The sequence below is a fragment of the Myodes glareolus genome, chromosome 12, assembly GCF_982192425.1.
Source record: "Myodes glareolus chromosome 12, mMyoGla1.1, whole genome shotgun sequence".
Lineage (NCBI taxonomy): Eukaryota > Metazoa > Chordata > Mammalia > Rodentia > Cricetidae > Myodes > Myodes glareolus.
Window position 1 is genome coordinate 44,714,773 of NC_142037.1, and position 288,358 is coordinate 45,003,130.

The 288,358-nt window shown below is 42.6% G+C and overlaps 4 protein-coding genes, 1 non-coding gene and 1 pseudogene across 11 annotated transcripts; 3 read left to right on the forward strand and 3 right to left on the reverse strand.

Moving 5' to 3' along the window:
* Window positions 1-24,669: 24,669 nt before the first annotated feature.
* LOC125392491 (5S ribosomal RNA) lies at window positions 24,670-24,778 on the reverse strand (annotated as a pseudogene).
* Window positions 24,779-42,673: 17,895 nt separating this feature from the next.
* On the reverse strand, window positions 42,674-61,893 carry Wbp4 (WW domain binding protein 4). Of its 2 annotated transcripts, none has more exons than XM_085698293.2 (10): window positions 61,754-61,893; window positions 61,229-61,301; window positions 58,161-58,223; window positions 57,952-58,075; window positions 53,561-53,740; window positions 51,042-51,088; window positions 50,427-50,502; window positions 48,358-48,548; window positions 47,353-47,519; window positions 42,674-43,123 (listed from the first exon to the last, which is right to left on the reverse strand). In XM_085698293.2, coding segments are annotated over exons 1-10 (1,131 nt in total). In that variant the 5' UTR covers window positions 61,756-61,893; the 3' UTR covers window positions 42,674-42,915. The 2 variants fall into 2 exon arrangements, with proteins under 2 accessions (XP_085554419.1, XP_085554420.1); XM_085698294.2 differs by having other exon boundaries at window positions 42,674-43,140.
* Window positions 61,894-62,543: 650 nt separating this feature from the next.
* Trnae-uuc (transfer RNA glutamic acid (anticodon UUC)) lies at window positions 62,544-62,615 on the forward strand. Its single transcript has one exon. It is a non-coding gene; the product is annotated as a tRNA-Glu (tRNA).
* A 72-nt stretch (window positions 62,616-62,687) lies between these two features.
* Window positions 62,688-148,848, forward strand: Elf1 (E74 like ETS transcription factor 1). 4 transcript variants are annotated; one of them, XM_087912257.1, is made up of 9 exons: window positions 62,688-62,710; window positions 113,383-113,668; window positions 127,308-127,488; window positions 132,915-133,022; window positions 134,443-134,607; window positions 136,445-136,528; window positions 137,209-137,401; window positions 139,784-140,233; window positions 146,775-148,848. In XM_087912257.1, the coding sequence occupies exons 2-9, from the start codon at window positions 113,597-113,599 to the stop codon at window positions 147,370-147,372; spliced, it is 1,851 nt and encodes a 616-aa protein (XP_087768383.1). In that variant the 5' UTR covers window positions 62,688-62,710; window positions 113,383-113,596; the 3' UTR covers window positions 147,373-148,848. The 4 variants fall into 4 exon arrangements, with proteins under 4 accessions (XP_087768383.1, XP_048277962.3, XP_048277965.3 ...); XM_048422005.3 differs by lacking the exon at window positions 62,688-62,710 and adding an exon at window positions 93,070-93,225; XM_048422007.3 differs by lacking the exon at window positions 62,688-62,710 and adding an exon at window positions 94,733-94,843.
* A 7,089-nt stretch (window positions 148,849-155,937) lies between these two features.
* Window positions 155,938-193,007, forward strand: Sugt1 (SGT1 assembly cochaperone of MIS12 kinetochore complex). Its single transcript, XM_048421822.3, has 13 exons — window positions 155,938-156,122; window positions 156,211-156,268; window positions 162,294-162,384; window positions 163,860-163,929; window positions 164,629-164,699; window positions 170,523-170,576; window positions 171,038-171,054; window positions 173,766-173,797; window positions 176,214-176,310; window positions 177,500-177,607; window positions 181,645-181,735; window positions 188,518-188,699; window positions 192,885-193,007. Exons 1-13 carry the CDS (start codon window positions 156,085-156,087, stop codon window positions 192,984-192,986), a joined length of 1,011 nt encoding a protein of 336 aa, XP_048277779.3. The 5' UTR covers window positions 155,938-156,084; the 3' UTR covers window positions 192,987-193,007.
* Window positions 193,008-201,169: 8,162 nt separating this feature from the next.
* Cnmd (chondromodulin) lies at window positions 201,170-225,314 on the reverse strand. 3 transcript variants are annotated; one of them, XM_085698291.2, is made up of 7 exons: window positions 225,125-225,313; window positions 224,561-224,701; window positions 219,683-219,823; window positions 213,763-213,876; window positions 209,247-209,400; window positions 204,979-205,142; window positions 201,170-201,656 (listed from the first exon to the last, which is right to left on the reverse strand). In XM_085698291.2, exons 1-7 carry the CDS (start codon window positions 225,194-225,196, stop codon window positions 201,444-201,446), a joined length of 999 nt encoding a protein of 332 aa, XP_085554417.2. In that variant the 5' UTR covers window positions 225,197-225,313; the 3' UTR covers window positions 201,170-201,443. The 3 variants fall into 3 exon arrangements, with proteins under 3 accessions (XP_085554417.2, XP_085554416.2, XP_085554418.2); XM_085698290.2 differs by having other exon boundaries at window positions 201,170-201,659; window positions 225,125-225,312; XM_085698292.2 differs by lacking the exon at window positions 224,561-224,701 and having other exon boundaries at window positions 201,170-201,659; window positions 225,125-225,314.
* Between the last annotated feature and the right edge of the window lie 63,044 nt (window positions 225,315-288,358).

Sequence of the window (288,358 nt, forward strand, 5' to 3'; positions counted from 1 at the left end):
TAGGATTTTAGGATTAAAAGATTGTAATAGTTACTTCCTATCTCGTCTGGTCGAACTGCTTTTTTTCTGTTCTGGACTTCTGAGTCATTCCTTAGGAAATTGTATGTTTATCTTTTCATAGTTCCAATCGAGATTATAATGACACCTATTTCTGGCTAAGAACAACTGTGCCAGTGCTAAGGACACTGCTACAAAAAAAGAATTAGTCATTTCCTACAGGACACACAGCTCAAATATTTGAGTAAAATGCATCATGATCCTATTCATAAAACAAAGGAATAAGACCTTTAATTTCTGACAGAAATGAAAAATTGATGTGCAGCAAAGTTGACGCCTAAAATTTGTATTTAGTTATTAAATATAAATGACTTGAACTCAAATGAGCTAATATATATAAAGGCTTTGACACATAAGCACTTTATAAATATAAGAGGAATATTATCCAAGAAGGCTATGTATGTATTAGATCTTAAAGCAAAATACATGATTCAGCTATTTTCATATTGCTGATGTTGTCACTGCATATTGTCTCCTTATGTTACCAACATCAATGGTAAAAGTTTCCATAATCAGGAAAGCAGGTCATTGGAAAAAGACACTTAACCAAAATTTATCTGTTTAAGATAACAGTAAAAAAAAAAACAAAAAACAAAAAAACCCTACATATTTATTTTCGAGACAGGGTTTCTCTGTAGCTTTTGGAGCCTGTCCTAGAACTAGCTCTTGTAGACCAGGCTGGCCTCAAACTCACAGAGATCCTCCTGCCTCTGCCTCCCAAGTGCTGGGATTAAAGGCATGTGCCACCACCACCTGGCTTCATTTTTTATTTATTGCTCCTTAAACCAGGAGCCAGTGGTTTGCCTATTTGAGACAGGTTCTCTGTGTAGCCCTGGCTGTCCTGAAACTCACTATGCAGAGCAGCTGGTCTGGAACTCCTAGAGATCTGCCTGCTTTTCCCTCCACAGTACTGGGATCTATAAAGATGCGCACTACCACGTCCATCTCTAGCACCAGTGTGTGTTGAGGTGAAGAAAACATAGAATGATAATTTATAAAACTAAAATAGTTTTTTAAATTTCCAGTGTCTCATTTTTCTCATTCCTATAAATGTTAAAGTTGACTAATTTTTCAAATTCTAAAGCATGACTACAAAGAAACACCTGGTTTGAATTTGAATTCTTAGGATTGCTTGCAAAGTGGTATTTTGCCTTCATCCTCTAATCAAGTTTCTTCAGTGATAGGGTGAATTTGCCTTGCATACTCAAGGCTCAGGGTTTGATCCTCAGTACCAAGAAAAGAACAAAGAAAACGTCCTTTAATTATTTGTTTATTCTAATATATGTGAGTGCTCTATCTGCATGTCCACCCATCCCACTATAGATGGTTGTGAGCCACCATGTGGTTGCTGGGAATTGAACTCAAGACCTCTGGAAGAACGGCAAATGCTCTTAACCTCTGAGCCATCTCTTCAGCCCTCAAGGAAAACACTTAAAAATCATATAATCTGGGCTGGCGAGATGGCTCAGTGGTTAAAAGCATTGCCTGCTCTTCCGGAGGTCCTGAGTTCAATTCCCAGCAGCCTCATGGTGGCTCACAACCATCTGTAGTGAGGTCTGGTGCCCTCTTCTGGCCAGCAGGAATACATACAGACAGAATGTTGTATACATAATAAATATTTTTTAAAAATCATATAATCTGTTCAGTATCTATTTATCTTTACAACTTTTAAAATTTTGTGTTGTGAGCTGAGTGGTGGTGGAACACGCCTTCAGTCCCAGTACTCGGGAGGCAGAGACAGATGAATGTCTGAGTTTGAGACCAGCCTGGTCTACAGAACAATTCTCAGGACAGACTCCTCAAAGTAGCTGACTTGTTCTCACAGAGATCTGCCTGCCTTTGCCTCCCCAGTGGTGGAATTAAAGGCGTGCACAACCACTGCTTGGCAGACACACTGTATCAGGGATATTCTTTTGGATACAACTGTATGTTAATTCTGAAGAAAACAGAAATAGAATGGCTGTCACAGCCTGATTTGGGGTTTCATTTGCTTTGGAAAAACAAAGAAGACATGGAGCTATGTTTTCTGTCCTGTTGGAAAATAATTAGGTGTGCTTACATGTGCAGGAACTCTGTAGATGCTTAAAGAAGAAATTTCTTTCCAACTGTGGTGGCATTTAATCCCAGCACTCAGGAAGCAGAGGCGGGCAGATCTCTGTGAATTTGAGGCCAGCCTGGTCTATATAACAAGTTTCAGGATAGCTGAGGCTACACAGAGAGAACCTGTCTCAAAAGAAAGAAATGTCTCATGTATGTCTATTGTGTTATTTGGATACTAGTCTACAAAGTTGCCCAAAAGAATTTTGGTTTTCCTTCTCAATACTTAGGTTGGCAAGTGGCTCCCACATGGCTCAAAAATGTCCATTTCCTGGGGCTGGAGAGATGGTTCAGAGGTCCAGCACTGGCTGTTCTTCCAGAGGTCCTGAATTCAATTCCCAGCAACCACATGGTAGCTCACAACCATCTGTAATGCGATCTGGTGCCTTATTCTGCAGGCATAGATGCAGACAAAGCGTTGTATACCTAATAAAGTAAATAAATTAAAAAAAAAAAAGAATGTCCATATCCTGGCCATCAGGAAGGGAATGGACTAGGAATGCGTAAGTCCTTCCTATAAGGAGTGCACATAGCGCTTTTGGTCACATGACATTGGCCATATCTAAATGGTCTGGTTATCCATAGCTGTAAGGAAGCCTGGGAGAGGCGGTCTTCTAGGTCAGTTTGTACTCAGTTTAAACTCAGATAAAATTCTGAGGACTCGTATTGAAAGATAAGTAACAAGCTGGGCAATGGTGGTGCATGCCTTTAATCCCAGCCCTTGGGAGGCAGAGGCAGGCAGATCTCTGTGAGTTCTGGGACTGACAGAGCTGTTGCACAAAGAAACCCTGTCTTGAAAAACAAAGAAAGAAACCAAAAATAAACAAACAAGTAAATAACTAAACGTAAAAAGAAAACATCCTAACAGTCTAACAAATCATCTGCCAGAATAGACTTCATCAGAAGAGCATTCCCAATAATACGAAGACTCCAAAGACCCACATTACATCACCTCTCAGACCTCAGTGGACAGAGGCAGGGTTTTCTCTCCCTAGCAAAAAGCATCCTGGCTGCCTAGTACTTTCAGTAGCTAATTCTGATCACTCGTGATGGATGAAGATAGGAAATGTCAAGGGAGATGAAGAGATGAGAGATAACAATGAAGTTCCTTTATCCCTGCCCCAGCAAGTTGTGCAGAAACAGAAGTGTTCCAGAGGTAGGTTCAGAGTGCCTTGTAACTAATGGAAACATTCCATCAGAGAAGCCTCTTAAGACTTAGGAATCTAGAGGCTAGAAGGATAACAGTGGTTCAAACACATTGTTGGTCTTGCAAAGGACATGGGCTCTATTCCCAGAGAACAACCATTTGAAACTCCGGTTTCAGGGTATTCGATGCCCTCCTCAGTCACCAGGTATGCGTGTGGTACACATGCAGACAAGAAAGTCACACACATAAAATAAAATGAAAAACTCAGTTCCTGGATGGAGAGGTGACTCAGTAGTTAAGAACACTGGCTGTTCTTGCAGAGGACCTCAGTTCAGTTCCCAGCACCCACATAGCAGCCCACAGCCGTCCATGATGCCAGTTTCAGGAGATCTGATGGCTTCTCCTGGCCTCTGCTGGCCCCTGCTCACCTCTGAGGCCATGTTCACTACACAGACATATACATGCAGGCAAAAAGTGCATAGACAAACTTGCAAAGCAGAAAACCCATACACATAAATAACTTTTAAGACTGGGACGTTCTAAAGCCATGGTTCTTAACCTGTGGGTGACAACCCCTTTGGGATTGGACAACTCTTTCACAGGGGCCAGCTAAGACCGTTGGGAAACAGATGGCTACACTGCAGTGCATAACCGTAGCAAAATTACATTTATGAAACAGCAGTGAAAATAATTTTAAGGTTGGGGTGCTACAAGCTGCAACATTATACAGTCATTACTCAGCCATATTTTCACAAGCAACTTATCAGAAGCAAGGTATCTGGTAAAGGCTAAACCAAAAGGCAAGGCTTTTTGGCATTATTGCTTTGTGAATAAGTGGCTGTCCTTTGCTGTCGATTCTTTGCTGTAGCTGACTTCCCTTCTGTTACATATTTGGAAGTTAATCCCCACTGTTCAGAACTGTTTCACGGAAAGTTTCCCACTGCCAGGCCTCTGTTCCTCTCCCCTAGATAAGCGCAGAGATCTGTCTTCCTGCAATTATCTTTATCAGCAGGCATTTGGTCAGTGCTTAGGTTCCAGGCATAGAGCAGTCTATTTAAGATATTCACAGATATCCAAGGACATAGAATTACTACCTACCCAAGCTGCTGCTCTGGTCTTACCCCACTTTTACCCCTCAACCAGAATGACTGATAACAGCATACCCTGGAACTGATACTTTAGAAGAACTTTAGAAGAAGGGCCTGGGTCCCTTCTTTGTTTCTACTGCCTAGAGCAAAACTCCAGACCTAGGCCTGTAGCAAATGCAGTGTCTGGTGTATGTGCTATCTGATCAAGAACCATCAGTTTCTCCCTGACTGTTTATGTATGTTTCCTGGTTACCTGGTAACCTCAATGCGTACTGGGAGGAAAAAAGCAGCGCAATGATTTAAAATACAATCCGTGCCCTACTCATAATTTTACTGAAAATAAACCTTTTAGCTTCTTCTAACTACCTAAAAATATAGTGTAGCACACTAACCTTCCCCTCTAGAATTCCCTGATAATTTAACTAACTTTCTCCACTGAAGAGTTCACTAGCCACTCTCATGAATCTCTCTCTTTTTCTTTCTCCCTCCCTCCCTCCCTCTCTCTTTATCTCTCCCTCTCTCCCTCCCCCCCTCTCTGTGTGGTGTGTGTGTGTGTGTGTGTGTGTGTGTGTGTGTGTGTGTGTGTAAACCCTTATCTGATTTTCTATGGGGCAAAATAATTCCGGCCCTGGAACCTGTTAGGACTGGGGAATTGCTGGTTTTAAGGATCTATGATTGGGAATGTTTGTAATGGGTAGAATAAGGGACAGTGTAGAATGATGTAGAAGAATCGGATGGACAATCCCTGTTGTGAATAGATTTCTTACCCCTCCAATCTTTACCCTCAGATTTCTAGCCCCCTTTAGCTTATCATGGCATCTTTAATTGAGCCCTGAATGGAAGCCTTAAAGGATAGAATTTAAGGCTTCCGAAATTGGGGGTCACCGCAACATGAGGAACTGTATCAAAGGGTTGCAGCATTAGGAAGGTTGAGAACTACTGATCTATAAAGGGAGGCTCCTTGAGACTTGGTAAATAATATACAAGTCTCAAGACACAGAAACTTAACCAGATTCATGGGGTCCCTCACTTCCCAAGATTATATAAGCAGTAGAGAGCATTGGAGACATGTCCAGTCCAGCAGACTTGTCTGACTGTACTTGGAAATAAACAAGAGACAACAGAGTCAGGAGGGCATCCACTGAATACTGTGATCAGCCCCACGTTTATTACTCCAAGTTCTTATAGACCCCAATCCAAAAGGGAGTGGGAGGCAAAACACTTCCTTACCATGATACAAAGCATAAACAATTAACCCCCTCCTCACGTCTCAAAACACCAAGTAACCACACCCTAGGTCAAAACATCCCATTGTCTAGGCAAGACTCCAGTAGCCACACCTGAGGTCAAACAACCTGTCTAGAACCTTGAAGGAGCAAGAATAGGTCTGAACTCTCTGACCTTTAGTCAAGGTGAAATGGACCCACTTCTGTGGGCTCCACAAGGAGAGGAAGCTGACCTGCCAGGCTGCCTGCAAATTGTGCAAAGAAGGCCAGCCTTCAGGATATCAGCCTTTGTGAGTTGTCAACCCTACAGAGGGTGCAGCTACCGTTGAGTCATCCGTGATTCTGTGAGTAACCGCAGTAAACTCAAGCTCCTTACCTTGGAGGTTGGTGGTGTCATTAGCTTGGTCTGTCATCAGTTTTCTCTCTGGGTTGAGTAGATATTTGTGTATGTCTCCCCAGGACGTGTCACACAACAAGGAGGTTGCATGTATTTTGATGGAACTTGATCTTGGGAAGGAAGGGAGATCTTGGGATAGCTTACTTGAGACCAGGCAAGGAAAGTTGAATGGTATCGGATCTTGAAAGCTTGTATACTGCTAAGGAGTTTGAATTTTTTTCATACAATGTGACTTCATTGAGGATTTGTTTGTTTTGTTTTTGTTTGCTCATTTGGGTTTTTGAGACAGGCTATTTTCCTGTGGCCCAGGCCGACTTTGAACACTGATCTTCCTGCCTTTGTCCCCAAATCCTAAGATTACAGATGCCTGTCACTATCGAGAACTACTGAATACCAGCCTCAGTGCTCCCACAGGGTTCAGAACAGGACTTCTACAAGCAAAAACCGGCTTGGGAATGGGATCTGAGGGGTAGAACGAACTGACTGACTTAGGTACGTTTTTCCTGCATGTTTCTTTATTCCTTGGGGGAATGATAAAAGAAGGGAGAAGCAGCAGCATAGGGGCGTAAGGTGGAGTGTTCGTATACCCTTCCCGTGGATAGTCCAATAGACCTGTCAGCTGAACGTTTACTGTAGAATACTTGTGGGCTCACCACGTGTCACCATGCTTAATTCTCATTGATATTTTGTATGTGTGTGGGGGTGCACTGGGCTTGAACCTAGGGTCTTGCACATGCCAAACAAGTGTTCTACCTCTAAGCTATATTCCCCCACTCCTTAAATTTTTTTTAAAATCTTACTTTGATAAGGGATGATAGCCACACTTCTCTGTGGGTATCAGGATAAGATTCAGAATGAGGTTAGGAATTTGCTAGCCTAGAAAAGTGTTAATTATAGATTCTCTTCTAAGATGCATGACCTCACGAGCCCTGGAAGAGAGGTTTTCCTCCTATGGATGGACTCTCAGTCCAATTAGGCAAGCTGTTGGTAGCTGCTAACATGTTGGTGCCACTGACTCCGCCTTTATGGATAGCTTACCATGCTTGTGTTTGTGTTCCATAGGTATCACAGCCGGGCAGGACTCTTAATTACTTTCTTCCCTTGGTAATTTACATGGTAGGTGTTCTGGTATCGTGGAAGCTAGACCACAGGAATGAGGCTTTCAAGTTAGGCATAGCTCCAACAATCCTAGCCTTGTATCCTTTGTGTTTGGTATCTTTAGCAATAGGGGCTTACTGTCAGCCTCCAAGAGGCCTCCAAGGACAACAGCCATAGTGCTGGCTGGGGTTTTGTTAGTTTATAGTTCTTGTGGAGAGCATTGTCAGCCTTAATGGCATATGTATGTATATGCACACATACTTATATGTAGTATATATGATTTTAGGTAAATAGAAAGCAAATGGAACTGTCATAGAAAACCCGCCACTGAACACTGCAGAGCTTAACGGATCGTAAGGAGCTCAGTCCCAGTGGATTTATCTATATCACAGCTCCGGCATCTGTGGCTCAGGGACTGTCACAGAAGAGGACGCAGAAAGATTTAAGAGCCAGAATACTGGAAAGTTCAGCCGTGAAACAGTCTCTCCTAGAAATGGCTACACAAACAAGATCTGAACAATGGCAACATCAGTGGACTTGCGACGGGAGACGAGGGCAAAATCTCATGGATTTCACACTCTTGGGTGAGAAACTATAGGCCACTGATAGCTGCTGAGAGGGAGAGTTAGCCTTTCCCAGACAGGAGCCCCGTTTGTTGTTGAATATAAAGTGGTCATCCCTGAAACCATACACACACAAGCAGAAAGGTTTAGCGGGTTTTATTTATATATTTGTGCCTGGGTGAGTGTGTGTGTTACGGTAATAATCACAGAAGGACGAGCTTCATCAGTTGAGAGGAGGGGAACATGGATGGAATTGGAGGGAAGAAAGAAGAGGGCACGTGATGTAATTACATCTTAATTAAAATGTATACAACTTTGATTTTGTATGTGAATATTTTGCCTGTAGGTACACATGTGCACAATGTTTGTGTTTGGTGCCCTTGCAGGCCAGAAGAGGGGGCTGAGTCCCCTGGAACTGGAGCTGCAGGTGTTCCTGAGCTGCCATGGGGGTGCTGGGAACCAAACCCAGGTCCTCCGCGAGAGCGGCAAGTTCTCTTAATGGCTGAGCCTTCTCTCTAAACCCCTCTTTGAAATGACTGTTCTTCTGTTTGATGTTATTAGAGATCCCTCTCCTGCATGTATTGACAGTGGATAAATGAATAGATTAAAGGGATCTTGGCTGCGGTGCTTTGAAGGATAAATCTCTGCCATTTGAGATACTCACAGGCATTTGAAGACTTGGTCCCCAGTTGGTGGTGATGTTCGGGTAGGTTTAGAAGGTGTGGCCTTGCTGGAGGAAGTGTGTCCCTGGGGGTGGAGGGGTAGGCTTTGAGAGTTCATGACCTCATCTGACCCACAGTTTTCTCTCTCTGCTTTACACTTGCCCTGGGCATGTGAGCTCTCAGCCTGATACTGTAGCCACTAGGCCTGCCTGTTGCCACGCTTCCCAGCCATGATGGACCCTTATCCCTCTGAAACCATAAGCCAAAACAAACTTCCTTCTGATAGTTGCTTCTGGTCATGGAAAAATAAAGTTCTATTACTGACCAAACCGTGATAGGTTGTCATCCTCAGAAGATGCAGTAGCTGTTGGCTTAGTGAGACAGGAACAGATCTGTGAGTTGAAATTAACCCAGACCTCTAATTGTATATTTTGGAATGAGGCAGTATGAGAAAGGAAGGGCCAAGTTTCTTGCCTGACTATTGTTATTAAGACAAAGGCCCGCATTCTGTACCCAAGAAGCACTAAAATATGAAAGAAACCTTTTTCTCTGCGCTCAGTCCAGAACGAAGAGTAAAGGGATTAGCAGACCGGTTCTTCACCCACGGGATTCATGGGCCCAGGGTTTACATTTTCATTGACAAGGCACATTCTCTGGAACTGTATCTCTGTTTCAGCCTAAAGAAAAGAGAGGGAGGGAAGTGCGGTTTCTCCTCCGTGCGGAAGGACCGTGGCGACGCCGAAGAAATGACCCGTTTGCAGTTTGATCCGCACTACCATAAACCAGGCATGGTGGTCCATGCCTGTAATCCCAGCACTCAGGAAGTAGAGGTCAGAGGAGCCCAAGTGTAAAGTCGTCCTTAGTTACGGAGCGCGTAGACCAGCTTGGGATGCACCCCTCTGGAAAACTTAATCAGGTCTCTACCTTCCCGAGGCAGGGCAGTGGTATGGACGTTTCCCGGTCTCCACACCGCAGGCGTGTTTTCTCTGACTCCAGACTAACGTCTCTCCAGTGGAGTTGTAGCTCTTTGAAATCTCCATGCCTTCCCCGGGAATAGCCTGTGGGAAAATATTAGTAATTTTGTCAGTAGATGAATAACTGTGTGCCTGCCTAAGGGACTCTAGTTCTAAATAGAAGGTAAGCATAGTTTGATACAAATATTTTCTTGCATACCGGCGCAGGCATTTACACCACAGTGTGGGCATTTCTATTGTGATGATCATTTCGAATTTCCCCATGATCCTTCGTAATCAACCCACAGCCCTAAATTCAGTTCCATTCCACAACGGTAATGATGTTTTAACAAGCTAACACACCTCGTACAGACAGATGCATACATGCGCTCATGAACACTCTTCATTATTCAATCTGTCTTTTATTAGTCTTCATTATTAAGCCAAGTGTTCCAGAAATAGCAGAAATCAAGCCCTGTGAGTGTCAGAGTCCCCTCCCTAAATGCTTCCACAATCTCCCAACCCCTCGCTTCTGCATCTCGAAAGTTACCAGTTTCATCATATTCCCAAAGTTTGCTATTGCTAGAAGGAAGAGGGGACCGGTCGACTGGGCACATAGCAGTGTCTTCTCCCAGCTGACTACGCGGATAGCGCTGCTACTGGGTGAGTTTTGGAATGCAGGAGTCAGAGCAGGTTTGGGAAAATCACTAGACGCCCGGGCGTCTCACCTCACATTCCTTTGGCCCACAGCTGTGCCAGGCCTGTCCTGTCCCTACTGTCCTCAGAGTCCGCTTTCAAAAGGCTTGTTTAGAGGAAGGAGCACTCACTTAAGCAAGTTCAAAAAAAAAAAAACCTTCAAAAATGAAGAAAGTTATTGCTTCCGGGGTAGTGCTTGAGCAACAGAGGATAAGAATTGAAGATAAACGTCTAGTTTTAAGAAGGTTACAACCACAAAAAACTCTGAGATCCTCAGAAAACACAGCTTTCCTTCCCTGTTTCGCTTTCAGGGTATAGCACTCCAAGCCACATCACAAGAATTTAGCTTGGCAGACAGAATGTTGTTGGTATTTTGTAAAGTTTTGATTTGGACAAGTGCCTGTGAGGGAATTAGAACAAGTCCGATGACCTTTTCCTTAGCCACGTGCCGAATCATAGTTGCCCCAACTCCTAATACACAGGCCTCACACCCCTTTCTAGGTCTGAATGACAAGAAAGAACTCATGTTCTTATGTTATACTTTCAAAATTTTTTTTCACAAATAATTATTAATATAAATAATTGCTATTGAACTACTGGTATGAACTTGGAATTTTTAGGAAAAGTAGCAAACAGAAAAATGAATTGAAAAACACCATGGCAGCCAGCAAAATGGCTGAGCAGGTAAAAGCAGTGCATGTAAGCCTAACGTGAATTCCATCCTAGGAATCCATGAGCAAAGGAAAGAATTGCCTCCTGAAAGTTGTCCTCTGACCACGCAGTCACTGGGCCCACTGTATCTCTCGTAATAGTAATAGTAGTAGTGGTAGTAGCAATTTAGTAGTAGTAATAATAATAATTAATAATAATAAGCACACCATAATGAAGCAATCCTCAGCTTCAGTCTGTTGACAGCCACGATTTCAAAAATACTTTGTTACCACATGTGCAATGTGAGGATGTGGAATGTATTGTACAGGATTGTTTTGGCTATCTTGGGTTTTTTTCTTTTCCCTATCAAGTTGAGTATTGTTCTTTCAAGGTCTGTGAAGAACTGTGCTGGGATTTTGGTGGGCATTGCATTGAATCTGTAGATTGCTTTTTGTATTTTCTTCAATTTCTTTTTTCAAAGACTTAAAGTTGTTGTTTTATAGGTCTTTCACTTCTTTGGTTAATATCACCCTCAACATATGACTTATCTCCAAAATACATAAATAACTCAAGAAACTAAACAAAAAATTGCCAAACAATCCAATTGGAAAATGGAGTACAGATATAAACAGAGAATTCTCAATAGAAGAATTACAAATGGCCGAAAGACACTGAAGGAATTGTTCAACATTGTTAGCCATCAGGGAAATGCAAATCAAAATGACCCTGAGATACCATCTTACACCTGTCAGAATAGCTTACATCAAAAACACCAATGATAGCCTATGCTGGAGAGGATGTGGAGTAAGGGGAACACTCCCCCATTGCTGATGGGAGTGCAAACTTGTACAGCCACTTTGGAAACCAGTATGGCGGTTTGTCAGAAAATTGGGATTCAATCTACGTTAAGACCCAGCAATACCACTCTTGGCCATATACCCAAAGGATGCTCACTCATACGATAGTGACATTTACTCAACTATGTTCATAGCAGCATTATTCATAATAGTCAGAACGTGGAAACAACCTAGATGCCCCTCAACTGAAGAATGGATAAATAAAATGTGGTACATTTACACAATGGAGTACTACTCAGTGGTAAAAAACAATGACATCTTGAAATTTGCATGAAAATGGATGGAACTTAAAAAAAAATCCTAACTGAGGTAACTCAGACCCAGATAGACAAACATGGCACGAACTCACTCATAAGTGGATATTAGACATAAAGCAAAGGATACCAGCCTATAGTCCACAATCCCAGAGAAGCTAGGTAACAGGGAGAACCCTAAAAGAGATATACATGGATCCCCCTGGGAAGGGGAAACAGACAAGGCCACCTGAGAAAATTAGGAGAGAGGGAGAAGGGAGGGTGAGAGAGGAGCGGAAAAGGGGAGGGAGGAGGAGAACATGAGAATGGGATGCTCAAGAAGGGGGAAGGACAGTGAGGGAGAGAAAGGAAAGAGATATCTTGATTGAGGGAGCCATTAAAGGGCTAGCAAGATACAGCACTAGGGAAAATCCCAGGAGTCCTCAAGGATGGCCCCAGCTAAGACTCTAGGCATAGTGGAGAGGACACCTAAAATGGCCTTCCCCTGTAATCAGACTGATGACTGCCTTAATTGTCTCTATAGAACCTTCAGCCAGCAACTGATGGAAGCAGGTACAGAGATCTAGTGCGAAACACTGGCTGAGCTACCTGAGACTAACCCGAGAGGGAGGAGTGAGAACATGAGCAAAGGGGTCTACTTGAGGAACTGGATTAAAGGGGTGCAGCCTTAGAATGGGTGAGAACCACAGAGTGAGTGCTCACTCAAGAAGAAACTGCTGAATGTGTGGTGCTTGTTTGGATTTATAGGACAAACCAAACACCAGCACTTGAAGCTCATGGAATTCACTGAGTTCTTCAGAGCTGAAGGAAAACAATTATATCTTTTTTTTTTTTTCTGATTTGGGTTGTCATAGAAACCCACCAGCCTCTAGAACTAACAAGTTAATTCGGATGTACTCATTCTCCCAGAAGACCAAACAGCGCTTTCAGATATGAAATAACAGTGCCATTAGAGATCACATGTCTTGCATCGTGGAGGAACACTGAGAGGTTATTTTTTATGAAAAAGACAGGGAATTATGCTTAAATCTCTTCAAACCACTAAGTGCTTAGGGAAACCAAACACAGCAGTGAGCGGCACAGCTACACTCCTGTGTTCTCCCAGGGATGCTCATGGCACAGCTACACTCCTGTGTTCTCCCAGGGATGCTCACGGCACGGCTACACTCCTGTGTTCTCCCAGGGATGCTCACACCAGCTCCGAGTTCTCCAGCCCTTCCCCACGCAGCTGCGGTTCCTAGGGCTTTGCTGTGCAAGCTGTCAGGGATGTTTTGAAAGGTAATGGCTGCACAGCAAAGACTCTGGAGAGCTTTGATAGAGCCTCTGACTTTCTCCTCTGCTCTCCTTAACCACTGCTTAAAATCATTACTGCCTCCCAAAATTTGAGATTTTTCTCTGAAAGGACCAACATAGCCTATTTCCCCATCCCTTCCTGCCTGCCACAGTCTCACATCGTAAGGACTAGAACTGAGAATAGTTTCCTTAAACGGGATGAGTCATTGTGGAACACTCATTATAATTCAACAAAACAAGGTTTCTCTGGATCAATCAAGCAGCCATAAGTTAGTTTTTAAATATTTGTCTGGTGTGCTTGTGTGTGTGTGTGCGTGTGTGTGCACATGTGTGTGTCTGTGTGTGATGATGCACACTTGCCAAAGCACACATGGTCAGACATTGGTCTTGCCCTCCGTGTGGTCTGAGGTGGTGTCTCTGTGGTGGCCACTGCACTGCTTGCTTCAGGCTAGCTAGCCTGGGAGCTCCTGGAGAAAACTAGAGGTTTCCTGCTCTTCATACCTCCCATCTTGGATGGCTCAGTGGTTAAGAGCACTACCTGCTTTTCCTAAAGGTCCTGAGTTCAGTTCCCAGCAACCACATGGTGTCACACAACCCTCTGTAATGAGCTCTGGTGCCCTCTTGAAGAAGAGACCTGGTCAGTCATTGTTGGGAGCTATTGGGGGCTGTGGAACTCCGAACCCCGAATTCCCTGTGAGCGGCTTGTTTTTCCTGTGTTTGCAGCTGCTCTGAGCAAAACAAGTTGTTTTCCTCTGCTCTGCACAGGCCGCAGCTGCTCAGAGCACGAGAATGGCAGGGAAGTGGGTTCTGATGGGTCTGCAGCTGAAAGATCCCGAGAGCTGGGGCGTGGCCAGAGCACTATATAAGTTGCCCCTGTGCACAATAAAGTTGTCATTTGTAGCATGAGGGGCCGGCTTGTTGGGGTTTCTGTCCCGCCCAGTACCCCAGCAAGCCAGCAAGTCCCAAGGAAAATCACACGGAGTCTACATTAGGTTATAAACTGATTGGCCCTTAGCTCTGGCTACTTATTAGCTCTTATAACATATATTACCCCATTATCCCTATCTATGTTAGCCACACACCTCAGTACCTTTTTCAGCTGGGCAGGTTACATGCTGCCTCTTCGGTGGTCTGCACAGGTGGCTGAGGGAGCTTTCTCTTCCCTAGCCTTACCCTATTCTCATTGCCCCGCCTCTACTTCCTGTCTGGTTGACCCGCCTATACTTCCTGCCTGGCCAATCAGCATTTATTAAAATACATGATTGACAGAATACAGATAATTCTCCCGCACCAGTCATTCTTGTATCAAGGATGGCCCCTATCCTCGTCTCTTTGTCTATCTCTGTGTCTCTGCGTGTTTCAATCTCCGGCCGCTTGCCTGGGAGACTCGGGAACCCTAGCAGTAGCGCTAACCATCCTGTAGTGCAGAAGCTGCGCTATAGGCGTAGGACTTGACAAGTCATCCTCAATAACTTAGACAATGAAACCCAGCCAATATGGACTAGTTCAACAGAACCTCCGTATGCAAGCAGCCCATGCATGCTTCAGATAAAAAATACCTCCCATCTCACTGTCAAAGGAATGCTGGGATTACAGTTGCGCCATTGTGTCTAGCGCTCTGAATGGATTCTGTGATCTGAATTCAGTTTGTCAGTCTTAGGTAGCAAACACTTACCCCCTGAACCATTTCCTTGAACCAGATGTGTTTTGTTTTTGTTTTTTTTAATCTATTTATATTTATTTTGAGAAAAGATCTCCCTATGGCTCGTCTGGACGTCACTATGGAGTTCATGCCGGCCTTGAAATCACTGAGACCTATCTGCCTCTGCCTCCACAGTGCTGGGATTAAAGATGTGTGCCAGTGTTTAGGTTTTGTTGTTTGTTTTTGTTTCTTGAGACAGGGTTTTTCTGTGTAACAGCCCTAGTTCTCCTGGAGCTCACTTTGTAGACCAGGCTGGCCTCAAACTCACAGAGATCCTCCTGCCTCTGCCTCCCAATTGCTGGGATTAAAGGCATGCACCACCACCACCTGATTCTATTGGGTATTTTAGCCTGTGGATTATAATAAGATGATTCCTCCCTAAGCTGTACTGTCTAATTTATAATAGTGTTAACTTGTACAGTGTTTTGATGAATAAAAATAAATAGCAAGGAAGCGTTACATAGCTAGGGCCTATGAGTTTCACCTAAGGAGCTGCATAGAGATCGTAGCTCAAGGTGATGATTAAGAGAAACAGCTGAGTCCCAGGAGCCCGGCTGCCTCAACCTCCTTTAATCTTAGTGCTGAAAGGTACAGTCACGGGTTCAGTGTGCATCGTTAGCGGAAACAAAGCTCTAAAATAACTCCAGGTTAGATCAGATGTTCTGATAAGAGCTTTAAGATGAAAAACCCCAGGAAACAATCTAAAGTTCACAAGGACACCTGAGGTCGAAAATACAAAGCACCCAAATGTCAATAGTGGACGTATTTTCTTGCTAGGGTTGGTTGGTGACCAAAGGTGACGGTTAATTCTTGTACCCATTTCTACTCTCAGTCTCCTGATATAAACAACTATCGGTGAATGGGTATACACCCTAAAGATCTAAAGTGGAGCTGGCTGATTGTTTTTTATGTATAAAAGTTTAGGTTTGTGATTCCTTGTAAGATTACCTTTCAAGACAAATAGCAAAATGATTGGTTCTTTCTGTGTAACTGCAATATGCAGCCTGCCAGCCAAAGAGTTGACTGTGAAAAAATACCTTCTGCTCACTCATGTTCTGTAATCTGTAACAAGTTATTTCAATGTAAATATACATGGGTTATGGGGGTGCCTTCTTTGATCATGTAAGGGAGAGGAAAAACATGTTTTTGCCTGTATTCTGTAGTAATTTAGCAGGATCACTGAATGGGATAGATAGTAGAAGGATCAGCTGTTTCTGTGGAAAACAGTGGTTGTTTTGCTGAGGGTGCTTTATGGCCATCCCATGACTTTTGTCACAAGATGCCACACACACACCTGAGGTTCTTGTATTACTCTGTACTGCGCAGAGACACACCTGAGGTTCTTGTATTACTGTGTATTGCGCACAGACACACCTGAGGCTCTTGTGTTACTGTGTACAGCGCACAGGCACACATGAGGCTCTTGTATTACTGTGTATTGCGCACAGACACACCTGAGGTTCTTGTGTTACTGTGTACTGTGCACAGACACACCTGAGGTTTTTGTGTTATTGTGTACTGCACACAGACACACCTGAGGTTCTTGTGTTACTGTGTACTATGCACAGACACACCTGAGGTTTTTGTGTTATTGTGTACTGCACACAGACACACCTGAGGTTCTTGTGTTACTGTGTACTATGCACAGACACACCTGAGGTTTTTGTGTTATTGTGTACTGCACACAGACACACCTGAGGTTCTTGTGTTACTGTGTACTGCACACATTGCATAGTAAAGGACTAGAGTCACGGAGGCAGGTGATGCTCCTCCCTCACTAAGATATGTAAATTAAGGTTAGTGAGCTTGGAATGAGGAAATACTTCATGTAACAATCAATAAATATGCATTTGTATGGCTGTTCGGGGTCTAGTCTAGTTCAATCCATCAGAAGAGGTTGGACTTTGCTGCTGTCACATAGGCCTTAAAGTTTCATCTTGAACCTTTTTTCTTAAATCAACAATGAAAGAACATGGAGAGGACAGAGAAGAACAGAAAATAAAGAAGGGAACCATCAAGAGAGCGTGTGAGTGTCTTTTCTCCTTACCCGCCTCAAATAGAAAAGTCTAGTTTGCGCAAACACTTGGACTTCCCTTTGAGTCCTGTGTTGCTTGGAGGCTGGACCCCCAGGCGGCAGTAGATAATTTCTAGTGCTTTCTCCACTTTACAGTCCAGTATCCTAGCCCAGGGAATGGTGCCACCCACGATGAGTGGGTCTTATCACCTCAATTAACCAAGGTAATTCCCTGTAGGCATGTCCAAATTTCTAACTCCTGGTGACGTTAGATCTCATCAAATAAAACATCAAACAAGTGGGATTAACCATCACAATTGCAGCCCAAATGTTAACAAAATTTATCATTCATTATCTTAGTTTCTAGCCAGATGCAGTAGCACACACCTGTAATTCTACTTAGTACAGCTGACGGGAGGAAGATGGGAGGACCACAAATTTGAGGTCAGTCTGTCTACACAGCGGGATTTGCACTTAAAGAAACAAAGCAAACAGCAATAAAACAGATAACTTAGTTTCCTTATATAAAATAAGGCACAGTAGCATAGATTATGAATATTTAGCATGAACTAAGTAATCCATAAATATTAATGTTTTCTAATATTATTCAGAACGGGGTCGAAGTACAATAAAATTAGTAGTCATGCCCAGATAGTAAGATAGTTCAGTGGGTGCAGGCACTTGCCGGGCAAGCCGGATGGCCTGAGTTCCATCCTGGGAACCGTGAAAAGGTAGGCGAGAACAGACTCCACATGTGTACTGTGGCCGAGGCACATCCACCCCACATCATCCGTACACATATACAATAATACAAAATAAAACAAACGGTTTCACTGTGGATTCTGCCAATCGTATAAGAATACCAGTTATAATAACTTTTAGAAGTAAGGCAATCACTTTCCAACTCAATTTGTGAGAGGCCAGTACTTCCTGAATGTCAAATCCTTTCTGAACAGGCACATACAACAATCTACATACAAGTATCTCCCATTATTGTACATGCAAAAATGCTTAACCAGATGCTTTCACACTGAGCACAGCAGTATATATATATTTTTGCACGATGTGCTCACTGGTTGTCTTATATTGAGATGCTATAGCCAAATTCTAAAAAACTGACTGGCCTAAAACCAAACATTTAGCTAGATATGGTAGTGTATGCCTATAATCCCAGCCCTGAGGAGACTCTGGCAGATGGATTGTCACAAGTTTGAGGGTGATCAGGAATATACTAACAAGACCATGTCTCAAAAAGAAAACCAACATTGATTTCTCAGTTCTGTGAACTAGGAGGTCTGAGATCTAGCTGGGGTTGGCATATTCAGTATCTGGTGAGAGTTTACCACACTTGCTGGTGTGTAGATGACCATATTTCTACAGTATCCTTCCATGGCTGAAGCAGAGATCACCTCCCATGGTTTTCGTTAAAGGCGCTAGTACCATTTGTGAGAACTATCGAACATAAGGAAAACCCCTCTTGTGTAACCTGGAAGCTGTGTTGAAAGCATGTCGCGTTGTTTTGAACTAAGACTTTGTCTTGGCAAAACAAATATAGAACATGGTTTGACTTGAAGGCTGTTACTGTTGTAGAAGAAGAAAAATATTTACAAACATCTTGAACATAGCAAGCTTTGGCTATGAAAAATATTTGTTAAAATGTTCAAAATATTAACCCCAAAATCAAACATACGGAGTATTAACTCCATGTGCTGACACACCCAAAGAGTTTAAGAACTGAGACTAGACAGTGGCCCAGGGATCAAATGACTGCTTTCCAAGGCACAGCACCTCAAGACCCTGCCCTGGTAGCCACCAGCAAGAGGACTTTGAGACTAACGCCTGTGTGGTTCTGCATGAATTTTGGGTACCATCGCTGGGTTCATGTACGCTCTCCTGTCTGCACTATTTGCTGTCAGATGCTCTCAAGGACCTCCTGGGACCTCCAACAATGCCATCCTCCCAGCCTGCCACAACTGTAGATATGGGTTTGGGCTTGCAAACTCCTGGGGTGTTCTAACCAGAGAACATTCTACACTGGAGCTATGCAGCAGCATTATCTTCTCTGACCAACTGTTCCCATAACCTTTATATTAGTATGGTATTGCAAGGAATGTTTGTGTGAGTAAACCGAGCATGCTCAAAAGGCAATTCTCGTGTGGGCATCTGGCCTGGCTGGTCTTTGAGCAACTTGACACACACACACTAGAGTTATGTGAAAAGAGAGAACCTTAATTGAAAAATATGCCTCCAGGAGATCAGTCTGTAGTGATTAATGGGGGAGCGCCCAGTCCATTGTGGGTGGTGCCATCCCTGGACTGGTGGTCCTTGGTTTTATAAAAACCCAGGTTGAGTAAGCCATGGGGAACGAGCTAGTTAGCATCACCCCTCCATGACCTCTGCATCAGTTCCAGCCTCCAAGTTCCTGCCCTGATTGAGTTCCTGTCCTGACTTCCTTCAGTGATGAACACCAATATGGAAGTGTAAGCCAAATAAACCTTTTCCTCCTCCCCAGCTTGCTTTTTGGTATTGGTGTTTTGTGGCAGTCATAGAAACCCTAACTAAGACAACGTCCTAATTGCCGAGTGCCTGACAGCTTACTGGCTTTGGCTATGTTCTCCAAAACCTCCTAACGCTGTTGCCACATTGGGGAGTTAAGATTTCAACATCTAGAAGAGACAGAAATAGTCAGGCCATACTGAACAACTTGATCTTATTCCAGGCATATGTGGCTGTTTTGAATTACCTGCTTTCTGCTGAGGCAATACCTCAGAACACTTGAGATCTAGGAAGGACAAGGTTATATGGGGAGATTCTCTGAGGAATGGGAGTCTTTGTTGTTTTGTTTTTGTTTTTTTGAGACAGGGTTTCTCTGTGTAGCAGCCCTAGCTGTCCTGAAACTAGCTCTGTGGAACAGGCTAGCCTTGAACTCCCAGAGATCCACCTCCTCTGCCTCCTGAGTGCTGGGATTAAAGGCGTGCACCACCACCACCCATCTGAGGGATGGGAGTCTTGAAAGGCTATAGTTTCAAGTGTGTGGACTTCAGTACACATGCCCAGGGCCAAGAACTCATACAGAAAAGATCTGAGACTACATGAGATGATAAGCCACGAGGATGTGTTAACTCAGAAACTGCTTTGACAAGCAGGTAGATAGTCATCCTTGAGCTTTGGAGGAAAATCTTAAATCAATGAAACAAAGCAAAGGGAATGGGCCAACAGAAAGAAGAAAGAGGCCTTGAAAAGCCTTGAGGGTGTTTATGCAATAAAATTTAATGTATATAGGATTATGGTCTTTAATCTCAATAATCATGGCAGAGATAGGTGGATCGCTCTGAGTTTGAGTCCAGCATAGTCTACATAGAAAGTTCCAGGTAATTCAGGGAGCCTCAAAAATAACGAAATATTGATAGTTGGTATGGTAGCATATACCTGTAAACTCGGCACTTGGGAGGCAAAGAAAGAGATCTACTACTAGGGTCTCATTTTGTAGCCCAGGCTGGCTCAGTGGGTGAGAGCACATGCTGCTGTTACAGAGAGCCTGGATTCAGTTCCCATCGCCCACATTAAGTGGCTCGAAACTATCTGTAGCTTAGCTCCAGGGAACCTGATGCCCTTTCCCGGCCTCCAAGAGCATCTGCACCAATGTGCCCATTATCACTCACATATACACACACATCTGTTTTATTAAAGAAATTGTAAAAATAAAAGAGTGACCATCATATATCCCTTGTTTAATAACAAAGTTTTGGAGCCAGTGAAATGACTGGTAAAGGTACTTGTCACCAAACCTAGCAACCCAAGTTTGTCCTGGGAACCCATATGGCAGAAAGAAAATCTATTGCCCACAACGATCCTCTGATCACCAAATTCAAACTGTGGCACAGGTTGTGGAATATTACTTTAACCATGCAAAGGCGTGTTACATTTGTTTATGCTGGGGAATATTATTTTAACCATGTAAAGGTGTGTTACATTTGTTTATGCTGGGGAATATTACTTTAACCATGCAAAGGCGTGTTACATTTGTTTATGCTGCATTTCTTTATTTATGAAAATATGTATTAGTGGTTCACCTTGCCTGCCTAAGGCACCTGACTGGTCTAATAAAAAGCTGAACAGCCAATAACTAGGCAGAAGAGGCTGATGGGCAGAGAGAATAAATAGGAGAATGAGAGGAAGGAGAGAACAAGGGAGAAAGACACCTGGGGACAGCCAGCCAGGTGGGCATGGAAGAAGCAGGAAAAATAGGACATACATAAAGAAAAGGTATATAGCCCCAAGGCAAAATATAGATAAGAAGAACAGGTTAATTTAAGTTAAGTTAGATTCCAGGAAGGAATCTAAGCTAGGATGAATATTCACAACTAATAAGAACTCTCCATGTCATGATTTGGGAGTGGGTGACAGCCCCCCAAAAGAAAAAGACTGGTACAGGCTCATATACCTACACATAACACACACACACACACACACACACACGAATGTAACCTCACTAATTAAATAAGTAAATGTAAAAGAAACACCAAAGTTTTTTTTTTTTTAAACTGGTTCCCAGTTATCCTAGACTGGCCTTGAACTTAGTCTGTAGTCTAAGATAGCTTTGAACTTCTGATCCTTCAACCTCCACCTACCAAGTGGCTATGATCACAGTCTACACTACCAGACCTAACTTATACAGTTCTGGGCATCAAATCCAGGTATCACGTGTGAGAAGCAAGCACTTGACCAAGTAGCCACATTCCCTAGTTCAAGAACAAGGTATTTTCATTTTGTTTGCATTTTCTTATTTGTGTGTTTGTGTGTGTGTTATATTGTTCTTTATCAAATCGTTATAAAAATTAAATTAAGAGGAGGCTCCCATTCTGGATTTCTGTGACTCTTCCTTGTGACATAGGTATCTCTCAGCCTCATCCTTGATGTACTATAGAGTTAATTTTAAAGATGGTTTGATTTCAAGTTGAGAACACGCAGTGGGACTTTCACAGGGAATGTTGAGAATTGTATCTTGCATAACACTTGGCAGCAACACTCTGGAGGAAGGCCCACTCTCAGGGATCCAGTCTTTCCAGAGGAAAGGTCCTTTTCCTCATCACCGATCTGTTCTGGGATATCCACCAGGGAAGACAGCTCCGACATGGGCTGAAGCCAATGAAAACCTTTATTAGCCCGCATGCAGCTGCACTGGGTGTTTGGGATCCCTGTGTAGCACCAAACCTTTCTCAAGGTGAGCCTCTGAGCACAGAAAAACATGTTCTGGATTGACACACTTCAGTTAAGAACAGTTAGCCAGAAGCAGAAGTGTAGAAGTCAAAAAGCAAGGTGAGTACATTTAGAGACATTCCCAGCTTCGTGGACTTGGTTGTGTTTGGTATTTGCTTTGGCAGGTGTTGTTAACGGTGCGCTGGGTTCCAAGGCCTAAATGATACTTTCAACATGGTGTCCGTTATCTGCAGGCCTGATACAAGAGAAACTACAATATTTGGGTTTAGCTATTTTACATAGTAAGGGAATATTATTCCAGCCTTTGCAGAGAAGGCCTGAAATTCAGCTTCTCCGGAGGCTGAAGCAGTAGGCTCAAGGGGTCAAGACCTGTTTGAACCGTTGGGTAAGTTTGTGGACAGCCAAGGCAAACAGTGGGACCCTGTGTCAAAGTTTTAGAAATGAAGACCCCAAATATGAGAGGGTGCTGGTGCTGTGGAGAGTGGGTGTTGGGTGAGAGAACCCATGACCATTTCCACATGCATTTACAGCATGGACATCAGGGAGGTTGTCCATTCCACAGCCGAGGCAAAGGCCTCAGGACTTGTGGAGACCACACAGAAAACAAGGAGTAGCTCTAGGCCACCTGGTCTAGGCTGTGAAGATTAAGTTCCCAGAGGACATTTTTCTTCTCTATGAGCATCAAGGAACCTGATATGGTTGACTTTCTATCCTGCAAGCAGGAAAAGTTTGGATGTTAAAGATTGGGCTTTAAAAATTAATCCTGCATCTGGGAGGCAGAGGCTGGTATATCTCTGAGAATTCAAGGTTAGTTTGGTCTATAGAGTGAGTTCTAGGTCAGTCAGAGCTACACAGAGAAACCCTAGCTAAAATGAATAAATAAGTTTTAAAAATTAGGGCTGGAGAGGTGGCTCAGCGGTTAAGAGCACTGCCTGCTCTTCCAAAGGTCCTGAGTTCAAATTCCAGCAACCACATGGTGGCTCACAACCAACTGTAAAGAGATCTGGTGCCCTCTTCTGGCCTGCAGGCAGAATACTGAAAATACTGTATACATAATAAATAAATAAATCTTTTAAAAAATTAAAAAAAATAAATAAAAATTTATTTAACACTAACATAATATTTCTTTTTTAGTGTTTTTTTAAAAATTGTTTTTATTAAGCTATACATTTTCCCCACTTCCTTTCCTTCTCTCTCACCTTCTGCCCTCCTCCTGTCCCCCACGCTCTCTGTTTACTCAAGAGATCTTACACTTTTCTCCTTTCTAAGTCGATCCATGTATGTCTCTCTTAGGGTCCTCTTTGTCATCTAGGTCCTGTCAGGTTGTGGACTGTAGGCGTGTTATCCTTTACCAAAATACCAAATAATCCAATTTAAAAATGGGGTATAGATCTAAACTCTCAACAGACAGATCTCAAATGGCTGAAAGACACTTAAGGAAATACTCAACTTCCTTAGTCATCAGAGGAATGCAAATCAAAACAACTCTGAGATTCCAGCTTACACCTGTAAGAATGGCCAAAATCAAAAACACTGACAATTCATGCTGGAGAGGTTGTGGGGTAAAGGGAACACTCCTGCGTTGCTGGTGGTTGTAAACTTGTACAGCTACTTTGGAAATCAGTATGGTGGTTTCTCAGAAAATTAGGAATCAATCTACCTCAAGATCTAGCAATTCCACTGTTGGGCATATGTATATAAAGGATGTTCAATCACACCACAAAGACATTTGTTCAGCCATGATCATAGTAGCATTATTCAAAAGAGCTGGAACCCATAAACAACCTAAATGACCCTCAACCAAAGAATGGATAAGAAAAATGTGGTACATTTGCACAATGGAGTACTACTCAGCAGTAAAAATTAATGACATCTTGAAGTGGATAGAACTAGAAAAAAAAATCCCAAGTGAGGTAACCAAGACCCATAAATACAAATATAGTATGTACTCACTCATAAATGGATATTAGACATAAAATTTTATTTTGTACGCTTTGGGTATATGCATGTAGGGGTACATGCATGCATGTATGTGTGTGTGTGGAGGGATGGTTCTTGAGCTTGAACTCAATGTTATTGGGCATTTTCCGTTACATACCAACCCATCTCACCACTCCACCCCAAACAGACTTAATTCACTTTATTTTCTGGTATAAAAACAGTGCGTGATAGCTGAAGGGAATTCCTGCACAGAGGGCGTGGGGGCTCTCTCCCAGATCCAGATTAGACATAAAATCACACTCAAATATCCGTTTTCACAGAGAGATCCTTTATTAAGCAGGGAAGAGAAGTTAAAGTGGCTTCTTTCTGATTCTGGCAGAAAAAAAGCAGCAAATGACGGTGTGTGGGGGGGGAGGTTTTATGTGGGCCAAAGCTTGAGAAAAACGTTTTTTTGAGGGTCCATTGTTCTGCTATTTGTTTTGGCTTCTGTTTCCTTCAAATAAGTAATGTGGTTTTTTAAAAAAAGGCCAAAGCTGAAGGAAAATAAAAGCAATTCTATTTGAGCTCAGCCTAGGATTCATGAGCTATAGGAGATTATTTGAGCGGGAATCCAAGCCCAACACTCCCTGGATATCCAGGAACCAGAGATTGGACAGCCCAAGAGACCTAGGGTAGAACCAAATGCAATTGCAAAGAAAAGAAATCAAATGATTCCTACTGATAGTCTTTTTTCTTTTCTTTTCTTTTTTTTAAAGCCTACAGCACCCGGTATTCCCAGGCGGTCTCCCATCCAAGTACAAACCAGGCCCGACCCTGCTTAGCTTCCGAGATCAGACGCGTTTAGGGTGGTATGGCCATAGACCCTAATGATAGTCTTTTATCCTCATAGATCAGTGCCTTGTCCAGTCATCATCAGAGAGGCTTCAGCAGCAGATGGCAGCGGGTGCAGAGACCCACATTTAGATGTTAAATTGGAGGTTCCTGTTGGGTCCCTCTCTTTGGCGATCAGGGAACTTGAAATCATGGAATTCTACAGACGAGAAGGAGGAAGATTATAGGAGTCAGAGGAGATGGAGGACACCAGGAGAACATGTCCTCCTTGTTATGATTCCAACCACACAGCGGTGGTGGGCACTTCCGAGTTCCAGGGCCATGCATGTGCAGACAAGTGCTCAGGCAAAATACTTAGCCGCCCCGGGGACCTTAAAAGGTGACTACATGTGGCATGGTTGCCTCACCTGCATATGAGCAGCTACGCAAACCCTTGCGTGCAGGTGTGAGCCCCGTCACCCGTATATGACATACTACGTCAAATCCGTGTGCGCATGTGCTAGGCAGCCTTTAAAAGCTGGACGCGCTATCTTCAAACTTTCTTTTTGCACACCGACTTCCCCAGGCCTGTTCACTTGTTTCCTCTAATAAACTCCTAAGTGGGTTTGTTGTGTGCTTCGTTTTCACTACTAAATCAACTAAGCAGGGCTCACATGGCCTCACAAAGATCGTAGCAGCAAGCACAGGGCATCCACGGGTCTTCACCAGATAGATCCTCTAGCTATGGCTGTTAGCTTTGTAGTTTTTTTTTTTAATTTTATTTTTTGTTTTATGTGTGTTGGTGTTTTACCTGCGTGTACGTCTGTGTGAGGATGGCAAATCTTGGAGTTACAGTTGTGAGCTGCCATGTGGGTGCTAAGCATTCAACCCAGGTCTTCTGGAAGAGCAGTCTGTGCTCTTAACCACTGAGCTGTCTCTCCAGCCCCTGCTTGGTATTTTTATGGGACTCCTAAAAGTGGGAATGGATTTGTCTCTGATTTTGGCCTGTTCTTGGGAATCTTTTCCTCCTATTGGGTTGCCTTGTCCAGCCTTGCTATGAGGGCTTCTTGCCTTGTCTCATCTTGTTTTGTTCTGTTTGGTTGTTGTCTCTTGTAGGCCTGCTCCTTTCTGAAGGGAAACAGGAGGAATGGCTCTTGGGGAATGGAGAAGGGAGGGAGCAGGGAGGGAGCAGGGAGGGGAAGGAGTGGAGGGAGGGGAAACTGTGGTTGGGTTGTATTGTATGAGAAAATATATTTTCAATTTTTAAAAAAGGAAGGCATACTCCTTTAATCCCAGTTCTTAGAAGGCAGAGGCAGGCAGATCTCTGAGTTCGAGGCCAGCCTGATCTACAGAGCAATTTCCAGGACAGCCAGGGCTACACAGAGAAACCCTGTCTCGGAAAACTACCACCAACCACCAACCACGAAGGCATGAAGTGCAGTGGTAGCTTGCTTACCTCGCATGTGCAGGGCGCTGGATTCAAACCTAGGGAAATGTGGGTAAAGCTCCGTGTGAAACAAGCGAAATGAAACGGCAGTCTATTCTGCTAACTGTTCAGGCCATCTACTTCTCATCCTGTGTCAAGTATGAGAAGCACACATAACATTGCAAAGATTTTACCTTTCTAAAAGAATACAAAATGGATGCATTCAAAACATGGTTTCTGAAAACAAAACAAAATCTATGACTTTAAGAAGAAAGCTTATGGTGGAAGCAAGAAAAACAAGGTTGGATAAGCTTGAGTTGACGCCACGGGGAAGGGAAAGAGACAGAGGGACACAGACAAGTACCAACAATGGTACTAACCTCTAACACCCTTGCCTTCCTTCAGTCTTGGTCTTTTCTTTAACCACAAGACTTACTGGAAGGAAAAGGATGTCAAAACAAATAACAGAACAATGGACCTTCAAAAAAAAAATCTTAGAATGTTTTTCTCAAAGTTTGACCCACATGCAAATTGCATAGAGATTTTGTTTAAAATGTAGATTATGGTTCTAGGGTCATTAGCGACTAGCTCTCTAATGAGGCAGGAGGTAAGGAAATCTCACTTAAAGTAGCGAAGACCTAGGAGTCTACTGTGTAAGTGATTTCATTTGTCATCTTTATTTTAGTAACAGGATTCACTTGATTGCTCTTTACTTAGATCTGGTCCTCTCTCACAGTACAAAGATAAACTTCATGGCTTTGAAACATGAATGGATGATACAAATAAACTGACACACAGATGAAACCATCTCAGGGCTCTGATGTGGGATTCCCCTCTGTATGCTGTGAATACCATTGGTTAATAAAGAAACTGTCTCGAGCCCGTGATAGGGTAGAATAGAGCTAGGCAGGGAAAACTAAACTGAATGCTGGAAGAAAGAAGGTGGAGTCAGAGGGAAGCCATGTAGCCCTGAAGGAGACAATTAATTAATTGATTTAATTAATATGATTTCTGTGTGGTTATTTTGGGTCTGAGTGGCCAGAATGAGCAAGCAGCCTTCCTACAACAAGGCTCTTATAAAATTCCTGGAAACCTGTATTTCTTAGCTATGCTTTGCTTGACACCTTTTCTTAGTATGACATGGCTCCTTGAGACTGCCCTGACTCCATCCTCCTTCTTCCATGCCCTTAATTTGGTTGTCCCGCCTATACTTATTGCCTGGCTACTGGTCAATCAGCTTTTTATTAATAAGGAGAGCAACACATTTGAACAGCGTACAAGATTATCACATAGCACTGGAGCTTACCAGTTGCTAGACAAGGGCTTTACCAACTGAGCTCTCTCCTCAGCCCTCTACTCAGCTTTGCCTTCCTTAGTCTTCATTTTGTAACTTTCTAGCTCTTCAGAGTTTGTTATCCAGTGACAGAATGCTCACATTTTTTTTTTTTTTTTACCCTGGCAGAAGACAGAGGTATATGCTCCAGGAAAAGAAACTAAACCTTTGGGTGAATGAAGCTCATACCAAGAACATGGAAAGAAGGAAACACAAGAGAATCAAAAACATTTTAACATTTTTTTTTTAGTGAAATAAAATTCTTGCCCCAGTTGAGTGAGGTGACCCAGACCCAGAAAGACAATTATCACATGTACTCACTCATAAGTGGATTTTAAACATAAAGCAAAGAAAACTAGCCCACAAATCACAATCCCAGAGAATCTAGACAACAGTGAAGACACTAAGAGAGAGATACATAGATCTAATCTACATGGGAAGTAGGAAAAAAAAAGATCTCCTGAGTAAATTAGGAGCATGAGGACCTTGGAAGAAGGTTGAAGGGGAGAGACAGGGAGGGGAGCAGAGAAAAATGTAGAGTTCAATAAAAATCAATAAAAATTAAAAAATCCTTGCCACAGCAGTGAATTAATATGCTTTCTCAAAAGGACAAATGTGCATTAGTTGCCTATCCATACCTACATTTTATTTGTGTGTAAACACTGCTCTTAACAGAAAGCTATTCCCGATGGTGCTATTTTATGACCAACTCCACATGCATTTATACGTTGGTGAACTAGGGAGTCATTGTGGATATTATTTTAGCTAGACAAAGGTATGTTGCATTTGTTTATGCTGCAGAATATTACTTTAACTGTGTAAAAGTAAAGTTACTTTTGTTTATGCTGCATTTCTTCAACACTGTAAGGATGCATGTTTCATAATGTAAAGATGTGCTGCATCTGTTTCATCTTGCCTGCCTAAGGCACCTGATTGGTCTAATAAAAAACTGGATGACCAGTTCAGTGAGGCAGGCAAGGGATAGGCATGGATCCCGGGCAGAGAGAAACCCAGGCTTGAGAGAGGAAAAGAAGGAGAGGAGGAGAGAAGAAGGGACACACGCCCAGGGCCAGAAGGCAGGCAGCTGTCAGCCAGTCAACCAGAGATAGCAAGAAAATAAGAAAGGGTAAAAAGCCCCAAGGTAAACGGTAAATAAAGAGAAACAGGTTAATTTAAGTTAAAGGAGCTAGCCAGAAATGTGTGTAAACTAAGCCGAGCATTCAAAACTATTAAGTCTCTGTGCCATGATTTGGGAGCTGATTGGTGGCCCAAAAGAAAAAGTTCAGTATAGGGAATCTTGTTGTTTTGTAAACGAGTTACTTTATCTGGTTAATCACCAGTTTATGTACTAAGTTGTATGCTAATACTTGTAACTGGTTCATTATCAATAAAACATACTGAAACTCAGTTTTCCTGACTCTGATTCAGTGGTTCTCTTACTGTATAGATCCCTTGACTGTATAGTGTGGTACAACTATCTGGGTTGAAATCCTTTTCGACAGGAAAACTCCCTTGTCTTCATTTTTCAGTTAACAAGCACATCTTTCAGCAGATGCTCAATGCAATATCGTTGGCAGGTTTAATACTTGTAAGATTTAGAACGACCTGAGGGCTGGAGAGGTGAAGAAGAGCTCTTGCCCTTGCAGAGAACCTGGGATCAGCTCCAGCACTCATTAATGGTACAACTGCCTGTCATTCTATTTCCTGGGGATCTGATGTCCTCTCTGGCCTCCAAGGACACACACACACACACACGTAAAACTTACACATAAAAATATTAAAAGAGTAGAATGACTTAATTATCTTGTATCTGTATGCTTGTAGTTTGAAGAGTTCAATTCGAATTGCAGTTAAATTTTTCCCCTAGGGGCTGGAGAGAGAAGCTCAGCCCCTAAGAGGACTAACAGCTTTTACAGAGGACTTGGGTTTGAGTCCCAGCACCCACGTAGCATCTGACAACCATATTTAACTCCAGTCCCAGGGACTTCCTCTGGCCTCCTCTGGTTCTGCACCATCAATATATGGGGGCAAAACACCCATACACGTTTAAAAAATAATTATTTTTCAAGTAAGGAGTGGGACAAAAGGTCCAAAGGATAAAATAGAAGCGAGCTATATTAGTTCCTTTTCCTGATGTGACAAGACAATGGATTTTGGAAGCAGTTTCAGCGGAGAGAGCTGTATTCTGGCTCTCGGTTCAGAGACTATAGTTCATAGACAGGAAGGCATGGCCGGGATATCAACTTCCGTGGCAAGGGGAAATTGTAAAGTCGGGCTGCTGGCTCTACATCTGTCTGCAGATCAGGAAACAGTTCAGGCCTGCCCTGAGTGGATCTGGCCTGTAAGCCCTCTGCAACTCCAGCCTTCCAGCTGCCAGCCAGGCCTCCTGTTGAAAAGGTTCCAGGACCTAACAGAACAGCCTCACCAACTGGGGATCACATCTGCAAACTCAGGAATGTGTGTGGAGCATTTCACACCCAAAACCACAAATAGATTTAGTCACGAGCTTGTCTGTTGAGAAGGCATAGAAATTAAGTTACAATTCGTCTTACTAGTTTAACCGAGCACAACATTATTTATTTATTTTGAGACTTTCTCACTCTGCCACCGTGGTTGGCCTGTAACCTACTTTGGACATCAGGATGACCTCGGACTGACTCAGATATCTGCTTGCCTCTGCTGGGATTAAAGTCATGTGCCACCATGCCCAGCATATTTTTGTGTCTATATCTTGCTGAGAATCTGACAAAATCTATTCATTCCTCAAAAAAGCTCATATTCACAATTTCTGACTTCAGGAGTGTCTTAACACTTTGATAGCTCGTCAGCCCCAATGTTAAATTACTTAAAGCAGGTTCAATGCTTCATTATGTGAACAAGCTTTAATATTAATTTTTGCCAGTGTACAAAAAGGACTTTCATTTGAGTAGCAGGAATGTTTTGAGAAGAAACAAGAGAAATAAATACAAACTAAGAATAAAAATAAAAGGGGCGGGGCAGCTGAGCATAGTGGCACATGCCTTTAATCCTAACACTCAGGAGGCAGAGACAGGCAGATCTCTCTGTGAGTACAGCCTGGTCTACATATAAGTTCCAGGACAGCAAAGACTAAAGAGAGAGACCCTGCCTCAAAACAACAACAACAAAAAACGAAAACAAAAACAAAAAACAAATGGGAGAAGATGCTGGAAGCTGGCTTGGAGGTCAAGAGCTCTCACTGCTCTTGTCCAAGACCTGAGTTCAGTTCCCAGCACCCACATGGAGGCTTGCAATCACAAACTGAATCTCTAGCTGGGTAAGATCTGACACCCTCTTCTGACTTCCTTGGACTCCTGCACATATGTGGTGCACATACTTTCTCTCTCTCACACATAAGCATTAAATAAATACTAAAAAAATAGCTGGGTGGTGGTGGCACATGCCTTTAATCAGCACTCACAGAATGCTGAATCTCTGTGAGTTCAAGGCCAGCCTGGTCTACAAGAGCTAGTTCCAGGGCAGGTTCCAAAGCTACAGAAAAACCCTGTCTCAAAAAACCAATACATACATACATACATACTAAAAAATGTGGTTCACAGCAGTAGTTAAGTCGCAAGAGTTGTTCAAAAAGGGCAAAATTTGGTGCAGAACAAGAGGGATTCCTTTTTTTTTTAAGTGACATTCGTTACTTGGATAAATGCCACTAAACTCTGTCATATATTGATTTTAAAAAACATGGAGGCTGGTCATGGTGGTTCACACCTTTAATCCCAGTGAGGTAGAATAAGAACAAAAGACCAATTATTAAATACTGATTTACTGATTTATTTACTTAAAGCCCTGCTAAAACATGACTTCATTTGCTATCTGTAACAGAATGATGTAGAGAAATAATAGCTCAAATGATTAGTCCATTGCTCTTAGCAACCTGAGCACAAAAGTTTACACCTGCCAACTATTACCTATGTCTTTGAAAACTGAAAGTATAACCCCCTCCCAGCTAACTGGTTCTTACCTATCTGTGTAGTAAGAAGAAGTGGGCTGTGACCCGCCACCTGACTTGGTTAACCCCCAGAAGAATCACACAGAAATTGTATTAATTAAATTACTGCCTCGCCTATTAGCTCTAGCCTTTTATTGGCTAACTCTCACACGTTGATTAACCCACTTCTATTAAATCTGTGTATCACCACATGACTGTGGCTTACCAGCAAGATTCTAACCTACATCCATCTCAGGCCAGAGATTCATGGCGTTTGCCATCACTGCCCTTCTTCCTAGCATTCTGTTCTGTCTACTCCGCCTATCTATGTCTGCCCTATCAAAAGGCCAAGGCAGTTTCTTTATTCAACCAATCAAAGCAACACATAGTCAGAAGGACCTCCTACACCATATCTGTTTGCCTGTCTGATCACCTGCCCCACCTTGTGGCATTAGAGTATAAAATGAGAAGCAAACTGGACTCAAGATGGAAGCCTTTCAAGAGCTAACTTGTCTTTGGTTCACTGGTGACGACTCCTCTCTTCCGCTCTCACTGGTGTTGGAACATGTATTCCAGAGAGATCCCTGAAAGACCAGCACTCCAGTGGCAGAAGGGGCAAAGTTTTTTGAGTCCCAGGGCTAGACCCATCTACATAGTTCCAATTTACCTAGGATTATATTGTGACACCCTGTCTCAAAATAAAATAAAAATCAGTACATTATTTTAAAATGTTGTTTCTCTTAAGAAAAGAGTATAGGTGGTGGTGGTGGTGCATGCCTTTAATCCCAGCACTCACGAGACAAAGTCAAGCAGATCTCTGTGAGTTTGAGGCCAGCCTGTGTAGTAGAGAGAGCGGGGCCCTTGTTCCAGCTGCCCGGTTAGCTTACACCTGAAATAATCACACAGAAATTATATTAATTAAATCACTGTCTGGTCCATTATCTCTAGCCTCTTATTGGCTAACTCTCACATCTTGATTTCTAATAATCTGTGTTCACCATGAGGTCGTGGCTTACCAGGAAAGATTCAGCATGTCTGACCTGGCAGCTCCATGGCGTCTCTCTCACTCTGCTTTCTTCCTCCCAGAATTCAGTTCTGTCTTCTCCACATACCTAAGTTCTGCCTTATCAGGCCAAGCAGTTTCTTTATTGATTAACCAATGAAAGCAATACATAAACAGAGGGACCTCCTACACCAAACCTGGTCTACAAAGTAAGTTCCAGGACAGTTAGGACTGATATACTGAGCAACCCAATCTCAGAAAAAAAAATAAAAACCCACAAAAACAAAAAAGGGAAAATAGTTGATACTGTTTTATAATGATGCAAATGGGTAATTTCCTAGAGCAAGCTAGGCTATTTAGCCACTTTCCAGATGCTGCTTATTGACTTGCCTTCAGTGACTTGCTCAGCCTGCTTTCTTATAGAACCTAGGATCACCAGCCCAGGGATGGCACCACCCACAATGGGCTGAACCTTCCCCCATCAGTCACTAATTAAGAAAATGCCCTACAGCTGGCTATTATGGAGGTATTTTCTTAATTGCAGTTCCCTCTTCTCTGATAACTTTAGTTTGTCTCAAGTTGACATAAAACTATCCAATACAAAGTCCCCTCTCACAGGCTGGAAGTATTGTATGTATTTGCTTGTTATTCTTCCTTATGTATCTTCTGTATTGTACACACACAAACACACAAACATACACACACTATGACACACACACACACACTAAGGCAAAGACTATGCCTATCTTTTGACTGCTGAGCATTGGTACTCAGTGATTGTTCAATGAGTAAATAGATTAAAGCATATCAGAAGTTTGTCTACAGTTAGATGACAAATGCCTACATTCATAGCTATTAATAGCTGTGCCAATTTTCTGGTTGTTATAGCAACCCTCTACTCTCTAAAACTCCAGAGTTATTAGTGATGTGCATGTTATCTTGAGGTGGGATATAAAGAGAAGCAAAACAAAGAGGATGGATGTGAAAGACACCCTCGTCCCACAATCTTGTTGGTTTACTGGGCAGGACTCAAGAATTCCAGGACGATGACATTCTGTGAAGGCTGCTGCCTTAGTCACTGTTCTGTTGCTGTGAAGAGACACCATGACCAAGGCAACTCTTGTAAAAGAAAGCATATAATTGGGGGGCTTGCTTACAGTTTAAAAGGCTTAGTCCATAATCAGCATAGCAGAAAACACTGTGGCATGCATGGCAGGAATGATGTTGGAGAAAGAACCGAGAGCTTTAACATGTGCAGGCAGGCAGGAGAAATGCTGGGCTAGGTGTGTGCTATTGAAATCTGCAAGCCTGCCCCCAGTTACATGCTTCCTCCAGCAAGGACACTCCTACTCCAATAAAGCCACACCTTCGAATCCTTCTCAAATAGTGCTACTCTCCAGTGACTAAGCATTCAAACATATGAGTCCATGGGAGCCATTCTTACTCAAACCACTACAGCCTAGAGACAGATCTGCTACAAGTCGCAACATGATACACTAATTGCTCAGCCATCTTTTCACAAACAATATATCAGAAACAAGGGGTCTGGTAAAGGCTTAACCAAAAGGCAAGGCTTTCTGGCGTTATTGCATTGTGAATAAGTGACTGTTCTCTGAAGCTGACTTTCTTTTCCGTTACATATTTGGGAATTAATTCCCACAGTTCAGAACTGTTTTGTGAAAACAGTTTCCCACTGCCAGGCCTTGTTCCTCTCCCCTAGTTAAGTGCAGAGATCTGCCTTCCTGCAATTATCTCTATCAGCAGGCATTTGGTCAGTGTTTAGGGTCTAGGCATAGAGGATTGCATTTAAGATAATCACAGATCTCCAAGGACATAGAATTACTACCGGCCCAAAGCTGCTGTTCTGGTTTTACCCCACTTAAAAGAGTCTTAACTCTTTATTCTCACTTTCACCTCAGTTTACTGAGGATTTTAGTTCAGGACTCTCAAGGACAGCAGAAGAGATAATTAACCCAGAGAAAGACTCACAACTCCACAATCAGAACAGTTGATAACAGCATAGCCTGGAACTGATAATTTAGAGGCCTGGGTCTCTTCTTTGCTTAGAGCAGTAAATCTAACTCCAGACCTAGGCCTGTAGAAACTGCAGTATCTACTGGATCAAGAGCCATGGCTTCTCCCTTACTGTTTATGTATGTTGCCTGGTTACCCAATTCTTTGCATGCTGGGAGAGGAAAAAACAGTGCACTGATTTAAAAAACAACCTGTGCCCTATTCATAATTTTATTGAAAATAAAACTTTCTAACTACCTGAAAATGTAACAAACATTTTCACACTAACTTCCCCTCAAGAATTCCCTGATAATTTAGTCCCTTTCTTAACTAACTTTCTCCATTAAGGGGTTCACTGGATGTGAACTAGCCACTCCCACAGTTGTGTTTGCGTATGTGTGTGTGGTGTGGCTGGGGACACATGTTCTGGACCATTATTGTTTATATTTGTGCAGGAATAACCATGATGGCCATAACTCCTAATAAATGTGTGATTACTGAGTCAGCCAAGGATTCAATTAGTACACAGCTAGCATCAGGGGCTGTCGTTCCTAATTGCACAACCTTAGTTAATCTTTGTAAGACCCAAAGCTACAGAGAAACCCTGTCTTTTTATTATTATTATTATTATTATTATTATTATTATTATTATTTTTATTTCTGTTTTTGAGACAGGGTTTTGCTGTAGTTTTAGAGCCTGTCCTGGAACTAGCTCTTGTAGACCAGGCTGGCTTTGAACTCACAGAGATCCACCTACCTCTGCCTCCCGCGTGCTGGGAGTAAAGGCATGAGATACCACTGTCTGGTGATTTACCCTGTCTTTAAAAACAAAACAAAACAAAAAGTCAGTAAAGGGTTCTCTCTGGCCCTGTTTAACCCTAATATATGACTCCATTCTCTTTTCTGGTCCCTGAATCCTGTCCCAAGCATTTAAAGCTGCTGTGCTGCATAGGGACAGGGTGCGTTCATCATAGTGAGCCTGTTCCTGAAGATCAGGGTAATGACCCTTGCCAAGAATTTGATCTTGGGAAGTCTCAGATCCTTTTGCTTTCCCCTGTTGCTCTAAAATATCTGCCTCTTCTCTCCAATAACATTTCCAAAGCAGCTGAGGTCCATTTTCTAGGACCACTGAGATTAATTGAAGCCAATCGCGTGAGGTAGCCTTAGTGCTTGAAGACCACGTTTTCACCATTTCCCTGACAAACGGTGAACGTAGCCCATAAAAAACTATTCATGTTTTATTTCTTTTAGATCACTCATACGTATTGGTTCCCATGCATATTCTTTGACTACCTTAGGGTACTTTGTGCCAGATGGTCTTTCTGAGGATATTATTGGATATGCAGTTGAAACTCTGTGTAAGTCATCCAGGGTCTGGCACAGAGTGATGAGGCTAGATCCTGTCCTTGTATCTTCTGTCCCCGCTCATCAATTTCAATAAATTCCTCAATCTTTTCAAATCTTTTTGCTACTGCCTTTTTTAAAGCCTCTACCTCCTATCCAGTGTTCTGTTCTAATGTCCTCACTGAGAATTCCAACCTGTTCAGTAAAGATAATGTCTCATTCGCGGACATATCATAAATTTTCAACAGATTCTGACAGTTAGATCCAACAGCACAAATTTTTTCAGATAATTTTGTCAAATTGATGCTATCCCTCTCCGTAGTATTGAACCATTTTTTATGAGAGAATATTTAAAACAAAGCTAATTCCTAGAAGCAAATAATGGGAAGGAAAATAGCTTAAGTTTTGCACAATTCCTTCCATAATATAAGCAAAATAATTATTGAACTCCTGAATGTTATCAGTCATTTTTTGTAGTTTTTCAGATCTTACCTGTTGTAGAGTAATTACAATGAATTGGAGTAGGTGTAATAATTATCAGCCAGCAGGTGTTGCAGTTGTAGCCACGTGGCCAAGAGATGCTAGCAGCAGCTAACGGCACATATAGATTACTTAGATACTGAAAAATATGCTCTGTTTAATAAATTAAGACAATCAAATGATTTGAGAGTTGGGGCCCAGGATAAAGAGAAAACCCAAAGTTTTCCATCAGTGTGAGTTGCAGACTGTATACACTGCAAGGATCACAGGCAGCAGTGTGTGTGCTGGTGTGTGGGTCGCGAGCCAGGGAGCGCTGAGCAGTAGCCTGCTACATCTGAGGGCTGGCTAAAGCTAAAGGCTTTAGCCACTTTCTCTTCTATTAGGTTCAGTGTGGTTGGCTTTATGTTGAGGTCTTTGATCCATTTGGACTTGAGTTTTGTGCATGGTGATAGATATGGGTCTATTTTCATTCTTCTGCATGTTGATATCCAGTTATGCCAGCACCACTTTTTAAATATGCTTTCTTTTTTCCATTTGATATTTTTTGCTTCTTTATCAAATATCAGGTGTTCGAAGATGTGTGGGAAGTACACTTGAACGCACTGGCATAGGGAACCACTTCCTAAATATAGCCCCAGCAGCATAGACACTGAGAGAAACAATTAACAAATGGGAAACTGAAACTGAAAAGCTTCTGTAAAGCAAAGGACACGGTCAACAAGACAAAACGACAGTCTACAGAAAGGGAAAAGATCTTCACCAACCCCACATCAGTCAGAGGTCTGATCTCCAAAATATACAAAGAATTCAAGAAATTGGACACCAAAAAACACATAATCCAATAAAAAAATGGAGTACAGACCTAAACAGAGAACTCTCAACAGAGGAATCTAAAATGGCTGAAAGACACTTAAGGAAATGCTCAATATCCTTAGTCATCAGAGAAATGCAAATCAAAACAACTCTGAGATTCCATCTTATACCTGTAAGAATGGCCAAGATCAAAAACACTGATGACAACTTATGCTGGAGAGGTTGTGGGGAAAAGGGAACACTTCTGCATTGCTGGTGGGGAATGCAAGCTGGTACAACCCCTTTTCAGTGTGTCAATTTCTGAGAAAATTAGTAACAACCTTCCTCAAGACCCAGTAATACCACTTTTGGGTATATATCCAAAGGATGCTCAATTGTGCCACAAGGACATGTGCTCAACTATGTTTATAGCAGCTTTGTCATAGCCAGAACCTGAAAACAACCTAAATGCCCCTCAACTGAAGAATGGATAAGGAAAATGTGGTACAATACACAATGGAGTACTACACAGCAGAAAAAAATAACGACAGCTTGAATTTTGCAGGAAAATGGATGGAGCTAGAAAACACTATTTTGAGTGAGGTAACCCAGACACAGAAAGACAATTATCACATGTACTCACTCATAAATGGTTTTTAAACATAAAGCAAAGAAAGCCAGCCTACAAACCACAATCCCAGAGAACTTAGACAACAGTACAGACACTAAGAGAGACTTACATAGATCTAATCTACATGGGAAGTTGAAAGTAGAAAAAGACAAGATCTCCTGAGTAAATTGGGAGCATGGACTACAGATCCAAGACGGCGATAGAGAACTGCAGTGTTGGCGATGTGGGGGCTGAGGCAAGACCGTGTGTGCTTAGTCAGTCTGGGTCACATAGTGACTCTGCCCACCAAACAAAAACAAGCAAAATCAAAATGTTTATTGCAGGGCTACAGCGATCAAACCAGTATGATATTGGCAGGAGAAAGTAGACCAATGAAATAGCTAAAGTGCGTAAGTAAACCCATAGATCAATGGACAAGAGATACTTGTAAGATTTGTGTGTGTGAAATGGTGGTGTGGACAGGGGTAAATATGTCCTGGACTCGTGTGCCAGTCAGAAGACAACCTGCAGGGGCTGTTTTCTCCTCCACTGTGTGGGCTCTGGGAGTTGGGTCTTCAGGCTTGTGGCATCTGCTCTTTCCTGTTGAGCCATCTCAATGGCCCAATTTCTTTTCTTCTTGTTTTTGATTTTTTAAGACAGGGTCTCTCTGTGTAGCCCTGGCTGGCCTGGGACTCACTTTATAGACCAGGGTGGCCTCAAACATACCAAGATCTGCCTGCATCTCCAATTTGAAAATAAACAACAACAACAACAACAACAAAACCCAAAAAGCTTTTTTTTTGTATATATGGTGTGTGTGTGTGTGTGTGTGTGTGTGTGTGTGTGTGTGTGTATGTGAGAGAGTAAGAGACAGAGAGAGACAGAGACAGAATATGAATGTGAGTGTCACAGTGTATGTGGTCTTCACAGCAGTATGGAGATCGAAGGACATTTTTGGGAGTTCGTTTTCTCTGTGGGTTCCAGTGATTAAACTCAACTCATCAGATTTGTGCAGCAAATGCTTTTAATTGGCTGTGCTATCTTGTTGGCCCCCAGCCAATAGATTTTTTAGTAAGAGTGTCAGCCAATTCTATGGGAAAAGACCAGCAGATGGTATTGGAACACATAGAAAATATACAGTAAAATGATGCTATGAACTATGGGTAGAAACACACACACACACACACTTCACTTGTGGAAACAGTTGGAATCCCTCTAAGTGCAGTGTTAATAGTATCTGGCTTCACAACTCCTCTGCTGGATATATACCAACTTAGAAATGTAGACGCAAATACTTGTTTGCTGTTATGGCTTTTTTTTTTTAATGATTTATCTAACTTTTATGTGCATTGGTGTGAAGGCGTTAGATCCCCTGGGACTGGACTCTCAGACAGCTGTGAGCTGCCATGTGGGTGCTGGGAATTGAACCCAGGTCCTCTGGAAGAGCAGTAAGTGCTCCTAACCGCTGAGCCATCTCTCCAGCCCCCGTGTTATGGCTTTGATATGGCTTAGTTGCCAGCTATTGGGAGGTGCAAATGCCTTTAAGAGGTGGGCCCTGGGCTGGGGTGAAGGCTCAGAGTATAAAGCACTTGTCACACAAGGCTTGTGTTTTTTGCCTTTCAAACTTGGTTTGAATTCTCAGAGCCCACATAAAGCCAGATGTGGGGTACAAGTCTGAAATCCCAGCCCTCCTCCAGCAAGAAGAGGGGAGACAGAAGAATCCCAGGAAGCTTAGGGCCCAGTTAGCCTGGTACATACACAGTGGCAAACATGAGACTAAAACGAGATGAGAGACAAGCTTGTCCTCTGACCTTCACATGTGTGCTATGGCATGTGTGTGCTTACACTCAAATATATGCATGTACACACACACACACACACACACACACACACACAAAATTTAAAAAGAAAATATACTCAATAGGGGGCAGGTGAGACGGCCCAGTGTTGAAGGTGTTTGCTGCCAAACCTTATAAACCTGAGTTGTTCTCAGTCTGAGTTTGATATAGAACCCACACGGGGGAGGAGAGAACTTCCATAGAAACGCTGTGCCAGACAAATACTCAATCCTTCCATCAAAATAAAAAGTTCCTTTATTAAAACAAAATACTTGAGGGGCTTGGGAAATGTCTCAGTGGTTAAAACAGCTTGCAGTTCTTCTAATGGACCCTAGTTTGGTTTTCAGCAACCATACTGGGCAGCTTACAACTGCCTCTAACTCTAGCTTCAGGGAATCCACCATCCTCTTGGACCTCTTTGGGTACCCACAAGGATTTGGTAAACAGACTTGCACACAAAATTTTAAAAATTAAAACGGTAAAATAAAAAAAAAAGCACTCAATAGATATGATGGTGAGAAAATGTCTATAAAGAGTGAAGCACCATAGCTAGCTTGGTTTTTCAAGACAGCATTTCTCTGTGTAGCCCTGGCTGTCTTGGAGCTTGTTCGACAGACTTCTCAGGTCTCGAACTTGGATCTGACTCCCAAGTGCTGGGATTAAAGTCACATGCCATCACTACCTCGCTACAGCTGACATTTTACAAAGGGGGTTCTGGAGTTGGAGAGGTGGCTCAGCGGTTAAGAGCACTGACTGCTCTTCCAGAACACCCGGGTTCAATTCCCAGCACCCACATGGCAGCTCATATTGTAACTCAGGATCTGACACTCCCACACAGACTACACCAGGCAAAATACCAATGCCCGTAAGATAAAAATAATTTTAAAAAGGGGGGAAGCTCTGGATGTGAACTAAGGTTTTCCTGAGGAGTCCTGAGGAATTTCTCTCCAGCCCATATTTACAGTTGAGTATCACTAGATACTCTGCGTGTGCGCGCGCGCATGCGCGCGCGCGTGTGTGTGTGTGTGTGTGTGTGTGTGTGTGTGTGTGTGTGAGCGCACTGGAGACTGACCTAGGGTGTTAGGAATAGTAGGCAAGCACTCAATAACTAAACCATGTCCCCAGCCCTAGTCTAGCCACACTGTATAGCCATCATTACCACTACCCAGTGAATTTAAGCTATTTTGGGGACTAAAAGCCCGTAGCTTTAATTGCTGTTTTAAGTAAAGCACGTAGATTCCACATGACTGCACACGGAAGCTGGGACTCAGTGAGAGAGGCGGGACAAGGACAAAGGACTAAGTCAGGTATGGGTGGGGGGGAACTTGGTCCTTGTTTATTTTTATTTTTATTTTGTGTCCATCTGTATATACTCTAAAGTATTAACAGTATTCCCCAAGTGCCTTATACACACACTAATTTCACTGCCCCTTAAAACAACCTGGGGGACCAGGTCTGGTGGTAAATATCTTTAATCCTAACACTTGAGAGGCAGAGTTAAGTAGGTTCACTGTGAGTGGCAGGCAGATCTACATAGTCCAGGCCTGCCAGGGATACACTGTGAGACTCCGTCTCAGAAGAAACAAATACAAATTTAACAAAGGTCTTCAATATCGCGTTTTATAGGAGCTAAGTGTGACTAAAGCATAAATACACGGCACTTTTAGTCTTTTCTAGTTGAGAAGCGCCACGGACTAATAATACATACTCCTTGGCTACATGACAAATAACCTATCAAAATTTAAAAACATGGTAGAATATGGCTCAGTTGGTGCTTGTCCAACACAATCCAGCACCATATAAACCGGGAGGGGCAGCATACAACTATAATCCCAGCTCTGGGGAAGCAGAAAACATGAGGATCGTTAAATTCAAAACGGCATCTTCAGTCAAACTACCTAGGGAGTTCCAGGCTAGCCTGGGAGACAGGAGGGTCTCAAAAAACAAACCAAACAAAAATAAAACCCCCAAACCAAACCCCCCAAACCCAGTAAACCAGAGGGGTCTGTTGGCTCATGCCTACAATTCCAGCACTAAGGCCACTAAGGTTTAGGCAGGATGTTAACTGCGAGTTTGAAGGTAGTCTAGGATATATAGGGAGACCCTGACTCAAACCCTTGACTACCCCAGTCAAAGAACAATAACTCAACTACAAGAGCTAGTTCCATCCAGGACAGGCCCCAAAGATACATAGAATTCCTGCCTTGGAAACAACAAAAAAAACCTCAGCTATCAAACACTCAGGTGTGATGGTGGTATACCTGTTAATTTCAGAACTCCTGAGTAATCTTAGGCCTAAGAATCTGGATTTGAGGTCAGCCTAGACAATAAAGCAAGACTCTTCACAAAATAAACTGTAAAATGCTTCAAAATGTAAAGTTTAGGCCTGAATAATTGCAAAGATTAATCTCCAAATGCTATTTTGCAAATGATAAGGAAGCTTTGATTCATATTAGAAAAAGGACCAATATTTAATTTATGGTTTTAATAAGCTATTCTTACATATATACTAGCAAAGACAAATATTTGCTACCAAAAGTTACATTACTGTACAACTTAAGAAAAATATAAATAAAAATATGCAAAAATATAAAGAAAAGTACTTCAAATAGAATATGAAATTTCTACTAAGAAATGTAGTCAAAAAATGGGAACCATCTAAGTGGACCACAAAGCCTATTTTAGTTCAAGCCTTTTGTTTACATTACCTTAGATAAACCTTCCAGTGGACCTAGGGCTATGAAAAGGAGGCCTGACTGGGAAAGGACTGTTCTAGAATGCCACGGCAGAAGCTGCATTCCATCTCTAGTTCCCTTAACACTTTTCACACTTTGCGCTGTGAGCTGACCCCTGGTCCAGCCGTCACTCTACTCTTTAGTACCCAAGAGGCTCCTGCTTCTGGTCTTAAACTGGTCTTAAACTGAGTAAGACAAGTTGCTATGCATACTACATCCAGGCTTCAGGAAGGACCATCAAAACCAGACTACCATGGGGCTGTGCACGTCTCTGTCTGATTCGTATTTCCCAGGTAACAGGTTAATTTCAGTGTGTGGAAATAATGCATTTTCAATACAGGACAAGGTATGCTCATATGAATAAGAACAGAGCTAGGGTCTTCCCCAAGTTTTAAATAACAGATACATAGCATCTTAAATTATCATATAATTAGCAATTTTAGACATTGAACATAATACACTATATTACAATGCAATGTGGTAGGCTTCCACTTAAGGAACAAAAATAAATTTCACATGAAAAAAGATTTATTCTGAGTCACACAAAATACATTTAGCAGGAATGTAAACTGCAGCACTATAGTACGCAAAGCACAGAGAGGCTTGGAAAGCGCCGTCTCCTCTGTCCACAGCACTCACAACGTTCCCAGTCACTCACTCATCGTCAGCTCGCTGTCTTAAATTCCGACATCTCCCATTTTCAATTCTTCTCTTTTTGAAGACTGGAGCCACCCCATCTGCTGCAATTCCCAGAGAAGAGACTGTTTTTTCTTTAAATACCACTTTGATTTCTCCAGCAGCAGCTTCTGAAGTTGACAGATACTCGCTTTCAGTGCTTGGAAGTTCCAAATCGACCTCTTCTCTGGAACAGAAAGAAATCTAAACTATAACCTGACAGATTAGGTAAATGTCTGCATATAAACCACAAGCCAGTGAAGCACCACAAGCCAACCATAGCACTGAGGGGATCAGAGGCTGGTCATCAGGAACACTATGCTGCTCCTGTTCTGGCTTTTTTGAGAAAGGGTCTCATGTAGTCCAGGCTAACCCTGTACTTTCTAATGTCATTGTGAATGACCCTGAGTTCCCGAGCCTCCGGCCTGAGTTAGATGTGCACTGCCTAGTTCTAGCTGATTTAAAATACTGATTTTAGTCTCAACACACCGAACTCTGACTTATATGGGCTAGGACAGGTCTCATTAGTTCTGTTTCTGCTGCACAAAGGATACAGCATCTTAGAAAACACTCCGCTCATATACTCTACGCAGTATAAACACAGAAATTCTGAAGGTTTACATAACACAAGATGGAAAAGAATGGAACCTTAATGTTCTGTTGTGGTAGATTCAATGAATTATTTGCCTAGCATGTTTTTATTTTGAGAAATAGCCCTGCGACTATCCACATGGTCAGTAAAAAACAATCTGGCTGGACCAGAAATCAGTTCCCTAACATGAGCCTATCAGTACCCTATCCCCTAGATCAGCGGTTCTCAACCGCTGTAACCCTTTTTTTAAAAAAATATTTATTCATTATGTATACAATATTCTGTCTGTGTGTATGACTGCACAGACCCCCATTACAGATGACTGTGAGCTACCGTGTGGTTGCTGGGAATTGAACTCAGGACCTTTGGAAGAGCAGGCAATGCTCTTAACCTCTGAGCTATCCCTCCAGCCCCCCCCCCCCCCGCTGTGACCCTTTAATACACTTCCTCATGCTGTGGTGGCCTCACCCCCCAAACCATAAAACTATTTTCACTGCTACTTCCTAACTGTGATTTTTTTTTTGCTACTGTTATGAATCCTAATGCAAATATTTATGTTTTCCAATGGTTTTAGGTGACCCCTGTGGAAGGACCATTTGACTCCCAAGGGGTTGCGACCCACATGTTGAGAATCACGGCTCTAGACAGTGAACTAGTCTATGGAAGAGCTAGCTCATCAAATCCACCCATCAGAGTTCTGAACACAGAGCAGAAAGATCATTTTCAGCAGCTGAGACTATAAAGTCTGCTGGGGACCAAATATCCTTTTTGGAGAGAAGAATTCAGTAGATAGAGAATAAAGCAGACAGATAGAGAAAATCAGAGATGGGAGATGAAGAATCTAATTTTTTGAAAATATGCTTCCCAGAGTTCACTTTAGATTTTATTCTTATTTTATGAGTGATAGACATTTTGCTTGCATGTGTGTCTGCATACCACATGTGTGAAGTGGCCACAGAGGCCAGGAGATATCAGAACCAGATATCTCCTTCTGGAACCAGAGTTACAGATGGTTGTTAGTTATCATGTGGATGCTGGGAACCAAACCGAGGTCCTCTCCAAGAGCAATAAGCACCCATAATAAGTTAAGGAACCTTTAGATAAAGAAAAGCTTTAATTTATGTTCTATGATGGCTGTCCTCGCTGTCTTCTGTACAGCAGACACTGCAGGATGCAGCTGGAGCAGGTGCTCTGGCTGATACTCTGGATCAATGTTGATATACAGCAGTACTGTAGCATCCTCCCCTGTCCAGTATCCGCATCAGTATTCACTCAGTTCAGGCCATGTTCATTCAGAAATTATTAGTAATGAGCTTGGGAGTAAGAACTGGTCCATGACAAAAGTTAACCAGGACTGTTTTAGCTCTTTTTAAATTTAAATTTAACTTAATTTAGACTAGGTTAAGAGAGTTTGAGGACAGTCTGATCTACAGAGAAAGTTCCAGGACAGCAAAGACTACACAGAGAAACCCTGTCTTGAAAAATCTAAATAAGTAAATAAAGAAAAAAAGAAACTAGGTTAATCTACTTATAAAGTTGGAAACAATCTATTACATACTAAGCTGCCTAGGTTGTGGAATATTTTTTATACTGTAAAGGTATAAAAAATATTTTTATATTTATTTTTATTTATATTTAAATATTATTAAATAATAACTTAATAATATTTTAATATTATTAATAATTTAATAATTATTTAAATATTATTATTTATATTTTTTATACTGTAAAGGTATACTGTAAAGGTGTCTTTGCCTAAGGCACCTCCTGATTGGTTTAAAAAAGAGCTAAATGGTCAATAGCTGGGCAGGAGAGACAGAGATACTAGAAGGGGGAATCTAGGTGCCGGATTTCACCAGGAGACTCTGAGCAAGTCAGATGTGCCATACTAAGAGGAGGTAATCAAGCCATGTGGCAGAATGTAGATTAAAAAAATACTGTTTAATTAAGTTATTAGAGCTAGTTGGGAAAAAGGCCAAGCTAAGGCCAAGCTTTCTTTAATAATAAGTCTGCAGGCCGTTATTTACAGGCTGGAGGTCCAAAGACAGCCCGACAAGAGAGCTTGCTATAGTCCAGCGAGCCTGAAATTCAACAAGCATGAGAAAGATACATCAATTTTGAAATAGGAGATGCTACAGAGGACAATTTTCCTACTTTTTAATTAAAAAGTGTTACCTCAACTTACAAGGAATTAGACATCATGCTAGCAATCTGAACAAAGTGTTTTAGTAGATTCTCCTCCCTCATTCCCTCACTCTCTGCCCCCTGAACCTCCTGCTGTGACCTCTCCTCCCAGTCTCTTTTCCTTGCTTATGAATCAGGTGACATTTTTGCCCACCCCAATCCTTTCTCACACATAAGTGGGTATAAAACCATCTTCCTGTTTTAAGTGACAAGAACTGAAGAAGGGAATGGACTGGCTGATTATCCAGTAACTTCCAGGGAGAGGCACCAATGTCATAGCTGGGGGATAAAGTCTGGTATACAGAGTTGTTCAGTACTCCCATTATTTCACTATGAAAAAAGTACTGCCTTTTCATTAAAAAGCAGGGTATAGTTTGGGTTCTGGTAACTTTGAGTTAAGATTCACTCTGTAGCCCATGCTTCTGAAGCAAACCCTGCCTCTGTCTCCCACGTGTTGGTGCCATCAGTGTGCAATCCACCCTCGGCCAAGAATTTTAATAATTAGTAATTCACCATGAAAGGACATAAAAAGGTTTCATTCTACACTATTCTTTCAAAGCAGTGTTTTAAGAAATAACTGTTTTATCCATATACCTTTCCTACTTCACCTGGAAGGTTTCTATGATTTTTTGTTGTTGTTGTTTTTCAGACAGGGTTTCTCTGTAGCTTTGGAGTCTGTCCTGGAACTAGCTCTTGTAGACCAGGCTGGCCTCGAACTCACAGAGATCTGCCTGCCTCTGCCTCCCAACTGCTGGGATTAAAGGCAAAGGCATGTACCATCACCACCTGGCGGAAGGTTCCTTTAAAGGATCTTACTTACCTGGTAAAAAGAAAACTCATCTGAGCAGTTAAGCCAGTGCCATTAGTCAGGTATCACCTTTAGCACAATTATGCTAAACTGTTGACAAACTCTGCTTTCAATATGAGTTTAAAAATTTGGAAGGGTCAGCTATGGTGGCACACACCTGTTAATACTGGCACCCATGAGGTGAGGCCAGATCAGGAGTTCAAGGCTAGTCTGAGGCTACACAAGACTCAAAAAAACAAAACAAAACCCCCAAATCAAACCAATTGACCAATAAACCAACCAGAACAAAATCCACACCCACATAAAAAACAAAACTTTGGGACTGGAGAGATGGCTCAGTAGTTAAGAGTACCGGCTGCTCTTCCAAAGGATCCAGGTTCAATTCCCAGCACCCACAGGGCAGCTCACGACTGTCTGTAACTCCAGTTCCAGGGGATCTGATGCCAATGCACATAAAATAAAGTTAAATAAATTAAAAAACAAAAGAAAACAAAAAACTTTGAAGTATAGCGAGACATTTCAAGAGAATAAGAGGGTAAAAGCTTTGCCTTCAAACACATTCTATAGATAAAGTACCTTGCAAAGTATTTACTGCAAGTATTTGTTTTTCTGATAAAAAAAATGATGAGTGTGTGAATGTGGTGAGGCTTTGGTAGGACACAGCACAATCACTCCTTTCCTTTAAAACAACCGCTGTTCCATATGTTAAAACAGACTATTTTAGAAGTGCAGGGAGAGCTACAGATCTAAGGAGCACAGCGTACATGCGGTTCGTGGCTGCAATAGGCTGAGGTGCTTGGGCACAGCAGGGGATGACCTCTCAGGTACTTACTGACACTCGCTCTCTTGTTTGATTTCTTGCCACTCCCCGTAAGGGTTTGTTGATTTCTTAAGTGTTTTAGGCTTTTCTTCACTTGTATTCGGTGGATTCTGTTTGGGGCTACCTTTTTCTTTTTGTATTTCTGGGTCAGTTCTTTTTTCAGTACTTTTATTTTTTTCCTGAAATGCAAAGGCCAATAAAAATAAACAACACACTTCAAGCAGAACTGCTATAGACAACCCCCAAATTTCCTTAAAAGGTCTTCTTAAGACTAACACCCATTCATTAGTGTTTTTAAATTTCCACATAACAATAAATGTACACGGAAGAACTTGATCAGGGTTTTCACTATCTCAAACTTTAATGCATATGTTTAAGGATACTTTTAAAACATGCACCATGATGGTACATAAAGGCAGTGGTGGTGCATGTCTTTTACCAGACTCTGAAGGTAGGTAGAGGAAGGAAAATATTTGTGAGTTCGAGGTCAGACTGATCTACAGAGTAAACGATAGGACAGCCAGGGCTGCATAGAGAAACTGTCTCAGGTGTGTAAGCGGGGATTGGAATAGGCTAACTCCCCCTTGGGGCAGAAGCAGTCCCCATAGAAGACACAGGACTGGTTCTTTTGACCTATCTTCACTGGTCTAAGAAAGCCCTTTAACCCACTTTCCCACTCTGGTGTGTACACCATCCACGTACCAGGTTTCCAGCCTCTGTAAACTACCATCCACGAGAAGCTTGCTGATCCTGAACTTCTATTCCAATTCTCCCATCTTAGCTTCCCAAGTACTGAGGTCACCAGAATATGCCACATGATAAGCAACACGATTTTCTCACTCCTTTTCCCTAGACAGGGTCTCACTGTTGTCTGGCTGACCTGGAATTCTCTATGTAGGTCAGCTGGCCTCAAACTCAAGAGAGCTGCCTGCCTCTGCTTCCCAAGGGCTGGGACTGAATGTAATACAACCACATCCCTAGACATGATTTTTCTTAACAAGTCCTCTTGGATTTTACCTTAAACTTGATGATTAGTTTCTTCGTGTCTGCAGTGGCCTCCCCGGCCTTCTTCTGTTCGCCGTCAGAGTCACTGTGGGAATCTGAGGACTTGGGCTCTTCCAGGGTGTCAGGGGACTTTTCACTGTCCTTACTAGAAGGCCCGTCACCAGCGTGTGGGACGAAGTCATCAGGCTTCTCCCACTTGGACTCTGATCAACACAGTTTAAGAACTGTATTACTTATTTAGCAATACTTAGCAGTATAACACTTTCTTTATCATGTACAATTACTAAATAATACCGCATTATACACACACACTTCATGAAGAAAAGAGCTCAAAAACCTCTCATTTTTTTCTATCATTCAGAAACGTAGGACGACCTGCACTTACTAAACTCATAAACCCTAACTCCAATGGGAAGGAACTGGGGAGTGGGTGATAAGTCTTAAACATCTTCAGTTTACCTGAAAACAATTTTAAGAAACATAGTGATAATGACTTTAAAGGTATTTCCTGAAACTTATGGTAGGGTTTTCTGGAGTCCCTACAACAGAGTGAAGAGATGACTATATTATTACAGTAAAGGTGTCTCAACTGGCTGAACTCCACTGCCATCTAGTGGTCACTGGGTTTTAGGACCAGCCAAGTCTCTTAACAGTCTTGTCTCTACCTTTAGTTAACGAAAAGGAGAGGAACTGTACAATTTGTTAACCAACTGAGACAATTTTAAGAATGAAGGAGACTAGGAGAGAGAGGCAGGAGGATTTCCATGAGTTCAAGGTCTGCCTGCTTTACCTCCACACAACAAGCCCTGGGATTTGCTCAACTCTGTTCCCCAGCGTTGGGGTTACAGGTGCTTGCATCCACACCTTGCTATGTGGGTGCTGGGAATTTGAACCCAGGCCCTCACACTTGGACAGCAAGAATTTTACCTAACAGGCCACCTTCCTAATACCCATACCCAGATTTTTGTAATACTATAGGTTAAACCCAGGACTCTGCAAACACTCTACCCATTAAACAACATCCCTAATACAAGGCTTTTGTTTTTGTTTGTTTTGTTTTTCAAGACAGGGTTTCTTTGTGTAACAGTTCTGACTGTCCTAGAACTCACTTTGCAGACCAGGCATGCCTCAAACTCACAGAGATCCACCTGCCTCTGCCTCCCAGGTGCTGGGATTAAAGGCTTGTGCCACCGCTGTCCGGCTCAGTTTTGTTTTCTTAAAAGAAAATGGTGAAGGCCTAGGTGTAGTTCAATAAGAGGGCACATGCTAGCATGCACTGGCTCTCAGGTTTGATCCTTACCACGACAAAAGTCAAACTAGGTGATAACTATAGGTATTTAGAAGGAAAATTATTAAATCAATCATGAGACTCAGTAATTTTAGAGAGTTGAAGTTTTTTTTTTAAATTTGCAAATGCCTTTTGTTTGTTTGTTTTGAGACAGGGTTTCTCTGTGTAAGAACCCTGTCTGTCCTGGAACTTGCTTTGTAGACTAGGCTGGCCTCCAACTTATAACACCTGCCTCTGCCTTCCAAGTGCTGGAATTAAAGGAATGCGCCACCACCACCACCTAGTTCAACAGTTAATTTTTGTTGCTCAGGGAGGACCAGGGTTCAATTCCAGCACCCACATGGTAACTCAAAATCACCCGCAACTCCAGTTCCAGGGGATCTGATGCCTTCTTCAGGCTTCCTTGGGCACCAGGCTCATATATAGCGAGTATAAATTCATTTTTTTAAAAAAAAAGAGGAATAGCATTGATCACTAATATTAATAATTATTAATTAGTATAATATGTATATATTAATACATACATAGAAATACATACATAGAAATATTTTAAGTACCCCTTATAAGTGATAATATGTACTTGGTACAAAATAGCTCATAAGCAGTTTTGGGTAAAGTTTTAAGTTAAAATAATCAAAGATAGAGGCAGGCAGATGTGAGTTCGAGGCCAGACTGGTCTACAAGAGCCAGTTCCAGGACAGCTCCAAAAGCTACAGAGAAACCCTGTCTGGAAAAACCAACCAACCAACCAAACCAAACCAAACAAAACAAAAAAATCAAAGGTAACACTCACCTCCTGTTTCTGTATTATAGTAATAGGTGTAACCATCTTCACTTAAACCTTCTACCCAAATGGCCCTTGCTGCTGTCTAACAGGAGGGAGAAAACAACACAGTGAGAAGAACGACAGCGCTCTCTACTGACGAAGGCAGACGTGCTGTCCTGTCTTTTGTACCTGCAGTCAAGAGCGGTGACAAAGTTCATGGCAACGCAGCCCGGCTTTTGTTAGTCACTACTAACTTTCAAACAGAAAGTGTCCTCTCTCTCAAAGCCAGGAATTCTGTCCAGTTGGACAGACATGTAAACAAGAAGCGACTGAAAATCGACTAATCATTTATCCTGTATGGTTGTGTATGTACCCTTCTAACACAAGCATTACAGGAAGAAAGAAGCGAGGCTGGGGGGATGAAGAGAACCTGCTTATTTGGAAATAAATTTGCTTAACAAAATTCTACAAAAAGCCACAGCAATCAGAGTTTGTTTGGCTCAGGGGTAGAATGGTGGCTATTCACAAGGCCTAGGACCAAGCCCCAGCACCACAAAGCCAATCAGCCACCCAACCCAACTTGCCGACTCCAGAAGCCAATCACTTGCGAGAATAAAGCAAAGACGGCATAAATATAATTACCTTTTTTAGGTTCCCTTGAAATCCTTCTGGCTTCTCCCACTGAGATGCTTAAAACAAAATAAATACATTGTAAAACAATTTTGCTTTAAAATAAAACAAGTCCCCAAAATTTAATTAGGCAAAAATCCATAAGAGTCCTTATTACATACAAAACACTATAAAATAGTTTATTATTGAAAAAAATGAAAGAAACAACATATATCCTTAGTGGTACTGCACAGAATACTTGTGAATACCACATAACTTAGAAATAGCAGCATGGTCAAGAGTTACTGAAACTCCCACAGTAATTATTAGGGTCTGGTAGAACTTTTCTTAGAGGTTAGAGCATTTGTACTTGGTAGGTTCGTTCTTTCTCTTTCTTTCTCTCTTTCTCTCTTTCTCTCTTTCTCTTTCTTTCTTTCTTTCTTTCTTTCTTTCTTTCCTTTCACCATTTTTATGTGTTTAATTCTTCTGTGAGATGCCTTGTTATTGTGGTTTAAATTAGAATGGCCCCAGAGGCTCATGTATTTGAACACTTGGTGGCCAACTGGTGAACTGTTTGGGAAGGATTAAAAGTGTGGCCCTCTTGGAGATGTGTTGCTGGGGTGGAGACTTTGAGGTCTCCAAAGCCTACACCATTCCCAGTTTGCTCACTCTCTCTGCCTCCTGGCTGTGGATGAGATGTAAGCTCTGTGACTGCTCCAGCACCATGCCTGCCTGTTGCCATGCTCCCTGCCATGATGGTTATGGACTTTTTGTAACATGAGAGGGCCTGCTTGTTGGGGGTTTTCTGTCCTGTCCGGCCCCCCAGCTATTTAGTCCCAGAGAAAAATCACACTGAAATCTCTGTAAGTTATAAAGCTGATTGGCCCGTTAGGTCAGGCTACTTATTAGCTAACTCTCTCATCTTGATTAACCCATTTTTCTGATCTATGTTAGCCATGTGGTTCAGTACCTTTTTCAGTGGGGCAGCTTACATCCTGCTGCTTCGGTGGTCTGGGCAGGAGTGGGGGAATCAACTTCCTCCTCCCTAGAATTCCTCCTGCTCTCCTAGCATCATTTCCACTTCCTGTCTGGTTTTCCCACCTACACCTCCTGCCTGGCCAATCAGCGTTTTATTTAAAACATGATTGACAGAACACAGACAATTCTCCCGCACCAACTTTTAACCTGAGCTGTGAGCCCAAATAGATGCTTTCTTTTATAAGTTGCTTTGGTCATGGTACTTTGTCACAGCAACACAAAAGGAAGACACCTATTCACCTAAAAATGGAGTCTAAGTGAATAGTGACACATCTTTATAATATCAGCATTTGAAACGCTGAGTCGAGCACTGCTGTGAATTTGAGGCCAGGCAAACCTTCTTTGCCCCAGAATATAAATGGGATATTTAAAAATGTATTAAGTTTTAAGAGAATACAAAAATGTTTTTAATACTCCTATGAAAAAACTCATATACTTTACTGAAACTGGTATTTAACATTAATACAAAGGAAAATTCTCAAAATTCATCAGTTCCACTTACTTTTTGTGTATATGAGTGTAGGCTGGAGGACAATCTGTGGGAGACTGCTCTCTCTTTCTACCATGTGGGTTCTGGGGACTAAACTCAGGTCGTCAGGCTTGGAGGCAGGTACCTCACCCACTGAATCACCTCATCAGCCCAAATTAAATAGTCAATCAAGACAGCTACGCAAAGAAAAAAAAAAAAAGAGCAGCTTTTGGTTTCCAAAGTTCCTAGTTAGAAAACCTTTCCAGTCAGGTGGTGGTTGTGCGGCCTTTAAGCCAAGCACTAGGAAGGTAGGAGGAGGTGGATCTCTGTGAGTTTGAGGCCAGTCTAGTCTACAGAGTGAGTTTCAGGACAGTCAGAACTATACAGAGAAACCCTGTCTCATGGGGGAAAAAAAACCAACAAAATCTTTCCTATTGGCATTTTATTTCAAGACCCTTGTAGGTTACGACACAGACTGACAGAGATGTGAAGGGTCTGACCCTCAGGTGAAGTGTTATATTTCTGCAGAGCTCCGATTTTGTCCTCAAGAAAGTGGAAATTTGTAAGAAACTGAAAAGATTTTCTTTTTTGGTTTGGTTTTTCGAGACAGGGCCTGTCTCTCTACAATAGCTCTGGCTGTTCTGGAACTTCCTCTGTAGACCATGCTAGCCCTGAACTCACAGAGATCCACCTGTCTCTGCCTCCCCAGTGCTGGGATTACAGGTGTGCGCCACCAAGTTCAGGTAGGACTTTAGGAAACTTTAATCATGGCACTGATTTGCAATAAGCAGGGGACTCTTATTACAATTTTTCTTTTCTTTACCCCAAGCTGGCATGGGGCCCACTGTGTATTCTAGGCTAGTCTCTGATTTGTGGTCATCCTTCTAAATGTTGAAATTATAACTTTCTAAGCTTTGTGGAAAAAAGGAAGTTAGGTTTTTTTTTACTGTTTAACATATGCCAATATTAAATCAATATTAAATAAAAATCTCAACACAAAAACTGTTTTTATATTTTCTAGTAATTCTACGCTTTACCAGCCTACCTCCTGTGATGAGATCATAATAGTAACAGTGACCATCAGCCGTTACGCCTTCCACCCATCTACCCTTCGAAATGTCTTTCTTTTTCTTTTCCTTTTTCTTTTTCTTCTCTTTCTGTTGATTCGATGGAGGGGTGGGCTGGACAGTGCTGGTCACTGGTGATATACTTGGTTGTGGAATGTCTAGAAAAAAAGATAAGAAGGGGTAACTTAAGGACAGTGGTTGTGCATGCCTTTAATCCCAGCACTTGGGAGGCAAAGGGGGGCTAATCTCTGTGAGTTCGAGGCCAGCCTGGTCTACAAGAGCTAGTTCCAGGACAGGCTCCAAAGCTACAAAGAAATCGGTCTCAAAAAACCAAAAATAAAAGTGACGGTGCATGCCTCCTAGTACTTGAGAGGTAGAGACGGAGACTCAGGAGTTAAAAGTCCATCTTTAGTTATCAAGGGTTCTTAGCCAGCTGGGGCTCCATGAAACCCTGTCTAAGAAACAGGTATCCTGCCTACACCAACAAATACCAGTGTTGATGGTAACAGGAATCAGTGTTAGAACACTGGGACACGCCAACAAAGGCAAAGCTATTGAGCTACTTCCCACTGGCTTCTCACTGTTTCACACCAATATGAATTCTAGGCCACGCTGGGCAGTAGTTGTGCACGCCTTTAACCCCAGCACTTGGGAAGCAGAGGTAGGCAAATCTCTGGGTCCGAGGCCAGCTTGGACTACAGAGTGAATTCCAGGACAGCCAGGGCTACACAGAGAAACCCTGTCTGGAAAAACAAAACAGTCAAACAAAAGCCCTCCAGGCCAAAAATACCGGAAAGAACAAAACAAAACAACCTAAAAAAATACCCTAAAAAATACTGTTAAATTCGACAACATGATTAAATTTTTTTTTGTAAAATACAATGAAAAGAAACAAAAGCAAAAACATATGCCAGAAAAATGGAAAAACTAACAACAAACAAATTAATGTCCCTAGTGATAATTAATTAAAAATCAAACATCCTAACAGAGAATAAACATTTTCTTTTACTAATATTCAAAGAAATGCAAATAAATATAGTTTTTTTTATAGATTAATCTGAAAAGTATAATGAAATTCGACTCTCACGTATGGTATGTACATGAATGTGAAAACACTGTTTTCTGGCTTTCTGCTCATAACTGCTAACACTTCCAATACCAATTAACAACTTTTTATTTCTAGACAAATGTAAATCAGTCTAACATTTGTAGTTAGCTTGGCATCAGCTATATTATAATACATTCATCATCTGATATCAGATTTCTTATCCAGAAAATGAACTTACAGAGAAAAACAAACACAAAAAGATACACACAGGAGAAACTGCAGTATTCTTTTCTTTTTTCTTTGAGACAGGGTTTCTCTGTGCAGCCCTGGCTGTCCTGGATCTCGCCCTGTAGACCAGGCTGGCCTTGAGCTCAGAGACCCGCCTGCCTCTGTCTCCCGAGTGCTGTGATGAATGGCATGAATGGGGGTGCAGATCTTTCACAGAACATAATACATATAATCCAGAAGGATGCCACAGGGGCATAGTGAATCACATCTGGAATCTCAGCCAGCCTATCTTGAGCTTGAGGCCAGCCTAGGCTACAAAGTGAGCTCCAGGCTAGCCAGAGCTATATAGTGAGACTCTATATCAAAACAGACAAACCAATATCCCCATCATGGACAAGGAGATATGTTTATGTATAATCAAAATTAATTTATGCTGAGTGTGGTAGTGCACACCTTTAATCCCAGCACTTGGGAGGCAAAGCCAGGTGGATCTTGAGGCCATCTTGGTCTACTGAATTCGAAGTCACCCTGGTCTACAGAGTGAGTTCCAGGACAGCCAGGGTTACACAGAGAAACCCTGTTCAAAAAACCAAAAACAAACAAACAAAAACCTTAAATGGGCACTTAAGTGGAATCTTTTAATCTATATATACATTAAATTAATAAGATGAGTTTCCAACTAACACTTCTCCAACTGTCCAGAAAATACCTAACTAATTTTTCCTCTTAAAATGTTTTCTATTCAGTTGGGTGTAATGATGCATGCTTGTAATTCCAGAATTTGGGAGCCTGCTTGAGGCCAGTTTAAATTAATCAGTGAGACTCTCATTTATTAATAAATAAATGACTTTTTGGAACTACATGCCCCTTCTTTTCCTTAAACACTAACATTTAGAACACACTAAACTGACAATTATTCTTATTTCATGAAAGCAATATTCTGCTTAAAACCATAATTAAGAGTTCTTTTTATTAGAGACTAAAGAGTATACTTCACGCTGAAGAATTTGGCTCGAACTGAGCAGGAAGCCCCCTCTGCAATGGCTTGTGTTGTATCACAAGGTGCTAGTCAGGTGGCCAGCAGTGTGACTGCTCCAGTCCTTGTTTGCGGAAGACGACTTTTTACAGTGGCCATGGTTATTAATGGAGAGAGTCAAAACTGGCTAAATTACTGAGAATAAGTGACAATATAGCACGACAACCCAATGCTCACACAGGGCTCTTCTCTATCTCGCCTCCTGCGAGGCTCAGGAAACCTCCCTCAGGAAAGAGAGGTGGAAAGATGGTGATCACGCCACCGCTACCGTGGAGCTGAGAATAGCCTGACCCGGTCATGCACTGAGACAAACAACTGACACGGCGATGGTCAAGTACATGCTGATGGGCTATTATTCCACCATGTTCCAGCGGGGAATTGGGGGAAGGCACTGAAGTGAAAAGCTAACTGAAAAGAGGCTCCATGCTGCAAGGGAGCGACCTAGGATGGGGCAAGCTTTTGTGATGATGCCGCTCTTTCAGGGTCACCCATGTGCCTATAAATTATGCTGTCTACTTTAGGTCAATAAAGTCAGTGGTTCACAAAATCCAAAAACCAAAACGTCTGAACTACTACACGAGGCCAACAATCAAGATCTACTCTAGCTGGTTGTGGTGGTGCACACCACACTGGTAGGATTTGTTGAAAGAAGCTGAGGCAGGAGGATCACAAGTTCAAGGCCAATCTGGGTTACATATTTTAAAAAAAAAGAATATATATATATATGTATATGTATACACACATATGTATGTATACACACACACACACATATATGTATGTATACACACATACACACACACACTCTATATCTGGTTTAAGAATTTAGTTCCCACCTTGCCGTGGAGCTTTTTTTTTCTTTCGGTTTTTTCGAGACAGGGTTTCTCTGCTGATCTGGAACCTGTCCTGAAACTAGCTCTTGTAGACCAGGCTGGTCTTGAACTCACAGAGATCTGCCTGCTCCTGCCTCCCGAGTGCTGGGATTAAAGGCATGTGCTACCACCGCTCGACCTGCTGTGGAGCTGTAGGAGGTGGGGCTGATTGGTGCAGTGACATCAGTGGTGGCCCGTGCTCCACATTTGTATCAACCTCCAGGTTCTGGACTGCTCTCTCTGCTTCTGGTCTGGATCGTGGGAACAAGCTTCCATCTTGCTTACCCACCACGTGCCAGCCCAGTCCCAGTGGACTCAAACCTCTGAAACTGTCCACAGCTGAACATTTATCCTCTAAGTTGCTCCTGACAGGTGTCTTGTAACTAGAAAAGTAACTGATAAAATTTGTTACGGAAGAAATCTCACAAAAACTTTCTGCTTTAGAGCTTCAATTCAACCACACAGAAACATTCAATAACACCCCTTACCTACCCTCAAAATAAATCTGCCTGCTGGAGGTAAAGTCGGATAATACATAATTATAATGCAGATTTTTTTTTTTTTTAAAATGAGTAGTACCTATAACAATGAGTATCTAAGCCCTAAGGCTTTGGAAACGAATCATTCAGCTAGGCTAGGGCTACGGCAGGGAACTGTTAAAGTAATACGGCCGATATGAACAAAGGCACCAAAAGATGAAGCATTAAAAGCAAAACATGGGGCCAGTAAGATCGCTCAGAGCCTTAAGGCCCTTCCACTGAGCTTTGTGACCCGAGTCTGATCCACATGGTGAAGGAGAGAACCGACTCCTCCAAGCTGTCCTCTGAACTCCACACTTCCATCAACACAAACAGGTAAGTAAATACATAGTATAAAAAGCAAAACAAGCCAGATATGGTGACTCGTGCTTTTTAATTTCAGAAGGCCTAGGTAGGAAGCCCACAAGTTCAAGACTAGTCCAGGATATACTGGGAGATGGTACGCCAACAACAAAACAACAACCACAATAGCAACAGCACAAAACATAAGCAAACATAAGCATTTCAAAGTCCAATTCTAAATAAGACCATGACACATAATAAAAACACTAGAATTATTTCCAGTACGTAACTCCTATATGGAACCAATGAAAAGGTCCCTCAGCACGACCTGGGATGTTAGTTTTGAAGTGTCTTGCTGATGTCTTACCTGACTCTAAGCCAAGCCGTTTCAGGTCCTCCTGGTATGCCTTCAGGGCAGCTGCCTCCATCGCAGCAAACTCCTTGGATGCCTTTTCTTCTTCCTTTGCCTTGTCCAAGCTTTTCTGTTTAATCTACATAAGACACACGTGAAGGTGAACGTGAGAGATGGGATCAACATTTGCAGAGACAAATGAACAAAGAGCCAACTGAAATTACCTCACTGATCCTCTTGGCCACATTTTCCTTGTGATTCTTTCCTCTTTCATGAAATTCAACACTCTTGAAAGGGAAAAAGGAAAAGCATCATTAAATTCACAGTAAACCAATACTGTAAATATAGGGCTGAAATATAAAAAATGCTTGGCTTTAATGCAAACCGAGCCCTATATCCAATGGTGCCAGTGGTCTAAGCAGATTGTCATGTTCTCCCAGTAGATGGTCTCTGGTTCTTAAGATGGGTCAGCATGACCACACTCACGGGAGAGGGTATCAGTACCCTCCTGATTAGTCCAGTCAGTATTGGTGTGATAAGGACTTAAAGTGTTGGGAACAACTTCCAAGAAGAAGCATGTCTCAGCTGAGCAGGGCATATATCTGTAACCCGAGTACTTGGAAGGCTGAAGCAAGAGAAACCTGCATTCCAGTTCCAGCCCAGCTTAAGCTATTTGCTCAAGCAACACCCTGCCTCAAAACAAAAAGAAAGTAGCAATAACAAAACTTTTCCAAACCAAAAAACCCTACAAAGAAACAAAAGCCACAACAACAATAACAAAACCTACTACTTTTCAACACAAAATGTCAAAACTGGTTAAGCCTCTAAATTTCATTTTCTGTTTTGCTGTATTAGAGACATAAACAATATCTTTAAAGATTTGGTCTTGCTGGGTGGTGGCGGTGCAGGGTTTTAATCCCAGCACTCGGGAGGAAGAGGCAGATGGATCTCAGTGAGTTTGAGGCTAGCCTGGTCTATAAGAGCTAGTTCTAGGATAGGCTCCAAAGCTACAGAGAAACCCTATCTCAAAAACCCAAAAAAGACTTGGTCTTTAAAACATTCAAAAGAATAGATATTTTAAAAATTCCTCATTTGGGCAGGTAAGATGGCTTAGTGGGTAAAGGTGCTTAACACCAAGCCACCTCAACCCCCAGGACCCGCATGAACATTGTCCTTTGACTTGCACACTGAGGAACATGCACTCCAACACGTATACGTATACACACACCCACACAAACACAAAAAATTCCCCACATTGCACAAAATGATGCAATAAACAAGGTTATTCACCACAGTACTGTTTGCAGCAACAATCTTGTATTCGATCTATTGGGGACTGACTGAATCAGGATATACTGTTCAGTTAAAACAAAAGCAAAAACAAAAACCTGTGCTATCTGTAAACATGATGGAATAAAGTACATGCACATGGAAACAATAGAAAGATAGCCATGGGTCGGATGGTGGTGGCGCACACCTTTAATCCCAGCACTCAGGAGGCAGAGGCAGGCTGATCTCTGTGAGTTCAATGCAAGCCTCGTCTACAGCCCTGGCGAGTTCCAGGACAGGTTCAATAGCTACACAGAGAAATCCTGTTTTTTTTCTTTTTTTAAAAAAAGGATAGACACAGTGAAAGGGGGAGCAACTTTTGAAGAGTAACAGTAATTAGAAGGCTGGGACACGGATGGCTGAGTGAGCACTGGGACCTACTTAGGAATTCATAAATTATAGATGTCTGGTGGCAAGAAATCAGAAGTCCCAGAAAAAAATGCTTTAAAATAAATGCTGTCAAATTCTGTACGAGGTATTAACCAAGCTAATACACTCAAGCTAGAGTTTGCAAAGCAAACAAGCATCTAGTGTTCCTAGACCAGGTTACCTCCAGGTGTTAGACCTTACAAAGAGTGCTATGTGAAAGGACCATTCAAAACTGAACATTGCCTGTAGCTAAAGACTAAATTACTAGATATTTAGAGAGGTACAGGCAAACTTCTGGAAAGATAATTTATTTTTCAATAACTCACAAAATTCACTTTTCTGCCTAGGTACCCCCAGGTGCTGTGTGGTTTTAAAACCTCATGGCAGTTTTGGTAAGTATTAGTCTACGCCAAACAAAATATGCACACTCTTTAGCAACCATCAGTAAGACCAAAACAGAAGAGCAATACTCCTCAAGGCCAAAGACCTTCCAGGCAACTTAGAGGTGTTTACCGAGGGAATACAGGGTGAAAGCTGGCAACATTTTTCGTTCACAACAGTTCTGCCCAGTGAAAAGGTTATGTATATATAACACACCGTTGCTTTTGGTTTTCTTTCATTTTGTTTCTCGAGACAGGCTTTCTCTGTGTAGTTCTGGCTGTCCAGGAACTCACTCTGTAAAGCAGGCTTGCCTGGAGCTCAGAGATCCACCTGCCTCTGCCTCCCCAGTGCTGGGATCAAAGGCTGGTGTCCCACTGCCTGGCAAGACACTGTAGCTTTTTAAAACTTATTTTGTGGGCGTGCGTGACTGTGTAAGTTCATAAGTGCCACATGAGTACAGCCGCCAGGGAAGGTCAGAGGAAGCTGTCGCTGGAGCACCTGGAACTGGAGTCACAGGTGGTTGTGAACTGCCACGTGCTGCTGGGGGCCGAATACCAGCCCTCTGCAAAAGCTGTAGGCGCTTTTCACTACGGAGCCAAGTTTCTACTATAGTATGCTTGTACTGTTATGACACATCTGAGAGGGAAGAAAGCCTTTTTTGCTTTATGCTTTAAAAGCTGGAGTTATTAATCGGGTGGTGGCGCACGTCTTCAATCCCACCAGAGAGGCAGAGGCAGGCGGTTCTCTGGTTCGAGGTCAGTCTGGTCTATAAAGCCAGTTCCAGGACAGCCAGAGATACCTAGAGAAAACCTGTCTCAAAAACAAAACAAAACCAGCTAGCTTACAAAGATAAATCGTTACTATGTTTATATTTCATGAGGGGGACAATGATGTTCTTCCAAATTTCTCTGAGAACAAGAAACATAAAAGAGAAAGGAAAATATTCTTTTTAAGAGGCAGGAGTTCCATAAACATGGATGAGATTACCCACTCACGGTCCATTTCCTCAAAGGCCACAGAAATAATTAGGCCTTGAAATCAAAGTTAGACTGATGAAGAGGACCGTAGCTTTCATAAGCGGAATCAAAACAAAAGGCATCTTTCTAGGTTTTGGGAAAATAATCAGGAGCACTCACTATACATGAAAGTCGCTTGCAAACTCTTAGATCAAAAAGCAACACGTCACATGAATATGTTACTAGAAATTTCATACAGGCCTGTTGTCTGCTATCCAGCACTTGCAGTAATCACAGAACTTCTTTGGTTGTGACTTCCAGTAGTCGGCCCTGAATAAGCAAAAACAACTCTAAGTTTATACAAAATTTAAAAGTGAATTGTTATACTTTTTAACATTTGGGACGTAAGGGTGTTGTCTGGCTTTTGTTTTAGCAAAGCAGTTTTATTATTTACGTGAAGCTGAATTCCTTGTAAAACCGCTTTCCCTAAGATAATCACAGTTCTCGTTACTGCCACCGAGACGAGGGAAACGAGAGTCTCACAGCAAAGTATTTCCCTTTCCTGCCCGCTTCTCAGCTAATTCACTTGTTTTGGGGACATCTGCAGCGACAGCGCCACCCGGGCCCCGGCGGGCAGGGGCGGCACCCGAGTCCCTAGCTCCCAGGGCAGCCGCGTCTCCCCGAGAACCGGCCCGGCAGGTTGGGCGGCCCGGGACGAGCGGACGGGCAGGAGGAGGCGGCGGCACGCGGTCGCCGCGCGGCTCAGGTCGGACCCGACTTACATGACCGCGCCGGCTCCGCGCGTAGCCCGCGATCCCGCGCTCCCTGGTGCTCGGCGGGCGGCGAGAGCCGGGACCTCCGGGCCTCCGCGTCCCCGGACCCGGCGTCCTACGGCCCCGACGGACTACGGCGGCCGCGAGGGCCCAATCCGCGCGCGCGGTGTCGCCGCCTCCTCCCCTCCCCCACGGGGCGGTCCTGGCGGCGCCTGAGAGGTGGGGTCGGTATAAAGGGGTTGAGGTCACCCAGAAGGGACGAAAGCGCGACGGGACCGGAGCTGCGGGCCGCGGGTGTCCTAGCCGAGCTCCAGCGCCCGCGGGTCCTCGCTCCTCCCGGGATCCAGAACCTCCACTCTCAAGCTGGCTCGCGGCCGAGGAGCTCGGCCTCCGCCCCCTCCACCTCACCCTACCCCACGCCGCGCGCAGCTGTTCCCACAGACGGCGCCGCCCTCGGCTTTGCCGGCTAGCCCGCTCGCTCCGTGACCGGAGAGCAGCCCGGACCTGAGGGCTGAGAAAGAAAGGCGCAGCCACCGGTTCCGGACCCGGCACCGGGGTGCTGGGGCTTCGCCTCAAAACTTTCCAGTGGCTCGGCTAGCCCGCTGCTCCTCCCTTCCCCACCCCCATCTCCCGCCACGCCCGCGCGCGCGTGCTCCGTCGGGCTCGTTCCCGCGCGTGGGACAGCGGCGGCTGCGGGGGCGGCCTCGGCTGGAGTCGGGCTGGAGTCGTGCACGGCAGCTGAGGCGGTCGCTTGGCTTACGCTAGTCAGGTGGGTAACGGCGGTGCTCTCGGCAGCACTTCCCATATGGTCTAGCGGTTAGGATTCCTGGTTTTCACCCAGGCGGCCCGGGTTCGACTCCCGGTATGGGAACGGTGGCTCTACCTTTTTTTCTTTCGCCTTGTTAGAATTTGGAGGAACTGGTTATGTTTTCAGAGGGCTCTGGCTAACTTCTGCGTCGGTGCCCGGTGAGTTTGTGATGCAGCTGTGGAGTTGATGGTAGTGGGGCGAGCAGGTGGCTCGCGGGGAGCGCGCTCGGGCCGGTGCATTAGTTGTTTCGCTTTCTCCGCGCCTGCTCCCCCGCCCTCAGCTCGTACTTTTCCAGGCGCTCGGGAGGTGATGATTAACTCGGGCCTCGCCTTATCTCCCCCTCTCCCCCCGGGTGCCCCCTGGGCCCACACCCTGCTCGGCCGCCCCCTTCCGACCCGGCCGGCTAGGGCGTGCCCGCCGTGGTCGCCGTGCACCACTTACTGCCAACAGCGACTCGAGACCCCCCTGGGCTTGCCTGCCCCTGCCGCTCCCCGTCGCCTGCCCGGCCCCGGGACCCTCCGCTGCTTGCACGGGAGCCGGGTCCACTGCTTCCCCCATCAGCACCCCAGCTTCTAGACGAGGCCTTTGCAGAAAATCTCTTTGCCCCCTGTACAACAAGCTGCGGAGAGGAGAAATACCACTGTGATGAGATGTCTTTAAAGAACAGACTCCACTTTCCGGGAGGCTGTTGGGAGCGTCACTGATTAAAAAAAAAAAAAAAATCATGGGGTGGAGGTGGAGCTTTGGAAGACAGAAAATTAGCCCGGAGACTGGGGAGGGGATGTTAAAACAAAGTTGTACTGTACTTTTAAATATAGAAGCCCTGTGTTTATTACAAAGAAGGGGCCCAGCTGTGTCAGCAGCCCCAGAGCTGTAAACAAAACAAAAGCGTTATCTTAAATGCAAGTTGAAATGAGAAAATTGGGGCAGCTGTAGTGTTTAGTCTGTTGGACCTTTGGGCACAAATAAGGAAAAACTGACTCCCGCGGATGCGTTTCTGGTCTGAGCCATTGCCAAGCAGAAGTTTTGGTTGTTTGTGTGTTCCCAAACTATTTTATAGCCTTAACTACAGCACGACTGAACTTGAAAATAACTGTTAATGTGATCGGTGTGATTAAGGATCAATTAGCCCTTCCTCGTAAAAATTAAAAGTAGAAAACCCCGTTAGCAAATATTTAAGATCTTAAATACCCAAGTGTTTACCCATTTCTAGGTGCCCCCCCCTCCGCCTCCAGCCAGATGTTCTGAGGCTCCTGATGTTCAGGCGCTTATGATTTGTGGGTGGTGTTGGACAGAGTCACATTTTAGCTCCTGCGGTTAGCCACGGGACCTTGCGGAGGTCTTTGACCTTCAGTGTATTATAGGTTCAGAGCCCTAATCTCTGCGTCATATTGTCTTCATCGTCATTATTAAACATGGTTTTGCCATGTGGCTCAAGATGGCCTAGAACTCACTAGGAGCCCAGACTCCTGGGGTTTTTGATCAGGCCTCTGCCTTCCCAGCAGTGGAGTTACAGGCACGTGCCTCAAGGTCTGTCTTAGATTCTTCCTGGGGCTGGGGGTAAAGGCTGAGACATCTCATGTCGCCCAGGGTAGCCTCAAAATCTCTGTGGTGGTGGAATAACCTTGAACTCTTTGGTCTTCCTGCTTCGGTGCTCAGATATAGGCATGTGGCACCAGACCTGACTAAATTAAAAAAAAAAAGTTAATAAAGAATTTTTTTTGTGCCGGGTGGTTGTGGTGCACGCCTTTTAAATCCCAGCACTCTGGAGGCAGAGGCAGAGGCAGAAGGATCTCTGTGAGTTTGAGCCAGCCTGGTCTACAGAGCGAGTTCCAGGACAGGCTCCATAGCTACAGAGACACTCTGTCTTGAAAAACAAAACAAAAACAAAGAAAAAGAAGAAGAATTTTTTGTGTGTGTTGGCGTGTTTTGCCTGCATGTGCATCACGTGTGTGTCTGGTGCCCAGGAGGAAGAACAGTGCCGGTTCCTCTGGAACTAGAGTTGCGGATGCTTTTGAGCCACAGTGTTTGTGTGCTGGGGAGTCAAAGCCCATCTCTGCGGGAGCAACAAGCGCTCCAAATCTCACAACAGCCGCTGGTTTCTCCATAGCAGCCCATGTCACACGGCTTAGATAGATCTCGAGTAGGTAATGGGAGTAGAAATTTTTCATGTAAAAGTTCCATGCCTTGTGTCATTAAAGGCTTCAGGCTTCGCTCCAGGTCTGGAAGAAAAGGCACCTACCCGTCCTTTGTTTAATTTCTGCAAGGACTTGACCGGTACTAAAATGTGTGTTATCAGAAACTGAACGGTAAATGATTGCCGGGAGGCACACTACACACTTGGGGTGAGTTTAGGGCAGGGGCAGGGTTTCAGCTTCAGAGCTGTGGAATCGCTCCTGGAGCGTGGAGGTGAGGTGGAGATTCCTCTCAGGGAAGGGCAAGAACGGTATTTGCCTTGCACCCTGAAGAACTGGTTGGATTTCTCCCAGTGAGGAATGCAAATCAAAATCTGAGGTAGGGGGAAACCTAGGACTAGGAGGCTCATAGGAAGTCAGCTTTGGCTTTAAAGTCTGTAGTTTTGACTAGGGTACAGGTTCTTTCAATTAAGAAGTGACCTTTTATATCAGGAGAGATTTAAAACCATTCCTATCTCTGGTTTGTGTTGTTATTGTAAGACTCATTTCTTACTGTCCTAGCCCAGGTTAACAGATGTGTTCTGCCACACCCAGCTTTGACTCTTTGGAAAGCTGGAATGTAGCTATGTTAGGTGATAAAAAGAAATGTTACTTTAAAAGACTCAAGCACTATTTTGTACCTGTAGGTTTTATGTTTAGGAGTTGAATATATTCTATTAATACATAGAATGGAAAAGCGATTAATTAGACTTAGAATGAAGTTTAGATTTAACTTCTGGGAGTGGTTTGCAGTGTCCTTTGCCGGGCCTTGATCACTGCTGAGTCGCTGGGAAGATACAGTCAGTAAATCCGTGAAGAGTCTTTCCTTAGGTTGTGTCTTTCAATCCAAAGCCATCGCCACCGGTGCCTACAACGTCCCTTCTAGGCCACAGATAGCTTACCAACCAAGGGGCACTAATTCAGTCAGGCTGCCTGTTGACCATTGCTGCTGTCAGGAGCAGGCTCGGCGAGGCTGAGAGCACCTGTGCGGCTGGCACTGTCGAACAGTAGGAGGCCCCGACGGACTACGCTGTCCCATGCCTCTGCCATCCTCCCACTTCATGCCGCCCTACGCCGCTTTACAGCGTCCCAGCCACCATAGCTTTCTGGTTCATTCTTGCTTGTGCCGCTGAATCTTCTTTCTTCTTTTTCTTCCCTGTTTCTGTCTTTGTTTTTTGTTTTTTTGAGACAGGGTTTCTCTGTGTCACAGCCTGACTGGCCTGGAACCCACTTTGTACATCAGGCTGGCCTCGGGCAGAGGTCTCCAGCGTGCTGGGGCTAAAGGCCTACACCACCATCATGCAATACTTGTTTTTCTGCTCTCAACTCGCAGCGTCTAAGGTCTGCCTCACTTTCTCCGAGAGGCCTTTTCTCTGGTCACATTCATTAGACTCTCTGTTTCGAGTTATTTTCTGGTTAATTAACCTTGTTTGCCCATTCATTTTTTTCTTTCCTTGTTTGCTTTTTACTGCAGTCACCTGTTTGTCTTTTTAAAATTAAAAAAATGTTTATTTTCTGTCTCTCTCTTCTCTTCCTTCTCCCCTTCAAAGGACAACTTGTAGGACTCCGTTTCTTTCTGAAACTTTCACCATGTGGCCCCTGGGATCAGACGTGGGTTGTAATCTTGGTCGCAGGTGCCTTGGCCATTTCGCAGGCCCCTTTTAAAATTTTAAGCAAGATTATTTTATGTGTATGAGCATCGTGCCTGCACGTGTGCATGTGTACCTACCAGAATGGTACTGGATGTCCACAGAGGTCAGAACCTCTGGAATGCCCTTGGAACTGATGTTAGGATGGTTGTAAGTCACTGTTAGGTGCTAGGACCCGAACCTGGGTCCTCTTGAGAGCACCACAGAACCACCTCTCATCCCCGCCCTCCCAGCTTATTTTATCTTATTTCATCCAGGTAGTAGTTCATGAGGATGAGGGCATTGCATACTGAGATCAGTTTACAGCACAGAGCTGGGAACACACACACACTGGTGCAGACGTACAGTGTACAGTCAATTAGAAAAGTGATGCAGTTCTTTAAAATAGTAAACATAGGATTACCACACAAGCCCCCAGAAGTGAAAATATACGCCTTAGCTACAACTTGCCTGTAAGCAATCAGAGCAGCATTCCTGATAAGCACAAACTGGAAATGGCCCAAGGACACGTCAGGTGTTAATATGTACCTGTATAAAGGAATATTTGCTGACAGTGGGAAGGCATAATGTGGTGATCTATACCACACGTGAACGAGTCTCAAGCATATTATACTAAGTGAAAGAAACCAGGTATTATTTTTTTCTTTTGTTTTTCAAGACAGGATTTATGTGTGACAGCCCTGACTGTCCTGGACCTCACTTTGTAAGCCAGGCTGGCCTCGAACTTGCAGAGATCTATCCACTTCTGCTTCCCAAGTGCTCGGACTAAAGGTGAACATCACCATGACTGATGCCCTGCAAAACCAGATATTAAAGACCACACTTTGCAGCCATGTGTGTGGTGACACACGCCTGTAATCCTAGTACTTGGGAATTAGAGGCAAACAGGTCTCTGAGTTCTAGGCCAGCCAGGCCCTGTTTTGTTTTGTTTTGAATTCCATTCATATAAAATGCCACAGTTTTAATAAAAAGATGATTAGTGCTTGCTTTGAAGTAAAGGAGAGACAGGAGAAAGGGTCCCTGCTAATATTTAAGGTACCTGAAAGACTCTAAAATTATATCTTATCCATGATTGCACAACTCTGTAAATATACAGAAAAGCATGGAATTGTATACTTTATTTCTTAAGTAGTTGTTACATGGTGGCAAAGCTATTAAAAAAGATTGAAGCAAAAAAAAAAAGGCCTATGGACTGTTTTATCTAAATATGATTGCCAGTTAGGCATTACCGATTTTAAAGTTATGTTGAAATAATTGCTAAGTGAAAAGTATGACTCCTAGATGGTTCTAGTAATGCAGCGCACGCTACATAACCCATGAAAGTTGTCGGGTCCTCGGGTAACGACAGTGCAGTGTGAGGAACGTGTCCCAAGTCTTTAAAGGTCTGTAAAGTTCTCCTCTGTCTGAGAGGGGGATGCCCCACCCCCCAGGAAGCAGCCTTTGAGAAGGATACTGGAGATAGCTAGCCAGGCTGTCCTGATTCCGATGGGGTGGGAGGCCAGGCGTGTGGAGGAAGCAGACAGGGGCAGAAGCACATTAACAGTCGCGAGCACATTTGCCTCAAATGTGGGTACAAGCAGGATAGGAGTGGGAAACAAGACTGCAGAAATAGATTAGGGCCAGTGGGGGGTGATGCCAGAGTTCTGGCGCATTCTGCTGTCTCCTCCCCACCCTGCTCGGCCTCTGGCCTCTAGGGTTTCTTAGGGTTACACTTGTGGAGGAACCTCATCACCTACCTGTGGAGTGCAGGCTTTGCCCTGTCCCTGCACTGTCAGCAATGCTACTGTGAGCTGGGGACTTTGACTTACTTCCCTTTTATCTCCAGACTTGGAGCAGTGCATGGCATCTGTGAGTGTCCAGGAAGCATTTGCCTGTCTGAAAGCCAAGTTATAAAGGCTGTTGAAAACAGTCCATGCTGGGAATCTTCTGGATTTTTGACATGGAAAATTTGAGAAGTTCTGGAATCTGGGGCCAAAGGAATTTACTTTGCTAGGAAAATGAATTTCTGGTAATATGAGCTAATGAAATTAATTTGATGGCACTGTGCAGGGTCAGCTGGAGAGCAGTGTCTGTGCTGTCCATCCGTGCGTTCCCTTTCCCTGGGCCACTGGCGGGCTAGTTTCTCCGCTTGCTGCCGGTCTCCCCTAACTAAGGAGGGTGGCACAGCTTGGCTGCAGAAACATTTGAGACGTCGGAAAGTAAATACCGTAAAGAGAAACGGGGAAATGAAGTGCAGATTTTGTTTTTCGATAGAGCAGGCCGTTTTTGCTCTCACTGTTACTGCGCATCTCTGTGTGTTTCTGAGGTGAGTCGCATTTTGAACACTACTAATTGGCTTCAGTAACCAAGTAAAGACTATGGCACTGCCACCCTGTGGACGTTTAATCTAGAACTAAAACCTTCAGGAATTAAATGAAAGCCTCATTCATTTGAAATTAGCTATTTTATAACTGGCTATGGTTCTTCTATCTTGGTGTACATAGTCATACTTATTAAATAGAAAGTTTAAAGTTTACCTTCTGAGGCTTTGAAATGAAGGGAACCCAAATACAATAGCTTTAAAAAGGCCATGAGGGCCAGACATGGTGGCACATGCCTTTAATCTCAGCACCCAGAAGGCAAAGGCAGGTGGATTTTTGTGAGTTGACGCCAGTCTGGTCTACGTGGAGGGCTCTAGGCCAGCCAAGGCTGCATAGTGAGATCCTATCTCAATATTAAAAAAAAAAAACTATAAAAATATAAAAACCTCTCAAAAAATAAAGTAAGACTATAAAAAGGCTGTGAAGAAATTTAAGCATGCTGTTTAGATGGTAAATTTCTTTGTGCCAGAAAATAAGTTTGTGCTTTAATTTATTTTATTGGGTATACACTCTGATTTTGTAATTTGAGGCAGACGGATCTCACTGGAGCTCACTGGCTGGCCTTGGGTTTGAAGTAGTTCTACTGTCTGAGTTTTCTGACTAGTAGGGCTATAGGTGAGAGCCACTATTTGATCACACTTGAATTTTTAAAAATGCTTTGTGGTGTGCTAGGTGGTGGTAGTGATGGTGGGCATATGCCTTTAATCCCAATCAGTGCTACATGCCTTTAATCCCAGCCAGAGCTACACAGAGGAACCCTATCTCAAATAAACAGACAAACAAGAAAACACCAGGCTGGGTGTGTGTCCTATGTAAAATAGTTGGTTTTTTTTTTTGAAACTTGTACTGATTTTTCTTTTCTTGTTTTGAAATAGGGTCTCTCGTATAGTTTAGATACTGATTTTTTTCAAGTACTATTTTATAGTATATGTGGAATTGAAATCTAGACCTTTGTCCCCCTAAATGAATGTGGCTTCTTCCTAATTTTTGTTATGTGAGTAAAAATTCTTCTACGCATTGGATGACCTTAATGGTACTTACGTAAATGAGTTTGAATATTATTATATGTTATTTATTCAAAATAACAGTCTGTTTACAAATTGAACTGTAGTAAACTGAGTTAAAAATGAAATGGGGTTGCGAACGACTCACTTGCCCTCTGCAGATACCTTCCCCAGCTCAGGAGTTGTTTACAGCCAACCACGCCGTAAAAATGGCTTACACACTTGAATTCCCTGAGGTGTCAGGAGGGGTGGGGTGTAGGCACTTGGTGTTGAACTCTGAAGTTTGAGTCAAGTTTGAGCAGGCTGGACTGACGTTCTCAGCACTGATGGCTCAGTGTTCTGAAATCCACACTGATGAGGCTTGTCGGAAGTATTCCATAAAGTACCTGGGACTGACCTCAGGTACTCAGCCCTTCATTTCTGGAGTAAGTGCAATCTAAGTGTTAATGATTTTTGATATTTAAACATTTCTGACTCAGTTTTTCTGCAGTGTGGCATGGAGCACATGGTAATAGGTCCACATGCTCCATTTTATTTAACTATACCAAATAACTGTAGGAGTGTAGGTGATGTTTCACATTTTTTACTAGATGCATATCTCATATTTTATAGTCAATAAATAACTTTTGATTTCAAGTGAAGTAGACTGTGTTTAGAATGTACAGTTTTACAGTTGTAAATAGTTCTTGTGTGTTTATTTTAAAGGTGGTGGAGGGAGGGTGGGAACGTAACCTTGTTGCCTGAGTAAATGGGTCAGATTTTCTGTGTAGCAAGCATCCCCGACTGACAGGGCATTGTGTTGAAAGTCAGCCCCTTGGTAACCAGAACCCCTTCCAAACAGCTACAAAGCGTAGCTCTCTATTGATGACGTCACATCGCAGGACTTCATAGCTGAGACTAGAACATAGCACTGGGGCTGCTGTTGGGGTAATGCGAACTCTAAATAGGCATTCACGCCTTCAAGAAAATAAAAAAGAAAACAGTAAGATGTATAGTGTTAAGTGAGCCACGTCATCCAGCTGTGAAGGCAGGTTCACTAGAGCTGTGCTGGAGACCATGGTGGGCAACAGACATGGACAGCTGAGTGTGGCCTGTGACCCTTTGCTGCCATCCGGAAGGCAAAAGCAGATGCTTACGGTGGTCTAAAAGGTATACTGGCATGCATATTTTAAACTTTTAATTGTTTTGAAGGAGGGAGGAAGGATATGGCTGCCGTGACTCATGTGTGGAGGTCACAGGATGATTTTTATGGAGCTGAGTCCACTTCCCTTTTTATGTGTGTCTGAGGATCAGTGTTAGGGGTATATTTATGTTTGTTCTTTAGTGATTTTTGCTATTATCCTGTTAAAAACGACAGTTTTGTGAGACTGAAGGGTTAGTTACCCTGTAAGCTCCACCCTTAGGCTTCTGTCTACAGCCGTCTTTGTCCACACACACACTTTAGTAGGGTGCCTTTCACTTTTTACACACTGCAGTAGTGTGCCTTTCATTTTTTACACACACTGCAGTAGTGTGCCTTTCACTTTTCCCGGTCTGTCTTTTTCATCCGTGCAAATGACTACAGGTTTTTCCCTTTGAAAAGTAATTCTAGCATAGATGGTTTGGAATTTTATAAGGTGATAATTATTTAGTAAAGTGTACATATGAATTTTAATATTTCTTTAATGTAAACAACCTACTATTAAGGGAATACCTTTTATTCTAATTTTTGTTTTTACATTTTTATTTTATTTTGTGAGATTGTATGGTTCCATGATTGCTGGGATTAGTATGTGTGTTTAGGTCAAACAACTTTTGGGAGTTGGTTTTCTCCTTCCAAACACTGGGTCTTCTGGCTTGGTGACAAGTAAGTCCCCTCAAGTCCCTGGCATCTCACTGATCCTGAGTAAATATCTTTGATTTAAATGTTTTTGTGTTCTTGGATCCTCCAGACGCTTCCTACCTGAGTGACTTTCACTTTAAAAAAAAAAAAAAGCTTTAAATTGCTAGGCAATGGAGGCGTATACTTTTAATCCCAGTAATAGAGAGGCAGAGGCAGGCAAACCTCTGAGTTCAAGGCCAGCCTGGTCTCTAGTGTGAGTTCTAAGACAGGTTCCAAAGGTACACAGAGAAACCCCGTCTTGAAAAACTAACTAACCAAATAAATAAACTATCTCAAACTTTTATTTAGAGTTTAATCTTTTGGTTAAAACTCTTCAGGATTTGGAATTGGAGGCCAGAACATTTCTGATAACAGGATGTGTTCATTTATTCTGTGAAGTTATTTGGATTCTATTTCTGGATTTAATAAAACATTTTTTACCTTTCAAGGCTACAACGTTGTTGTTGCTTTTAATTGCCAACTTTCCCAACATTTGTTTTTTGTGATATCTTTTAATACCAAGGGTTGCAGCTCGCGCTGTTGAGTGGGAAGGCAGGGCCTTGGTGTTGTGTCTAGTATGTGGTTCAGGTAATTGAACACAAATGGCTTTTACGTTTATGACATAACAGTTTGAAGCCCTAGAAATGGATATATTTGCCCAGGGAGAGTTTGGAATGAGTGGTAATACTTTGATGAAGATGTTCGGCCCTTCAGTGTAAAGTGTTGAGGAGACCTGAGAAGAAAAACTGGGAAAGAACCTAGCCCACTGTTTAGTGATTCAAGGTCGTTCTCAAAGGGTTGGCTGCTTTTAGCTCTGGGAAGCTTTTGTTTTTTGTTAGAGCAGATTTAGTGTCAACAAAATGAGTGGGATTTGGATGGATGAGGCCCAGTAGAAGAGTGAACGGGAAATGGAAGAAGAAACCGTGTGCTTAGACACAGACAGACCTTCCAGGAAGTGCGGTGTGAAGTAGAGGGAATGAGGAAGGGCGGCGGTAGGAGTGTAAGGTACCTGTTGCCAGGGAGTCCTTTTTTTTTTTTTTTTAAAAAAAAGAATTTTAAAAAGATCTCTGTATAGGATAGGGTCCACGAAATACTTGAAAAATGTATGACTTGCTGATTTCTTAAACAGGATCTGCTGACTACAGATGGGAACATCCTACTGTGGTGTAGTCACACTGACTACTGTAATTATGGTGTTCCAAGACAGTGCACTCAGGCATCACCAAGCCTTGTTGGGGAATGAAGGTCTGTTTGCTACTAAGTAACTTCTGGGCATCTGGGAGAATCTCGGGTCTGACCTACCTTTGAATCTTTAGGTGTGGGACTCAGGATGTTCGTATACATGTGCAGATGGTTTTCGTGGGTTGAATTCTGATAACTCTGAAGTCTTCTGAATTATTCCTTTTTTTTTTTTTTTTTTTTTTTTGAGGCAGGGTTTCTCTGTGTAACAGCCCTGGCTGTCCTGGGACTAGCTCTTGTAGACCATGCTGGCCTTGAACTCATAGAGCTCCACCTGTCTCTGCCTCCCAAGCTCTGGGATAAAGGTGTGCATCACCACCACCTGGCCCAGATTCTTTTCTCTCTTTCTCTCTCTCCCTCCTTACCTCCCTCCCTCCCTTCCTTCCTTCCTTTTTTTTTTTGGCAGCGGGAGATGGGGGGAGATCCTTTTTCTGTTTTAATAAAAGAAATAAAAGCATCCTGAATGGAATGGAGGTGCCATTGCTGGACCCACCCCGGAATATTTCTTGAAAGTAGCTTGTTTACTTATTTCCCTGTGTATATGGAATGGGTATAAGTGCTATGCCATGTCCACAGAGGTCAGGAGTCGTTTTCTCCTTCTGCCTTACAGGTCCTAGGGACGGAGTTCAGATTGACAGACTTGGTGGCAAATGCTTTTATCCACTGAGCCCTCTCGCCAGCTTCTTTGGATGAGACATGTATGTCAAGGACTTAGGGAAGAAAACTTTTCAGAATTTTGTCCAACTATATGTTGGGAAGTGGTATGTGTTGTAGTCTGTGTAGTTGAAGATGACCTTGAACTACCATCCTGCTACCTCACCCCCACAAGTGCAGAGTTTACAGTGGGTGCTAACTGTGCTCACCTTCCAAGGCCAGCCTGGAACTCAGAACATGCTGTCTCCTCCCCCTCGACACACACACACCAAAGTGACACAAATTTGAACCTTCTCCCTGGTCGTGAGTGGTGTGTGTTCCATTGGGCCCTTCTCTTGAGTTGCTCTTTTACCTCCCTCACGGCCCTGCATCCCAAGGAGCTTCCTAAGACCTCACTGCCTTTGGATGACCATAATTTCCTCTGCCATAGCCTGCTGTGTGGTGTTTTACTCTCTTGCCTTTTTGAGGGGCCCACCACCCAGCTCCCAAATAAATCCCACACGAGCTTATTCTTAGTTATGAATGCCTGGCCTTAGCTTGGCTTGTTTCTTGCCAGATTTCTTTTCTTAAATTATCCTGACTACCTTTGCCTCTGTGCTTTTATCTTCTCTATTTCTGTATACCTTTCTTTACTTCTTTCTCCATGGCTTGTTGTATAGCTGGGTGGCTCGTACCTGATGTCCTCCTCTCCTTGTCTCTTGCTCCTCCTTTTCTCATTTCTTCTTCTGTTTATACTCTGACTGCCAGCCCCACCTATCCTTGCTCTTTCCTTGCTATTGGCTATTCAACGCTTTATTAGTCTATCAGGTGTTTTAGACAGGCAAAGAATCATAGCTTCCCAGAGTTAAACAAAATCAGCATAAACAAAAACAGCACACTTGGGGGCTGGAGAGATGGCTCAGAGGTTAAGAACATTGCCTACTCTTCCAAAGGTCCTGAGTTCAATTCCCAGCAACCACATGGTGGTTCACAGTCATCTGTAATGGGGTCTGGTGCCCTCTTCTGGCCTGCAAGCATACACACAGACAGAATATTGTATACATAATAAATAAATATTTAAAAAAAAAAGCACACTTTAAAATAATGTTCCCAACAATAACCCTCCTTCTCAGCCTCTGAATCAGAATGACCCCTTATTACTCAGGTTGGCTGTCATCTTTCCACAGAGGCTGTCACTGGCTTTAAGGTAGATACTCCTGGTCCCTTTCTGGATCACTTTGTTGTCTTTCTTCCTATATGGACAAGGGACCATGCCTGAATTGTTCACCACAGTCTACAGGTGAGCTGATGTATTTTAAATCAGTGAAGCAGTGCCTGGTGCAGAGTAGATACCTAGGTCCTGGGGAACAATTACAGGTCAAACTCTGACTAGACGAGTATACTGTTGTAGATGTTAGTGGACCATTATTTCACCACACAGATGAGATCGTACTTGTTTAAATGCTGACTGTGCAGTTACATATACCTTTGTGTGTGTGTGTGTGTGTGTGTGTGTGTGTGTGTGTGAGTGACCAGGGTGGGGGGGAGAACGCTAGTGTGTGGTTGCTCTGAGGCCAGGGTTGTTGATCCTCTGGAACTGGAATCACCAGGCTCTTCTAGAAGATCAGCACATGCTCTTAACCACTGAGTAATCTCTCCAGCCCACTCTACCTTAGTTTTGAGACAGGGTCTCTCACTGAGGCTGGATTTTAGTGATTCAGTTAGATTAGCTGGCTAGTGAGCTTCAGGGCCAATGAGCCTTTCTCCTCCCAATCTGTCAGTACTGGGGTTGCAGATACATAGATGCATCTGGCTTTTCTCTTGCATGGGCACTGGGTGTCTGATAAGGTCCTTATGCTTGGATAGCAGGCATTTCATCGACCAAGATATCTCCTCACTTCAAGACAATGACATTCAACAATTGAATAATTAAGAGACATTCCATATAAAGGGACACAATTTTTAATAGCTCCTGATCGATGCAACAGTTGTTTTTAAATTTTTTTATGACTTTGAACAGTGCTTTCTACATCTTTGTGTGTGTATTTATTTTGTTAGAAAGAGTTTCCAGGATTGAAACTGTTGGTAAAATATAGAAACACTTTGGTCATTTTGATTGTGAAATGGCCTTCAGGAATGATAGTCACTCTCCACGAGAGAGAATGAGAGCATTTGTTTCCTTTTGCCCTCTCTGATCATTTGACGTTCTGCTAATTTAGTGGGTAGAAAATGGTACTGTTTTTGTGTACTCATTCTGAGACTTTCAGAATGAGGATCTTTTGGTTTTTTGAGACAGGGTTTCTCTGTAGCTTTGGAGCCTGTCCTGGAACTAGCTCTTATAGCCCAGAGCCATCTTTTTTTTTTTTTTTTTTGTGTGTGTGTGTGTGTGTGTGTGTGTGTGTGTGTGTGCTGGCTTCATTTCTTGTAGGAAGTGTATTCATGTCTCATACCTTCTTTTTTATTAAGATAATTTTATTTGATGAACAGGTTTTTAAAGTTCTAATTGTATTATGAAAAAAACTTTAACATACAACAAAGTGGAAATTCTGTGAGCACTCAGATGCCTGCCTTGTGGATTTTGTCGTTTAATATTTTAGAATATGTGCTTATCATACTTAGTTTTACTACTCTTCTTTACTTATTGACTGTGGGTTGGAGGGTGGTGCCGGGAAGTGAATTCAGGTTCTCACTCCTAGACACTGAGACCCCTCTCCAGCTTACTTACCTTCTTTGCTCTTCCCATTTGGCCTTTTGAGACAATCCCTTCTTTTCTTCTTTCCATTGGCCTTATGAGACAGTTTCCGCCCCCGTCTCCCAGACAGAGTTTCCCTGTAGCTTTGGAGCCTGTCCTGGAATTTGCTCTCCTCAGAGTTGCTGCAATCCTCCTGCCTCAGCCTCTTTAGTGCTGGGATTGCAGGTACGAAACCCATATCATTGTGAATGGTAGGTAAAGACTTAAAATTAAGCTGCCTACCTCTCAGCCCTAGAGTTATTTTATTTATTTTGGGATGTGTTTTTTATTAGATTTATTTTTATTTTTGTATTTGTTTTGTTTTTCAAGACAGGGTTTCTCTGTGTAGCCTTGGCTATCCTGGAACTTGCTCTGAAGACCAAGCTGGCCTCGAACTCACAGAGGTCTGCCTGCCTCTGCCTCCCTGAGTGCTTGGATTAAAGGCATGTGCCATCCACCACTGGCTAGAGGCATTTTCCTTCTTTTTTATTTTTTTCAAGATTGAACTATTTATTATGTATACAGTGTTCTGTCTGCATGAATGCCTGCATGCCAGGTGGTTATGAGCCATCATGTGGGTGCTGGGAGTTGAACTCAGGACCTCTGGAAGAACAATCAGTGTTCTTCACCTCTGGGCCATCTCTTCAGCCCCTAGAGGCATTTTCTTAACTGAGGTTCTTTCTTACCAAATAATGGTGATTTGTGTCAAGTTGGAAAAAAAAAAAACCCTAACCAGGACAGTGTACAGGCCTGACAACCTGCGTCCAGTCCCAGGAGCCCACAATGGAAGGCGAGCACTGACTCGGGAAGTTGTTTGTTCCAGACCTCCTTGTCCCCCACATGCATGTTTGCTGTAGCCTGTGACACACACATGAAAATATTTTCCAGGGTTTAAGATTTTGAGATGTTATAGAAAGGCCAAAGAGTCTGGCTTCTTAAATCAGGGTTTATGTGTTCTAACCATGTGACCATGGACAAGTCACAATGTATTTAGTTAGTTTTTGTGGGTATGTGTGCCACAGCATAGAACAAGTCATAATTTTTGAGCAACTAGATAATCATCACATATTTGTGTTGCTTGCCTGGGTAATCACCTTTGGGCCAACTCAGCTGGGACTAGATACATATTCTAGAGTGGCTTTACATGCATAACTAGGCCCTTTCTCCATGAGGTATTCATATCTGAGTAGTGACAAAAATGGTTCCAGCAGCAAGGGAAGGCACGCCAGCTGGGTGTGGTGGCACATTCCTTAATCTCAGCACTCAGGAGGCAGAGGCAAGCAGACCATCCTGGTCTACATATGGAATTCCAGTACATCCAGAACTACATAGAGATATGCCGTCTCAAAACAATGGGAGTAGGGAAGGAAAGGAAGAGGAAAGGACAGAAGGGAGAGATAAAGAGAGAGGTAGAGAGGAAGGTGGCACTCCATATATCTGACTTGGAACCTCTCCTTGTTAACTTGGTTATTCTGTGGCCAGTGCAGTCACTATTTAGTGCAGTCACTATTCTGAGTCCATCTTTTCTTGTCTTTGTTATGGAGATAGAAGCTTGGACTGTCACCCAGGTTGGCCTTGAACTCTTGAGTCAGTGTTGTTACCTCAGCCTCCCCAGTGATGGAATTGTAGCTGCCATGCCCTGCTTACTATTCTACTTCTTGATTAGAAGACAAAGTCACGTTGTATACAGCAAAAAATGAACAAAGCTGCTGCCACACTGATTTACAACAGGAAGTGAAAGACTTAACTGTGAACATCTAGCAGAAAAACTCTCTAGGTAGGGAGAACAGCTTGTTCAAAGACTTAAGTCAGAAGAATGCCCGATGTGTTCATGGGACAACAAGAAGAGGTCAGGGAACAGACAGGGAGTACAAAGATAAGATCACAGAGGCATGTTGGGGTAAGATCTTTCAGTCATGGTCAGCAACTAATAAGGACTTTAATTAAGTGAGAAAGGAGGAACTGTGGGATGATTTTGAAGCCCGAGAGTGGTATGATCTGACTTATCTCTTATGTGCATCACGCTGACTCTCTTTTTGAGACTAGATTAAGGAAGCAGAATTGAAGGCATTGGTGTTGGACCAAATGCTAGATGGCCACAACCTCACACCCCAGTATACAGTCTGGGAAATATGAGCACCTTGTCACCACATCCTTAAGGACACCCCAAGTTATTCCGAAGGAGATAATGACAAATCCTCTCCCAAATCATGAGTAACTCAGAGATCCTCCCAGGAACATTCGATGGAAGAGGAATTCAATGATGTATTTAAAGTTGTTGCTGAAACAGCCAGCTCTTACATGTTCTAGATGTTCTGAAGCCAATGAGCCTCTCATTCAACGATAGTTTTCATGTATAGTGTTCTGCTTGGGGTGAAGAAGTACTCTAGTGTAGGAGGGTAGCATGGCTTCCTGCAGACGGGCTGCTGGAGAAAAGATGTAGATACAGCTACATTTCATTTCCTAACCTGTCATTCCACCTTCCTTTACACTGGAAATATCGCCTCTGCCGACCGTTTTATACATAATCTTCACCTCGGGGTTTGTCGTGGTCAGTGTGCTGTCACTGTGAAGAGATACCATGGCCTTCGCAGCTCATTTAATTGGGGCTGGCTTGCGGGTTCAGAGATTTAGCTCATTATCATCATGGTGCGGAGCATGGTGGTATATAAGCAGACTTGGTGCTAGAGAAGGAGCAGAGAGTTCCACATCTGGATCCACAGGCAGCAGGTGAGAGAGAGAGAGAGACAGACAGAGACTGGGCCTGGCTTGAGCTTTTGAAACCCCAAAGCCCACTCTCAGTGACACACTTCCTCCAACAAGACCACATCTCCCTATAGTGCCACTCCCTGGTGACCAAGCATTTAAATCTATGAGCCCACGGGGCTGTTCTTATTCAAACCATCACAGTATTTGAATTTGCTGTCAGCTTCCCAGATTCCTCTGTACCTCTCATGGGGCATCTCATGGGCAACAAAAAGAAACCAGTTTTCTTTCTGCTCTTGTCACTACCAAGCTCTCTATAAGTTTCCAGAGTTGTTGCTCTGTTACCTGTACAATTAGGGAAATGCCTGTGTAGGTCCCACATGATGTAGTGTTTATGAAGAGGAATATATATATATATATATATATATATATATATATATATATATAGGCTCAGAGAAAAGAAGGAATTTATAGACTGTAGTGTGGTAGATTAAAATACTGGCAATGGAGGACTTGGCATGTTCCCAAGATCTGTTTCCCAAAAATAATTATGTCTAAAATGCCTTTAAAATTGATTAAGATAGTGTGTCTCCATGTAACCGAGGCATGTCTCAGTCTGTCTCCCCAGGGCCGGGATTACAGGTGCTTGCACCTGGTTGCTTTTATGTTTTAAAGTTTCTTTGTGCCAATGATTTGACTTAAGTATGGGAAAAGAATAGTAGAGTTTAGCTACAGCTAAATTTTGTTATTGTAGTGAAACTTAAGTTCAAGGAATGCTTCATTATTCATATAGACAGCATTATGAAACATCAGTAAGTAAAACTTAGCTTGAATCTCTTTTACTATTCCTGTAGTATTTGTGTATGTGTATGGCATATGCATATTTGCAAGTGTGAGTGTGCCTGCCCGTGTGTGCCCATGTGGAGGCCAGAGGTCAATAATTACTCATTTCCCATTTCCTTTTCCTCCACCAGCCTCTCCTACGTACCTCTTTTCTCTCTGTAAAATTTATGGCCTTTTATCCCTTTAATTGCACCCCACCCTTTTAATATATAAATACAAACTACTCAATCCATACAATGTGACTTGTGTATATATGATTTCAGGGCTGACCACTTGGAAGTGGATAACCACTTGGGAGGGGCAGTCTTTCCTGGGGAAAACTGTTTATCCCATCTTCAGTATTCCTTGGTTGTCTATTAGTTCTTTGTATAGGCTTGGGGCCTTGTGAGATTTTCCTCTTCATAATAGCATGATTATTGGCAGTGTTCTTGTTCTAGTCTTGTTTAGGCAAACAATGTTATTGAGACTTCAGGGTTGTAGCTTTCTTGACATTTCTAAGAGACACAACTTCACAGAAAACTTGGTCTAACTCTTAGTATCTTTCCCCCTTCCACTCTGTTCTTTGAGCCTTAGGTGCAGGAATTGTGCTGAAGGTGTGTCGGTTGTGCTGTAGGTGTGTCGGTTGTGCTGTAGGTGTGTCGGTTGTGCTGTAGGTGTGTCAATTGTGTTGTAGGTGTGTCAATTGGGCCTTGCACTATATGATCACTGCTGTCTGCATTTTGATTGATTGTGGTTTTCTGTAATGGTTTTTGTCTGTTGCATGGAGAAGTTTCCTTGATGATGGGTAAGGACAGCACTTAATCTGTAAGTATAAAGATTGCTATTTAGATTGCAGTTAGGAATTATGCTGGTTTAGTAAAATGGTGGTTGTAGGTTCTACAGGATCCATGACCTCACTAGCCCTGGGCAGTTGTCTAGGTTTCTGGTACCAAGCATGATTTTCTTCTTGTTGAGCAGGCCTTACGCCCGTTTAGAGAGTTGTTGGTTACTGCTAAGATATGTGTGCCACTATTGTACCCTTAGGGTTATGGTGCCATGCTGGTCCTTGTAATTCTACCTTTGTTTTTTGAGACACAGTCTCTCATTGAGTCGGGAGCTTGCCATTTTGACTATTGTCACAGTTTTGTTTCCTGTTGTTGTGCTGGAATACCCCTGACACAAGCTCCTTACTAGAAAAGGCTGATTTGTTTCGCAATCTCAGGGCCCAGTTTGTATTAGGTTTGCTCCTATTGCTGTGATGAAACACCATGGCTAAGGCAATTTAAGGAAGAAGGAGTTTATTTTGGTTTACTGTTCCATTTGCTGTTCCAGGGTGAGTCCATTATAGCAGCCAGAGGCATGGCAGCTAGCCCAGACATGATGGTTGGAGTGGAATGCTGAAAACTTGCATCCTTTACTGTGAACAGCAAGCAGAAAAAAGCAAACTAATGGCCTAAGTCTTTAAACTCTGAGAGCCCACTCCCAGTGACATACTCTCCCAACAAAGCCTAAACCTCCCCAAACAGCACTACAGAGGCAAGTGTTTAAATCGGTGAGCCTATGGAAGAAATTCTTGTTATGAGAAACCCATGTGCGTCTGTTTAAGGGGTATCAAGGATTTATTAAGACACGAAAGGGGGAAAAACACTCAGAAATACAGGCTATGGTAAATCCAGTTGCAGAGTCCTCGGAAAGCTGGGGACCGAGCACATGCCTCATGCCACCTGACCCAGTCTTCACCACCCAAGAGAGAGTGACCACTTTCCCTTCTTCCTTATAAGAGGTCACAGTAGGCAAACAAGAAGTATCTGTCCACCCAGATAGCCCAAGGTCATAAGTGGAGTGAAACCCACTACAAATTCTCATTCAACTGTTGCATAGAGACTTGAAGCAGCTCATCATATTGCATGCACAGCTAGAGGCAGAGTAAATAGTAATAGTTTAGAGTAGTAAAATAGAATAGTAAAACCCTGCGTGCTGCTGCTGCTGCTGCTGCTGAGCTTGTTGTCTCCACTCTCACCCCGCCCAGAACCCCCCACCTAAGGAAAGGGATCACCCATGTCATGTTTTCTCACCTCAACTAATTGTAATCAAGAAACTCTCAACTGGACATGGTGGTGCCTGCCTTTAATCTCAGAACTTGGGAGCAGAGTGCTATGTAAGTTTAAGAGCAGCGTGGGCTGCAGAGTGAGTTCCAGGACAGCTAAAAGATACACAGAGAAACCTTGTTTCAAAAACAAAACAAAATAAACAAACAAAAACAAAAAAAGCAAAAAAGAAACTCTCTTAGAGACATCCCAGAAGCTTGCTTCCATGTTGACTGTAGACAATGTCACCTTGACAACTAAAGCTGGTCACTGCAACTCCAGCTGTGTCCAGAAAGTCTCTGGAGCCCAGTTTCTGCCTCCCCCCCCCATCTTGACTTATTCTGTTGGTGCTGGGAGTTTGTACTGAGTTCCTTGTGCCTTTTCTAACTGAGCCTTCTCCACAGACCAAATACTCCTTTGCTTGAGACTTTTACCAGCCTGCTTCTCATTAGGAACATATATTTGTAGGGGCTCTGTCAGTATGGGCTTGAAAGAGCAATGAGGTAAAAAAATAAAGGGACTGATCACTTTGGGGTAATCTGTCCTAGTCTGGAGTTTTTCTTCTTTTTCTTTTCTTTGCCTTTCTTGTCTCTTTTTCTTTAAAAATTTACAATGCTGTTTGAAGTCTATTGATATGAAGGGATATTGAAATATAAATATGGACTCTAATCCAGAAAGCTGTTCTTTAAAACAAAACAAACAAACCAACAAAAAAAATCCAACTAATACATAACTTGGCAGCTTGAAATTTGTTCCCTGTATAGTGCTACTGAACCCAGCCTAAGTCCGCAAAGTGAGAAAGAGGCCTGCCTGTGTTATTTTCAGTTTAAATAAAAATTACCTGAGAATAGTTTATATTAGGGGGAAATAAAAAAAAAGTTTGCTGCTGAGCCAGTATTTAGTTCAACTTCTGAATCATTTAGCAAATATTTATTAAGCAACTATTCTGATGTAGAAATACCACTGGCCTAAAAGAAATAACCAGCAAGGCATGGTTTTCTTTTTTACGATTGCTGTAAAATACAGTGTTCTTCAGGTGTTTGGGCAAAGCAGCAGCATGAGCTCTGGCGGCAGGAAAACGACTGCAGTACTTGTGGGGGGGGGGCAGGAGAAAGAGTGCAGAGCTTGAGACTGTCCTGTAACAACAGGACCGTCTGTGAGAAAGACCCCAGTGCTCCGTAGTGTTGCAGCATGCCAGTGTATGAATGAATGCCTGGAGGACGATCCAGCCTTTGCAGAAGGGTGTGGGAGCACGGGAAGGAAAGTAGTGAAATTTTCATGACACTGCAAGGAGAGAGACTCTCTCGGGAGATCTATTGAATGAGAATGGGTAAGAAAGGAGGGTGCCAAACCTGGCCTGTTCTCAGCTGGTGACTGAGGATGAGGTTGCCATCTCATCTTAGGGAGACCATCTCCATCTCTTAGGGAGACCAAAGTCAAGATGGAAAAATGTGTACTGGTTTTCTTCAGTAGGTACTGGTAAACAAGTGATTTTTTTTAATTAAATTACTTTTATTTTATTGTTTTATATGTATGGGTATTTTCCTTGAGTTTATGTCTGGATCCCCCAGAACTGGAGCTACAGACAGTTGTGAACCGTCATGTGGGTGCTGGGAATTGAACCTGGGTCCTCTAGAAAGATCAGCTAGTGCTCTTAACCACTGACCCATCTCTCCAGCCCCAATAAGTGTTTTTTGTTGTTTTGTTAGTTGATTTTAAATTTGAAGGTCAAACTCAGGACCTCACATTCTGGGCAAGGTTTCTACCACTAAGTTCTGTCTATAGCCCTCTTAAGGTTGTTTCTTTTTTCTTTTTTTATTTGGTTGGTTTGTTGGCTTTTCAGACAGTATCTCACTGTGTAGGTCTAGAATTACTGTGTATCCCAGACTGGCTTGGGACTCACAAAGATCTGCTGCTTCTGCTGGGATTAAAGTATACATCAACACACCTGGCACCTGTAGTGATATTTCATTTGCATTTTAATAAATAAAGCTTGCCTGAAGATCAGAAAAGCAAAAGCAGCCAAGCCACTAGAGAGCTCTTACCTCTTTGAAATCTTCAGATAGAAAAAAGAGCAAGTTACTGTCTGAGTCCCAGCCCTAGAGAGGACTGTCAGATGGGAGGAGGCAACTCTCACTCAGTCTTGTTCTCAGGATTCCTGGAGGCCGAATCGCCATTATGGACTGAGGTGGAGGTAAGAACCAGTGACTGACTACTTGGCTTTTCTGACCTTCAGGTTGAACCCCAATATCTGTCTCTGGATTTTTATTAATTGTGCTATAGGTACCTCTTCTGGTTTTTTTTAGTGGGGATCAATTTAATACATCATGGAATTTATGAGAAATTCCTTAAATAGCCATTCTTCTTGAATTGAGAAATTAAATATTGATAGAATTTTGAAAGCTGTGGGTGTATATGTTATAAATGAGCATGGGTCGACATATATAAATTATAGTAGAGTCTTCTTTACCCTTTCAGATAGTCTGATCAGCACAGGTGAAGCCGTCAGCCTCAGGCTGCACAGTGACTCCCCATGCTCTGTAGTTACATTCCACACCACTAGCAATGACTGATCTGTTGTTTTGTTTTGTTTATAGCCAATGTAATTTCTCTTAGAAATGTCTCATAAATGGAATAATAATATATATAGCCTGTTAATACTGGTTTCTTTTGGTCCAGTGCTTTTGAGCAACATCTAAATTGTGTTTAATCTAGTTGCTGAGGTTGGATTATATAATTGTTTGATCGTTTTGTTGCTAAGTATTTGAGAACACGTGTCTCTTGGCTCCATCATAAGGGATCTAAGTGAATTTTGTGAAATGGGGATGGGCTCTGCTCCCTTTAGAGAAGTTAGAGCAGAGGTTTTGAGTTTAAGTAGGCCTGGATTGAAACAGTTGTTTCTTAATTTCTTTGTGTTGTGTAATAAGACCAGTTAATTTTCTCTCTCTCTCTGTGTATGCCCCAGGTGTGGAGAACAGAGGGGTCATGTGTTCTCTGTCCCTTTCCCTCTTATTCCCCTGAGACCCGGTGTGTTTTAGGCTAGACTGACTGGTCAGTAAGCCCCAGGGGTTCTCCTATCTCTTCCTTTCTGGGCAGGGACCATAGGTATGAGGCCCAGCCTCTTTTGTGTTTGTGCTAGTGATCCGAACAATGTCCTCAGGCTTGCACACAAGTACTCTTTGCTGCCAAGCCGTCTTCCCTTAAGGGAGGCTAAGATGTGATCTTCACTGCTGGCCTGCCACTACATAAACTAAATAAACCTGTTTCCTTTCTTGGCTGGAGCAGACTGAGGGACCTCTGGCAGTAGCACCAGGATTTATCCTACTGCATGAACTGGCCTTTTGGGAACCTATTCTCTTTGGATGGATACTTTGATCAGCCTAGCTATAGATAGTAGGGAGAGCCTTGAACCTTCCCCAAAGCGATGTGCCTTACCCTCTCTAAGAACTGGATGGGGGTGGGGTGGAAGGCTATGTGGAAGGAATGGGAGGAGAGGAGGGAGTGGGAACTTGGATTGGTATGTATGATGAAAAAAAAGATAGTTTGTTTTCTTTTTTTTAAAAAAAAAAGGGAAAAGAAAAAATGACCTAAGATTTCCCCTCTTTTTCTTTTTATCAAAGAACAAAAATAACAATTGAAGGCATTTATTTTTGTGTTTCTGGGTTTTGGTCTTAAGGACCCAAGGCTTCTGGGATTGAAGCCTAAATAAAAAGTCAGTGAAATAAGTCATAATTGTGAATTAGTATAAGGTGTATCTCTGTGAGAATTAAGTTGTATAAGATGCATAATAAAATACCTGTCTTCAAATAGGTTACTGTTTATTAATGCAGAAGCCTTGTATAATATGACTGCAAACACAGTAGAGTGTTTTAATCAGTAGAAAAATGGTTTTGTTAAGGAGTAGCCCCTTTCACTCCCTTCTTCCCAGCTCTTTAAGTAGAAAAATCTTCCTATGATTATAATCATAAAAAATAACCATTTTAAAAAAATAATTAATTTTATTTGTTATGTACAAATGTTTTGCTTGCATATGTGCAAGTGCGCCATGGGTGCACCTGGTGCCTGCAGAGGTCAGAAGGGGGTGCTGGATCCCCTGGAACTGAAGTTTGGATGGTTGTGGGCCACCATGTGGCTGGGGGAATCAAATCTGGGTCCTCTGCAAGAGCCATATTTCCGACACCCAAAACTTGTCTTTAATCTCACCTCTCATTCTTCTGAAATTTCTCTAATCAGACTGTTTAACTTTAGGACTCTGTTTTGTGACTTTTCCTGGGAACTTTGTTTCTGCTTACCTGGCTAGACAGGGCAAAGATAGATAGAACAAAGAAACAGTGTCACCCAAGTTTGACTTGATCGACCAGCGAGTTTATTGGGGTTACAGGATCATGGGTGAGTCTCCGACCACTGAATCACTGAGAAAGCATCCGCCCTGTAAGGATGAGTCAGGACCCCTAGGCAACCACACCATGAAAGGGCCTCCTCCTCCTCAGCTACACATTGAGGTAGCTAGCGGGACTCGGGGGCTTCTAACTCTTACAAACTTCCTCTGCTTTTCTAGATTCTTAGGAGTTTTATGAGCTCCCTTCTATCTCAAGGAGGGAATATTTCAACCAGGAGAAAACACTTATAAAATAGACTATCACACAATACCTTTCTTTAAAAAAACATTATTTCATTTTATGTGTATGAGTTTTTTGCCTGTAGGTATGTGTGTATCCTGTGTGCATGCATCCTGGGTCTGGAGTTGCTAATGGTTATGAACTGCCATGTCAGTGCTTAATCTTAATCACTCTGCCTCCCTCAGTTTTAAAAAAATTAATAGTGATACTCATATGATGCCCATGTTGCTAAAACCAGACCTCATCTTACTTTGTGGTCAGCATTTGGTGCTCACTCAGCTCCCTCTTCTCGGAACACTTTGATTTGTACGCCGTGCTGATAGCATAGGTCTTGTCTTCCTCCCCCGTTTCTCTGTTCCTTCGCAGCTCCCTTTTAAGCTCTGTATCAGTTTCCCCATCTCTGAATGATGGGGTGTTCCAAGAGTATCATTATATTACCTGTAGCTTTATGTCACGCGCATGTTCCTGGGATATATGCTAGTGATCCTCAAAATGCATTACTTTTTTGTTTTTACTTTTCTGATATTCTATAACTTAAATTATAATAGAAAATTAATAGAACTGAAGTACTGCTATGAAGTCAGTACATCTTACCTTACACGGTGAAGGACTAAGAGGAAAGATATTTGCTGTGTGTGTGTGTGTGTGTGTGTGTGTGTGTGTGTGTGAGATACAAATATATTCTTAACAGAATACGGAATTTATGTAACTGGCAATGTCCTAGTTTAGTAGCTGGCATTAATAACTACCCTCTGCTGCTTGTTCTGTATTCTTTTCATCTTCAACAAGTACCCCAGCTTGTTTCCAGCCTGGAAAGTTGTTGTGTCTCAAACAGGATAGTGAAGTGTATCAAAGTTTGTATAAAATACAAAGCCAGTGTATTGCTGGCCTTGCCAGCTAAAGTAAACTTTCTGGTTCATTTTATAGATAGACATGGAGAGTAAGGTGTTTGCTAAATCAGTAGCTCCTTTCCAGGTAGCAGGTATATTAATTTGCTCAAGCAGTAAACTACATTTAGATGGCAGCTACAGTTGGAATCACCACTTGGTTAAGTTTACAATAATGATTATTGTTTCCCAATAATAATTCAGGTAGGCCCTAAAGAATCCCTTATCAACAGTGATCTGCTTTGATTACTGTATATAGGAAGGGACTAGATCAGTGTCTGAGCCAAACCCAGTGCTCAGTGAACATTTTTTTGTTGTTGTTTTGTTTCATTTTTGTTTTTTTAAGACAGGGTTTCTTTGTAGCTTTGGAGCCTGACCTAGAACTAGCTCTTGTAGACCAGGTTGGCCTCAAACTCACAAAGATCTGCCTGCCTCTACCTCCCAAGTGCTGACTTAAAGGCATGTGTCACCACCACCCGGCCCTCAGTGAACATTTTTAAATGGTGGGTGATTAAGAGTACCTACAATCAGTGATTATCTTTGAGTCAGTAACACTGAGAAAACAATTTCTATGTATATAGACCCTCCTTTTAAAATTTGAGACAGGGTCTCTGAACCTTTGCTGGCCTGGAACTCAATATGTACTAGGTTGGCCTTGAGTTTGGCAGTCCTAGCATTGTCCTCTGTGTGTTGGGATTACAGATATGCACCACCATGCCAGGCATCCTTTTCTTATTTTTAAAATGGATCAGTGTTTGAGGTTTTACTAAAACAACAGCCTTCCAGGCAGAGTTTGAAAAGAGCCTGGTCTACAAGAGCTAGTTCCAGAACAGGCTCCAAAGCTACAGAGAAACCCTGTCTCGAAAAACAAAAAGCAAAGCAAACAAAACAAAACAAAAAACTACAGCAGCCTTCAATGTATCTCCTGAAGGCTCTTGTAAGAATCTCAGTGGTAAACAGAATTGAAAAGCCACTGGGCTGGATAGAGGATCTCTAAGATGTTCAGGCTTATGATGACAAGTGTTCCTATAGCTGTAAGTAGGCCTGTGGAGAGGATTCTTGATGCAGAGGAGACATTTGAACTGAGAGTCAAGTGGATATTTAGTAGACAGACTGACTGGTCGGATTGAGGTGGCCAGTCCCAGGAAACAGTGGTAAGGGGGGTGAACAAACAGGGGTGGGGAAGAACAATTCTAAAATTCCAGGTTTCAGTGAGTCTGGGCTATGTGTATGTGTGCATGTGGGCTTGTATGCTTATGTGCATGTTTGGTGTGTATGTATGTATGGGAGAAAAAAAAGAAGGAAATATGTGGGCAGAGAAATGGAGTGGGGAATTGGGGCTGGAAAAAGAAAAATTGAATTCAGATGTCAAAGCTGTGAATACCATGATAAACTGTGTGTGTGTGTGTGTGTGTGTGTGTGTGTGTGTGTGTTTTAATAGACGGGATAATTGAATCACTGTGTCCAAATACTTACCATAAACAATTGAAGGAAGGAAAGGTTTATTTTGGCCTATGATTTCAGAAGATTCAGTTCGTGGTCGCTTGGCTCCATGTGCCTGGGCAAAATGCAGTGTGGGGTGGAGGCTGTCCTTGGCTTTTTGGCAAACAGGAAGCCCGAGAAAGGGGACTGTATGAAGAAGCCAGCTGAAATCAGGCCTTGAGGACAGGTAGTGACTGATCTACTTCCTTCAACTAAGCCCCACCCCTTTTACCACCTTTTATTAATATTACCGTATTGTGAATGATTGTATCAGAATCCTCGGATCTGTGTCTGGAAAGCCATGGTATTTCACTGTCCCCCTGCAGTATTTCATGCTGATCAAGTTGACAGTCAGTATTAGTCATTACCTAAACCTTTCTGTTAGCTAATCTATAACGTGAAATTCTCCTGCTTTAGCCACCAAGATTGGGATTGCAGTTGAGCACTGGGTAGCCTGATCTTTTGTTTTGCTTCTTACAACCAGTTGTTCCTTCCCTCCACTGTTTCCTACTCTTTCCCCTTCATGAACCAAAGCAAGACTGTAGGTGGTGGTTGTAACTGGAAGTATTCTCTGTCCTGCTGGTCTGCTGGAGAAAACCTGGACTGGGTTTTCTCCGCCTGCCTGTTCCCGAAGCTGCTTATAAAATAACCACTCGGAGGCTTGATATTAATTACATATTCTTTGGTCTATTAGCTCAGACTTTTTTTTTAAAAAAATTTCTATTTATTTATTTTTATTTATTTGTTTTTCCAGACAGGGTTTCACTGTTTAGATCTCACTCTGTAGACTAGGCTGACTCCGAACTCACAGAGATCTGCCTGACTCTGCCCTGGGTGCTGGGATTAAATGCATGCGCCACCACTGCTGGGCCAGAGCTCAGTGTCTGACTCAGTATTATACTCTAGGCAACAGACTTAAAAGTCGCTTTGGAAATCACTATGTATGTAGCACAAGCTAATCTCAAACCCATGGCATTCCTCCTGCCTTGGCTCTTTTTAAAAAAGATTTATTTTATTATTTTATGCATATGAGCAGTCTGCCTGCACGTATACCTACACACTATGTGTGTGCCTGGTGCCCAAGATGTCAGAAGAGGACATTGGATTCCCTGGATCTGTAGTTCCAAATGGTTGTTAGCTACCATGTGGGTCCTCTGCAATAGCAAGGAGTGTTTTTAACCAGTGAGCCTACTCCCCAGCCTCTCAACTCTTTTTGAGACCAGAGCTCACCATGTCTGGGAACTCACTATGTAGAACATGAGGTTCTCCTGCCTGTTTCTGATCACTGAGATCATTTTCATCTAATCATCAGATCTATTTCAAATACTATTTTCAATTAGAAAAATTACAAATACAATTCAATAGTAGATTACTTTCCTGGCATGCCTCAGTGAAGCCCTGGTTCAAATTCCTAGCACCATGCTAAAAAAACAAAAACAACAACAACAAAAACCCCACACACCCTAGTTGCCCTCTCTCTACCACTTGATATAAGATTCCCCTCTGTATGCTATGAGGAAATCCAAAGTTACAAGAGCTAGTTCCAGGACAGCTAGAGATGTTATATAGAGAAACCCTGTCTCAAAAAACCAACTAAACAAACAAACAAAAACAAAAAACAAAACAAAACAGCAACAACAAAAAAAACCCTCAACCAACCAAACAAAAAACCCTGAGCTCTGTCTGTAGGAGTAAATTACTGGATCCTATGGTACATATATGTTTAACTTCTTGTAAAAGTGCCAGTGTCTTCTGAAGTAGCTATATCATTTTCCCTACCTACCAGCAATGTATAAAAGTAGTAGTTGCAGGTTTAGGAAATGCTTAGCTGGTCAAATGCTTGCTGTGCAAACATGAGGACCTGAGTTTTATTGCCAGTACATGGTCTGGTATAGCTCAAGCTTGTCTTCAACATGCTAGCTGGCTGAGTCGGGGATTTTAGGCATGTGTTACTGTGCCTAATTTTCACTATTCTGAAAACAGACTAACCCTAACCTAAGGACGGTATATTCAATGTACCTATGGGATATATTTGCACAACTTATTGACCTCCCAGGATGGCTGAGTGTGTGTATATTGTGAACCCCATGTTTCACAGTGTTGTGGGTTGGGCATCGCAGGTATTCTACTACTGAGCGATACCATCTCAAACCTGTTTTTTTTTTTGTTGTTGTTGTTGTTTTGTGTTTGTTTGTTTGTTTTTAAATTTGGAGAAAGGATTTTTGCTATGTGTAAAAGGAGCAGCGGGATGCATTCCCGGCTCCCGACTAGCTTTACCCAAAATAATTACATGGAAACTGTATTCATTTAAACACTGCCTGGCCCATTACCTCCAGCCTCTTATTGGCTAACTCTCACATATCGATTCAACCCATTTCTAATAATCTGTATCTCACCACGAGGTCGTGGCTTACTGAGAAAGATTCAGCATGTCTGACCTGGCGGCTGGCTGCATGGCGTCTGCTCTCTGCCTCTGCCTGACTCTGCTTCTTTCTCCCAGAATTCAGTTCTGTCTTCCCCGCCTACCTATGTTCTGACCTATCAGGCCAGGCAGTTTTCTTTATTAATTAACCAATGAAAGCAACAGATAGATAGAAGACTCTCCTACATCAGCTATGTAACTAAGACTGCTTTTGAACTTGCTATGTAGCCTGGGCTTGATTCAGGCTTGCCCCACCTCAACCTAAATAACTGGAATTGCAGGCGTGTGCCACTGAACTCTGTTCCAAGCACTTGCTATGTTCCTGTGTGTGTTCACCTGCATGAGTAGGGCAAAGGTCAACACAGTATGTTATTTCTCAGGAGACACCCATCTTGTTTTTGAGACAGGATAGATTAGGCTAGGCCAGCTAGCTAGCGAGCTCCAGGGGTCCTCCTTCTCTCCTCTTTCGCTCTGCTAGGCATTGAACTCCAGGGTATTATTCATGTTATGCAAGCACTTGACTATGGAGCTACATCCCAAACAAGGCCCAACCCAGGTTTTCCCTTCAGTGATGGGCATCCAGCTCTGGTTCCCGTGCTTGTGAGGCAAGCACTTTCCAGACCGTGCCGTCTCCCCAGGCCTGTTCCAAGCTGTATTTTTTTTTATAAATATTTTTGTCATTTAAACATATTAGTATTGTCATTTGTCTCTTTTGATATGATTCTTTTGCTTTTACTTTTTATAATTTTTGTTTCTAATTACCTTTTAAAAATCAGATTAGGTTTACATGGATATCCCCCGAAGTCTTTCAGCTGTGGAAATGAGTTGGGGCTTTCCAGTGAACCGTGGCCTTCCATTGGCTGTCAGAGAACCTTGTTCTTGGTGTATGGGTTCTGAATATTCATTCTGAATTAAGTGAGCTAAATAGGACATTTGGCAGTCAAAATTGATTTATTCTTTTCTTTTGCATAATTAAAGATGAATTTATTAAGCCCCAGAGATTATTTTAGGAAAAAGAAACTCTTCAGTGAAATAAATAGGTCAGTTTGATTAACTAATTTCTTTGAATAAATTAAAATGTGCTTACTGAGGAGCCAGGGTAAACAGTTGTGGTAATGTTTTGGTGGAGGACATTGCTGTGGTTGTTTACAGGGTAGATTAGCCGGTGTCCAGCGCAGTGTTGGAGAAGGGGGCCTGGTACTTAGCATGTAGAAAGTTTCCTTCTACGGGGGAAGGCTATGGCTCTCTCTTAAAAATGATAGAGTTGTGACCTGTGATTTTCTCGATAACTTTTAAAAAGTATTTTACAGCCTTTCAATTCTACTTAAAATCGCTTTGCTATGTTGAACTTTCTAACAGGAATTTTAAGTTATTTTAGCACATTTAATTGACACTTATTTTTCCACTGAACTTTGGATTTCCTGGTGAATTTTATCTGTTTAGAGAACCTATAAGTCTGCATCTGGTATTACAGTTTGCTAGCGTTTCCAGATTACATAGCCATATATCCCTTCATATGAGAGTTAATGAGAAGCTAGACTAGACGCACCTTTTCATTGCTACGGTAAGCAGCACAGTTCATTCTCTTTTCATCCTCCCTCACCTTCCTTTTATAGTAGTTGTATTTATTTGATGTGCTAATTTATCTTTCTTGTAGCTTGTCATTCTATTTTATACTATTAATTCTAAAATATGGCAATTAGCATGCGGCAGTTTAAACTAGGCAGATTTTGCTCCTTGGCTTCTGTCTTACTCCTGTCGTATGCCTTTCCCCCCATTTTTTACCTGTGCATTTGCATGTTTGACCTAGCAGAATAATTGGGTGCACAGCAACATGGGCGTGCCTCCCTTAGAAACACTGAGTTTCATGTGTGAGTCATAAGCTGAAGCACACACCACTTCCCCAATCTACAGGAGCCATTTTAACAGCACAAAACTTGCCGGGTTGCTTTTCAGTCTCAAGCCCAGAGGACGAAACCTGAAGACAAAGTTTAAAGGTAGCTTGTTATTTTGTTGTTTGCTTCTGGCTATTTTTGAGCTAATAAACGGAGGGAGGCGGTTCTTACCTGTGGCAGAACATGGCTGAATGTCTTCTTTAACTCTGATAAAATATGTGTAGTGAGTCACATGCCCGACTGCCCTTCGCAGCACAGGCAACCAAGCACTCACAGGCTGGGAAGCCCTAGCTCTCCCTACAGCACCTTATACAATTATGTGCTTGGCATTTCGCTCCTCTAACCTCAGATAAAGGAGGCACCCCCCCCCCCCCCCCCGCAAAGCAAACTGGATCCAGTTTTAATTAAAATAAATCTAATTGTCTTTGTGAGACCAGCTGAGAAGTGACTCTTCAGTAAACAGTATTGTCATGAGCTTCAGATGTTGAAAAAAATCCAGGAACAGTGGCTTATTACGGTTTTTAATTAAGTATGAAATCTTGGGTCAATTTAGTAATAAGTGTGCTCACAGACCATTCTATGCTTTGCTTTCTTTTTTTTAAGCTAATAAATTACACTAAATATTTAATTTTGAAAACCAAAGAGAAGTGTAAAAGCTAAGTAAAGGCTTTAAGGTGAAGAAACATTTCGGTGGTAAAGCGTGTTTTCAGTGAAGACCGTCTGGACTGATTCATTCAGTGTTCGAGAGAAACGAAGCCTTATGTTCACATGAACTTGCTTTGGGTAGCAACTTTAGAAGTGAAACCGCTTCTAAAGGAACTGTGACTATTTCAGTTTTGTGCAACAAATAGGAGCGTGTTGGTCTTCTTAGTACTAGTTTTAACCTTTTTTTTTTTAATTAAAAAAATGAAAACCCTTTGGTCAACAGGAGGTGGTTCGACCTTTTCCTGAATTATTTGTCCTCGCTAAGCTGTTGTGTTTGTCTGGCAAGTCTGTATTCACTGAACAGCAATATTTTACTTCAGAGACACTCATGATACTATCACTGGGGTGAAAGTAAAATCTGAGTATGTAATGAATAGGAAGAATTTTCAGATATCAGTTCACCGTCTATTTATTATTGGCTCAATAGTTTCTAGGTAGTTGGCTGAGGGTTGGCTCTAGCTTTCCCAGCGCTTGAAGTTCAGGGAGGTTTGAAAGAGACGGCAAGAGGGGTGTTCCTTCTTACTTTGGAACTGTTTGTTGCTAGCAGATCTCAGTGTTGTGATCTTATAAGAAAGGCCCACATTTCACCAGTTCAGCTGGGAGCCCTTCTCCATCAGCTTTGTTTGCATATTGCAGGTTTGGTTGGCCTTTGACTAAGCAAAGGCTGTATTTGCTTCAAGTCTGGACTGAAGAAAAAACCAAAAACTAATGACACCTTCTTGCTTTTTTTTCCTTTTAAGGCTAGTGCTCCATTAGAGAGAAATGGAGGGGCAAATAAACAAACTAAGAACATATTTACTAAATAGAAGAATTTGATTTCTTAAAATTGAGAAGCTGCTACATTCAAAATAAAGTAGACATTGGCCCTGTATATCAGTTTCTTTTCGTGTTTGTTTTGAGATAGAGTCTTGCTCTGCTGCAAGTCTTGAACTCTGTTCGGCCTCAGCTTTCAAGTGCTGGAATTACAGGCATGTGCTACCATGCTCGGCTGTCACTTTCTTTCTGTGATTAAAAGGTAGGGTTTACGGGAAAATGACAGAAAGGGAGGTTTGGGGGAGGGGGCAGGGAAACCGACTTGGTGGTTGTCCCGCTGCTCTCTTTTTATAAGACTGAAGGGAAGTTTAAACTGAATCTTAAGAACTAGAATTGTTGACTGGAGATTGTTCAGCCGCCTCATTTATGGCTCAAGTAGGTGCTGGTTTCAAGCTTTGAACTCATTGTGCAGTAGAGAAGGGGATAGACTTGAACTCTGACCTTCCTGCCTCTCTGCCTTTCACCTCCTAAATGCTGGGATTACTGGCAGGGCCATAGTGCTGGTTTTTGTTCTGTTTTGTTTTGCTTTTTACTTGGTGTTTTCTTAAGGCTATATCTTCCTATCTTTTGTAAGCTAGGACCTTTCCAGGTAGCACGATAGCTTTACCTGATGCAACATCTGTATGCTGGACGCTTAGTTATAAACTAATCGTTGTATTTGTGCAAGGCTGGATGGTAGAGTTTAAAAAATCTAAATGTAACCGAAGGTAGTCATTCTCTGGGTTGAGGAATCACATGGTCCAGTATAGACAAAAATGTAACACTGTATGGTAAAACTATACAAGGAGGTTTGTTTGTTTGTTTGTTTTGAGACGGGTTTATTTGTATCCCTGACTGTCCTGGAACTCATTTTGTAAACCAGGCTGGTCCCTAACTCAGATTCACCTGGCTCTGTCTCCTACATGCTGGGATTAAAGGTGTGTGCCAGAACTGCCTGGTGTGACTTTTATGATTTTTTTATAGTTTTACTCATTTGAACTTCGTGTAAACAGAATCACATTTTTTTGTAGTGATTTGCTTATTTTATCCAACTCAAGCTAATTTTTCTGCAGCTTATCTTTGCATTCTCTTTCTGTGCCAGCGTATGCATTGTTTGCTGATGACATTAAAGCACTTCTAGTTTGGAAATATTCTTTAATGGACTTCCAAGAACGTATATTCAAGAGTTCTGTAGGTTTAACTTTTCTTATTGAGATAGGTGAAGGCTTTGTAAAGATTAAAGGAATAGATAATTTTAAAAAATTAATAATTTATTTGTTCATCAAGGCATTAAGTGAAATTGCTTTTAAAAATGTCAGTGCTGGGATTGGATAGATGGTTCAGCATCTAAGAGCACTGGTTGTCCTTGCAGAGTACCTGGGTTTGAGTCTCAGTACCACATAGCAACTCGCAGTCATGTGTAACTCCAGTTCTAAGAGCTCTGACTCCTTCTGGATTCCACTGGCACCGGGCAAACATGAGGTACACAGGTGAAGCACTCATACACTTAAAATGATAAAACTTTCCCCAAACTCTCAATGCTGGTTGATAAAAATACAAGTAGGGTTTTTGGCCGTGCAGCCTTGACTCATTCTGAGGCCTGGAAAGCTCCATCAACCATGCACATGTCAACTCAGGGAGAAGGTAGCTGTAACTGACACTCAGGTTGTAGGATGACAATCGTTTTGACCTAATGAAGTGCTGAAAAGGTCTAGGTACTCTGTGAATCTGAGACTCTTGAGAATCACTACAATAGTACAACATTGGAAATGATCCAACTGTTCAAAAATTAGGGATTGGATAAGTAGGTGCTGGAATTATGTGGGAGAAATTTAATTTTATTAAAGTTTTTGCCAAAAATGGCTATACGCTGGAGTATTTTTGTATTTAGAGGCACCAAGTGAAAAAATCAACCTTCTTAAAGAAAGTGAAAGTATCAGGTCTGACTCCGTGTCTTTGCTGTGAGAAAGGAAAGCTGCTGAAAAAAAGGAAAGTGCAGAAGGAATCTGCTGCTGCTGCAACAGCCTAAGGGGCTTTTGTGTGGTGGCTTTTATTTGAACAGAAAAGAAGTTAGCAATGGTATCAGTCATTTTAATGTACTGTATAGCAATAGGTGAAATATACCTTTATGTTAACTTATAGTAGATAAATTCTCATTACATTTTAAGTTTTTCTTTTTTGTTGTTTGTGTATTTTTGTTTGTTTGTTTGTTTTTCGAGACAGGGTTTCTCTGTGTAAAGAGTCCTGGCTATCCTGGAACTCACTAGGTAGACCAGGCTGGCCTCAAACTCACAGAGATCCACCTGTCTCTTCCTTTTGAATGCTGGGATTAAAGGTATGTGACACCACCGCCTGGCAGGTGCTTCTTGCTTTTAAAATTATTTCTCCTTTTTATAAGAAAAGAGGTGTCTGATACTCTGGGAGCAGGGGTTACTGGTAGTTGTCTAACATGGTGCTGAGAACTGAACTTAGGTCTTCTGGAAGAGCAGTAAGTGCTCTCAACCCCTGCCAACCCCCATGCCATCTCTCAACCACCATCACCCCTTTTATTGTTGTTTTGCTTTTTCAGTTTTTTCTTTTTTTTTTTTTTTGAGACAGGATATCCCTATTTAGTCCAGGCTGGCCTTGAATTCTCCACCACAGCTTCCCAGTCCTGGGCTTACAGGCCAGCATCACCACACCTAGTTTACAGTTCTTTATTGTGTTCTTAACTGGAAGAACTTTGAGTTGCTGTAGTTCCAGACCCGAGAGGCCAGGGTGCAGCTCTATGGTAGACCGCGTGCCTTGCGTGCAGGTGGCTGCTTCGTCCGTAGCACCACAAGAAAAACAAAGTTTCAGTTTGAATTAAAGAAGTATTTTAAGGTTTGAAAGAGACTGTTATGTTTAGACACTTAGTCTTTCTGTTAAAGCCCCCGTAAGAAATGTGTTATAGCTGTATTCTGTGGAAAGTCAGAACACTTTTTGTGAGAGGTATCTTTGAAGGTAGGTTACTTTGTACATCTGAAATATGTTATAATGACAGCCCAGTAATTATAAATTGGCTTAGTATGGCTTAATGTTTTTAAGTACTTAAGTTCTAGGGAATGTTTGATGCTTAAAGATTTCTTAACATTGTGTTGTGTTTATTTAAAATTTTTCTTAAGCTTGTTAGAAGATGTTGGTGGTATGTATGTATATATATATATATATATATATATATATATATATATACACACACACCTGTATATATATGTGTGTGTGTGTGTGTGTGTGTGTGTGTGTGTGTGTGTGAACAAACACACACAGATTTACTATTTATTTGTAGTGTTGGGGCCTTGAACATTCTAGGCAAGTCATTCTACCATTGAACTCTATCCTTAGCCCTTCTATTTTCATTTCCTCTCTCTGTCTCCCTCCTACACCTCTCAGTCTTCCATTGGCTAAGTAAATGGTGTACTACTGAGCTAATATTCAGGTTTAAATTGGGGGTATTCATTAGAATTAATTAATATTAAAGCACTATGGCCATTAAAAATAATGAACTTTAGTCTTTCATTTGAAAATATTAGATAAAAATGAAACTGTATATTCATGCTAACCTATAAAACTTTGTACTTTAGGAACATAGTGCCTTACTTAAACCTAAATACTAAGTGTGTGTTAAATTCTCGTAGGAAAAAAGCCACAAGGTGTTCTCAGTGGAATTAGGTGAAAGCAATGTCGTTTTCAGACAATGACCTAGAATAGAATAGCACTTTCTAAAGCATGATCAAATTGTAGTTGAGGTAGATTATGTTTATAGCTGGGTAAGACTTGGCCAGTATTAATACGGAAGATAGGTGCATTTTGCCTACCTGTGTTTATTCAGAACAGGAGACATGAGTGACGAGCTGTGATTGTTCATAAAGATTATTAGTTTGGGAGGCATGATGAACACTTGAACACAAATTTCCATTTCAATTAAGTGGAAGTTAGTTTAAAATGGTTCCAAGTAGCTGAATTTATTTATTGAGAACAGTTTTACTTGATTTATGTATAGTTGATGGTAGCTGTATAAATAAATTACAGGAACCAAATTTTTGACTTGTTCTTTGGGAAAGTGAGGGTAGTTTGTTGGGGCTTTGGAGCACAGATACTAATCCAGGACTTACAAAGTCTCTATAAAAATAATCAACAATCTGGGTTTAGCTTAGTTGAAGAGTACCTATATAGACTGAGTCAAGTCTGGAGGTGGAGACCAGAGGGTCTGAAGCTCAAGGTCATCCTTTGGTTGCTTAGAGTTGGAGAAGTCTGGAGTGTTTGAGAACCTACTGAAGAACAAATAACCAAACCCCAGAGATCAAAGTGGCAAATTAATCAGTCCTGTGTTACTGAGCCATTTTTGGAGGTGGACATCTTATATCTTGCCCACTACATTACATACCACTGAGCTACAAGCTTATCTATTTTATTTATTTGTTTGTTTAAAGACAGAGGCCCCCAAAAATGAAAATAAAATAAAGACAGAGGCTCACTAAATAACCCTGGCTGGCCTAGAATGCTTTACAAAGATCAGGCTGGCCTCAAATTCAGAGATCTAGCTGCCTCTGCCTCCCCTGTTTGTTTTGATATGTAAAGGGTTAGGGAGGATAGCAGTGTTACTCTTGAGATAGGCAAACTCTTGAAACAGGTAAAATAGTTTGTAGGAATGCTTTGCTGTTTTATTCATCATGTGGTTTTTAATTTTTTTTTTTTATTTACTCCTTGGGCCCAGAGCCTTTTGCATGCTACACAAGTATCTTATTTAGTGATAGCTCCAGACCTTTTTGTATTTTTTCCTTTGGGACAGGGTCTTACTAAACTGCCTGGTGTCCTCCTGCTCTGGAGCAGTCCTCCCTCAGGCTCCGACGTCGCTGGGATCACAGGCCCCCATTGTCACCCAGCCTGGCCACAGTGTTTGGATAGTCAAAGGACTTGAACATTGTTCTTTTGTGTGCATATTGAGTCTTAGATCTTAACACCAAAACACTTTTATTGTCTCTTTTTTCTTTTTATGTTTCTGATATTATACTTGACTATATTTTTACATAGGTACTATTTATAAAGTAAGATGCAGCAGAGAAGGCAGGAAGTACTTGACGTTTGTATGCCATATCTTGCTCTCTGCTTCCTGTCGGTTAAACCACGAAGAGAGGAACAGAGACACAGATGTACAATTGCTGCTTTAATTTCCCATCAGGGAGCCCAGCTAAGCATAAAGCTTGTTTCATTGAACTTTTGTACTTGTTGATTATAGGGTTATGGTAGGCTTCTTCGTGTTGCATGGATTTTATGAATATGTGGTGGCAGTTGGACATTAGATACAGAACTTGATAAGAAAGCCCAACTTTACACATTTAAAAGATGTTTCCTTTGGTGACTTTGTTGTTTTCTGAAAGTCACTATATGTACCCAGTCCGGCACTGAACTCATGATGCTCTTCTTGATTTAACCTCCTAAATTCTGGGATTATAGGCATGTACCACCACCCTAAACTCAAGTATATCTTAATGTGAGTGCATGTGTGCACGTGTATGTATATGGGTGAATGCACAGACATGTGCATGTGTGTGTGCATGCATGTGGAAGCCAGAGGCCAACCTTGGGTGGCATTCTTTAGGAGTCAGAGGTGTTGCTGTTCACTTTGTGTATGCATGCACACGAGTTCATGTGTGTGCACACGTGTAACATGTAGGGCAGCACAGTACTTTGGTGTTATTAGTTAGGAGCTGTGCTGTTTAGTTTTAGAACTGGGAACTAACCCAGGGTTCCACATGCTAGGCACATGTTTGTAGCCACTGAACCACAGCCAGTGCACTGCGGAGCCATCATTGTTTGAGGCAGGGCCTCTTACTGAGACTTGGGCTTATGAGTACATTTATTTATTTATTTATTTTTATTTTTTGAGACAGTGTCTCTCTATCATATATCTCTGGCTGTCCTAGAACTCTCTGTGTAGATGAGACTGGTCTCAAACCCACAGAGATCCACCTGCCTCTGTAGAATAAAGGTGTGTACCACTATGCCAAGCCTTACAAAGTGTATTTAATTTCAAACAATGGAGAAAAATGTACTTTTGTGATCTTATTATAGCAAAGTAGATGGTTATATTTTTTTTTGTATGCCTTTTGGCATTTTCTTGGTTTCCATTGTTTCTATATTACAAAAATTGCTGAAGATAACCTAGGAGGTGAGACAACTCCATTTCCCTGTGGAAAGATTTGTTTTCTACTAGGACTGTCCGCCTCTTTTTCAGATCTCAGTGTCAGTGTCGCCTTTGTTTCTAACTAGAAGCCTCCCTCTCACAGTCTGTGAACTCAGGAAGATAAAATGGGAGTTAGCACTAATGAAATAACTCCCATGCCACTTTGTAAATTTCCCTTCATCCCGTAGGTATTTATCCTCCCTCCATTCCCATCATTAGGTTGGTACATTTATTAACATTTAGCTGTCTGCTCCGGGTTTTTCTTTCTTAGGAACAAACCGCTTAAGAACAAAGATCATACCTTTCTTGCCTTTATTTTTGCATATTCAGTATTCAGCTTGCACCCAAGTACAAGCATAGGTGCATGTACACACTTGGTAGCTCTATGCTGAATCAAATCAGCGGACTGATTAAAAAATGAGAATGAATTTTCTCTACACCTAGCTTTTATGGTTTATTTGTAAGAAGTAATTAAAGTGAGCACTTCTTGCCTCTCTTTTCTTCTTTCTTTTTCTCCGTGGGGCTGGGGATCAAAGCCAGGTTTTGCACATGCTAGCTGAGTGCCCAGCACTCCTCCACTGAGCTGTGTCCTTAGCAGGAAAGCTTCCCTGGATGATCGTGATAGCAGGCTGCATTAAGTATCTAAGAAAATTGCTTCTGTCATGGATATCATTTTGTTTTATTGAATAACTCAGTGTCTATTCAGAATACTTAATTCAACTTGACATATAGTCAGGCACAGATGCAACTAGTCATGTCATTTTTACTGGTACCCAAGTGGATGAAGGTTATTTTGGTGTTTAGTTGAACAGTTTGTACAAAGAATCTAATAGAGTCATTTTTTAAAAAAATCTTGGCTGGGAACTCCGAGGTTAAGAACACAGGCTGCTCTTCCAGAGGTCCCAAGTTCAATTCCCAGCAACCACATATTTGCTTACAACCATCTGTAATGAGATCTGGTGCCCTCTTCTGTCATGCAATCATACATGCAGGCAGAACGTTGTATGTGTAATAAGTAAATACATCTTTTAATATATCTTGACTGGTATGGTGGTGTACAACTTTAATCCCAGCACTCGAGAGGCAGAGACAGGTGGAGTTCTTCAAGTCCAGTCTGGTCTTCAGAGTGAGTTCCAGGACAGACTCCAAAGCTACAGGGAAACTCTGTCTCAAAAAAAAGAAACAAAAACTCCTGGACTGGCTACAAGGATACATCACCAACTGCTTTATTAACAGTTAGATACTGTCTTCTGGAGTTTAGCTAGCTGCATTGTATTTGCTGAGCTACACTGTAAACTTCATGGATTAAGGACAATGCATTATTTTTCTGTATTTTCCACAGTACTGCACTTAGGTAAATTCAGTAAATATTCATAAATTGCAGCTTATCACTGAATCCATCAATAGTAGAGGTGCCTCTGCACATAGACTTTTGAGATCTTTTGATTAGCTCTAGATAGACATCAAATGATTATAGCTAACCATTTCCTATTGGAGGAAACCTCAGCCAATGTCCCTGAAGCATTTTAGGGCTTCTTGGAACTTTTCTAATTATGGCTACTTTTCTCACGAGGAATCTTACATTAACCCCCAATTATATACACATGTAAAATAGGTGTACAAAGCAAACATTTACTGATAGTAAATCACGAGAAATCTTTGGTGATTTTTTTTTTTTTGGTTTTTCTGTATCTTTGGAGTCTGTCCCGGAACTTGCTCTGTAGACCAGGCTGGCCTTGAACTCAAAGAGATCCTGCTTCTGCCTCCCAATACTGGGATTAAAGGCGTGTACCACCATTGCCCGGTTTAGGAATTATTTTGTAAGGCCCAGTGAGGAGAGATACTTGCTTTGAAGTTTACCAACTTGAGTACATTTCCCAGGACCCACATGGTGAAAGGGGAGAACCAATTCCCGCAAAGCCGTTTACTGACACACCAACCACATACATACACATTACACTAGATGTAAAAAAAATTAAATAGTAACAATTCTTTTGTGTGTGTGTGTATATATATATGTAAGTTTATAATTTATTAAAGACAAATTTACATACTAATGAAGGTACTTGAGATTACATGTTCATTTTCATATGAAGTAAATTTTGGCTGAATATTTGATACTGTGGGACATAAAGCATGTGACAATTTTCAGAGTTGATTGATAGTTTGATTTTATCTTTTTCTTTTCCCGAGACAGGGTTTCTTTGTATAACAGCTCTAGCTGTCCTGAACTATCTTCTGTAGACCAGGTTGGCCTCAGATTCACAGAGATCCGCCTGCCTCTGCCTCCGGAGTACTGGGATTAAAGGTGTGTGCCACCACTGCCCAGCTTGATTTTATAATTAACAAAGCTGAGAATGCTGCTTCATATAAAAATATAGGACTATTTCCAAATTATTTGGAATTATGTCTTTTCTCAAGATAAAATTTACTGAACTTTCTTTTTTTACATTTAATTTAATATTTATTTATTTATTTATTGAGACATGGGTTTTTCTGTATTACACTCCTGGCTGTCCTGGAACTCGCTTTGTAGACCAAGTTGGCCTCGAATTCACTAAGATCCACTTGCCTCTGCCTCCTAAGTGCTGGGATTAAAAGCATGCACCACCACCGCCCAACTACATTCAGAATTGTGTGTGTGTGTGTGTGTGTGTGTGTGTGTACACGCACCATGACTTGCTTGTGTTTAGAGGTCTGAGGACAATTTGCAGGAGTTGGTTCTCCCTGCCTTTATGTTTCAGGGATTAAAGGTTATCGTCAGACTTGATAGCAAGTTCCTTTACCTGCCGAGTAATCTCCCTGATCTCACCAAACATTTTCTTTTTAAAAATGAAACTCACTACATCAACACATGTAGCAATTTAAAGAAGTCAAACCCAATATATTAATTTGATCCTTGGGTACTAAAAGTCTTGTTTTCCATAGTTAAGCTGTTCCTAGAAGAACAGAAAGCATGAACACTTTGCAGTTCGTAGCATGCAGTCGTCTTGAGTCTGAGCTAAGGTTTCAGGCAGTGCTCAGAGTAAGGCATAGTGTAGTGACATGTAGTGCACAGAAGGCGTGTTGTATGTTCTGAGCCAAAGCTGCAGTGAAGTCCTGTGATGCAACATGGATGTGTGCTTCCTGAAACACCTTGGAGTCATTGCACATTTTGTTTTGAATTAGATTTTGGTTACTATCTATCCAGGAACCTCTTATTTCCATAGTGGTGATGCACACCCTTAATCTCAGCACTCTGGAGACTGAGGCAGGGGCGGGTGGATCTTTGGGATCAAGAGCAGCTCAGTCTGCATAGTGAGTTCAAGGCCGGCTGGGGCTACCCACTGAGACCCTGTCCCAAAGATGAAGTGTGGAGCAGAGCGATCTTTTCCTGTTGCCGGTGTTTATGACCCTCACATTCTGTCACTGGATCCCCTCGTTCTGTCAGAGGAGCTGAGCTTTAATTAGTGTGGCTGAAATGGATTCTAATAATTTAAAAATTGAGTCCTTATATCTTTAAAGGATGAAAGTCTAAAAATTTAGCCCATATATATATATATATATATGTCACAAATCTTCAGATTACTTACAGTGAAGTTTGTTTCTAAGATTTATAAATTGGAAAATAGAACACACATTTGTTCTTTAATTGTGTACCCTGTACTACTACACCCACCTCCAGCCCTTGTGGTCTTGGTGCTGCTGATGTTTTTTTCTCCGAGTTTAGAAGCTGAAGTGCCGTTAGTCATGTGGATTCCCCAGCCATAGACAGGGTCTTTCACTGGTCTGGAGCTCAATTGGGTTAGGCTGTCTGGGTGGCAGGCAAGCAGGATCATCCTCCTGTCTCTTCAGCACCAGGATTGCAAGCAGGCTCAAGCACACATGGTGTGGTGTGAACTCGCTTTGCTCCACGCCCACCCCCAGTCGATAAAAAGATAGGATGTCAGTTTGTACCCAGCCTTGGTGTCTCACTTGTGGAAGGGTTCCTGGTTTTGGAGGTTAAGCACATTCTCTGGCTTTCCTCACTTGGCCAAAGCCTGGGTGTTGCTGATGGGAATCGGCCATGGCATTAGAGATTGTTTTTCCTAAAAAGAAAATATTAACCAGAGGAATAGACAGCCACAGAATGGAATAGAGATTTCTTGCAAGTAAATTCTTGTTTGATGCAGAGAAAAATGTTTAGTTGCCTGAACAGGTTTTACTGATAAGGACGTTTTAACATGTTTACATTCTCTGGGTAGATGTTTTTTGTAAGAGCTCAGGTTTTAGGTACTGGGCAGAAGAAGGTTCCTTAGATGGTAATTTACAGAAAACAGCATGGTTTAATATTTTGATGATGATGATAACTTTTAACCTGAGAAAGGGATTACAGTTTTTCATAACTAAATTTATGATTACCGTTCACTGTTTGTCTTTTAGCTTTAAATTCTCGTGTTTTCAGCATGTTCAGAAAGAGTTAATCCCGAGACTGCAGGTACGAACAGGCCTAGGTATGAGGTCTGTTGGCTTTTCAGGTACTATAAATGCTGCCTGCATGTAACCTGACACCAGGTTAGCTGGGTGGCTGATAATGGAAAGTGGAGAAGGATGTGACAGAACTGGAATTTCAGGTGTGGGGAGGAACTGCCGCCTCCCTCCCTCCTGGAGCTGTTCCTTTGGGTGTCAGCAAAAAGGCGAAAGTAGGAAAGACAGCCGGTTTGGTCTGATCGTGCGGTTGTTTTTAAATGACTATAGTTGAAATTAAGGTGAATTTGATTGGGAGAGACTTGCTTCAGCTTTGCCTAGATCTCCAGAACCTTGTCTGAGGCATTGCTTGCAGCGCCACCATTTGTGCTGTGTTTGTATGTAAGTAAAATCAGTTTGGACAAAGTTATGGATGCCTCACTCCCCTGTGCTGTCCCTCAATTTTAACATGTCTGGTGGCCTCCTTTCTTAATTATGTAATGACTGAAGTAAAGACAGTTGATGTAAATGAACAAATGTCCAATATTAAGTAGCCGTACTGACTAGCTAACTAGTCACAAGATGTGGGAGACAAGGGTACCCCTGAGGCCCCAGCATTTTAGAGACAGATGAAAAGGGTATGAAGGACCCTGAGTTCAAAGGCAGCCACGGCTATGCAGTAAAACATTGTCTCCAAGAAACAAACAAATCCAAACTGGTGTCATATCTGTGGTATGGCAGGAATCCAGAGACCTGGTTTATTCCTCCATTCTTTCTAAGTTACACCTCCACTCTCAGAAACAATTTTACCTTCCAGCTGAGTATTTGAAAAAATTAAAAGGTTAACTTTTTAAAAAGTTAGGATATCAAAGTTTGTTTGGTTTTTTGTTCTTTTGAGAAAGGATCTCATGCTGGAACAGATTCTCCTGCCTCTAGCTCCCAAATACTGGGATTGCAGATGAATGCCAGCCACGTGTGTCTTTTCAGCATTTTATTTTAAGGAGGTTTTTATTTTTATTTGTGTGTATGTATGTGAGTATACCACACAGCAACAGTGCTTAGAAATGAACTTTGGTCCTCTTAGGATAGCAGTAAGCATGTAACTCACAAGCCATCTCTCCAATCTCTCCAGCCCTAAACGTTTTATTATTTATTTTGTGTTTTTGAGACAGGGTCTTACTGTGTAGCTTTGACTGGCCTGGAGCTTGCCATGTAGATCTAGTAGGCTGTGAACTCTTTTCTTCCCCTAAATTGTTTTATTTTTATTTTATGAGCATTAGTGTTTTGTCTGCACTTATGTTTGTGTGAGGGTGTCAGATCCCCTGGAACTAGAGTTACAGACAGTTGTGAGCTGCCTTGTGGGTGCTGGGAATTGAACCCCCAGTCCTCTTGAAGAGCAGTCAGTGCTCTTAAGTCCTGAGCCATCTCTCCAGCTCCACCGCCTTGAATTCTTAGAGGTATGATTGCCTCTACCTTCTGAGTGCTGGGATTAGAGTTTACCATACCTGGTGTATTTTTTAAATTAAATTATTGGTGGCCGGAATGCAGTGAGAAATGATTTGTTTACTTTGAGTATTAATTTGTGCCCTTCCCCCATTTTATGTATGTGATACATGGCTCAGAGAGATCTTTATAGTGAGGTTTATTTTAAAGTTATTGTCCTGGAGCTGGAGAAATGGCTCAGAGATTGAGATCACTTCCTGTTTCTGCAATGTAAGTGTTCCCAACACCTACATTGTGGCTCACCACCATCCATAACTTCAGTTCCAGGAGATCTGTTGCCCTCTTCTGACCTCCACAGGCAGCAGGCATGCATATGGTGTGCACACATATAGGCAGGCAAACACTCATAAGTATAGAAAAAAAATCCTAAAAAATTGAATAAATAAAATTATTGTCCTTTCCCCCTTTCTATAGGTAACTAAAAGGCTAATACTGTTTTTGTCTGGAGAATTTAAAATCTGTTTACATAATGGTAATTACATTGTGGTGTGGTTCCTCCCCCCGAGTTCACATTTACTTTTTAAAGAGTCATATATTTTATTTTATGTTTTATGTTTATTCTCTTGGATGTATATGAACCACATGTGTGTTGGTGCCCACAGAGGCCAGAAGAGGGTGATGGAGTCTCAGGAGCTAGAGTTACAGGCACTTGTGAGCTTTATGTAGTAGGTGCTGGCAACCAAATCCAGGTCCTCTGCAGGTGGTAAGCACTCTTAACCCCTGAGTCATCTTGGTCCCCATTTTCACACTTGTTAATGTAACAGTGGCAGTGATACTACACTTGAAGAGTTATGAACAACGTCAGTAAACATTATCTGAAAATATTTGAATGAGTTATTAAGTTGTGGTAGTGGTATAAAATGGCTTACAAGTTTTTATCATTTATTTTTATTTTTATTATTCCTCACTTTTAAGGCTGAGTGAAACTGTCAAGAATATGGTATGGTAGGCTTGGATATCAACAGTAGTAGTAAAACAAAGGCTTAAAGCAATAAAGGAGCAATCTACAAACCTTTCAGTTCCAACTAAATACATAGTTAGAAGTGATCTATCCCAAGTATCAAGAGAATGCATAAAATATGCAAGGCACTTGCTAATAACTGTGCTAAAGTGTGGTTAGATGCTTCTTCGGCAATGGATGCTTATATTTGGTGGTGCTGGGGATTAAACTCAAGACCTTATGCATGCAAGGACACACACTGGGCTGTGTGTCCAGCCTCTGATACTCTGCTAATAAAAACATGAATGAAGTTCTCTTAGTATAGACAGACAGGCAGGAGGAGGCTGGGCCTCTTCTCTTTGCTATTAATTGCCTGTGTCTTAGACAGATCAGATTGCTTTAGACCCAAGTTCTTTGCCTTTTAAATGAATGTGTAGTCCTCAGTTATCCATGTGTGGTTATTTTTCAATTCTCAAACCTGTGATTCTACAACATTTTTAGATTGATAGTGTGCAGACCTCAGGAAGGTTGTGCAATTTAGTTTGATGCCCATGAACTTGGTTTTCATTTCTGTTGCCTAGCATTCTAACACATGGAGAAACAGATTAGAGCTGGGCAGTGGGGAACATGCCTTTAATCCCACCACCACCCGCCTAAAAGTCTTAATGTATTAAGTATGTTAAAAAAAATATTGCGGGGTGGTGGTGGCACATATCTAATCCCCACACTTGGGAGGCAGAGGTAGGCCCATCTCTGTGAGTTTGAGGCCAGCCTGGTCTATAGAGTGAGTTCCAGGAAAGGCTCAAAAATTACAGAAAAATCCTGTCTCAAAAAACAAACAAAAAAACAAAACAAAACTTAATGGATTTTTCATGTTTTGTATCTCAAGTGTTTCTCAGGAAATCCTATATTTTATGCTTTATGTTCAATGAAGGGTTGATTTCTTATATTTGAAATACTTAACAATAAATTATACAAAAACCATTTGAATTAAGTTGTTGTAGCCATTAATGTGAACCAGTGTTTTGTGTTTAAAATTGATAAAATCACCATTTTTGGGGTGATAGGGTCATAACTAGACTCTGATAATTTTTTAAAAAATATTTGTTTACTTACTTTTTTGTGTATGAGTGTTTTGCCTGCATGTATATCTATGTACTAGGTGGGTGAGGTTGTCATATTTCCTGGAACTGACTGGAGTTACATTTGGTTCAAGGTCGTAATATGGGTGCTGAGAATTAAATCTAGTTTCTTTACAGTGCTCTTAACTCCTGAATCATCTCTTCAACCCCATAAGTGAAGTTTTAAATCCAGTACAAAGGTTAGGACTTTATCAAGAGGACACCAGAATGCAAGGCATTGGGGTCAGCTTAGGTTTTGTTGCTAATGGGCTATGGTGTTAGAGTTGAGCCAGTAATTGTGGCGGAGACTCTCTGTGATTATAGAAATGGGACTTAAGAAATAATTAGGGAGCCGAGGCGCACCTGTTGCATATTTTGCACACTGTACTCAGAGCTATAATTAAGCTAATGTTTATTGAGTTCAGCTTATATACCAGGCATTCTGCACATGTATTTGCCTTTCTCTTTAAGCAGGGCCAGGGACTGAAGCCAGTGTCTTTCTAGGAAGTTCTCTACCACTGGCCACAGTCCGTTACCTGCATAAGTCTTCACAGATGACATTCACTGCTCTAGATTTCGTTGTCGTTTATCATGCTCATTTGAAAGAACGAGCAGTCAGCGAATGTATGGAAACTTTGCTCAGGCAAAACCCAAGTGGTCTGAGGCTGAAGTTCATGTCATTGTTTTGTTTTATGACTTTAGCTCAAATGTGAAGATTGGTGATGGATCTTAGGAATCATAATCCTAAGCATTTCTGTGGTATAGCTCTCTAAAACTAAAGGTATTAAAGCTAGCCTGGCAATCCGTTTGTATGCCCAACTGGATTTCTTCCAAAAATGTGTGAATAAGGTAGCACCTGCGACTCTGGTAAATGAAGGGCTTTCTCCTGTTTCCTAGTTGCTTTGTAACGTTGTAAAAACATGTGAGAACTGTTAGAGCAGCGATGTTCCAGGACTCATTAATGCATAGATTTAAACCAGTTTGATATTATTATTGTTTGACTGTTTTAGATAAGGGCTGGTTATGTAGCCCAGGCTGGCCTCAAACTCCTGCCTGCAATTATAGGCTTTTGCCTCCATGCCATTTAAACAAGTTGAAAATTTACTGAGGACCTTACATTGTCTTAGAGCAGAGCAGACTCCGTTGCTTTCAGTCTTAATGCTCGTGTTTTTTCTGAACTGGGATGACTTTAGGGAAGCACCATGTATCTGTTTTGGACGTTAGACACAGTGACTCAGACCCTGGGATGGATCTGACTGATAGTTTACTGACCAGGCGTGGAGAAAACTAGAAAGTAGAGTTTCCCCACATACATTTACTTAAATCTGTGTCTTTAACTGTAATAGCAAAAAGGTCTGGGTGGATTTAGAACCAAGACTGTATATTAACAGTAATTATTTAAGAAATGAGATTCTAGTACCGGCTGTGTGTGCTTACAGCCCATGAGATCTGGGCACCACCCTTATTTAATGAAAACTTGATTGCTGGTTTAGGATCATATTTGTTACTAAATAAAATTAATACAGCTGAGCTATGTTATTTCAGTTCAGTATCCTTGACATACATAGAAGGTACGTCTGGCTTAAGAACCAGAAAGGGGGCTGGACGGTGGTGGCGGTGGCAGTGATGGGTGTTTTGGGTGTTTGCCTTTAATCCCAGCACTCAGGAGGCCGTGGCAGGTGGATCTGTGCCTTCAAGGCCAACCTGGTCTACAGAACAAGTTCCAGGACAGACTCCAAAGCTACAGAGAAACCCTGTCTCAAAAAACCAAAAAAGAAAAAAGAACCAGAAAGGTTTTTCCTCAAGAACCACTTTAAAGTCACAGAATACCTACACAGGAAGGAGGCAGAGGAGGAGGAAGGCACAGAGAGCGTCCAAGGTCTAATTAGCCTAAAGAAGACGCTTTCCTTCTGATTTACTTCCTTATACATGTGAACAGAAACCGTGGGGGAGCTAAGTTATCTTTTGGGTAGCCCCTGCAGAAGGGCAATGGTGATTTGGGGTAGCCCCTGCAGATGGGTGATGGTGATTTGGGGTAGCCCCTGCAGATAGATTTGGGGTAGCCATTCAGGGCTATTTTTGCGTGTTGTCAGTCATGTGTTGTGAGGTCAGGCTATTTTCATTGCTTGTCCTTACTTTTGAAATTTCCAAAGGTCACTTAGTAAAGCACAGTAGCACTGTGGAGATGTGGCCGAGAAAAAGTATACTTTGGGACCTTACACAGACTATTTACATGGGTCCTCTGTACTTATTAGGAAAACCAGATTTTAGAATACCCTTGAACTCAATGTTTACAGAAAAACTTTTGTGTCACAAACATTCTGCAATCCTGTTTGTATTTTCTTGCTCTTGGGTTTGAAGTTTAATAATTTCCTCTATATCAAAAGTACCTTATTTCTAAATCATGAATATATGTAGACATATCTTGAATATTCAGCAGTAGGCATTTAAGACAGTATTTATCACTAGCATGAACCTTCTTATTGTTAGTATGGGCACACAGGTTTGGTGAGTACAGAAGAAATTTAAAACTCTGGTTCTTTCCCCAGGAGAGGTTTCGCCCTACTTGTTGATGCCTGCATCCTGGTTTGCAGATGGCAAGTCCTGAAACATTTATTTGGTTGGGTTACGTGAACAGCACTTTACAGTGTGAGACATTGTGATTAGTGTTAAACTGGCACTCCAGGCAATAAGGGCTGTGATTTTGAAGGGAGCAGTCCTTATGGGTTGAGGATGGAGGTGGAGACTTTATGAAGGAACTTGGGACGTATAGGCAAGAGGATCAGGAGTTCAAAGTCACCCTTGGCTACACAGCCAGTTTGAGGACCACCTGGACCACATGACACCCTCTCTCAAAAAAAAGATGTGATTTAAACATGGAAGAATGGGAAGATAAGATTCAGAGGTGGGAGAGAACATTCCAGGAATGGGAATAATGGGTTCCAGGAATGGGGATAATGGAAGCCAAGAAGGGAAACAAAGCTATCTTGTACAGGGGAACACGTACGGCAGAACTACTGTAGAGAAACTGGGTTATGTCATAATTTAAGGGCAACAATAAGTAATGTTTGTGTACAATCAAATATATATCTATGTTGATACATCTGTGCTCAATTTAAACATGAAAATATTCTTTTTTGCCTTCTCAAAAAAATGCCCCCCCCCCAAAAATGACCAGACTCTGTTAAAAGTCCTTTTTAATGTTATAGTTAAATGTCTGTTGAAAGGGTTGGGATGGGTTGGAATTGAGCACCACAGGACTGGAACTGAGTTCAGTGGGTAAAAATCTGATTTGAATTTCTAACCCTTATTTTATTTTGATTTCCAATTATGGAAATCACAGTGATCTATGCTGATCTCTAAAACCTGGAATATACAGGGAATCAACTTGACAGAAATTAGGAAATAGTGTACCTGACCTGGCTCGCTCCTGCTAATTAGATGTAAGTTTTTTCAGGAAACTGACTCACCATGTCTCTGCATTCCCAGACTTGTTTCTTTACAATGAAATTGCTAGGATTACTCACCAGCCTTTACTTCAAATTGTCATCTTTTTGAAATATTTATATTAATATTATAAAAGATGTTTCAAATAACTAGATTTAAAAAGCACAAATATTTAAAGCTAAACTTTTTGTGTCACATTTATGCCATAAACATTTAATATTTAATACAATTGTGAATAACACCTATATTAATTCCTTTAGTGGTAACTACCTCTTACAAACACTGATATATAACATGTTTAGCAGGCATTTTCAGAGCACTGTGGGGTTGTTTTGCTCCTAAGTTGCATTTCTGTTTTTCTCTATTGTAAAGTGCAGCCCTTTGCATGTTTTAACTTGCCGTGACGTGGTCAAGTGCAGTTTCCTTCCTGTTGCTTGTGTTACAGATAAGGCTACATTTCAGTACATTCAGAAAGAAGCCCCTGTAGACGGGGGCAGTATGGTAACTTCCAGCGTTTTTACTACTGCAGGTTTTCAGGAACAGAAAAGTAGGCTTGGATTTCTGCTCACTTTATAAAGCTCATAAAACAGCATTTACAACTTTACAACCTTTAACTGTCTTCATACATACATATAGTTGGGGATGGTGCTTGCACATTGCTATTAAGGACAAAGGAGTCCATTATGAAATCATTCAGAGAGTAGTGGCTAATGTACATGTAGGTGATTTGCTGGGTTAGTGGAAAGAATGTAGCTGTTTATATATCTTCTGCTGGGATTTAAAATTTCCTAATTATTACCGGACACCCCCCTTCACATACACACACACACACACACACACACACACACACACACACACACACACACACACTCACTCACTCACTCAGTACTTTAACTCAAGAATAGCTTGGGGAAGAAAGAAAAAGTAACTAGGGAAGATTTTATCTGAGGAATGAAGTCTTCAAAGAAAGTGTGCCTTTAAAAACAAAAGCGTGTGTTTACTCCCGGTGTTGTTTTACTTAAGAGCAACAATGACACTGTGAGGCCCGATGCTGCGTCACTTGTTACATTTTAGCCAGGTGATGGGTGATTGCTTTTTCACTAATGTAAGCTTTTGTTTTTCAGGGCTAAGAAGACCAAGAGAATTATTTCAGAAGAAGTGCCGGTTTGCTAGAATGTCAGTGAACCTAGAACACCTGAAGCACTGCTTTCTCTGAGCCTGGGTCTGCAGGAACTGCACAGCCTTGCCTGGGGGGCTTTACTAAACCTTCCTGCACCCTACTGCTCCAGACTTGAACCTGTTGGGACTCTCATGTGGATCTAAGGGGAATGCTTTACTATGGCTGCTGTTGTCCAACAGAACGACCTAGTGTTTGAATTTGCAAGTAACGTCATGGAGGATGAACAGCAGGTGAGCCAGGAGAAAAATTGGTTTAGTACATTTCTTCGGAGTTTTTATTGGTATCAGAATATTATCTACTTTGATAGTAGGAATACTATCAAATTTTTTTACTGAAATAAAAATTTAGAAATTAAATATATGCCAGTAATGCTATTTCATATTTTAAGTATCAATTAATTCACTGTATATAAATGCTACACTTAGTTTTGATGTAGTAACAAGGAAATGATATTTGTGGTTCATCTTGTTTTTCTAAATTGAGACCAAATAGTAACTGCCTCAAGCAATATTTCAAATTACTTTAAAAAGTTCTAGAGAACATACCAATATTCATAATTAATCTTTTAATTATGGGCTATTTTTTCAAGGAAATTAAACAATTTGGCCATCTCATAATCACATTTCTCAGTCCAACGAATATGATCCTGATGAAGTTTCCTAACTCTTCCAGACCTGGGTTTGTCTTCTGTAGGGGAATGGAGCCAAGACTTTTGAAGTTACTTTTCATGGAGAGTGTGAGTGTGTGTGTGTGTGTGTGTGTGTGTGTGTGTGTGTGTGTGTGTGTGAAATACATATGTATATGTGGAACATATGCTGTGTCAGTTATTGCCTTTACATGAATTAAGATCTCAAGAGACACTGAGGTAAAGGATTTAAACATAACTTTGATCCTCTGATCCTCCCACAGAGGGTAGAATGGAATCTCTTGGAACTTCATAATTTACTTAATTTAAAATAGGCAAGGATGTGAGAGGTGGTGTGGGAATTAATGTGTTGAGCAGAGTTACTTTCCTTTTAAGAAACAGTGGGGGCTGAGTGGTGGTGGTGCATGCCTTCAATCTCAGCACTTGGGAGGCAGAGGGAGGCCGATCTCTGTTAGTTTAAGGCTAGCCTGGTCTACAGAGTGAGTTCCAGGACAGCTAGGGCTGTCATATTACACACAGAAACCAAAAAGAAAGAAAAAAAAAGAAAAAGAAAGAAAGAAAGAAAAAGCAGCTGTGGTTTATTTACAGTGTGCTCTATAAGGCTGACTTACAGGCTGGGATAAGCCTGGTCTCAAAACTTTAATGTCTGTTTTTATTCTAGAAACATAGTTACCGCAAATAATAAAATTGATTCTGAGTTTTGGCGGGGACATTGCAGTTTCTTAGCTACTTACTTGCATTATGTCCGGAAGTGATACAATACAAAAGGTGAGAATTTGGACTCAGTTGCCTTAAAATCAAGATGGTAGTCAACTGAGGAGAAAAAGAGTAACAACTAAAAGCATATTAATATAGATCATTTAAATAACATAGATTAAATTCTAGTGACAGTAGAAGGGAGGTTCTCGGAGGAGAAAGTGTTTGGGGCTTGTGTTAAGACAGGATGTTTGTGTACATGCTAACGTTTGAAAAACAGTGTGCTGGCTGTGGCTTCTTCATAGATAAAAGGCCCTGTGATAGGGCCCGGGCTTGGTGTGGTAAGGTTTGATGTGGCACAGGGGACAGCTCTAGGCTGCTCACTGGCTTGCGAGTGCACTGGCTCACATTCTTGACCACAGACGTGCATTTTAATTTTAGCGCCGTGTTCTTACTGTGTGCAGTAGACTTAGAGGTGTACTGACAGTAGTGCTTGTGTGCTCGCTGTGGTGCTGTACTTAGTTTATTTTAGCTTTTTGACTTTTTTGTGTCTTTGGGAGGGTATTGGTGGCTTCACCCCCCACCCCTGCTTTGTTACTTTTATTTTGTTTGCTTATTCAGTTTGCTTGTGTTTTGTTTTTCTGAGACAGGGTCTCACTATGTAGTTCTGATTGGCCTAAAGCTCCTTCTGGAGACCAGGCTGGCCTCAAATTCACAGAATCTGCTTTCCAAGTGTTGGGACTAAAGACATGTGTTACCATTTACAACAATTTTTTAATTTTTTGAGAAAAGTTCTCACTGTGTTGTTCTGGCTTGCCTAGAACTCCCTTTTGAGACCAGGGTGACCTCAAATTCAGAGATCTGCCTATCACTGCCTCCCAGTGCTAGGTTTAAAGGTGTTTACCACCATTTCTGGCTCACTTTCTAGTTTTTTGAGATAATAGTCTCTTATAGCAATAAAAGCTTTGAATTCTTGGTTTTCAGACTTTTGATTCTTGAATGCTGGGATTGGAGACATGGCCACCACACCTGGTGTCTTTTCCCTTCCCCTTTTCTCGTCTCTTTTCTTCCACCTTTTTCTCTTTTCTCTCCTTTATACACTTAAGGACTTTATATATTAACCTATGAAAGAAATGCCAATAGCCTTATTTTTATTTTTGTGATGAGGAAATCGAGACATAAATTAGTTAGGTAATGTGTTCCAAACCATATAGCTAGTAATTATAAGAGCTACAAGTTGAACCCATGTAGTTTGACTTTCAATAATGTGTCCTTCTGGCTTGCTCTCTTTGGTGTTGAGTTCAGGAGTATCCATTGCTTGTATTACCAAATTATTTAAACTGTGCCTCTGTCTCCTTGTTTGGTTTTGTTTTCATTTAAAAAAAAGATTTCTTTATTATGCATACAGTGTTCTGTCTCCATGTATGCCCGCACACTAGTAGAGGGTGCCAGATCTCACATTACAGATGGTTGCGAGCCACCATGTGAGTGCTGGGAATTGAACTCGGGACCTCTGGAAGAGCAGCCATCTCTCCTGCCCCCATTTTGTTTTCATTTTTATTCATTAATTTTGAGTAAGATTTTTTTTTCTTTTCTATGTAACAGCTCTGGCTGCCCTAGAATTCATGTTGTAGACCAGGCTGGCCTTGAATTTAAAGAAATCTGCCTGCTTCTGCCTTCTGAGTGCTGAGATTAAAGGCATGCACCACCATGCCTCACCAAAATAAGATCTTATTATGTAGCCCATGCTAGCCTTGGATTTAAGATCTTCCTGCGTTCATCTTCTGACTTCTTGCGATAAGGATTATTGGCATGTGCCACCATAACTGGTTCAGTTTAATTTGTATTCTTACATGAAATAATGACTTACCAGTTTAAAAGTCACAAATACAAAATACATAAACTATGTCAGATGTGGCAGCTTATAGCTGTAATCCTACCACTCAGATGACTGAGGCAGGAGGATTAGGACTTCAGTACCAGCCTCTGCTGCAAGATGAAATTGGGGCACATAAAATTGTCTCTGTTGGCTTTATAGTTTTTATTTTTCCTGTGTGCGAGTGGCATGCTGTTTACCCTGTCAGCCCTTAACCATGACCATTACATATAAAACTTTTCATATTTATATAGTATGGCAATGAAAATCTTTGGGAATGGTCCTGCCATGCCGTCTGCCGTGGCAGTGGTGAAGAACTGAAATACTGACATCAGAATGCCCGGGTTGAATGCTGGCTCTGTGTCTTAGTTTATTACTGCGACCTATGCATGTTCTTTAACCCTTTGTGCTTTGATTTTCTCAACTGCATAGTGAGAATGAAAATGAATGAAAGGACCTAAATTGTAGGACTGATGGGAAGGGGTAAATGCTTATGGCTTTGAGAGCCCTTCCTAGCACAGAGCTTATATTGACCAAGTACTTCCATCTTTTCAGTGCCCCTGTATGTTTATACAGTGTGTGTGTAGATAGTTCTGCCACGGACACTTGAAAATCATTAAAACTGGGATTATTGCTGGGTGTAGTAGCATATGCTTTTAACACCAGCATGTAAGAGGCAAAGGCAGGTGGATCCCTGTGAGTTTGAGGACCACCTGATCTACATAGAGAGTTCTAGGTCAGATAGAGCCTCATAGTGAGAAACTTTCTTTAAGAAACTATACAAAACAGAAAACGAAAAAAGAATTACTGAATTTGCTAAAAGATTGATATAAAATGTCCGTCTCGGAGATGGCATCAGTTTCCACAACTGATTATTGTTGTTTCCCATATTGTTTTTAACACAAATCCTCCTCTTTCTTTTATGAGTCCTCTATTGGTTGAAAAATGACATTTTACCATTTTAATATGCATTTTCGTAAGTGCTAGTAGTAGCTTATTGTTTTTAAATTTTATTTATTGAGCACATTAACTTTCTTTGCATTACTTAGTGTCCTATTACCCAATAATACTTCTTTATAAATATATATATTAGAACCATTATCTTCTCAACAATTTTTTACAGTTAGAATGAGTAATTTGGTTTTTCTTTAGACATTTCCTTCAAGTGTAGTAATAATTTTAATTATATGTGTTATGCCCTATAGAAATTTCAAAGTTTAACTAAAATTTATCACTATGATGAATTAATCTTATTAATTTTTTTCTTAGCTTCCTCTGAAGAAAGATTCCCTTAACACTAGTATAAGGTTTTCTTCTAGTGTGTCTCATGCTTTTAGCTCCTCGGCTCATCTGAAGCCCGTGCCACAGTGATCTGATAACACTCCCTCCCCTCTGCTGTCGTGGACTGTTACCAAATGTTTTCCACTCTCAAACTGTCAACCTTGTTTTATATATTGGATTACATAAAATCCGGACGTGCTGATGTATTGTGTAATTGAAGTATTTTTATATTGTGCCAATATTACGTTGTTTTAATTATCACTTTCTAGATTTGATATATGACACACTTCAAAGGGTGGTTGGTGTATGCTATGTCTACCACTTTCAGCCTTGGTAACCATTAATTTGCTTTCTGCCCTTGTATATTTGCATATTGTGAGAGAGCATAAACGGAATCACAGCATACATTTTCTTGTGGTTGGATCCTTTCCCCCTTTCTCCTCCTCTCCATATTGGGAATTAAACTGCTCCTTCTGGGCAGATTGACTAGCACGCGTTGGCAATGTGGCACAGTGTTGTGCAGCTTCAGGGGTATAAGCTGCCTTGACATGGCAGCTGCCTGCACCATGGCTTTGTTAGGGTATCATTTTAAACTGCGTTCAAAGATAGAGACTAGAGGGCTGCAGAGATGGCGTAGCCTCTTCATTTTCTGAAGTATAACATTATAACATTACGTGTTTCTGGTAGCTAGAAGACCTAGAGTTGTTCACCTGTGATAGCTTTTGTCATCAAGTTGAAAAGTCACCCCGAATCAGCACTCTTCAACATCACACTTAATCTGTGCTTGGGTTCCAATTCTAATTCATACATTCTTTGAGACTACCTATTAAGGGTTAAAGACCATTCCAGTCAGTTAAAAATTGTATAAGCTCATCTGTCTGTCCGTCCGTCCGTCCGTCCATCAATTATTCATCGTGTTTGCACCATGGTGCAGATATGGAGGTCAGAGGACCTTTATAGGAGTTGGTTCTTTTTTTCACTCTATGGGGCCTGAGGATCAAACTCAGGTTGTCAGTCTTGGTGGCAGGGACCGTAACCCAGTGAACCACCTCGTTGGCCAAATGTCAGTTTTGGGGATTATTTCAACAGTGTATGCTTATAATCCAGAATTTGGGAGGTTCAGGCAAGAGGATCAGTGGTAGAGCTTGCCTAACACAAGAGGTCCAGCCCCTAATTCCCAAAAAGCAACAAAAGAAAAACAGAAACCAAAGGGGATTTCCTGTTTTTATTTAGGTAAAATATTAAACAATTTTATCAGTTTATTTTTCTTGCTTACTTATTATATGCCTTGCAGTATAAAATGTTATTTAGCTCCATGTTATTTAATTCCTATAATTTTTAAAGATAGTCTTACCTTTTAATTTTATTTTATTTTTAAGTAGACCCAGAAAGTAAAATAAAATAAAATAAATAAAACAAAAACAACTTTGAGAACCTGGGTAATTTGGACCTCCTCAGCAAAGTTGTTTTTTGTTCGACTGTGTTCACATCTCCAGCTAGAGATGGACTGTTTCCTGCTCTACCGTCTAGTCTCATTCGTACGCGCAATGCATTGGCGCAGGCAGAACAGTCACTGCTCACTGTGAGAGGGTGAAGTGCTAATGTTTGTTTGTTGTTTGTTTGTTTGTTTTCAGACATGGAAGTGTAGGAAGTCATTTCAAGAGAAAATCACAGATTTTCAGAGTGGTGTCTTCAAGGTTGAAAGCTTGGGCGGGGCCTCCAGTCTGATTGGAAAGCAGGGCACAGGAGTTTGCCTTGAAGATTTATTTTCATAAGCGTACTATGTTTAGTTTGTGTGTTTACTGAAGAAGTTCTGGAGTTGAGGAGGGTTTGAAGATGATGGGAGGAATGAGGTACCAGCCCAGCTGTGTGTATGTGCGCGTGCGTGTGTGCTCTCTGTCTGTCTTGGTATGGACATATGAACTACTGAAAGTGTGCCTATCTTGTACTTGTTATTTAGAAGAAGTATCTGCATTGAGGGAATTTAACAAAAGCTTTTCTTTCTGCTGCTCTGGCTGCTTCTCTTTTCTAGAGGGCTGTGGCGGGATGTTTCACAATCATCCTGGAACAGATTGAGAGCTGCTTTTAGGGAAACTTGGCAAACAAGTTACGTGAGTGCGCTTTTGTTTTAATATCTGAACGCCTGTTGGACACGGAAACTTGCTTACCAGCACTGAAGTAGCATCCTGCAGTTCTCAGGGCTGCTGTGGTGAGGGGTGAAGACGTCTATCAGCAGAAGCACACTCCGTGCTGCCTCCACTGGTCCTGCGCTTCTCCTTTAGCTGCTGGTATTGGCTCAACCTATGAGATGAACCACAACCAAGGGACGCTGCCGGGGGCAGTGTTGAAATCTGAGGAACTGCCCTTGGTTTGATTTATTATTGCTGAAATTTTGGCTGAAATTTTGCTTTCAACATATGCCTGTACATAATATGTTCTTTTTTTCCCCTTGAACCTTTAAGATTGCCAGTAAAGGTAGAAAACCTATGAAACTCTGATAGAAAGAATCATTCAAAGCTGCATTGCCAAAATTGGGTCAACTCTTATCATTTATACAAATCTCTGAATACTAGAAATCTAAACAGATATGTTACTGGGTCTTTGGCTACATGGCATTTGTAAATGATTTTTACTTTGTTTGTGGAACAGAACCAAAGTAAACCACAAACCCTGGAGAAGAAAGACTTCCTGGATTCAAAATTCTATCAAATCAGTTTTTGAAGCCTCTGTTTCTAAAAGCCAGTTTTGCTATAGTGAGAAAAACTGAGTTTCATAGGTTTTCTAACCGGCAAGGTTCCACCGACAGCTCACGACTTTCCCCTCTGCTGGCTACCTGCTGTCTCCCTGACTCCACCTACTCTCTCTCTACTTCTGCTTGAATTTCCCACCTGGCTTCACTCTGTTAAGCCATTGGGTGAAAGCAGCTTTTTTATTCATTAACCAATAAAAGCAACACATAGACAGAAGGACTTCCCACATCACATGTATGTGCCTGGGCATGTGTGTGTGTGTGTGTATGTGCCAAAGGTTGACACTGAGTATCTTCCTCCATTGCTCTTCACTTTATTCTGCTTGAAGCAGGGTCTGACATTTGAATAGACCTTGCTTGTTTAGGTAATCCAGCTAGCCAGCTTGCCCAAGGGGTCTCTGTCTTTACCTTCCCAGCACTGGGGTCAGAGGTGGAGCCTCCCACCTGACACTTACAGACTCCCGGGGATCAGAACTTTAGTCTTCATGCGCACACAGCAAGTGCTTTATCCACCAAGCCATCTCTTTAGCCCATACACATTTAAACATATTTTAATATGCAGTTTAATCAGTGATATTTAGCTTTCTCTCATCTCTGCTTTCCTTTATAACACAATCACTTAAGCCAGTGTTGGAGAAAGCACTAGGTCTCGTGATTCATGCTTTCTTTGTCATGTTTCTATTGTATGGCGCTGCCCGCTAACTTACAGAACCAGTGCCTCTTTCCTTTTCCTCTCCATTTCTTTGTTTTCTTTTTGACACAGTCCTGACTAGCTTGGAATTCTAAACCAGGCTGACCTTGAACTCAGGTCTCAGAACTCACCTACCTCTGTAAGTCTTCCAAGTGCTGAGATTAAAGGTATTCTTCATGTTTAACTAAATTTTTGGGTCAAAAGAGATGTTTTCTTTCTTATGTCTGCATTTTTTTCCGCCCTAATATGGCTGAGCTTTGATGCTGCGGCCTGTACACTCTGCCATTGAGCTTTATGCCTAACTTCAGGGTTTTTGTTTGTTTGGTTGGTTGGTTTTGTTTAGTTTTGTTTTTTTCAAGACAGGGTTTCTCTGTAGCTTTAAAGCCTGTCTTGGAACTTGCTCTGTAGACCAGGCTGACCTCGAACTCACAGAGATCCTCCTGTCTCTGCGTCCCTGAGTGCTGAGATTTAAAGGTGTGTGCCACTACCACCTGGCTTAACTTCACTTTCCTCCTCTTTGGCTTCATTTTGTTCTCTCTCTCTCTCTCTCTCTCTCTCTCTCTCTCTCTCACACACACACACACACACACACACACACACACACATACACACTCAGGAGGAGGGGCTCTAACTAGGGAGCAGGGAGGGAGATAAATATAGAAGGAGAGAGGAGGATGAAATAAGAATAAGGTTCTCTGAAATAGTCATAAAGAATCATACCATTGTCTACTTGAAAATTATCATACATGTATGCCTTTTTATAAATATACATATATAGTTTTAGTAAAATTTTTTTCATCTAGACTGACAGTTCTCCCTCCAAGAACCAAAGACTAACAAAAACCCAAACACCAGACAGACACAAGAAGCACTCTCTGAGTTGTTGTAAGGGCTGTTCAAAAGACCCCCCCCCAAAACATTACAGACCTTGGTTGACATCCAGAGGTGGACTGTGTTGCTGAAGACATGGACTTTAGATTACAGCCTCCTGAGCTAGAACTGACCCGAATGCCTGAGAACTAGCTTTCCTGGTACCAGAAGGTACCAAGGAGGGAAACAGTCAACACCTAAAACCACAACAACAAGCAGCATGGTATGATACTCCTAAGAGTGCAGTAGTTACACTTGGTGATAACAGTTCTTTTATTGAACTTAAGACCCTCTCAACAAGAGGGAAATTGTGCCTGGTACTGAGATTTTTTTCTTAAAAAAATTGTTAAATAATAAAAATAATGTATAAAACAAGCTCTGTGATGTGTACATGGATGATTTCTGCCAGGGAACAAAGAACTAGTAACAGCAGTTTCCTCTAGGGAGGACACTGTGGTAGAAAATAGTGATATTTGACAGGGTGTTCTTGATCTGTGAGTAAAGTGGAAAGAACAGTTACTTTCTCCAGGTAAGCTATAGTATTTTAGGCTAGGTCAGGGAAGAGAGTAATAACAGTGTCTAGTTATTAAGATATAGGAGGGCTGGAGCGATGGCCTATTTGACAAATCATAAGGACTGAGTTCAGGTCCCCAGCAGTCATGTGAAGAACCACGTGTATGATGCATACCTGTAGTCTCAGCCCTGGGGAGACAGATGGCAGCATCCCCTGAGCTCACTGTTAGCTACTGTTGCTGCGTCTCTGAGAGAGACCCTGTATTTAAAAAGATACAAGCTGGGTGGCGGTGGTGGCACACACCTTTAATCTCAGCACTCAGGAGGCAAAGGCAGGTGGATCTCCGTGAGTTCGTGGCCAGTCTGCTCCACAAGGCAAGTTCCAGGACAGCCAGGACTGTTACGTAGAAAAACCCTGTCTCAAAAAAAAAAAAGCACAAAAATAGGGAAGGCACCTAACACAGACCTCTAACCTGTGCATACAACATGTAGACATCCAAATAGAGGAGTTATATAGATTCAGACAAAACTGTTGAGTTGTTTCTTGAATATTTATGTTCTTTCTAGTTTCTGTTCAAATTGCCAGAACTAGGTAGGTTTGTATAGGGAGGAATGTTCTGGTTTTGTTTGAGTAAGGCCTACACTGTGAGTTGCATCTGGCATGCCTCAGTCTTGGACTTAGTGGCTGACCTTGAGTATATTTTTAATTCTTTATTTGCCAGTGGCAGGGGTGATGATCTCTGCTCTCACCCTGGGCGTTGGGTTGTATAAAATACAGCGAAATTATGTAAAAATTTTTTGAACATTGGGTTCAGCCCCTTTTGAAATGGATTCAAGTGGAGCTACTAAAACAAAAGAGAAGGTAAAGTGCTTTAGCAGGCGAATGTTCATACCAGGTTGTAATACATGCAAACTGATTACCTCTCAAGAAAAAGAAAGGAGGGTCCTTGAATTGGTTCAGAAAATAAAATCACTTGCTACTATGCTTGCTGATCTGAGTTCGAACCCTGAGACTTACTCGGAAGGAGCAAACCATCTCCTGCTCTTGTCCTCTGACTTACAGACTTGTGGCCTTAAAGTCAAATGTTGATATTTTGCTTTGGAAGTTAAATGTTTTCTTTACTGCTTATGTGTGTGTTTATGTGTTTCATAATGTAAATTCTTGAGCCCCTAGTTTCAGTTTCAAAACTACTTTTAGAGTTTGAAAAGCCAGTTACTTCTGACGAACTTTTCTGAAACAGGAAGAAACAGTTTGAAATAAATCCAAATGTGCTTTAAGACTATCACTTGTAAATCTCATTGTTTAACATTCTCGAAAATAAAGATACCATTTGTTTAGCACTCAAGATATATTAGCTTTCAGTAATTAAGCTTTTATGATGCAAGTAATATCTGACCATTCTCTGCAATTGTGTAAACACACTTGCTTTTTTATACGATCAACACTGTTTAGTATATAACAAAGCCATAAGTAATTCCGGTGTAGTATACTCTCCTGAGGAAAATGTCTAAGTACCTGATGTCATTTTATATAAACAGGAATCTTTCCCACTTAAACAGAATGTTCTTGGACTGGAGAGCTGGCTCAGAAGTTAAGAGCTCTGCTTTTCCAGAGAGGTCCTGAGTTCAATTCCCAGCACCCACATAGTGGCTCACAACCATCTGTAATGAAATCTGGTGCCCTCTTCTGGCCTGCAGGCATACATGCAAACAGAACATGTATACATAATAAATAAATAAATAAATAAATCTTTTTTAAAAAAGCAGAATGCTCTCATAAAGTACTTATCATATTAAGAAGGAATATTAACTTTATAGTGGAGAAACTTGGTACATATCAGTTAACTAAGCAGCCAAAGTTAGTATCCCAGGGGCCCCTGACATGATATATTTTAAGGTATACAACAATACTTCTTTTGAATTTTTGTCAAAAATGCAAACTGAATCGAAATAACCAAACGCAAATTTTGGGCTTTTCTTTATAACAAATGACTTTTTTTCTTTCAAAAATGTTACAGTTAGACAGGTGTAGTTTTGTTACTGAGCACTCAGGAGGCTAAAACAGGAGGATAATTCTGAGTTTGAGGCAAGTACAGATACATACTAAGATTCCATTTCAACAAATCAAAACAATGAAATAGAGTCTTTACTAAATGGAGCTACAGTGAACTCTGAACTAATTTCTTCTATTTTATTTATTTATTTATTTATTTCTGAGACAGGGTTTCTCTGTAACAGCTCTGGCTATCCTGGAACTAACTCTTGTAGACCAGGCTGGCCTCAAACTCACAAGAGATCCACCTGCTTCAGCCTCCCACGTGTTGGAATTAAAGGCGTGCACCACCACTGCCTGGCCTCTCCTGTGTTTTTTTCCCTCCTGTTTCACCCTTCCTCACTGTGAATGACAATTAGTGAGATAATTAAGGAAATTTGAATCAGATTTGTAGATTAGTTAATAGTACAATATTGATGTTCTTTCCTGCTTTTGATAATTTGTCTATTTTTATAGAATATAATGCATTTAGGAAATAAGACTTCAGTATTTTGGTTAAAAAGGCAGTCTGGTGACTGGAGTTAAGAGCCCTGGTTGCTCTTCCGGAAGACCTGGGTTTAATTCCCAGCACCCACATGGCAGCTCACAACTGGTCGTAATTCCTGTACTTCAGTTTAAGGGGTCCAGTGCTTTTTCTTCCTGGGACATTGCTCATATGTAGTGCACAGACATACATGCAGAAAAACCACCTATAAAGAAAAAGGAAAAATGTCTACTACCACTTTAAAACAAATTAGAAAAAAATGTCAAAAGATAATAATAATAGAAACACTTAAGTGTTAGAATTAGAGGAATATGAGTTAAGGTGGTATGAAAATCCTTTGAATAGTTTTGCAATTTTTCTAAGTTAGAAATTATTTGGAAATAAGAAATTTAAAGGAATCCAGGCATGGTGGCTTATATTTTATCCCTGTACTTGGGGGCCTGAGACAGAGGAGTGCCGTGTGTTCAAGGTGACGCTGGGCTTCATAGTGAGTTCCAGAATACTGTGTGCTGTGTAACATGGTGGAGCAGCCTGATTGATTTGTAGTGCAGTGTTGAAAACCTCTTGGTGCAGTTTTCTCAATAGTAGTAGCGTAGCTGGATGAGGTTAAGGTTTTCCGTTCTGAGTTCATAGACAAGATCCTACTCTGTAGCTTTGGCTGGACTAGAACTCAGTTTGTAGATCAGGTTGGTCTCACACACACAGAGATTCAAAAACCTCTGCCTTCCAAATGCTGGAATTAAAGGTATGTTCCTTCACATCTGTCCTAAAATTCTGCAATTTTATAAATAAGCATTAGTAGGAAAAATTCATAACTTTAATACAGTCATCCTTAAAGAGGACAATAATAGAAAATGAGAGTTAATTGTTTGCATGTGAGTCAGAGGATGTGACAATCAAGGCTTCCTGCCAAGTAACCCTGTAGGAGTTGCTGAACTGAGATGCTCTTCTGGGAGTGAAACTTTAGTAAGAGTCTATTTAATTATACATTTCATTGTATTCCACTTCCTGGTTCATGCTTAGGCATAATTTTGAAGTCTATTTGATTTTTTTTTAATTTAATGCCATTTTAAAATATACTTTTAGAATCACCAGTGAAAACTTTGTTATTAAGATGAAGAACCAGGCATAGTGGGGCACACCTGTTCTTGCAGCATTTAGGAGATGGAGGCAGGAGCAGCAGGAGTTCAGGCCATCCTCTGGTAAAAAGCCAGCAGGCCACTGGGATGCACGAGACCTCATCTCTTAAACAGAGACAAGATTAGTTATTGAAGGTTAGGTGTTATAGGTTCATAGGTCTTATAAACTAAAAAGATTGTTACAATATAAGTAGTTGTGTCGAGGGAAGTTTCTGTCCTGCCAGCCCCACAGCTGTTCAGTCCCAAATAAACACAGGCTTATATTAATTATAATTTGACCTTTTGCTCAGACTTATTGCTAACTGGTTCTTACAACTTAATTAATTCATAATTCTTATCTATGTTTAGCCACGTTCTCTCAGTAAGGCATTCTCATCTTGTTTCCTCTGCGTCCTGCTGGTGACTGCATCTCTGCCTTTCCTCTTCCCAGAATTCTCCTATTCCGGGTCACCCCACCTATACTTCCTGCCTGGCTACTGGCCAATTGGCATTTTATTAAACCCATACGAGTAAAGTATCTTTACCGTGTACAAGAGCATTATCCCACAGCATAGTTGAGCCAGGCATGGTGGCATATACTTGTAACCCCAGAGTTTAGGAGAGGGAGCTTAAAGTTCTACAAAGAGGGATTCTGTCTCCAGAAGCTAAAATAAACACAAATACACACACATGCGCACAACTCAAGCTACCCCCAACAGTGTCTGAGTTCTGCCTAGCCTGCATTAAGGACTGGGTACAGTTCCCACTTAAGAAGATGAGAACAAATAAGTCACAAATGAGTGTCACATGTTTGTTGAAAGAATAAAATGTTCTTGAATTGTATCCACCAAAAGCAGAATTATTGTCTTTACCTCCCCTCCATCACTTGCAGCTTGGAGACCCCGCCATATTTCCTGCTGTCATTGTGGAGCATGTTCCTGGTGCTGATATTCTCAATAGTTACGCCGGCCTCGCCTGCGTGGAAGAGCCTAATGACATGATAACGGAAAGTTCACTGGATGTTGCTGAGGAAGAGATCATAGACGACGATGACGATGACATCACCCTCACAGGTGTGTGTGTTACTGTTACAAGTGGTCAGGGTATGGGCCAGGTGTTTCTGGATTCTTGGTCTTTTATCTAAGATTTAAAATGAGGGCTCACACAGTTGTGCAAAAGAAGTAGGGTAACTTTATTCATAGCACAGCAGTAATAGAGATTATAGAGGGATACCGTATCAAGTGATAGGTTATTCGAGGGCCAAATGAGAAGATTTAGTCTTCAAAAAAAAACCCTTTTCTCATTTTACCAATTCCAGTTCCTACTCCTTCCCCTCCTCTCGCTCCCCTCACCCCATAAAGTCTTTTTTTTTAAAAAATGGGGTTTAAAGGAAGGAGGGACTGGCTACTGAGGGGTGTAGTTTGGGTGGCTATTTTAATTGATAGATTAGTTTATATAAGTGTTTTTTTCTATTGCTCAACTCCATGGTGCATCTGGTTTTAATTGTTTGCACGTCAATTACGCACAGTTGGAAGATGAACACAGTGAGCTCTCTGAAGGTTATGCAGGCACAGCTGTGCTTTACTCTGCGTGCACTGGAAACCAGTTCAGGGCGGATGGGCCTTCTGTTATTATATCTGCATATGTTCGAATCACACTTGACTACAGTCTTTACACGAGTAGGGGGAATTTATGTTGTCCTCTTTTTAAAATAGTTGCTGCCTTTTAATCCACGAGTGTTTAGACCTTGAGGGCTTAAGTCTGAGAAGGGAATTCTGTTCCCTCAGGCACTGACCCTTTCAAAGCAACAGAGAGTTTAGCTAAATCTCTGTCCCTCTAAAGAACTCAAGATTTAAGGATTCCGCTCCTTAGAGAGGGTGAATAGCAAATAGCTCACCATCTCTCCAAAAGCCCTCATCCCTCCTTAAAAACCCTTCTCCACCTGGCTCCTCCCTACCACTTCCTGTCAGCTAGTTGCTGACTCAACTTCCTGACTTCAGGTGACTTTTAGTTAATTAACCACATCTTTGCATCATTAAACAAATGTTCCAGAGCATAAACAAAAGTAACACACCTTAAAATAATATTCTACAGCACTGTTATTGTTAAGAGATCTGTAGGTTCAGGGCCAAGGTTTCTGGAGTTGCTAGGTGTGTTGTTTGGAGAAGGGTGTGTGTGCATAGTGTGAGCAGGTAAGGAAATTAGGCTGCAAAGTACATTATTACCATGGAGAGTTGCATTTGACCCCAAACCAAATGGAGGTCCAGGGGTACCTTTTATTACCTGTAGAAGCTAAAGCCTGTTGAACGAAGAACATGACACTTCATACTACTTTCATACTACTTTCTTGATCTCCTTTCCTATTTCCCTAAATATGGAAGTAGACGCGAGAAAGGCTTGATTCAGAGTTGTCTTCACTGAGTGCTTGTATCTACCTACTACCGCATTCATGAGAGCCAAGTGAAAGCTGCTTGTAGGGAAAGAGGAATGTTATTTTCTTTCTAGTGCCACAGGAAACCAAGGAGTAAGCCAGGACCCGCTGTGTGATAGAGCCCCGGGGTTTACAGAGGACTCCTGTCCAGGGTTAGAGGTGGTCTAGCTCTGGACACTGGAAGAACAGACTGTGTAAGAGTGAGGTGTACTAGTACTTTCACCAGTGTGCTTTAGCTTTGTATTATTTATTTATTTATTTTTTGTTTTTGTTTTTCTTCCACCTACCTCTACCTCCGGGGTGCTGGGATTAAAGGCGTGTGCCACCACCACCCAGCTTTGTTTTTGTTTTTCAAGACAGGCCCTGGCTGTCCTGGAACTGCTAAGTAGACCAGGCTGACCTTGAACTCAGAAATCTGCCTGCCTCTGCCTCCAGAATGCTGGAAGTAAAGGTGTGTGCCACCACCTCCTGGCATTTTACTCATTTTTTGGGGAGGGGGATTTATATCATTTTTTAGATTTATTTTTATTTAATTTGTATGAGCATTTTGCCTCTCTCTATATATGTGTGCTATAAGCATGCATGGTGCCTGTAGAAACCAGAGAGGGTATGTGAATCCCTTGGAGCTGAAATTAACCAGTTGTGAGCCATGATCTGTGAGCTGTTTTTCTCTTCCCAGAATTATGGTCTCATTGCCCCACCTCTACTTCCTGTCTGGTTGTCCCGCCTATACTTCCTGCCTGGCTACTGGCCAATCAGCGTTTATTTAAAACATAATTGACAGAATACAGAATTGTTCCACACCATTTTACAGTGTATTTTGATGTGACTTCAAACCTTAGAGTTGGGTTCTGCTCAGTGTTAATTGGAAACCAATGTCTTCCGAAAGGGTACTTGTCATCAATAAAGAACATTGATCTCCAAAGAAGTTGAAACTTGGAAGCAAGCCAAGGATCTTTAGGAAAGGAATTGTTTTGTTGAGTGTATTATTCCTTTGCACTTAGGCTTGAAGAGAGCAAATGACAGATACAAACAGGCTCTTTCCTAGAAAATGGGAAAGTATCAGGCTGGTACCAGAAAGCAAGCCATATCTTAAAAGCCAGATTATTTGTAGCATAATTCTTCCTCCTCCCTTTCTTTTCTCACCACTCAAGTCCTTAGATCTTCTGTGCTTACCTAATCAATATAGTATGAAAGAGAAGAAGTTCTAGTTGCTTCATTCCAGAGTGGGGAAGGTAGTATTAAGCCTTTGAGAAGCTGGGGGGAAGGCAGAGAGTGACGAGGGATAGAACAGCACCACCTTGTTTGCCATGGCTACCGTAACGTAGCATCCCTTCACTAGCTGGCAGAAAGAGGCATTTTCATTTTTTTTTTACATTTTTCAAATATTTTTCTTTTTTTTCTCCAAGCAAGCTTTATTATCACAATATAATCAAAATATCACACGTTTCCCCCTTTTGTCCAAAAGTGAAGGTTTTAACTAACACAGTAAAGCTATATACACTAAATACAATAACTATATATAATAAATACAGGAAAGAATTATATTAACAATGTCCAATCCATTTGCATTTGGTAAACTTAGAGAAAATATTTTATTATATATCCTATCATATTAAGCCCAAGGTGTTGTACCTAAATTACTTTTTTTTCCAATTTAATCTGGTTTTCTATTTCTTTTTTTTCCTTTTTTTTTTAATTGAGCTTTACATTTTTCTCTGCTCCCCTCCCTGCCTCTCCCCTCCCCCCAGAAGCATTTACTTGGAGGTCATGGTGCTGGCTGGCTTGGTTTCTTTCTCCTGTGCTTTCTGATGCTGTCTTCTCCCTGATCACTGTACATGTCCAGATGTCCTAGTCTACTGTGGTGACCTCATTCTAACTGGCCTCCTTAAAGAGTCTGCACATCTTCTGGGGTGTCTTCTTTGCTTGTTTTGGTTGTGTTAATGGTTGTTCCTGGTGCTGGGATGAAATCCAGAGTCGTGTGTCTGGTGCGGCAAGTGCTCTACTGTTGTGTTCCAGCACCAGCTAAAAGGAATTTTGAGGGACGCAAATGGTATTATGTAATTATTTCATGCTAATTTTTTAATGCATGATGTTATCATTGTGTTAGGCTCCTTATATTTTAGAAATACATGCTAAAATACTTAGAGATAAAATATGGAGTAGCAGGTCCAGATTTGTAGTCCCAAGACTTGGGAGACAGAGACAAAAGGGTCAGTTTTTCTAGGCCAGCCTCAGCTACACAGTGTGTTTGAGGACAGGGTGGATTATAATAAGGTTCTGTAATTTTTAAAAAAAGTGCTGGTAAAAAAGGCTCAGTGAGTAAAGGCACTTGTGCCGAATGCCCGACGATCCGAGTTTGATCCCAGGGGCCTACATGGTATTCAGTTTCTCCGTTGACCTCCACATACATGCTGTAGTATGAGCATATATTCATACAAACACATAAATGTAAGGAATTACAAAAATAACAAAGCAACAACCAAACAAATGAATGAAAATGGAGTATTGAATCCCTCACAGTGGGGGGCGAGGATGAAAGATTAACTACTTTTTTGATTGTATTTGAAGCTGCGAATGAGCACAGAATGTTTTATTATATTATGTCTCATAATTTTGGTTTGTTCAAAATTTCTAACATATAAAGATAAATCACTTTATGGTGATGAATGCCTGTGACCACACACAAGAGAGAGGAGCAGGAGGGTCGTTGTGAGTCTGGGGCCAGCCAGGGTAGACACGGTCACCAAAAGACAAAGACTGCTGGTGAAATAGCTCTTACTGTGAAAGCTAAACCCGTGTCCAACCCCAGAACCCACGGACAAGTGGAAGGAAAGCAAGAACTCCACAGACTTGTTCGCTGACCTCCATGCACACTTTGTAGCATGGCTCACACACATCACACATACACATGCGCATACAAGATGATGATAATTTTGAAACTCCCCTCAAAAAGCAAAACGGCAATTGGCTGGTATGACACCTGTGTTCCTAGCACTTGGGAGGGTGAGGCAGGGGTATTTCTGCAAGTGTGAGGCTAGCCCGAGCTATGGTGCATGTCTTAGTCTGCTTCTTTGCCACTGTGATAAACCCTGTGCCCCCAAACAGCTTGGGGAGAAAAGGGTTTATTTGGTTTACACTTCCACATTCAGGGAGTTCATTCAGGGGAGTAAGGGTAGGAACTGAAGGTAGAACCTGGAGGCAGGAGCTGAAGCAGAGGCCATGAAGGAGTGCTGCTTACTAGCTTATTCTCATGGTTTGCTCAGCCTACCTTCTATTCTTAAAGGTTTATTCTTTTTTGTTTTATTTTTGTTTGCTTTTTTGTTTTTCGAGAAGGTTTCTCTGTAGCTTTGGAGCCTGTCCTGGAACTAGCTCTTGTAGACCAGGCTGGCCTTGAACTCACACAGATCACCTGCTTCTGCCTCCCTTCTGCTGGGATTAAAGGTGTGTGCCACCACTGCCTGGCTCAAAGGTTTATTCTTTATTTTATGTGTATGTGTATTTTTCTCCATATATTTTAAGAGTACACCACATGCCTTCAGGTGCCTGAGGAGGCCAGAAGAGGATGTTGGATCCCCCTAGAGCTTAAGTTAGAATTGGCTATGAGCTACCATGCAGATACTGGGAACCAAACCCCAGTCCTCTTCAAGAGCAGCAAATGCCCTTAGCCACTAAGTCATCTCTTCATGCCCCCACCTCCACCTGCTTTTTTTATACTGCCCAGGACTGCTTACCTAATCAAGGGTGATACCACTCACAGTGGGCTGGGCACCCCTACATCAATCCTTAATCAAGAAAATACTCTACAGACTTGTCTGCAGGCCAGATGACTCAAGCTTTTATCAAGTTGACAAAACAAAATGAAACAAAACAAAGCCCTAAGCCAGTATAGGTGAGACTTTATCCACACTCACTCAGATTCAGTATTATGGCATTTTCTGTACCTTACAGTTTCTGTGCATACACGTTCAATGCTAAGTGGTCTGTCCTGGTTCAGGAGATGAGCACTGTGACTAATTTCAGAGTAGCACATACACTGGAGTTAATGCTCTTTTTGCTTTGTTGTAGTTGAGGCTTCTTGTCATAATGGAGATGAAACAATTGAGACCATTGAGGCTGCTGAGGCACTCCTCAATATGGATTCTCCTGGCCCTATACTGGATGAAAAACGGATAAGTGAGTGCTAATGATCGCTTGTGTCTGAATGCATTCATTGCAAAGCTATTCTTGCATCTCCATTAGATAGAACATCAGGAGAACAAAGGAGGCTTTTTCTCTTTTGTCACTCCCAAGCACATTGCTATGTGGTACCTTTGTTAAAACGTTCTGTTTAACTGATTTAAGATTTGATGAACATTTTATAATAAAAAGTAATTTGTGAAATTTGCTTTATGAAATAGTAGATTATGCAAAATCTTGTCTTTTTTCCAACATAATATTTTTATTAATTATTTAGGAATTTCATACAGTATACCCTGACCACACTTGCAAAATTTTGTGTCTTAACCTGTTTGCTTTTAATTTAAATTTAAAAAAAAACTTTATGTGCATCAGTGTTTTGCATGCAAATATATGTTTGCGCAGCATGTATATAGTGCCAAGATAGGCCAGAAGAGGGTGTTGAATCTCCGGGAACTGCAGCTATAGAGGGTTGGGTCCTGGTGTAAGTGCTAGTAACTGAACCAAGTGCTCTTAATTGCTCAGCCGTCTTTCCAGCCTCACATTGTTTCTGACTGGTATAATATAGTTATTTCTATAGATAATTGAATTGCATAGGCAAAAACCTGTTAAGTTTTTCCTAACCGTTTGTTGCACAACATTCATTGCCAAATTATTAACCTATTTTTAAGTCTATTTCTCCTTTACCCTTTCTGACAAGGGGAACTGAAACTTAAAAGCATAGTTACTAAAGTCTCTTCAAGGTATTTCTTGAATGTTTGTGATGTGCACAGCAGTATGTCAGGCATAAAAAGAGGAGCTGTTACTCCTTTCTTCAATCTTACATTTTAATTTTGAATTCATTCGTGTGTGCAAATAGCTCTAAAAGCCAAATCCAAAGAAGTGGTAGCATAGTGCTCTGGAGGCAGCGGACACTCTAGCTTTTTGGAGAAGAACCAGATGACAATACATTTCTTTAGACAGAGGAGCAAGCTAGAAGGCAGAAATTCAACCACAAGCACTAACTTATAAAAAATTTTTCAAGACAAAGATGTTTTTGTGTGTGTTAAGCTTCATGGGGAACGGGGAATGAGATTGGTCTGGACTGTGAAAACTTGGAAAGGCATGCTGTGGAGTTTGTATTGTTTGTTTTGTTTTTCCCTCAGTCAGTTATAGGGAGATACCATTTATTATGAATTTCCCTTTTTATTTTCAGAGAATAAGGCTTCTGTCTAGAGGTCTAATGCGGTGAGATAGGAACTGAGTTTCAGAGGTAGACATGGGTGGGGGTGAGATAGACTAGTGCTGGCAGTGCAGCGTGGACTGCTTCAAGATTCTTGATTTAGGGCAAAGGAAACAAAAAGCAGAGAGTTTATAAAACAAGAAATGATTTTTTAAATAATACACACCTGATTATAATTAATTTTATTTCCATTAGATAATAATATATTTAGTTCCTCTGAAGATGACATTATCGCTCCAGTCACCCATGTGTCCGTCACATTAGATGGGATCCCTGAAGTGATGGAGACTCAGCAAGTGCCCGAGACAAGGGCAGATTCCCCAGGAGCCTCATCCCCAGAACAACCTAAAAGAAAGAAAGGTGAGCGTCTAACTTGCTTAGGTCATCCAGTTAGTATTGGTGTAGAATCCAAATATACTTTTTATTAGAGGGTGTTTCTATGCCAGCTAAAATATATGAGAAAAATGAGAACACAAAACAAGTTGAGGTATTTCTTCATATTAGTTACTAAAAAAATCTTAGGTACTTAAAAAATAATTGATCTGTCTCACCCGAAGGAGATTTTCCAACTCTTTGTATTTTGTTGCATTTATTTATGTATGCTTGTGTGCGTGCACGTGTGTGTGTGTGCATGTGAATGCCGATGCCTGCACAGAAGCCAGAGGTGTGAGGTCTCCTGAAGCTGGTTGTGAGCTGTCATTGGGTACTGGAAAGAGAACTCCAGGCCTCTGTAAGCAGCAGGTGCTCTCAACAACTGAGCCCCCTCTCTAGCCATCTGTTTTGAGAAATGCTCTCACGTATCCAGGACTGACTTTGAACTCGCTATGTAGCCAAGAATGGCCCAGATCCTCCTTCCAAATGCAGGGATCGCTGGTGTGTATCAGCACTCCTCATGCCCTAGGGCGGGGGTTCTCAACCTTCCTAATGGGCAACCCTTTAATAGAGTTCCTCTTGTTGTGGTGGCTCCCAAACATAAAATTATTTTCACTGCTACATCATAACTGTAATTTTGCTACTGTTATGAATTGTAATATAAACATCTAGTGTGCAGAGTATCTGATATGCACCCTTGTGAAAGGATCTCAACCCACAGGTTGAGAATCACTGCCCTAGGGCACAGTTTTAAAACCTCCATTCTACCAAAGATTCCATTACGGGGTGCCAATGGAAAACACTACAGAAAGTTGGAGTTCTGCAGGCAGCTGAAGACAAAAATGTTGGAATATGTTAAAGGAGAATCTGTAACTTTTCACAAACTGAGAGTGTCTTAGTTTTAATTGTCATTGTGACACAGCCTAAAGTCATCTGAGGGGAAAGCCTGGACTCAAGAACGTCCTAGATCAGATGATCAGATTTGTCTTTGGGCATGTCTGTGGGTCTTGATTGCAGCCAACTATGGGCAATACCATCCCTATGAAAGGTAGGCTTGGCTGTTTAAGAGAGCTAAGTACACGTGAACCTAAGCCAGAAAACAGTGTTTCTTGACTGCTACTGCTTCAGTTCCTGCCCTGAATTTTTCCAAAGCAAGTCCTTTTTTTTTTTTTAAGATTCTCCCCCCCCACACACACACACACAAAGAGGCATACGTGATCACTCTGGCCTAGAACTCAGAGAGCTGTCTGCCTTTCCCTCTGGTTTCCAAGTGCTGGGATTAAAGTGTGTGCTATCACACACAGCTTTATGGCTAATTTTTTAGGATCAAATTTTGTTGGTGTTAAGAATAGTCTTCAAAATTTTAAGAGAAAGCACTAGTGTTGTGGTCTCAGAGAAAAATACAGTATTTGAAATTTAACCTCATTCTCTTCTTTGTCAGGCTAGCCAAAGGATAATTTCTGGTTTCTTTCCCATCTCTACCCCCTTATCCCTGGTGTGCTGGGGATCAGACTTGGGGGCTTGTGCATGTCAGACAAGGACTCTGTTGTTGAGCTCTGTTTCTAGTCCTGAAGTATGATTTCATATGTAATTATATACTTATATCATTTCATATATAAGTAATTATTTGTGATCTAGCTTGATGTTCATTTTTAAACTGAAGTTATCTTTCTTTTACATAGCATTTGAGAGACTAGTTTGTATGACCCATGTATAAAAGTTTGGAACTAAAACTTGAAATTTTCAATAAACAATAAGAGAGTGAAACTACCCATTTTCATTCAGTTTTGAGGGAAATATTTATACCGAGCTATTCTGATTTCAGGAAGAAAAACAAAACCACCACGACCAGATTCCCCAGCCACTACACCAAATATATCCGTGAAAAAGAAAAATAAAGACGGGAAGGGTAAGTGCTTAGATTTCTTTATCATACAGGCCCAGGGTCCTCCTTCTTCCCTGTCACTCCTTTCCTGCCCTGTGTGTGTGTGTGTGTGTGTGTGTGTGTGTGTGTGTGTGTCTATCTGTCTGTGTGTGTGAGGGGGGGGTTACCAAATGTGACTACATTGGGTATGTTAAATAATCCATTAAGCCTACAGCAAAGTTTTGCAGCCACTCAGCTAGTCTGGAGTTTCAGTTTGCAGATCCTTACTTTGGTGTGTTGGAGTTCTAGTGTTTTTACAACTCTTGCTCACATTTGAAGAATGCTGTCTTGGTTGATCTGCTGATTCTTATATAAAGAGAATTATTGAAAGTTTTTTAAAATTGTAATATACTTTTTGATGCTTTCACTATGTGATTGTTTTTAAAGAGCAGACAGAAAAGACATCAGTGTTTCCCTTTATGTTGTCATGAAACTAATTGACAAGATTGCCATTCATATATCATTTATGTATGAATTTAGTAAGGCCTCTACTAGATTCTATAGACTGTATCCATCAACGCTGAGGGGTTGCATCAGCTAACTGAATGATGTGATATTTCTTTGTGGGTAAAGACAGACCTTGTAAGACTTCTAGTCCTGTGCTTGGCTGGTTTGTGCGTTTAAAAGAAAATGTGTTCCTTTAAAGTAAATTGATTTTGTTTCAGGAAACACAATTTACCTTTGGGAGTTTTTACTGGCTCTACTTCAGGACAAAGCTACCTGCCCTAAGTACATCAAATGGACACAGCGAGAAAAAGGCATTTTTAAACTGGTCGATTCTAAAGCAGTGTCTAGATTGTGGGGGAAGCACAAAAACAAACCTGATATGAACTATGAGACCATGGGAAGAGCCCTCAGGTATGTAGGGGTTTTAATATGTTAAACATGTCATTTCCTAGTTACTGAAAAACAGGTAACTTTTTAAAAATTAAGGACTATGATTGTGTTTCTGCTGTTTGTTTTTGTAGTGCCAGGGAACGAATCCAGGGCTTTGTGTGTTCTAGACAAGCATTCTACTGATCTACATCCCCAGCCCATGAATTATATTTAAGGGAGACCACAGTTCTTAGAGAAACCAACAACATTTAAAGTTAAATCTTACTTGAATTGGGGAAAATACTGTTCTCATACAAATAATCATGCAGACAGCAGAGTCTAGTCTGAAAGTCAGGAATCCAGATTCTGAAGCTTTTGAGCAACAGTAAGAGGATTAAGCAATTTGGATTTGAGGGCATTTCCAAATTTGGATGTTAAACTGGCAAAATCTATTTAGATATTTAAAAATAATTCAAGGCTAGGCAGTGATGGTGCATGCCTTTAATCCCAGCACTTGGGAGGCAGAGGCAGGCGGATTTCTGTGAGTTCGAGGCCAGCCTGGTCTACAAGAGCTAGTTCCAGGACAGGCACCAAAGCTACAGATAAACCTTGTTTCAAAAAAACCAAAATAAATAAATAAATAAATAAATAATTCGAAAGCACCTCCAAAACCTTGGGACACTGTTGGTCCCAAGCATTTCAGAAAATAGATTCTCAACCTGTGTTTTACATATAAAGAGATCTGAAAATCTATAAAATGTTAAAATGTGACTTTCAGATATCTTTTATTATAGTAGACTAATACTTCAATATTGATATTAGATAAAAAATTTAATCCCATTTTTGTTTTGTTTTTCTATGACTGATCATTAATTATTCCACATATGTGTTGTTTGAGAAAGACTTGAAATAGAAATGATCAGGATATATGGTTTGTCGTCTTAGAACTTTCTTCCCCTCTTTTTTTTTTCTTTTTTTTTTTTCTTTTTCTGAGACAGGGTTTCACTAAACCATGCTGGCCTTGAACTCACAGAGATCCACCTGTCTGGGATCAAAGGTGTACACCACCATGCCTTGCTTACTACTTCGTCTTTTATTAGATTAAATTGTTTAACAACTTTTCTCCTTCTCCTCTCCTCCTCCTCTTTCTTCTCCTCTCCTTCTTCTCCTCTTCTTTTTTTCTTCTTTGAGTTTGAACTTACTAAGTTTTTAAAAAAGATTTACTTGATGTTTATGGATGTTTTCCTGGCATATATGTCTATGCATTATGTGTGTGCCTGATGCCCACAGAGGTTAGAAGGTGTTGAATCCCCTGGAATTGAAGTTAGTTATAGACATTATGTGGGTGTTGGGTTCTCTTCAAGAACACTAAGTGCTCTTAACTGCTGAACATCTCTCCTACTCCAAGGAAAGATTTGAGGCAGGAGAAAGGGAGAGAGGTGCTTAGGGAAAGGACATTATACACAAAAGACATAGGTATGCCTTTACAAGAATAACTTGGGTTCTTAATTTTATTAAAACCACTAACATTTGAATCACTAAATTTTGCACAATTGAGTCAAATTTAAACTTGTATGAATGTTGCTAGTAAGATAGGGAGGGGAAGATGATGCCTTGAGGCTTGTAGTAAATTTGATTATCCTAGCACATTGGAGCATGGAACAGGAAGGAAGAGAAGCAAAACTCCAGTCATTCTCCACAGTTCCCCATTCAGAATTTATCGTAGATTTGGTTGTTAATAAGGACTTGTATGTGTGTATATATGCATTTGTGTGGGGGTGTGAATGAGTGCTTGTGGGGAAGGTGTCTTCCTTGATTACTCTCCATGTTGTATTGTGGTACCAGGTGTCTCACTGAACCTGGAGCTCATTGATTCAGCTAGGCTGGTTGGTTAGTGGGCTGGTTAGAGACCTGCCTGTCTCTCTGCCTTTTCAGTGTTGGGGCTACAGATGTGCACCACTGGGCCTAGCCCTTGCATGAGTGCTGTGGACGGAGTTCAGTATCTTATGCAAGCAGGCACTTAACTAAATCATCTTTTCAGTCCCTCTTAAGGATTTAATCTGTGGAAGAGTTTGTATATATTTTGTATAAGTGTCCTTCCTTTACAAATTTCCTCATTTTCTGCCTGGCGTGGTGAGACACGACTTTAATTCCAGCACTTCAGAGGCAGAGCCAAGCAGATGTCTGTTGAGTTCATGGTCAGTCTGGTCTACAGTGTGAGTTCCAGGACAACCAGAGCTATGTAAAGAGACCCTGTCTCAAAAAACAAAACAAAAAATAATAATAATACCTTAATAACAATAAGTTTCTTTATGTTTAAACTTTAACCCTAAAATTTTATGATTAGAAAAATTGATTTTGTTGACTATTATTTTCATTTATATTTGCTTTAATAAGATTGATGAAATTGTGTGCTTTTACTAGGTACTATTACCAAAGAGGTATTCTTGCAAAAGTGGAAGGTCAGCGTTTGGTGTATCAGTTTAAAGAAATGCCAAAAGATCTTATATACATAGATGATGAGGATCCAAGTTCCAGCATAGAATCTTCAGATCCATCTTTATCTTCAACAACCACATCAAGTCGGAATCAAGCAAACCGATCAAGAGTATCTTCAAGTCCAGGAATAAAGGGAGGGGCCACTACAATTCTGAAACCAGGGAATTCTAAAGCTACCAAACCCAAAGATCCTGTGGAAGCTGGACAGCCATCAGAAGTTTTGAGGACAGTGCAGCCCTCACAGGCTCCTTATCCTACCCAGCTCTTCCGAACTGTTCACGTAGTACAGCCAGTACAAGCTGTCCCAGAAGGAGAAGCCACCATAACCAGCACCATGCAGGAAGAAACAGCAAATTCTTCAGTTCCGAGTATTAGGTGAGGAAACAGTGGCCAGTATGCTTCACTGTGTGATGTTCTGAGCAGAAGCATTATTAAAGTGGGTCAGGATTCAGAAGGTAGAATTCTTGGTCAATGGATTGTTTCAGGAGTTATATCAGTTCTCTGATTCTATCATCAGTTCTGTTTTATTTTTATGGGTTTTTGTGTACCTGACTGCAGATGCCTGTAAAGGTCTAAGATACTGGGTCTCTAGAGCTGGTGTTATAGACAGTTGCAAGTTGCTCGATGTGGGTGTTGGGAATTGAATTCCTGCTCTGTGCAAGAGCAGGACATGTACCTAACCATCGAATCATCTTTCTAGACCTTGTTTTTGAGATGAATCTCATGTAGTCCAGGATAGCCTCCAACTGTCGCTATTTGACCTTCTCATCATCCTGATTCCCTATCTCCCAAGTGTTTTGTTACTCTACCAATTTGCTTAGCCTAATAGATCATGGTCTACAAAAACCCAGCATAAATTGTCATAACTGAGACATTTAGGATGCATTGAATACCAAAAATAAATGTTAGCACTTGGGAAAATCCTGTTTTACAATACTTGTGAAGCTCAGGTGTGAAGATCAGGAGTCAGTTTCTCTTCTTTAGGCATTAATGTGCCAGATGTTGGAAAGTCTCCCAGTCTAGTTTAATCAAACCAGACTGGAAAAGGTGATGAACATCTAATTGACTAAGGAAATCCTATCTCTAGGTTGGTCTTCTGTTCTCATTTGATTTTAGAATAAGGCAAGAGATAATGGTTCACAACTAAATGGATATTTCTTGCTCTTGTTGTTTGTCGTAGGGCTGCCGCTATCATGGCCAGAAGGTTTATGTAAATCACAGGAATTATCATCAACATCTCGGGTTTTCTTTTAAATCAATTGATAATGTATATACTCATACATTTGAAAGGTTTGATTTGATCTGGATTTCATGATAGTTCAGTGAATAACAAACCCCTGGGAAAGGGTTTTCTGAGAACTGTCCCTGGTAAACGCTGGAGTTCATTTTCTTGGTACTTATCCAGGTACTAATAAGTTTGTCTTAAGATTTTTAAAATTATCCTCTAAAGCTGTAGGTTTACTTTTAAAACAAGGTAATGCGGTAGGAAGAATGTCTGCCAAATCTTTCAGCCCACCAGCCTTGCCAGTTATTAAATGTGCAAATCAGTTAACTATTAGGAACATTTCCTCATCTATAACTGAAAACAGTACTTAACAATTCGGATGGTTGTTACAGTTAAATGACACTTCTTGACACCTGAGTCAATTTCCAGCACAAGCTAAATGTCACATTATAAGCCTCAGAGATTCTGATGAATTGTAAATCAGCAATATGATAGCTCTTAGTTACAAGCAGCTTAAGAGTTTTAAAAAGAAGCTAACTTGAAGATAAAACTGATGTAACATAATTGGATACAATTGTTGATTTAATTATAAAGAAAAAGGTTTGGAAATTCCTGTGGCCATGGGGATTTCATGGTGACTTATTCTTTAATAGCTATATTTCCTTTGATTCGTATCTTGTATCCCAGACTGGCTTCAAATTTGTTATATATGGGAGGATGGCCTTGAACTTCTGGTCTTCCTGCCTTTTCCTCCTGAGTGTTGACAGGATAGGAGTCTGCCACCATGCCCAGTTTTTAGTTGGTTTTGAGACAAAGTAGTTAATGTTAGGGCTTTCTTTTGGGTTCCAGGAAAAGGAGTTGGTTTCTAAGGGTTATTCTGTTTTGATTAAGTCTTAGATTGTATAAGCCTTTGCTTATTGTGCATGCCATGATGCATTTTATTTTAATCATATGATTGTCTCTTGTGTATAGACACAAGAAGGTAAATGGGCATTTTCTTCCATGAGTTGACTGGGAGATCACAGTTTGCCTTACTGCAGATGTACCCAAAATGAGTTGCGATCAGATTGGGGACCCTGTTGCTCATATCTGGATATATTCTGAGACACATTTGAATGGAAACTGACCACAAAACAGGAGTCACCAAGGGTTGCCATGAGAGGGACAACTTATTCCATTCTGTGAAGTGGGGTACATGTACAGCTTGTTATAGGTGGGGTCCCCAGGCTGCTAAACTATCCCTGTGCTTGCCTGCTTCAGTAGTGCACAGCTACAGTCTCATCACTCAGGAGCTGGAGGCAAGAGGATCATAATTTTGAGCCAGCTTGAGCTATATTATAGTATTTATAATACTATAGTACCGTATATATAAACTAACAAAAAGAAGTCTAAGGGCCAGTGGTATGACTCCGCAGGTAAAGGCATTGCTTCAGTGATCTAAGTTTTGATCTCTGGAACCCATATGGTAGAGGGAGAGAACTGATGGATCCGAGTTGGCTTCCAGTATGTACAAGCGTGCCTCATGGCATGTATGCAAGCATAGACAGACGATTCACCTGTACACACAACCTGTAAATAAATATATATATATATAATATAGTTAAATATATAATATATATATTTAAAAAAATGTCCAGATCATGTATCTACTCAAAACAGATTTCTCCAAAGACACTCTGGTTCAGATGGGAAGGATAGGGGAGGCACAATTTATTTCAGAAAACCCTGTCTCCTAAGGCTGTTGACTTAGTTTGCCCAATACTACCACACCTTTATGAGTCATACCCTCTGTCCTGTCTTCATTCTTTAATGCTGTTCTCTTCCAGCTCTACCCTACTAGAGAGCTGTTAAAGCTGGGCGTGGTGGTGCTTGCCTGTACCCAACATTCAAGAGCTCACTATAAGTCTGAAGCCAGCCTCATCAGCATAGCAGGATCCAGGTCAATCAGAGCTACACACATACCTGTTTTCAAAATGAAAAAAAAAAATTTGAAAAACCTGTTACTATCTTAAGCAGAGACTCTGCTTTCAGTTCCCGGCTGCCCAGACCCGAATAGTCACACAAAACTATATTATTTCCATTTTTACATGCCTTATTTTTCTTTACTCCTTTAATCTATGACTGTCTGTATTATTTTATCTAACTTTTACTGTCTCTTTAAAGACTTTGTTTTTTAAAACTGTTTGTTTCTTTTTCTAACTGTCTATATTACAACTATCCAGCCACAGACTGAGGTCACAGTGGTGCCTTGGGTGTCAATCTGACAGGAGAGTTAGCTCCCACATATAGATGCTCTAGTCACCCTGTACCTTACCCCTTCTTTTGAACTTCTAAGTTGCACTTGGTTTTTGTCTTATCTTTTCATGTGGGCTGTTTATCTTTGTATATGTGAACCAGTCACATATAGCTAGCACAACAAAATCTATATTTAATAATTTGCTAGTTGATATTTAGTACTGAGCTATGTAAAGTGAAACTTTCACAAAATAACAAATTCAGAGAGAACAGTTGAACTCTATGAAGAGTTTTAAACTGATTTATTTTTTAAACATTTTTCTTTCTCTTTTTTTTAAAGATTTATTTATTTGTTATGTGTGCAGTGTCCTGCCTGCATGTATGCCTGCAGGCCAGAAGAGTGCACCAGATCTCATAATGGATGATTATGAGCTACCATGTGGTTGCTGGGAATTAAACTCAGGACCTCTGGGAGCACAGCCTGTGCTCTTAACCACTGAGCCATCGCCCCAACCCCTTCAACTCATTTATAATAACAGTAACCATAACTATAGACTTTAAGCTGTGTGTGATAGTATATGCATTTGGGTGGTAGAGGCAGGACCTGGAGATAAGGCTAGCCTAGGCTATAAGAGACTTATGTCTCAAGCAAACAAACAAGCAAAACCCTATAATATTTATAAGTGCAAACTTTTAAAATTATATTTAAATATAGTGTAATAATTAAAATCATCATTTATGAACTTTTTATTTAATGATGAGGTTAGCTCATTATTACAAGTCATTCTATAAGCTGGATTTTACATTAATATTTTTTATGTTGAATTATAGTTTTATGTTGGGTGGGGTGGCATGTTTATACTACTGTCTATTGGTGAATGGGATCAGGGCTAGTCTGGGCAGCATAGAAAGAACCTATATTGAAAAAAATTACTGTGAAAATTACTTTGGCTGCTAAAATATATGTGTATTTTATTTTACCAAAGCTTGACCTTAACTTTGCTCTCTGTTGACCTAGAACTCATAGAAATTATAGTCATGATTTTTATGATGTAGATCTGATACCAATTATGAGCTATTGAAATCCTAGTAACTCTGTTAAGATGGGATTTGTTAAAGCTGATCAAGTGTTTTTTTTCTCTTATATTAGAAAACAGGTTGAACAAAATTATGTGAAGTTTGGTGTTTGTTAGGAGTAAGCATGGTCAATCAATAGACCTGATTTTAAATTCATACTTTTCTTTAGAGTGGCCCATGCATAAATACCCTGCTTAGAGTGTTGATACTGTAATCACTTGTATTAATGTGGCAGTATTCAGGGTTTTCACGTGAGATGGTCTTTCTGTGCAGCCCTTGGTGACCTCGAACTGCCTCTGCCTCCTTAGTCTGGCGATTACAGGGGTGTGTTGCTGAAACACCCAGCCTGTATGAATTTTTTGTTTTGTTTTGTTTTGTTTTCTGGCCAATCAGCATTTATTTAAAATATAATTGACAGAATACAGATCATTGTCCCACACCACTTTCCCCTCTTTTTAAAAAAAAAACAACAAAAAAAAAAACAGAACAAGAACTCTGAATCTAATCTCCTTTGTTTAGCTTTTCTCCTGACCATTATCCATAACAACTTGTAACCACCTTTTGTTTGGAGACGGGGTTTGGAGCCTGTCCTGGAACTAGCTCTTGTAGACTGGGCTGGCCTCGAATTCACAAAGATCTGCCTGCCTCTGCCTCCTGAGTGCTGGGATTAAAGGTTCTAACCAACATTTTAAACAAATAAAAATACCCATAGTCCAGTTTTGGGGAATGTGGGCATAGTTTTTCAGGCTACTTCCTGCTGGTTGGGGGTGCTGATAATCTTATGGGGACCTAAAGAAAATTTAGAATTATAATCAAGTCAGGATACTGGAGTATCCTGTGAGTCTTGATCATCTCAGGCAGCAGTCTTGAATCTGTTCTGGATGTAGAACTCAGACATCTGGGCCATCTGTTCCTACTGGAGATTTCTCAGGTGGTCTTCCTTGATCAAACCTGATTTTTCTTAACTTAGAATGAATCCACAGCCTCTCATTTTCTGTGGAAACAAAAGCAAAACCTCTTTTCCAAAGTAACATACGTTTTTTGACTTCAATTTTGAAGTTAAGGTATTTTCAAAATACTTATTTTGGATTATTTCAGCAGCATTTATAAACAAACATCTTTTAGCAATTGTTTCTCCTTCCTCAGCATTCAAACAATTCAAAGAGGACATAATAACATACAGTATCTAGAGTCTTTGTGTGTTTTCCATCTTTATGTGGCTTTATTTTAACCTGTATTTATTTTATTTTTATTTTTAATTTTTTTGACTTTTTGAGACAGGGTTTCTCTGTGTATTTTTGGCTGTCCTGGAACTCACTCTGTAAACCAGGCTGCCCTTGTACTCACAGAGATCTGCCTGCCTCTGCCTCCCAAGTGCTGGGATTAAAGGTGTGTGCTACCACACCTAAATACTCTCTCTTTTTTTTTCTTTTAAGGATTTTAACCATTGTCTTTTCTCTCCCAAGCCTGCATATATTTTTAAACACACTGTAAACCATTTAGAGATGTTTTTCGTCTTTTAATCTCTCTTTACTGTATATCTCTTTTTCTGACCACATGAGTCTTTAATTTGCTAATCAATATGGAGAAGATTAAAGCTGTGGCTTTGATGGCTGGATTCAGCCCATTCCTTAGCTTTTTGAGATTCCAGTCTCATGGCAGAGGTACTGCTGGAGCCATGTTTATTGTCACAACTCCATGGCATTTCAGGTTCCCTGCCACCACCAAAAAGCATGTGGTCAACTTTTCATCAACACCATTTAAGTGTTTCATGGCAGGACCTCTTAAAAGAGCTGCAAGGTTTTGCAGCTAGAGCCTCTTAAAAGGGCTGCAACGTTTTTGCAGCTAAAGCTGAGTCAGGAAGCCTCTCTTAAATGAGAGTGCTTGCCTCTAGCAAATAAAGCCCAGCTGAGAAAATGCTGCTATCAATAAGCAATGCTTAAATCTATTCTTTTTTTTGTCAAGAATTACTTCCCAAGCTCTCTCAGGCTTTATGTGGATGCAGTTGTCCACGTGGGTGCCATTCTGTTGCCCAGTTCCAGCAGTCATTAAGTCCCAAAGAAACACACAGGGTCTACATTAGTTATAAACTGATTGGCCCATTAGCTCAGGCTTCTTATTAACTCTTATAACTTATATTCAGCCCATTATTCTTGTATATGTTAGTCATATGGCCAGTACCTTTTTAGGCAAGGCAGTCACATCTTGCTTCTTCTGTGAATGGGTCATGACTCCTGTATAATGTTTAAAATAAGGTTTGGCATGATGTTAATTATGCTGTGATAAAAATAGGTGGAAGTAGCAATAAGAATGTATGACATAAAGTTTTAAAAGATGTAATTTGCTAATTGTCTCTCCTCTATTTGGTGATCTCAATAGGACGATACAAGCTTCAACCCAGGTTCCAGTAGTTGTGTCTCCTGGCAACCAGCAGTTGCACACAGTCACACTCCAGACAGTGCCGCTCACAACGGTGATAGCCAGCACAGACCCATCGTCAGGTGCTGGGTCACAGAAATTCATCTTACAAGCCATTCCATCATCACAGCCCATGACAGTACTGAAAGAAAACGTCATGCTGCAGTCACAGAAGCCAGGCTCTCCTCCTTCGATTGTCTTTAGCCCTGCCCATGTACAGCAAGTCCTCACAAGCAATGTTCAGTCCCTTTGCAATGGAGCTGTCAGTATGGATTCCTCTCCATCCTTCAGTGCTACTACACCTGTGGTGACCTTTTCTCCAAGTTCACAGCTGGTTGCACACCCACCTGGCACTGTGATCACCTCGGTTATTAAAGCTCAGGAAACAAAGACTCTCAAAGAAGAAGCAGAGAAAAGGATGGAAGATGATTTGAATGAAGACACCGAGAAAATTGAAGAGCAGCCACAGCCTTATTTGATGGTGGTGTCCAGTTCAAACAGGTTTCCCTCTCAGGTAGCCATCAAGCAGAATGAACTGCTTGAGCCCAACTCTTTTTAATTAACACACCAAAGGAATTATGGGTGTTTTTTTTTTAATTGAACTCCTTTTCTGGTTGTCTGAAAATAGTCTGATTTTTTTTTTCCTAAGATAAATTCACAGAAGTTCATAATTTTATAATTGTTAGACATAGTTACTTTTGCCTTCTAGATGAGGAGGAAAACCCAGATGTTTCTCTTCTCTATGTTTCTGAACTCAGTTGTGAAGGAGCAGGAATTTTATACTATGAAGAAATTCTTAAGATTTTTTCAATTGCTATATCATAAGTATTTTAAAGTTTCTTTTCTAACTTGACACTGTATTAGCTTCCTGAGTGGTTTGTAAATACTACTTAAATATAAGTCAACAGGAAATTTATATTGGAAATATTTTCATTCCACTTGTATAATTTAAGTCTTGACTCAGATGCAAGAAACTTATTTTATACTATTAAAATTATGTCACTTAGCTTGACTTTAGTTGGCTGCACTGTTTAAATAACATTACAAGTCTGTTGGCACATGTAATCCCAGCAGCTGGGAGGGGGATAAAGGGCAATCAGGAGTTGAAGGCTAGCTTTAACTACATAGTGAGTTTGAAGCCAGCCTGGGCTACATGAACCTTTCAAAAAGAAAAGCAAAAGAAAGCAACAAAAAATATTAAAGTGTGCCTGTGATAATGTCTGAACCTGAGTGTCAGAGATACGATATTAAGGCAGCAACCTGTGAGTGGCACTCCCACTAGCTAGGTGTGTAACCCTGGGCAGGCCGCTCCATCTGCTAGAGTCTTTGCCATTCTGCTAAAAACAAGGGATGCACTGGACTAGACCAAGTTCCCTTCTTATAAATTTTATGATTTTTAATATCTGTACTTTAAAATTATTCAGAATATTGCCTGAGTATTTCCTATTGTAAATATAGGTAAAATACTGTATAAAAATGTTTTCCTCACAAAATTATTCTTATCAGTAAGATCTGCCATAAATTCTTTTGAGTTCTTTGTTCATTAATTCTTAGGCCACCGTGTATTGTGGCTTATTAGTAAACTTTCCTACGTGCTGAGTGCTAAATGATAGACTGCTGTTCTGAGAGTCAGGGCTCCCAAGGCCCAAGAACGCAACCTGAGTCCTGAACTGATGTGTGGAGTCAGTTATTATAAAGGCATACTTGCTTCTTATTTGAATAATTTTTTATTCTGGGTGAAAGGGGAAAGAAATTGCATACAAAGATAACATATATCCAATTTTCTGAAGTAGAGTTCTTAGATTACTTTTTCAGCTGTAAATAATGTACATTTAATGTCACAAATTGCTTTCTGCAAATTTTCTAGTATAGAAATTTTTGTAGAAGAAAAATCATTATGTTTAGAGGGCTAATATTATATGTTTTCGTATTATAAAATAAATTTGTATTTAAACAAAAATTTAAATTTTTGGAATCTCTACTCGTTTTTGTATCTTTAATTGTTTATTATTAAATCATGTAAAAGTTTTCAATATTTCTGTTTCCAAGCAAGTGTTTCTTGTCTTTATTTCTTTTGCTTTTTGACACAAGGCCTTTCATTTCCTGCACTTTCATTTCCTGGATGCCCAGTCCCAAGTAATCACACAAAAACATATACTAATTGCAAACTCTTTGGCCTGTTAGCTCAGGCTATTATTAACTATCTCTTACAACTTAAATTAACCCATTTTTACTAATCCGTGTATTTCTGTTTTTCCACATGGCATCTTATCCCTTTGGCTGCTACATGGCGCCTCCCAGACTCTGCCTTCTTTTCCCCTCTATCTTAGTATGGATTTCCCACCTGGCTGTATTCTGCCTGGCTACTGGATGCTACAAGCTGCAACATTATACAGTAATTACTCAGCCATATTTTCACAAGTGACTTATCAGAACCAAGGGATCTGGTAAAGGCTAAACCAAAAGGCAAGGCTTTTTGGTGTTATTGCTTTGTGAATAAGTGGCTGTCCTTTGCTGAAGATGTTTTGCTGTAACTGACTTCCTTTTCTTTTACATATTTGGGAATTAATTCCCACCGTTCAGAACTGTTTTGTGAAAGCAGTTTCCCACTGCCAGGCCTTGTTCCTTTCTCCTAGGTAAGTGCAGAGATCTGCCTTCCTGCAATTATCTTTATCAGCAGGCATTTGGTCAGAGTTTAGGGTCTGGGCAAAGAGCATTCCATTTAAGATCTCTAAGGACATAGAATTACTACCTGCCCAAGCTGCTGCTCTGGTCTTACTCCAAGACCAGAATGGCTGATAACAGTATAGCCTGGAACTGATAATTTAGAGGCCTGGGTCCCTTCTGGAACTGATAATTTAGAGGCCTGGGTCTCTTCTTTGTTTTTATCGTATAGAGCAAAACTCCAGACCTAGGACCTTAGAAACTGCAGTGTCTTGTACATGTGCTATCTGATTAAGAATCATCAAAGGACCTTAGAAACTACAGTGTCTTGTGCATGTGCTATCTGATTAAGAATCATCAGTTTCTCCCTGACTGTTCACATAGGTTGCCTGGCTGCCTGGTAGCCTCTATGCTTGCTGGGAGAAAAGAAGTGATGCACTGATTTAAACAATCCATGTCCTAGTCATAATTTTACTAGAAATAAACTTTTTAGCCCTTTACTAACCACCTAAAAATATACTATAGCACACTAATCTTCCCCTCTAGAATTCCCTGATGATTTAATTCCTTTCTTAATTAACTTTCTCCATTAAGGAGTTCACTGGATGGGTACTAGCCATTCCCACAGATCTGTGTATGTGTGTGTGAGAAACCCTTATCTGATTTTCTATGGGGCAAAAGAATTCCAGCCCTGGAGCCTGCTAGGGCTGGGGAATTGCTGGTTTTAAGGGTATATATGACTGGGAACATTTGTAATGAGGACAAATAAGAACGATGTAGAACTAAGAACAATGTAGAGCTAGAGAGAGCAAGGAAGAATAAGGATTGAAAGAAGAATTAAAAAATGGACAGATGATCCCTGTTGTGAGATTTCTTACCCCTCATATCTTTACCCTCAAATTTCTAGCCTCCCTTTAGCTATTCAGAGTGTCCTTAATTGAACCCCATAATTGGCCAAATCAGCTTCTTTATTAATTAATGGTAATAAGACATATTCACAGCATACAGAAGGGCACCCCACATCGACATAGAGAGCAATTTTTTGGGAGTTGGTTCTTTTCTTCCTCTGTGAGTTCCTGGGTTGAATTCAGGTTTGCACAGAGTTTTTACCCACTGAGCCACCACACTGGCCCTGGCAAATATTTCTTCACACACACACACACACACACACACACACACACACACACACACAGAGTTACTAGTATTTAAAGTGGTACTAGATGACAATGTTTCTATGAGACTTCCTGGTCAAAGCTGCAGGAGGCTATCTTTTCCTTTTGCTATGCCATATGACAGTTTCTAGACATCACACAATAGAATACCAATGATGTAGTCCATTTTATTATTAACATTAAGGTGGCAAAGAGCAGTTGAACAAGAGGAGAATATGCTGATAATAAGTCTACTTCCAAAGTAAAGGCAGTCATCCATCAGGTTATGACCTCTGCTCTCTTGACCTAATCACCTCTTTTGCTGGTTAGATTTTGTCAGTTTGTCAAAAGCTATAGTCATCTGGGAAGAAGGGCCCTTACCTGAGAAAATGCCTGTATCAGATTGGTTGGTGGTACGAGGATTCACCTGTAGGTGGTGCCACACCTAGGCAGGTGGTTGTTCCCAAAATGTACCAAAAAAGCAGTTTGTGAGGCAAGACTTGTTAGATCCTTTATAAGGTTCACATAGCAGGTGTGATGGTGCAAACCCGTAATCCCAGTACTCAGGGACACAGAGGCAGGAGGATCAGCAATTCAGGATCATCCTTAGATAAATAGTCAGATCACCTTGGGCTAGATGGGACTGTCTTCAGAAAGCCAAAGGAAAAAAACACTAAACTTCTTGTGTATGAGGCTGGGGTTCTAACTATATTTTTAAATGTTTGAGTGCATGTGCAGGAATGCAAGTAGATACCGGAGAACGTTGGGTTTGGGTCTGAGATAGGTCCTACAGATCCTGTGCTACTGCTTCGGGTACCGAGGATCTGAGTTCAGGTCACCAGGCTCACACAGCAAGTGGTTATTTTCACTGAGGCATCTCTCTCCAGCCCTAAAACATGCATTCTTATTAGAAACTTGGCCAATTAACTGCTAACCCTGGAAAAAGAAAAATTCAAGAAAACAAAAATTTCTATAATATGGTATACTCCTACTCTCAGTGGTAACTAATATTCACACATTAGTACCTATTTGTGTGTGTGTGTGTGTGTGTGTGTGTGTGTGTGTGTGTGTGTGTGTGTGTGTATTGAGACAAGGTCTCAACTATGTATTCCTGGCTGGCCTTGAATTCAGAGGATCCATTTGCTTTTGCCTTCCAAGTGCTTCTGTGTAGCCTTGGTTGTCCTAGAACTTGTTCTGTAGACCAGGCTGTCCTCAAACTCATGAAGAGCCACTTGCCTGTGCCCCCCAAGTACTGGGATTAAAGGCATGTGCCACTGCCTGGCTATACATAACTTTTTAAAAACAGTTAATGTATATGTGTGCCTTAAGTGTTCTATTGCTGTGAAGAGACACTATGATCATGGCAACTCTTATAATAGGAAGCATTTAATTGGTGCTTGCTTATAATTTCAGAGGTTTAGTCTATCACCTCATGGAGGGGAGCATGGTACCATACATGCTGACATGACAGACACTGGGTCTGTCTTGTGCTCTTAAAACCTCAAAGCCTACCCACAGTGACACACTTCCCCCAACAAGGCCACACCTCCTAATCCTTTCAAATAGTGTTACTCTTCGATGACCAAGCATGCAAATCTATGAGCCTATAGGGGCTATTCTCTTTCAAACCACAATGTATTTTGTCTGCATGTATATATCCATACATAGATAGGTAGATGCACCACATTTGTGAAATGCCTATAGAAGCCAGGTGTTGGGTACCCTGAGACTGGAGTTATAGATGGGTGTGCGCAATGCTCTTAACCTCTGAGCCATCTCTCCAGCATACTAATAAAATTTTATAGGCATGTAGTATTAGTAAATTATAAACAACTTGAAGAAAACTTTTTTTTTTTAAAGAGAGGGTCTCAATATACATCTCTGTCTGACCTTGAATTTACTATTTAGCCCAAGCTGACTTTACACTCTTGGTAATCCTGCCTCAGTCTCACAAGTACAGATTAAAAGTGTGTCACAAAACCCACCTAAACCAAATCTTCATGTGTGTGTGGTTATGTGTTATGTGTGAGAGAGCAAGAGAGATACATGGATAGATAGATAGATGATATATAGATACAAAGATAAACAGAGATAGATGATATATAGATACATAGAGATAGATGATAGACAGACAGGTAGATAGAGAGCATGTGTCAAAAAATAATTTTGTGGAGTTGGTTCTCCATCCATCTTGATCTAAGTCCTGGGGAACAAACTCAGTTTTCCAGGTGCAGGCAGACTTTGCTCATTCATTTCTTGGCTGTTTGGTTGTAAATAGTCACACAGAAACTATGTTGATAACAACACTATTTGGCCAATAGATTATGCATATTTCTAGCTAAGTCTTCCATCTTAAATTAACCTACTTCTATTAATCTGTGAATCACTATGAGGTTGCAGCTTACTGGTAAGGTTCTGGCTGCTGGCTGGCATCTTTCTCCTTGGGCAGCTACATGACGTCTTTGACTCCTCCTACTTTCTATCTCTGTTCAGATTTCCCTCCTGGCTTTACTCTACTAAGTCACTGGCCAAAATAGCTTCTTTAATAACTAATGGTAATAAAACATATTCAGAGCATACATAGGGGAGTTCTACATCATTCAGGCTTGTATAACACATGCTTTTGCCTGCTGAGCCACCTCACCAGACCAAACTAAATCTTTTAAATTAGATTAGTAGAGTTTTTCACTGCATAGAAAGACAGCAGTTCATTTGTGCTACTATAAAAAAAATATACTTAAGACTGGGCCATTTAATAGGCACAGAAATTTACAATTTTAGAGTCTAAAAAATTCTAAATGAATGTGCTGGTAGGTCTGGCACGCCAGTTTCCAAGAAAATGCCTTAAATTTTAAATAGAGCAATAAGTTTGTCATCAAATTTAAGGGGATGGCCTGGAGGGATGGCTCATCTATTAAAGGCTAGGCTCACAACCAAAAGAGTTCGATTCTCAGCACCCACGGCTGTCCCTCTAGGTACAAAAAAAAAAAAAAAGGGGAAATGATCTTTTCAGTAAGTGGCTTTGAATTAGCTGGTGTCTGTATGGAGGAGAAATTTAACTATCTCTACTGTTATACTTTTACAAAAGTTGACAAAGTATATAAACAATAGACTTAAATGTTGAAAGTGAAAGATTTAAAAAATCTTTTCATAGCTTTTGAATAGGCAGTCTTACATGTGACACAAAAGAATTAAACTTGTTTCAGATAATATTAAGAGAATGAGATGACAGCTGGCACAAGGTATCCAAGAAACAGTTCACATCCAACCATACAGAGCATTGTAAACTGAAAACCAGCATTTGCTTTAAAAATATTTATGCAAAAGCCAATTCTCATCTTTTTTTTACACATCTGTTCCTTTATAGTTTTGTGTCAGCTGGGCACACTTGAAACACTTTCAACTCAAAAGATCCAAATTGAAGCTCTCTCCTTTCCCTTACAAACCTGCTCAGCTTCAATTTCAGCTAACTGTTCACCAATTAATTCAATCTAGAAACCCACACCTCTTTCATTTTAGTGGCCAGAGGGCCCTACTTTGCCTCAAGTCTCTCTCACACTTTCTTCTTCCTTTTTACAATCAGTGGATTCAGATTCCCCCCCCCATCTACTATCAACAGTTCTCTTTTCCTCACAAACATTCATTCACAACACAGATGGGAAATGTCTACAGCTTGCAAATTTGTAACACTTTAAACTTTTTATTATTCTACACCTCTATCTCTTGATGACCAGGTGCATACTTAATCCATGTACTCTTTCGTTTCTCCAACTTGAATACGGCTCACGTTTCCTTGCATTTTCTTACCTTCCTTCCTTGCTACCTCCCACCCTCCCTCCTTCCTTTCTTTTTTCCCTTTGTTTTTTTTCGAGACAGGGTTTCTCTGTAGCTTTGGAGACTGTCCTGGAACTAGCTCCGTGGATCAGGTTGGTCTCGAACTCTCAGAGATCTGCCTGCCTCTGCCTCCCAAGTGCTGGGATTAAAGGTGTGCTCCACCACTGCCCAGCTCCTTGTATTTTCAAATGCCACGCCCCTCCCCATTTTTTGCAGCTGCATGGGGTGAGTGGCGGGTGTTTTTGTTTTTTTGGTTTATCGAGACAGGGTTTCTCGGAAGCTTTAGAGCCTGTCCTGGAACTAGCTCTAGTAGACCAGGCTGGCCTTGAATTCAGAGATTCGCCTGCCTCTGCCCCCCCTCCCAGTGCTGGGATTAAAGGCCGTGCACCACCACCGCCTTTTTTTTTTTTTTTTTAAATTAAGTGGGATTGCCACATGCTGAAGATTTTGGCCTTTATTGGAGAAAAGTACTAGAAAGGCGGGGAAGAATAAGTTTGGCTTTTTATTTTGAGTTAAAAGTCAGAAGAATGAGCGAATTTAACAGTGACGTTAAGTCAGCAAATGCCTGAACTGTAAATTTTTTTCTTCATTGACTCTCATGTTTTCAAACTGAGGTATTATATTATGTTTAGGGAAGACATCGACCACCTCGTCATCCATTTTGTAAAATGACTCTCGGGGCATATTAACAGCTCTTAAATCAATTCTGATCTGCAGTGTGGGTGCAGTGCATACTTTCATTCTGTTACTCGCTCTGTTGAGCCTCTCACTCCCACTCCTTCCTGTTGCCCATTACCACTTCCCCTCAAGGACCTTGCCGGAAGCTTCCCCGTCTGACTTTTGCCTCTAAGAATGGCGAGTGTGGGAGGGGAGGCCTGACCGGGTAGTTAGAACACATGACATCACTAATTTAGGCCAACTTCCATCCACCCGGTGCCTTCAAAAGAGGCTTTTCTTGGTTTGGAAGGCCGAATAGGAAGGAGATTTGGGGTGTGGAGAGGTAGGATCTGGCCGTACCTCCCGAAAATACTACCCTCCGTGTCGGTAAAGCGACTTCCGGCGAGCCAGCCCGTCGGAGTTCCCCGCTGACCGCCGTGCGAATTCATGCGCCATACCCGGCTCCGCAGCCGGAAAAAGACCTGGCAGCCGCGAATGACGTCACGCGCAGCTTGGCCGCCTGCGGGAGCCATGATGGAAACCGGAGAAAACGGAGCTTACTTAACGTGGCACACTTTAACGGAGCAGCGAACTCCCCCGACCGACCCCGGTGCCTTACAGCGGGGTTTTGAAGCAATACTAGGGGTCCTGCGAGCCGCGCACGAACTTCCCCGGGCAGGCGGCGGGGCGCAGGCCTCCTGACCACGCCCCCGGGGCGGGACCAGGCGCGCGTCACCGGTCGGGGGCGTGGCCGGAGAGCGTTTCCTCCTCTTTCCCAGCGGGCCGCGCGCCCACCTGCCCGCCCTTCGCCTCCTTTTCCGCGGCCGCCTGCTGCGCGCCTGCTGATTGGCTGTCGAGGACGGAAGCTCTGTTGGTGTTTCTTCAGAAGTTTCCCCCCTGGGCGGCGGCAGACCTGGTAACCAAGGTAGAAAACGCTCGGGCCGAAGCTTTAGTGGTTCTTAGGGATGGCGGCAGCTGCAGCAGGATCTGCAACGTCCCAGCGGTGCGTGATTTTTCTTTACCTTTGCTGTTTGTCTTACTATTCTTTCCTTGGTTAGTAAACCCTGCTGAAGTCCTTGTTTTCCTGGCAGGTTTTTCCAGAGCTTCCCAGATGCTCTGATCGACGAGGACCCCCAGGCGGCGTTAGCGGTGAGTGAGCTCATTTCTGCTCCATTCGCACTGGGACTGTTGGGTTCCTTTAGACCCCGCCTGTTTCCATCTTTACCTTCGTGGGACCCAAACTACAATTTTCAGTGTGTCTCAGTTCCAATATTAAGATCCTGAGATCCATTTCTTTGTCCCCTAGTGATCCCTTTGCCACCTATCTTGCCCTTCCACTCCTCAGACTTAGGCACCTCCCTCCGATTCATTTCTTGGACACTTAGTTGCCATCTGTGATTGGCCTGAAACGACCTCTTTTTCTGGCGTTTATGATCAAGGGAAGGGCGAAGGTAGGGCTTAATGTACCATTTTTTAATTTGACAGTTTTGGTTGCCTATGTCAGGTGCTGTTAAATGCCCTTAATTGAACGAAATTTACTAAAGAACATTTTTGCTTCTGTGCCTGAAACTTTATAGATGTCTGTCTGTCCTTTTTTCTTCACGCATTTGTTTATAAAAACGTGTTTGTATACCTAGTCTGGCCTCAAACTTTGGATCCCGTGAGCGCTTGGGATACACCACTAAACCCTGCCTGAATTTTTAATATTGTGTGTGTTGCCTTTGGACTATTTCAGGTAAAGTCTGGAGCAAACGATCTATCTATGGATGTTGATTAGGAGCACTGGCTGGTCTGGAGAGAGTTGCTAGCACATATCAAGTATGGTGGCACAGGCCCTGTATCCAAGTACTCGTGAGGGTCAGAAATTCAAGGTCATCCTCAGCCTCAGTGTCAATTGAGGCTACCCTTGGATTTATGAAACCTTGCTTGACAGTTTAGAGCTCTAAAAAATCACACTGGAAAAAGGAACCCTAAAGAAATCACTTTTCAAGAGGCTAGTGACCTAGTAGAGCTACCCTGTTGCTTGAATGTTTCAAGCTTGGTTTTGTATTTCAGCTTCACTGAGTGATCATCAGGTCAAGCAGATAATTGAGTAGCAAGCTGGGTTTTGGTGGTGCACGCCTTTAGTCCCAATATTTGGGAGGGAGAGGCAGGTAAGAAAGATCTCTGAGTTCAGACCAGCCTACTGAATGAGTTCCTGGACAGCCAAGGTTAAACAGAGAAACCCTGCCTGGAAAAACAAAACAAAACCAAACAAAACAAGGTGGGGCTGGAGAGAAGGCTTAGAGAACATAGGCTGCTCTTCCAGAGGTCCTGAGTTCAATTCCCAGCAACCTCATGGTAGCTCACAACTATCTACAATGAGATCTGGTGCCCTCTTCTGGCATGCCAGTGTACATGAAGGTGGAACACTGTATACATAATAAATAAATAAAATCTTTTAAAAAATAAAAACAAGGTGTTAGTGACTTTGAGATTAAAACTGGAAGCAAATGTGTTTTTTTCTTTTGCCAAAGCAATAAAAGCAAAAAGGAGAAAATGGGGAGGAAAGAAATGAATAATGATTGAATTAATGAATGCTTATTGCGTGCTGGGAACAGATCTAGGCTGTCCCCAAAGCCCTAGGATCATTGTCAAATGCTGCTCTGTCTAACATATTCCTTGTAACTCTGTAACTGTAGTGGCGACTACACATTCCAGACTTATGTATTAGTTTTTCTGTTTGAATGAAAATGGGTTCAGTAAAGAAACCAAAATAGCTGCTCTGTGAGTGAAAGGGGGAAGTGTTTATTTCAAACTGCCAAGGCAAAGCAGAAAAGCAAGGAGAAGAAGAGAGAGAGAATGATAGAGTGTGTGTGTGTCTGTCTGTGTGTTATGTGGGGAATGGGTACCTGAGAGGACAGGAACCTGTGGACTGGGGTGAGGGTTTGTGAGTAGGGAGCTTGAAGCTAGCATTGACCTTGACTTACTAAAAGGCCAAGCCAAGCCTTAAATCCCTTTTGCCAGAGATGAGGAGAATGACTCCCTTTAGCAAGTAGTAACTATTTTCAAGCCTCTGAGAAAATGCCAGCTTTTGTCTAAAGGAATACCTGGGGAGAACCCGATACTGTTTCTGGTCTTGCTTTGTTTTGCTGTGTTAATGACACAGTAGCCAGAATGACAGTTTTAAAATATAAGTTGGATCATGTTACTTCTCTACTAAAACTTTCCATGACTTTCCATCACACTGACGGTCCAGATTCCTAATAATGGCCTGCAGGGCTCCTGGTGAAGAGAACAACTTGGAGCTTCTTTTCTCTCTATAGAGCTACACTGTTGCAAATGCTTCCAGCTCAGTTCTACTTATTTTTCCCAAAATATACTTGACCTATATCTCATTTTACTTGGGAATGCTTTTTTCTTCAGAGTTCACCTGAAATGAACCCTGTTGAGCGGAACTGGCTTTGTTGTGTAAATCGAAGCTAGGCATGACAGTAGTGTCTACTCCTGATGGGCAAGCCCTCCTGCATGGTTCTTGCAACACTGGCGTTCTCTACATTTTGCTCAGTAGGGAGCTGAAGCAAAGAGTGAAAAGGTTACCTTGCTCAAAGCAAAAAAAAAAAAAAAAAAAAAAAAAAAAAAAAAAAAACCAGCTTGGAAGCTACAGGTGTCTGGTTTCAAGGGATCAAGGTCATATGCGGGCGGGAGGTGGGGAGAACTGGGGACACGTGGACACGTGGTGTACCCGCTAGTAGTTGACTTGGAAGGAGCTTTGTGGAGAGCTCAGCTGAGATTGATAACTGTGTGGTTATCAGTTCTTATTGGTGTTGGTGTTTTCCTCCCTAGCAGTGCAGAATCGTCTTAATGGAATGATGCTCTGTCTCTGCGCTTAGAAAGTAGCTCGGTTCCTGGGGAAAAGAGGAGGAGCCAGATGGAGACATACCCAGTTGTTCTTTGACTCTTAAGTAGCATTTTAAAAGGGCTTAAAATTTTAAATATTTGGCTGGGTGGTGGTGGCGCCCAGCACTCGGGAGGCAGAGGCAAGAGGATCTCTATGAGTTTGAGGCTAGCCTGGTCTACAGGAGCTAGTTCCAGGACAGGCTCCAAAAGCTACAGAGAAATCCTGTCTCAAAAAATATTTTTTGACAGCCTTGATGGGATTTGAATTCCTGTCCTCATGTATGCTAAGTACCTGGCCTACTAGCCCCAGTTTCAAAGTCTTAATTATTTATTGAGACAGGGTTTTTCATATTCCAGGTTAGCCTCAACTCGTGTAGCTGATGATGACCTTGAACTTCTGACTGCCCATGCATGCTGTGTCATACCCAGTTTTTCTTTAAAAAATTTTTTTATTGATATTTATTGAGCTCTACATTTTTTTCTGCTCCCCCCCTTGCCTCTTCCCTCCCCCTTCAACCCTCCCCCATGGTCCCCATGCTCCCAATTTACTCAGGAGATCTTGTCTTTTTCTACTTTCTACTTCCCATGTAGATTATATCTAGGTAAGTCTCCCTTAGTGTCCTCATTGTTGTCTAAGGTCTCTGGGATTGTGGTTTGTAAGCTGGTTTTCTTTGCTTTATGTTTAAAAACCACGTATGAGTGAGTACATGTGATAATTGTCTTTCTGTGTCTGGGTTACCTCACTCAAAATAATGTTTTCTAGCTCCATCCATTTTCCTGCAAAATTCAAGCTGTCTTTTTTTTTCTGCTGTGTAGTACTCCATTGTGTAAATGTACCATATTTTTCTATGATCTTTCATTCTTTGATCGAGGGGCATTTAGGTTGTTTTCAGGTTCTGGCTATGACAAAGAAAGCTGCTATGAACATAGTTGAGCACATGTCCTTGTGGCACGATTGAGCATCCTTTGGATACATACCCAAAGTGGTATTATTGGGTCTTGAGGAAGGTTGTTTCCTAATTTTCTGAGAAATCGCCACACTGACATCCAAAGGGGTTGTACCAGCTTGAATTTCCACCAGCAATGCAGAAGTGTTCCCTTTTCCCCACAACCTCTCTAGCATAAGTTGTCATTAGTGTTTTTGATCTTGGCCATTCTTTCAGGTGTAAAATGGATTTTGTATCCAGTAGGGAAGCACTCTGCCTACTGAGCCACCTTTATAGGAAAAAAAAAAGTCTATATTAAAAATATTTTTCCTTCAACCTGCTGTCTGGTTTATGTCTTATGTTTAAAAATACTGTTTTGAATTTGATCTTGACATCAAAACTTTTTTGGTTATAATATTCCTTTTCTTTTTGAGACAAGATCTCTCTGTGTAAGCCCTGATCTTCAAATTCTCTATAAACCTGACTGGTCTAGAACTCAGATCCCTACCACTGCCCCTGTGCTGGGATGAAAGGCATGCGCCACTACACCAGCTCATTGTTTTGAAAATTAGGTACAAGATTGATTTAACCTAGGGATTTCAAAATCCTAGAAAACGTCAGTGCAGGTGCGGTTGGTGAGAGACGCTTGGGGTAAGTCCAGCTCCGGGGCTTGACACACCGGGATTTGAACTAGTCTCTGGTATAGTTTTCTCACTAAGGAGGTAAGAAAATGAATTTTCTGTGTCCCCCCCCCCCCCCCGGAAAGAGAACACTCTAGTCCAATGGTTCTCAGTCCTCCCAAGCTTTGAATCCTTTAACAAAGTTCCTCATGTTGTGGTGACCCCAGCCCTAAAATTACTGTGTGTTGCTACTTCCTAGCTGTAATTTTGCTGCTGTTATGAATCGTGATGTAAACATTGTTTTCTGATGGTCTTCGGTGACCTTGTGAAAGAATTATTTGACCCCAAAGTGGTTGCAGCCCACAGGTTGAGAACAGCTGTCCTAGCCAGATGAAACAATAGATTTTAGGGGCAACTTGGTGATCTTGGCTGGACATGAATGAGCTGGGGGAAGAGTAATAAATACAGTGTTAGAGATGAAGGGTTGTAGGATGTCCTGCTAAGAGAAGCCTTGTGGAAGAACCTAGACTTTGCTTGACATAGTTTGAAAGCTTTGTTCAGAGACACAGCAAAGGGGTTGATGTTACTCATTGGATTAGATACTTGTAGTGCTTTCGAAGTGGATGAGTATAGGTATGTTTTTTGGTTTGTTTGTTTAATTTTTTTTCAGATAAGGTCTCAGTAAACCAAGCTGATCTGTAACTTGCTATGTAGCAGAGGAGGACCTTGAACTCCCTCACCAGTGCGGGGATAACTGGCATATGCTACCGCATCCAGTTTTGTCGGTGCCAAGGGTTGAAGCAAGCCCTCCCCCGATCATGCTATCACCACCCATCCTGGTTTATGTCTATTTTGATTTTCTGGTATACATTGGTTTTGGAAATCAGATTAAACGAGTCCGCGGTTAGTGGCTGTTTAAATACATCTTTTATAAAAGCTAGTGCGTGGGTGCATTGAACAGAGAATCAGTGTTTTAGTCTGCACTTGGCGTTGGCCTTATTGGCATGTGATGTTTTCTTGCATTGTTAATGGTCCAACTGCTGTGTGGCTACCCAGGGCAGTGAACATTCTTATCTCTCTAATGCTCGCTCTTACTGAGTTATCTGTGGGGTTTTATCCGGGCTTTGAGTAGAATGTTGTCACCTACTTTGGTTTTCTGGAACTGACAGGGATTGCCAGTTGGTTGTATGCTCACTCATTCTTTTAACCCCCATGAACTCTAGATTTAACTTCTAAGGTTGTGTTTTTTTTGTCTTTAATTTTCTGTTTCCTTTTTAAGTTAGATAACTTTATGTTTGTTTCCTTCCTTCCTTCTTTCCTTTTTTTTTTTTCTTTTGAGCCAGGCTTTCTCTGTAGCCCTGGCTGCTCTGTAACTCTCAGAGATCCTCCTGCCTCTGCCCTCCCAAGTGCTGGGTTTAAAGACAAGGGCCACCACCACCCGGCTAGCTTTTCATTTTCTGGGTTCCTCAAATTCTCCATAGTATTTTGGCCTTCTCCAAATGAAGAGGAAAGCTGAGCTGGTCTGTGTATCTGCTGAGCTTTTTGGAAAAATGAGATGATAATAATTACTATTTATTGAACTCTTAAAGTGGGAAGTAGTGATCCTTAATAGTGACAAGCTCTAAACTTGTTTCCTTCTTTTTTCTCCAGATAGCTTGTGTTCACAGGTTATTTGATTTGCAGTTATGTTTTTATTAGAATTTGATGGCTTTACACAGTTTACTGACCTTCCACTACTTGTATTTGTAGGAGCTGACTAAGGCTTTGGAACAGAATCCAGACGATGCACAGTATTACTGTCAGAGAGCTTATTGTCACATTCTTCTTGGGAAATACCGTGGTAATGTTTCTTGCAAACTGTCTTGTTAGTCTGTAGTTTACTTATAAATTCTGCACAAGTTAGAACGTCGAAATGGAGTCTTAGTGGACGTGTCCATGTGTGCCTGTGCTCGCACTTGTGGAGCTTGAGGATAACCTTGGGTGCACTCGGGAATGCTGTCCTGTCTCTTTAAGACAGGATGTCTCGATGGCCTGGAGCTCATCAGGTAGGCTAGACTGCTGGCCAGTGAGCCTCCAGGGATTCTTAAGTGACTACACCTGGAGTCTTCAGTGGGTCCTGGGGATTGCATTTAGGTCTTTGTGTTTGCAAATGAAGGCCTTTCCTGGCTGAGCCATCTCCCCAGCACCATCTTTGAGGATTTTTAACATGGTTTTTTATGGGATACACCTGCTGAGTAACATTGATTTAACAGTTACGGATGTCTTTTCTTTAGTGGACAGAATTTATGAAGATGTCATTCATTGTGGCTGTATTCAGTGATGAATAATGCTTTATTTATTAATACACTATTCGAATCATATTCCTTGTGTTAGCAATTTTTAATAAAAATGAATATATTTCTGGAGTTATATGACTTTAAAATCTTGAGCGTGACTGGGGGCAAGAATTCAATGTTATGTATATTGCTAATGAGAATAGAGGTGAACTTTGGGACATAGCTTTATTTACTGGTGACAGATGAGCTTTTCTTTTTTCTTTTTGGTTTTTCGAGACAGGGTTTCTCTGTAGCTTTGGAGCCTGTCCTGGAACTAGCTCTTGTAGACCAGGCTGGTCTCGAACTCACAAAGATCCGCCTGCCTCTGCCTCCCGAGTGCTGGGATTAAAGGCCTGTGCCACCGCCGCCCGGCGACAAATGAGCTTTTAGGAGAAAAGCTAAAGCGGGCTGGAAAGAGGTCTCAGCAGTTAAAAGAATGGAAACTACTCTTTACAAAGGACCTGAGTTCTGTTCCCAGCACCCATGTTAGGCTGCTCGCAACTGCTGATAACTCCAGCTCCAGCAGGTGGATCTCTGGTCTCCCTGGGATCTGAACTCTGAGGATGGACAGATTGACACACACACAATTTAATACGTTTCTTTTTAAAGAAGGAAGCCAAATATTAGACTACAAGGAAGATATGAAAGTAGTAGTACATTTTATCTTGGATTAGTTTTTTATTATTTAAAGCCATTTGTCTTTCATCAATTTAAGAGGTTAAAATCAAATATTGATATTTGTTTAACATTATTTATTTTATTTGTGTCTGTGTGTGGCAGCTTATGAGTGCCACAGTACACATGTGGAAGGCAGAGGAGAGCTTCGAGTCCATTCTCATCCTGCTGTGTGAGCTCTGGGCATTGGATTTAGGTTGTCCAGTTTGATGACAAGCACAATCTTAACTGCTGAGCCATTGTGTTGACCCTTGTTCACGTTTGTGTGGTGTGTATGCTAGGTCTATAAACACCTAACTAAACAACCTTTCCTTTTCGTATATAGATGGTATTGCTGATGTAAAGAAGTCTCTTGAACTCAATCCTAATAATCCTACTGCTATCCTTAGGAAAGGGTATGTAATTAGCTCCTGGGTTTGGGCTATTGTAGGTATTGATTTATTGAGTAAATTTGTTATAAGCTCTTTATATATGTTGTAGCCACACAACACTAACTTCAGTTAGTATTTTAGCTGAAGTGTAAGATGATGTATGATTTTAATGTGACGATGACTGAAGTAACTGCGGAGTGTGGCTGGAACTGATGGGTGTTCTCTGTCAGAGCTAGATAGCCACATGGAATAATGAACAAAACGTGGTTTGTTTTTAAGCACTGCTTATTTTTACTGATAAGCATGATTTAGTTAACTGAAAACTATTTTGTATGATTGTTCTGAAATGAATAAATTTTAATGAATAAGTTTTAATGAGCATTACACTAGATATTATAGTAGCTAAAAAGACCTTCTGGCATATTAGCATATATTGGAATTCTCTTTCAGCATCTTGAAAGTAAAAGGTGCCTTTATTTAGAAAGAAGGCTGCTGTTGAGCGGTGGTGGCTCTCGCCTTTAATCACAGCACTTGGGAGGCAGAGAGAGGCAGGCGGATCTCTGTGAGTTTGAGGCCAGCCTGGTCTACAGAGTGAGTTCCAGGACAGGCTCCAAAACTATACAGAGAAACTCTGTCTCAAAAAAACAAAACAAGAAAAAAAATATGGCTATTTTTTATAATTTTCTGTGCGTGTATTAATTTGTCTTTCCTGTTCTCATACAGGATGTGTGAGTACCATGAGAAGGACTATGCTTCTGCTCTAGACACTTTTGCAGAAGGACAGAAATTAGATAGTAAGTATTAGAAATGTACATTTTCATAATGAATAACCTTTCTGGATCTTAAATACTGTAACTAAATTGTGTTAAAAATCTTTTTTTTTAAATAGTAGGTTCATACAGTTTTTTATATTTATTTATTTATTATACAATATTCTGTCTGTGTGTATGTCTGCAGGCCAGAAGAGGGCACCAGACCTCACTACAGATGGTTGTGAGCCACCATGTGGTTGCCGGGAATTGAACTCAGGACCTTTGGAAGAGCAGGCAATGCTCTTAACCACTGAGCCATCTCTCCAGCCCCTGTGTTAAAAATCTTACTGTCCCAGAAACCCAATACCCTTTTTCTTCCTTTTAACATTATTTTGTGTTGATTTTAGAATTTGAATTCACATAAAGTTTGATTAAATTGACCTTACTTTAGTGTTTCAATCACAGATCAACTTTGCCATTAGCAACCAAAATTAGGCTATGGTGAGTAGGTTAGCCATTAAAGTGCATAATGTGCAAGCAAGAGGGCTGGAGTTTGGGCTGCTAGAGCCCTTTAAATGCCAGGTTGGGATGGTAGCTTACCTGATTTCAACCTGGGAAGGCAGGAGCAAGTTGGCTATGCAGACAATCCAAATAGCAAGCTCTATGATTGAGAGGACTTACTTCACAGATTAAGAGGAAGAGCAATCGAGAAAGATTGCTGACTTCAGGTCAGACCTCCAAACATGCACATACATGTTCTATACACACATACATGAAAAGAGGGGAAGGAAGGGAAGAAGCCAAAAACTGTATGTAACCATTCAATGTGTTGTAATTGGTTGTTTTTGTTTTGTTTTTGTTATTTATTTTTAATTTTTATGAAATTTTTATTTATTTTACATACCAACCATAGTTTCCTCTCCTCGTCTCCTTTTTCCTTCTCCCACCTCCTTTCTTACCCCTCTTCCCCATCCATTTCTCTGTAAGGCTAAAGCCTCTCATGGGAGTCAACAAAGTATGTCATATCAAGCTGAGGCATGACCAAGCCCCTTCCCCGGCATCAAGGCTGAGCAAGGCATCACACCATAGAGAATAGGTTCCAAAAAGCCACCTCATGCATCAGGGACAGATCCTGGTCCCACTGCTAGGGGACCCACATTCAGAGGGCCTGTGTTGGCCCATGCAGGTTCTCTGGCTGTTGGTCTAGAGTTCGTGAGCTCCCATGAGCTCAGGTCAGATGTCTTCAACTGGACTCCTGGAGCTCAGCCCAGTGCTTGGCTGTTGATATCTGCATCTGCATACTGGATGAAGGTTCTAGGCTGACAGGGTGGTTACTAATCTAATTTCAGGGGGAAGGCCAGTTAGGCACCCTCTCCACTCTTGCTAGGAGTCTTAGCTGGTCTCATCCTTGTGAATTCCTGGGAGTTTTTTCTCCCTAAACCCATAGTAGCCCCCTCAATCACGATATCTCTTTTGTTCTCCCTCTCTGTCGTTCCTCCAATCGACTATCCTTATGTTCCCATCCCCTCTTCTGCCCCCTTCCCCATCCCAGTTTACCCAGGAGATCTCATGGGTCCCTCTTAGGGTTCCCCTTGTTACTTAGTTTCTCTAGGGCTATGGATTATGGCCTGGTATCCTTTATTTTACATCTAATATCCATTTATGAGTGAGTACATACTGTGTTTCTGGGTTGACTCACTCAGGATGATTTCTTTTTCTAGTTCCATCCATTTGCCTGCAAATTTCATTATGTCATTTGTATTTTAACCACTGAATAGTACTCCATTGTGCAAATGTACCACGTTTGCTATTCTTCAGTTGAAGGGCATCTAGGTTGTTTCCAGGTTCTGGCTATTATTACAAAGAATGCTGCTATGAGCATAATTAAGTAGGTATGCTGTGGTGTGATTGAGCATCCTTTGGGTATATGCCCAAGAGAGGTAATGCTGTCTCTTGAGGGAGATTGATTTCCAATTTTCTGAGAAACCATCATACTGATTCCAAAGTGGATGTGCAAGTTTACACTCCCACCAGCAATGGAGTAATGTTCCCCTTACTCCACATCCTCTCCAACATAAGCTGTCTGTCATTAGTGTTTTTGATCTTAGCTATTCTGACAGGTATAAATCTCAAGAGTCATTTTGATTTACATTTCCCTGATGACAAAAGATGATGAACTTAATGACATGAATTAAATGTCTTTTGGCCATTTGAGATTCTTCTGCTGAGAATTCTGTTTAGTTTTGTAATTGGATTATTTGGTGTTTTGATGTCTAGTTTCTTGAGTTCTTTATATATTTTGGAGATCAGTCCGCTGTCAGATGTGGGGTTGGTGAAGATCTTTGCTCATTCTGTATGCTGCCTTTTGTCTTATTGATCATGTCCTTTGCCTTACAGAAGCTTCTCAGTTTTAGGAGGTCCCATTTATTGATTGTTGCTCTCAGTGTCTGTATTACTGGTGTCACATTTAAGATGTAGTTTCCTATGCCATTGCGTTCAAGGTTACTTCCCACTTTCTATTTTGTCAGGTTCAGTGTAACTGAATTTATGTTGAGGTCTTTGATTCACTTGGACTTGAGTTTTGTGCATGGTGATAGATAGGGATCTATTTGAATTCTTCTTCATGTCAACATCCTGTTATGCCAGCACCATTTGTTGAAGATACTTTCTTTTTTTCATTGTACAATTTTGGCTTCTTTGTCAACAATCAGGTGTTTATAGGTGTGTAGGTTAATGTCAGGGTCTTCAATTCAATTCCACTGATTCACCTGTCTGTTTTCATTACTGTAGATCTATAGTAGAGCTTGAAGTCAGGGATGGTGATTTTTGTTCTTTTAAAAATAATATGATGATGCTGTGATGCCCCGGGCGGCTTGCGGAGCAGCTGCTAGTCCGACAAGGATGGCCCTGCAAGATCTCCAGGGTGGGGGCGCCATGCGGCCGGGGGAGTCGGGCGGGCGGTTACGGCGGATAAAAGGCTCACAGGACATAGTATTATTTAAAGAAGAGGGAGACATTTATTGCTTAAAGAAGAAAAGAGAAACAGAGAGAGAACAAAGACACACGACACAAGACAAACACACAAGAGAGAGAGAGAGAAGATGGCGGCGAGGGAGGTCCGAAGTGGCTGGGGTGGGCGTGGTTAGTTCTTAAAGTGACAGCAAAAGAATAACAGTGAGGCCTCCAGAAGTTCCTTTATTGTACAGGATTGTTTTATCTATCCTTCGTTTTTTGTTTTTCCATATGAAGTTGAGTATTTTTCTTCAGTGCTTGTGAAGGATTTTGATGGGGATTGCATTGAATTTGTAGATTGCTTTTGGTAAGATTGATATTTTTACTGTTAGGCTAGACTGCCTGGCCAGTTAGCACCAATGCTGACATTCCAAGCTCACACCACTACACTGTTTTTTTTTTTTTACATGAGTGCTGGATCACATGGAGGTCCTTCTGCTTTACCTACTGAGTAATCTCTCCCAGATCCTTACTGTGTCTTCTGCTGGAAAAGTGAAAATATAATTTATAATTTACTTTCTTATGTTAATGGGACTGGAGATGGCTCAGGTTAAGAGCACTGGGTGCTCTTCCAGGGAATTCAGGTTTGATTCCCAGCAACCACATGGTAGCTCACAATTGCCTGTAACCTCAGTTCCATGGAATTTTATACCCTCTTCTGGCCTGTTAGACCACCAGACACAAATAGTGTGTACAAACATACATGTACAAAGAGCACTCACCTGCATAAAGTATTAAAATAAAAGAGATTAGAATATCTGTTCATTTTAAGTTACTCAGATTGCTAAAAGAAGTTTTACAGCAGAGTCTTTATGTAGAAGTAAAGGGTTAAGTCTGAATCCCATGTGATATATAGAAGAAATGGGAACTTTCTGTTTAAGACAGTGTCATGTATCTTAGACTGACATCATTATGGAGCCGAGGATGACCTTGACCTGAGACCTTCCTGCCATTACTCTGGAGTGCTAGGTTTACTAACAGGTACCACTGAGCCCAGTTTATGTGGTACTGGTGAGCAAACCCAGGGCTTCCTGCTGACATACACAGCTATATTCTCAGGGAAAATAGTTTGAAAGTATTATGATTTTCACAAATGATTTTGGGGAATATGTATGAACACAATACCAGGGTCTAGTTACATAGAGAAATTGAATGCTAGAAATGTAGATTTTATAACTAATCTTGTAGAAAACTATAGGAAACTTCATAATCCAAATTGTATTTTTTTTTTCCTGTAGTAGAGTGTTATCACAGTTCTTTAAAACAAAAATGTTCTTAACTGGAAACAGTAATTTTCAAGTGGACTTTTGTCAATGGCTGGAAAGAGTTTTGATAGTTGTAGCTAGTGGAAGGGACCCCTGAAGATCTGTGAGTAGTGTCCTCTAGTGCACATGAATGTTTCCACGAAAAGTGTCTGATCCAGAATGTCAGGACTGATGGAATGGACAGACCTGCTCCTGAAGTGCTAATGCTTTCACGTTTCCTCTGCAGTATCGCTGCCCTTCTGCTGCACGGTCGCTCAGAGGAAAGGACTTTAGGCTCCAGTGTGCAAATAGAGGCAATGACTTAGGGAGGTAGAACTTTGGGAATAGTAATGCTTCAATTTGTTTACCCTGGTTTGGCCACATGGATTCTATAGCTGCTCATTTAAGAAGTCAGAATAATTACTCTTTGCAAATCTAAAGAATTTAGTTTTATAATTCTGTGAGGTCAGGCATTCTATATTCTGTATTCTTTGCTTTATCCATTCTTCCCCCTTGCATGGGAAGAGGCTTTTACTGGTTGTGTGAATAATGGTTTTTTTTTAATTTAATTTTATTTTATGTGCATTGGTGTTTTGTCCACATTCATGTCAGTGTCAGGCTGTGAAATCCCCTGTAATTGTAGTAACAGGAAGTTGTGAGCTTCCATATGGGTGCTGGGAATTGAACCCAAGTCCTCTGGAAGAGCAGCCAGTGCTCTTAACCACTGAGCCATCTCTCCAGTTCCAAATAATAGGTTATTTAAGACTAGTGTTTATAGAAGAATATAGTACATGTGTGCCTAACTAACATTTTGATAAGGCATGAATAGTTCAATTCCTTTTGTAAGTCAGGCAATTTTAAAACGCAGTGCATGCCATTAATCTCAGTACTCGGAAGGCAGAGGCAGGCATATCTCTTTGAGTTCCAGGTCAGCCTGTCTACAGTGCTAGTTCCGGGACAGCCAGGGTTACATAGAGAAACCCTGTATCGAAAAAGTAAACACAAGTTGTGTTTTCAGATTAGTTAGTAAACTTTTGCTTTGATCACCTAATATTTAGCACCTTTTACTAGGCATAGCAGCTATTTAAATATTGTTCTAGATCTTCAGAGGTAAATATTTTTTTATTTCATTCACATTTCTGCTCTCTATAAATATATAGTTCACTATGTATGTTTAGTTTCTTGGCTACTGTGTAACTTGGAAATGTGACTGTTTCATAATATATGAAGTATTGAGGACAGAATCACAGAGGAAATGACAGGTAGTTGGTAGCTGCATTGTAGAGCAGGATGAATGAGGAGAACTGATTTGGAACTCTCAAGCCTCCTTTGCCCTGTGAGAGAGAGATTTCCTTTAAGATCAGGGTAGATGCAGGAAATGTAGATTACTGAGAAACTGGAGAGAGTGACTGGTTAAAACTAGATGAAGAGCTCAGTGGTAAGCCCGTGGTTACATTAGAGCTTTATCACTATGGCTGCTGACCGCTCAGTTCCCGGTTCCTGCACTACTTTGGACATGGTAGGCAGCTAGAATGAATGTGTTACATTGCTCACATCAGCGATTTTACACTCAGGGTTTTTTGTTTGTTTGTTTGCTTGTTTGTTCCAGGTACAGATGCAAACTTTGCCATCTGGATTAAAAGGTGCCAGGAGACTCAGAATGGTAAGTATGGGTAGGTTTTTGTTTTAAAATAAACATTTCAAGTTTTTTTTTTTTTGGTTTAAATATTTTATTTTTAATCTTCCTTTCTTGGTTCTGGGGATCAAACCCATGGCCGTGTACATGCTGGTCAGGTGGTTGTTCTACCGCTAAGTTACCCCCCAGCCCAATAATAGACTGTTTCTGGTTGACGCTCTTTTTCTTCTTAAGTCAGAAGGAAAATTTGATGGTTTTACTTGGCCAAAGTATTATGTTACTACCAGTAATAGATAATGAAGGAATCTAAAGTAATTTCTGGATGCAAAATGGAAACAATTTGATTCAAAGGTAGCAATTTGCTACATTTGAAATATATAAAGAGAAATAAGTTTCTTGATTGATGTGTTTGCTGTAAAAATAATGTCTATGTCTTTGCCTACAAACTTACTGTTACCTAAAAATGCTTCCTTTTTTATGTTTTTTAGGATCAGAATCTGAAGTGGTAAGTCCACTCATCTTTCATGTTTTACTTATTCTTTAAACTTAATCAAATATTTTTAAGCCAGGGTTTGGGGTGAGCTCTTATTAAACAATTCAATTTAAATTTTAGTTATCTGAAATAATTCATTTTGTTGAAGTAAAAACTGTAAATTTATAATCACGTAAAATACTGTGTTGTCTTAATGAAGTTAGGGTATAATATAAGCTAATTGGTTTTTTGTGTGATCAGGATGCTTGTTTCCTATCGTTTCCTTACCAGTATCAACAACTTACTAGGTTAAGTAGTTGTCATCATCATTAAGGAGCTCACAGACACTTGTAGCTCTAGTTTCAGAGTATTTGATGCCCTCTGGCTTCCTAGTACACTTGTTCACATGCGATGAACAGACACTTATGCAGGCATGCATACACAGAAGCAAAAATGAATAATAAATCTTTTTTAAAAATTACAGTGTCATTGTAATTAAAAAGTAACAAATATTTGAATTTAATTTTTAGAAATTTCTCTTATGTGTATTAGTGTTTTGCCCGTGTGTATGTCTGTGCACCACGTATATGTGTGTTATGTGTGTAAGTCAGAATATTCCTGGAACTGAAGTTGGCAGATTGTGTCGAGCTGCCATTGGGTGCTGGAAATTGACTCTGAGTCCCCTGGAAGAGCAGTCAGTGCTTTTGACTGCTGAGCCATCTCTCTAAGCCCCATGGTCCACTTCGTTTCTCATCAATTTAGACTTTCATATAGTGCAGTTAGATTATGGCATCCTGTTTCCGTAGTCGGCACATACATAATCAAGAAGGAAAATCGCAAGAGTTGGGCAATGTGTGTATAACTCATTTTATGGATAATTACTTTTTTGAGATGCTCATCCGTCTTTTAAGAAAGATTTCCATCTCAAGTTTCCAAAATTGCATTGAGATTGAGAAAACCACTTATTCTGAGAGATTTATATATAAACTGTGTCTAATAGAGCTAATCTTCTTCCAGCAGGTTTCCTGGGAGCATTAGGCAATGCATGTGTACCAGTAAAGTTTAGAACAGTTTCCAAAACTGAAGCCCTGTTCAAACATCTCTCTATACCCATCTTTGCCCCTTAATCCTAGGTGCCTGGGTGGTGATTAAGGAACTGATTGGAGCGGTCTTGACAGGCTGGCTTCCTAATTCACCTGCCAGTAGTGTTCAGGCCTTAGTTTAGGTTTGTGTGTAGGCCAGGCTCCTGCAATGGCTGAACTGAGAAAAGCGACTTGAGGGGGAAAAGGTTTATTTTGGCACAGTGTTAACATCTGGTTAGGGGGATAGTCATAGCTGCTTACAGCAGGGTGATCAGGAAGCAGAGAAAAAGGGAGCAGAGGGTACCCAATACAACCTTCAAAAAATTCATCTCTAGTGACTTTCCTCCAGCCAGGCCCTGCTCCCCCAGTGGTACCATCCAATACATGTAACTTTTGGGATCTGAAGATACGTTGTGTCTAAACTGTTCAGCCTGTGAATAACAGAATGATACTCACATAACAAATTCTCATTGGTCCAATAATAAAGGGTTCATAGCTTTAGTGTGTTCTGCCATGATGTGGTTTGGGGTGTGTATGTGTCTGTAGTTTATTAAATGTATGTGTATATGCACCGCATGTGTACCTAATACCCTTGGATGCCAGAAGTGGGCATTGGCTCTCTTGATACTGGAGTTGCAGGTGGTTGTGGGCTGTCAGTTGGGGCTACAAACTGGGTCTTCTGGAGAGCAGCCGGTACTCTTTTAACTGCTGAGCCATCTCTTCTGCCCCGATTTAGTCTGCGTTTGTCCTGGTTCCAGGCTAAATAGTAATTGTTCTAGTTAGTGTTTGCACCTGTTTTCTGTGCGCTGCCTGGAATGCCGAGTTGGCGTCATACCTCTTGAATTGCTTGACTTACTTCTTTGGTTGCTTCTCTTCTCATTTCGGGACAATTCAGAGGTCTCCCATGACCCCAGGCATCATCTTTACTTTACATAGCCTTAACTATTGAGCATATAGTTTATTAGTGGTATGGATTGGATAATTCTCATTTCGATGGCTGGGAGTGGAGGCAGGAGGATCAGGAAAGAGATCAGCCAGCCTAGTCTATGAATGAGACTTGCCTGAAGTGAGAGGAATTATTTCTAATGGTCTGGGTATTGCAGAGATATCCTAAATAGAGTAAAATATTCTTCTGAAGCTAACCATTGAGATGGTCCTTTACTGTTTCTAGAGCGTCATTTGATTTTGTAATTAAGGCTGAAGTTATATGGTCTCTTAAAAATGATTTATCTTTCTTGAGATGAAGTCTTCATTAGCCTGTGCTGGTTTTGAACTTGTTTTGTCACTGGGGATGACCTTGATCTCCTGCTTCTCCCGTCCCTTTCTCCCAGGTGCTGGGATTACAGGTGTGTGCTGCTACCACATCAGGCTAAAAATGGTCTTCAAAATGCTAGCCTGCTCAGTTTTGAGTTCTGTATCTTATGACTGGAAATACTACACAAATGCAGTTTTCCCAGTCATTCTTGTAGAAAGTTTTTACTGTTTGTTGTGGCAGGATCTCACTGCATGAGGCAGGCCATCCAAGCACCCTGCCAAGATCACACACTGTACTTTTTCCATATTAAAGAGCCACTGGGCTATGTGAATTAATAATGTATGAATTTTTAGTATAATTGCTAAACTAATGTGTAAAATCTTTCTCTTTCACCTTGTCAAAATCAGTCTGCATCTCAGAGAACTCAGTCAAAAATCAAGTAAGTATTTTTTTTTTTAAATAAAACAGTACCTGGTAATGTGCTTAAAGAGAAAAAAACTCAGTCTCCACAGAAGGCAGAGTCACACTGTGTCATTTTAAATGTTTTTTAATTGTTAATGTCTGTATGAAGAATTGTATTTTAAGGTTGTCTACTAATTAGTATTAACATTTAAATAAATTCAAATAACTCTCATCTCTAAACTTGCTTGCATATTATGTTGCCTTTCTCTGTATTAGGAGAGCTATTTCCAGTTAAGTTGATACTGTTAAATATGTAAAGAAGTGGTAGGCTACCCAGAATTGTAATTTGCTATCAAATGCCTGTGTGTGTGTGTGTGTGTGTGTGTGTGTGTGTGTGTGCGCGCGCGCGCGCTTATGTGAGAGAGGTGCTGGAGATTGAACTAATAAAGGCTTCATGCATTCTAGGCAAGCACCATGTAGGTGAGTTGTTGTTTACACTATAAGAGGCAGGACAAATATAAGGCTCTTGTCCTCTTACTTGGGTAAGTTTTTCATAGGAATGTTCTACCTGAGTTCAAAGTTAGTTCTGCAGTCACAATGGTGAGTAGCAAGACTTTGACTTTGGCTTAGTAAAGAGCTTGCCCTGCAAGCTTGAGCACTTGCATTTGGATCCCCGTCACCTACATAGAAACACAACAACAAACAAACAAAAAGACTGGTCATGGCAGCATACGTCTGTAGTCCTAGTGCTGGGTAGATGGAGACAGGATGATCCCTGGAGCTCACTGGCCAGCCAGCTTGCCTAGCTATTTAGTGAGCTCCAGGTTCAGTGAGAAACCCGTTTCATAAAATAAGGTAGGAAATAATTGAGGAAGTCACCCAACCACTGGCAACACACACGTACACTTGTACACTCAGCCACATGCATACATGCATTCAACATAATAAATTATTCGCTAGTCACATAACAACTTGTACTTAATTTTTTGTTGGGAAAGTATTTTTATTAATTAATTATTTTTTACATACTGACTGCAGTTTCACCTCCCTCCTCTTCCCTCAGCCCTCCCATCCCACACCCCCCACCACCTTCCCTCTGCTTCTTCATGCCCACCCACCCACTCCTCCCATGGATATCAACCACATGTGACATATTTAGCTGCAATATGACTAGGTGCCTCCACTTAGTCATATTAAGGCTGAGGAGGCAACCCAACATGAGGAAAGGGGTCCTAAAAGCTGGCAAAAGAGTCAGACAGCCCTGCTCCCGTGTTAGGAGTCCCACAAGAAGACCAAGTTCCCCAACTGTCACATATATGCAGAGGGCCTTTGTCAGCCTCATGCAGGTTCAGTCTCTGTGAGCCAGCCCTGGTTAAATAACTTGTATTCCTTTTCCCCCCACTTATTTTTTTTTTATTTTTTTATTTATTTTTTTTTTTAGATTTATTTATTTATTATGTATACAACATTCTGCGTTCGTGTATGCCCACACGCCAGAGGAGGGCGCCAGATCTCACTACAGATGGTTGAGAGCCACCATGTGGTTGCTGGGAATTGAACTCATGACCTCTGGAAGAGCTGCCAGTGCTCTTAACCTCTGAGCCATCTCTCCAGCCCTTATTTTTTTTTTTTAAAAGACAACAAACCCTCTTTTTACTTTGCATACCAATCCCACTTCCTGCTCTTGTATTCTTAAGACGCTAACAGGAACACGTGATGGTTTGCTGTAGAGCTTTGCACCATCACTGAGTTGTGAGGTGTCTGTGTGCTGGGACCCTTGAAGTTCATTTCTTGAATCAAGATGCTTTATTTTAATCTGAGTAGCTGATGTGGCAGTTCCAAACCAGTTATAAGTCTACTGTGAGGCAGGCCCTTTCCCCTGTTCTTAGAAATATGAGAGTGCAGGATAAACAGTTTTGCCCTCTGGGAGATGAAAGTCTAGTCTGGTTCAAAAGTGTGAACATCCACATTTCCAGAGCTTTTGCTATGGGAGGACACACTGGTCTTCCCTCAAACCTTGAGTTAAAGAAAAAGGTGTATAATTTGATGGCACTATGGGGGAATCTGTGTATTTTGTACTCATTTCTTTCTCCTCCTTGTATTTGCTCCCATCTTCAGTGAACAGATCTTAGAGTATTGACCCAGGTTGACCTGTGACCGCTGTATCAATGCTGCTGATTGCTTCATTTTCATGAGCTAGCATTCTTAATCTGTTTTTTTAAGTTAGTTAGCATTAGCTGGAAATGACAGTACAGGCAGCTGTTAGAATTTCAGTATTAGGAAATGAGAGGTTTGTGCCAGCCTGTCTTCCGCCTCCCTCTCTTCCTGAAGTTGTTTACAGCTGCTTTGCTATTGTCTTCCTCAAGGTGGAGCTCTTGTTACTTATTAGTCTATTAATTTGACAAACAGCTTTAAGAAAACCAGAAATTATATGAATATGTTCCTTTAAATAGGTATGACTGGTATCAAACGGAATCTCAAGTAATCATTACACTTATGATCAAGAATATTCAGAAGAATGATGTAAATGTGGAATTTTCAGAAAAAGAGGTAATTAGTCTTTGAACTATATAGAGGGTAAATACTATATATAAGTTTAGTGTTTTACAGAACAGTTTTACCAGTTTATTAGATATATTCCATTTCTTCTTGAGATAATATGAGAAATGTTAAATAAAGTTGGAAGCTGCTTCTCTGTGTAACAGCTCTAGCTAACTGGGAACTCATTTGTAGACCAGACTGGCCTGGAACTCACGGAGATCCACCTGCCTCTGCCTACCAAGTGCTGGGATTAAAAGTGTGGGTTACCACTGCCCAGCTCATTTGAAATTTTTTAAAATTTTAACTATGTAGACATAGCTTGTCTGGAATCTGTTGTAATCCTCCTGCCTCTGACACTAAAGTTTATGTTATTGTGCACTTAGTACATGGTGAATTTATACCACTATCGCTGGCTTCTGTGTGCATTCTCTGCTAGATTTGCAGGGTAAAGCAGAATTGGGTCGACATAATTAAGATCCATACTTTGGTTAAATTTACTGGTATATGTTACTTTAAAAAGGTTTAATTTATCACCAGCACCCACCCACCCATCCATCACCATCACACAAAAAAGTTTAGTTGTATGGGGTTTGTACATGTCTTAAAATTATTAGCTATATTAAATGAATATGATTTAATAACTTTCCTTTCTCGTGATAGATATTTAAGAGCAGTAGTGTGGTAGAAGTAACAGTTTGCACAGGCATGCAAAATTTTAAATACTGTATGTTATATTACTTTGTTATGTAGTATGTTTTCGTGATTTAAATGTTGGGTAATTAGATCTGTAATTAATACTATGTAATCTTTTCTGCCATTTGGTTCTGTATATGAGAATACAAATGAAAGATGCCATGTGGACAAAAAAACAACACTTTGAAGTACCTAAATCTGACATTCCAGACACCTTAGTGGGCAAAGGCTGCTCTTAGCAAGTCTGACAATCTGAGTTTGATCCTGGTGATCCACATGGTGGAAGGCGAAGGTAGACTCCTGAAACTTGTCACCTGACCTCTGCAGTCATGATTTGGCACGTATAGAAGGGTACACACAAAAAAACAAGCTCATGCACACTAAAGAAAAAAATCTTTCTGTGTGAAACACTTAATCTGTAACATTGCTGAAATTTATATTTATATTAAATACATAACCTTTTGTGTACATTTACAAAGTGTGATGCCAACTTTGTTTTCATTAGTTATCTGCGTTGGTGAAACTCCCCTCTGGAGAAGACTACAATTTGAAGCTGAGGTTGCTTCACCCTATAGTACCGGAGCAGAGCACATTTAAAGTGCTTTCAACAAAGGTAAGCAAGTTGGAAACTGTAACCTAAAATAGTAGTGTCTGCAGTAGGCTTGTAGTCCCGACTCCCAGTGTGTTAGAGGTCAAACCCAGGGCTTTGTGTGTGCTCGGCAAGTACTCTCCCACAAGTCTACATCGTGAACCTTGTAGCTCCTTTTAAGACACACATTAAGTTAAAAGGGATAAGTAAATAAGAACAAAGATTTTTTTAATTACATTTTTCTATTGCTCTTCACCTTATTTTTTATAATAGGGTCTATGACTATACTGCAGCTCCCTTGGTTTTATTTAGCTTGGCAGACCAGTGAGCCTCCAGAATCTGCCTGTTTCTGCCCTAAGACTAAGGGCAAACGACACAGTAGCATTGTCTGTGTCTGATGGGAATCTAAGCTTGTGCCCTCATGCATGCAGAACAAACACCTTAAAATTTTATTTAAAAAATCGTGTAAGTGTGTGTATTTGTGTTGGGGTGCATGCATTTGAGTGTATTTGTGTTGGGGTGCATACACATGAGTGCAGGTGCCTAAAGAGACCAGAGGCATTGGATCCCCTTGGAACTGGAGTTATTGTGAGCCGCCTAGTGTGGGCGCTGGGACGTTCTGCAAGAACAATTTATACTTATTGCCACTGAACCATCTCTCCACTCTAACCAGCCTCTTAAGATTTGCTACTTATATGTTTGTCAGTGTGCTCTGTTTTGATGTAAACACATTCAGTCTCATACAGTTTATAACAGTGCTGTAAGGATGAATCTGCAGTTTTTAAATTTTTTTGTTTTTTAAAAAATTTATTTATTTATTATTTATAAAGTGTTCTGTCTGCATACAGAACCAGGTTGGATTACAGATGGTTGTGAGCCACCATATGGTTGCTGGGAACTGAACTCAGGACCTCTGGAAGAGCAGCCAGTGCTCTTAACCTCCGAGCCGTCTTTCCAGCCCCTTAAATTTTATTAAGCTGAATTTAGGTTATCTTATTAAGTGAAAATGATGAATATATTTGAATTATAATTTGATTATATAGTTTAAATTCCTGGTCATTTTAAAAAGTAAGATTACACAATGAAATTAGTTTTTAGACTATTATATATTTCAAAGAGGAGTGTAGTAGTGTAACTTAGTAGAGAATGTAAAATTGAAAATAAAAATTGCAGGGTATGGTAGTACATACCTGTAATCCCAACATCCAGGAGGCTAGGGTGAGAGGATTGATGTGAGTTTAAGGCAAGCCTGGGCTACAGAGTGATTTTCAGATCTGCATGGGTTAGGTAGAGTGAGACCCTCACTTAAAAAACAGAAAAGAAAAAGAAGAAAAATACAATAAAATGTGTGACTTGTGTGATCCAAAAGGAAGGGAAATATTTGTCCTTCAAGAAACATTTGGTGCTGGATGGTGGTGACGCACGCATTTAATCCCAGCATTCGGAGGTAGAAGCAGGTGAGTCTCTGTGAGTTCAAGGTCAGTCTCCTCTACAAGAGCTAGTTCCAGGACAGGCTCCAAAGCTACAGAGAAATCCTATCTCAAAAAACCAAAAGAAAAAAGAAAAAAAAAGAAGAAAGAAACATCTTGCTTATCAGAAACAAAGTTGATGAATCGCGAGGCTGCTACATGACAGAGTGCGCTGTGGGACAACACCAAGAGGAGGGTTGGCCAGTATTTCTACTGCTGCCACCCACATAGAGTTAAATTTGTTCAATAATAGAACTTTGAGTTGTCAGTCACAAAACTGGGGAGATTATGAGAGGCAGGTGAGGAGATGATGAGTTTGCATTGTGTATTTATTAATCATATTTTAGTTGTTTTGGTTTTTAAGTCCAAGACTGAATTCAAAGTGTCGTTCTCCTGCCGTGGCCTGAAATTCAAGTATTGTTCTTTGTTGTTGTGCCCCCCGCTTTTCTAGGCATTGAATATAGCGCCTTGTTTAAACTCACAAACACTATACTTAGGTCTATTCCCAGCCCGTGAGATTCTTACTGCATGTCTATTTGACGTAATTTGAGTAAGAATGAAGAGACGAATGACTTAAGAACTTGTATTTCACATATTTGACTTATAAATGCAGCTTGTGTTTCAGGTAAACTATTTTTTTAGTATGAGTATGCTCCCTCTATTTGCTGAATTTGGTAGTTCCCTTATTACATAGTGATCAGTGACACTTGTGTGATGGAAGAATCTGCATTGGAGTCAGATGTAAACCTTGTGGAGTTGATTCAGTAAATGTTTCAGTCTTAGTTTTACAGAGAAAGAAAACGAGCTCGTGGACTTCAGACACTTTCCCCAAATCTACACTAAATGGTTGTTTGCTGTCACGGTGGTGTATGTATCTTTACATGCCTGTATCTTTACAGAAATAAACTGAAATTTTTGATCATTTCCCTTTTCGAACAGCAGAGGGAGGCAGTGCGCTAGGAACATGGTTCAGTGAGTAAAGAGCTTGCCACACAAATGTGAGGCCCAGATTTCTAGAACCTACATAAAATCAGGTGGGTGTGGTGGCTGCCTGTGATTCTCAGCATCCAGGAGATGGAGGTAGGGAATCCCCAGAGCAAAATGTCATAGTAGCTAAAATGCTGTGCTTTGAGTTCAGTGGGAGACCCCACCTCCAAATAAAAGGTGGAAAGTGATAGAAAAGACACTTGATGTTATCTTTGCGCATGCGTGCGTGCACACTCATACACGCACACACACACGGCATGCAAATATAAAATGTGGATAATAATCTTAGGTGGTTCTGTTAAGTAAGTTGGTGTATGTAAAGCACTAAACACGTAGTGAGTACTAAATAAATGGTATTTACTCTCAACAGTGCCCTGTTGAGGTTAGTAGATGCCTGTTTATGTCTCCTCAGGAAGAGTCTAGTCTGTCAGGAGATGAGGATGTAAGGAGTAAGGCCAACCTTGATTAGAGAAGAGGGCAACCAGTACTCTTAGCCTCTGTGCCTGTGTGCGGTACCCAGCACCCCTACCAGGCTGCTCAGAACTTGTTGTAACCTTAGCTCTGGAGAACCAGGCTCTCTTTTTCTGTCCTGCAGGCACTGCACACACACATGGTTGTGCATGCACACACAAAGCTAAGAAATAAAAGTAATTTTTTTTAAATGTATGCACCCTAAAGGTATTTTATATTATATAGAATGATCCTCAAGCTGTGTGTCTGAAATTATTATCTGAACATAAATGAATCTGTTTTAGCTTTTGCCCTAACCCCAGACATTATTTAAAAGCAAAAACTATTTTTTTAAAAAAGTCTAAAATCTGAACCTTTTCTTGTCCCAACCATAGGAGATTATACAATTGCTATACAATTGTATAATTGTTGTATAATAATACAATTGGTTTTATTAATTTATACAATGGCATAAGTTCCTCTGAAGCAAATGAACCAGATGTGTGTGTTAATGTAGAGTTGAGAGCTGGGTGATCTCAGAGGTCATTGCTGACATTTGCTCTGTGAGAATCTATTGCAAGGGGTTGTTAGAATTCCTGAGTTTATTCTCATTAGGTGTCTGTGTCTTTTCCATTTACCAACCTTAGAGCAAAGATCAGTGTCTCTTGCTATCGTCAAATGTGCCTTGAATGGCAGAATCATTCCTCTTTACTTCTTTTGTAGAAGAATAATAAAGCATTTAGACTTCAAGACCCTTCCAAAAAATCTATTTAGAGAGAGCAAGCACATTGTATACACATGCATATGGAGGTCAGAGGACAACCTTGGAAATCATTCTCTCCTCATGTATGTGGATTCCATGGACTATCAGGCTTAGCAGCAAACACCTTTACCCACTGGGTCCTCTCATTGACATGAATTTCAAGACTTAATTGTAGCTTATATGATATGTGTGCTGTGTTTTGAAGGGTAAAATGTTAAGAGTAGAAACAAAATAAATGTTTCATAATTCTTCTGATTTAACTTTGTATAATTTAGGTAAACTGTCAAAGACACTATTAATTCTTATGAAAGTTTGATGACTTAAGAAAATTGCATTTTTACTCTTTTATGTATGTTACATTGAGTAATGGGTTTTATTTGTGTTTCCTTCAGATTGAAATTAAAATGAAAAAGCCAGAGGCTGTGAGATGGGAAAAGCTGGAGGGGCACGGGGATGAGCCTACAACAAAGCAGTTCACAGCAGGTTTGTGTTTTCCTGTTGCTGAGGCTTAAGTGCATTGTGTAGTTGAAATTAAATAATAATGAACATTCTCCCTACTTGTTTATTTATGAAAAAAGTTATTCTAATTTCTGAAGCTTGAACACAAACAAGTGGTGTCAAAGCCCCAGAAGACTTGGTGTTGTTCACTGTTAGTCTGTGACTCTGTGGGCAGCCTACCACACGGGGAGGTAGTCTGCTACAGAGTATCTCTTCCTTCCCTATTCCGCCTTTATTCCTTTCTGTTTTCTCCAACTGATTTCTCACCTTTGATTTCGTAGATTTTCAGAACTTCACAGAGCAGGACATTTGGACCATTTCTGTTGCAAATACAGAGATGGACACAAACCAGTCAAGGAATGCCTAGAGAAGACAACTCGGGTTGATTTTGAATTGCCCTTATGTGTAGAAGTCTGTTCTAAGCATATATAACCAGCAGATAAGCATCTTTAACTAGGAGAATAATTAATCTGGGGAACCCTCTTAGAACTTCAGCCTAAGATTGTATCTTAGTCTAATTGCCTCATTACTGAATAGGGAGATATTTCTTTTTGTTTAATTTTGTTTCTTTTTAATACTCTGATCTGATGGCCGAAATAAGCCAACAATGCGTCTCAGCTATTTTCATATTTTTACCCCTTTTATAGTAGAAAACACATTAGCTTGTAACAGCTTTTAGGAGATCAGTTATTAACAGATCCCATGTACATGAATGTGTGTCTCTGTGTGTGTGTGTGTGTGTGTGTGTGTGTGTGGGTGAATTAATTACATGTGTGTATAGAAGTTGCAAGAATAAAAGTGTTTCTTCCCCCTCAGTGATAGACTTTTAACTAATCAGTAGCAAAGATAGTAAAACCAGGAGAGACAGTGGCAGATGATTTCTTGTTGCTACTTCAAAGGCCGTCTGGTCTCTTGGGATTGACTTCCAGATGTCTGGGACCAAGGTTTATATAGTGAACAACTGTGTAATAAACACAGCACTCACATAATAGGCACCCAGTGTTATTTCTTTCATTTTATAGGCTTGGATCATCTAGGATTTGTGGAGCACTAAGATGCAGGGCTTCAGAGTATGGGTGTGGTAACTGTTGCTACTTCCCATGGGACACGTTCACCAACAGTGGAGATGATCTCTGCTGTCACAGTTGTCTAATAAAGTAGTGAACAAGGAACTTCGATTACGCACAGTTCACACACCATCTCTAATTATTCAAGTTGTTCTGAGATTAAATATCATGTATGAGTGTGTGTGTAAGATTTTTCTAAATGTAATCCCTTAGAAATTCACGATGCTTTCCCTTCTGTCCTGTGTGTTTTGTGAGAAATTAATATGCTTGTCAGATCCCGTGTACTGCAAGCTGGAAACTGTAGATAAGGGCAAGTCACTTAACCTAACTGGGCCAGCGTTCTTATCTGTAGAGTAGAGATTAAAACTTCATTCCTATTCTTCCTGGGAGTCAGCATTAGAATTAATTAAATCCATGTTCCCGGCTCCTTAACTGTGTTATATGGTTCTTTGTTTTCTTTGGCTACCAGTGAAATGTGCAGAAACAGCATTTCCAGTAGAGGGAAGCAACATTTAGAATGTTTAAATATATGTTTTAAACATATATGATGTTTAAAGCAATACAGTCACACACACACCCTGAGTGAAACTATACCATGTCTCCCTAGGATTTGTTTTGGTGAAGGATGGGTAAATAAGCTGTGCTTATTTATTATTTACTGGTGAGATGAAGGCACAGGAAACAGAATGAATGTTTGTTTAGTAGTTTCTCAATTGTTTTTTTAGGAAAGGGCTGTAGAAAGACATCGCTGGAGAAGAAACATTTAGATTAGTGTCACTGCAGTGTGACATGGAAACTTGGAATAAGCCTCTTTTTTTTTTTTACTTTAAATTTTACTCATTTTATATACCAGTTCCTGCTGCCCCCCACTTCCCCCTCCGTTCCTTTATCCCGCTTCTTCCCTCCTCCCCCTCTGTCCCCTCCTTGTTGCACCCCTCCTTTCCATACCATCCAGTCCTCAGAGTGAGTAAGGCCTCCCATGGGGAGTCAACAAAGCCTGACACACCAAGTTGAGGCAGGACCAAGCCCTCTTCCCCCCATCAAGGCTGAGCAAGGCATCCCACCATAGGGAATGGGCTCCAAAAAGTCAGTTCATGCACCAGGGATAAATCCTGGTCCCTCAAACAGACCAGGCTACAACACTGTTGCTCACATTTGTCATTCAGAGGGCCTAACTCGGTCCCATGCAGGTTTCCCGGCTGTCCAGAGTCCTTTAACTCTCTTTAGCTGTCTCTGAGGGTTTCCCCATCATGATCTTGGCACCCCCCCCCCCATCCCCGCCTTACTCTTCAACTGGACTCCAGGAGTTTGGCCCAGTGCTTGACTGTGGATGGATGAAGGTTCTATGGTGACGATTAGGGTGTCACCAGTCTGATGACAGGGAGGCCGGTTCAGCCCCCTCTCCACGTTGCTAGGAGTCTCAGCTGGGGTCATCCTTGTAAATTTCTGGGAGTTTCCATGGTACCAGTTTTGTCCCTGATCCCACAATGGCCTCTCTCAAGGTATCTCTTTCATTGCTTTCCCTGTCTGTCCTTCCCCCAGCTCAGCCATCCCGATCCCTCATGTTCCCTCATCCCCTCCTCTCAGCGCCCACCTCCTCGCCCCGTGCTCCCAAGTTTACCCAGGAGATCTCATCTATTTTCCCTTCCCAGGGTGATCTTTGTGTCCCTCTTAGGGTCTTCCTTGTTACTTAGCTTCTCTGGACCTGTGGATTGCTTTTGGTAAGATTGCTTATTTTCTATGTTAATTCTACCTACCCAAGGGCATGGTAGATCTTTCCATTTTCTGTTATCTACTTCAGTTTCTTTCTTCAAAGACTTAAAGTTCTTGTCATCCAGGCCTTTCACTTGTTTGTTTAGAGTTAGCCCAAGATATTTTATACTATTTCTGGTTATTGTAAAGGGTGATGTTTCTTATGAACACTGATGCAAATACTCAATAAAATACTGACAAACTGAATCCAAGAACACATCATAAAATCATCCACCATGATCAAGTAGGCTTCATCAAAGAAATGCAGGGCTGGTTCAACATAGGAAAATTTGTCAGTGTAAACCACTATATAAACATACTGGAAGAAAAAAACCATGATCATCTCATTAAATGCTGAAAAGCTTCATGAGAGATCAGGGGTACAAGGAACATTATATAAACATAATAAAGGCAATATAAAACAAGCCTACAGCTAACAGCAGAATAAATGAAGAGAAACTCAAAGCAGTTCTATTAAAATTAGGAGCAAGACAAGGCTGTTCACTCTCCATATTTATTCAGTATTGCACTTAAAGTTCTAGCTAGAGCAATAAGATAACTAAAGGAGATCAAGGGGATACAAATTGAAAAGGAAGAAGTTGCTATTTGTAGATGATACGATAATATACATAAGTGAGCCCAGAAATTCTTCCAGGAAACTCTTGCACATGAAAAACCTTTAACAGTGTGACAGGATATAAGATTAACTCAAATATCAGTAGCTTTCCTATATACAAATGATAAATGGGCTGGGAAAGAAATCAGAAACATCATCTTCCTCTCTTGTTTTTAAGAACTGTAAGCTGTATTAGCCCCTATAGTTGCTGTTTATTGACTACTTGAAGTAGGATTAGTCTGCATTGAGGTGTAAAATCCTTACCCAGATTTTACGATTTTTATATAAAAGGATCATAATGTATTTTCCAGTTGACTTCATGTTGAGATACTATTCTTTCTTGCTATGTTAAGTTAATATATATATTTAAGCTATATATATACATACATATAAATGTGTATTTGTATGTATGTATATGTATGTGTATACACACACACACACACACACACACACACATATATATGTTCTTGTCACTTATTTTTCATTGTCCTTCAGAAAACTAAGCAATTTATTTCTGATAATACAAATTCTACCCCTTGCCACTTTCTTCCTTTTTACATCCATTATTAAGATAAAAAATCTTCAGTGTGTGAATGGGAAAGAGTTCTTTGTAAATTCTGTGTCGATTTAATAAATGTGTTTTACATCCTGACTGCAGTCCCCCTCCGTCCTCTGCTCACAGTTCCCCCCTCCCACCTCTCTCTGTTCCCACCCCCAATCCACTTCCCCTCCATTTTTGCTTAGGCAAGGACAGGTCTCCCATGAGTATCAGCAAAGCATGGACATCAAGTTGCAATATGACTAAGCACTTCCTCATGTATTGAGACTGGGAAAGGTGATCCAATATGAGGAGTAAAGTTCTGAAAGCCAGTGAAAGAGTCAGAGTGAGCACCTTCCCACTGCTAGGGGTCCCACAAGAGGACCAAGTTACACAACTGTTACATACATGCAGAGTGTGCCTAGGTCAGTCCTATGCAGGCTCCTTGGTTGTCAGTTCAGTCTCTATGTGCTCAGGGGCTAGTGAGATGGGTCAGCAGGAGAAGGTGCTTGTTGCCAAGCCTAATGACACAAGTTTAATTTTAAGGACCACCATATCCATTTAAATAAGTAAATCTAATTTTTAAAAAGATTTTTTTTGTTTTATGAGGTTTTGTTGCAAGTATTTATATGTACCATGTGTGTCTCTGGTACATGTGGAAGTCAGAAGAGAGTACTGTTATCTCCTGGAACTGGAGTTAGGACAGTTGTAAGCTGCCACGTGTGTGCTGGAAACTAAACCCAGGTCTTTTGCAATAGCAATAAGTGCCGTTAACTGCTGAGCCATCTCTCCAGTCCCCAATAAATATAATTTTTCAAATAAAATTATCTCAGTTCCTTTTAATAACCTAGTGCTAAAGCTGTTGATTCATGTATGTGGATTACATTTCTAGCCGTTACTAAAGTTTACTTAGATGGTAAACATAGCTGTTCTTAGACCTGCTGGGTAATTCTGTTTGTCTGTTTTCCATTTATTTCTGTGCCAAGATCTTTATTTCCTTGGTCTTACAGCATCCCTTGAGTTGCTGTGCCAGTAGTTTTTGTATGCAAAACTACTGTATCCACAGAGATACACAGGTTCTGTTGCTTTCTATATTATATAGAAAAGTTTATGTGTTGTTATTTTCAGATTGTGTATTAAGATATGGGTAAGTGGACTATTTTCAACATTCAGGAGCTACTTAATATTTTCTTCTTAATTTCTTCTCATTTTATGTGCTTTGATGTTTGCCTGAATTATGTCTGTGTGAGCGTGTAAGATCCCCCAGAACTGGAGTTAGACTGTTGTGAACTGCCCAGTGGGTACTGGGAATTGAACCTGGGTCCTCTGGAAGAGCAGCCATCTCTCCAGTGCTGATGAGCCATCTCTCCAGCCCCATGGAGTTACTTAATATTTTCTACTGAAGTAATCCAACGTGTGTGTGTGTGTGTGTGCGTGTGTGTGTGTGTGTGTGTGTGTAGGGGTAGGAGATGGAGCATTAACTCACTATTTGACAGTTGGTTTTATTTTCATAGCATTGAAAGATAGCTAAGTATCTCATAGAGAAGCTCTACTTCCAATATTAATATTTGAGGGATGGCCTGGAAAGATGGTTCAGTGGTTTAGCACACTGTCTGTTCTCATAGAAGACTTGGGTTTGGTGCCCAGCACTCACATAGGCAGCTCACAACTACCTGTAACTCCAGTTCTAGAGGACGTGACACCTTCTTGCTATAAAGCATTTGAATACATAGAGTGCATATATATAACCCTTAGGTACACACATAAAATAAAAACATTTTAAAAGCTTTAGACATTTAAAAGTGAGGTATGCTTTTTGGTAGTATTTGGAACTGATTTAAAAGCCTTGAACATGGGAGGCAAGCATTCTGCCATTGACTCTAATGAAGCATCCTAAAAAGTGTGTGCATGTGAGTACACACTTGTGTTTTATAAATATTTGTACTGCCTTTTTAAAAAGATGTGCTTATTTTATTGGATGTATATGAGTGTTTTGCTCACAGGTGTACCCATTGTGATATCTGTGTGATGCCACAGGTCAGAAGTGAGCTTTGAAACTAGAGTTCATGAATGGTTTTGAGCTGCCCTGGATGTGCTGGATGTAGAGTGCTGATCCCGTTCAGGAACCTGAGCCATGTCTTCGGGCCCCATACTTCTGTCAAACTTTTGCTTATTTTCTAAAAATTAGTAATAATATAACTTTGGGGGAGGGCTGTGCATGCCAGGGCCTGGGGCAGCAGTGTGGGTTCATTCTTTCAACTTCTCTGAGGTTCTGGTGATTTGAACTTGAGTTATTAGGCTCCCAACCATCCTTTAACTTTAATTTTCCTTTTCTATTATTTTCTTTTTTCTTGAGGCAGTTCTCATAGTCTGACTTTAACCATAACAATATGTAGTCCAGTCTGGTGTCTAAATTGTGATCTTCTAACTTCAGCTTCTTGAGTAACTTTACTTTCCATGTAAGAAATTCCGTATACTTAACCCAGTTCCCCTTTGATTAACTTACAGAATGTTTTCATCTAATTTTGTATATTATATCAAAAGCATATGCTTCAATGAATTACTTTGCTCAGAGGAAGCCTGAAATTTTGCAGTATGCTAACTGATTCAGTTTTTGAAATGTAGATCTAATTATTGATGTACATAACAAAGAGACTCTGCTGCAAACTTGAAATTCAGTGACCCAGACTACTCGCTAAGATGTTCTGTACGCTCACTGTGGTCACAGTATTTGCATGCTTCTTGACATAATCAAACGTGCAGATGAATCACTTCTGTCCTTTTCACTTTGTAGACGTGAGGAACCTGTACCCGTCGTCATCTCATTACAGCAGGAACTGGGATAAACTGGTGGGTGAGATCAAAGAGGAAGAGAAGAACGAGAAGCTGGAGGGCGATGCGGCTTTAAACAAGTTGTTCCAGCAGATCTACTCAGATGGCTCTGATGAAGTGAAACGCGCCATGAACAAATCATTTGTAAGAAGATGAAGTTTTTTAATATTTCAGATATTTTTTTTAATTATGACAGTAAATTTTGTACACTTAAAGTAAGACTGAATAGTGAATTTGAGCCCACACTGCATGACCTGGATAGCTAGGAGAGTTTTTGGGTAGACTTTTCCTGAAGATTATTTCTTCAGACTTAGAGTAGTGGTTGGAGAAGTCCAAAACTTACAGAAGAGACAAACATTTGTGAGTTTAGGAGTTAGAAGGCTAAGAAATTCTAAGATTGCCACCATTAATAGGAACTTAGTTTTTAGTTGAATTTGTCACAACTACTCAATGAACTCCTACTTTTTGTCTTGTAGAATCATACATACATTTTTTTCTTCTTTAAAATGAACATAGAAGGGAAAGTCCCAGAACAATATTGAGCTGGTAGAAAGTTTCTATTTATTGTTCAATGACTTAATTTCTCAATTGATTAAGAAAATCAGGCTTTTGCTAGAGTAGATTAAATATTACCTGAGTCTGAGGTTCTATTGACAATTCACTGCTGCAAAACTGTATAAATTGTTTATTTATGTAGACTTAAAGTACGTGTGCTTGTTATGTATGTATGTATGTATGTGCTCCTCATGCCTGTGGAGGTTTATTAGTCTGTGTATTGTCACGTGTACTTGGCATTACCTCGTTTTCTACATGTCTTGTTGCCTTGGCGGCTGGCTTCCATCAGCAGCTACATGGCGTCTGCCTGACTCCTTTCTCCCTGCATTCAGTTGAATTTTCCCACCTACCTATATTCTGCCCTACCATAGGCTAAAGCAGCTTCTTTATTAACCATTGGTAACAAGACATGCACAGCATACAGAGGGGAATCCCACATCAGAGGTCAGAAGAGGATGTTGGAGCCGCTGGAACTAGAATTACAGGCACTTGCCAGCTGTCTTGTGTGTGCTGACAACTGAACTCTTCTGTAGTCCAGGCTGGTCTTAGATTTGCTGCATGGCTATGAACTCCTCAGTCTCCTTTCTCTAGCTCCCAAGTACCTCTGTGCCACCCTACCCAGCCATTATTTTTATTAAAGATACAATCATAAGTTTTACAAGGAAAAATAGTGTCTACACAAATCTTTCCAGGCAAGAAGCTCACTCTTGCTATTGAAATCCAAACGTGTGCTAGAGAGAACAGATGTCAGGTCAAAGATACATTACAGATCTGTATCCATTTTCATACAGAAAATTGACAGTTAAAATGAGTGATATATAGATATTCATAAAGTAAGCCATCTGTGTGGCAACATTGACCTTAAATGTGGAGCTTGCTTCTGTCTCTGGAGGAAGACAGAACATAGTGTCCTTTATGGTTGTTCAGTATAATTATATAAGACCAACATAGGAAATAATGAGGAGATATAAATAATAGCACAGTATTTTACCTTCTTTACAGAGAGAAGGGAAATTGTGGTCAGTGAATATGACCAGATTAAAAACTAGTCACTTATGTGAGTTTTATAACTGAGAGTCCTCTTAGGAGTAGCTGGTTTTACAGGCTTGTCACATTTAATTTACTCATTTTATTTGAAGCCTGCCATGTGCCAAGCCACCATGATTAGGACTACAACATAAGCACTGCCTTTACCCGGGTCCCACATCTGTGGTTCAGCTAACTTGTGATTAGCAGGAAGAGTTGTTTGTTTTGAGTACCTATTATATGGGCTTTTTCCTTGTTATTCCACAAGCAGTACTATATGATAGCTGCCTGATATTACACAGTATTGGATATTGCAGGCACTCTAGAGATAATTGGTAGTGTATTGGAAAAGTGTGCCTAGGTTATATAAAATTTCTGTGCCATTTTATATTAGAGATTCGTAGCATCTGCAGAGACTTGTGTGTGGAGGAATGCTGTGCCAGAGCCCTCTGTGGTTACCAAGGGTCTTTGTTGGTAAAATATAATCCATGTCTTTGAAGGACTCTCTTCTTTAGTTCTAGTCAATAAGAAGAAGGAGACTTGAGGTGAATTCTTAAGTGGATATGATGGTAATACTAGCACTTGGATGCTGAGACAGTTGGGTTGTGAGTTCAAGGTTAGTCTGAGCTACAGAGCAAGACTGTCTCAAAAACAAAAGAAAAAAGGAAGCAGTTCTTAAACTGCAAAAGTGCATTGTGTATTAATAGTAGTTATATAGAAGATTGATTATGGGAGTACAACTTGGTAATTATGAGTCTTAAGAAAGTTGGCTGATTGAGCTGGTGGTGCACACCTTCAATCCCAGCACTCGGGAGGCAGAGGCTGGTGGATCTCTGAGCTTGAGGCCAGCCTGGTCTACAGAGAGAGTTCCAGGACAGGTAAGGCTGTTACAGAGAAACCCTGTCTAGAAAATTCAAAAACAAAAAAACAAGTTAGTTGGCTGGCAAGTTAGCTGACCAGGCTGGCTGCTTGCTGCCAGACATGATCATCTGAGCTCAGTTCCTGGGTCGCCAGCAGTGGAGGAAGAGATCTGACTTCCACGAATTGTCGTCTGGCCTCCACATGTGTACCATGGCATGCCCGTGCCTATAAACATATGTACATGCACATACACTAACTAAATGTAATTTAAAAATAAGAGGCCAAGACCACCAAGAGGTGCTGACATTCACGTTAGGAAGGTAAGTAACGATGTAGACTGGGGAATATCATAGCAGTCCATGCAACGGAACTCAAAGGAATTTGCAGAAGGCATTAGTTATCTTGGGGCTCCAGTTCCAAAGGGCACACAACTTCCTGTGTGTGTGAGTAACACAGGCGATTAAAAGATTGCAGGTTTCAGGAATTCACACCACACTCTGCTGGAATCCATGTTAGTGAGTCACAACAAATGCGTGAAAGTTCTATTTCTTTAGAAGTGTGACCCTTAGCCTTTAACAGATGAGCGAGCTACCTCTCCAGTCCAAGTTTTTAATAATGTTCTGTATTGCATAACGCTTGGCTACGAAAAATCTGTTGGGTGATTTTCGTTATTAGGTAACACCTTTGCATGTGTTTATACCAATCAGGCATGTACTGTCCTTTTGACCTTTACCAGTAGCGTGACAGGACTTCTCGATATCAACAAGAGATAGATGTTTGACGCTGCTGCCAAGTGTAGCATAAAATATTCCTTTGCAGTAAAATATGCACATATATTAATTTGTATATTCTGAAATATACTAGATTTTTATTGTAATTTTAGAATATACATATATGTATTTATATGTATATTATCTTGAGGTTGCAGTTCCAAAGGGTATACAACTTCCTGTGCTTGTTAGTAATATAGCCAATTAAAAGATTGCATGTTTTAGGAATTCACATCATACTCTGCTGTGATCCATCAGTGGGTCTTTTATTACAACAAATATATGGAAATTCTATTTTGTGTGTGTGTGTGTGTGTGTGTGTATGTATGTATGTATGTATGTACTTATATGTATATTCTAAAATTACAATAAAAATATAGTTTAGTAAACTAGTCAAACTAATAATTGTTGTCAAGTATTATATAATTGTAAGAATTGTCCTTTTATATGACTTGCAGCTCAGTAAGTGTGAACTAGAGTTGTATGTTGTATTGTGTATATTATTAATGGTTACAATACCACTAGGCAGTCAAAATTCTTTGGCTGTGTCATAATCTTATGACCACCACTATTGTATGAGCAATTCATTGCAGACCAAAACATTTTTGTGAAGTGTATGATTCTTCATATGCTAGAATTGTTGGTGGGTTGTGTATTTATTACCTTATAGTAGACACCCAGTTCACAGGATATTGACTTGTGTACCTCTGTTGTGTGTTCCTTACTTAAAAAAGGAAAAATCCAGAGTACAATAGGATGTGTTTGACTAAGAGAGAGCATTAAATAGGGATCCTTAAAATTCTGTTTAACTGGTGTAGAAAGTATATTTTGCCTGGCTTTTACTGTCTTCACCAAAAAAAAAAAAAAAAAAAAAAAAAAAAAAAGATTATGTCATTTTGAGGGGAAGGAATTTTATTTTCGTTTGAAGGTGAGTTTTTCCATGCCATGCCTCTACTAATTAGCAGAATACATGACCCTTAGTATGGCAGTGTATGCACAGGATCTCCCAATTACTCTAGATTTGTCTTTTGTCAGGTGTTTGGTCCATTCAGGAAACTATTGAATTTTGATACATAATGCAGGAGTGAACCTTTTCTTTTTTTTTTTTTAATTGCAGATGGAGTCTGGTGGTACAGTCTTGAGCACCAACTGGTCTGATGTAGGTAAAAGAAAAGTTGAAATCAACCCCCCTGATGATATGGAATGGAAACAGTACTAAATAAATCAGTTTGCTATTACAGCATTGTGTTGTTCACGAGTGCCCATTGAGTGCTTTAGCACACTCTTGAATTTTGAACAATATCTTTTTGAAAGATTAAACCTCTTTGTCTCTTTGTGGTTTAGAAATGATTTTCCTGCAAGTATTCTAAAGAGTGATGATCACATCTTATCACTTCTGTCCATAAGGATTTCACCCATCCTAAAACTGAATGAAATGTCATTTGTTCCTAGATAGATGCTCTGTCTACTTATGGGGAGCGGAGAAATCTTTAATAACATCTTGGGTAATTGCCTTATTTTTGATGCAGTGTTCTGTTAATAATTTATTAGACCTGGCGACTTTTTGTGGGCATACATTTTTCAACTTCAGTGTTGTATTTACTTTTAAGAGCTGCTTTTGAATGAGTTATAAATATAATCTTTCTATGAAGGTTGGTTTATTTACCTTTCTCTTAAGTTTTTACTGAGAACATAGAAAAATTACTGCAGAGAATTTCCTCATACGGTTTTTATGAGAATTATTTGTAATTGCACCCAGATTTTGGTTCTCCCTTCCAAATTCCAAAATAAAGTGTATATTCTGGAGTTTACTACCACGGAGATTTAACCGTCCCGAAGGTGATCTGGAGCGGAGGCCGAGAGTGGCCCCGACCACAGCTGCACTGCTTCTGCTCTGCCGCCATGGCTTCTGCTTTAGTACTTTGGTGTTTTGCTACTTTGAGTATAAATTAATATGCATGTGGTTAGTATTTGTGCCTGAAATCTATAGATTCTTTGAGGATAATAAAAATTAAAAGACATCATCAATTTCAGAGTTTATAATATAACTGAGAGAAGGCTAACATCCAGGAAAAGGTTACAAAATGGTTGAATTTTGGACATAAAAGTTTTGAAATCAAAAAATGTATTCATTCACCATAGGTGACCTGCAGATTGGGCATCATTTTGTCAACCTTTACAGTGTAGTGGTAGGTGTATGTTCTAGGTGTGGCAGGCATTTTTGTGGCCAGGCATTCTCTTGTCTCCTCAGAGCTGATGAGGAAGTGAATGACAGACATGTTGGTAAGCATTTTATTTATCTGTAGGAGGCATAGGAATTGGGCTTCTTCCTTTCAGCCCTCAATAGTATGTGTTAGATTTCAGACAGTTGCAGTGAGCAGGTTCCAGACCCTTTGATAATGGCTGTGGAAGCACACAGGAACAGGAACATAGGCGAGGCTGCCTGTGCGCTAAATGCTGGCTACTGGCATCAAGGTTCACACCGTCGTATCTGGCTTATTGCGCAGGTGTGTCCTTTGCCCACATAAAGCTGCAGGCTACCGCCTCGTTCTTGAGGGCAAAGGACAAGGTGAAAGTGACTTTGCTAGAGTGAAGTTCCATGGTCTCTCCTTTGGGTTGTGCTCTGGACGTTAAATTTTTCTCAGTATTGATCCCGAGTGCCAGGGGGATCTGCTACAGAAGCAATTTAATAAGCCAGGACACTGTTCAAGAATCCAAAGTCCAAATCTCTGTCTTTCTAATTTCCAGGAGTTTAGCCTTTTTTGTCCCCCAAATTCTGTTTTTATTTTATGTGTATGTATGTTTTCATGAAGGTGTGTGTAGTGTGTGTGTGTATGAGTGTGCACACCCAGTGACACAGAGGCCAGAAGAAGGGTGTAAGAGTTTCTGGAAATAGACTTACAGACACTTGTGCTAGAGCCTCCATGTGGCTGCTGGTCAAACCTGGACTCTGCGAAAGCAGCAAGTGCTCTTAACGCCAGAGCCACCCTCTTTTAACCCTTTATGTCTTAATTTTCTTATTAAATAATATCTAGGGTCTTAGAAATTATAACTAATATTTTGTAAATATAAATCAGTTTTACCATTCAACTTTAAGAGTTTTTATAGTTGGTATTTTTGCATTATTTCTAAAGCTATATTATATAGAGATGCTTATCCATTAACTACATTTGCTTCACATTGTTCAGGATTTTGCTGAAGTAAATTGACTTCCTAATGTATGACTAAAAGCATTATAAAATATATCTAAATACATAGATTTATCTGTCAAAGGAGTTTTGAGAAATGGGTCAGGTTTGCCCAAAAGTGCCCATTCCAGAGTACTGCGTGTTTCCCTTTTCAGATCATGGAAGCCTGTAAATTTCCACAGTTCTGAATGATTTGTTGTCTACTCTCTCAGTGTACCTATTAATTGCTTTGTCTTTTTAGACTTTCCTGTTTATTTCTCAAGTTTTGCTTCTTTTAGTGTCTTAAATTGGCCTCATACATTGTCACCTTGGACTCTAGTCCTCCTCCTCTACCTTCCAAGAGTTGCTATTGCCACATCTGAAGCATGCTGTCCCTTCCCCCTTTTCTCTCTCAGAGCTTAGGGAATTAAAGTACAATGGTGTTCTGAATTTTCTGATAAGCCTTGGGTTATTTAGACACTATCTTTTGCTCTAAATCCTTCTAAAATACATTTGTCTAAAATGATAAACTAGAAAATATATTTGTGTGAAGCAGTGTTAAACTGAGTGGGGGGCAGCACACAAAGGATTTGGAATGTGAAAATATGTTCAAATTCACACATAATTAAAGACAGAAAAGAAATCGGCTGAAGGCATAATTTATACACCCAAAATGGTGGCAAAGATGAACAGGTTGGATGCTGGAGGTGGAGCTTTGTGGTAGAGTGTGTGCTGCTAGTGTAGATGTGGTCTCTCCCCTTCCTCTTCCATTCAGGGTCTTGTGTGTAGAGCAGGCTATCCTGGTGTTGACATAGTTGGTCCAAAACTATCCTACAACTTGAGGCAACTCTCCTGCCTGGCTTCTGAGTTCAGGGATTGCAGAGGATCTAGGATTTCAAAGCTGGCCTGGGTTACATGATGTCTGGCATTGCAGCACAGGTCCTAGAGCCTGATGCTTTTGCCACATGCTGAGGCAACTATGCAATGGGACAGTGGGCAGATCCAGAGAATGAGGCCCCTAGATTCCATGTTACACATGCACATGCGCATGCGCTTACACACACACACACACACACACACACGTCCGTGTTTTTTTCCAAAAATTGGTTGAAATGACAGTAAATGTTAGCATACAACAGATGGAACAGAAATTAGAATTTGTACATGTATCAGGAATCATAGCATACTTTTTACTGTGGATACCCTGATGGTATAGATGTGAATTAATTTACATTGTTGTGTATTTTCAGAAAATTCTCAATTTAGTACTCATTATTTCTGCCTTTTCTTCCTTACATTCCAAATTGCAAGTAATATCACATTATTGTAATCTTTGCTTACCAAAGCAGTTGTTTTAGAATAAAGTACATTTACAGCAGAATAAATATGGAGATGAGATTGGATTACACAGAATGACTGGTTGTGAACAGGAACTTAAGGATAAATGTGGTGTAGGGTTTTATATTTAATGGTTTTCTTAAAACCAGATGTGCAGAACAGATTTTTATGGGCCATCTGCTAAGACTAAAGGTAGTTTGAAATCTCTCATTCCCTCAACCATATATTTGCATTCCTGCCTGTCAAGATGGGGAGACAAAAGGAAAACGGATGGGAAGTCTAGAGCTAGAATGGGTCTTAAATACTGTCTGGTCCAAAGCTTTGGCAGGGGCGGGGGCAATCTATAAGCAAGTGTTCTCATTGCCTTTTTTTTTTTTTAATAGTGGTTTCTGAATCTTAACTAATCTAGTGACATCACAGTTTCTTGAAATATCAGGCAGCCGGAATTATGGCATTGGGAAGGTGCTTTGTATAATATTTAGGATAAACTTTACCTGGAAAGCTCATGGGGGAGCAGTTGTTTCAGTTTTGAATGTAGACTTTGTTTTATCTTGAAGGCTTGAGTTACTAGGTCGGGTGTAGTGAGTGCTGGTTTTGAAGCAGTCGGCCTTGGGAGGGTGATTCAGAGCACTTAGTGAAGGGGAAAGTAAACACCCTCCGGGCCTCTTAGGCATCTCAGTTCCTATCCACCAATAGAAATTAAATGGCAGGGCTGGGGGCTAAAAAGATGCTCATGGAGTTTAGAGCACTCTTGAAGAGGACCTGGGTTCAATTCCCAGCATCTACACAGTGACTAACAACTACCTCTTCTGGCCTCCCAGGTTACCAGGCATGCACACAGTATACATACATACATACATGCAAGGAAACACTCATTTACCTTAAAAAATAAGACAGCCGAGCATATAGACTATTGGTAGAGCACTTTCCTAGTGTGTTTGAGGGCTTGGGTTCAATTCCCAATGATACTGAAGATTTTGTTTTTGTAAGGTAAAGGAGAGTTGCTCAATGGTTATTTTGAACCTTGGGGATCTTCAAATGAAGTTATTGAGTCAGAGTCTGGCAGTGCACATGAAAGGAAACCTGCCATTGCAGTCATGGTGAAGCATTGAAGACAGGGATTTGGGCAAGACACAGGTCTGTCACTACCTTGTGTTTAAATGGAGCGGAGAACAACAGAGGACCATGCTCGAGTCATAATGAGGCACTGTCTTTTATTGCCTGTGTGCTGTGCATAGGCACAGAATGACTAAGGTGTGAATGCTGTTTGAATAGGCCGAGAGAAGTGTAGTAGCGTATACTTACGGAGATCCTTTTTTTTAAAAAAAATTGGTTGTTTTTTATTACTTTTATACTTAGTAATAGGTATATGTTGGTTTGTTTATTTTGAGATAGGGTCTTTAGGACAGGCTGGACTCAAACTTTTAGCAATCTTTCTGCCTTGGCTTCTCAGTGCTGTGTTTACAGACATTGCACCATGCCTGGTTTCTGGAATCTGCTAAGAGAAATTTCATGCTTGACTAGTTGTTCCAGGTTTTTGGACTCGTGTCAGTATAAGTCAAACTCATTATAAAAAGATAGGCAATAGTGTAGGCTAATTAAAGGTAGGCCTTTGAAAAGAAAATTCTTTGCTAGGAAATGATCCACTCCTTGGAATGCCAAAGGATAGGAAGCCAAAGTAGTCACATCTCAAAAAAGTAAAATAATTGCAAATACATCTGCACACATGAAGTCATTTTTAAAGGTACATACAGGCATTTCTTCCAGAGTGTTTTGTTGCTTTTATAAGTTCTGCTGCTATCTACAGTAGAGGATTAAAAAGGTGTGTGTGTGTGTGTGTGTGTGTGTGTGTGTGTGTGTGTGTGTGTGGCAGTTTTCTGGTGTTCCAAACGAGTTGTTAGGAATCAGAAGAGAAGGTTAAGAAAGGAGCACTTTAGCATAGTGTAGGTTTATTATTTCCAGTCCTAATACTAATCATTGTCTTTTTGGTGGTAACATACCGCACCATACTAGGGACTGACTCCTGTATTTTTATATATAAACAACTAAGATGTGAAAAGAGTTTGGTGACATAAATGTCTTAGAAAATAGTGTTAACTATTTGCTAAGCTTAGATTATCATGGACATATCTATATTTAATATATACATATGTATATATTTTCACACATTAAATATCTAAAAACTGAATTAAATACATTTGAATATAAACAGTTTAAATAATCTATGGTGATTCCTCCAGTTAGTTAAAACTAACTTGTTTTATAAATTTAATTCTGGATCTTTTTTCAAAATGAAATACATATTCATGTAGAATATGAGCAGGAGTATATATGTATATATATTTATACACACACATACACAGACGCACTGTTTAAAAGGAGTTCAGCTTTCTTTCGTAACAGAAACACTATGTATTATAAAGTGTTTGTGATTTTCTTTCTTTTTTTTTCTTTTTGCTAAAGCTGGTGTCATTGCTCATATTTGCACTTTCATGTTTGTGATATACCATTGAACTAGCAATGCATGTAGGCTTTGTCAGTTCCTCCCTACCCCATAATGAATCAGTTAGCTTTAAAAGTATGGTCATTTCTATAAAGTACACACTGTTGAGCTAATCGATACAGCCAGCTCATCCAGAAACAAGCCCCTCAAAGCATTTGTGTTTGTAAGATGGAGATCGTATTTCACTGTAATAAAATCTGATGTAAAATAAATGGTTGAGTGGATTGAATAATTTTAGTGTATCTTTTCAATGTTGGAATTATTTGAGGTGGTAGTAGAGATGTAGGGATCAGATCTAGACTGGCCGCAATGCAATCTGGTCTGCTTCAGTGATGTAAGTTAATATGACCACACTGATGCAGAAGTGAGACCTTTTCTCTATTTCCTTTGTGCCTGTTGACACCTAGCACATCTAAGACTGAATTAAGCCACCGTTTGGTTCTGGGTCACCTTAGGACCTTGGGAACCAGCCTACAATGTTCTAGAAGTAATGGTTTACACCACTTCTGAGAAATAAGTGTCTAAAATATTAAGGCATCCATCACCAACACAAGTATGCACATACTGATGAGTGTCCATCAAAATTGAACATAACAAAAGTCAGCTGTATGTGTAGTTTGGGATTGGCCTGTTTGAAGGCCATGGAGGATTAGTACAAAGTCATGTTTTTTTAAGTGTTGATGTCCTTTGTATGCGGTGACATTTTATAACAATGGTCCCTCTTCTGTAAAAACTAAGCCACCCACCTCTCTTTTCGTCTAAAGGTTGTACTTCAATCTGGTTGAAATTTTTCTGTTTTCATCTACTTCCATCTGGTAGAACTTTAAAAAGGAAGCAAGTGTCTTGTAGGGGACAGCTTTATTATGGCCTGTGCTCCTTGCTAAGCTGCCCTTTGGCCTCTGGAATGCCTTAGGTTCTCAGGAAAGCTTCACCTGACATGAAAACCTAACCAGCCATCTCCTTACCTAGAATCGGATTGGTTCCCACTTGGTATCGAGTGTAAGGAGCTTCTGACTGGTTTTCCACCTTCACATTCCCTACCGAAGTGTTCCGTTTCCAGTTTGTCCCATGTGGCATCAGTGTGTCTGCCCTTTCCTGACATACTCCTTCTGGAACGGCCATTCTCTCACTTCATGGTTTAACCCTTGCTTATATGAAGCCCTCAAAGTAGGTGTTCTCCAAGGAGCCCTTTGCTTCATCCTTCCTAGGATAGAATCCTGATGACTAATCTCTTTGATCTTGTTTCTAGAACCCAGTACAAATTATTGGTCTCTGTGGGTGTGTGAGCATGGGTAGAACTATACGGCTCACCTTTTGCTTGGAAACCACCTTAAAGATAAAGGAAAGCAACTACCTTAAAGATTAAGCTTGAAAAATTGAATATCTTCTGCCTGAGGGCAGCGTGACCAGGATTTCATGTTCTTCATTTCTTCTTCTTCAGGTGCCAGTGCTGCTTAGTCCCCTTAGTGGAAGCATTTGATAGCCAGGCTTCACAAATTCTGTGTCTTACCGGTTTTAATTGACAAACACCGGACACAGAGCAATAAGGTTTGCTCAGAAAGGGAGTGTGTTATCATTAAGACCCTTCCTTTTACTTGCTCTCTCCTCCTTCTCCTCCCCCCTCCCTTTTACTTGCTACCTCCTCTTTCTCCTCCTCTTCCTCTTCTTCCTCCTCTTTCTCCTTCTCTCTCTGTCTCTGTCTGTCTGTCTGTCTCTCTCTCCCTCTCCCTCACACACACACACACACACACACACACACACACACACACACTCACTCACTCACTGTGGAATTCAAAACTAAAATGTCACAATTACTAAACACTCCATATCCTGATCCAACGCAGTTTCTGGAGACAGTGCTTGCTTCCTTTATGTCAGTAGTAAGCAAGCCGTTCCTCCTCGGCTGCACTGGGCAGCTCTATCCGTCCTGTTCTACTAGAGTCACCACTGGTAATTGGACCCTGTTGGCCGCCTGATGTTTACTGCACAGGTAAGACGACGGTGCGACGGTGCTTCTCACCCTGTGCCTCCCAAACGGGAGTGAAGACAAATGTCGCGGTTCTTCCCTGTGTGTCTGATTGACCTTGTGCCTAGTTCTCTATCCTAGTGCTTTCTTCCTGGAAGGGACTTAACATGGTTGTCCCTTGTTAATCACCTGTCATGGGGATTATAGCTAATATAGTACACATTGAAGGTTGTAATGTTTGCTTTTAGGTGAATTCTGTGTTTTCCCCAGTTTTTTTGGAGTGGGAACTCTGGGCACATTTGCAAGACTGGGAATAACAGTGAAGGTTAAGAACATTCCCTGTAAACAATAGAACCATTGGGATGATTTCAATCATGATTTGATTAAAAGAAATTCAAGTATATGACAGATCTGGGACAAACCGTGAATAACTTTCCATGTTTATTTTAAAAGTAGTTTTTAAAGACTTGCAACAGGCTTTATTGGCAAAGCAAATAGTGAAGGGAGAATATTAGACTTAGTGTACCCCTTCAGCACGTTTGCACACACAGTGGAGAGCTTCTGGTGTCTTGTTTAGGGTAACATCACTTAGCTTGAATATAAAATCCTTTGTGGTCCCTTGGCCAGAGCATGCTTTATGCTCCTTTGGCTGTCATCTCTCAGGTTAATTTTGCTTGACAGTACCTGATAGATGCAGTGGTTTCACACCATGCCCAAGATGCGGGCCACCCACCAGCTACACGGCATGACTACTCTGCAGGCTGAACGACATCCTTGATAATTATAAGGCCAAGGATAGTAGCCTCCCAGAGGCTCGCAGATCTTCTGGCAGTGTGTGTAGCTCCGCCTGCATTCTATGCAGCAGATTCCTTCATGATCCAGTCTCGGGTCAAATGTCATGCTTTCTCCTTCCTGCTGCTGTGAATTGAAAGACAATGATTTTATTCCCTCTAATGAGAAGATTACAGCGTGCATAGCATTTTAAAATAAGGTCCTGAGTTCACTGCTTCAGGAGATCAGAACAGTCAGTTGTAGGATTTCAAACTAGTGCCACCACTCAGGATTCCTTCTGACATCAAGGCGCCTTTGCCTACTTAGCCTGTCACCAGCAGAAAGTTGTGTGGTATTTAATGAAGTTCCTTCATGCCATAAGGAGCTATGGTTTCTATTCAGAAGTGACTTGCTTTGTTCTAAATAAGCATAAAGGAAGCATTCTGATCAGAAGGAGCATCCTAACTGCTAATTTTAAGTCAGTGGACATTTGTTTCTTCCTGTAGTGATGAATCCCAGAGCTCTTGGGTGCGTGTTTTAAACCCATGATCTGGGGCCAGGCTTGACTTCAACTCTTGTGCTCTGAGAGCCTTGCTGAGTCGTTCAGTTTCTCCTGCCTGTGCATCAGCAACAGCAGATGCTGCCTTCATGGAGGAGGAGACCTTTGGTGTTCCCAAACACAGGCATGAAGTCAAACTTCATTTCACTGCAGGATAGATTGAGATACTGGAAAGGTTTATCTTTCCGAGGACCTACAGGGCAGGTTTCTGTATGTTTTTAAATACACATTGAACATACTAGCAAGATGCCCTTGTTTTTATTTACTTGGGGCATTGGTGGGGTTATACAGAATCTCACACTAGCCCAGGTTGGCCATGATCTTGGAGCAGTCCTTGCTAAACCTCCTGAAATATCTGGATTGTAGTTAACGGGCACAACATTTATCCACATCCTCAGTTGTAAGTTCTGTGTCTCCACATCCATCCTGGAGGCAACTGGCTTTGCCCTGTGAGTTTAAGTCTAGTCAGTGTGAGGAAAGTTAAATTTTTCTTGGCAGTGGGAGAACCTTTATGGAGCGTTAGTGCGCTTGCTTGTTCTGACAGCTGCTAACCTGTCACGTTTATTTGGTTTTCTCCTGTAGTACTGGAATGAGGATTCTGATAACGAATTCAAAGAAGTCTGAACAGGACATTTCAACCATAAATAGAAAGTAGTTGTAAAAGGAATGAGTGATTTTTACACAGCTTCACTGCCATTGTCACACCTAGCAGGACGAGCAGTCCCTAAACACTGTCCAAGACATCTGTTCAGATCCTGTCTTCAGAATGCATCCCTCACCCCTCAGACGTCCTTCCAGTCTGCAGGCTGCTTTCCCCCTTATCTCTTGGAACAGCCCCCTGAATAATTGCCGTGTGACTTCTCTGGGGCGAAAGTGTTAATGGAGGTGTTTCCTCATGGGGAGGTTCAACAGGGACTTACTAGGATTAACAAAATTGGGAGGAATCTCAGGCTGTTGCTTGCTCCTTAGAGAAGCTTGTGAAGGACAGACCTTGAGGGAAAGGTTTGAAGTTTTTTTTGCCTAAAGCTCAGCATATGATAAAGGAAAAAGTTGACATAATTGGAGTTTTTCAAGGGCTGTGGATTACTGGAATCTGTAGCCAGGGCAGACACGTCACATCCCTTCTGTGAGGTGCCTGATAGCTTCAGACCTTGAACAGATTCATCTAGCCCAGCTACCTGGGGAATAAGCGATATTAAATTTTGTTTGCCTATTCAGATTATATTTCTTGTTATTCTTTGAACCTAGGGAATAAAGTACTATGGTGTTCTGAATTTTCTGATAAGCCTTGGGTTATTTAGAGAATACCTTCTGCTCTAAATCCTTCTAAAATATATTAGTCTAAAATGATAAGCTAGGAAATATGTTTGCAATATGTGGAGCAGTGTCGGACTGAGTAAGCCGCGGGGAGGGGCAGATACACAAATGGTTTCGTGCAGTGGCTCTCGGCCTTCCTAATGCTGTGACCCTTTCACACGGTTTCCTCACGTTGTGGCCCCCAACCACAAAATTACTTTTGTTGCTACTTTATAACTAATTTGGTACTGTTAGGAACTTTATATAAATATCTGAGTTTTCCAGTGGTCTTAGGGTACCCCCAAAGAGCTGTGACCTGCCTTTGAGAACTGCTGATTGAGTGTGAGAAGATGTTCAACCTTACACATAATTAAAGATGGGCAAAGTAAATAAGCAGATGACATAATTTATGTACCCAAGAGAGTAACAAAGGCCGAAAGGTTTGATGGGGCTGGAAGGTAGAATCAGTGGTAGGGTTTATACTTAGCAAGCATGGGACTTGGATTCAGTAGCCCCTGTCGTTGGGCCATCCCATGTGTCCAGAAAAGTATGGTAGAAAAGGGGCCTTGCATTACCTTTCACAGACATGAAGATGGTGTGTTGACCTCCAGTAAAATGTGTAACTCCTACCTACTTAGATGTATCAGAACTATGTTTTGGTATTTATGCTAAAGACATACTTCTGTCATAGAGTCCATGCGCTAATATCTGCCTCACCTAAGTCACCTCATCTGGTGCTGGTACTACCACAGCAGTAGCAAATGATAGGGAGATGCTTTATGCCCGCTAAAGCCAAATTAGTTAAGTTTCATGCCCATCTCTTTGTTAGAATGCTGCTGATTGGGCAGAAGCCAGTAACAGAACACTTCCCAAAATACTGTGTTCTAATTGGAAAGCAGAATGGAATTTTTGTTCTGAAAAGGTGTGTGTGTTTCTCTGTGTGTTCTGCAAATGAACTGGACACATAGTTACTAATAAGCTGTTTGGGGGAAGATGGCTGGGCTGGAATGTTTTGGAAACTCAATTTCACTGTATATCTTTCTTAAATGTATGCTTCTACTTTTTTTTTTTTTTTTAAAGAAACAGCTACAAATATTCTATTTTGTTCTCGACAAGGTATAGTGATGGTAAATGATAAATATTTCTTAAAAGGTTTGGGCTTTAATACATTAATACCATTCTCACAAAGTCAGTTTTTGGCCCCTCAGCTCAGAGTTTTGTCTCCTGTGTGGGAGTCCATCGTGTGTCTGGAATGAGAGCCCCAAGGGCAGAAGTAGCAGTCGATGGTCTGGGAAAAGGGCCTGAGAAAGGTCAGGAGACCCATGCATGCGTGTGAATGGACAAAGAGAGTGGATATAAGCAGGGGAAGAGAACACTTTGATTCCGTGTGTTGCCCCGAAGACGCACTCTTAGGAACATTTTAAACAGTCAGAGTCTGGTAGGATCTATTTTCATAGATTTTTCCCTTTGACCCAAAAAAAGGGGGCGGGGGAGACAACTTTGAATTTACACCACATAGCTGGAGATACATGAAATCTCACTTGGAAATAAACTTTCAGCATCACATTCAGTGCATTTGTCTGGGCATGTCATGAAAACACTGGTACGCACGTGGTAAGGATTGTCGGGATTGAATGGTTCTGCGTCGTCCTGGACACTGGGCCTGGTTTCATTATTCAGTCTTCTAGGGCCCGGGTTGCCTCGCGCTTCACTGTGTGGTCTTGTGGTAGAGGGAGCAATGTTTCTTACTACTTCTCTTCTCTCTCTCTGGATTTCTGCAAAATTTTCTGTAAGTTAATTCCTTAACATGAGGAAGGCAATTAGATCTGCATCCTACAGTGACAACCACAGGTATGAGCCATGTTCTAGCTTCCCATTTGGTTTTATAATACGGACTGGAGGAGACACTGGAAGTTGGTTGACAAACCTCTGTTCTCAGGCCCTTTTGTCTTTTCCCCACTTCAGTATAGGAACTGAGCAAATAAAACATTCCCGATTTTCTCTGCCTTCTTTGTAGTGAGGACTGGCCAGGCAGGCTATCTCTAACTCTAGACACAGGAGTGACCAGGCAGGCTATTTCGAACTCTAGACGCAAAGTGGAATAGGTTAGCACCATGTGTGCTTTTACTTTCTTTTTCTTTTTTCTTTTCTGTTGTTTTTTTCTAGACAGGGTTTCTCTGTAGCTTTGGAGCCTGTCTTCTGTAGACTAGTATAGCCTAAAACTCACAGAGATCCGCCTGCCTCTGCCTCCCAAGTGCTGGGATTAAAGGCGTGTGCCACCACTACCCGGCCCCAACTCCTACTTTCTTGATAAAAGAGGACAGAAAGTTGTTTCTATGTCTTACCTAGATGTAGACGTGCTATCTGGAATTAGGAATTGATAAATAAGCATAATGAATAAAGTAACATGCTACAAAGAGCAAATTGATAAGCTGAAAGGAGACTTGATGGTGTCACGGAGTGGGCACTAATGCCAACATCCTTATAGTTTATGGTTTGGGTTGTAAATAAACAAAACTGCTTGAAACCACTGCTGATCAAGTATGCTATAACCGGCAGCCCTTTGTACTCCTAATCGATTGATTGTATAGACATAAACCTTTACATCTTGATATGAGGCATTGTCTTGGTTAATTCTGTGAAGAAAATTCACATGGGATAGAAAAATCAGATGTTTTTATGTATGAGGGCATTAAGGTGCAAACCAAGTAGCTGGCCAAGATCACAGAGTGAGTGACAGCAAGGACAGGATAGGAACGCTGGCTTCCAACCCAGCACTGCGGTTAGCCATCTCATGTATCTGGCAGTGCCGACGACAGGGGAGTAACAGAGATGGAGAGTACCACATAGCGTTGCGGTAGCGTCTCCCTGAGCTTTCTTTGTCTAAGATGGAGCTGGTAGTATCTCATTCACAGGATAATGGTGGGGCTAAGGAAAACCATATCTAAGGTCTTAGCATAGTAGGTAGCATTCTTATAGTTTGTTATTTATGAGCACTTAGATATGCTCTGAAGCCATAGGTAGATTCCATGAATAGTGTATGGTTGGAAAAGCACAAGGAGACCTGAATCAGCTCACACTGCTCAGCTAGTTGAAGGACCTCAGGCAAATTATTCTCTCTCCATCTAGTGTCTTTCCCTGGATCTTGGGAACATGTGTAAATTGTGTCAACAGTTGGTAAGGATGAAATGAGGACACAGTAGATTGCTCTAGGGCGTGGCTGTCCATTTCTGGCCTGTGCTCACCTACCCTCCCCCTTTGGTTATCCACCTGTGTGATACTGATGACCTGTTTTCCTCAACAGCCAACGTTCAGTCTGCAAGACTTTTACTAGAACCAGACAGGGAGCTGGGCATTGTAGGAAAGATTTAATTTCTTTATAATAAAATATAAGTGTACTCGCCACAGATTAGTGGGCAATTCATTTTAATGCCTGTGATAATCCTATGCTCATGCCAACATTTATTTAGTCCTTTGCTAATCTGAGGCATTTATATAGTCTTGATTCGTGATGTCCATTTTTTATGGTGCTGGGTGTCAAACCAGGCAAGCACTCGTCACTGAGCTATATACTTCCAGCCCACACCTCCAGTAACTCTTGTGTAGATATTGTGTTGACTGAGTGTGTAAGATCTTACCATGTGTATATGTTAAAAGGGTGGACATTGGGGATAAGCTTGATTCCAAGGGTGACATCACTCATCTTGGCCCTGCCGTTTGTCTGGTATGCTCCCCCACTTGCTGTACCCTGTGCTGTGTTTTACACAGTCTCTCCTTATGCAGTTTACCTGTTTCCATGTGTGTGCAGGTCAGAGGTTAACCTTGGGTGGTATTCCTCAGGAGTCATTTTCCCTGTTTTTTGTTTTTGTGGGATTTTTTAAATATTGGTTTCTTACTGGGACCCGGGGCTCACCAATTAGATTACCCACTGACCACTGATCTTTGTGCACTGAGCCCTCAGCATACAGCTCTGAGAGTACAGATGGTTTTCTGCTGTGCTCGCTCATACCTCTCACACCCAGGACGGGATAGGCCTTCAGGGATGTAAATTGCACTTGGTAAATATGAACAGGTGACCTCAGGGTAGCTCTGTGGTTGTCCTGAGAGAAGAGCATGGGTGTAGTGAGGGAGACTCCAGTGGAAAAGACAGTGTTTCCGGGTGAGAAGGCACAAAGGCCCACCTAGGTAACAGGAGTGGGGACTGAGAAGTGGCGTGTGGCCGTGGGATTGGGACACAGAGACAGATGGTGCCAGGCGGTGGTGGCGCATACCTGTAACCCCAGCACTCAGGAGGCAGAGGCAGGAGGATCTCTGAGTTTGAGGCCAGCCTGGTCTACCAGAGCTAGTTCCAGGACAGGCTTCAAAGCTACAGAGAAAGAAAGCCTGTCTCGAAAAACAACAACAACAAAAGAAACAAACAAACACAAAAAAACAAAGACAGTGGCAGGAATGCAGTGTGTGCTCTTTGTGGCCTTGCTTTAGCTCTGCAGTCTGGGGACGTGGTTTCTTACTAATCCTGCCTATGGCCTCAGGGTCCTTCTTTTTTGTTTGTTTTAACTCCCATCTATTTATGGTCCACTCTTTTTTTTTTTTAAATCTTTCTTTTAAGATTATTTTTTATTTTTTTTTTTCTGTCTGCATGTATGCTTGCAGAGGGCACCAGAAGAGGGCACCAGATCTCATTATAGATGGCTGTGAGCCATGAGGTGGCTCTGCGCCACCTCTCCAGAGTCCTCAGGGTTCTTCCTAACCCTCTGCCAGGTATGACATGACGTTACTTGGTGTGGGTTGAGAGTAACCATCTCCTCCAGACTCTGGAGCAAGATGAGACTTGTGAACAATAATAATCAGTTATTCATGGTAGAATCAGAAAGCTGTCCCCTCTAGGCCTGGTAGAGTATTGTTTTGGTTGTGGCAGAGCAAGCATAGCAGTGGACAGGGTATATCATATAGCACGGGCTGGTCTGCTCACTGTGTAGCTAAGGATAGCCTTCACTGATGAGCCTTCCTAGTGCCAGGACTGACAGAGCCACCAGGCCCAGCTCACTTTGATGAGTTCCAGTCATTAGTTCAGGGCATTAAGCGCAATCACCAGTGTTGCTACACCGCCATCCAGCCATAGAACTGCCTGGCCTAGTGGGTTTAGTGCCTGCATTTTCTCCATTTCCTCACTGCTGTCTTCTGATATTCAATAAAACCCTTCTGAAAACAGCCTATCTCATGTGTGTAAGGAGAAAGTCCTCCCTCTCCACCTGACCCACAGCTAGAAAGTAGTCCTTGGGGAGACTAGTGTGTTGACCCCCGTAGAAATGAAGTGTGAGGCCCTTGGGGACAGAAGAGTGAGGGTTGTTCGAATTACCTGCCCTTTGCCACCCAGAAATGACTCACACCAAGGGGACCCTGCACTTATTTCTCTGGTTTTGGAAGCTGAACTTGAGGAATCTCAGCCTGTACCCACTGCAGCTTATGGCTGTCCCATAATTCTAGGTTTGAATACAATAAAGCATCGGTAGCACGACAGCTTCTTAGTCTCCTGATGCTATGCTTTAAGAATAAAGAAATATAAAATGGGAAGGTGCAGACAACAGAGATTAAAGAAGCAGGGGTCATAAATTAAAAACTGCAGGTATGCAGAGGTGCTCTCTCTTCTGCCTGCCTCCCTTTAACCTGCTGTGCCTTCCCTTTCATAGGGCAGGCTCTCCGCCACCCCACCCTACCATTTCCTTCTCTGTTATCTCTCATGCTAACTGCCAAGACTCAGCCAACAACTGTCCCAAGTTACCTTTGTTTGTTCCAAGCTTAGGTCAGTGGAGGGGGCTTCCAAGAACCACAGAGACAGGGAGAATTCCAAGCCCAATTACAAAAACTTAAAACTTTACCTTTTGGATACATAGGCTTAAGCCAGAAAATAGGGAGGTTGCCACAGAGTTCAAGGACTTTAGAACTCAAGAAGCTGTTGTCCTTGACAGGCTGGTCCACGGCCACCCAGATAAGAGAGTTTTCTTCATACTTAACGGGCATGATCTTGCCTTCCTGTAAGAATGAAAGGCCCGTGAGCAGAGGATGGTGGCCTATGGTGCTTACTGAGTCGGGCTGTTGCGGGATTATTTGGCTTTGTGCGAACTCGGGGACAGTTCTCTGTGTGCACATACCACATACCACGCGTGCACACTCCAAGACTCCAGCCTCTGGTTCACACACCTGGCACCCCCCCCCCCCCCAAACACCCTGCTTTTAGACAGCCCTCATGTGTGCATAGAAGTGTTTTGAGTCGAAGTGAAAATTACTTGATACCAACTTTGAGAGTTAGGTTAATCTGATGTTTTCGATCAAAGACGTTTTTGAGGAAAAGCAATTGAACAGACCCTGAAATCCTATAAAGGATAGAGGAACCCTTCATTTGAAGTGAAAATCTTCTGGGGTTTTGTTCTGCAGCTTCCAAACAACAATGGAAAAGGCAAGTGATTGGTTCTTTAATGTCTCCAGTTCAAAGTATTATTTAACATAAGCCAGCCCTCCATTTCCCAGCTATAAGAAAACATATTTCAGATGTTCCTCGCATCTAGCACACCACCGAGATTTCAAAGCTAAGCCTGGATTGCCTTCTACGGCGAGATGCGGAGGGTGGTTTGATAACCCAGGAGACAAATTTATTTTTGCCAGGTTGTTCCTTTCATGTATTTATTACTTGCAGTAGGCTGGAGAAATTAAAATGTTTCTTCCCCACTTTAGGTAAAAGCAGCACTTCATTTGTGTGTTCCCCCTCGGGCCTATGGTTGCATTAAGCAACTTAAAGTTATTGGAGGAAGGTAACACTCAGGTAATCCAGTTATTTACCTTAAATTAAATGGCTCCAGCCAGGAAATGAATGCTCTCTGAGCACAGTCGTTTTTTAAAGTTACACAAAAACTGTTGAAGAACTTACGAGAGCAGAGGCACATAAATCTGCTCCATCATTGTCTGACAGGGCGGAGAGAAGGGCCCGACTGGGGTGCGCCCTGTGAGCCAGGATGCTGTCAGGCTTGGAGCACGTGGGCCACCCAACATCCACCCCCCCCCCTTCCTTTGCAATACAAGCTGCTTTTTGCTGGAGGCAGCAGTATGCCCATTGTAATGAACACTTGCTGCTTCATGCTTCCCTGTGGCCAAAGCCAGGCAGTGAGGTCCAGACTGAAATACAGTGCATGTGAATAAGGGGCCTGTTTCTCCCTATTAAAGGTAAATCAGGATTGGCTGGCAGTGATCAGCTTTTAAATTCTATTTATTTATTTAGAGAGGGGAAAAGAGACAGAGAGAAGCGGGGGGCAGAGCATTTTTTCTGAGACAGGCCCTTTGACTCTGTGGGGGTCTTCCTCTCTCTGACCCCCAGTTCTGGGACTGCGTGCATGTACTACACACTGTGAGTTCTGGGGATTGAACACAGGTCCTGTTTGTCCTTAGGCACTGTAGTTCTGAGCAGGCTCCCCGGTTCCTGTGTAAGTGCTGGGGAAGAGGGCGTGCAGCATCACCCCATTCAGGGGTGGAAGGAGAGAAATGGGAATGATGGCAGTCACCGTGGTGTGCGGTGCTGCAGCTGCCGGCCTCCAGTCCCTGCCTGCTGAAGGTACTCTAAATGGAGTCACCTGCTACTGACAGCTATGAACATGGCTGATTTACCCAGCTGGGCTCTCTGAATTGGTTTTCATCCATCAGAGGATCCACCGTGCATCCGTAAACAACAAAAACACAAGACGGTCTACTCTGATCTAACAAGTGCAAAGATTAAAATACAACACTACTTGCTGTGGTTAAATAATTATTTGCAAATACTAAATGAAATTGAAGGTTCCTGAAATGTTTGACTAAAAAGACTTTCAAAAATATAGTTGTAACTGGGCATGGTGGTGGTGGCTTACACCTTTAATCCCAGCTCTAGGGAGGCAGAGGCAGTCAGATCTCTGAGTTCAAGGCCAACCTGAGTTCCAAAACAGAACAGGCAGGGCTATGTAATGAGACCCTGTCTAAAAATAAAGGAAAAAAGTATAATCATATTCTGGTCTCTTGCTCATTTATTGTAACCTACACTAAGGTGAAAACAATAATCTTGTAGTAGTTAATTGCATTTCTGAAAAGATTATTACACACAGGATACAAACTCACCAAGCTATCAATTTTGGTTGCTTTTAGATTGCGCAGTTGTGATATTCATCTTTATACTTTTATGCATTTATCATGGGAGAAAATTCATTAAAGCCAATGAGGTGAGTCACTTGCCACCAAGCCTGATGACCTGAGTTCAATCTCCAGGATCCACAGGTTGTCCTGTGACCTCTTCCACGCAAGCCTGCATACGTACACACACACTCACAGACAAAAGTGTCAAGTTACATGCTATGAAGTTATGATGAGAGCTGGGTGATAGAGCTGGGGTCATTGGTTCTCGTGGCAGGCGAGAGACGGAGTTCACACCCGCGTATGGGGACAGTGATGGAGCGGCAGAGCTCCACAGCAATGCAATGCAGAGAATTGCAAGGACCACAGCAGAGGATGCCCCATCCCTGTTTTAGGTGGTCCTTTGTGAGTCATAGCCTTTGGCTCTGAGCAGCACAGCTCACAGGGAGCATGAATGGAGCAAGGGGGTCTGGTCTCCATCTTACAGCAAGAACACTGGGGTTGCTGAAGTAGGTGAAGGAAGAGGACCTCCGGCTTGCCTTCAGAGCCCACAGGTTGGTTTGTAGCTTGTGTTTTGTTCTGTTTTGAGACATCACCTGCTGCGGCTCTCATGGGAACAAACAATTAGGTGGTTTCCAGGCACCTTTGCTGTTATCCATAGTTTCCCTCCATGGCCCCGAGGGATCTGACGCTCAGTTCACTTCCCTCTCTGGGATACTAAAGGCTCAGAGAAGATTGTAATAAAATTAGCACTTATGTGCGGCAGTCTTCCCATTCATCTAGTAGATTCTAAGGCCATGGGCACAGTGTGTAAGCAATGGTTTGAAGGTGACAGAGCTGGGGTTTGGATCCACATTTTTAGGGTTCCCAAGCCGTCATCCTTCCAGAACCTCTGCCACGGCTCAGATGGAAGACAGTTGTGGGTGTGACCACTTTGTCACTTTGTAAGCCCTGAAAGTGTTAGATGGAAAATATTAAATGGGTTTCTAGGACTCTATGCAACTCCAAAAGGAAATTTAAAAAAGAAATCAGATTTAGGGCTAGAGTATAGCTTGTGCGTGACTCCCTAGCATGTGTAAGGCCTCAGGTTCAATTGCCAGTAATACGAAACCAACAAAATACCGACTTAAAGGCAAGCTACTAGGAACAAATGGAAGAATTATGTTTTTAAAATGTGTAGAGGGTGAGTGAGGTCAGCCTGGGCTATGTAGTGAGTTCCACTCTAGCCTGAGCTTTCAAGACCAACCTGACAAACTTAGTGAGACCCTGTGTTTGAAAAAAAAAATGGGGCTATAGCTTAGTGCTTGCCCTGCTAGCCAGGCCTTCGGTTCTGTCCCTTGCTTTCAAAACAAAACAACCCACGTGGTTTGTGTTGCTTCAGTAAGCTGACTTGAACCAAGGGATGAACTAGAGGACATCTCAGCCCAGCGTCCCAGGAAATCCTCAGAAAGAGAGCTCTGCCCCATCTGCCCCAGCTTCCTGCAACAGGCTGGGGGACCAGCTCCCTGGAACATTCAGGGAAGAATTCCCACATTTTACTGCACTGAGACTAGAGAGGGCTTCTTGAAGTCCCTTTAGTGAAGGTCTAACTGTGAGCTTTTTTCTAATCTTTATTGTGATTTTGGGGGGGGGCACTTTTCGAGACAGGGTTTCTCTGTGTAGCCCTGGCTGTCCTGGAACTTACTGTGTAAACCAGGCTGGACCTGAACTCATAGAGACCCGCCTGCCTCTGCCTCTTGGGTGCTGGGATTAAAGGCGTGCACCACCACCACCCAGCTATTTTGAATTTCTAATCCCTGGTCTGATAGCCCTGTAACACTGGATGTAGAAGGCCATCTGAGTACCAAGCCTCCGATGCACTGAAACATTTTCCATGCTTCTTACTTATGTGTGTGAGAGTATGTGTATGTGTACCCACAGCACATGGGTGGGCGCTGGCAAACAACTTGAAGGAGCCCGTTTGTTCTTCCTACCATGTGGGTTCCAGGACCCCGGCTCAGGCCGGCAGGCTTGGCAGCAAATGCCTTTTCTCTCTGTCCACCTAACACCCTTTAAAGCAGGCCTCCCCACAGCTTTAATATGCTGCGCCATGTCAGAAAGATCCCTTGGATATAGCAGGACAGATACATTCTTCTGGTAGAGCAAAACCAAAACCAAAACCAAAACCAGCTCAGGTTCTGGTCATGAACCTGCCCAGGAGAGAGAGTGTCTTTGGTGTCGCCCGTCATGTATGATGGTACCCACCAGTTCGGAAGAGATGCTTTGCTTGGTCACAGTGCCCACCTCGGGGACCCGAGCCTTCACCTGTGCTTTGATGTAACACTTCTCTCCTCCAGCGAACCGGATCCCGGTGATACCCTACGAGATAAGAGCTCATTGGTCCATCTACTTATTTACTCCATCCGCTGCATGTCTTGCCTGTCGGGCATTCCAGGTGTCGGCTATAAGGATAAACACAATGAAGTCCTGGCTCTCATGGAATTTACCAACATTGTTTTCCAATAAGAAGCAAATATAAATTCGGGCAGAAATTAAAGTTGTAGAGAAAAACAAGGCGAGTACAGAGGCTAGGAAAGGCAGGGGAGGATGCTTTAGCGAGCACACTCAGGAGGGGAGGGGGGGACAACGAGGGGTGATACCTGAGCCCAGTGGCTCATGTTAGGAACCCTGTCTGTGCAGCGGGAAGCTCAGATGAGCTACCGCTCTAGCCGTGTAACCTTTTCTTAGCTCACGGCCTAGGTGAGTTCTCCATCTCTGACTTTTTCTAAGCCTCCTCTTTCATTGGTCCACAGTTCACAGTTATAAACTTCTTGAGATCAGTATGTGCGTGCGTGCATATGTCTGTCTGTCTGTGATCCTACAAAGCCTCTCATAAGATGTTGGTCAAATTAATGAATTCCCTTATTTCTGAGCTTCCCCAGTTACAGAGTCTGAAGTAAACAGAAAAGCCATACATGGCTCCAGGAGCTAAATCTTACCGGAGCATTTAGGTGTTTTGTTTTGTCCCCTCTGAGATATAAACAATGTCTCCTCCTGGCTGGGGACCAGCCTTAAGGGACAAGTTGGCACAAAGCTCTCTCTGAGTTGACAGCTGGGCGCGGCTCTCATCTGAAGAGGACGCGAGAAGGAACTGCACATTCTGTCCCAGGAGCGTTTAACTTTGATTCTGCTGATGTCACTCGTGAGGAATAAATGATCTAAATCTTCTTAAAGGTCATAAATGTTATGCTTAATAATGTCGATGCCACCACATGCCTGAACCTTGATGACCTCCTGGGGTGTGGAGATCAGTGTAGGACAAGGCCAGACTGAGTTAGTGTTAAAGCATGGGGAAATAATAGCACAAATCCAGAACTGTGGGCTCAGGGGTCTTCAACAGAGACCAAGCTAACCCTAAGTCAAGCCGGAGTAGTCTCACGGGAATCTACCTTCCTGAACCTGAAACCCACAGAGGCTGGCAGGTAGCAGAGTAGAGGAGCCAAGATGGCTCTTCCTACATGGCCCTTTCTTTGCCTTGAGGCCTTCTTGTTCACACAACGTAACTCCTGCCCCCTTGTCCCTCCTGACCCAGCTCCTCGACATGGCAGAGACATGGTCTGACCACAGCTCTCTGCTTTGGCCACCAACTTCTTGTGGAGAGATTTTAAGAACATAGTTGGTAATAGATCCCTGGGGAGGTGGAGGCAGGAGGACCTAATGTTCAAGGTCATCCTTGGTTATCTAGTGAGTCTATGGGCCAGATTGAGGTATGCAGGATCTTGTTAAAATAAACAAGCAAAACCAACCTAAAAACAGAACCCAGCTGCCGGGCCCTCCCAAAATATTCTTCTTGCAGTGATAGTGTGGTGCTCAGTCTCTTGAGTATTCTTAAACTACCCAGATGTCGATGATGGACAGACAGCTAGAATTGAGGCCCAGCAGTTGAGGGCAAAGGGAACTTGTTCAGAGTAAAATTTTTAAAAGACTTGTATCAGTCTTTCAGGTCAAGTTTCTCCTGTACCTGCAATTCATAAATGTTTGTTTGTATTGGAGCCACTGAGATGGAACCCAGGGGGCTGGGTCCCAAGTCCAGGGTGAGAATTTCCAGCGCAATGTCTTAAGTTTGTATTTTCAGCAAGCCCTTGGAGGCTGCCCTGCTGGTCCCACAAGGAATACAGCTTGAGAACCGCTGATATCTGGGTGCTGTTTCCCAAATCTCTACCGCTCTTGCTCTGCATGTAAATTTAGGACTTGTAGCTGAAAAAACAAGGAAGGGAGAGAGACCACTGCTTTCCTATGTGGTAGGCTTTCTGGTTCCAGACACATGCTCTCTGAACGTGAGGTGTGTTGGAGGACATCATACATCATTCCAGTACTCCTGGAGAGATCAGTATCAACTGTAGGTCAGCTCCTCGGAAAGTGGACCTAGAACCGAGTCCATTCTGCCAGCACACGCCCTGCAGAGGTTGCTGACAGCCCATGGGGTGGGACTGGTGGCGACGAATTCACACTTGGCCGTCATGGCTAGCTGCAAATCTGCCTCAAGTGGCCAGATATATTAAGCGATTTAAACAGATGGAGAAGTACAAGGAAGTCAGGCAAACCTCCTGTGTTAGCAAACAAACAGGGCCTCAGAAGTCAGTGATAATGAGGAAATTTGCTAACAAAGGCAACTAGTGAAGATTGAAAAAAAAAAAAAACCAACACTCATCAAAGGAGCCATATGATAGCGTCCTGGCTGCTGCTCTATCTGTGACCCCTAGAGGGCCTCAAGTGGGGAAGGGAGTCCTGCCCCCAACAGGCATTTTAGAAATCCTTGGAAGAATCTGATACAAATATTGGGCTAGTTTGGCCTTTTTCTGCCCCCCCAGAACCCTGGAATCTTGAAGAACTAACTGTCCTGAGTCCTGGGAAACCACACTGTTTGTAGGTATCTGCCTGGTACAAAACACTGTTTATTTTTTATAAAAACGTACAGTGACTGAGCATAGCTCCCAGCACAGTGGATTTCCTACACACAGTTACTTAGAAATGGAAGTAAATTAGTTTTTGCTGTATTTCTGAGTCAGAATCTCAGACTTGTCTCAGACTCACGATCCTATTTCAGCTTCCCAAGTGCCGGGGTGGCAGGCATGCACAGCCATGCCCATCAAGAGATTGGTCCCGACGCCGACTGTCAGAGAATTTCATAACACTTAATTGCCAAAGCTCACTTGTGACCATCTGCATTGCAGGTGTGGTGCTGGCAGTCTGGGACGGCCAGTGTATGCGTTTGACTTTATTAATACCAGTTAATGCATCAGGCTGAGCATGCACATATGAAATCCATATTTCACTATAAATTACCTTCATTTCACCGTTCCTTTACATTACGGTGGAGGGTTGTATTGACTTTTGGAATCAATAACCTACCTACCTTCCAGGTTATGCTGGCGTTTTTCTCCCCCTCTAGCTTTTTAAATCACAAAGTTCAAATATCCACACATTAAAAGAATTGCTTGCTGGAAACCCAGAATACCCATATGTGCTCACCACTATTGACTATTTTTGGCTTTTACTCGTGGCTTTCATTACTGGCTTCAGATCTAAGGAGCTTGGTTTTAGCCAACAGCGTGGATGCTTGTCAGGTTGTAGTCTTACAGAATATAAATCACGACCTGTGAATCAACTCAGTCTTGTCCCCCCCCCCCCCCCCTCAGGGAACAAAGTTTGGAGCACTTGTTTTTTTTTTTGTTGTTGTTGTTGTTTGTTTGTTTTCAGTGTTTCTCTCTCTCAAGGTGTCTGTTCTATGTTGGACTCTGTTAAAATACTGGGGTCCTGGGTGTCAGTTTATAGTTCAGAACCTTTGATGATCTAACCCCACCTTTATCTCCATCCATCTCTATTCCCATCCTTGAGCTGACAGCCCTGGCACGGGGACTGTGAGTTCTTTTGTAGTATCCTTTCCAGCGGTCCCTATTAAAGTTCAAGACACTTCAAAAGGGTTGGAGCTATAGCTCAGTGGTAGGGTGCTAGTCTAGCCCAAGAAAGACCCTTGGTCCAGTTCCCAGCCCCACAAATCATCCCTCAGGATGCTATTCAATTATGTCATCCCCTCGCTAAACCTGCGCAAAGCCACTAACTGGCAGTGCCGCCTTTGTGTGTGGAGCACACTCTGCCCATAGTTCATTGCGGCACATTTCTGGGCATGTATCTTTCTCTTAGACTGGACCAGAAGGTCCTTGAAGGATAAATGCCAGTCATCTTTCACCCCGTGTACCTAGCAGCATCCCCACATACGGTGAGCCTCAATCAACACTTCCCACATTTGACCGATGGTTTAAAATAGAGGCAAAAGTAATAGCAGATGACCACAGAGGCTGATTCATGTCTTTTCAAAAGTCCAGGCTGGTTGAAACCCATAACAGGTACTATCCATCAAAGAAATGTTCCTCTCACCAGGTCTGACTTAGAGAAATGTAGGAGCTATCAAAGAGAATTGATCAGTTTATAAAATATTTGTGGCCCGTTGGTCTATGAGAACAAAACACAATCAATACCTTTATTAGAAAGAACCAAAGGATTATAAAACAGATATATAGGTTTGGGATTAAAATATTTTCAGAGGATATTCTTGCTACTTGGATCTCTCGAGAGTGAGGGGCCTTTTGTAATCCATCCTCAACCTTGTTTGCATATTTTGACATTGTAGCACTTCATAGGTATTCAGTTTTGTTCTGGATTGAATGATGCGTGCGGAGGAGCCACATTTTATTAGTTTATATCGAGTAGTAGAGAGAAAAAAAAATGCTTTGCCCTGTCCTGGGTTTTGCAGTTAAAGCATTTAATAGGGCCAGAGAAATTATACTTGTGCACAGGCCAGAACCATTTGCAAAGTGCAGCTGGGCACACTCAGAGCTGCAGAGCCTGTCCCCAGGGCAGGCCCTCCATCAACACAGCCAGTCCTCACGCGCATCAGTGTTCAGCATCTCTGAGCACTAATGCTAGCATCTGCTGGGAATTCAAAAGGACTCACGAAGCATGTTTTGGCTCCCACAAGAGGAGTGCTTTCGTGTAAATGAAAAGCTTCTTTTCGTTTTTTTCTCATCAATCAGGGGAAGATGGTTTGATGAGATGTTTGTAGACCCATAAACTATCAGAAGAGACATTTTCAAGAGCCCTCCTTCATTACGAAGTTTCACCTACTTTGTCTGCAGATTTAGCAGAAGAACCCAAATACGGATGCTTCTTCCTCGTCACAAAACATAAGAGAATAAGATTGTGTCAGCAGTCAACTGGAAATTTAGCCTGAGTGACACTCCTGTTAGCAGATGCACGCTGGAGCATCAACGAATAATCTAATGGCGTAGGTTGCCTGTAAATTAAATTTTGGTCAAAACACAAAGCGGGCTGAAATGTGTCTGTTGTAATAGCCATGCCAGAAAACCTGCGCTGTGACAGGGGATCCTCCCACGCTTCTTTTCCGGTTTAAGTGGGAATTTAGAAAAACATGGAAGTAGAACCCACTGTTGTTGGGGAACTACCCAGTCATTAAAATGTCTTTATTCTCTAGACGTCCAAGGCTTTGTCCTTGCTGCCCTTGGATGTTATTTGAGCATTTTATATGCCAGGTTATAGGAAACCACCTGGAATGACGTAGCTCTCAGGAGTCTTTCTTGAAGACTCTGTGCAGTCCCAAGAAGAGCATGTTCTTGTCAATGATATACTTTTCCATTAGAAAAATAAAGCTTCATTTTGATTTCTAGGTCCATATATCTTTTATTTTCTAGAAGTAAATTAATTTTTCAAATGGTTATTTAAGGACATGAACTGAATTAGGGTGTTTTGTCTTGTTTGCTTGTTTCCTTTTTAAAAATCTTTTTTCCTTGCCTGGAGATAGGAATCTCATGTTGTCAGGCAGCTTCGAACTCCTAGACTCAAGGGGTCCTCCTATGTCACCCTCCCTAACTGCTGGGGCTACTGCACCCGAAGAGGTTTTGTTGTTTTGTATATTCTCCCACGTTTTTTCCTTTGGAAGACATGGAAGACAAAGCAAGGCCCTTTCTCATGGAGCACAGGCTCCACAGTGCAGGTGGGTCGGGGGCATCGAAGTTGCAGTAAAGAACACGAGAGATACTGCTTCTCCTCAGACCAAGAAAGCCAGGGCTTGCCTGTTAAACTCTCTAGACACGTGAAATGTACTTACGTTTTGGAAGTCATTAACTTCAATCGCTTCTTCAGCTCCGCTTCCCATTTTAAAGGTCTCCAAGTTGTTCCCAGCATCTATTTCCATTGACCCATCTTGTAGCTTCCCGTTGATACTCATGGTGTAATGAACATTGTAAATCTAGAAGTGAACGCAAGAGTCGGTGATGCTTTCTTTCTTCCAGCATTTTGGTGCTTGCAATATATGAGGTGGCTTTCATCTTTCTTACAGATGCATGGAAATACCATTACGAATGGTATTTCAAATTACAAATACAAATACATTTGTGTTTGAGGACTTCATCCATACACCAGTCACTTAATACAGCGATTTCTTGTGTGTGTGTGTGTGTGTACACGTCTTTGTAAGTATACACATATTTGTGCACATGGGTGAGTGCATGAATAGCCCACCCCCCCCCAGGGTGTGTGTATAGAGGTTAAATTAATTCCTTAATCACTAACCACCTGACGTTTTTAAGACAAGGTGTCTCACGGAACCTGGAACTGACCAATTCAACTAAATCAGCTGGCCAACAAACCTGCCTTGGCCTCCTCAGTGATAGGATTGCTATGTGGATCCTGGGAGATCAAATTCAGTTTTTCAAGTGTCCGTGGCGAGCACTTTACCAAATAAGCCATCTCTTCAGCCTGATTTATTTTAAAATTCTTTCTAAGTAAAATCTTTGGTAGGGTTTGATAGCTCTTTAAACAGCTCCAAGACTTGAATCTTGGCTATACACCAGAAGCAACTGAATAGATTCTCCAGGGACTGTATCCAGGGACTGTATCTGGACCAAGTAAATCAAAGCCTGTGCAAGTTGGGGGTGGAGCAGCAATATTTGGTTTTCTAAAGTCTAATTTTCTGTGTGTCTGGACTGAGAACCACCCATGGAGAGATGGAGAAGTTTTCAGCCGAGAAAGTGGCAACTTCGTTTGAAAATTAATTTTTTTTAAAGTTTTTTGGTCACTATTAGATGTGTGAAATAGCATATGGTAAGGTTTTTGGACAGGACTGGGATATGTCTTACGCGCACCAGCTCTCGAGAGGCTGAAGCAGGCAGATCTCCGTGAGTTCAAAGCCAGCCTGGTCTCCAGGAAAGGCAGGGTTACACAGACTATCTCTCACAAAAAAAAAAAGAAAAAGATATTTTTAATCACTAAATTAGATGACCCAAAGTGGGTTTTTTGTTTGTTTGTTTGTTTCTTTGGGTCTAGACAGCTTATCACTGCAATGGTTTAAAAATAACTCACATACACTCCTGCCCGGCATGCTGCTCCCCTGCTAGGCCTTTCTCTAGGTGGTGGGCTGGAGGCTGAGTTTCCTTCTTTCTTTCCTCTTCGGACTTTAGTGATCTTTCTGTCTTCATTAACCGGCCATTATCTAGGTACCGTCTGCCTGGCATACAGAGTGTACGGGTGCCCATGCAGAAATGCATATGTGCAAGTCTTCAAAGGGGGAGGCTGAGAACTGAGGAGAGACGGTTCCTACCTGACGCCAGGCCAGCCAGTCAGAACTGTAAATAGCTGTGATTCTAATCAAGCATGATTTCTCTCCTGCATTAGGAGGAGTGGCTAGGCTACTACGTGGATAAACACTAGAAAACAGAGTTGTTGTTATTGGATCCTCACTTGGAGAAAACTCATTATTGCTACACCCACAGAGCACTATTTTATCACCAGAGCTGCGGAGATGGACTGGCCACTCCTGGGCAGCCATCTTTGTTTGGTAAGAGAAAAAAAAAAATACTGGCACCACCTTGGAGTGACCATCTTGCATCCCTGGCTCCCTTGCCTCCTTTTAGGAACTTGGGTGCCTGAAGTTCCTTATGCTACCCTGACCACGGGGCTGGGTCCGACTCTGAATTAGCAGAGAAGGACCGGAGCCCAGCAGCCTGCTTTGCCTTCTCCCCCAGAGGCAGCCCAGTTAGGGAAGCCTGGTTTTTGTTTTTGTTTTTGGCTGAACCAAGCTTTTTTGCAGGCCAGCTGAGAAACAGGCTCTGCTCTGACCTGGGGTCTCAGAGCAGCCATTGTACACAGAGTTAGCCGTGGCCGTCTTAGGAACCTGGCACAAGTGTCCTCCACCCAGGTGGCAACAAACTAAAACAGTTCAACATCTAGGAGTTTAACCATTTAGAGATCTCTGTTAGTTGGTTCCTCGTCGCTCCTTCTCTCCCCCCACCCCCAGTCTCAATATGTAGCCCAAGTTAGCCTTGAGTGTATCATGTTACATAGCCAGGTTGGCTTTGATCCTTCCAGTCCTAATTTCACCTTCCACCCCTTCCACTTCCTCAGCAGTGGCTCCCTAGCCTCAGATGGCATCCTTAGGAAATAGACCTAGCTTGCATGCTCATCTTGGTGGCTGCAGGAAAAGCCTGTACCCTCTTGAAGTGATGGGGGGGGGGCAGATGTAGGGAAGGGTGGAAGGCAATCTGCAGTTTGCAAAGTCCTGGGCCCCGAGCTGGGCAGGAAGCTGAGTTGCTGGAGTGGCAATTACATTGTCTGCTCTAAGCCCAGGGAGCTGTTGGCACCTAAGGCTATTTCTCGCCAAGTACAATGAAGTTTCTTATTTGCCAAAATTCTGCTCAATGTGGTGCCTTTTACAGCCAAGGATGTTTGCTAATGAGTTTTTAATAAGGCCTCGGCTCTATAAGATTAATTACATAATGTTTGGGAAAATGTCTAGAAAAATTAATCTGAGAAAAAAGGCCCCAAGCAACGGTCTCCTCCCCTCACGGAATGGGTCGAGTTGTCAGTTATCTGGCACTGATGGGAATTTCCTGTATTTCAATGCCTGGTTCCATTTGTAACAACGTGGATGAAAAATGGCCTCAATATTTGAGCTCAGCCAGTGATCCCCTCATTATTAGTGCCCTGTGCTTGGTAACCCTCCAGCTAAATTTGAGCGGACCAACCTTTGAGGATTGAGTCATGGGAAATGGGGAGGAGCAGACGTCACAGCTGGTTCCCTTTTGTAAACTGAGAGCAGAGGCGCAGAGACTCTCGGGAGAAGGGGGAGTCCACGAGCTTGATGACCCTGTCAGATAGAGACTTACCTTTTCCACTCTGCTGTGTTTGGGGGACTTAGAATTATACTCGGAGAAGTTAGGCCCATGCCTGCGCATAGCATAGACACCGCCAAATGCGCCCTACTTCAAATTTTGTGATTTGTTTTTGAGACTTAAATAATACGGAACAGCATTAGACATTTTTTTTTCCAGGAAAAAAAGAAAAAAGAAAAAGAACTGTCATGATTTTCTTCATTTTCCTGTCTGTGTAGGAAGTAGCAATAACTTTGATTGTTGGCAATAAAATGTGATTCACTATTCCTCTGTCTTCTTAGAATTTAATACTAATCTCTCGAACCAGACAACCAAACATCTCACAATAAAATGAAGGTATGGGGAACGGGAACCCGCTCCTTCAGTATGAAGGGTCATTCTCGCAAAGAAGCTTGTCAATTAGCCGTGTTTGTCTAGAACACTTAATTGCCAAACGCTAATGCTTTCATGAGCTTCATGGCCAAAATATTTACCAAAAGCATAAAAAAAAACCTATTTTTGTTTCCGAATGACTCTCATCTTGGAGATTTTGTTATCTAAAAGATAGTATTTATGTCTTAACGCCATCAAATTTCCTGAAGGGTGACAATCTCAATGCTGCTGCCAGTGGGGATATACATGTTAAAATCATTTTCATGTTCAGATTCTCTGCTTTCATATGTGAGCATCTGGCCCAGTGTCTATATTTAACATACAAATACATTAAGGCACTTTTCAAATCCACACAGAAAACAGTCCTGATCTTACAAATTGGTGCCTGTAAATTTGATATAGTCTCTCCAACAGACTCAGTGCTAAATGGCATGCTTATCTACATTAGGCATTTGAGTTAAAAATACAAATTACGCAGCGACTGCCAAAGATGTGATGTGTAAAATGGTTGAATTGCTTTCAGCACCATTTTCTCTAAGTACTGGGATTCGTTCATGCCTTGAATTTCATGGTGGGAGAGGAGAAAAAGCAGCAGCCACCGATCCTGGGAGGACAGTGATTAAGAAAGAGCCCTTTGTGTGCACCCTGGAGATAGAATTCTTTTCCATTAGCCGAAATGAGCTTCCACCCTGGCGTGGCAATGGTCACCAAGATAAAATGCCCCCTTTACATAGGTGGACACAGTGAGGTATTTAGAGAACGCGCCGGAGCTCAACCCAGTCCAGACAGACGCAGTTTTTATACTCCGTGAGAGTCCATCCCGCTTTAAAATAAACAGCAGATAAAGGCAGGGTAGTAGTTAGTGAGACATTTGCTATTAAATCACAGGTGGCCATACTGACTCTTTAAACAGATTTGTCACTGCTAAGGAAGTCAGATTTTCTGTTTTAATAAAGAGAAGCGAGTATGAATAAATAGGTCACAAACCCAGAAACCTTAAGGATAAAGATTTACCCCCAGCTGTGGCTCGGAATAGTCTCCCTTCCCCTTTGTCCTTTTAAAATCTACAGCTTTTCTCAGGTGGGGACGGACCTTAAAGATCATCTACTTTTATTCTTTCTTTCTGGAAGAGAAGTTCAGAGAGGCCACGTGCCCTACCCACTGTCTAACTGCCTGGTGGCTGTGTTCGGCCGAGGTGGCAGAGAATGGCTTTCCAGTGTCCAGGGCATTCTCGAACATTCTCCATTCCCGTTTACATCCTAGAAGCCCAGTACCCACATCGGTTGGATCCGCGCAGGGGGATGTCCCTAGAGGACCAAGGGGGAGGAGCCAGCTGTGCTCACTGAACTCTGTCTCCACCTAGGGGGACCGGCCACCCCACGCACCTGGCGGCCCTTGCACCCCAACGTGGGCGGATAACCCTTCAAGCCTCTCTTTGGACTTACGTGATTGTCATTCCCCTTCCAGAAATAGAAGGCCCCGATGGCCCCGAAGAGCATCAGCAACGCACCAGAAATGAGGATCACAGCTCCGACCTTGAGCAGACGCGTAGGGCTGGAGGGTTTCATGGTCACGGTGGCGTATGCCTGCAGAGCAGGAGAGGGACGGGTCGCCGCCGCGCCACAGACACTCCAGTCTCTGTGCTGTGTCCCCGGGGAACTTTGAGGACTGGAGTGGGAAGCTTTGGCCCCAGCACACTCAGAGGCCACCTCCCAAGGGTCCCCCGGCCTTAGGTGTGGAAATAACAGCAGACTCTTCCCTGGGCAAGGCGCTTAGTCCCATAGACCTTCACTCTTTTGTCACAAGAGGTTCCCTCCGAACCTGTGCTGGGTCCTGTGCACCCTGCCACTCCACCCAGACACTGGGCACCCTCGTTTGATTCCGTCACCACCACACCTTCAATGGCACAAACCTCTCAGCCCAGAAGTGGACCTGGCACCCACATGCAGCCTCGGTCCCTGAGTGTGCCCTCACTCAATGCCAGGACTAGGGACCCAGGGGCTACTCACCGGAGGACTGCAAAACTCAATGTCATCAGGTCCTACCAAGGTGATAGGAACTTTGTCCGAGTTCTCTGCCATGTCTGAAGATGGTGAAGAAGGACACTCAGAGGCTCTATCCCTCTGTCCCAACGACGAATGCCCCCTGCACACGAAGCAGCAGCAGCAGCGTCCTGCTCTGGCCAGCCCTTCTGTTCCCACCCCTTCCAGCACCCCACCTCTCCCCTCCCTTCTCCCTCCACCCCGGAGCAGTCAGTTCAGCCCGTCTGGAGTTCTCAGAAGAACCCTCTCCTCCCTCTCTCCAGTCCAAAGCCCCCAAGTAATGCCCAGATAGGTCTGAGTGTGGAAGTGTGGGTGCCTTTCTTGAAAGCAGGGATGTGTAGTCTCAGAAACGCCCCCTCCTCCAAATACTAGTTTGTCGGGGACAATTAGCTATTCACCCAAGGATTCCTTAGGCCATCAGAGCTTTGCCGTGACACTGGCTGGAGGTTATTTCTTGAGGGTGCTGCTGACGGAGGAGGATTGAGAGAGCGGGGTGGTACCAGAAGAAAGGGGTCTCCCCACTGGGTGGGGGCCGGGCCGTCGCTGGTCTCCCCTGAAAGAGCTTGGAGGAGTCTTGGAGAAGGCCTTTACCACTGGGTTCTCTAGGAGAGGAGCTTAAGTTATAGCAACAGTGAAACTCAAGCCGAAGGGGCCTGCAGCAGAGGAAATGGGGAGCCTGGAATAAAAATGCCTACAGTTAAGTCAACAACAATTAAATAGAAACAGCGGCAAGCTTCTCCCAAACAGTAATGGGGTGCGTTGGAAGCAATGACTGTGATGTGTGCAGGGATCACACACATATGCATAGCATCGCTAAGTGAACAGAGAAGACACTGCACTGTTTTATTTTTGCTGCTGTTGACAGTCACACGTAGCTCGGGATGACACAGAACTCCATATGAAGCTGAAGATGACCTTCAACTTTGAATTCTCCTGCCACCATCCCTGGAGCGGTGGAATCGCAGGGACTGGTCCACGCGCCTTGTTTGGGGCTGGGCATGCTTTCCACAGGGGTACAGCTCCAGCCCCATTTTTCTCCTCTACTTTGAAGAATGTGTTTTCTGTACCTCATTTGCAGCCACGGTTCCTCAGTTCCCGCTGGGGATTGAAGCTGTCTCAGAGCTCTCTGCTGAGGAGTGAGCGAGGGCTGGCGCTGCGAGGAAATGAAGTTTCCTGAGCAGGGGGACTGAGAATGTACAAGACTGCAGCAGGACAGTGTTTAGGAATCAAGAAAGGGATGCTTGTGTGGAGATGCTGATATGATATGGGACTGCAGGGGAAGAGCAGAGCGAAGACACTGCCATAGTAGAGCTGGCGGCAGATGCTGGGGCTGGGGCTGGGGAGACAGTTGTAGACCTTACAGGACTGTGAGGGTAGCAGAAGCCCAGTCAGGGAGAGGAGAGGAGAGCGGCAGTTTTTAGATTGTTAAGTTTGATGAGAGGCAAAAAGAGTCTAAGAATCAACTAAACCACTTGGTCTGCACAGCCCCCAGATGTGTGTAACACCTTTGTCTGCACCCCGTAGATGGTAACACCCTTTTCTGCACACCCCCTAGATGTGTGTAACACCCTTGTCTGCACACCCCCTAGATGTGTGTAACTCCCTTGTCTGCACACCCCCTAGGTGTGTGTAACACCCTTGTCTGCACACCCCCTAGAAGTGTGTAACACCCTTTCTGCACATCCCACTCATGGTGCCAGGAAAGTGCCCAGTGTGATCCACCTGCGCTCCTCCTGGTCCCTGCTGAGCAAGGGTGAGCAGTTGGCTTTTCCCAAGGACGCTGTCCCAGGAGTTTCAGAGAATCAGAAGAGGTGCGGTAGAGAAGCAGGGGGTGAGTCTTGATACAGAAGTTCATAGTTGAAAGAGGTTATTCAGAAGCTGGATTGGCAGAGTCAAATGCTGGAAAGCTTGAGGGCCGAGAAAGGTTTTGGATTTTTGCCATCAGGAGGCAGGGAATGCCATAGCACAGCAGTTACATTTGTTTTATTGGGCATGTAACAGGTATCACAAAAGGTTACGCAGTGGCTAAAAATATGCGCAACTAATATAGACAAGGAACGAATTTTTCTAACATAGGGTAGTCCTAGGATCATTAAAAGACCATCTCCAACCAGGCAGAAGATAGGAACAGATGAGAAAAAAACACAAAAGGCTGAGAAATAAGAAAGTGCTTGAGCACATCCATAAAATCAAATACAGGTTGACAGTGTGCCTTCAGTGGTACCCATGTGGATTTGAGTGCAGGGCTGATCATCAGGGTGTGGGCAACCAACCTATAGGGAGATTGTCCACAAAAACAAAAAACAAACAAACAAAGAAGCGAATCTCTCTTCCTCAGCAGACACCAACTGCCTGTAGCTTTTAAACTAGAGGTAGGGCCTTGTGAGCCCTTCCCCATCCACAGTGGGAAGCTATTGGTGTAGTCTTGGGTAGGCAACCTTGTTGAGGATTCAGGGGAAGCATCCCTGTTACGTTCACAAGATGCCATTTCCCAGCAGGCCTCCCTAGCCTTGGCTCTTACAATCTTTCCGCCTCTTCTTCCACTATGTTCTCTCAGTGATGGACACAGCACGTACTATAGCTGTCCTCTGGGGGAGGGGAGAATGTGCTCCCCACAGTCTCTGTACTGTGGCTCACAGGCTCTAGGATACTACACACAGGCATCTGTACAGATATTATAGAGGAAGAGGGCACGAGTTTGAGAGAGGGGTGTGGGGGCACAGGAGGAGTTTTTAGGGGAACAAGGGAGTGAAGACAATAAAACTATGTATGAAATTAAAAGAATTTAAAATTATACTTATCATCTAATAACAAACAGTTGTTAAGAAAAATCTCTTGCACAGTACAAGGGGAAGCAGGGCTCTCCTATGTCTTGCTGTGGGTAGATGAGATGGCACAACTTCTGTGGAGAGCAATTTAATTTCAAAATGTGGATCTTATTCTGTGAAAGCAGATCCCGTGGATCTTATTCTGTGAAAGCACTCACAAGGGTAGGAAAGCATACACGTGTAAGGATGCTCACGGCAGCATGTTTGTTAGGACAAAGGACAGAAAGACCCTTAATGTCCAGAGGAGAAGCTGGGTGATGGTGGCGCATGCCTTTAATCCCAGAACTCGGGAGGCAGAGGCAGGCAGATCTCTGTGAGTTCAGTGGCAGCCTGGTCTACAGAGCTAGTTCTAGGATAGGCTCCAAAGCTACAGAGAAACAAAACCCTGTCTCGAAAAGCAAGGCAAAACAAAACAAAACAAAAAAATCCAGAGAGGAGACCTGATGATACATCTTCAAAGTGGGATCTTGGCAACTATTTAGAAGAACGAGACAGCTTTGGATATACTGACACAGGACAACCTCTAAAGTAATTTAGGTGAAACAAAAAGTCCAAGAATAGACAATGTGTATAGATGCCTCCGTTTGTATAAAAATTCCAATAAGTATACAGGTGTATAATCTCTGGAGATTAAGGAAGGAGCTGGATATGGGGGCTGTGATCGGAATGGGGTCATGCTACTAGCGATGACATGTGGTTCCTGATTACATACAACAACAACAACAACAACAATAACCAACTTATCAAATATCGGTAAAGACACTCGCTGAGAAGTTAGTCCCAAAAGAAAGAGGCCATCACATGTGTGTTCAAGCCCATGTCACAATATACTACTGGCTCCAAGATCGTGTACTATCTCATTGGCTCTGGATGAGGAAGACGAGTAGCAACTAAGGAAGAACAACAGATGCTGAGAGCTGGTGTGGATGGGACATGGAGAGACTGCACGGTCTACGACTATGAGGTTACTGAAGAGTTTGACTCTGAAAGAAAAGCTGGTTTGCAGAGAACAGAAGAAAGGACCACCAGAGACAAGGTTGACGAGAGAGGACAGGGTCTTCCAAATCATGCCAAGGCTTTAGCTAGTGCGATGGCTGAGGGGTTAAACATACTTGCTGTCCAAGCATTGAGGACTGGAGTTTGGATCCCAGAACCCACATAAAAGTCAGGTATGGCCACACACATGCCCATCATCCCAGCACTGAGCGAGGCAGAGACGTGAGTGGGACTTGCTGGCCGATGGCCTAGCAGTAGAACGTAGCTGCAGGTTCAGGGAGAGGGCCTTCCTCAAAGGAACAAGATGGAGTGTGATAGAGGAGGAGGCTCTTTCTCTGGCTTGCATACACACATGTGTACCCATTCACATACATGTACATATACCACCCAGAGACTCGCCTCACACATATGCATACACAGAAATATAATAAATATGTAAATAAGATTTTTTAAAAGTCATTTTCTCCTTGGATCCCATCTTATTTGTGGTAGATTTCCCCCACCTCACTATTCCTTAACAAATCTACAAGACAGTGAGATGCTCAGCTGTAAAAACCCTTGCAGTGCAAACCCAGAGACCTGAATTCAACCTCCAGAGCCCATGTGGAAGTGGAAGGAGAGAACTGGCTCCCAAAAGTAGTCCTCTAACCTCCACACGCATGTCATGACACGTGTGTGCCACTACTCACAAATACATTATTCACCACCCACAGATTATACTAAAAAAAATATTAGAAAAATTCCTCTCTGCATTGAGAAGCCATTTAGGGGTTCAAGACAGTGAGCTAGCACACTCATGATTGTATCAAACAGAAAATATCATTTTGACCACTGTGGGAGTAGAGTCACCAAACTGGAGGGGAACAAGGAAGAAAGGGGGACATTTTTCTAAAGATGTGATTATGTGTATATGTGTATGTCTGTGTATAGGTGTGTGCACATGCATGAAAGTGCCCGAAGAGAACAGATGCTTTTAACCCCCTGGAACTGAAGAGACAGTCAGTTATGAGCCACTTGATGTGGGTGCTAGAAACAAACTCAGGTCCTGCAGGAGAGCGGCAAATGTTCTTAACCACTGAACCATCACTCCAGTCTCAAAGGGTTTTTAGGAGGTTGGGGCGAGTGGTCCACCTGCAAGATGATGGTGGTTAAACCCAGCTGTGAATGATGAAGGGGTGGAATGAATAGATCTGAGAACAGCACTGGAGGTCTGAACAAGCAGCTTCTTCTTCTTCTTCTTGTTCTTCTTCTTCTTGTTCTTCTTCTTCTTGTTCTTCTTCTTGTTCTTCTTCTTCTTCTTCCTCTTCCTCTTCCTCCTCTTCCTCTTCCTCTTCCTCTTCTTCTTCCTCTTCTTCCTCCTCCTCCTCCTTTTCCTCCTCTTCCTCTTCTTCCTCTTTATCTTTCTCCTCCTCCTTTTCTCCTTCTTCTTAAGACAGGGTTCTCTATGTAGTTCTGGCTGTCCTGGAACTCAGTTGTAGACCAGGCTGGCCTCAAGCTCAGAGATCCTCCTTTCTCTGCCTCTCATGTGTTGGCATTAAAGGCATGTGCTACCACCACCCAGCTTAGCAATTTCTTTTTGCAGGGGCAACAGCCAGGGCAGGCTCATAACTAATCTCAGAGACTCATAAGGATGCTGAGAATAAGTGGCTGCAGAGTGAATGACTGAAGGGGACATTTCTATTAACCTTCTAAGACACAGGGAACATCACATACGCACGGTAGAAGAATGTTAGAGCCAGGGCTTGGGGAAAGGCTCTGTGCAATGCTGCTCTCTGGACAGGGCGTGGCAGTTGCACGCATAAACAAACAGCAGCTGCACAAGATTGTCCAGTTAGCATTCCAGCCAGATGGGAGAGGGTCTTTTGAGGTCCCACTCCAGGTGAGGAGCTCCTGCAGTTTATGGCTGCTGTAGCGGAGAGGGTAAAGCCGATGGTGGGTTGCCCATGCGCTGGTGGATGATCCCACACTCAGTGTAGCACCCAGGCACTGGCGGATGATCCCACACTCAGTGTAGCACCCAGGCACTGGCGGATGATCCCACACTCAGTGTAGCACCAGTTGGACTCAGAGGGTCAAACAAAACAAAACGAAAGAAAAAGAGGCCATGATGGTAGGAGAGGGATGTGTTGGGGATATTTGAGAGTGGGTAGGGAATTTGTTGGAGGGCGTTGGATATGATCAAGATAGGCATATATGAAATTGAATATCTTGGAGGAATTTGAGGGTTTTATTTTGCAGGGTTTCACTTCGTAAAGTAGGCTGGTCAAAAATTCACTATGTGTTCCTGGTAGACCTTTGAATCACAGCAAAGCTCCTGCTTCAGCCTCCCGAAGATTACAGCTGTAAATCACCAAACCCAGCAGAATTTGACATCTTGAAAGTCAATCGACGTCACAGAATTAGCATCTGTGTGGGGGCTCCACAATGGAGAGTTCTAGAGACAGCACTGATCCCGGGAGCTGGGGTTATGGGTCGGGGGTCAGAACAGCATGGATTTTACAGTTGCTGACTTAGTTGACTTCGCTGCTGTACAAAACACCTTAAGCCAGTTAACTCAGAGACAAGGGAGTTTTAAATAAAATCTATTACATGTGCTCTGTGTGAGTCAATGTCACATGTTTGGGTGCTCTCAGAGGCCAGAGGGGCAGCGTTTGAGAACCCCCAGGGCAGCATGGACAATTTCTCTTCTCAAGGAGCTGAAACACCCCAAAATATTCCAATATTCCTTTTCTCTTCTCTCTCTCTCCCTCTCCCGCTCCACCCTTTTTTGAGACAGAGTCTTACAAGTTCCAGACTGGCCTTGATCTTGCTCTCTCTCTCTCTCTCTCTCTCTCTCTCTCTCTCTCTCTCTTTCTCTGTGTGTGTGTGTGTGTGTGTGTAGCTGAAGATGACCTTGAGATTCTGATCCTGCGCCCTCCCACCAACCGTGGAGATTATACCAAGCCCAGTCTAAGTGATGCTGGGGAGTGAGCAAACCAGGGCTTGTGCCTGCTAGGCAAGCGCTGTATTGACTGAGCTGCATCCCCATTCCACTTAGAGAATTTTCTGTTGGTGACATCAGCATCTACAACCGGTGGGACTTGGAGGACACTGATGGGAGGCTGTCGCAGGAAATTTTTTTCAGAGTGCCCAGTTTTTTTTTTTTTTTCAGAGTGCCCCTCCTTATTCTGGTGAGCAGCCTCCTGGGTTCTGTTTGCTTTTTCTTTCCCACTTCCTGCTGCCTAGGCTGTTGGGAGTTAATACAGAGAGATCATTTTCACACTGGCAACATAAAAATGCCCTGTCTTGTTGGTGCATATACCCCCAGAAAACAAAATGCCATGCTCCAAAGAGAAATACCAGGGGCTTGTTTATTATCTTTCTTTTGGGATCAGCAAAGCAGGGTTTCTTCCCTTTATCTCAGCCAACTCAATTTTTGAATTTACATGGGACCACTTGAGAGGTTAATTTTCATGTTAACTTTAGCCTCCATCCCTCCAAATTGGCTCCTTTTCTTCATCTAAATTTCACAGTGTACTGAGGTGAACAGGCGGCAGTGATGCGGAGACTGGGGACACAGCTTGGACAAATCTCTCCTGCGTACCTCGAGGTGACTTTCGGCTTGTGTACTTCACATCACACATCTTCTTGCAAGACACAGCTGGGACTAGTAGCGCAAACCTGCAACCTCAGCTACTGAGAAGGATGAGGCAAGGGCACTGGCTGCAAGTTCAAGGCTACCCTGGGCAACTAACCAAGACCCCATCTCAAGATAAAGTAAGAAAGGGCTGGGGAGGAGATAGCTTTGTAGTAAAGTGTTTTCCTAGCAGAGCCCTGGGATAAATCCCAGCACAGCTGACATACAAAACAAAAGCCCCTTCAAACTCCTGTCCTTGGGCTTTATGTGACAGTGGCCTCTGAGGCAATGCAGGCTGCTTTGGCTGCCTGTCTCCATGTTGTGGTGACATCAGCATTTCTAAAGAGCAACTCACAGACCCTCCCATTTCTGCCTAAGTTTCTGTCATGATTCCCATTGTTGCTAGGGTAGAGGTTAAATCTTGACTGTGCCCAAGGCTGGGGCTGTCTCCCTGGTTGTCTCTTCACCAGTTCCTATGTCTGTCTCCCTGCAGAAACTGTCAAGGAAGCTTCTGGAAACTCAGTATTGTGCCTCATTCACTGATGTTCACTGGGCACGAGCTTAGTAAATTAACCAGTACAGACAGGAGTAGAGCCCAGGATGTTCAAAACATGTACCAAGCCACAGGATGGCAAACCTCAATGAAAGATCTCATGTTTCCTGTTGCCACCACTGTAGAGTTTTGGGTGGCCTGTCACCTCACCACATGTAGTGCTCAAGGGGCCAGTGGCTATTGTTCTTAGTATAAAAATTAGCACTTAGCGGGGCTGGAGAGATGGCTCAGTGGTTAAGAGCATTGTCTGCTCTTCCAAAGGTCCTGAGTTCAATTCCTGGCAACCACATGGTGGCTCACAACCATCTGTAATGAGGTCTGGTGCCCTCTTCTGGCCTGCAGACACACACACAGACAGAATATTGTATACATAATAAATAAATAAATAAATCTTAAAAAAATTAGAACTTAGCGTTTGACAGAAGATTTTGTCTCACTTCCAGACAGAAGAGGAACATTTGGGGGGATCTCAGTGATTTATGGGGACAATGACAGAAAATAAAGCGTTGAAACAAACCCAGGAAATTCAGAACCTGGACCAAGAGCTCTCACGACTGCCCACTGATGGCCTTGTGTTCTCTTGTGGATTCCTAATCCTTCTTAAGAAACCGGGGTCCCGGCTTGCTAGGGCTGCCCTCAGGCCTCTTTGCACCCTTGCCTTGTTTAATACGGGCTGAACGCTCTAGGCCATTGGCAAATGTTTATTGAGTGGCTGAGTGGGGACTAAGCCAGTTACCTCCTCTGTGTCTCCCATGATTGCCCAGGGGAGCCGAGACTGAATATTCAGGAGCTGCTGGAGTTGCCCGGCTTCACCACAGAACAGTCAGCACCTGCGCCTGGGCTCTGGGATTTGCCCTGGGTTTCCCCAGAGAACAGCACATCCAATTAATAGTTTACTCAGAAACTCTTCTAACTTGCCTGCTTCTTGCCTTGGAATCACCGAGAACGGTGATCCACGCCGACAATTTGCAAATCCCATCTGCCTGGACCTTAGGGTTTTCTCCAATCATGTTCACCTGGCTATCTTTCCCTGTCAGTTGTGGAAAACGCCTGCGAGGAACAGGAACAGTACCACTAGATCAGGGAAGCCAACTGAATTCTCCTTGCTCTAAGGAATATAAATGGAAATGGTGAGGAAGGAATACAGGGAGCACTCTGAAGGGTCGCTAGGTCGGCCTCCTCTTTATCATTGCTGAATAGCTATCGAGTGTCAACCCGCAGCGGGCGCCGTAAGTGGGTAGGATCCCTGTGCAGTGAGTTAATCCATATGCAAACACAATGACCCCAATTGCTTTGCAATAGAGAGCCACATGGCCTGCGCCCTTAAAATATATCATTTGGGCAGCTGCCAGGGGGCTGATTTATCCCAGCTGGCCAGAAGCAGCCCTGAGATCATCAGCGCTTTTGTTAATTGGAAGAGAGGGGCAGAGGAATCAAGATATTCCTGGGCACTAAGCATTCATTAGCCACCTGGCATCCCTAAATTACGATCCTGCCACGATTTTCCCAGCGCTTCGGCTGAAATTTTAATATTTGGAATGGATTAATAACTCGGAACATGTCATTTGCTAAATAAGCAATGCCCCCCTGGACTCATTGGAGAAGGGAGCCCGGAGAACAGTTAAACGGCATGCACAGATATCGGCTACTCAGGGAGAGGAGCCGTGTGGGGGTGACCCTGGAAGTTCTCTCCGCAGAGTAAATACAAACAGGTGGGATGTGTGCATAGACCTCTGGGTTAATGCCTCTGATCTCTATTCATTTGGTCTCTTCATCTAGCGTCTTAACAAGCCCCAGGAAACGTGGTAACAGAGGATACTCCTAGAGCATGCACCATGCGTGGCCACTGGACTTGACACATCAGACCGTGCACTTCCTGAGTGTCCCCGGGTCACCTTAGCATCCAACGAAGGAGAACGCTAACAAGGCTAGGTCTGTCGCTCTTGCCTTCTGTCCACCAGCACCTAGAACACTTGCTGGCACATAGCAGCCACTCAATAAACTATTTGGTGAATGGCTAAGCCAGTCTCCAGTCTAGATGAGGTGGCCAAGGTGAAGCTGGAAGCTTCCTTGGGTTGGATGGTTTTAAGCGTGATGTAGCCAGGATTCACAGGCTCGTTTTCCACCCTTATGCCTCCTCTCATCTTGAGGAGGCTCAGAGCTCCATCAGCCTTTGATCCAAGTCTGTCCAGTTGGTGCTCAGTCCTCCCCAATTGACCCTTGTTTGTACAGATGTGAAAGCAATATCTCCAGTGAAGGGGGCACCTCTGGAAGGTGATTTAGATGTAGCTAAGGCCCTGAGGATGGGGCCCTCATGGCAGGAAGAGGGAGACACCCTGACATTTTCTTGGTCCCCTATGCAAAGACAGAGTGTCAACACTACCCTCTGGGCTCACCCGCCAGCATTCCCTTACCTCGCAGGATATCTTTTTGGGGGCTCTCCCTTTTGTTGTTTAGTATCAACTTGGGGTACACAGCTTTCTGCTCCCCCTTTCAGCCCTCTCACCTTGAAACACCTGGGTAGACATAAAGTCAACAAGAAAAATCTCACCCATGCTTCCCTATGGTGCTTAGAGCCAACACCTGTGTAGACATCAGAATCTAGAAGAAAAATCCTGTATGCACTTCCATACGATCCTCAGATCCTTGTAAGCTAATCAACTGGAAGCCATTTCAACCTTCATCTGATCAATTGCGAGTAACTTGCCATGACCAACCAGTAGAGACTAGGACGCAGGGTCCCAACCTCAGTGGTACTTTATGGATGCTAGAGTGCATTTGCACTCAGGAGCAGGTTGCATTGTGACTGGAAGCTGGTGGGTGGATGTCAGCTTACATGACTTTCTTGTGGTAGCGCTTTGGCAGACAAGCACAGAGATTTTGGAGTGTGTCCTATACTCCATGCTGCGGCAGGATCATATTTCTGAAAATCCACCAAGAGCTGCCATATCTGCACTTTGGATGAGTTAGTCTTCACTCTGTGGCCATTCTTAGGCTGTCACTGCACTTGTAACCCTCCGACCATCCCCCATCTCCAGAATCCTATCTAGTTTCTCGGTTGATGTGGTCGCCCAACTGGACCTTTACTTGAAAACAGATTCAGTAACAACAACAACAACAACAAAAATGTCATGATTAAAAGCCGGTGTCTGAAGAGCTATAAGACGCGAATACGGCTGGGTATGTGGCTCAGTTGGAGGAATGTTTGCCCAGCATAACTGATGCCCTGTGTTTGATCCCTAGTACTGAGTAAAGCGGGCAGAGAGGTGGCTTTCAGTGACAAGCGTATACTGCTCTTGCGGAGGACCTGAGTTTGGTTACCAGCGTCCATGTTGGGTGATTTGCAATAGTTTGTAACTTCAGTCCCAGGGGTGCAGATACCTCTGACCCCCACACACTCATGTGTGTGAGCGTATACACAATTGAGAAGAAGACAAATCCTATGAAAAGCTAAGTGAACGTGGCCGAATTTAAAGTGGGAAAGGTGAGGAGTTGGGGATGGAGAAGGTCTGCAGTGGGGCATTTGCCTAACACGTGCAAGGCATTGGGTTTGAACCCTCAACACTGCAAAATGACAAACAGGAAGACACAACAAAACCGCAAGAATAATGGCCCCCAAACCAACCGACCGACCAACATTCATGTATGCATGCACACACAGGGGAATATGACAGCTTTAGTGAAGACTTAAAAATAGTGTAGCGGGCGTGGTCGATCGGTAATTAAAAATCAGCCAGACTAGCTTAATACAAAAGATGCAGCTTTAATAAACAGAAGGAAAACTTACACCAGAGTCCCAACGGCCCGTCCAGAACGCAGGGGCCAAGAGAGGGCGGGGAAGCGCACCCACCAGGTTTATAGGTAAATTTTTGCCTTAGGGCAACACGCCCCACGGACAGAATGTGATTGGCTGAACTCCCCTATCAAAATAGTTTGATATTCTCTCTCTCTCTCTCTCTCTCTCTCTCTCTCTCTCTCTCTCTCCAAAGCTAAGCCTTCAAACACTCTACCACTCAGCTGTAGTCCTAGACCTAAACACTTCTTCGTGTAGAATGTCCGCTCAGCGAGAGCAGGCTTTCCGTGGACTTATGACATACACTTGTTAGACACCATATTAAATAACACACGAGAGAGCACAGCGTCAGCCCAGCTAAGGTCTTAGATCTGTGTGCCACATCACTGAAGGATCATTCCGTTTAAACGTATCTTTAAATGTCTTTGTGGCATCTTTGATGTCACAGTCTAGAAGAAGAGAGAAATCAATAAAAATGGAGATGATCATGGTGGAGTAATTTATAATGAAGAAAACACCAGAAGCAGCTTAAGAGTGAGTGGTTAAGCCAATTATATCATATCATTTTGATGGACTATCATACAGTCACTAAAAATTATAATTATGCAGTCTGGGTAGAACATCAGATGCTTATGATATAATGTTACTGCGAAATGGGAGAGCAAATTGAATGTACATTTGATTACAACTCTGAAATCATGTTTGCATGTGGGCAAGGCCTGGCAGGAAGCAAGAAGAATGCAAACAAACGATTAGTTTGGCTGGTGAGCTTACGAGGGATTGCTCTTTGAGCTTGTGTTATACTTACCGTGTTGTTTGCACAGTTTTAAAAGGGCTATGCAGCCCTTTGGGGGACCACTTTCAAGACTGTGAGCCCCCCCCCTCAGGCAGGCATGGAAATGGTAACCAGGATGGCAGATCCTGATTAGAGCTCATCGCGGGTCTCTCCTGGGCACCAGGCTCTGCGGGTGGGAATTCTCTGATCCACCCTGAGCTTGGCTGTTTGCACGCTTGTTCCCAAACAGAGCGTTGCTGCAGAAACTCAACCATGGGTGAATATTTATGCTTACATGCGCGCCTATTCATAGCCGTTTAACACACCCCCTCCTCATTTTAGAATAATCATCGCACAGGCTGGGAAAGTATTTGGATGGGATGTTTTAGAGATGCTTATTGGGGTAGAAGCTTGAACTAGAGGTTCCTGGGGGTTTAACTCACGACCCACACACCCTTTGCACACCACACAGAGGCTTTCTGTTGCTGCAGCCCTTTCACTGCTGGCAGATGGGACACATGACCAAGGACCATCCCACTGGGATGGATGAGCCAACCTCTGGAGTCAAGAAGTCCTGGGTTGAGTTCCAGTTCTACCACCCACAGACTATGGCTGAGTAATTTGTAATCTCTCTGAACCCTGGTTTAAACACCTGTCCAGTCGGGTCGTCAAAACCTGTAGGTTGTAGAGAGCATGGAAATGAACAAACACATCAAGAGGCCTGGAGAGAATGGCAGGCTTGGGGTAGGTACCGATTAAGTAGGAACACCCAGGCAGGCCCTGTTCCCGAAGCAGGCTGGGGACCTCCACACACGGATGCACAGGAGCAGCGACTTTAAAGCAGGGGCTGGAGGAAGACAGCAAACACCCCAGAGGCAGAAATGCTGTCTCTGGCATATGCTGCAGCACCGTGCGAAGCCTGGGAGCAACTGCCACTCTGCAGATGGCAGAAATGCTGCTCCTCCCCAGAGCAGCTGTAACCAAAACAATTGTGAGCGAGCAAGAGGCCCCCAAGGGAAAAAAAAAATCAAAATCCATAAAACGAGAATCACCATATCCGCCTGCCCTACCTTCTCTGCCCCTGTCACAGGCTGCGGGGACCAGGTCACCAGAGCAGCTTCCCCTTCTGAAGTTCAGGGAAGTCTCCCCCCCACAAGAGTGACTTCTCAGATAGAGACCAGCTCCATATGCCGGAGGAATCCTTTTCTCTTTTAAATTTTCACAGTCCTCGTGGGACTGAGATTTCTACTGATTCAGAATTAATTAAAAAAAAAAACTAGTTACATAAGAAGTAGATAAAATAAAGCAGAAAACCAGTTTCATGGTTACATAAGAGTTAGATAAACCAAAACAGAAAAACTTTTGACTTTGCTAACTTAATGTAAAGGTTTGCTTTCTCTTAGCCGCTACCTTTACTTTGCTTAGGAAAGTAAAAACGTGGACAGGACAAAGCGGGGTTTATTATTTTTCACAAAATTTAAAAAGCAATGAGCAATTTGAGTTTTCAAAAGCACACCCTGGGTACACCAGAACCTTGTAATATTTCAGGAATGTAAAAAGTTAAGGAATGGGCACACTGCATGAAAAGATTAATACAGTGGACGGTGTTTCCAGAGTCAACAGCAAACCCCAGGGGCGTTTATGGCTTCTGAAGATTGGTTTTAAGAAACCTACTGGGCCAAGTGCTGTGCTGAGGCCAATCTGTGGAAAGGATTGGACAGAGGCACTATTCATAGCGCGCGGGGATTTGTGCGGAAACTACTTACAGATTTTCTGACAACCTTGTCTTTCAATTCAGATGAATGAAGCACTATTGTTTGGCCATGAAGAACCTTAATAAAGAAAAGTTGTCACAAAAGCTGTTCCTCATTGGGTGCAAGTATGTGGAAATGGCAGTCTGTAAATTTTGCTTGAAAAATGAAATTATACCAGACATCAAAATCAATGTCAAAACGAAGTTAACTTTGAATTAAAAAAAAGTGACAGTCAAGTTAAGAGATCCATCACATTTCCCTTGCACACCGGGTCCTGACTTGGAAGGGCCTGTGAAAAGTGCTTTGGGCGTGTGGGGTCAGGGGGCAGTCTTACAGATATCTGCTCAACAGTTGCATTGTTGAGTTTCCTGTGTTTTCAGTTTAATGCATGGACCTGGTGGATGGACAAGTGGTGGCACATTAGGTCTTCAAAACCTGTGGTCTTTCTTGGTTGAATCTCAAATATTGTGCTCCACAGGGGCATGCTAAGACTTCCATACTTCCTAAGGTGTCTTCTATGTGCAGAATAGTTTCAATGGACTCGTGTAGACTTGTGCTTCAACACCCACCGGGCTGGAAGAATCAGCAAAGAGCCCTGGAGTGCTAGGGCTCTCTAAATATCTGGCTCAACAGATCCCACTCAAGAAGGAGGATTTATTTCTCCGTCTTCTTCACGGCTTGGTGGTTTAGCAGAAAGTAAAATGGATTTCAGTCCAGCAAACCTGAGTTTGAAAGCTTCTGGGAAAAGGATGACGTTGGAATGCGGGTATACATGAGCCAATCGTAGCAACTATGAGACCTTGGAAAGGAAAATTCTCACCTTTAGCACTTCTGTTAACTGGTCCCACAGGTAACATTGTTTTCTCCAAACCGTCAGGAAGGCTGCAAAGAACATAATGTGTTCACAAGCGCTTTGTATCTTATGTATGACTATGTAGCTAACTTTCTGTCCTTGTGACAAAATGCTTAAGATGGCCGACAAAATGCTTAAGATGGCCGACATAAGAAAGGTTTATTTGGGTCCAAGGTTCAGAGGTTTCAATCGGTAGTTGCTTGGCCCCATTGCTTTGGGCCCGTCAGTACACCACAGCAGGAGCTCATGGCAGAGCAGACCTATTCTCTTCCCAGGGGCTGAGAAACAAAGAGAGGGTTTGGGTCCAATTTCCTCTTAAGGACACACACCCAAAGACCTAAATTCCTTCTACTAGGCCACTACCCAAGAAGACTTAATTTCCTTCCATCACTTCCAGTAGTGCAGATGGCTGGTGACCAAGTCATCGACACAGGGGCCTTTGGGGGCATGTTCTAGCTCCAAACAACAGACTGTACTATACTAATTCAGCTATGATCTTCAGCAAATTTCTTAGCTTTCCAGATCTCTGAGTTTCTATCTCTAGCAAAGAGATTAATCTTTCTACTTCATAAAGGTGACTTTTTATTATACCGTTTCTTATTGTAATTTGTTTATTTGTGTGTTTCTGTGTGTGTGTGTGTGTGTGTGTACACGTATGTATTCTTGTGCATGTGCCATGGCGCACATATTGAGGTCAGAGAACAACTATAAAGAGTCAATTCCCTTCTTTGACTAGGACCCAGGAACTGAACTTGGGTGGTTGGGCTTGGCTTGGTGGCCAGTGCCTTTACCCATTGAACCATTTCTCTGGTCCATAAAGATATCCTGCAGCCAGGTGATGGTGGCACACGCCTTTAATCTCAGCACTTGGGAGGCAAAGGCAGGCGGATCTCTGTGAGTTTGAGGTCAACCTGGTCTACAAGAGCTAGTTCCAGGACAGGCTCCAAAAGCTACAGAGAAACCCTGTCTCAAAAAGCAAAAACAAAAACAAAACAAAACAAAGCCAAAACAAAAAGATATCCTACGTCCTCAAAGAAATTATATGGGAAAACTGGTTTAACTGCATAGTTCTTTATTATTTTATCAACTTTTCATGTTGATTCAAAAATATTCAAGTGGAATAGCTTGGGCATTGTCCACTCTGGGATGATTTAGTGACGTCTAGAGCGTGTATGCTACGACCATTCATTTAATTTGATCTACAGATGATTTCCAAGATTTTGATAACCCTATAAATAGTCAAAGGCATAATTAAAATGTAGAGGCTTAAAAAAAAATCAATGCTCTTATGTTCCCAAAAAAAGCCCTTTCCAGTGACCTCCAGGACAACTCTTCCTGAAAGTGAGTCCATGACAGATCCTGTCACGGTGACCATCAACTCAACCATCACAGGTGGCCTTTGCTAGGAAATAAGCATCAGTTGTGTGAGATCTTTGTAAAGCTGAAAGGAGTCTCCGAGATACTATGGAAACAGACATAGCTACACATCTACCTTTTCTCCCTTTGGCGGCTTATGCATCTCTTGCTCTTTCATCTCTCTAATGGCTGTGTCAGTGATAAAGGTCTGGCTCATGTTGTCTAGAACAGCCTTAGGCTGGTTCCTCACTGGTGCCTTCACACCTGCACATCCAGAAGAGGTGATGATTTAACCTCTCTCTCTCTCTCTCTCTCTCTCTCTCTCTCTCTCTCTCTCTCGATTTATTTCTTTAAATTGGTCATCAAAAGAACAAATAATCCAATAAAAAAATGGAGTACAGACCTAAACAGAGAACTCTCAACAGAGGAACCTAAAATGGCTGAAAGACACTTAAGGAAATGCTCAGAGAAATGCAAATCAAAACAACTCTAAGATTCCATCTTACACCTGTAAGAATGGCCAAGATCAAAAACACCGACGACAACTTATGCTGGAGAGGTTGTGGGGTAAAGGGAAAACTCCTGCATTGCTGGTGGGAGTGAAAACTGGTATAGCCCTTTTGGATGTCAGTATGGCGATTTCTCAGAAAATTAGGCAACAACCTTCCTCAAGACCCAGCAATACCACTTTTGGGTATATATCCAAAGGATGCTCAATCGTACCACAAGGACATGTGCTCAACTTTGTTCATAGCAGCATTGTTTGTCATAGCCAGAACCTGGAAACAACCTAAATGCCCCTCGATCGGAGAATGGATAAGGAAAATGTGGTACATTTACACAATAGAGTACTACACAGCAGAAAAGAAATAAAAGCATCTTGAAATTTGCAGGAAAATGGATGGATCTAGGAAAAAAACATTGAGTGAAGTAACCCAGACCTAGAAAGATAATTATCACATGTACTCACTCATAAGTGGTTTTTAATCATAAAGCAAAAAAAAAAAAAAACACAAAACAGCCTACACATCACAACCCCAAAGAACTTAGACAACAATGAGGACACTAAGAGAGACTTATTTAGATCTAATCTACATGGGAAGTAGAAAAAGACAAGCTCTCCTGAGTTAATTGGGAGCATGGGAACCTGGTGGGGGGTAGAAGAGGGGAGGGGGAAAAGATTTATTTCTTTATTATGCATACACACAACAGAAGAGGGCACCAAATCTCATTATAGATTTTTGTGAGCCACCATGTGGTTGCTGGGAATTGAACTCAGGACCTTCAGAAGAGCAGCCAGTGCTCTTAATCCCTGAGTCATTTCTCTAGCCGTGACTTAACTTCTTTTCTCATTGTTGCGATTAAAAAATAACCGGAGAAAAGTACTTTAAGAGATAAAGGTTGATTCGGGCTCATAGTTCCCGGGTACCATCTATCATGGTGAGAAGTCAGGGCAGCAAAAGCCGGAAAGCCATGCTCCAATCTCATCTATGCTCAAGAAGAATCGATGATTGTTTGTGCTCAGCCCTTTTCATACAGTCTAGAACCTGCCCCCAGGGAACGGTGTGATCGACTTTTCAAGTAGATTTTCCTCTTTAATTAATTTAGTCAACATAATCACTCACAGGAGTACCCTGAGGCTAGACAGTCCCTCACAGGTGTGCCTGGAAGCTTGTTGCCTAGGTGAGTCCAGATCCTGTCATGGTGACCATCAACTCGACCATCACAGGTGGCCTTTGCTAGGAAACAAGCATTAGTTGAGCAAGATCTTTGTAAAGCTGAAAGGAGCCTCTGAGATGCTATGGGAACAGACAGAGATACACAGATGGACCTCCCCCAGCGGCACCAGCAGCATCTTTGAAGATGAGCCTTTCTCGATGTGCGGTGACCCTGGAGCTTTTGACTCATTTTATGAGTTTTTGATGGCCTTGTAACCCAGTGCTCTCAGAAGTCATCTTGTCGTGGACATTTCTATCACTGCTTTTACTTAGAGAGAGTTGGCTGAGCCCAGCGGAGGACACAGGGAGCGGCCCAAAGACAGACACTGTTGACTTTACCTTCACAATTTCAAATAGAACTATCCCTGCTCCTGTCTCAGGATCCACCCACATGGCCAGCTGGCCTTCCCAGTTCACAGGGGAGGAGAGCTCTCCTGCTCTCCCCAACCCCTCCCGGCTCCTTACCCCATCAGCTCCCTACCCCATCAGCTCCCTACCCCAGCAGATGGGAAAAACAGAAGACTTCTTTTTTCCCAGGATGTTTTTACTTGAAAAGGATGCCTGGCAGGTTGATGGGCCATGGAGCTGGTGTGTCAGTCACATGAAGAGGCTGATCTGTCTTTCACATTTCTGTGAGAAGTTCCAGAGTGAAAAGCAGAGAGTGATCAATTTCAGATTGGGACTGTGACATGGCACACAAGACTAAGTCTTTCTGAAAAGTAAATAAAAAAGTAAAGTAATACAAAACACCAAATGGTACTCATTAACAGCTCCCTAAGAAGTAAGAATAAGAAACAACACAGCTTAAGATTTGTGTGCACATATGTGCACACGTGTGTGCGCACACACACATACACACACAAGCATGCATGCGCAGTTCGTGTTAATAGACGGGATAGAGCGGCATAATGGGCAGAGTGTAGTGACACTTACATATAATTCCAGCATCTGGGAAGCTGAGACAAGAGGAACATGAGTTCAAAGCTAGCCTAAACCACATAGCAAGAACTGTCTCAAAAATCAGACAAAACCAACCAATCAACCAACCAACCAACCAACTAATCAACCAATCAACCAAACAACCAACTAATCAACCAACCAAACAAACAAACAACAAAAACCCGAAGCACGGTGGTTAGGGGGCAGGCAGTCTTGTGCTGAATCTAAGTCCTCAAACGATTTCTTTGTGTCTTAATATTTTCATCCCCAAAGAGAAATGATGATGGTACCAAACTCATAGGATAATCATGAAGATTAAGTGAGGTAGAAGTTACATAAAACACAGCAAGTGCCTGCATGTTTATTCTGTCATTGTCATGCATTTCCTATGAACACACATAAGGTCAGTGGTTTGGAGATTCTAAACTCGGGTTTTCTACCATCATAAAAGGGGAACACAAGTCCCTGCTCTAAGAATGTTTCTAGTACTTGTTTAGGGGGAGGGGAAATCAATTTCTTGCCTCATGCTTCTGCTTTTGGAAATACTTTTTGAATAGTCATTTTTTTTCTCTACATAGAGAGTGCTCTGTTTAAAATATTCTAATTTCTGTGAGCATTTAACGTATCTTTTACATGATACTTCTTGTTCTGAAATGGTTTCTAAAGACATTGTTTTCTTTTATTTAATTGATATGCCATCTTTTATATCTGTGAGGCTCCTAATTGTAGCTTCTACGGAGCTTTTCTTTTCTAGATTATCTTCATTTCTTCTTGATTTCTTATTATCTCTGGGCTTTTCTGCTTGGGGTAGCTTGACTCTCGTGGTAGGGAAACAGGCACTTGGGTGCTATTTTGGCTAAAAAGCACCGACTCCTCACTTGAACCCAGTAGCAGGAGCAATGCCTAGGATCCCATCTTAATTTTCTTTTTGTCTCCTTAACTTTGGAAGAAAGTGCAGAGATAAGTTACTGTCCTAAACGTGAAGTCAGCTTGGATTTTAGGACAGCCAAAGCCTTTGAGGACAGCACCCTATGATCCCATGTGAGGACAGTCATCGATGTGGAACAGGAAGAATCCCACAGTAGAAACAGCCATCTCCTGAGAGCCCTTGGCATCTCTTCAAGCAATAAGGACTTTTTCAGACCGCCTTGTGGGAGTTGAGACAATGATGAATGGAACTGGACCTTGACCGGCGCTGACTGTATATATGTCTCGCCCCTTGTCCTTACCCTTCCTCTCTTTAAAGCTAACCTCGTGTCTGAAGATGAATTCAGGCTTGTATATAGCTGGAGTTCTTGAGAAGAAAGATGACAGTTCTATGAGCTGGTGTGAGAAACAGCAAGAGGGCAGGACTTTCTCCGCCCATCCGAAACGTAGCTCTATGGCAAAGGGAATGAGACAGTTTGTTCTTGAACCAGCTGTGAGTGACCACGGCCTGGCAACATAGGCTCAGGGTGCCCCGCATACCATGTTCCAGTGTGGTAACCATTTCATGACATTCTTAGCGTTTGCTACAGAAGAATTATAGAAGACAAGTGATAAATCAAAGCACCTGTCAAATATGTGCCTGGGAACCTGGGTACAGCAAGGCCAGGAGATCTCTGTGGGAAGCTTCAGATGCTATGCCATGACACCTCAGCTTTTGGGTTGGTGGAACCTAGTAGAATAAATTAATACATTCCAAAAGCCCTCCCCCCCACCACCCCTGACACACACCATATGGCACAAGGATGTTAGGTCAGACACAGAATGGCTTTTAAGGGAAGTAAATATATCCTAAGATCATTTTGGCTCTAGGTTGCCAACATTTGGATTGTTGTTTTAATCAATCATGATGTTTTAATCATCAGCTATGTAGACTCTCTAATGTAGGTGAGTTCTCCTCCTGTCCCCGCCCCTGATCCACAGAAACATCAGCCTGTAGCACTGTCCTTACTTCTGTGTTCAGAGATGCCCCACCTCCTTTACCTTTGCCTAAGTCTCAGCTTCATGCTTCCGGCTGTCGGTTCCCTTCAGAGGGTGAACTTCTACTCTGCTTTTTGTGGGAGGGGCCGTTGCTTGGGCACAGGGTAAGACCTTCATTCTGGCAGAAACCGCTTCCTAAGAAGGCATTGACTAGCCTGCTTTCATCCTTCCCTCAGACCTCTGCCTTCAGAAATCTTGCTTGCTGGACTAGGGAGATGTCTCAGGGTAAAGGTGCCAAGTCTGAAGACCTGAGTTCAATCCCCAAGAGCCTGTGGTAGAAGGCAAGGATTGATTCCCACAGTTGTCCTCTGACCTGCATACCATGGCACATGCGTGCCACCATACAGGCACAGATGCAAAATTAAGAAAAAAAAAATTAAAGAAGTTTTGCTAACGCAGCTTCCAGAGGGGAACGACAGTTCTCCCTAGAGACAACCTCACGCAAGAAGAGACAAAGGCTTATTTCCAGATGAAAGGAAGAGTGCTGGGTGACAAGGAAGAGAAATTCAGTGCAGCCCACGTCCTTGGCCCTCGGCTAGTCAGCGTCTGAGCGGGAACGTGCTTTTCCTGGACCCCCTGGGATTCGGTGTTCATCGTTTCATCTTGGATGGCATTTCCATGTTACGCATCGTCTCTTCTATTCTTTTAGCCTTGTGGTATTTTTCACTGAATTCTTTTACTGTCATTTTGGAAGGAGAGATGAACAACTGTGTTTATTTAATCAGAAACCCTCCCACAGATGATTAACTATATGCAGATATCCCGTTCCCTTCCCCGAAGATTCTCACTCAGGGACCTGGGACCGGAATCTGTTCATTTTTGCATCTTAAAGGCTCCCCAGGAAGCTGGCAGGTGAGCACACCGCTGACCTCAGAGGAGTCTGGCTCTGAATGCTCTCACAAACGGGGGACTTTTCTCCTGCTTGTCAGGAGCACAGCAGGACATGGAAAGCATTTATTGGGTGTGCTCGAGTCCCTGGTCCTGTGATAAAGGATGCTTTCTACAGCAGATAATCAAATAGCTTTGGCTGTGTAAGCAAGCAGAGAGAAACACCACATGGGCCTCCTGGGGCACACTAATTCTTCCCTCTGAATGTAGGCTTCATTTTTTTTTTCACGGAGGCTGGGACCATTTTTACTGTCAGAATCAGCTTTACTTCATCACAGATTCACATCTGGAGGGAAAGAGTCTCAGCCTTCCACACTGCTGAGTCCCCACTCAGGGATGAGCAGGGCTAGGGCACATCCGAGTTCTTCCCACTGTGCAGGGTTTTAATCCCTTGGCCACTGGTGATGGGTGAGGCAGGCTTTTACGGGACAGCGACATCTTAGAGGGAAGGAGCAGGACCAAGGATGAGTCTTTGAAGGGAGAATCTCAGGGGGGAAGGGAGAAAAGCTTGTTTTCAGATGAAGGGAGTGTTGCTGGGTAACAAGAAAAATGAATCCATCACAGCCCAAGTCCTTGCCTGTTCAATGCCCTGCTCCTACACCCACAGTCCTTCCAAGACATTTCAAAATATGTCTCAGTTAGTCGAATTTAAATGTAGCATCTAAAACGACAATCACACTTATCTTACCAGTAATCATTTCTACATTTCTTTGTGTGCTCATGTGTGTGTGTGTGCGCTACAGCACTCATAGGAGGCCAGAAGACAACTTTCTAAAATCAATTCTGTCTTTCCATTGAGTGGGCTACAGGGAAGGAATGTGGCTAATCAGACTTGGCGGCAAGCGTTCTCATGCCCCGAGCCACCTCGCCTGTCCCGCATCTCAGCGTCTCAGCATTTTGAAAGGCTCTGAAATCATGTTTGTTCTTTGAGACGGCACTCCTCAGTCATTTTGATCTCTGCAGAAAGAGTTCAGGTGAGTCGCGGAGGGTCGCTCGTGCAGAAAATAGGTGGAGTGAGGTCAAGTACGACACTCGCGGGAATGAGAGTGACCGGAGGTCCGAGGGACTGTTGTGCCAGCCCACGTTTTGATGAAGGCCTTACACTGTTTCTAAATTCTTTAGAACAGGCAGACGACTCTTTCTGAGAGGGTTCTGCCCCAGCAACTGACAGGCCCATTCTGATTGACTTGTACATGAGAGGGCAATGGCGTATCTTTGCTCTTTACCAGAAAGCCTCAGATAGATAGCAGTAACCCCGTGACCTTCCAGGCAGTACAGAATGTCACGTCACGACCAAGGCCTGAGCTGTGGCTCAGCTCCTGCTGTAACATGGAACATAGCAGATTAAAAAGAATTAAAGAAAAGAGAGAATAAAAATGAATCTATGACCGTAGCACTATATTACTAGGGGAAAAAAAAACCAGCTTTTTTTTTTGATAAAGCCTCAACAAAGGATGGTCACCTCCACCTTCCTCCCTTTGTCCTACCTGTGACTGTTCTTGCCCATACTCTTTACATTTTAAAGGAGAGGCAATCACAACACTCTCTATTTAACCCACCACTGTGGTTTCTTTACCTGCAAATTAGAGTGTGAAGGAGGACAGGGTTGGTGAGGCCTGAGGATGACTTTGAAGGAAAGGATAGACCAAACCACCACTCTACAGCTCTGCCAGCCAAAGACTGCGTCAGAGAACTCTGCCGAGTATGGGGATCTTCCATCCACCCCCCATAAAGCCCCCTAGACCACTCCCCTTTTGGGAAAATGGGTTACATCAGTCTTTGAGTTGGACAGGCTTTCCCCCATCTTCTCAACACCAAACTGGACTAAAATGAATTTTCAATCCCCGTGTCCGGGTTTGTTTGGATAGAGGTGATGGGTAGGCTGTAGGATGTCCAGTGTCAGTAACAGTAGAGTCTGGAAGCTTCGGTTTTTGGCTGCATAAGCTACTGTTTATGTCAGAGGGAGCCATCCTTAAGGGACCCGCAGGCTTCTACTATCTGTTGGGCTACCTAATAAGGTTCAACTATGCTCCTTTGTATATCTTGGGCAATGGCCATTTCTTTTCATTGATTCCAGAAGAAACTTCTTGTGATTTTGCACCTTGTAGATACTATGATACATGAAGTCATTCTCAACTTTCCTACATCCCTAAAGATTTAATCTCAGTGCACTGAGTCCCCAGACACAGTAGCAATGATTTGGCATTCGGCTATACCGGTTCTTAACAAAGATTATGTCAGAATGATGACCCCTGACTTCCCCTTGCTAGTTATCTGGCTAGTAACTTGGCAATGCCCTCCACACAGTAGCTGAGAAATATAGTCAATTATTTGCTTATGGTTCTGTGGGGTTGACTGGGCTCTGAGAGGCAGTTCTCAGTCAAGGTTGCAGATAAAAGCTAGGGTTGATTAGGGCCCTTTGAAAAAGGTTTCTTCATCTCAAAAAGGGTCCCCAGGCTGAAAAGATCCCACCAGGCCAGACCCTTTGGACAACTCTCTCCACATGGTTCTCCACATCAGGCAGACACATATCTGACCATCTTTCTTTAGGACCAAAGACCACAAAGTGAAAGTTCTACAGAAAGTGTAGAAGCCCCGTGGTGTCTTCTTTCCCAGCTTCAGGAATCACGCAGTGTCGTTTCTACTCTGTCCCTTTATCCAGGCAGGCGCCAAGAACAGAGGGTCTGCCTCTTAATGGCTGGAGTGTCAAAGGACCGCGGGCATGTTAAAACTGCTCTATCGACCATAGACCCGGGCGAACAACAGCAGATTTCGCAGTAGACGCTCTAAAAGCCAGAAGGGCTTGGATTGCTGTTTCTGCAAGTTCTGAAAGACACCAACTACCTCAGTGCAGTCAGTTCTATATTTTAGGCTCTGCCATATTAAACACCCCGCTTCTGGCCTTGCAGAATTCCTTTCCTTCCATGTCACAGCACCAGAATTCGAATTAGTAGGTAACCAAGTCACAGAGAAGTAGGGTAACCAAAACCAGGGATTTCAACATCTGTGACCCTGTTCCTTTCACAGAGTCCAGGCGCTTAGGCCGCACACCTGAGATTCAGTGACGGTGCTTATGAGAAATATACCATGCCTAGAATAACGTGGGATGGGTGATCACTACATGGTCAGCCACTCTCATCAAAGTCGTATGAAAAAGTAGTTGTTCAACAGAGGACAACATGGTTAGAGTTTGAGTAGAAGGGAAGTTCCCAAAGGAAGTGACAAGTTTTGCTAGAATTAGGGGTGATGAGGTCTGAACTCCAAATACCCATCAAAGGTTTACATATATCACCTCATTTACCCTGGCAACAATCTACCATGATGTTGGCCCTACCGTAAACAGATGAAAACAATAGAAGCTTAGAGATACTCAACGTTGTGTTCAAGATCAAGTGGAATTGAGTCCAATTCGACCTGGGTTCAAAGTGTGCCCTTAACCTTCTGTCCGCAGTCTGTAGCCCTCCCTCTTCAGTCAATGTGGAGTGGAGACCCCAGCAGATGCAGATGGTGAGAGGGGGCGGTACAGGGTGAGGGGGGCCCAGGACAGCCTCTAACCTAATTCTCACAGTTTGTTCTTCCTGCCTCCTCTACCTTGCACCCATCTGTTCTGCCCTGTTTCTTCTTTGCCACTACTCTGTTCTCTGCTCCTCCAAGTATCTGGGTGGGGGCAGGGCACAGTCTGATCTTCCTTGGTTAGACCAGACCAGGCAACTGCATTCCTGTCCCCATATCAGCTGAAGTGTGCTTTAAAAAAAAACAAAACAAACAAACAAATAAACAAACAAAAACAAAAAAAAACCTATTAGAAAAATCATTGAGTAACCAAATTTAAACCGCACCACATGGGAATACAAAAGGAGGAAATGACCGAGATCCCAGAGCACTGACGGCCTACGATGCTTTCACTGAATTTCTGCCACCAGCCAGTTTTGTCACTGTTACTCCCAGGCTCCTGGACCTCTTGTTTCTTGCCCTAGCGTTTCCTGGCATGGTTTCTCCCGGGAATGCTTGCCCAGAGTTTCTAGATATTGGTCCCACCTCTGAGTCAGGCTAGTCTTCACTGTCGACTTGACTAAATTTGGAACCGCTGTGGGAAATGGTGTTTGTGTCTGTGATGGCATTTCCAGAAATGGTTTAGCTGAGGAGGGAAGACTCACCTGGATTTGGGCAGCACCAGTCCACGGACCTGGGTCCTGGGAAAGTGAGCCGGGCATTAGCGCTCATCTCTCTCCGCTGCTTTGTTTACTCTCAGAGGGCTGTTGGCACCTGGGGGAATGGGGCCTACAAATGAGATTGACTGAGGTCTCTGGCGATAGCCAACTTTATTCAGAGCATAGGACAATTTGTACTCTGAGGGTTAAAAAGACTCACGCGAGTAAAGTACACAATCACAAGGACATGCCACACAGGGCAAAAACGTAGAGGCATATAAGTAAAGACAAAAGAACATTCCAAGAATAAATCCATGTTCCTGAAGAAACGGAGGCGAACAGACCCTGTCTTGTTCTCTGGAAGTTTTTTCATGAGTTCTCAGAATTCCCCCTTGTACATCTCTATTCTTGGATTGTGTTCTGACACTACCTGACTGGGATGCAATGTGGCTGACTGCTTCATGTTCCTGCTGTCATGATTTCCTTACTATGATGGAGAGACCTTCAAACTGTGACACCATGCCTTCTCTAAATTGCTTTTGTTAAGTATTTTTGTCATAGTAATGAAAAAAGTAAGTAGTACATCAGATGTGTGTGTTGCATGTGTAACCACAAAAGATGGCTATTAGATTGGCTTATAGAACTATAGACTGGATAGTTCCATAACAACCCTCTAGATAACCCAGTAGCTGCTCACGCCAAGGGGCATACAGCTTGGGAGCTCTCAGGAAGGTTGCTGGTATGGGTCCATTGATGTGGGATGTCCCTCTGTATGCTCTATGTTTTATTACCATTGGTTAATAAAGAAGCTGCCTTGGCCTATGGCAGGGAAGAATATAGATAGGTGGAAATCCAAACAGAGATACAGGGAGTTGGGGAGAGGCCAGCAGCCGCCAGAGGAATAGGACACCAGAGCATCACTGGTAAGCCATGGGGCATGTGGCAATGTACAGATTCTTAGAAATGGGCTAATTTGTATGTAGCCAGTAAGAAATCTGAGCCATCGGTCAAAAATTGTATTTAATATCAAACCTCTGAATGATTATTTCATAAGCAGTTACGGGGACCAGCAGGCGGGAGAGAAACGGGTCCAGTGTGATGGGACAGGGCAGAGGAAAGACTTCAAGCTACGGTCCATGGTGAAGGCTAGAATGAAGACTCTAGGGCTGGATGGTCACAGTGTGGCAGTGGCAGAAGACCCAGCCCCTTGGTGAAGTGTGAAGCTTGCACACACTACCTGGTTTCTTCCCTTCCACCTTTTGTCCCACCCTGGCCTCCGGCTCATTGGATGCTACAGTTCACATTCTGCATGAGCCTTTCCACTTCCATTGCTGTCCCCAAGTACCAACTATCCCTGGTACCTCTCTACCCCAGACATGGCCAGAAATGTTGTTTAGTAATCTCCTAGGTGATTTTGGGCCCAGTTAGACCAATCACAGTAGGCACATGGTTTCCATGGAGGATACCATCACTCTTTGGCAATGCTACATTCTTACTTGAAGCAGACTAGGAAGTTGTATTCCTCTCACCAGACGCGAGTGCTGCCGTCACCTTGAAAGTTCCCGAGTCTCTCCCGTGTTGCTCTTCTACAAGTCCAAGATCATGGGTGTGGCCATCACTGCAGGGAGATGAAAGCTTTTCACAAGCGTATCCATAACATACCATAAACATCCTCCGCTCCTCCTCCTTAACTTTCCCAAGAGCTTCAAGGACTCCTGCTGGAGTGTAGTGTAACAGAATTCTGATTGCTGTCATTTTTCAATCTCAAAGCTTCACACACACATAACGACAGCCCACAAATTGTCAGAGGAGGAGGGGACTAGAGAGTTCTCCCTGCGGACCTTCGTGAACCTCAATATTTGAGGAAAACCTTCTGTACGCACAAGAGAGAAGCAGGAGGACCCGAGGCGGGTGCTGCTGCGAAGCCTGGGCCCAAAGGTTGGGGAGCGAGCCCTGTTTTTCAACAGCTGAAAGTGCCACAGAGTAAAATTACAACACTTTGACAGCATCATTTTAATAAGTTTTGCTTTATTTCTGGCACCGAGATTCATCAAATCATGGCTGGAAGCAATAGCGGGATGGTAAGGAGGGGAACAAGTGTTGGAACAGCGGCTATTGCTGTGGAAGGCGCGGGGAATGTTATTTGGTTGTGAGAGTTGTTCATGCTGCAAAGATTCTCAAGTGCTTTATTGACTTAAATTAAAAAAAATATTATCTAGTGCATGTGGTTTTCCCGTCTGCCCTTGAGAGAACACCGCCATCACTTTCTCTGCTGATGGAGGTGGGGTAGTTAGTTGTAGCTCGGCCACAAGCCCCTCCCCTTCCCCCCCCCGCCCCCCCCCCCCCGTCTGTGCAAATAGGGTCATGCTCTGCTCTTTCTCAGGGTGCCTCTCAGCTTTCTATGGGATGCTTCAGATGGGCAGGACAAGGAAGCTGGGGAAGGCGCAGCAGCTGCTGTGGCCTCCAGAGAGGGGATCTCTGGAAACTCATTCAGCGACGGAACCATTTGTTTCCCATGCCTCTGCTACATGCCAGGCTTTATTCTCGGCGACAAGGATGAGGCTGAGAAAGGACACTTCTATTTTCTGTCCTCTATAGATCATGTGTCTCTACACTGAGCTTTGGGACTGTGCCCTTAGGAGTCTCTGAATCGGGTTTGCCTCTGGGTTCAGGACAGGCCCAGTGGACCGTGAGGTAACTCAGCAACACAATCTTCCCAGTGGTTCCTCTTGGGATGAGAGGTCCAGGAGTAGGACCCTGTTCTGGGTCCACACTCAGTAGGTGATTGGTCCTGGCTGTGAATATTCCTTTACTTTGGGGATTGGAGAGGTGGCTCGGCGGTTAAGGGCGCTTGCTTTTCCAGATGGCATGAGTTCAATTCCCAGTACCCACACCAGGCAACTTAGAACCATCTGTCACAGAGATTCCTCAAGGATTTACTGCTCACTCACACAGAACCCCCTTCAGGATCACGTGTCTATATGTAGTTAAGAATAATAAAAACAGCCAGTGGTGGTGATGCCCACCTTAAATCCTAGCGCCCAGGAGGCAGAGGCAGGTCTGAGTTCAAGGTCAGTCTGGTCTACAAAGCAAGTTCTAGGACAGTCAGGACTACATAGAGAAATCCTGTCTCAAAAAAAAAAAAAATGAAACAAAATAATAACCCTGACAACAAAAGAATGATAAAAAGTAAATCTTAAAAAGATTTTCCCTTAGTCCTGTGGGCGTGGGGTTTCTGGGTTTCTGGCAGTCTGCTTTAACTGTGGGATAAAAATCTGACTTACTCATTAGCATTAATGACAGACGGTCTGCTGATCCCTACTGCCCCGAGTAACAGTAAATAGCAATGATACACATGTTTGTGAAAGATTTCTTACTTAGGGCTGTCAAATCATGTCAGTTTTCTGCACTGGCAGTTTCTCTCCCATCCATCAATTTCCTCCTTCGCATCTTGGCTGGCCTAGTTCAATCCCTCATTATCTTCTGCCCAGGATTATTTCATCTGGCTTCGTATTCTTCCTGCCCCATCCGCTCTGCCTTTGAAGCCATCCCACATAAGGCCGCTGGATTAAGCGCTTTAAAGTATAGCTCAGATCGAACCGTTCTTTGGCTCAGACAGATTTTGGGGACTTCTCCCCCATGACCTATTAAGTTAAGAGGACACCCATTCAGCCCAGCACAAAGCCGGCCCCCAGCTGTGTCTTCCCCATGGTTTACATTCATGCATACGGCAGTTCAGTAGGACTGGGTATCATTGCTCTTGGATTTGCTTCTCCTAGCTCTCTGGCCGGAAAGTTTCTTCTGATTTTTGTCTACAGCAAGTCTCCTTATCCTCTAGGTTGACCACAGAATGCCTCCTCAGGACCTGGGGAGGCATGAAGCCCTGAGTGTGACCCCCTCAGTACTTAAACCGGGTGATGGTGGTGTACTCCTTTGATCCCAGCACTGAGGAGGCAAAGGCAGGAGGATCTCTATGAGTTCGAGACCAGCCTGGTCTACAGAGTGAGTTCCAGGACAGCCAGAGCTGAGAAACCCTGTCTTAAAAAACCAAAAAAGAAAGAAAACAAAACCAACCAACAAACAAAAAGCAAAACAACAACAACAAGTAACAAAAAACTGGAAGCAGCAGCGCTCACCTGCAATCCCAGCTCTTGGGAGTAGAGACAGGGGGACTCTAGGGGCTTGACGGCTGCCAGTTTAGCAGAACTAGTGAGTTTCAGGTTAGGCCAATATTCAAAATAGGAAGTGGAAAGGTATTGAGGATAATGCCTGACATCGACCCCCGACCTCCATATACTCATGCACACCTTCGCACACACCCACAAGCACACTGGTGTATGCCCTCTTGCACAGACAGGCAATTTGTCAGGCATAAAGCTGTCCTCCCTCCCACAGCAGGATGTTATCAGTCTTACCCTGAGCTGCTATTGCAAGCGATTGGTTCCTTTCCTGTGACAGTTATCACGGCGTCATAATTAATGGTGCACACCCTCTTGGGATAGCAGTCTCATGAGGGCAGTGGTTTCTAATGGAGGCAAAAAGCCTCCCATTGATTCTGGTGATAGCACGGCTCACAGGTCTGTGCAAGGCTGGCAGGCAGCACCTGTCGGTGGGGCTGCATTATTTTGAGGAAAACCAGACTGGGATCCTTCAAATATTGTCCCAGTGGGTTGATAACGTGAGAAGTTTACATCTTGCACATATATTCATTTACTATTATGGTATGTAATGTGTGAAGGGAAATCCAACTCAAGCTATCAAGAAGGGGACTAGATAAAAAAGACATGATTTTGCAGGACTGACCTGAAAGATGAAGAAACCAGGGCACTTTCAGGAACATCAAGGATCAAATCCAACAGCTCTGTGTGTTGCATGGACCCTTGCGCTGTCAGTTTGATTTCTTGCTGAAGCTTAGCTTTCAGGTAAAGGTGGAGGGCTGAGCAGGGATGAGGGTGTAGGAGAGGGAGTAGACTCGTTTGGGTTGTGTATAATCCAATAAGGTGAATACGTAAATGGCCAGTCTCAGCTTTATTGCTTTGGGCCCAAACTGCAAGATTTCTGTAAGAGCAACCGCCAGAGTACCTAACTGCCTCCACTGATCTTGTAGAGGAAGCAGACTCAGGGTGGCAAGCCATCCCTTCTGTAGACAGGCGGATGCGAGAGAAGCGTTATATTTGAATGTCTTGACCTTCCTGAATTCATATGTTGAAATCTTCATCCCAAAGTGATGATATTAAGAGGTGGATACTTTTGGAGGTCAGAATGTCATGAAAGTGTAGTCCTTAAGGATTGGATTGGGTGTCCTATAAAAGAGGACCAACAGGCTGAAGAGATGGCTCAGAGGTTAAGAGCACACTGGCTATTCTTCTAAAGGACCCAGGTTCAACTCCCAGCACCTACTTGGTGGTTCACAGCCGTCTTTTACTTCTATTCTCAGGAAATGTGAAATCCTTTGCTGGCCTCCAAGAGCACTGCATGCATGTGATACACAGACGTGTATTCAAGCAAACACCCATACGTATAAAGGAAATAAAGTCTCAAAAGTCATTTTAAGAAGAGACCCGTGAGAGCTATCTAGCCCGCCCACCACGGGAGGAAGCCAGGGAGAAGGCGGCCTCCATGAACCAGGCCACAGGCTCTCGTTAGACACCAAATCTGCAGGCCTTAGGCATTGAGATTCTTAGCCCCCAGAAGAATGACTAATACGTTTCTGTCTTTATAAGATACACTGTTTGGGACAGTTCATTCTAGGGTTCTCAAGGGCCTAAGACAAGGAGGATCAAAAAGGATATGCTCATAGCTGGAGCTGGAGAGGCCTGGTTGTGACGGAGGAAGCCAGGAGGGGTGGGGGACAAAAGCTAAGAGGAGAGTCATGGTTCCAGACTTATTTCAGCTTTAGGTACAGTGCAGGAAGGGGTGAGGGATTTAGCTCCTAGGAACTGATCAAAATGTCCCGGTTTCTGGAGCAATTAAGTCACTTGAAAGGACTTGTAAGAATAACCGGAGAAGCAGGTAATGAGATATTCGGATCTGTGAGTCTAGGGCTGATGATAAGAAGCATCTGCCTACAGAGGTAACCTGAATATTTAACATCGTGAATCTATAAATATTTAAGCACATTCAAATATTTAGCTACCAAAATTGCCTCTCTCTCTCTTTCAAAAAATAGTTTTTCTCTGAACATAGGGCCATTTTTCTCAGGTCCTAATCTAGTCTAAGCCATTCATTTAAACAGTCTTTTTTGACAACTTATCATTGATTACAGAATACAGCTCAGTGCGTGGTAGAATCCTTTCCGATTCACTGATCAGACAGAGTGTAATAAAGATCCAGATCTGGCTATCTCTCATCACACCGCAGGATGTCAGGAAGCCTCTCCTGGGTTCTTGACACTTACAGATCGTATCCCTTCCCCATGTTCCCTACCGGAGTCTCACAAGCCTCTCTCACAAGCTGTGCTCCAGTGTGGAAAATACATGCCCCGAGGAAATGACCAACAACGTGACATGGGAATTCATGCCCCTTAGTCATGGGAGAGATGTGTGTAAATGTATCATGGCATCAGTGTGTATCGGCAAGGGGCATTGTGACGGTACCAACAGTATTCATGTCAGCAGCACGTAGCTGTTGAGTCCTCGCCGGGTGCCAGGTCTGCCACGGATACCTTGTGAATCCTCACAACTGTCCTGTAAGGTAGACAGAGTCACCTCTGTTTATATCTGAGCCAGGGGGCCAAGGTCCTCGCTTGTTTCTTCGCTGAGACGTTCGAGCCACTGTCTTTGTAAGGCAGAGGGCTACGGAAGGCCCGTCACAGGACCTGAGAAACCTGGAGCTCTTTGGAAGACCTCATTCCATCCTCATGGTATCCCGACATAGTCTGTTCTTGTCCTTGTGTCTACTGATGGATAGAGGTGCTTGTCTTGGAGTCTCGCTGGTGATGTGTTTGGAGCTGGAGTCAAGTTCTGATGGGCTGTTTCCCCGTGGGTGGCCATGAGCCCACCACCCGGGTGGTGGCTCTGGATTAGACAGAGAGAATGGAGAGGCTGGGAATATAGTTCAGTATACTCACCTCGCCCGTGTGAAATCCTGAGTTCAACCACCAGTCCCTCCAAAAGGCAAACCAACCCAAAAGACCTCAAAGTAGAGAGAGGGTATGGAGAATTCTGCTCCCTCCAGAAACTGCCTCACAGAGACTATGACTGGGCTACAGTCACTGACAAGCAGTGATGGGTGGGTTTGAGGGAGGGGCACAGGGCTGGGGACTGGGATGCAATGGAGCACTGTGGCAGTCTGTTCCTTCCAAACACTGTCCCCAACCATACAGTTCGAGCCTCCTCTGTTACTGTTTAAATGTCAGGTCCCAGGAAGCAGCTTCCCGCTTCCTGTTAAAGTCCCGCTTCTGTCTGCTCTCCCCTCCTAATCTTCTGGGTGGGGCATGGAGTAAGACAATGTTTATTAGTCAAATGTTTGTATCTTTTTATTGAACAATTTTAAATTAGAAAAGAACATAGGAATGGGGAAGATTCAAGTTTGAGGATATCCATTGTAATTTTGTTTGGAACATGAAGAAGTGGAAACAACCTAGATGCCCATTGATCAGGGAAAATGAAACAAGCTTTGAGACCTTCTCACAAGTGTGAGAAAGTCTGGAAAAGTGAGACCGATACAACACAGAGGATGTTGTATCAAGATACAATCATGGAATGACTAGCTACATCCCGGCCAATAAGAAACCACATATACGGCCATGGTCCCATGAAATCATATCACTTGGTGACATGGCCATCTTAGTTTGAGTAACTACAGGCTATGTATGATGCTTTCACAATGACACCTTGGGTAGTGACACATTCCTGAGAACATATCCCCACCGTTAAGCGACCCATGACTGTAAGTGGTAATGCATTGCAAACACATTGTAAAACAATGTTGACTGTACCACTCAGTTTTCTTTTAAAAAGAATGGATGATGGATAGATGCATGAATGCAAGAGCAAGAGTTGTAGCTCATGGGTCGAGTGCTTACCTAGGCCTGGGTTCAGCCTCCAGCAGTTTAAACAAACAAACAATGAAGAAACCAAAGGAGGTGTGGGGGAAACTGTGGGGGAAACAGTAAACATTATATTTAGCAGATAGCAGACCCCGTGGGGGAATTTTTAAAAAATTGCAGTCTTAGTTTTTGTTGCTGTTTGAGGCAAGGCCTTACTCATGACTCACGTAGCCTTGACCTGCTAGGAATGCACTATGCAACTTTGGCTGGCCTTGAACTTTTGGCAACCTTTTGCCTCTGCCTCCCAAGGGTTAAAATCACAGGCATGTACAACTATGATGTGTGTATCGAATGTGTGTGCGTATGTGTGTGTGTGTGTGTGTATGTATGTTATATTTTTAAACAGATTATAAAAACTGAAGATTTCACTTCCATGTGACAACTGCCTTGACTGTCTCTCAGCATCTCAGCACACCGCTTGGCCTTTTGAATTCCTTGTTTCGACCTTGGTTGTCTCATACACCACTATTCCCCTGGACCTCAGGTATGTGAGGTTCATTTTCATGAGGTGTGAGGCATACGGAGTTGCTGGCGGTTAACCGTTCTCAGCCTACCAGGACAACATCTACAAAAGCTGGCCTGCTTCTCTTCAGCTCCCACGTGGGGTCAGGCTCTTGGCTTTTGGCTTGAGCTGATTTCACACTGGCCTTAGGTATTTAGAGACAGGCTGATTTGTGGTCGTCCCTTGAACGTCTTTAAATCTCTCCACAGTGTTAATACGATTTGCAGGATAATTTATACTCACGTTTTGTAAATATAGTTCAGGTGTGTGTATAATGGGACAATTATTGATATGTTTGTGCAGGAAGAAAGAGATTGAAAACAGGACCTCGAGATAAATTCTAGAAGCGCTAAGGCTTCTGATAGAGGAAAAAAATAGGCAAACCTTTAATTCTTTCTGGTTCTTGATTTCGTTTTAAGACTTGTCAGCTAAAGGGAGTGAGGATGCCTGAACCAAGGCCAGTGCAATTCTTTTTCCTCACAAAGAAAGCCTTCAAACTGCCTGGACCTGAGAGGGGATGACTGCTAGCGGACGGGGCTGACTGTTTGTCAGTCTGTGACATCTTTAAAGATAGCTCATTTGTCTGGAGGATTCTGCGTGTTTCTTGGTTAGGCGTTTGTCCTCTCTCCACTACAGACAAATGATAGTAGACCTAAGTGCCTCTTCTGCCTCAAATTTCCCTCAGGCCCGGGGAAGAGTTCCTGTTTTAAACACAAGAAAGCACTTTGGGAGGTTAGCTTGCTGCAGAGAATAAAAGATTAAAAAAAAAAAAGCCAAATATGCAGACTTGGGAACCTGGGAAAGACTTTACTTTCCCAGTGAGCACACGTGGTTAAAGAAGAGATTGCCAGGTGCTCATGGGTGGTGAGTTCACTTGGAGGAGGAAATGCCACAGATAGATGGACCCGAGGCACCAGAGGGACAGGGACCATCAGTGTCTAGATGTTCTGTCTGCACCAGCCCTGACAGGAGGCCCATCTTGCCTAGCACACGGTGAGAAGGGTCAAGACTGAGAAACAGGGTGATGATTCAACCAGAAGAGGCTTAATCAAAGTGTGTGTGTGTGTGTGTGTGTGTGTGTGTGTGTGTGTGTGTGTGTAAGCGCACAAGAGAGGCCAACCTTGTCATTCTTCAGGAGCCATCCACCTCGTTTTGTTGAGAGAGGGTCTCTCGTAACACCCAATTCTGTGTTAGCCCCTCAGTACAGTTCACGCTCCACTGTACCGTACGCGAGTTGGGCAAGGGCCTGGAGATTGAAAGAACACACAAGAGACCTGGGTCATTCGAAAGGAGATCAGCCGAAAGCCGTTTATTCAGCTTTGGGGAAAATCTTATATACCTAGCTGCTGCACAAGGATTTCCCCCCAGGCAGGTGGAAAATTACCATACCAAAGATGAAACCATGCCCTACAGCTAATCACCAGGTGGGGCAGAGGGAGCACAGGAACAGAATGTTTTCAGCTGGCTGACTAGAAACTGTCCTCAAGATGCACCCCAGGAGCAGGGGCAGACCTGGGCCCTACAGTCTCTGATGTAGTCCTGTGACTTACAAATTAGATTAGGCTGGCTGGCCAGCAGGGCCAGGGATCCCCTTGTGTCTGCCTCCCTAGTGTTTGAATCCCAAGCACGCGCCATCACGCCTGGCTTCATGCCTAAGCTGGATCGGACTGAGGTCCTCAGCTTATTCTGTAAGCGCTTTACCAAGGCTTCAGGCTATAGTACAGGCTGACCTCAAAAGTTACTAACGTAGCCCAGGCCAGCCTCAAACTCATTGCAATCCCTCTGTCTCAGCTTCCTGAGTGTCTGGCTCATAAGTTCCTTTACCTAAAATCAGTGCATAGTAGAACACTGTTAGAACCAGAGGGATTTTAGAGAGTTCTGTGGAATACCTTTCACTGTTGGGAAATCTGGGGACACGGACTCTCTGAAATGCTGATGTTGTAGATGGTGCCAGCTGTTCTGCTTCCCAGCAAAGTGTCATAGGTGGTGTCTCTTTACCCAGGACCCTTCTGAAAGCCAACAAGTTTTCTGTCCTACAATGAGGCAGTTGTGTCAGGCCATGGACTAACCATGAGTAGTCCTCAAACTCTGACTGCTTGGAGTAGTACATGAATGCCTAGTCCCCTGGCCCTATGTGTGGTTGCTGACTGTGACCTCAGTTCCTAGGTCTCAATGTGTGACCTCAGTTCCCAAGTCCCTATGTGTGGTTGCTGACTGTGACCTCAGTTCCTAGGTCTCAATGTGTGATCTCAGTTCCCAGGTCCCTATGTGTGGTTGCTGATTGTGATCTCAGTTCCTAGGTCTCAGTGTGTGACCTCAGTTCCCAGGTCCCTGTGTGTGGTTGCTGACTATGACCTCAGTTCCTAGGTCTCAATGTGTGACCTCAGTTCCCAGGTCCCTATGTGTGGTTGCTGACTGTGGTCCCAGTCCCCCGGCCCTATATGAGATTGCTGACTGTGTAATATAGGCTGACTTCTTTCCCAGTGGGACTGAACTTCAGGTGCTCCAATAGCAGGTAGTTTAATACTATTTCCTTTAAGATCATATCCCCTTTCTTCTCAGTTTCTTTACCTCACTTCCAAAGCACACAACTGGTGCCCTCAGCCTTGTCTCAGCAAAGAAAGATAATCAGGTAAAACACAAACAAAAACTAAAAAATACTCCAACCCCCCAACACAAAAAACTAAATATCCCCCCATATTTCTTTACCATAGAACATTCCAGAGTGTTTTTTTTTAAACAAGATGGTATACTTTGTGAATATTTGATCACAAAGTCATGTTTTATCCCCAGGATATATCTCTGACGACCAGTATTCTCAGCAAAGTATTTTGTGAGACATTCCCTTCATTTTACTGATGGAAGCGTCATCTAGTTCTACGTTTTACTGAAAAGACAATAATATCAGGAGAGTAAAATTTTCATATCAAGGACCCCAGGCAGGAGGAGCCCACTGTAGTTAGGTCCTGGGACCCCCAATCACTGGTCCCCTTTGTGTTTGCTCGTGATTACAGAGCTGCCAGTGCCAGAGGTCTTGAGACAGAGAAGATGGAACTCCAGTCAGGTCTAGGGGAGGCTTCTGTTTGATTCCTATCACCAACCAGCTGTGCCCTGCTCTGCCAGGCATGGCCATTCTTTTTCTTTCCTTTGTGTATGAAAGTAGTGGGTTTCCCTTTCCTTCCCTCCTGCTTCCCTTCCTTCCTGTCTTTCTGTTATTGTTGTTGGTGTGTGTGTAAAGTTGATTGATTTAATCATTTTAGTTCCATCCTTCAGTGGAATCAAACACTTTCATATTTTTGTACTACTCTCACGGCCGTCTTCCCAACTCAGACTCCCACCTGTTCTTCCCCTTCCTTCTCCCTCCTGGAGTTTTTTTTAGCTCTATGAATCTGACCACAGGTACTTCATATAAATGGACTCTCAAAGTACTTTTCCCTTTGATTCTGGCTTGGTTCAGTTTCCATGATGGCTTCTAAGATCATCCGTGTTGTAGGATGTGTCAGAATTTCATTCTCTTTTTAAGTAAGTAATGTTCCATCAGGTGTCTAGATCATATTTTGCCTCTCCATTCACTTATTGCATTGATTGGCTTTCTACCACTATAACAAATACCTGAGATGACCAGTTTACAAAGAGGAATGTTGGTGTGGCGTTTTTTAGTTTTCCCCCTTCTTTCTGGCCTTGTTTTCGGGGTTCCCAGAGCATGTTTGTTTGGGGCCATTGCTGGAAGCCCTGTCATAAGGCCACAGATGACAGTGTATGGCAAAGCTATTATCTCATGGCTCAGTCTCCAAAGACAGAGAGAGAGAAAGGCAAAAGTGAGTCGTGGTATCTTATATGAGGGCATGCCTCAAGGAACAAAACTTCATACTATACCTATCTCTAACAGTGCCCACCACCTCCCAATGGTGCCAAGATGGGAGCTAAATTAACTCATGGGTTTGGGCCGATATTTTAGACTCAGAATATAGCATCTAACAATGGACATTTTAGTTTTGTCTATCTTCCGGCTGTTGTGAAACAATGTTGCCCAGAACATGGTGCACAGATATCTATGTGAGACCCCGCTTGAGTTCCTTTGTGTTTGTATCCAGGAGTAGAATTGATGATCACACACAATTCTGTTAAATTTTGTTGAGAAATTGCCATTCTGTACTTCACAGTGACTGTGAAACTTCAAATTTCTACCAACAATGTACGAGGGTTCCGATTTCTCTTCATCACTTCCAACACCTTTTAAAATGTATTTTGTCTTCCTTCCTTTCCTTCCTTCCTCTGTTTATTTGAGCAAAATCTCACCAAGTTACTCAACTTGAACTCCTGGTGATGCTCCTGCCTTAGCCTTCTGAGTAACACAGTTGGTTTATTTTTATCTATTGATGATAGTCATCGTTAGTGGATCTTAGGTGCTACCTCACATCTGTGATTTGTATTTCCCTGATTGTTAATGAAGATCAAATATTTTGATCTTATTCTCCCTTGGTTGACTTTTAGTGATTCCTGTTTTAAAATTTCTGTGTGTCTTAACCACGTGACCTGCTAACCGAATAAACTTTGTTGGCTACTTCTGACGGGTGAGGTAGAACCTACCTCCCTGACTGGCAACATCAGTATCACCAGGGAGCTTGTTAGACCTGCAAGCTCATGGGTCTTGCTCGGACCTCTTGAGTCAGAGCCTGCGTCTGCGTGAGCTCCCCAGGTAATTACTATGACGTGGAAGCTGACAAAGCGCTGCTCAGGGGCAGTGTGGCTCTACCAGTTCAGAATGGGATTTGTTTTTCTTCCAGTGTTGGCTTAGGATGATCCTGATCTGGCATTTCTGCTATTTCTTCTGTTAAAACTTGAGGCCCAACTGTGCATTGCTGATGGTGCGGGTCACAAAGGCGTGTGGCCCTTCTTAACCCCGAGATGAATGTTTTGCACTAGGATTTAATCCAACAAATCCATGCCTACACATTCTTCTACCTGTTTCTCCTTCCAGCACAAATGTAGCCAGTAGCTGCACCTTCTGTTTCTTTCCAGGATGTGTGTTGGGAGGGTGGGGGTGGCTACGCATTCCCGGGTTTGCTTTTAGTGGCCCATTTGACTCGATTTTATTTCTTAGCTGCTCTGTGTAAATTGCTCGTAGGCAATTCCCTTCTTAACCACCAGCTGGGGCTTTGTGCTGCTGAGGTGGTTATTAGCTCAGCAAGTCAGTGACATCAATCCATTTCTTGTCTTCTGGGACTGTGTGCCTTTAATGAGACCACTCCCTGAGTGTCCACTTCTGAGCTCCCGGGGCAGGCACAGTGGTCAAAGGTGAGGTACTTGTCTGCAGCGTACAAAGACCCCTCGAGCCAGCGACACCATGTGCCGTACAGGGCATGCGATCATTAGCTTCTGAAAACAGCTGTGAGGCAGGTAGGTCTCTGAAAATGACAATAGCGAACACAATACCCACCCTAGTAGATGGAGACACTTTGACCCTGGGCCTGGCTACTTCTTACTGTGTTCTCTCGTGACAAATTTGTTCTCAATGGCTTGTTGAACTCTTCTACTGAAAGCTGTCTCCGTGATGGGAGCGTTATCTTTGCTTAGACTTTAGTTTTCATCACATGAAGTCCTCATGCGGTAAGAACTTGAAGCTAAAACATAGTTCACTTCTTGCCATTCTTAAACAGAAGTAAACCCAGAGGAAGAACTGGGAAGGAAGGAGTCCTCTCCATGTGAATTGACTCTCAGTACCAATGAGTCTACTCTGCTACAGGTGAGTGCTGAAAAGGGCCCCTTAGTAGGTGGGCAGTGGAGGTTTGGCTGGGCTGGATGTGTGCCCTTCCCTCCAATGTCCCTAAGGCCACTGCCATCACTCCATCCTGCTCCAAGCTAGTGGCTGCTTCTGGAATGGCGTGGGATGAAGGGAGGCATGCTGTGATTCTGGGGGCCGAATGGGGATTTGGGAGAGGTTTTCTTGTTCTATGAGAGATGGTTTCTCCCCCTGATGTGTACCTGGAGGTGAAGCTTAGCACCCACCTGTGGCATTCCCATGATTCCAAGCCTGCAGCCAGCACTGTCAACAGGGGAGGAGATGATAGAAGGATTGGGGACCTCTGTGGCATCACTGAGCAACACACGCTAAGATCCTGACCCTGACCTGGGTTCTCTGTAAATTGCCTCATTGTTTAAATCAATTTTGGTTGAGATTTTTGTTTCCAGCAGCCAAAGGCATCCTAAGAGGCACATGTAGAAAACAGGATAACTTCTGTTATCCGGTTCTTTGGGCTACTTTAGTGTTCAATGCTAAAAGTTTCTGGGTGAAAACAGATCTATATTCCAAAGGAGACAACATAGTCCAAATACAAAATAGAAATTTTCACGTTTACTTATGTTTTAAATCACTGACTCTGGACTTCCTTTCACTGACATAGATAATTAAGATTCGGTTATTTTATTTCCACTGGATTCCGTTCCTTTTGGATGTGGAGCAAATGCATGTTCAGTATAGTGGAATATTATTTTAACTATGTAAAGATATGTTACATTTGTTTGTGATGCGTTTGCTTAATTACGTAAAGATGCGTTGTGTCTGTTTCACCTTGCCTGACTAAGGCACCTGATTGGTCTAATAAAAAGCTGAATGACCAATAGGTAGGCAAGGAAGGGATAGGTGGGGCTGGCAGGCAGAGAGAATAAATAGGAAGAGAAATCTAGGCTTGAGAGAGAAAAACATGAGAGAAGGAGAAGAGAAGGAGGGAGAAAGAGAGGGGCACGCCCAGGTCCAGAAGCCAGACGCAGAAACAGTGGAAGTAAGATATACAGACAGAAAGGTAGGTAGAAAGCCCTGAACAGGAAGTCGACGAAGAGAAACAAGTTATAAGAGCTAGCAAGAAATGAGTCTAAGATAAGGTTGAGCATTCATAACTAGTAGTAACTCTCTGTGTCATGATTTGGGAGCTGGCTGGTGACCTGAAAAAGAAAGCCTGGTACAGCCCAGTGTCTGCCATATCCCTGGAGTCCACGGGTAAGCTGTGGGCTCATCTCCCACACACACAGCTCACAGGCCCTCTTAATCACAGTGTATGTTTTAATTACATTGCTTTTGTGGTAGGGGAAATTTTATTTGTAAAATAATTTGAGTTGTATTCTTCTTAATAGCTGATTCATGTACATGGTGTCCCATTCAAAGACAGAGTTCCAAAGAATGTCCATAGCGATGAAGTCACTCCCTTATTCACGGCCACAGCCACCCAGTGACTTCATTGTCCTCACAGCAATTGTCACCACTGGTTCTTCAAAGGAAAACTGATCTCCTAATCCATCTGCCCAGGTCTCAGGTCAGCACAACACCCCAGAGTGCCAGGGATCTCCAGTGTTCGGGAGAAGCCTCATGGAGCCCTGGATGGGTCCGGCAGGGATGGAACAGTTGAGTTACTGACTGGAGCTGACTGTCCAGACTGCTGGTTTTGTTGGCTTCACCTCTGCAGTAGGGAGGCTGAACCGAGAGACAGAGGAGGTAACACCGAGACTTCTCTGGGAAAAATGAAAACCCAGCACCAACTGGATGCAGAAAACAGAAAACACTTCACCTTGTTGGGGACCCCGGATTGGATAAACATTTTTTGACTTTTTAGAAGTCTGTAACGCTTGAATAACTTTTGTGTGAGCTAAATAAACCTAAGTATGAAAATAAAGAGTATGGGACCACTGTCACACATTCAAATTAGATGACTCTGCTACTTGGAACCCTCCTGAGGTTCAGGAAGTCTTAGGATTTGGGTAGATTCCCCCTCTCACGACTCTTAGCATTGGGTTCTGTTGTTGGCATCTCGTTGTCCAGACAGGGGTGAAACATGGAAAATCAGAACCTAGTTTGTACAGTAGATAGCTGGATTATCATCAGAACAGTATGTGGGTCGGGGAGATCAGCCCAAGAGGAATGTGAGTTCCCAAAGCCTGTCGCCTTCTCTAGACTTTGGGATGACTTGCTAGGTATCTAGAGTGTGAGCATGTGTGCTGGGCAGGATAGTAGAGGAAGTGCCACCATGAACCGGAGTGGTGGCAGGACTCCTCACACTGGGTCACAACTGTCCCAGAATGAGGGCTCCATCCGTGGAGAATTACAACGCGACCTCTGTTGAAACAGGCTGTGAAGGCTCTGGGCAGCTGAGTAGGAAAGCATCAGGAGCCAGGGTCAATAGCTTAGGTCAATAAATGACAGTTGACTGGCTAAGAAAAAGCCAGCATTGTGAGGGTCCAACCATGGTCTGCTGTGGGAGACCCACAGCTGGAACGGGATCCTGTCAGTACAGTGTGTCGTATTTGTTCTGGCAGCTTCCTTGGTAAAGCCGTGCTAAGCTCCATCTGGGATACTGTCAGGTATGAAAACCCACTTCATCTTCTGCAGACGCCGTTCACAGGCCTCCAGGCGCTGGCGGTTAATCTGTTTAGATTGTGAGGCCGCCAGAGACACTGCCCCTCTGTGGAAGGCTGCCACAGCTCAGAGGGACTCTGATTTGCTTTATTTCATTTTTCCTCTGGAAGGGCAGGGCTCTCTGAATTAAGACTCAATCCACTGGGCCAAGAATTTGTGGTCGCCATGACAACTGTGCCCTTTCTACCCAACAAGGTTCTTTCCTTTCTCACAAGGCAGTTTTCTGAGACGCCCCCAACCCAACTAGGTCTCCCCATGGGCTCAGATGACCATGTTAGGAAGGGTATTGTACGCACAGTGTGACAGTGTCCCCCTTGTCAGTGTCATTCCTGTTGTTTCTTACCTGTCCCCTTGCTTAGACCCAACTCAAACAGTTATTTGTAAATTGGGGAAAATTGGACTTTAGCAGTTGGTCCTCAGTTCCCCCCCTCCCCCCAAATGAAGTAAATCTGCCAAACTTTTAGAGCTGCACAGACAGAAATTACATGGCAGGCTCCAGAATTCAAGGACCTACCTTTGAACCAGAGCTTCAGCATTTACTTAAGTTTCTAAAAACCAAGCTTAGATTTTTCTTATATAAAATGGGGCTAATAGGGTTTTCCTCATAGGGCTCAAAGAGGATGAAATCAGGATTTGGTATGGAAAGTTCTTGGCGGGGTGCCTGGCATGTAGTAAGAACTCCCAGAGAAGCCGTTCGCATAATGATAATGTGTTGAGTGTGTGCATGACTGTGTTGGGCTGAAAGATACAAGGAGGACCATAACTGGAGGATACCTGTTGCCACAGACTGCATCCCACCCCAGCTATGGGCAGGCATCCCCAGAAGCTTCCACACTTTCTTGGTTTCCAGCCCAACCCCTGGGCCACCAGTTGCTCTCACGCTTGGCCTTTGTCACCAAAGGTCTATGGTCTAATGTAGGTATCGTGGCTTGACCCAATCCTGATTATGCCTTCTTTTCCTTAACACACCATCACCACTGGATGGATTCCTGATTCTTGTGCATTCTTGATGTGATACAGTCTCCAGAGCTGGGTTTCTAGTCCCCAAGCAGTTAGATGTGCCCATATAGAAGATTCCTATTCTAGACTTATGTGTCCGGCTCAGCATCTTTGCAACTACAGACTCTCCCTTGTCAGCTTAACCCTTCCCAGTGTACACAGTGGGGGAGCTCGGGCCAGAGCATTTTCCATCTTGACAGCTACCTGTATCCTTAGGAAATGCCTGCTTTCTACCACGTCCCTAGTTTGCCTCAGCCCGGGGCAGACTTCTTGGAGCTGCCTGGCTCCTCTTTACATAATGGAATTTGCTGTGTGTTTTGGGTGTGTGCACAGACTTACAGTCTTCTTCATTTAGAAGGCTGCTTACAATTTAGTGCCTTCAGTTCAATGTATTGAGTTCCGTTTGACAGATACCAATAGGCAGGTGGGGGATGAAACAGCTACAGTGGCAAAATCAAACTCTCTGCCAAACTCCGGGTTCACGTAGTAACAGCACGGTGGCACAGTGATCTGCCAGTATATTGTACTGGAGCTGGGACTTAGCATAGAAGTCTACACTGCTATTCAAGTATTTATTAATTTATAAGCACTGACATTCATTTGTACTAATAAACTGTTTTTGGTATGCGGGCTGTCGTGATTAGGGTTTTTATTGCTGTGATGAAATACCATGGCCAAGAAGCAACTTGTGGAGGAAAAGGTTTATTTGGCTTACTTATACTTCTATGTCACTGTTCATCATTGAAGGAAGTCAGTACAGGATCAAGCAGGGCAGAAACCTGGAAAACATGAAAGGGTGCTACTTACTGGCTTGCTCCCCATGGCTTGCTCAGCCTGCTTTCTGGTAGAACCCAGGACTTCCAGCCCACGGATAGCACCACCCACCATGGGTTAGGTCCTCCCCTGTGGATCACAGATTAAGAAAATGTTTCACAGGCTTGTCTATAGTCTGATCTTATGGAGGTATCTTTCTCAATTGAGGTTCCCTCTTTTCTGATGATTCTAGCTTGTGTCCAGTTGACAGAAAACAAGCCAGGACAAGTGTAGTCTGAAAGGAGATTTGCTATGTCTATAACTCTTACACTCGGGGTGGGTGAGGTGGCTTCGTGCTCACTGCCAAGCCTGTTGACCTCAGTTTGTCAACAAACTGTACACCTGGCACCTGTACAGTGGAGAGTTATCTTCTGGTCTCCACACGAACCCTGTGGTATGATATGTGCTCCCCTCCCACACATAGACACAATGAATAAAAAGTGTAAAATATAAATCAACACAAAGAAGAACTATATCCTCGGGGGACAGGGAGATGGTTTGGTTCATAAAACGTTTGCTGTGTAGACATGAAGACCTGAGTTCTAGTTCGCTTCAGCAGCCATCCCCATGCTAAGCGGGAGGAGGAGAGGTGAACAGAGGTGGAAGGTGGATCCCTGGAGCTTGGTGCTCAGCCGGCATAGCTGAATCAGTGAGAGAACTTGTCTAAAAATGTAAGGAGGAGAGTGACTTAGAATGACACTCAATATCAACCTCTGACCTCTATCTGTATGCTTATACACATGCATGCATACCAGAGTACATGCATGTATATACAAGTGAGCATATATACACATGTGTAACACACACACACACACACACACACACAATCTCCAAGACTTGGCACCTACATAATGATTATATGTCAAGATGAACATATATATAGTATGGTGGGGATTTTGAGGCAGGGTCTCACTATATAGATCTGACTGTTCTGGAGCTCACTATGTAGACCAGGCTGGACTTGAGCTCACAGACGTCCACCTGCCTCTGACTCCTGAGAGCTGGCATTAAAGGTATGAGCCACCATGCCAGACAAGGTGATAATATTTTGGTTATGTTCAGTGGATATCATTAAAACCTTTGCACTTATTTTTATTTGCTTTTTGGTACTAAGAATGGAATCTAGGGGCTGACCCTTTCTAAACCAGTGCTTACTTAAGCTACATCCTGACCCCTCTTTTCACTTTTTAAATGATTGCTATGATAAAACACTGAAATTTAAATCATGCACATGGCTCATATTTCCACTGAACAGCGCTGCTCTTCACTGCTCTCTCAGCAATAACTTAGGAATGAAGGAAATAGATATTAGTTTAGGCATTCTCATCAGAAAGGGATTTAACATGGGGCATCAGGCATTTACAATGAACTAAGAAGGTTGGAGGAATGAAAAGGAGTGTGTCTGGGTCTCTCCTTAAGTTTCCGGTGAGAATTACAAAGTTACTGTCTGGTGAGGGGTGTTAGAAAGCTGCAGGAACATCCTACTGGCGGTCCCAAATGCCCCACAACACCCAAGCAGATAGCTGACAATAGATTTAGCTGAACTTGGCAAACCCTCACACCTGTGATGTGGGAGTCCCCCTCTGTGTGCTGTGCTTACCATTAATGAATAAAGAAACTGGCTTGACCTGTTGATGGGACAGAACTTAGGTAGGTGGTGAAAAATAGACTGAATGCTGGGAGAAAGGAGGCAGAGTTAGAGAGAAGCCATGGAGTCACTGCTGCCAGAGTCAGACATGCCAAAACTTTGCCAGTGAGCCACTGCCACATGGCAATACACAGATTCATAGAAATGGTTTAAATTAATATGTAAGAGTTAGCCAATAAGAAGCTAGAGCGAATGGGCCAAGAAGTGATTTAATTAATACAGTTTCTGTGTGATTATTTCAGGGCTGAGCAGTCGGCAACTAACTAGTGGCCTCCTCTAACACACCTGAAGATGCTGCATGTGTCCACTATTGTTACTGGAGGAAGGATGGTGGCTATTAAACCTCTCGTCTGTCTTCCAAGTCTCAGACTCCATGCAACCCCTCTCACATCCATAGTTCCCAACCTTCCAGCATCATAATGTACAGGAGAAAAAGGACATACACTGATGGTTGAAAATAGAATGAGAAAACAAAACCACCCCCACCCCCACCCAAACCAGCAAAACCAAAAGCCAAACAAAAGCCTTAATACTTGGCATGGGACTGAGAATCATATTCATCTTAGTGCCAGGCACACTTCTTGTCACATCCATGAGTTCAATACATGTTGAAAAGTGCTCTCTCTCCTCCGTTTGTGTTGGTCTTATTATTTTGAGATCGTAAACAATGCTGTGACGGAACTCTCTCTGGTGTGTGTGTGCTGGTAATGTATGCTTGCTCTTGTTTACAAGTGTAAAAGCTAAAGGCTGGCATTGGTTATCTTCCTTGATTTCTCTGCACTATTTTAAAAGGAATCTCTTATTTATTCTGTGACAATTTTACATCTGTAAATGATGTATGTTGATCATATCCAGCCAAATTCTCTCCAGGTGGACCTAATATATCCCTCTTCTCACTTCACGTCCTTTTTTTTTTTTTTTTTTTTTTTTTTGGTTTGGTTTTTGCCATTTAATCCACTAAGTCCGATTAGTACTGCCTGTTGGGATGCTGACTGATTTGGTTAGCTTGAGCTGTCTGTGTTTTGTTGTTTTGAGATGGAGTTTCACCATGTAGCCCTGGCTGCATGGAACTTGCTATTTAGAGCAGGCTGGCTTCATAAAGATCCACTTGCCTCTGCTTCCCGACTACTGGGTTTAAGTTGTGCGCCACCATGACTGGCCTGCCCTTTCAGTTTTGAGTCAGGATCTCTCACTGGACCCAAATCTCATTAGTTTGACGAGACTGGTTGTGTCCAGTGAGCTCTAGGGACCTACCTGTCTTCATTCTTGCCTCCCTCCACCTCCCAGTGCCGAATTTCAGTTGTCCATTGCCATGACAGGCTTTCCTACAGATGCTGGGGATCCAACTCAGGTCCTTTGTCTTGCATTATGCTTTGCCCTAGGAGCCATCTCCCCGACCTCTGGGGATCTTTTTATAAATGTATTTTCTGGAGATAGAAATTCAGGAGTGGAATTGCCACAAGTGGCTGATGTTTGGTTTTGACATGAAAGTCGTACAGGGAGGCTGACTTCATGGCGATGTTACTAACCTGTGTGTAATCCCCATCTGCCCACTTTTGTTCAGATTTAATGTGTATTTAAGGAGAGCTTCATTTTCTTTGGTTTGCTATCAAAAGGAGCAGGGGTGGAGCTGCCTGACTCGGTGATAGAAGCCATTCCTTTTAGCTGCCAAGAACTTGGTCCAGTTTGAGCGTTTCCCACTGTTTTACGTATTCTCCTATTAACATTAGCTAAAAGGAACGGAAAACTTTGAATTCCTGAGTTCTTTCCTTCTGCCAGTGGGAGTTGAGGATAATTACACAGACATTTGACATTTGTGCCAGGGAAGGAAATGATAGTTATACCGAAATGAACCTTCTATTTCCTTCTCAGAATCTTGCTGTGTTTCATGACAGGGGCCCACAAGGTGATGGCTTACGTATTTACAAATTAAGAACTCATAGTTCTTCATCTTGGCATAAGGGGGGGAATGAACCAGAGGATGTAGCAATGATACAGACACATCCAGAGAAGGAACTGGTTTTCTTTCCTGAGCCATGGGAAAGATAACAGGACACCATGTAGGTTGGTAAGGAGATCAACGGTAATTCTTAGCAATGTGTCTGGCTCAGAGTAAGTGCCCAGTAACGGAGCCTGATAATGCTGCAGGGGAAGGTGTGTGAGTTCCGTGCCTGAGCATGGATGCTTGAGGTCACTTGTATCTTGATCGGTGCTTTATTGTTATGATCAGCAGTCAAGTGAAGAGACTGTTAACACTGAGCTGGGAAGCACAATCATCTGTGAAAGACGTGTGTCCATTCTGGGCTTTGTGAGGAGGAAGGTGTGTGCAAGGCACCCAGAATTACCATTTGTGGAGTCACGGAATGACTGAGCTGGCAGGGATTTCTGACATCATTCGTGTATAAATGGAGACCTGAGAAAGTTAAGCATACAAGACTCCCCAGTAAGTCTCCAGCCCTCAGAGTACAAGCTGGATCTTTAGACTCTCAGACTAGTGTCTACGCTACCAGGGTGCTGTCCCCAGAGCTGGTTAATGTCATGGGCATGAGCTGAAGGTAATGGTGGAAATCACTCTGTCTCTGATATGTTCCCTGCAAAGAGAAGAGAAGGTGTTTTACTAGAGATCCAGCTTCCCTGGATTAGTGGTTCCAATGGTATGTGTGTGTGTGCATGCACGTGTATGTGCTCACATGTGCCTACGTGCACATGTGCATATGTTTACTCCTGTGTGTGTTTGTGGTGTATGCATGTGTCCATGTTTGTGTATGTGCATGTGTGAGTATGTTTACTCCTGTGCTCCTGTGTGTGTGTGTGTGTGTGTGTGCGTGTGTGTGTAGGGCGGAGGTTGACAATGATTATCTTCTTCAGTTGCATTCCATTATATTTTTTTGAGACAGTTTCTCACTGAGCATGAGGCTCATCACTGGAGTTAGACTGGCTAGCCAGTGAACTCCGAGGGCCCTGTCTGCCTTTGTATCCCCACATTGCTGGGTTACAGACACAGGCTGCCATGCCTGGCTTTTTACTGGGTTCTGGGGATCCAAACTCAGGTTCTCATGTCTGTGCTGCCAGCTTTTCATGGGCTGATCCATCTTCCCAGGCCCTGCAACCTTTCTAAGAACAAAGACTATTTTTTTTTTCACGTTAATGCATTGCACCCATAGCTGCCATTCCAGGAGGTACAGGAAACCGAGGAGACCTGATCTCTGGTGTTAGTGAAAACGTCCAGGAGTTCTAGCTTCTGTAAGCACGACGCCACTCTGCAGTGAAGATGTCCATGCGTTTGAATGGTGGTCGTACCTGTAGTGTGCAATAATGACTGGATGGCATTTGGATTCGTGAGCAGCTGGCGGTTGCTACCACCTCACTAGACAGCTGCCACACTGTGCGCTGTGGAAGAGCGCTGCTTTCTTTCAGTTTCTGAGAGGTCCGAAGGGAGCGTTAGTAAGAGTAAAGGGCAGCATAAAGCTAAAGAGAAGTTGTCTCTGGAAGGAATGGGGTCTGAATAGAAAGAAAGTAAACAATACCAGGCAAACAAAGATCCTTCTTGTTCTGTCTTTCCTGGGCAATAGTAAACTGATATCCAGTTTGCAATATTGGCCTCCACAATCGGAGAGCCAAAGTATTTGGGGCGGTTATGGTTCACTGACTGTAGTGAAAAACAGGGCGACCATGAAACTGAAGCCTCAGCATCTAGGCTTGGGTTTTTTCTGATATTGGACCCTTGGCATATGAGGGATTCACATTCAAAATCCCAGGGAGGAGCAGGCGGGCACAGGTGGATGCTCCTTGGGGCAGTTTAGGGGCTGACATGGCCAGTCAACAAGTTAGCTAGCACTAAAAAGCCCCAGTGGTTCCTCTTCATAAACTAGACAGACACTGGCAAAGAATCGGCTAGAAGATCCATCTCCAACCACCACAAATTAGCCATAGGTTGGCAACATACAAGGCAATTTTCATTTTCTCTTCAAAATTTCTGAAACTTTGGATAAAGACAGTAGGAATCTGCGCTCCCCGCATCTAAATACGCTTCTATCTTCTGCCATTGGCCCAGCTGAGCAGAGTTGCAGGAGCCTGAGACGGCTTCTCCACAGAGTCTTACCTATCTGGAAGATGCCGTTTGCCTGGTGGAGACCCAAAAGACCTGGGGAGCACAAACAGCAGGGAGATTTGAGCAGTGGCTGTACCCTTCAGTGTGTCTCCTCCCCTCACACAGTCGTAGTGGAAGAGTGACAGCAGCCCGGTCGGGCCCTGGGTCAGAGTTGTTTCCTCAGCTCTGTCTGTCTAAGGCATTGGAGACGCTGAAGGCTCCAAGGTGACGCTGGGTGTCTGCCTACCACATGTTATTTTGAGTGTTTCCACAGCGTGTTTAGTGGAAGAATGCAGGTTTGGGTCAGATAGATTGAGGTTTTCTTCCCAGATTCGTGTTACCATTCGTGTAAACTTGGCCAAGTCATGATGACTCTCCATATCTTACTTAAATCTTATAAATACCTAGGGAAGTAGGCATTAAGTACTTCTGTGTTAAGGACACTTTTAAATCTGTAAAATATTTATTTTGGGTGATGATTGGAAAAATCGTAATGGCTATAAAGTATGCATCACGTGACAGGTGCCCCATAAATAGTTTCATTGCTGTTGTTAGTCCTGGTGTAGAAAAGAGTTTCTGCCAGGTCAATAAACCCAGGGAATGTCACCCCCCAGGTAGTCACAAGGAAGGACACTGGGTCCAGTATTAACAGTATAGATGAAGCAGCTGCACCGTCTGAAGTGTCCAACTGGGGTCATAACAAATGACTCTAAGGTTTGTGGCTTCAGACAATGCAGGTCATTACTAATAGTTCTCCTGGTACCGTGTGGCCCATCTGGGATGTCTGCCTCTAGTCTCTGATGGCTGAAAGCAAAAAGTGTGCAAGGCAAAATTTCCTTCTGGAAGCTCTGAGTGTGAACTTGCTTTTAGGCTCATTGAAGATGTTACCTGGGTTAAGTTCCTGGCACGTGGCAAGGACTGGGGTTCTTGTTTATACGATGGCTACCAGGCAGAGGCTGATCCTCTGCATTGCTGCTTGGATCCTTATGTTTCTCGTTTTTATATCCTTTTTCCTTTGAGCCATTTCTTGCTCAGAATTCCTCCAATTTTCCCTTTGTCTGAATCCGTCTGTCACATTGAACTCGCTGGATAACTGAAGCCGATCTTTGTATTTAACAGCCCATTATCTTCTTTACTTCTGTGCGAAGCCCTCCCGTCTACTGGTTCCGGGGAGTAGGGTCTAGACATGTTTGAAGGGGCACAGTCTGCCTATTAGACCCTCAGGGGAATGAACAGCTGAGAAGGCCGCATTCAAATGTAACTAAGAGCAACAAGACTTTGAGAGATCTGAAACAAAACCAGACTGGCTTAGCAGGGTGTTGCTAGAGGACCTTTGTGGGTTTTTGTTGTTTGTTTTGCACCCAACACTCCTTTCTTGGTGGACAATGTGCCTTCTTTATTTTCTATGGTCTGTGGGTTTGCCACTTACAGGGCTACATCCACCCCATCACATGAATAGACCCACGGCCAGAAATGGCTCTGTTAGATTGTTTCTCTCCCAGGAATTGTAGAGATCTGCAGGCACCAGAAGACACTAGAATGCAACCCATAGATTGACTGGTGTTGAGGGAGGGTGAGGGTGGTCTGTGAGGGATGGTGTGGACCAGCCATCATTCAGTTCATTCACAGTGTCTTCTTATTCAGCTTGGCCCCCAAAATGGGGACCCTCAGTGTTCTCCCACGAAACCCCCTTTCTGGCATGAGTTATTCCGAGTTGGATTTTGCTGCTTCTCCCAAACAGATCTTAGCTGCCATGCTGTTTCTTCACGTCCTGGCTGCTGCCAGCATTATGCAAAAGATCAATTATTCAGGTTTCCTTGCTCACAACGATGCCGGGGACTAATCATTGACATGGTTTCTGGTGCGTAATGGCGTTTCCTACTCTGAACCATGCCTTTTTAATGCTTCCTTCATTAACCCTGATAAACGCGGAACAGACACACAGAAAAGTATTTAATAACATGGAATGCTTCAGAAATCAGGTCACATTAAAAGCATCCGGCAGCCGGTTGAAAGTCACTGCCGCTGTTAACCTGTTATTACCTGGTACATACAAATTATGGCTGCACAAAACCATTTCCACCCAGGATGATGGCCTGCATTGTAAAACTTCAAGTATGAAATATTTTCTGTTTATTTCAGCAGGGAAAGTCGGCAGTACAGCCCGCCTCCTTGTTTGTTTTTATTATTCGCTGTTTTATGGGGAAGTCGAAATTACAGGGCGCGTTCATTCCCCAGCTCGCTCCTCATGAAGGGATCAAGGCGGTTTCATCGTGCGGAGATTGAGATTCAAGTTGCATACCAGGCACCTGCAGCTATCTTTCTGGCACGGTGAGTCTGTGAGCTCACTCCCAAGATGTTCGATTGCAGAAAAGGTTGAAGGGGGTCGCTCTCCTCCGACGTTGGGTATGACTGTGGTTCTTTCTGTGGAGTTTTGGGATCAGTTCTGATTATTTGAAAGGTGGTGATTATGCAGGGGCAGAAGCATAGCCCCTGCTTGGCACTCTTCAGAAAGGCTTTGATGTGGAATATGATATTCATCCCAGGCCTTTCCAAAGAGAGTTACAGCAAACTTGGTTTCACCCAGCCTCTCACAAGGTCACGCATCCAGTGCTCAAGTTAGTTCTCTGTGCAGATAGAGCCTGCCTGCTGAGGTATCTACCCAGATCCCTCACTAGGCCTCTCCAGACCCCAGGAACCTAATTTTTCTATATAAGAAATTCAGAGGAAACAATTCAGTTCCCCAGTCTAATTTCCCTCTTATGTAGGAGAACACTCTCAGAGACAATTCAGTCCAGTAATGATAGTAATAGAGGCACATAACCACCTCCTGGATTTATATCACGCCGCCTTTCCAAGGAGACAGAGAGCTCAGAAGAGTTTCTCTCATTCACAAAAGGAGGGGCCGTGGCTCCTTGTTGAGTTCTCAGACACTCTGTGTTGATTAGGCTGAAAGGATGTACGCTCTTCACAAAATTATCCCCACCCCTTGTTATAGTTCCAGAGCCTTCCTCTCTCTCTCTCTCTCTCTCTCTCTCTCTCTCTCTCTGTGTGTGTGTGTGTGTGTGTGTGTGTGTATGTGTGTATAGGTGTGCAAGCCTATGAAATGGCCAATGTCAGGTGTTTTCCTTAGTTACTCTTCTACTTTATTCTTTGAAGCAGGGTCTCTCACTAATTTAGCTAGGCTGTCTAGCCAGCCAGTGCCCGGGGTTCTCCTATCTCTGCCTTCTTAGCTGAGATTACAGACATACCACCGTACCCGACTCATTATTTGAGTGCTGGGGATCTGGGCTCAAGTCCTGTGCTGGCGTGGCAAGCTTTACCTATCTGAGCCACCTCTCTGGCCCTGCAAACCGAGGGAGTTTTTGATGCTACATTGCATGGATGCCTCCTTCCCGTTCTCCCTCATTCCCTTCTTTCTTTCCCTTCTTTTCTTAGAAGATGGTGTTGTCGGCGTGCTATGCCTGCAGTCATGTACCAGGTGGCTTCTTTTCCAGTTCATGGCAAGTCTGTGGGGCTGCTCAGCAGTCCTCTAGCCACGCATAGGATAATGGCCTCCTAGACAGCCAGTCAGCCGCCTCTCCAGGACCCCGGATACATTGTTTTCTTCCATGGCGACTAAGCTAACATTTCATTTCTTTAACACAAAGGCATTGTTATTGACTAGTTTTGAGGGAAAATTTATTTTCCTCCACCCTCTTAAACCATAACTTTGACACCCCCTCCTCCTCCTCTTCATAATAGGCACAGTAGGATGTTCAATTACAGCTAAAAGCCCTAGATTAGAGTGACAGATTAAGAGGCTCGGCAGGTTGCAGCTCCTCTAATGTGCATTTCACCTGTTAGTTTATTTTTTAACCCTTAGGTGCCAGGCTTTAGGAAAGTCTTTGGATAAACTGCTCCTCACTAGTACATCCTGTGTGGCCCAGACCTCTCTCCTGGTGCCAGGACTGACTTTGGAGAGAGCCCGGCAGGGCATGGTGTACAGAGTACTGCCCGCAGCCATGGCATTTTGGTTTCCTGACCTAGGTTAGAGGTTTCAATCACATAAAATGACCCAAGACAAGGAATCCTCCAGACACCTTCCTGTCGCAGCTGCCAGCCAGGTCCGGAGCCTGGCACACAGTGGTCTCTCTGTGAAGTCTGCAGAATGAAACAATAAAAGGGTACAGTAGAGAGCCATAAGCAGCCGCTTAAGAGGACAACCACAGACCTACACATTCTTGTCTAAATTATAAAAGGAAAAATAAGCTCCTTCCACCCCCTTCCTCCAGCTTGGCTTCCTAGGGCTTCAGGGACTTCAAAGGGTATATTTCTTGCTCACATCCATTCTGCCTCTCTTCCTGCTCTCCTCAACATCTCTGGCATCTCTGGTTTCCTTGGACTCTCTATTCTTTTGACCTAAGAACAGGGTTTTCTTTCTGGGGACTTCTGAACTTGAGTAAAGATACAATACTTCTAACTTTGTAGGTCAGACATGGTGGTGTGTGTCTCTAATCCCAGAGCTCGGTAGGCTGAGGCAGGGATTGTTGAATTGGGGAGGTAATTCCAAGGCTACATGGTGGGATCAGTCTCCAGAGAATCAAAACAAACCATCTTACAAACAAAAAGATTCTAGATTCCAAAGACTGAAATTCCAGATACTCTTGAGGTCAGAATTGCTGCTGGGAGACTTTGGTCTCTCAGTACCCAGTCCACCCAGTGGCAGGAATGTGACAGCTACCCCAGACCTTGTAGTTTCTTGCAGATGTCAAGTTGGGTACTGTTTCAGAATGGGCTCACTCCCGCTTCCTAATGGGGGTGTTGGTTGAACACGCCTCTGCCTTTGGCTCATGTGTCCCCAGATGGTTCATGGCTCCTGGTTCCCATTACAGAGCACTTCTAGGCTACTGACTTCTTGTGGTGGTGTTTTTTGGACCAGAGCAGGGTCTAACTTCTGTCTGAGTAGGTTGCCTCTTCCAGTTGTTCCTTCCTTCTGTGTGTTGAATCTTTCTGTGGGTTTTCTTTTCCCCTTGAGCTTTGTATTCCTTGAGGGTAGGCATAGTCTTTTCTATTTGACATTTTCGATGTTCAATACAGCACACAGGGTATTGTGTGGTTGAAAAAGATAAGGAAGGGCGTGACTGGGAGGGGAAAACCAGATGTCAGGGAAGGAAGGGAGGGGAAGAGAAGGGAGGGAAGGAGAAAGGAGGTGGGAAGAAAGACAGGTTAGGGAGCTACTTTCTTCTTTAATTAGTCTAACAACTAATTGGCCAACATGGTCCTAAAAGAAAACGAGGACTATACATATTTCTATGCATATGGCTTCTTGCTTAAGAACTGATGGTTTAAAAAAACCCTCATAAAGGACTGCAGCACTTGTCTCCTTGATGTGGTGGAACCGTCAGGAAATCCAGGTTTTCCTTCTCATCGCTTCCGTGGCTTATTGTTTGTAACTATTCCAGTCTTAAGCCCTGTTTTGAAGTCAGGGACTGTTGGCATTCTACATTTAGCCTTTATCAGCAGCCAGTTGGTGTCTAGCAATTGCAAATTATTTGAACAAGAGGCAAATTGTATAGCAAGGAACTGAAAAGGTCAGAGCAGTTGTGTCTAGAAACTTCAGTGAACACACAGAGAAACCTGCACTTGGAACATTAATTGTAGACAACTGCTATGTCCCACTAAATTAGACTAGAGGTAGATCTTCTAGTTAGTTTCTGGTCCTTTTGCGATGAGCAGGCTGGTGCAGAACTTCCTGGCATAGAGGATGTGCCTGTGAATAAGAATAGTTCTGGCCTGGACTTTCCCTGTGGTCCTCAGATCCTGGGAAAATTATGATAATGTCTTAATTACTTTTCTAGTGCTGCAAAGAGCCGCTGTGATGAAAGCAACTTATAAAAGAAAGCATTTAATTTTCGGTTCCTGGTTCCAGAGGGTGAGCACATGGCTATCATGGCTGGGAGCAGGACAGCGAGGAGCCAGACACAGTGCCGGAGCAGTAGCTGAGAGCCTACATGCTGAGACAACAGAGAGACAGAGGAAGACAGAGAGACAGAGAGAGACAGACAGAGATAGAGAGTCAGAGACAGAGAGACAAAGATAGAGAGACAGAGAGAGACAAAGAGACAGAAAGAGACAGAGAGCTAGAGAGACAGAGACAAAGAGACAGAGAGAGACAAAAAGAGAGAGACAGTGACAGAGATAGACAGAGAGACAGAGATAGAGAGAGACAGATAGAGACACACAGAGAGACAGAGATAGTCAGAGGCAGAGAGACAGAGAGACAAATATAGAGAGACAGAGAGAAACAGAGACAGACAGAGACAGGCAGAGAGACAGAGACAGAGAGAGCACAGTGAGTTAACTGTAATGGCACAGGCTTTTAAACCTCAAAGTCTTCCCTCAGGGACACATCTCCTCCAACAAAGCCACACCCCCTAATTCTTCCCAAACAGTTTCACTAATGATGGACCAAGCATTCAAACATATGAGCCCATGAAGGTCATTCTCACTGAAGTCACCACAGGTGACTTGTCAGGGAGGGGCTGAGAAACCTGTCTTCCTCAGTTTCTGTGGTCAGTGCACCCTACTGATAGCCTTGAGCAGACGCTGGTGACCGTGTGGGCCTGGAAGAGTGCAGGCCACCCTGGTACTTCTGTGAGAGGAGAATGGAAGTAGACAGGCCTGCACTTGGCGACCAGCCCTCTCGAGGAGATGGCTTTCTCCTCCTCGAGAGCACCCAGCTGTTCCCGTTGCCAGGGGAAGACCACAGAGCTTCTGGGTGCAGGCAGTATTGGCCTTATCTTCACCTAACTGGGCACAGGAATGGGAACCTTCTATGTGTTGGGGTACAGTCTACCCCCACTGTGACACAGCCATTCTGTGTGTCATGGTTAGGAGAAGGCGATCTCAGTTCAGGTTCTTCACTGACTTTGTGATCATGGCTAGTAACCCACTTCTCTTGAGCTCCAACTTACCCTTTCATGGAAACGGGCACGCTGACACCCGCATCATGAGTGCTATAGCGTGGGAGAATATGTGACTACCATACAGAGGTGACGGGGAAGGCCGTCAGCCAAACATGGGGTCTAGAAACAGAAGGCTCTGGCGGGTGTGTCCGACTGTTTGACTTTGTCAACGCAACAACATCATCTACAAAATTAATGCTTGGCAAATGTACAACTCAAGAGAAAAAAAAAAGAAGAAGAAAGAAAGAAAGAAAAAGAAAGCACAAGAATAAAATCACAGCAAATCTCAAAACCTTTTAAATAAGTTTACAAATTTGATTTCATAGTTTTCCTCAGAGGGACGCAGCCCACCAGCCACAGGTTGAACACATCTGTTGTCTGTGGCTTCCTGCCCAGAGAAGAACGTGGAATCGGAGGATTCTATAGGCCAAAAGGACCGTGGCACCGTGGTCACCTGTCTGAGTGACTGGGTTCTCCCTCTGTGGGATATTCATGTTCGTGAGCTGTGAAACCCAGCATGCACTGACATCATCTTAATAAGGCTCAGGCGCTTCCACAGGTCTCTTTAGGGTCCTCATGAAAGCCATCCTGCTGTCAAACGCTGACACTCTAACGACATTTCAGGAGGGACTCCCCGGGACATCAGCGCACATTTCCTCTCAGACCGCGCATTTACCTGCAGACGCTGGACCGCTGCTCTGCTCTGCAGCGCCTGCCGATTGACACGATCCTGTAAGTTAATTTTGCAGCTGAGTGGACTGAGGTCCCAGAAAGCCAAGGGCCTGAAGTGGAAAATATCGAGCAGGTGACTCATTAAGCCTTGAGTCTAGGACTGGAGGCCCTCGGAACGGCCTATGCACTGCTGATCTTATTGGATATTAGGAAGCCTGATTGGACTGTGGCCTCATTTTAGGCTAGTGTGAGGAGGGAGGAAAGGGGGACAGAGAAGGGGGGTGGGGAAGGAAGGGAAGGGGGTTGTTTCCAGGGTTTTAAATGCGTTTATTCCCCTATGCAGCTCACTTTGATTCGCCCATACAGTTGCCATTATCCACCTACGACACTATCTGGGGTGCTAGGAAACATGCCTATTTCTTTAGCTGTCTCCTTCACTCTGCCAATTAGGCAGTGGCCAAGCCCTTTGTTCTTTGCTTTCCTGGTCATTCCCCATCTATTCTAGTATACATCTAATATACACCTCAACTCCATTTTCTGGTTTCAGGGTGGGGCGCATTCTCCTCGGTAGGGATAGCTATGGGTACCCCCTTTTGGATCTGGGCCACAGGATGCCTCCTTTGGTTTGGACTCTCTGTCCTTTTCTCTGCTTGATCCTCCTAGGCTTCCAGGCATGCACTCTACCCAGTTCAATCCACGTTCTCTTTCTCCCTGTGAGCTTTCTAGCTGGTAATCCTCACCCGTCACCTACACTTTCTCTCCTGTGAGGTCCCTCAGACTTCCGTTTCTCTCAGCTTATTCCAATACACCCTCAAGGCACCCAGTTCTCTGTGAACTCAGTAGTCCCCAACAACCATTTTCCTTACCTCCTCTTCCTTAGTGTACATAGAGCTGGCTTGTTTCCCCCGCATCCTCCCCACTCCCCGTCCCCCTGTGCACTCTTCAGGGTTTCAGGCATTATCCTCATATTTTATGATCTTTCTCCAAGAACACAGTCACTCTTGTGCCTCCAGGCTCTGTGTGGGGGAGCAGTGACCCTCAAAGCTGGACCGGGATAAGAAGGGGTTTTGATATGAAAATAGATATTAGTTGTCAAGGAAAAGAGGTATAGAGAATAAAAAGGAGCTTTCTTATTTGGGGGTTCCTTGATGTTTTGAGGGATTTCTTTAGTCCAAACTATAATTGCTCATTCCCTGGGTTCCTATTTCTTTCTTTCCATGGTACAAATATTAATTAGCTATTCTATATATAGATCTGGAAATCAGACTTAAGCTGTGTTGTTAATTGGTTGCCTTCTGTTTGAGTTCACGATGAGTGACAGGTTTCAAGCTTTTCTTTATGCTTTGTGAAAGCTAACTTTCTGTGCTTTGGTCATTTGGACTAGCCACGAAGCAGGGGAGATCCATGGCGGGATCAGTGGGTGCTGGGACACACAGCCCTGCAGTCAGGCAGGGAGCCGCTGGTTAGTGTGTAAGGCTAGCCTCCCCTAGCTTTGCTGTCAGAAGATTCCTGGTTGGAACAGAGGGCTGCCCGGGGTGAGAAAATGCCACCTGCCCCCTTGTCACTAGCCATCTCTGTTTTCAAAGGATCAACATGCGAATAGCGCCCAAATCAAGCATCCCTGAAAGTTGACCTTAAGAACAAGAGGCTTCCTTTCCTTGTGAGAACCAATCTTGCTGTAAGTCAGCCTCTGTGTCTGTCTCCGGCTTCCCAGGAGATTTCTGTGAACTTCATCAACATCACTGACAAACTGGGAGATGCCCAAATCTCACCAGAAATCAATCAACTGTTACAACTTCACGGGGAAAGAAGTTGCTTTGTTTCTGACTTGTACCACAGACGGCGGCTCCAATCTGTCACCATGACTGAGAACATGTCACAACACTCTGTTTTTATTCTTGAGGAGAGAAGAACAACATCCCCCTCTCCTCTAGCGACAGCTAATTTGGAAAATTTGCAAGCTGACATGCAGCTTGATTAAAATGACCTGGAGCCACTGACTCTTTTAAAATGCAACTCAGCGCTCACAGCCTCAGACCTTTCGTGGTCCAGTTAATCTCCTTTGAGGCATGCATGCTCTCTCTCTCTCTCCCTCTCTCTCTCTCTCTTTCTCTCTCTCTCGTGTGTGTGTATGTGAGTGTTTTCATGTGTGTGTATGTGTATGAGTATGTGTGAGTGTGTACATGTATGCATGTGTGTGAGTGTGTGTGTAAAGGAAAGAAAGGGTTGTGAGTGCAATCCAAAAGGATTCTAAATCATTTTCATTTCTCCTTTTCAACTCTACTGTCACCGTGGATTTCCTTCATAGGACAGAGGAGACGGAAAGCAGGGTGACAATGTCTAAAAGGTTTGCGTGGATTTCACAGTCCTGGGCAAGAGTGCAGATCCACAATGCAAATGAAGCCTCGTGTTGAAGTTGGAGACGATTTTGATGCGTTTTGCCCCCTTCCTGTCATTTTCATGTCGGGATTTGTTCCGGTTTGAAGGAGTTTCCTCAGTTTGTCAAGCTTTGGCTACAGAGATTAATGATATTTCCTTCACAAATTGGGTGTTGGGGATGTAGCTCAGTTGGCAGAGTGCTTGCTTAGAATCTATGACAACCTGGGGACCCGTAAACTGGGTGTGGTGGTGTGTGTCTATAATGCTAGCATTTGGGAAATGGAGGAAGGAAGATCAGAGAGGTTCAAGGTGATCCTTGGCTACCTAGCAAGGTTGAAGCTAGCCTTAGCTGCGTGGACTCCATCTTTAAATAAATAAATATGAATCAACAACCAAACAGATAAGACAAAGCAATAACCATTTGGTTGCTGGGAGCCCTGGGTAACACAGGGTTCTGTAAGCTGGAAACTGAGGCAGTGTTTAGGAGTCAGAGGGTAGGTTTGTTTTATAAATACCCTCATGTGACTATCTGGCTTTCTTTATGATTTCTCCAAACGTGCGTATTTGGAGGAAGGGAGGGAGGTTGTTACTGTAAGAGGTGTTAATACGGGTTGACATGGGTGCCCACAGTTGTTTTGTTCACCAAGACAATGTATAATTATCAGGAGACAATATATAATTACATGTTGAATTGTGTGCGGCATGCTCTAAGTGCTGGTGCTCTGATTCTGGGGCGGTGGGGGGGGGAGCTAAGACTGGTTGAGATAGGCAGACACTCATTTGTCGGGGCTGTACAGTAATGAGAGTCATTCCTGAATCCCGTTGCCTTGGCAACCAATTCTAAAATGATGTCGATAAAGAGCTAGCAACACTTATCAATGAAGCCGGTGTGCCCTGGGAAGGAAAGCCGCTGCAAACAAGGCAGCAAGCAGCAGGCCAGACTGGCTTTTAGGGGCACGTCCCTGTTGGACGTCTGGTAGAGATAGGAAGCAAAGGGTTCAAACCATCAGTAGCCCCTGCCACCCTGCCAAAGGCGTATTTAAAGGGATCAAACCATCAGTAGCCCCCTGCCACTCTGCCAAAGGCGTATTTATTGCTGAGATTGTAGGGCATTCGTCAGCTCTTGCTCAGGGCAGATCTTTGGCGAGGGTCATTTTTGTGCAGAAGGGCTGTCACTGAGATGCCAGAAAAGCATCCTAGGGTGTGTGGATGCAGGGCAGCACCCCGGTTGGTAAGGCACAGAAAGGCCTTGGGAAGCAAGGGCAAATGGAAGCCTTCTGTCCCCTGGTCTTTGTTCCATTTGGGTTTTGCGGCACTCTGAGGTGGTGAGGGAGAATAGATACTGTTAACTCCTTTTCACAGATGAGCAAAATACAAGCAAAAAAGGCTAAACACCTTGCTTACCCTGAGTCTTAGAGGTAAGTGAGAACTAATCCAAGGGCTCAATTTGTCCTGCCTACCAATCGAAGGTGGGAGTCCTTCTGGAACCCTGCTGTCCACTCACCTGAGCTTTCTTTCATTTCAGATTCTGCAGAAGCCCGGCAAAGGTTTCGCTGTGGTTCTAGGTTTAAATCCTGCTTGAGCCATGAACACTGAACAAGGAACAAGGTTCTTGGTGTGGGAGCAGGATAAGGGATAGCAGGTTCCTGTGGCCTTTGGTCAGAGGCACGTGAAGCACCTTGTTCAGGTGATTCCTCTACACTGGAGGGTATCCTAGACGGATGGTACTCGCGGTATAATATTTCACCCTGGCAACATCAATAAGGATATTGTGAGGTTGCATTTTAAAAGTTTCTAGTTTACATTAGCAAATCTTGTCCAGGTTTTTCCTTATCCATTTTAATTATGCTCTTTTAAATTATATGGCATTGAGTACAGACTGGTTGCATTCAGATCGAAACAGTAGCCCAGCCATCTTCCGGATAGGAAACTTTGACAACTGCTTACGTGAGAGGGAAAGAGTGAGGGGGGCTGACTTATGTGCTGTTAAAGGACGTCTATACAAAAAAACAAACAAAACAAAAAACAAAAAAAAACACCCAGAGAAAAAGACGAGAGCACCATCAGAGGCAGCTGTCTGAGTCTTGGACTCCTAAATGGAACCAAATTGCATACAAACCCTGTATGCCCTTGTTAATTACAGAGTACCAGATTTTCGGCGACACTTCTACTATGTTTGCCCCCTAAAAGTCACCGTTCCCTTTCCCACCCTCCTCCTTTCCCTCCCTCCTTCCCTATTTATCAAGTCTAGACTATTGGTCAAATACAGTTCATTGTACTGGAGAACAGGATAGACTGACCCTGTTCACATGGGGTTATTCTTCTAGCCGTCTATACACACAGGTTTTTAATGAAACCTGCTTAGAGTCTTACGGGCTCACAAAGAACAGAACTGGACAGGCCTCGGGGAGGCGGCTTTTGTCTTTGCTCTAGCATGAAGAAATTTTTGGAGAAAGGATTCTGTGGTAGGAGCGGCTTTCTCGGCAAAGGAGTGGGATGACTGAAGCCC

What these genes read in the sequence shown, in the direction of transcription:
- Wbp4 (XM_085698293.2), bottom strand. An exon ending in GGATAGCAGACAACAGGCCT is followed by an intron (nt 58,224 to 61,228) that starts GTATGAAATTTC and finishes TTCCCTTTCAAG; the next exon opens with AGTGTTGAATTTCATGAAAG. An exon ending in TTCAAGGGAACCTAAAAAAG is followed by an intron (nt 50,503 to 51,041) that starts GTAATTATATTT and finishes CCCTCCTGTTAG; the next exon opens with ACAGCAGCAAGGGCCATTTG.
- Elf1 (XM_087912257.1), top strand. Translation starts at nt 113,597, where the DNA reads ATGGCTGCTGTTGTCCAACAGAACGACCTAGTGTTTGAATTTGCAAGT. An exon ending in CGATGACATCACCCTCACAG is followed by an intron (nt 127,489 to 132,914) that starts GTGTGTGTGTTA and finishes GCTTTGTTGTAG; the next exon opens with TTGAGGCTTCTTGTCATAAT. An exon ending in GAAAAATAAAGACGGGAAGG is followed by an intron (nt 136,529 to 137,208) that starts GTAAGTGCTTAG and finishes ATTTTGTTTCAG; the next exon opens with GAAACACAATTTACCTTTGG.
- Sugt1 (XM_048421822.3), top strand. Translation starts at nt 156,085, where the DNA reads ATGGCGGCAGCTGCAGCAGGATCTGCAACGTCCCAGCG. An exon ending in ACCCCCAGGCGGCGTTAGCG is followed by an intron (nt 156,269 to 162,293) that starts GTGAGTGAGCTC and finishes TTGTATTTGTAG; the next exon opens with GAGCTGACTAAGGCTTTGGA. An exon ending in AGAAGGACAGAAATTAGATA is followed by an intron (nt 164,700 to 170,522) that starts GTAAGTATTAGA and finishes TGTTTGTTCCAG; the next exon opens with GTACAGATGCAAACTTTGCC.
- Cnmd (XM_085698290.2), bottom strand. Translation starts at nt 225,196, where the DNA reads ATGGCAGAGAACTCGGACAAAGTTCCTATCACCTTGGTAGGACCTGAT. An exon ending in AAAGCATCTCTTCCGAACTG is followed by an intron (nt 209,401 to 213,762) that starts GTGGGTACCATC and finishes TCATTCTTACAG; the next exon opens with GAAGGCAAGATCATGCCCGT. An exon ending in TAAGCCTATGTATCCAAAAG is followed by an intron (nt 205,143 to 209,246) that starts GTAAAGTTTTAA and finishes AAAATTTTGCAG; the next exon opens with AAATCCAGAGAGAGAGAAGA.